We start from the raw sequence: 258,180 nt of genomic DNA, 5'->3' as shown, positions 1-258,180 counted from the left end.
GAGGTCACCAAGCCAAACCTTTGGGACTGGTACTGTTGAACACTTGCAGGAATGTTCTGGAAGAAGGGGTGAAAACCACTGACTTTTCCAGTGTACTAAAATCTAAAGCAGGCTTCAAAGATCTCATTGGATAAAATTAAATTCACATCATCAAGAAGTGCGAAGCAATATATAGTCAGGAAAAACTACTTTTCTTACTCAGTTACAGCTTTAAAATCAGCTGTTAGCCCTCAGAAAATATGTGAAAGATATTCTGATGGCTCTCTAAGAACACCGGATTAACAAGAAAAGACAAAGAAAATGTAAGAAGCAATATGAAAAGGATTGAGAAAAAATTGGAAGATTCGAAGGTGTTCTGCTACTTAATAACACTCTTATAATGGATACCTGGGGAACTGCGACTTCTGTCCCACCTCAAAAACACAGATGGACTGGAAATGATAAACAGAAGAGGGGGAAAAACCCAGAAAGGAGTGCAGGGAAGTTCTGTTGTGGGAAGGGCTGAAAAAGCAAGAATAGCAACGGTGGGAGATGGGAAATTTGAGGAACTCCTGAAATGTAAGTGGGAAGCAGTTACACCCAAAACCTTTAAAAGGAAATACTTGCTGTGGCAGACAGAGTAAAAGTGAATTTGTTTTTAATTAAATGGCTTAATCGAGGATGTGTCAGTTGGTGGCTGTGAAATGCAGTGGCTCAGCTGGCACAGGGGAGGGGACAGTGGCATGTGGCAGCAGGTGACAGCTGTCTGCAGGGCAGCTGGAAATGGCCAAAACCTGAGAGAGAGGCCAGGGCAGCACTCCCAGCCTGGAGCTGGGGCCTCCCCCCTGGCCGTGAGGAGGAGGAGGATGCTCAGCATCCCTGCAGCCCCAGCAGTGCCCATGGGCCTGGGAGAGGCTCCCAGAGCAGAGAGCAGACAAGGCTAAGAGAATAAAGTGGGGATTTATTGGAGCCTTCCATAGGCACAGCTTGGGCAGGCAGAGCCTCCCAGAGGCTGCACCCAGGGGGGACAATGGTCACGAGTTTATCACACAATTATAAGTTTGGTCCATTTACATATCAGGGCTTAATCCTCCAGTTACACTGCAGGTCATGAAGTCATTTACCCCCAGTTTGTTCCCCCCAAATTCATTTTTGTTTAAATGTTTCAGAGGCAGTGAGGTATCCTTAAGGTTCAGTTCTAGAGAGGAATTGTTTTGTCTGAATAAAATGGCAGAGCAGCAGCTGACAGGCTGTGGAGATCCAGAGTTATACACTAAAGCAGCACAGCATCTGAAAACCATAAAAGCTAAACCCTGAGGCATCACCCAGAGGGATGAAGTTCTGTCCTGGCACCCATGGCTGGCTCATCCAGGAGCAGGGACTGCCCTGCTTTGTGTGTGAGCTTAGTCCAGGTGATTTCCAGAGAACCTTTCCAGCCTCTGCTGCCCCTCTGGTGGCTCACTCTGCAAAAATTCTATTTCTTCTGCCTTTTGCCAGGCAATTACCTTGCAGATATTGTCTGAGTCACATGAAAGTTGTCATAGTCTCTTTTGGTTGTGAAAAATGCCTCAAAGTGAGTTTGGTTTGAAGTCCCTTGTGCTTTTCCCTTGTGAAAATGCCCATTTTCACCAGGCAGGATTCCCTTGCTAGAGCTGCTGGTGGTTGTGGCTCTTTGTTCAGCCCTGGCCTTGCCTTCTGCACATTCTGCTGGATCTGGACAAGACAAAGCTCCTTCAAACAGGGGCAACACCCAGAGGACAGACTCGGGGCATTTAGTCCCATTAATTACAATTACCAGGCAGCAAAAGCATTGTAACAGGAACACCCAGGGGTCCTCTCCACTCTCTCATTCTGTGAGGGAATGATAAACTGGAGTGATGTGCAAAGAAACTTCCTTTGAGGATATTATATAACTTCTTTCCACATAAAAACCTGGAACAATACTGGAACATTAATTTGGTTTCATATGGAAGGACTAGCCACATGCCAAATTAGCCCTTGAGAGAAAGATTCTGATTTTGGCTCATCCAAAACACCACCATTACTAGAGAACACAAGAAATCTTTGATTGTTTAGCCTCTCTCAGGAGAAGAAATAAACTGTGATATTTTTATGTCAGGATTCTCTCATTAAAAGATCCCTCCCTTCAACAGTTATGAAATAGATTCTGTTCTCTCAGGTCCTGGGAAGGGAAAGTGGGAGAAGGCTCTAACTCACAAACCAGCATCAATTTCATCATTCCTCCTTCTGGAAAACAGTCAGAAAAGTGGGTTGTTTCTCCTTTAATTAGAATGTAAAGGGCAGAATTGAGAAACTGTGGCACATTTATCACTCCATATGCCAGTGTAAAAGAATGCCAAAGAGATTTGAGCATTTTAAAAGCGAAATGTGTCATGTAAGTGTTTAGACTGAGCTAAACAAATATTTTCATCCCATTTTAAATCAAAACACCTATGACCATAGAAAGGTGTTTTTCTCCCTCTCTTTTCACCATCACTTACTCCAACTACTATGCTTTAAAGTAATTTTAGCCTGATTTTTTCTACCCATAAAACAGCAGTTGTGTCTTACCAATATTGCCTCCATGTTTTCTCTTTTTTTTTTTTTTTGGTAATTAATGGCCTGCATGACTCAACATTTTCCACTGTTTTTATCAGTCTGTCCAGGCAGACTTTTTCTTTTGTATGTTCTCAATATTTTCAAGCAGTTGGTGTATTACAGCAGGGTTAAAATCCTCTTGAAAACCACTTCTGTAATTTCAAAGAGGTGGCTCTTTAGACATAGGGGATACAACTTTCTTTAGCATAGGAAGGGGAAATTTGATAGTCTCTGTTTACTGAACAGCTCTGACTCATCTGTCCAAGCTGTCAGTGAGGTGGAGGGAGGGAGAAAGAAAAACAAAAATGAAACAGAGTGTGCAAGAGAGCAAGAGAAAATGAATGTGATCATGTCATTGGAGACTGCATTCTAAATTATAGAAACCAGGGAGCTGAATTAAGATCTTCAATCCCCTGTGTTAAGTGTTATATTTGTCTTGTTCAGAGAGCAAACCCATGTGCTGACATTCCAACTGTGCTTTCTGAGGGAAGTGTGCAAAGGAGAGCAGCATCACTTCCATAGGAAGCAAAATACTCCTCCTGCATCTTCTCCAGGGCTGTCTCCAAGCAGCACATTCAAGTTTCAAAATAATGGCACTCAAAAATCCCTGCTACCTGTATCACACTGGCTTTTGTTTTGCTTGAAATTTCCATAGAATTTAGTTACACCTAGCAGATAAAAATGTAAGTGTGTGCTTGATTCTCTTGCTCCAAATAACCTTAAATCCAAATCCACGATTTCCTCTATACCCATATCTCTCTCAAAAGTCAGAACCTCTGCACAGGAACAGCCACAAACAAATTCTGGCTAATGAATTAATATTAGCAACTCAATTAAATAACGCTCTAATCATTAACTGCTGTGATGAGGGTTTCTGGAAAAGTTTAAGAGGGGTTTGTGTTGTTCTCTTTCAGAAGTGTGGCTGCTCCTCTGCTGCAGAACCTCCCAGGGATTTGTCTCCTGAGGTTTAACACGAGGAATTCTGTAAAACTCTTGCAAACTCCTCGGCCCTGCATGAGGTTTTGGCTCAGGCTTCAGAAGGAATTTTTCACTATCAATCACATGGCTTGTCAGCTGGAAGTGAGAATATCATTTCTATCCCATCTCATCCAGTTCATTGCTAAAGGCTGCCGTTTAGCTTTCCTTCCTGTGCTGTGGGTGATGGATGGGTGCATGGCTAGAAGATTATTTGGATCACAGGACAGATGAGTGCTGAATATACACTAGGAAGAAAAAATTCTATATTTCGTTTCAGAACAATCATTAACCTATGGAGCCAGGTGAGCAGCCCAGGTTCCAAGGAAAAATCTTCCCAATTTCTGAAACACTAACTCATTAAATAGAATTTCAATTTAAAAATGCCATCTAATGCTTTTACAGCAGGGTGCTAACTTTGAGCAGCAAACAAATTCTGGCAAAAGAATTAATATTAGCAACTCAATTAAATAATGCTCTAATCATTAACTGCTGTGATAAGAATTTCTGGAAAAGGCCATTCCGGCTGTATTTACTGTATTTATCAAAAACACTCTTCAGGAACACTTTTCACTCTTACAGATTTAAGAAATGCTGTAATTGAGCACTGCACTGTTATTCCTGTGCTAGTCCTATTCCTGGGACTACTGAAGCAGCAGAGCCTGTGTTTCTGTCCCCAGTTTAATCTCCTGCCTAATATCATTGTATTATGGCTAAATGGTGATCTCTGCCTGCACCCAAACTGGTGCAAGCTCTGAATTTGCAGGTTTTATAGTGCCAAGACCGAAGGATTCTGGAAAAAATTTTTTTCCAAAAGTGGGTCTGGTCTTCTGCCAGTGCAGGGGGAGCAGCCCAGGGAATGACTCTGGGGCTTTCTGTGGGAAATACAGTGCAAGTCAGCCCAAACAACATCTTTTATTTAAAGCCCCTACTTACATTTTGGCCAGGCAGCCACTGTCCTTCAGGCTCTGTAAGAGACACCCACTCCCTCCAGGGGACAATCAGCCTGCTTTGAACAGAGGCCCTCTCAAAATGCTGATTTGTTTCCATCGTTGGAGGGAAAAAATCACTTTGTGGGTTAAGGTGTTGGCAAAACTGCCAAGCAATTCATTCTGCAGTGGTTTGCTTTGTTCACCACCTAAGCTGCCCACAATTTTGCTAAAAGGAGAATATTAGCTGTGACTCCTCACGGTGTAGAACTTCCCCAGTTCACGCTCAGAGGGCCAGCAGTGTATATATATAATATTCTTATAGATCACTTCTAGAAAGATAGAAACACCAGGAGTGACTGGCAAAAGTAAGAAGTGAGTCTGAAAGAACCAAGTTCCAGCTTGTTTGGAACCATTGTTTGACACTTCTCTCAGCTTTCATTCTCATAATTAAATATTATTAGTTATGCTGTTCACTCTCCCACTGCCTGAGGTGAGAGAGCCCCAGAGAGGATCCCAAACGCTGCAAGGATGCAGGAATTTCAGGGAAGAGACTGGGAGAATGCTTCCTTAGCCTGCAGCCTCCTCTGCCAGAGCCATCCTTGTTCAGTGTGCTGACAAAAGCTCCATTTCCTCTCCAAGGATCTGCAAATGTTCCCCAAAACATTCCTATTAGAGCTAAGCAATAAATAAGTCCATAAGTGATCAATGGATGCAGGAAGAGCGTTTAATCTGCCTGACGTTGACATTACATCACCCCAGTGAGTGGAAACATAATGAAATTGCCAAACTGATTTGTTACAAATCCTGCTTTATTAACTGCACTGACTCCTCATTCCTTCCCCTTATGCACAGATCCTCTCCTCCCCAGAGTGATTTAGGTGTAGGAACAGAAAATAAACTCTGTAGGACTGCTGGGAAAACCCCTCATGTTCAGCTGTCAAATCCCTAACAGAAGATTTCCAGATATTTTTATAAGTACATATTATAAATTATTTCCACATCTAATGTCAGAATGAAGTAGTAGGTTCTGAAAGAGTCCTGCAAAGGAGTCTGATTCTGAAATTAAAGATCCAATATCTTGTTAGACCCACTTAGATCTTCACAGAGCACCATAAAGACGTAAAATTCTGTATTTCCCTCCTCCTTTTGATGAGTCACTGCTTGTGACACAGACACTGTGCAGACTTGGTGTCCTTATGAAGATTAAGTAGTCTTATGAAATGCAATTAGAATAAATACGTAGCTGTCAATTTGTAATTACATTCCGAGCAGAGCTCACGTTAAGAGCAGCATTAGAAGGCAGCAGCAGAGGAGCACAGTCTGTGTGGGCCCAGCCCATTCCCCTGCAGCAGCAGGCAGACATTCACAGATATCAGCAATAATCAGTTTATGCCCCAAAGCACAAAATGGGAGGCATTAGGGCTGGCTCTAAAAATAAAGGGATATCTGGTTCTTATGGCTGCTGGATCAGAGGCATCTCAGTGGCTCCATGGGAGGAGTTTCTGGATAATCCAGTAAGGGAGAGGAGCTGGAGCAGAAAGAGCTCTGGGAAGAGCCAAAGGAACTCGTGTTTGCTGTCCATCAGGTGAGAAAAGGAACAGGTGTGAGCAAAGAGTTGGGGTTTGGGCACCACCCTGCAGAATGCACTGCTCAGGCAATGCCACTGAGAGCAATGTTGGATTTGTCTTTACAAACGAGCTGTGCATCTGCTGGTAGGTGAGACCAGCACTGAGAGAGAAAAGACACAATGGGATGGATTCCACTGATTGATGAATGGAAAGAGATATTTGCCTTTACAAACAAACTGTGGGGCTGTTGATAAATGAAATTGGATATCGAAAGATGAAAGAAGCAATGGGGAAAAACTATGAATTCTATAAGAATTAAAAATTAAAAGGGAGGGTTATACATTAGAGGGGAATTTCAGGTATCAGGCGTTCCGGGAAGTCTGTGCCTCTCAAGTACCTCAGCCAATGGGGAAAGAGAGAGGGAAATGCGGCCGGGAAAATAGGATAAAAAGGAGGCTGCGTCCTCCAAAAATTTGAGAGATCCCAGGGGAATGTCCCATGGCCTCTCCCTTTATTCGAATAAAGCAAAAAGGACTCCTCTGTCTCCTTTTTGGACATAAACCTCTGGTGTTTGTGGATTAATTTTCCTGACACCACACACACCTCCATCCAGAGATTTCTCATAAACTGTTCTTAAAAATCGAAACTAAGATTTATTTTTGCTCTTTGCTACCTCTTGTACCTCAGTCATCCAACTCTTAGCTTTCCTCTCACCTAATTTTCCTTGGAAGGCATAGCTAAAAAGCATGATTATTTAGAGACAAAATGAGGTACCACTGCTTTTACTGCCACTTCTATTTTCTGATGTGATGACGGCTGTCACTTGGGAAAAAACAAACCAGGAAAGTGCTGCAGGATGGCAAATGCTGCCAAGCTTGCCCCTAGCACAGATTTGACATCCAAGCAAAAAACAATACTTCAGTTCCCTGAATCAATACCAAGAAGCAATCAAAACCCAGGTTTGTGTGACATTTTTACCCATACAGAAATACTGACTGCTAATTACTGTGCCCAGCACTCTGTGTGCTTATATACAGAATTTCCTCAGGAGCTCTGCACTTCACCTTGATTAAACAGTGAAATAACGAAGTTTCCGCTCTTTCACACAGAGAGGAAAATATTCAGTGTGTCCACATGGGTGTATTTACTGCTCCTGCAAATTATGTGTACAGAGTGCCTGTGAAATGAGGAACCTGTGCTGGGGAGGGCTAAAGGGGAGCAGGGGCAGGCACACAGATCCCTGGGGAGGAGCAGAACTCTGAGCAGCCTGATGGGGAAGGAAATTCAGTGCTCTCACTCCTGCAGGTCAGTGGCCCAGCAGATGCTGCATGCAAGGCCTGAGACAAGAGGAACACTTGGAAATGCAGAGAGGGAACACCTCAGCCTGTTTAATTTGGAAATGCAGAGAGGGAACACCTCAGCCTGTTTAATTTGCATTGACCAGCACACTCACTGCCCAGGGAAAGTTTTAATTAGACCTGGTGGGGAGTTTGCCAAAAGAAACCCATTAGTCTGTTGACTGTGACAATTTGCTACAGTGTGAAAAGCTTTACTTTAAGTCCTTGTTCTGTCCTTCTCCCATTCTCCCAGGTAATTCCCTGGCCAGCAGTTTCTCTGTGGCCAGCTCTTTCTTAATGCACACATTTAATCTTCTGTAAATATTCACAATTCTGAAAAAGGTCTTCCAAGCTTGGATTTCAGGCGCTTAAAATTTTGGCAACATAAATAGTTACACACAGTTATACAGCTCCATGAAGGACAACTGGGAAAACTGGACAAAATGTCAGCCATAAAGGCACTCAGTATAATGGGAGACCACTGTTTCTGGAGAGAGGAAATATGTTAATATTTCAGGTTATCTGTTTGCATCTTCTTACTGTTCTCAGAAATGTTTTTGAAAATCTTGGGATCATCCCAATGAAGAACGGGATGAAAAACAGGATATATATTCTCCTAAGATTTTGCAGAATGAAAGAATGTTTCTGTGAGCAACTTTTAATATATTGTCCATTTGTGGTTCTGCACTTGCAAGAGTCTTTTGTTGGCTCACCACTCATATGTGGTAACCAGAATATTACAAGTAGTAAAGGCTACAAACAGCATAAATTAAATGAAAGCAAAAATGAAAGATACTCCTGCACTTATTTAAACAAAACTCATCATATTATGTGAACTAGTTCTCTTCAACTACAATGCCTGAAAACCTTTGGATTGAATCCAAGTTCTTTCCCACACAGAGATTTCAGCCATGTTGGATGCACTTAGAGCTCAGAGTTATCAAACTCGTGTTTCACTCAGAAAAAGCAAAGAGGATTGCATTTTGCTCCTTATCTTGCAGGAGTTTGTGTCTATTCCTGTGTTCCCCAAAGAAACTCCAGTATTTACCCAGAGCTTGCAGCAAGTATGCAACAATAAATTGTCTGTTTAAAATAAATTGGCTGTTTAGCAGGCCAGTGCAGTGTGCTCCTCCTCAAACACAGTTTTCCATCCATACCCATCAGTTTAAGTGTCTCTAACTGGGTTCCACATTTACCTGCTACAGCTTCATGCTCTTATCCTTTGGGTTTCCTTGAGGGCCCAGAGCTCTGATTGAATTTCTACAGCACTGGCTTTTGTTTCCCCACTATTTAGCAATTGAATATCGCCTGCAAACCAAAATGTTTATTCTTGTCTACAGGTGTGTGCAGTCTGACATACAGCTGTGCAACTTGTTTTATCCGAATTTGCAAACCTCTACAGGAATGCACAAAATAAAATTCCCAGAGAAAATAGAAGCTCAAGTGACTTGAAGCGTTTCAACAGAACATTCTTTTTTCTCTTCTGCCTTCCCATCCTCTCCTGTCACAGAATATTGGAAAAATAATGAAACCATTACACAATGTAAAATGTATTTACTCAAGATATTTTTAATGCCTCTACTGCCTGACATATCAAATGAGATAAATTCAATACACACCAAAGACCAGCAGACAAAAAGCATAAGTGACAAACACAGGAAGAGGAGGATGGAAAAAGCTCTGGGCCTTCAGGGATGTGGTTGTGGGTTTTCAGACAAAATACCTCAATGAATTCATCAAGTCAACAACTCTGTTCATGCTAAGAAACTCTTGAGTGCCAATCCCTTCGTTGAACCCTGTACCAGGCAGAGAGGGTTTGCTCAAACCCTTCAGTGCCACATGAAATCAAAGCACTGCTCACAGGCAGAGGGGACAGAGCACTGTCTCTAACAAAAGGACATTTCATTGCAAGGCAGGTTTGGAGCAGTGACACCTCTAAACAGAGCAGTTAGTCCCACTGCCCTTCAGATGAGGGGCTAGAAAAGCCCTGACTTGTGGACGTGGCTCAGCACCCATTGGCATCCAAATTCAAATCATCCAAGCTGGTGTCATCCCAGCCAAAGCCATCCAAGCTGAAGCCAGCACTGTGATTGTCCCACTCATCATTATCTGAGCTGTCATCATCATCATCATCATCACCACCATCATCACCATCATCACCACCATTCCAAGATAAGGCAATCCTTATCTGAGCTGTTCTCATCCAAGTGAACATCCCAGCCAGCCTCTGAGTCACCACTGGCCGTGGCCAACTCATCGTTTTTGCCATGCTCATCCAAGTCATTGTTGTCCTCTCTGTCACCCACGGCATTGTCATCATCCTGGGCTGCCAAGTCATTGTGTAATTTACTGTAACACTTGTCCTGTTTGGAAGAATTCACATGCTTGTAATTCCAATTAATATTAGAGATTAACTATATTTCATAAATTCGAAATTTCCTCATCCAAGCTGTTTTCTAACTCAATTCTGTAATGGATATTTAAATTGTTCTAGTAGCTAAAAAAAAGTGGGCTTTAAAATTTGGCTTTGTGTTTAGGCTTTTGTTTCCTGGAAAGTTCTAGTGGAGACAGAGAACATTTGATATCTATATGAGGTGCATTAATACCAGGATGAATAATCAGAAAGTGCTCTCCAAGTATTTTTAAAAATAAATTATGAAGTCTGTTAATAATATAATAAGATTAAAGGACAAATTAAAAAATGAAAAATGAATTTTTATTAGAAAGTCTGCCTTCATTGTCACATTCTAAGGAGAAAAAAGAGAAAAAAGAATTGGATTAACCAACAAGAGACAGAAATTTTCCTTCTAACTTGAACACACAAGGTTAAAGTTGCACTGCATTTCTTAAATGTTGATATGTTTTAAGACAGGCAACACTAATTTTATTCTCCAACTACTGAATTAGATCAACCACAAATTTGATTAAAATGCAGATCATTGTCCACTTAGGGAAAGATAATGGAAGTAAAAAGGAGACAGAAGAAAAAACTTCACTGTAACAAATAGGAACAGATTTCATAATTATGAATTTCATCCTTAAAGATTTCAGACTTCCATTCTCCAAAGTCCTTCACCTCACCATTCATAAATTGCAAAGAACTCAAAATGAAGTCTATTTTAACATTAACATATGTTATTCAGCTACTGTAGGCAGTCATAAATTATGGTCCTTATAAAAGCTGTACACAAGCAAATAATTTAACTGTCAGGACCACAGAAAAAGCAGTCAAGTAGATATTTCAATCAAGGAGAATTTTTCTGTGTAACTTTTAAAGAGCTGTGCAAGAACTCAGGAAAAAAACCCAGTGGAATTTTATACAGTTGGGCAGATTAATAAATTTCTTTTTAAAAATAAGTAAGAAATTATCTATAAATTTATTAGCAAATATTGGAGTCTTTATAAGAACAAGATTGTTACAGACATAAAAGAAACTCTAGATGAATACAGATTTCACTCTGGATTAAGCAAGAAATCCTGATTGCTGAAAGGGGGACATTTTGTTATTCTCTCTACTGTTTCCTTCAATAAGCAGTCCAGTGCATCTCCATCACTAAATTATAACTCTCTTTAGTATTAAACTTCAGCTTTCCCCCCTGAAATTTGGATCTTATTACATATAATTTAATCATGTGTGCATCAAACTGGAGCTTTTCAACTGCTAGAAACTTTGTCTTCTCTCAGTTTCATACTTTTTTATTCTCATCTTAGACATATTGCACTGATGAAATTGTTAATACAGACTTCCAACACAAACTGTAATTTGGCAGCTGTGAATTGTTCTGCAGTACTTATATTAAACTTTAGAAATGTTTTGAAGGGAAAAGCATCATTATTCATTTATCAGATATTTGTGTTTTTCCACTTATTTCCATTTGTAGTTCTGACTTTGTGCTGTCTCCAAGTGAGAGCCCTTCCAACGCTTTTGGCTTCAGCAGGTTCATTCTCCACTGATGTTGTTCTACAATAATGCTCAATAAGAAAAGAGAGTTTCAATAAGAAAATGTTCTACAATGAGAAAAGAGAGTTTTGTTGTACAAGACTGGCAGACAAAGCTCCCCAGGACAGCTGACCCCTCACAAGCACCATGAGTTTGTCCTTCAGCAAGGAGTCATTTCTTCTCCCAGCTATGAAAATATAAGAAGAGACCACCTTACTTGGAATTCAAGGATTCAACAAACACACACACACACACAGGTAAGTGTGCCTTGCCAAGAGAAGCAGCAGGCAATGAAGAAAAAGCCAATCATTATCTAATTCTGCACGGGCAGCCTCCTGCCAGCCCCCCGGTGCTCCCAGCCCAGCACGCTGCCACGGCCACCATCAGCTGGGCAAAGGCTGGGCTCAGGCCAGCTCTGCAATCCCTGCCAAAAGCAGGGGGCACCTCAGCAAAGGCCATTCCAGTGCCCAGCACAGGCTCTGTCCTCCTACAGCTCAGCATGGAGGGGCTGGCTCAGAATCCACGCTTTTTTGTTTTTATCCTGTGGGGTTTTCTGAGGCTTCAGTATCGTCTCTACGCCATGGAAGCTCCTCCAGACTCTCTGTGTTGCTATAGGAACAGATTATTTCACTTGTGCTGCTCTTTTAAATGGTCAAATTGGGTAAATGCAGAAATCATCAGCTGCAAAACTGAACTGATTACTCTTTTCAAGTTCCTTCTGAGCATACCAAATTTTAAGAGAAGTGAATCAGCAATGCATTTGGCAACTGAAGGCAAAATTGGATCTGAAGACATCTTTAATGGGTATCTTGAAAAATATCTTCAAAGAAACTATATAACATATTCTCTTAAATGAAAATTAAATTCTCTTTATTTGTTCTTGAAGTCTGCTTGCTAGTCACTATACCATCATTTCTGGGCCGTTTGTATAAATCTAGACTGAAAGAATACACATTTCCCACCCCTTCTTAGTGCTCAATGTATTTGATCACCCCCAATTTCCTGTTAAAATTCAGCAAGGAAAGGAAACTTAAGGAGGAGAAGCATTTTAATTATTAAATCATGCTGTAATAAGGATTACATGGACTGATCACAAGGAAAAAGGCCCAAATGATATTTCTCTTGTAGTGAACAAAAGAACTTCATATAGTCATCATTTGTGATATTGATCATACACAGCAACAGTATTGACACTAAAATTGAGGAGGAGGAGAGGGAGAGTTATGGTCATTATTCCACAGCCAGAAAGGTAAAACAATCTGGAATTCCACAGAAAACTTCATTTGCAAACAAATCAGCATTTGGGTTTCTATAATGGTAAAGGTAATAGACGTTTTTTAATGGATAAGATCCATAAAATTGAGATTTAAAAAATCCAGTAAGGAAAGGATGTGTTTCTATAACACACAGTTATTAATCACCTTGGCTGTCCTCATACACTGGAATTACTTTATATTATCAGTGGTATATCTGGATAATAGTGTGGAACTTTGGAACTCTGAGTATTTTTTCATTGTGCAAGAGTTATTTATATATTAAATGGCTTTCTGCTGTCATTTAAGAGCCAGATTGCAGAAACCATCCTGAATGAAGGAATGGGAAACCTCAGGAAAATTCTACTTGTACTCCATATCTCACCTTTCTTCTTGGAAGGAAGAGTGCAGTGATTCCTTCAGAGCCCAGAGCAGGTGGAGAGCACCAAAGAATTGTTCTCATGCACAGAACGGCCCTGACCATTTCTTCTGCTCCACCCTGTGCATTAACAAAATGTCCAGAGGGGATGGGGCCAGCAGATGGTGATGCTGCATCCCAGGGAATGCCAGACTCACCACCCTGCAGGGAGTCCTGGGTTGATGCCTCAGCATTTCAGCTTTTCTATTTTTCATGTATTTGCAATCCTGCAGGTCTTTAGTGTAGAACTCTAAACTCCACACACAGTGTCAGCTGCTGCTTTCCCATTCTGCTCACACACAACAATTCCTCTCCAGCCTGGCAATCAAGGACCCCTCACTGCCTCAGGGCCCAGAGATGGAAACAAAAGTGAATTGGGGGGAGCAAACTCGGGGTAAATGACTTCATGACCTGGAGCTGGAATTGGGAGATTAACCCCAATGTGCAAATGGACCAAACTCATCAAAGTGTGCAAACCCCTGACCCAGGGTCCATTTTGGGTGCAGCCCTGGGGGGCTTTGTCTGCCCCAAATGTACCTGAAGGGCCTTCAATAAACAGAACAATAAATAGAACTGCTTTGATTGCCTTCATTCTGCCTGCCCTCTGTTTGCTGGTAACCCCAAAAAGGCATCAGGGTGTCCTTGGGCAGTGCAAGGAGCTCTCAAGGCACGTGGAGCTGCTCCAGGTGAACGCTGCCAAAATGTGCAGGGAAAGATGTGAGACAGGGAGCCCAGGCTGAGCTTGTCAGAACTTGGAGAAAAGACAAAATTATTGAGTGGAACATTCAGAAGGGGAAAGGGAAGTTTGTGATCAACTCTGGAGATGAACGGTGGGTGATGGCACATTGAGGGAAGAGGGGAAAAAAAAGATAAAGGAAAGTCCTGAAATAAAACTTTGGGAACCCGATGTAATGAGAAGTGCCTCAAGAAAAATCTGTCCGTGAACAATCTCGGACATTTGATTGAATTAAAGATGGACATTCTTTCGTGAATAAATTTGACAGCAATGTTCTTTATGTCTGTCTGGATCCCTAATCAGAATTTGCTACCTGCAGAATACACTAGGCTTGAATTTTTGATGCTCAACTAAAAAATAAATCTGTGCAGGCATTTAAAATTCTGGTTGTGCTGCAGATGCTCAGGTTCTTCTGTAACACTTTGACTAATTCACCTTCCCTTCAGAATAACCTAAGTTCTTTCTTACACATTACTTTATTATTCTTCATCCTACAGCTGCATTAAGGATATGACTCACTAAATAATGAGCGGTTTCTCACATTTTAGTTATTTTCTAGCAGGTTAGATTTTAACTGTGTCCACAAGACATGTCACAGGCAGGAAAGGTTTGCTTTGCACAGCCAGAGGCAGTGCAGACACTTGAATTCTCACCCTCTGCTCCCCAGCAGGTCTCATTATTGCAGGCAGGACGAGCTCTCGGCTCCCTGGAGCTGATGGGCAGCATCTGTCCAGATCAGAGCTCAAGAAAAGCCCCACTGTGAGCCAGCAGAAATTTCTACAGTCCATTAAGAGTCTTCTACTGAACAAGACCCTGATATACTTCCCTCTATTTGTCCTGCGAGAAAAAATCTTTTGGTATTTTGCAGTTCTATTTTTCTCCAGTGCTCTCTGTAAGAGAAAAAAATCGTTTGCTCATGATTCATTTCTGTCTGAGAAGCTCTGCACATGTCACCATGTAAAAGAAAGCACTCAGTGCCAAGCTGGGAAGTATCCTGCATTGCCAATGTGCTTTTATTATTTGGTTGCTTGAGATATATAGGTTTTTTAAAATCAAAAATGCAATCTTTGCTTTGAAATCCAACCCTAAGGTTGTCAGAAGGATCGGTCTGCTGTTATTAGGGAAAGAAATAGGGTTGGGTTTTTTAATAATGCCCAGAATGTCAACAGAAACACTTGACATTGATTCTTGCTCTGGAATGGAGGAGTCTTAAAGAAGTGAGATCTGAGCCAGCTTAATTGGCTTGGATCCTTTACAAATCTGGCCTAAAGTGGGTGAACTACTCAGTCAATAGAGTATTTTGGGAGACTGTGCATTTTATTCTGAAAACATGAGTTTGAAGCGGTGACATTTCAATTCTCTTGGAAGACAGCAAAGAAATAGATCTGAGAATGAAACCTCCTACATGGCCAGAGACCAGCAACAGAAAGCACCAAGTGCCTGCTCCAACTTCTCCTGTGCTTCTGCCAAAGAAATGCAGAGTTCACCTTGAGAAATGCCTCCTGTGCTGCCCTGTAATTACCCAGAATTATAGCAATAACCTACCCGTTTTATGGGCATGTTCTTTCTCTGGATATACACACACAGCAGGAGCTGGTGGTGAACTGGGCAGGTTCCACCTGGCCAAAGCTGGTCACCTGCCATGTGAAATGTGTTCCAGTCACTGCTCAACTGTAGCACTGGCAGCTCCCTTTAATGACCCAGCTCACCTCCTTAAATTCAGTAAAGGTGAGAATATCTTTTATTTAACTAACACAGAAATCTTTTTATCCTCAGTAATTTGTAATTAAGCTTGCCAAACAGACCTATGAAACTGTTAGCTGCCTATTGAAATAAAAACCTTAAAGCACTTACCCCGTGAAACTTAAAATAAAAGTGGAGAAAGGAATCTAGCACTGACCAAATAATTTAAAACCGCTGTGCAAAATTCAAGAATTATCAGAATTTAACTTTAAATTTGGGCATAGATTGGCTATATAATCACTTTTACTGAAAAAAGGGTTAATGATAACATCCCATAGGCTGGGCTGGAAATGTATCCAAGGTTTCCAGCCCAGGTATGCACAGAATAATTAGGTCCCTGCTGTTAATGAAGGCAGACACCCCTGAATGGTGTGGTGAAGGGCTAGCAGAGCTGTACATCCTTTCCCAGAGGCTGCAGGAGCACCACAAACACAGTCTAAACCCTGACATCATTAGAGCAGAGTGACACTTCCAAGAGCTGCTGTTACCAACCTATTTATCCTTACAGCAGCTGCCCTACATCATCAGACCAGACTGCTTCTAGCAGGGCACTCAAACACAGCATCTCACTGAGAAACTCTTGTTATTCTCATTTACTACAACGATAACCAGCCAGTCCAGAATTCATCTGAATTTTCACTGTGTTTTAAGACTCTGCTAATTAGAAGCTAAGGAAAGGACTAAAAATAGCCAGAGATGCAGCTGACACCTCCCTGATCCAACGTGAGAAGCTTCTGTGCTAGCTGAGAGCAGTGACTAACACAACTGCTGCAGAGTGTGCTCTGCCATCAACACTGGCACACACTTCTGCCTCAATAGGGTGGATACCTTAGGTGAGAAGAGGTTTTTTTTCCCCTGCTGAAAGCAAGTCATTATTAAGTTATTCAGGAATTCAGTGAACAGAGCAAACAGCCAAAATTGAATATATTCTGAAAGCAGTAGATTCAAGTTGCTGGGAAAAACAACTCCTGATGTGTAGTCTAAGTCCATCAACTGTAAACGATATTTAAGCAAAAGCTTTTTTTATTTTTAGCCTTTTTTTCCCAGACTTCTGGGAAAAGTCTGTGGTTTTGCTCTGACAAAACAGCAAATGAAGAAGCAATAGTCCAAGGAGCAAACAAATAAATAAACCCCAGATAATGTCATTAACACTCCCAGGCCAGAAACTGTGGAACTTTTTATTCTGTGTGTCATAAAGCCCTTCAATGTTATTGTGGCTTCAGATTAAACTGAAATATTATCTCAAGACTTCTAGGGTTTCAGGTTGATTGGAATGGGATGACACCACTTTCCCAATTTTTACTGACACACCAGAGAAGGGAATCAGAAGAACATCCCAAATTACTGATCAAAAATCAGGCACCCAAATATTTAGTTAAAGAGATACATTAGAAAAATAATTAATCACAAATTACTGGGCAAAATTAATTAAAGCAAGGTCCCACTCCAGCAGAAGAAAGGTCCCATATATTCTGTCAAAAATACCTTCTAAATCTATTATTCCATTTATTTATTTATTATATATGAAATCGAATAAGATTCCTTCTAAAAGCAGACCAAACAGGAACAAGTAATGTAAACTATTTGTAGAACACGAGTCTAAGTAATACAGTCTATATTTGTTTAACCACATTGCATTTAAATAAATATGATTTATGTTACAGAAAATGTCAGAAAGAGCATTTTATGTGCATCTGAACAGACCAAGGTGATTTGTATCTTCATCCTTCATAGCTGCCAAAATTCCAGATTCTCTGATGACAACTAGAAATATTTTCCTACTAACCCTAAACATGAGGGCAATAGAGCATCACACAAGTGGTACTCATATTCAAGTTATCCAATTCAAAATTTGGATTAAAATGTTCTGAGCTTCGAGCTCAGAAAAAAATTTAAAACCACTTCAAACTCCTTTAATAATCTTTTCTTTTGGCTTGAAATTAATTGCTTATGTGCGGTTTTCTTTTTTTTTTTTTTTTTAACTGGATGCATTAGGTAGTTCTCAGCCTTTGGAACACAGAACTTTTGCAAAATAAAAAAGAATTTAAGAACTGTAAGTAAACAAAACTTCTCTGAAATTCACCTTTATGTGCCTCCCTCTCTGCAGTAGCTCAGTGCAGTTTGCACTGAAAATGAGACCTTCAATTGAAAGAAAATCCATCAGAAATTACTATACTCTGTTTTAATATGAAAAAAAGAATGTATTTTGTGTTTGTGATATATTTTGTGAATATGTTTCTCCATGGCTGCATGCTTACATTCAAACAGGTTAACCCGAAGAAAAATGGGCAGTGATTTACCTCCCTAGTTACACATAAGGGATATCAGGCCAAATTTCAGATTTTTGTATTTCTCTCCCAAGAAATTCTTGCTCCCTCCTGCTCCTCTCCTACCTCATCTGAGAGAATTCTAAATCTGTGAAACAATACTCCTTTTACTGTTTCCTTGGGGAAGTTGGTAGGCTTGTAATAAATCATTTATCCTGAAATGCATTCATCTCTCTTCCTTTTTTAATTTCAGTTCAGCAATGCTAAATCCCCCAGCCACCTACCTGAATTAAAATTGTATCTCCCCATACCTTTTGATACCATGAAACATTTCCACCATGAAACACTAGTGAGGTTTTGTGAAACATCCTGATTTTAAAACATGCTGCCAGATAATTTAATGCTTCCATCTAGAGCATCTCAAAGATTAAGGATGGATTCTCAAAGTTAAGATTCCTAGGGAATTCTCTTTTTTTTCTTGTAATAAAAAGGTTTATCCAGATTTAACTATTTATGATTAGTGTTACTTTGGACACCACACAATTAAGGTGAATTTTACAGATCTATACCATTAATTTCTTGCTTCGGCACCAATGTGCAAGACTGCTTTCCTCAGCTAATCACAAATTCTTCAAAGAAACACAACAGTTGTGTTCTATTTTGTTTTGGAATCTAAAGTGGACTTGAAATCCAGAGCATATTTTACAAAAACATATGTACAAACAAAGGCAGACAGCAAAGTGGTTTTTGAGAATCTCAGAGTATTAACAGTGCTGAGAACATCTAATAACTTCCCCTCTGGCAACAACAAAGCTTCCACAGCTCTGAAACCCAAACTGCTTTATTGGCCACGCTGGGATGTCCATGGTGTGCATGGAGAAGCTGCTGTTTCTGTTCTAAATAGATTTAAAAGGCAAATAAATTCCAACAATTAATACAAGAGTGAGAGGTTTAGAAAAATAGCGATAGTCTGACTGAATTCTGATAACTGATATGGGGGATGTTTTCAGCACTGCAGTGTCACCTGCTTGCAGCTAATTAACCTGGCCTGATGGAATGAGCAAAGCCAGGCCTCTCAGAGGATTTGAACTGCATTGCAGAGCAACAGTTATGCACTAAACCTTTTTTGTAATGAATATTTTTATTTTGAGGTCCCTTGCACTTCTGAAATCTTCAAGATTCTGTGTTTAGCAAGCATCTCCAAACCTCAGTGCTCTCATAATCGCATAAATGCAAAAGAAAATTATTGAATTTTAACATCTGTTGAAAAGGTTGCTCTTTCCTTTTATGCAGAGGTTCAAAACTGTTGCAACAATCCCAGTGATGAGTTTATTCTGCTTTGCAGGCTGCCTTGTTTGTGTGTCTTATAGGATATCTTATGTGATCCATAGGTAATACACGAGAAGAATATGATATAACTTTTGTTAAACTTCTGTAAGAATATAATTTAACTTTTGCTCGGGGTGGTGGAGCTACCTGCCTCTAAGTGTTACAAATTACATCAATCTCATAGTTAATTAGACTTAGAAAAAGCATGATAGAGAATTAACCTAATTAGTCATTCATAAAGGTATTGTATGAGAAGCACAAACAAGGCAGCCTGCAAAGCAAAATAAACTCATCACTGGCATTTTTGCAACAGTTTTGAACCTCTAAATGAAAGAGCAACCTTTTCAACAGATGTTGAAATTCAATAATTTCTCTTTTGCATTTATACAATTCCAAGCACACTGAAGTTTGGAGATACTTGCCGAACACAGCATCTTGAAGATTTTGTAACTGCAAGAAAAAATATTCACCACAAAAAAGATTTAGTGTATAACTGTTGCTCTGCAATGTAGTTCAAATCCTCTGAGATTCTCCTTAATGGGGAAAACAAAGCCTTATGGAATTAAATGCAGAATAAGAAAGTAAATAAAACCACAGCTCAGGTGAAGTGCACATGTGCACACAGGCATTCCAGACAGAACTATATAAGCACTTCAAGGAGCCTGAAAAGAAATAAAAAATGAAACATAAACCCTATAGGAATGATTAGCTACAGGAAAATGGCCTTTTAAATATTTTTCATTTCCACTACAGATAACAAAATTCATGTGAAATGCAGATAAGCATGGTCATTTCTAAATTATTACAAAATGTCAGAAGATGCATATTCTCATTTTTCATGATCATGATGCATTATTGCCATGACATTATAAACTGCATTTGGTATTAAAAGCTCCAATTTTCACAGAAAATGAATTCCATTGATTGCAGCTCCCACTATAACAGTTTCAAATAAATCAGCTTAAGTAATGGAAGGGAATCTAGGATTTCACTGATAGTATAATACAAGTGAATATTTTCATCGATGAGGAACTAGAATGACAATTTTTCCTTTCATCTATGGAATAAGCTGTTTATACCAACACAGAATCTCCAGTTGGACTAGACCTAGAAAGGATAAGGAACATAAACTAACACATTCTGAAGGACAAAAAATTCCTCCTGATTAAGACCAACCTCTTTATGAAAATGGAAGGTTTTTCAAATTACATTTTGAAGAAATGGTCACCAGCTGTGTGTCAGCCTTTTCTAGATCAACACCTTCCCTGATTTTTATCCCATTTTGCAGCCCTGTCACCTTCTTGTCCTCCCTGTCTTGTCCAGGACACGAAGGCCTTGCCCAACCCAGTCAGGTAAGGAGAAGCAGCAGAACAAAGCCCTTGTTTAGTGGCAGAACTGCAGAAATGATTGAAGGAGACAAACTCTTTGTGCTTTCGCACAGCCCACACAAGCATTAGCTTAAAATATCACTGTAATGTATTTTTCAGTGTCACTTGCTGTTTATTCTGCTTAATGATCCTTTTTATTCTTTCTTGTGTGTGCATAGAATTTCAATTCTGCTTTGGTAACTCATCATGGTGAGAATATGCAGCTTGGTGGCTACAATTATTAGACAAATAAATAATGTCCTGCATTGAAGCTGTATAACTGCCTTCCTCAGGATTTAAATATATTAGCATATTAGCAATAACATAGGCAGTTAAATCCACTTGAATTCAAGCTGCTGTCCAATAAAACTCCTCCAACACACAAACTGTACAAGCTAACTACAAGATCTCACTTTCATGAATTAGCATGCAATCAAATGTGCTAGGCTGTAATTAACAGCTGATCAATTAAAATACACAGGAATAGCACTGCAGAATCCATGGGGATCATTCAGCAGCTCCAACCATCACACCCTCAGCCTAACACCCTTGACATGACTTCTCACCATCTACACACATTACAGGAACAAAAACATCATGGTTAATCGCCCAATTACATTTAGAAATTCTAAATTACATTTAGAAATATTCACAAAATGGAAATTAAAAATAAAGGGTGGCAAGGAAGCATCCTGTCACAGTCAGTGTCCTTGAAAGCATTGCCACCACTGAAATTATTTCTTTCTGAAGTCACCTTCAGATGGTTTCATCACTGGAATGATTTCTTTCTGAAGTCACCTTCAGATGGTTTCATCACTTCCCTCACAAAGCCATAGAGGAGCCACCATCTGCTGTGGCTCTAGGTTAATGCTGCTGGGAATGCAGCTGGAGTTCTGTTACCATTCCAGAGCCAGGGCTGTGAATAATTCAGGAGTACAGAGCTGAAATAGAAAGTATTGAACTGGGGATAACCTACGGCTTCTATTTGTTCCATCTAATAATGGCACAAGGGAACACCCTCATTTGTTGCTGTTTGATGTCTCCACAGGGAGGGAGACATAAAATGTGCTTTTTTTTCATATCTCCTATCCAAAATAAGGTGTAACTTCCCTAAAAGCTGGGAGGTGGGATACTGGTTTAAAGCATTCAGAAAGAAAAAGGAGTGTTATTGATCACTTGTGCAAAACAGGAGCTCCCAGCTCCCGGGGGATTTCAGCTGCTCCCAAAGAGAGAGGTCAGTTTTCCTGAGCTCAGAAGCTGCTGGGGACAAAATAAATCTCCCTGGCCCGGGATGGAGCACCCTGCAGTGCTCCACCTGCAAGGGCACAGCACGATTTTCATCTCCCAGTGCTTCACTGCATCCCACAGAGGGATGTGCTGCTGTGTAAAAATATGTTCTCTCACACATTGCCAGTCTGTCACCAAAATCCCTTCCTGACTAGAACAAGCAAGGAGACAGGACTAAGGCAAGAAAAAAACACACACATTTCAGTATTGAACCACCTTCTATGCTCATTTTTATTTCAATGATCTTGACTACTATTCTAGCAAAAATCCATTTGTTGATTGATACTAGCTGCTCCTGCTAATAAACACTTAGTAAGAGAAGGATGAGCCTGTGAGTGGTGATGGCTGAGCTGCTTTCAGCAACAGTCTGGAAGAGACAAGTGGAAACACCCAGCTACTTCTCTGTCCTTGCTGGAAAATAATCCCTTGGACACTGATGAGTCACAACTAAGTCTGTGGGGGCAAAGAGGAAAGCTATGCTACCAAAATGTAACAGAGAGTGCAAATCCCCTAAGGCTCCCAAGTGGCTGCACACCACAACCTCTTCAAAGCTGAGGAAAAGGGCTGTGTGCCACCCCTCACCCCTGGGGTTTGTTTAAAATGAATATTTTCCAATCCAGAGGAGGATCTCCAGGAGGTAATTCAGATCTGGTACAGAAACAGAGGACACCTGGTGGTGTTTAGTTGTTAGCATATAAAAACAGCAATCCAAGTCAGATGTGTGTGCAGCTGCACCAGCAACAATTAACAGAACCCACGCTTTAAATAAATAAAAGATGGAGTGATGGAGAATTTCAAATAGTGCAATCACAGAAACACACAGAAATTTCAAACAAACAACACAAGTTGTTGATTCCAGATGCTGCCACTACTTTATGAAAATGAATTTTTTAACGGTTACAGGCAAGAAGCAGCAACTCTACACTCATCAGAGTCTGCCACCTCCACCAAACAGACACTTCTGTGGAAAAGTAGGACAGATTCCCCACTACTGCAAAACAGAAGGGCACAAAGTTGACAATTTTGTCAGAGAAAGATCCACGGAGGCAAGAGCAGAGGAAGAACCAATTGAGCAGAGTCTGGGGCAGAAAAACCACCCAAAGTGAGGTACTCAGCACCTCCCAAAGCACAGCATTCCCAAGCTGCAGAGAGGAGCCACACGGGAGAGCTGAGCCCAGCTCCAGACTGCCACCAGCCATGGACTGACAGACCGTGAGCACTCAGATTCCTGTGTCAGGTTAGTGAAACTATTATTTTAATTGCAGGTGCTGTTATTAACTTAATTCTGTGGAGACCCAATCTGGAATTTTCTATTGTGCAATAGATACAGTGAGCTGCAAATATCTCTTGGAATTCAGACACCGAACAGTCAATCTGTGTGAGACTGCTCACTCTAAGGAGCTGGAGAGCACAGGGGTAGCAAGGCAGAAAAAAACCACCCCTACACATGCATTTATGTGGGGGCTATTCAAAGTGTGCATCTTATTTCCAAAAAACGAAATAAAGGCTCAAGGTCACACTCCTGTCACGCTCTCTGTAGCAGGTATTAGAACTTACTTGGCTGGAAAGGAATTAATAAAAGCAAAAGACTGTGCAACATGCAGAATGTTGTTCCCTGCCTTACACAACTTTAATGCATCAACTCAATCGCAGCCAAGATTTTCAGTGCGAAAATTCTGTTAAAAAAACCCCAAACAAGTGCTTTTCTCTTTTGAACCAGCGCTGTCAACAGAAGAAGAGATCTCATCTCTCCTGCTTATACCAACACATACGTGTGGTGAAGCACACCGGTGACCTGGTTAAAACCAGACTGGTTTAAAAAGCCCCAACAACCCCAAACAGTTGGTTTTAACCCACATCAATTCCCCAATCTGTTCTGATGTGCAGCCACGCAAACACCCACACTGATACAAGCGGGTAGAAGAAAACTGCTCCCTTCATCAGCAGTGCTGGCTGAGACTGAAAGTCAGACTGAAGACCTTCTGGTGTTTGCAGGCTTTTTTACCAAAGTTAGCAAAGCAAAACTTCCACTGAAAAACAGATTAGAGGCCAAGCTCGGAATCAGGATGAGATGTAATAGAGCTCTACATGAGCTTTCAGATGAGCTCTGAGTTTTATCCCACATGACAATTAGTCTCGACGCTGACTGTGCTGCTGGAAACAAAGTCAATTTAAAAGTCAGCACTAGATGCAAGAAACGAACTTTAGATTTAGCTTAAAATACAAAAAAGTCAGCCAAGGAAGAATAGCAAAGAACAAGTTGTAGTGAAGTTGAAAAACAGGGCCTTTAATTTTTTTGAACAAAATCCACCTTGGAAGCCTGAAGGAGAGAATTTGAGCGGCAAAAATAGAGGTGGAGATGGAATATTCTGCAATATTTCAGCAACCTCTTCTCCAGATTTTCTCTAATATTCAAATATCCAAGGGAAAATGCCCCAGATATAATACCCTCTCAAAAGTTTCCTTTGTTACCTTAATTTTTAATGTCAGCCAACAGTATAACTTCCTTCTGAAAGGTTACCTGCCTGAAAATTTTCAAAGGAACTTCCTCTTTTTTATTTATTTAATAGATTAAATGTATTCTAGTAGACCTCTTTATAGCAGCAAAAAAGGTAAATAGAATTTAGAAAACAAACTTGACCAGTAAGTCAGTATAAATATTTGAAAGCTTTTGCATTAAATTTTCTAAATAATGACAAAAAGAACCTGCCAAGCAATACCAGTTACTTATATCAGCAAAATGTTTCTTTGTGGACTTCCATAGATTGTTCTGTAGTTAGACCATTCTCTCAAAAGTGATGCAAAATCTTTGGCTAACCTAAGCAACAGGAAAAAACTTAAAATGTAAGCTCAACAAATCTGCTGTCCTTTGTATTGTGTGCCATGAAGTATTTAAATAATAATTATTAATTATTGGTAATATATAGATGCAGCATTTAATATCAATGTGTTATTAATGTCTTTAATAACTAAAAATACTCTTACTAAGGAAAAAATAAGGTCCATGATCTGACTTATGAGCAGTTAAATCAGTTCAGAGACATTACTGGGCACTGAATCACAATCCTAGGGGAGAACAAAGTCTCCAAATCCCAGCCATAATTGGACCTTTGGGGCCTTATTATTCAGAGTAATAAAAATTCAGTAGTTATAATGTGATTATTTCTAAAACAAACACATTCCTCTTAGCATGCTACAGCTTCTCCTCTGAAAGTGAATATTCAGAAGGGTCCCTCTGACTGCATCATTTGATGTAGAAAAGCTCAGAAAAGTGCAGGGTTATGGTGGAACCTGCCTCACACCACTAAAGTTTTATATTGTTTGCCAATACAAGATTGTTCTCTTGCTTCAGGTGCTCTCTTCCAAAAATCCCAATGCCCATATACCAAAGGTTTATCTGTCTTCAGAATAATAATTCTATAGATGGTGACTTAGCTGTGTATATCAAACTTCCTGGGGTGTAACAAAGTTACAGAACATTTCATATTTGTTTCAGCAGATATTTTGAGGCCAGTGATGTTTAAAGATGTTACTGTGTTTGGAATTTAGTGAGAGCATAAACTTATCTCTGACTGCCGGCCTTTCCTCAGACCTCAGGTAGGGAAATTTGAAAACTATAAACCATAGGAAGATAAAATGTGATTTTTGGGTACCAGATGCAGACAAGTGTAAAATCAAGAGGGAACAAGACACACTTCAATTTCATGAGGCACATTTTTACATTTAGAGCTCAGGCAGGTTTATTATGTAGGACTTGAGCGTTCAAAGCAAGGCAGGCTCAGCACGAGGAGAGCGTGAGACAGCCCTGAGCACAACCGGCATGATTAAACGCTGTGGGTTTGTGTTTGTGTTCCCCGGGGGATGTGTGAAGAACTGTAACGCCAGCAACAAGTCCTGAGGAAAGCCTCAGAACAGGATAAAACGTGAATTAAAAAAAAAAAAAAATAAAAGTAAGAGGAGAAAAAACAGTCAAAGAAGGAGAACAGAATTGTGATGACCTAAAATTTAGATGAAGCAGCGGGGGGGGGGGTGGAAGACTAAATGTTAGGCCTACATACTGGACATCATGTCATGGTGCTTGGCTTGGTGGGACAGCACAGCTTGGAGGGACAAGGAGGGGACAGGAGGGGACACTGAGGGGACAATGAGGGGACAGTGAGGGGACCCTGAGCGGAGCACTGAGAGTATCCTGAGTGGAGCACTGAGGGGATCCTGAGTGGAGCACTGAGGGGACGCTGAGTGGAGCACTGAGAGTATCCTGAGTGGAGCACTGAGGGGATCCTGAGCGGAGCACTGAGAGTATCCTGAGCGGAGCACTGAGGGGATCCTGAGCGGAGCACTGAGGGGACGCTGAGTGGAGCACTGAGGATATCCTGAGTGGAGCACTGAGAGTATCCTGCATGGAGCACTGAGGGTTCTCTGACTGGGTCCCTGTTAGCCCTCTCGGCCCGCCCAGGCCCGGAGGCGCAGCCCGCCCGCCATGCCCATGCCGGGCTGCAGGGGGCGCAGCGCGGCGCCGCCGCGGCCTCTCCTATCGCCGCCGGTGGGCGGGAGCGCCGGGCCGAGCCGGGCCGGGCCAGGCCGAGCCGGGCCGAGCCGGGCCTTGCGGGCCCGGGGCTGGGGCCATGGCTCTGCCCGTGCTGTCCAGCTCGGCCGTGAAGTTCCGCCGGGTGCTGGCGCACTTCCCGCAGGAGCTGAGCCTGGCCTTCGCCTACGGCTCCGGGGTGTTCCGGCAGGCGGGGGCCTCGGCCGAGCAGGGCGAGGTGAGCGCTCGGGCCCCGCGGCGTTCCGGGCCCCGCACCGGCCCGGCCCTGCGGCGTGTGGAGCCATCCCGGATCCCCGGGGAAGAGCGGCGGGCGGGTGTCCGGTCCGTGCCCGGCGCTGTCCGGGCTGTTCCCGGCACTGGGGTTGGCTTTGTGGGGGCTCGGGGTCCCTTTCAGCTCCATGTTATCGACTGTGTGTCAGGTTATTTACCACTGCGTTTGAGGAGACTTATCATAGCTGCTGTGCACCGTATGAGGGGAGTTTAAAATAGATCGCCGCAGTGAATTGGCAGTCTGGGGGCTTCCTCATCTTCTGAGGGCCAACAGCTTGGAAATGTTTATTTTTACTTTTTGGGTTTTGTTGACAAAAGCACAGGAATGCCCTACAAAGGAATGCCCTAGAAATGCAGTTCCTTGCTGCCTGCTCTGGGGTGGTGCCTTTATCTGCCCACACTCCCCCATTCATGGCTAAAAATTGCTGTTCATTAGCATTATTAGCTGTTCCACTGGGCTGTGAATTAGGGGGGGTGAAGATCTCACACCTGCTCCTCTGTTTTGGAGGGCTGAAGTTTAGTCATGACCAGGACAGGAAAATTTTGGACTATCTGATGTACATACAGTACATAATGTCCATACCTTTAAACTGTATCTGACATTAATACTTGTGGTTTGGGTTTTATTTTTATTTTTTTACTCATGAAAAATGTTTCACTGGAAGTTTGATGCCATGTATATCTTAAATTATTATGATAACATTGGTTCTTCTTGACATTTAACCCCTCCCCACTCCTCTTGTCGTCCTCAGACAAATATGCTGGACTTTGTGTTTGCTGTTGATGATGCTGTGACCTGGCATATGACAAACTTGTCAAAGAACAGGAGTCATTATTCCTTCCTTAAATTTTTTGGGCCCAAAAAGATAAGTACTGTACAGAGATATGGGGCAGGAATTTACTACAACACCTTAGTGCCATGCAATGACAGGGTAAGTACAAGTAGTCTGAGTGAATTAAGTCAAATATTTATGTCTGTGAAGTATTAAAATGATTAGCTTAAAGCAGATTCCAGGAAGCAAATATTACAGATTGTAATTGTAGATTAACTTGTGGTATCTTCAATATTTATGTCTCTAACTGCTTCTCTAACAGCATTTTAATTAAAAAGCAAACAGAGCAGCTGGTCTTGCACCTTAAAAGTGTGAGCAGTGTTCAGAACTTACAGCTAAAGCATTTCAGGAGTTGGATTTCTATTCCTCATTGCTTTCTTTCTGCCAGTTTTGGTGGTGGTAAAGTTTTGGTGGTGCTTAATTTCAGCAGTTGACCATGGAAGAGCAAAATGGACTGTTTGATATAAAATGCAAGTTAACACAGCAGGCTGGAATTGACATTTGTGTTGTTTAGTGTCTCATACTCTGACCTGTGAGGCAATTAATCGTTCTGGTGATGGTTCTTGTCCAGCAAGTCCTGTTCCTGCACCTCTTTTTGGTAGGGAGGAGTGAGGGAAGCATTGTCAGTCTTGCTGTTCTTGTCCCTGTACGAGATTTTGGGGTTTAAACCTTATTTGTTTCATGTAGAAAGGGATTTGGAATTTCATTTGAAGGACCAGTGGTGTTTGCCATCACGCTGTGTTCTTGGCTCTTTATGCCCTGGTCTTATGTTCTAATGACTCAGTCATATCCCAGGCTGTGGTCCTTTGTTATCCAGAAATTCTGGAGCTGGCTGCCTTGCTGTGGTGATAATCTTTGGAAATTCAAGTAGTGCACGTTGGTAACAATCTGTGGAAAGTCCCATGTTTTTTCCAGTTACATAAAATAAGCTGCAAAATCACAATTTTTTTTTCCTAACATCAAAGAGTAAAAGAAAAAACTCCCTGATACACACCCCACCTCCCAATAACAGGATACATAAATGTCTGCAGGTTTTAATTTAGGTCTCTGACAAACTATTGCTTGAGGTTTTTTTAATATCATAAAGGATAATGTGGATTATTCCATCTATTGTAATATTTGGCTGCTGACTTTATTGCAAATTTGATTCTAGAAAGGATCTTAGTTTCATGCATTCCATTTTGTCCCTGCAGAAGTTTGAATGTAAAAGGAGATTTTTATTTTACCTCGTGTGTTAATTACAACATTAAAATGTTTTCCAGTTTTTTATTGGAGGTATGTGTGCCTTAGAATTAAGGACAGTTATGGCAAGTAGTAATTTCCATGTGAAGAAAACGGTGTAGGTATAGATTTTTTCAAAAGCCTTTCTTTTGCTTTGTTTTTTGCAGATGATAAAATATGGAGTAATTAGCACTGATGCCCTGATTGAGGATTTGCTTCACTGGAAAACTCTCTATGTGGCTGGGCGCCTACAAAAGCCGGTAACTGCTCAGTTTTCTCTCTGGAAATGCAGGAAATTACAGGGCTGGAAAGAATCAGTTGGGTTTAGAACTTTATCTGGTAGGGATCTGTGCAGGAGTGCTGCACAAATAATCTGGGGTATAGCCACAGAGGGATAATCTCTCAGAGAGGAGGTGAGATAATGATATTCTTAATGATGTTCTGTGCAAAATGAACCCCTAAAGGTGAGTATATTAATAACAGTTTTCTGCCTGTAGTAAATCTTGAACTGGACTCTATTAATGCCAAGTCCCTTTAATGTTAAATGTATTATTTGCCTTTTATAACAGATTATGGAGGTGGCCAAAATTTAACAGAGATAAAGAATGGAAATCTTTAAAGATGAAAGCAGCTTTGCTGTACAGTTACTGTCTGGTTCATTACTGAATGAACCATGGGTTCTGCATGTTGGTTTTTCTCCTCCACATTTGGATCATAAAAAATAATCTTTGCTTTCCCCCTTGTGCCTGCCTCAATGTGCTTTCAGCAGATGGCAGCAGTGCTAAGGGAAAATTTGTTACCAAGGGAGGGGTAGAATTAGAGGAGAAATCTCTTCACGTCTTGGAACAGAAGTTAATTATGCTTTTAGCTAAAAAACTTGGAGTGAGAGTTTGAATAGATGGTCTCAGACTACTGGCTTTATCTCCAGAGAAGTGTTACAGCATGATCCAGGTTAGAGCAGCTGTTATCTTTGTAAAGAATGAAACTTAATCCATTGAGAAAGATAACTGAAGGGAGAATTCTGGATGTCACATCAACAGTGAATAGTGAATAGCTGTTTTCAGTGTAACTGCATTTGCTGCTGCTTTGATTTGTGACATGGTACAGTGAATATAAATTCTCTGTTCTGTGAAAAAGCCTCCCTTAACTGTGGTGCTCTGTCAGCTTTACTCCAAGAATCAACATTCATGTTTTAGCAAGGTGATAACCATTGCATTCTGACTTCCTGGGAGATGTGTAGCTCTCTGAACCATTGAAAATTTGTTCATAAGTGCTATCAAGTGTTTCAGGCATTCAGATTTTGAAGCCCGGTGTGTTTTCTTTTCAAAAAATCCTACTTTGTATTAGGGGAGAGTTTTAGAAAAGGAGGAGGTTATTCCTTTTGCTTCTCTGAAGCAAGGCTGGTGTCTTCCATGAGGAGGAGTAGCATCTGTGCTGAGCTTCATGTTTTAAAAAGCTCAGGTGGTGTCCTTGACAGGTCCATAGCTTGCTGATGTTTCCATGGCAATCCTAAGGTATCTCAGTCACCTCTGTGGCTGTTTGGGGTGCTACAGATTTTTCTGTTCTGACTTTCCTTAGATTTCCCTGTAGTGACAAGTTAGGAATGTACATCTCAGTGAATTGCTTGGTGAGATTTGTTCACAATGGCCAGTGGGTTTGAATTTTAAGGTGTTGTAGAGTAGACAAATATTAAAAAGCTGCCTTTTATAAACTAGGCAGTATTGCTTAACCAGAACACTTGAAAAAGACAAACTCACACCAAGCAGAGATTCCTAGGGGAGTTGTTTCTGGAAATGCACAGCTATCCATCTCCTAAACCACTTCCCTTCATCTGCCAGTGTGTTTTTATCTTCAGTTCTTACCAAAGATCTGCTTTTTATTCCAGTATATTTCCATGTCCTAGGTGATTGGATTCCCCAGTCGGTTTCAATGTTTCCTAAAAATAAACACTTCTTGTGGCAGGTAGAGGCATTCAAGTGATCTGTTCCTCATGGATAAGTGAAGATCTCCTTGAGTTCACATTCTACTCATGCAAAGGGCAAAAATAAAGCCCTACTTCTAGGACAGCCCCTGTCTGAGAAACTACTCGAAGTGTTTGACAGGGGAGTCCTCTATTAAAAAAAATTTAAAGAGTGAAGATGAGTAAGAGAACTTAACCCTGTCTGGTTTTCTGTTCTCTTTTAGTATAGTCTTTTTTCTTATTGCACAATCACATGTGGAGTATTTCTGTTGATGCATTCATATTTCCTGTTCTGATTAATCTTAAATTTACAGGTCTGGAAAGGTGACTAGCTCTTCAGAGATTAGCTAATTTCTGGTGCATGTAGCACTTCCAAAGCTGTGTGTGAGAACAGCTTTTTCTAGTAGAGTGTTAATTCTTAAAAACAAGTTTGTTTCTCTCACGTGGTGGGGATACTCTAGTACTTGTTGTGCCATGCTAGTAAGATCTAATCTAAAATTAATTTCTTACTCAATCTGGCATGAAAAATAAATAACATTTCTAGCTCCAGCTTCAGTAGCACTTTCCTGAAGTCTTCCAATGGCTCTGCTTTTCCAGGTGAAAATCCTGGCCCAGAATGAGAACAGCAGGCTGCAAGCTGCTCTTGTCAGCAACCTGAAGAGTGCAGTGACAGCAGCCTTCCTCATGTTGCCAGAGAGCTTCTCTGAAGAGGACCTGTACATGCAGATTGCAGCACTCTCCTACTCTGGTGAGTGTGGGGGGTCTGAAGTGGCTGACAAGAGCTGGAGCTGCTGGAGCCCAGCTGGAGTCTCATGTGTGATAAATCATCTCCCTTCTTGCTTTGCACCGAGAGTTCTCTCTGAATGGTGGTTACATAACTGCTCCAATAATTGGGCTTATTCACAGGAAATAGGTGTAGCTGCATCAGCAGCGCTGCCTATACCTGCTTGATTTATGAACAGCTAAGTGTGAGTGATTTGAAATGATGAAATAATGAGGGCTCTCTTCTGTTTGCATGGATTGTATTTTTATGGAATGTTTCAAAACCTTGGGAAAAAAAATTTTATTTCCACTCAGTGCAGTGTTGAGTCATCTGATAGTCTGACTCATACCTTGTCATCTCTTTTTGAGGGTGCTGTGTTTAAGGTTCTTATTTAGTTAACTTGAAGATCCAGATTGTGAATCTTTGATTTACATTTAACACACCTGATTTGTATTTGTTGAGTTTCTTTTTTTTTTTTTTTTTTAAGAAATTGTTAAGGAAAAGTATTTAAGAAACTGCTGCAAATGGTTCTTCAATATAAGATGTAATTGTTGCAATTTAACTCAGCATTGCATTTAAAATGCTGACATCCTTACAGGAATTACAATGAAGGAGTTTGGTTGGAGTTGTACGTTACACAGCACTTCCTTAGCTCAAACAGAAATGCAGTTTTGGCTTTTAAAGGAAGCACAGAGGGGTCTAAGCTGCAGCTTGGCTGCACTGAGGAGTGTCACTGTTTTATGTAACACTTCTCAGGGCAGTTCACATTGCCCCTCGCTTTTGTAGAGCAGTTCTTTCCTGAATTGTTGCCCGTGTAAAGCACCAGGAAGAGGGTGCTGACAGTGGGATTGCCAGCCAGGGGTGTTCACTGCTTATCTGCCCACCTGAAACCTGCCCAGCACTGGCATTGGATTCTTGCTGGGCACTGGTGACCAAGATACTTTTTATCTACTCTTTGAAACAGTGCAATTAAAGAAAAATCAGTAAAATGCTGAGCCTGGCTGTGCTGTGTGAACAAAGCTGAAGCAGAGCAGCTCCCACTTGGGAATGTGCAAGAAAACGGCCGCTTGTGGATATTTATTTTGCTGCCATTTTGTTAAGTCTTTCAGAGGCTGTACTAGTAGACAAAATTGATTTTATGTGTTACTCTAATCAGTCTCCTTGGAGACTGCTGAAAAGAGTTGTTCGTGCTTTAATTTAGAAAATGTTTATCCTTTATTTTTTCCTGCATTTTTTGAGAGCACTGACTCAGTGCCATTTATATGTGAAGTGTTTGTTTTGTGGCTTGGCATAAACTGAAATAAACTAAGGAAGGCTAGCAAGTTGCCACCTTTCAACAACATCTATCTCCTGAATGTGGGAAGTGGGAAAAAGAATTGATTCACAATGTTGATTGTTGGTACAAGCTACACTGAGCATCTAAATCCTGGCTGGAAACCCAGCAAGCAGCCAGGCTGGTACCTAACAGAGGTAGTGGAATGCTTTTGCACAGACTGACTGGCTTTTCATTTATTCTTTTGGAAACTTTTCAGTCATGTCTCTGAAAAGAGAGTGTAAAGATCAGTAATGTAACAGTGGTGTTAAAGGGAATTTCTTTTTGAAACTATTAACATAGTACATAGCTAAGAGGAAAAGTGACCCAGTGATTTTACCATGACTGCCATTAGCTGAACTCCAGGTGCTGCCCTTGAGTGTGGAAACAATGCAAATTATTACTTCTCAAATTGGAAAATTTAACCTCATTTGCTTGTGGATACAAAGTATGAGGACTGGGCAATTTGTTTAGTACTTGTTGAGACTGAGGTATAGTTGCAAAGACTGTTACTGTTACTTGACAGCTGGAATTATTTTGTTGTCCAAGTGAAGATGTAGACACGTGGGCTGATGACATTTTGTCAGAGGCCACATAACAATATGTGCCTTCAAGGACATTTTTTCTGTGCTTGAACGTGTTTGGATAGGTTTTCTTTACTCTTAGAAAATTATTATTGTGCATTATATTGGCATATATAATAGTGGAGAGTAGAGTTTTAGATGACAGCTCTGTATTATATTGATTTCTATTATATTCTCTTTAGTGTTTTTGGGGTTTTCCTAATGGCTTAACTGTCTCTTTTCCTGCCTAGGTGATTTCAGAATGATAATAGGAGAGGACAAATCCAAAGTGCAGAACATAGTGAAGCCCAACGTTGCCCATTTCCAGAAGCTGTACAGTACCATACTCCAGGACTGCCCTCAAGTGGTGTACAAGCACCATCTGGGAAGGCTCGAGGCAAGTGTTCTCCCTCGAACCAGCCTTCAAACAAGCAAGTGCTTTATCACTGACAGAAGGCAGGAGTTGTGCCATGCACCAGGAGAGCAGTTGTAGTCTCTGTGCTTGCTGTTTGTTGTGTTTCTGTTGTTTAGTTCATTCTGCAGACTCGCCTTAAATACCAGTGTTTTCATATGGGGGAACTACTGCTCATTTTTTTCTGTGAGTATGGGCACACAATAGACCCCAGCAAGGGAACCAGAGCACATCATTGTAAAACGTGTGTTCTAATGGCTTCCATATGGGAATAACAGGCTAGGAAGTGAGGAATAAACAGATGGTTTGTGTTAGAGACATGAGGCTGTAACTCAGAGGTGCAACTTTCTGCAATCAAAAACTGCATCTCACAAAAAACCTCCTCAAGTTCTGACCGTGAAGATCAGCTGACTAAACCCAAGTGAAATTCTGGCATTAACACCCATACAAAACCATTTTTTCCTTAGTTTTTTGGGAAATCCAGAGTGACCAATATCTTGAATTCCATCTTTCTGGTGTAACATTGCAGTTAGGGGAGAGATATCACAGTCAGTAGCAATTTTTCCTTTTGTAATCTGCATGTCCTTGTGTGAATATTCAAGTGTTTTATAAACTTCATAGTGAAGTCACAAATAGCACCACTTGTCTCATGGATGTGGGCATCTCTTTTGTCCTCAAGCCTTGGTAATTCTCTCCCAAATGCCACCTTTTAGGATGTGTCTTTGTTTCAAATTGGTTTAACTGCAGGCTTGAGTACAGTAAACAGTTTTACTGCAATGCTTTGGGAGAAAACACTGGCAAATCTTTATTTTCTTGCAGCTGTCTCCGTGTTTTGTTACTGCTTGTGAACAGTTTGGTGGAAGCAATATTTAAATGAATTTGGGAAAGAATTAGTAGCACTTCCTTCAAGAAAAAATTCCTTTCAACAAATCCTGGTAGCATACTGCAAATTTATTGCTGGATAATAAATCTCTCCACAATCCCATAACAGTCATCAAGACTGCTTCAAATCAAGAGGAAAATGAGGGCATTTAATCAACAAAGTGCTTTAATACTTTATTGCTCACACCTTCCTGTGGTTATTGGCAGTTGTTGCCCAGACTGAGGTGGCTGAGTGCTGTTGGGGGTGCAGTTAACACAGAATAGAACCCCCTTCTCCAGGAGCTACAGGGAAAATTCCTTCTTCAGAGGTCCCTCAGAACCAAGGGAAGGCAGAGCCCAGCTCTGAGCTTTGGTTCAGGCACGGATTCCTCCCACACAATGCTCAGAGCTGCTCGCTGTCAGTGCCTCTGGAGTTGGGGCTGACTCATCTGGAGATCATTTTCTCCACACTGACAAAAGGGAGTGGAGAGGGCAACCAGACTCCTGTCTGATGTCTCCATGAAGTGGCTAAAACCTTGTGTAGGAGGAATGGAGCTCTTCAGATTTTCCTCCACTTTTGGAGAGCTCTGCCCCATTGTGCATTACATTTTGGAGAAATCCGTCCAGGCCTGCATGTTGGTGTCATTGTATTGAAAAAAGGCTCGTTGGATTTCTGATTTAGATTGGAAAATGTGGGATGAATGTTTTCTTCAAATTATACAAACCAGATGTGGTTTGGAGTTTAAAGCAGAGAAAATGGTTTTCAAACTAAACTTGAAATGTGTGTGTGTCTGCAGTTTGATTATGTTCAGGCAGAAGAAACTCAGCTGAGTGGTCTTTGGGGAACTTTTTTTTATTGTCCTGTACTTATGTTTCCAAAGGAAATGAGATACAACAGAAATGATACAGTTTCGATGAAAACTTACTTGCAGGCACAGAAAGATCATGTGTGTCTTCCCTTGAATAAAAACCCTTGCACTTAGGCATTCTTCAAGTTGAGAACTGAGATACTGCATTTCCCTGTGCTTGGGAAGCTTTTACTGGCATTGTCAAGGACTTTTTCTAGTGAAATGGATCAGCTTCTGTGAGGTATTTATCAGAGGTCAATTTTCTGACTTCTTTAAAAAAAAAAGAAAACCGAATGGTTTTAATGTCTTATTTTTATTACATTCAGATTGATAAAAGTCCAGAAGGTCAATTTACACAACTCATGGCTTTGCCAAAGACTCTGCAACAAAAGATAACTGCTCTGGTAAACCCTCCTGGAAAAAACAGAGATGTGGAAGAAATTTTACTGCAAGTTGCCCATGACCCTGACTGTGGATTTGTGGTGCATCAAGGTAGGTCTGGACCAATGCCTGTTACCTCCTTTAAGACATGATAGATACACAAATCTATTGTATATGTTCTCCTGTTTCAGAAGGGTGGGTTAAAGAAAAGGATGAAAAATTCCAGGAGGTGAATCATGAAATACATTCCTAAAAGCCTGGGTTTGGATTTGATTGCAGACAGGTTATCTGAAATATTATCAGGAGCGTTCCTAGTGGTACAGAAAGATGTGTTTTGGTTTGAGTCCTGAAAGAGACATAAGTTAAGGAATAACAGTGTGGCCTGCTAACTCTGGTGCTTCCATCTTCAGGCAAAACTTCATCAAAATACTGAGCTTTAGATCCTCCCAGTCACAGATTGCAAGGCTGAGGTCATTTTCTGACTTGCTGACATTTCCCTTTGCAGTCCTCATGGTTAGTCCAGACATGTGAGCCTGGCAGAGAACTCCAGCTTGGAGGAAAAAGGCTGAGGTGCTTCTCATCAGCACAACTGCTCTGAGGCAAGATTATGTCATATGAGCAAGTTAAAGCTGATGCTGCAGACACCAATGTTCTGGCACACTGCAGGAAAATGAAAAAGTTTAGTACTTGGAGTCCTTTATGCATTTTAAGAACCTGACACATTTTCTGTTCCAGGTAGCAAATTTTGCAAGCTCTCTGAGCACAGCAAAAATGCCCAAGAAGCCTGGGAGCCACTAGACACTAACCAGGGAGCTGAGGGAGCTCTCAGCCTGATTTTTGGGGGGGAAATAAAACTCCTGGGTGCTGCAGTTCTCCATGGACAGCCTGGGATCAGCAGCACCTGGCCATGGAGGTGCTCAGCTCCTTTTTTGGGCTGGGCTGGAGCAGTAGAGGGATGGAGGCTGGATGTGGGAGCAGGGGCTGCAGTGTTTGAGCTGCACACAGAGCTCTGAGTGCCCCCTGAGCTTGGGCTGCTGTGTTTGCATTTCTGTAGCTCTGGCAGGCACAGCTGTGGCTGCACAGGGAGCAGCAGTGCAGCAGCAAAGGGCACACATCTTCTCAGGCCTGCAGGTTGAACTCTTAGGAGAACAGATCAAGATATTCTTTCACTTCTGTGGCCACAGCATTTTCCTAATTCATCAATCTGGGTAAAGGCCAGGCCAAGCCTTTTGGGAATCCTACAAGACAGAGCTGATTACTCCAGTTGAATTGCATTGTCCCAAGATATTTTGCTACATCAACACAATTTGTTCCTTTCCCCTCCCTATTCCTACCCCTCAAATGATTTTCCAGTGGAATATTGTATTCTTACTTATACATGGATTATGCTAAGCTTTGTTCTTCAGCATGCAAGCAGGATTTAAAAATATTTGAGATTATATTCTGTGGGTCAGTGCAGAATGTGCCAGTTTGGAGGATTAGCTCTGAGACTGCTGCACTTGCACATTTTTTTCAAGTATTTAGTGATGTGAGTACTTTCGTACATATCAGTATGCTTTTATACGTGTTAGAACAAATATAACTTAATAGTTCTGAAAAAAAAATTAATATTTTTTAAACTGTTCTATGAAGAACCCCTGGACAATGAGAACTGAATGTGCCACAGTGCAAAGGGGTAAACAAGCCTTGTCTCCAAAAGCTGTAGTTTAGAAAAGCCAGGGAGGAACTGCACAATGGAGATATCTCTGCTTGATCAGAGAAGTGCCAAATCTCAATTTCATGTTGAAGTAAACAGGGAATATCATTTGTTCTGCTCTAGAATGTTAATTTACCAGCACTTAGATGAAACAACTCTCAATCCTTTGTGATTAATCATCTTAGTAGAGAACTAATGGGAGCACTAAATAAATGGATTAGATCAATTCCTACTGCTTGTCTGTTTTAATACTGATGTGGGTTTTTTTCTGTATGCTACATATAAAATGAATTAAAATACTTTAGAGAATACTTTTAATTAGTGTGAAAAAGCAGAGCAAACACAAGTTTTCTCAGTGTATGTTTTACTTTTTACTACAGGCTAGCTTGATTGTATAACTGGAGCAAAATTTAACTTGTGCATGGTGGAGGGGATAAAATCTCCACACAAGTGCTGAGATGGGTAACATCTGTGTGCTTTTCCCTCTGCAGGCATTTCAGGAATTGTGAGACCCTCCAGTATAGTGCAGAGTGCTAAAACCATCCTGACAGCTGGTAAGAATGTGTGTGATTTCTATCAACATGGGCCTTCTGATTTCACACAGGAGAAATGACAGGGCTCCAAGAATATCTTGCTACAGGAGTTTAAAGAATAAACTTTTTGTGTGTTTCATGAAAAGTCTCTGGGATATAAAAGCAACATTTAAAGCAGAGGCTTTAGTGCAAAATTAGAAAATGCTGAAAGGGACTGGAGTCTGTGTGACTCTTAAATAAACAAACCAAACAACAACATCAGCTTTCATTTCCTCAGTTTCTGGATCTATGAAAAGGAGATTTTGAGGAGCAAAATAATAGGAAGGGAGGAGTGAGAGACAGTGTTATTCCTGCTGAATTCCAGTTATCCTGAGTGCCCCTCTGAGTGGGCAGAGCTGGGTAAGTGCAGGAGTAGAACAGGAACAGTTAAAAGCTGTGGAGATTATTTGCTCTGTCTTTGTTCTCCAGAGCTCCTCGTGTGTGTTCATGCAGTAAATCACTGCCAGCCTCTCCTGGCACTGGCACTTTGGGGGGTCCCAATGTATCTTGGAGTAGCACCTGTAATTTTTATCATGGTTTCTGATTCTTGCACCTGAAATCAGTTATTTGTAAAATGTCTCTATTTCCCTCGGTCTTAACTGCTTTTTGTTTTATATATAGTGGCTTTTTTCCCTTTGAAACAAACTGTAGTTTCCTTCTAATCAGTAATGTAGAGTTGTATTTAAAAGCTATTTTCTACTAGTGGTTTTAGTGGTGAAAACATATTTTTATGACTTGATTTAGGTAGAGCAAGGCAATTTTGGTCCTTTGCCTCCAGCACAAGCCAAATTTGAGCAAGGAGGCTTGGAGGAGTGGATTTTTCTTGCTTTTTTTGCATGGTTTAGTTTTGTTGGTTTTTTGGGTTTTTTAAATATATTTACACTCTTCTGCCAGAATCTGGTCAAAACCCTTAGAGACAGAATTCAGGAGTGAAATTTAACTGCTCAGGGCTATCACCTCAGTAGTTTTGAGGTGTGATGTTTGTGTGATCTGCCCTGGAATTGAGGAGGGATAGGTGTCCATGGCTTTAGAGTTAATTAGCAAAAACCTTTTGCCCTTTTTAATTTTTTGTTACTATTTGTCTCCAAACACTTATGATTGAGTTTACCTTAAATCTGTCAGTATCTTCCAATGAAGATTTTCTCCCAGTCATGGATTCTTAATTTAAAATGCATCACTGGGGCAGCATTCCTGGCTGTGCCAGCTCTTGGGGCTCTCCATGTTCATAGGATACAGAATTTACACAGAGAAAACAGGAATGTAGTTCCTGCATGTAGTCAAGTATTTGCTTGACTCAGGCAAGGAATGTGTTTTACAGGAAAGTGTGGAGCTTTAAATTCAGTCCCTGAGGATGCTGCACTTCTTTCTTTATTCTTTTTCCAAATCTTGTTTAATATTCTGTTCCCCTAAGACCTATTTTCACACTTTCTAGTAGAGACTTTAGGAGAAATATAAGGCTCTGACCTTCTGCAGTGCTTATGTCAGGAATAGTAGCTTAAAATAAAAGAATTTGGAAAGAGAATCATGAAGTCTGTGGCTCCATTAAGCTCTGACTATTTATTGCTGTTCCTAATAACTGTACAAATACTTGGCTTGCAAAAGAAAGTTTTCATTAGCTGGCCATCACTCTTTTTGAAGTGTTTTGAGGGACCCAATCTGTTTTCTTTCACTGATTATTTTATCTTAAGAACACCAGCAAAGGTGAGAAGCCTGCTCACAGCATGGCAGTGCAGTGTCCAGCATTTGGAATTTCAGTGGTAAATCAGCAATAGCTGTGCTGAGCTGCCATGCTGGGTATGAACATTACTGGCAAGGAGCACAAGAAGGAATTTCAACCCATTTGAGAGAGCTTTTCTCATCTTTCTCTGCCAATGTGGTTTTCAAGTGGAGCCCCAGCTCTGTGTTTTTGTTTGTTGTTAAATGCCCTATTTAGTTTTTGAAAATGTGCCTGTGTATTTCTTCGAGGCTGTGGTGAGGTTGCCTCTCTGTTTCCCATTAGAGATGGCACCAGGGTTTGATTTGTTTTCCCACATAGCCAGAGCCTGCCTGGGCTTTGGGAACTCACTCTGCAACTCTTATATTTAGCTCCTCTGAAGGAGATGTTGATACTTCTTTAGCTTCCTTCTTCTTTATATTTTCCTCAAGGAATGCTGCAAGCCTTGAAAAAATTTCTATAAATACAATCTTACAGATTAAACCAACAGTTGAAGCATTTGCCCAAGATACTTTTAAGTTAGCACGAATGTTCTGAACAGCATTTGTTTTCAAAGTTTTTTTTTCTTTTAAGGAGCAGGTTTACATATAAAATATTCTGGTTTTGTGATAACTACTCTATTCGTTGGCTGCCTGAGCAGATAACTGCTGGCTTCACTGTAAATATGCATGTGTCTGTGCATGCCACACTACAAATATATAATTATTTGCTCCACATGACAGCTGTGCAGCAGTCCATGCATGAGAGGGAAATGCAGGGCACTGCAGCCAGGCAAACCTAGCAGGAAGCTCTGGGGGCTGCCAGCCCGATCAGTGTGGATGGTTCAGTGAAAGCAGAGCCGGGCTGTGCTCACACCGAAACGCTGCGGGCTCGGTGCCACGAGCAGCAGGGCTTTGTTCTGTGTCCTACAGTGGAAAAGTCTGAACAGGAGGTGGAACCACCAAGTCACAGACTCAGAGCTGAAGCAGAAAGACATTTTCATGCGGTGCAACTGCTTCAGATGGGGGGAGTGAGCCGTAATTGCAGCCATTAGCTTTTCCTGCAGCTGTGAGTGAGCAGCTGGATGGACAAAGCTGTGCTGGGCCAGCAGCTCGTTCCACACGCTGGCTGGAGCTCGGGGAGGAGGAGGAGGAGGATCAGGAGGAGGAGGAGGAGGATCCCTGCTGCACGGGCAGAGCAGCTGGGCAGGCTGAGAGCAGCGCTTCCCCTGCAGCAGCTGTGCTGCACTTCCAGCAGCACCTGGAATTCATTGGAATGGCAGAGCAGCAACTCCTCCATCAGAGGGGCTGCATCCCGCAGCTTGGGCACTTGCAGAGCCACAATTTGACACAATTCTGATTTCTTCTTTCATTTGTGCTGTGCCAAAGCTCAGCCTGCCTTTGTGCTGCTGCAGGAATTGGTGCTCTGTGTGCAGGCTTGTCAGGCACTTCAGGATTTACGTGGTTATTTATTTGTTATTTGAGATGCTGCAAAGAAAAGGCTGCCGTGACTCCATTAGCGTGCTCGCTTTTGCAAAAACCTGGTAAATATGGAAAAGTTGGAGCGTACACATGGGAGGCACATGGGTTTGTCAGTTCAAAATACATATACGGATGTTTTCCTACAAAAGGTGAAGTTGAGTTTATTTCAATGGCAGCTGGAAACATGAGAAGTGCAGAACTGATTCTCTGCAGTCTATTTGTTAGCAGAGGTTTCTTACTCTGCCACATTCCTTCAGAAATAAGAGTGTGCACTTTTCCTACTCATTTGACTTCTTGCTACTCGACTCTGAGTGCATCTATCACTTAAAATATTCTCTTTAATAGTTTTATTTTTTTTTTTACTTTCTTCATTTTTCGAGGTCTTTCCAAATCAAATATTATTATTCCAGTCCCACTCTCCCCCCCCCCCAAAAAAAAAAAATCCAGTACAGCACATGGCTAAACTTGGGTTGAGGTTCCTTGTTTGTTGCAAATCTTTTCTTGTGTTCTGGGCTGTGATATTATGTGACTTTTGGCTGAATTCCTTGTGTATTTTTAGTCACTCTTGTCAGGTGTTCAATTAAATAAACATAGGAAAGATTATAGTAAATATAATCTACTACACCTTTAATCTGTGCACCAGTCAAAATTAGAGCTTTTTGTGCAGCACTGAAAAGTTGTCTTTTCAGTTGTAAATTTGTAAGGGTGTGATTAGACTGTGCTGTGATTTGAGCACTCACTCTGTGTGTTAGGTTGGAGTTGATTTGTTTGGTTTGGGGTGATCTTTTAAACAAAAAAGGAAAAGCAAGTAGCTGCAGTGGCTGGGATCTCAGAAACCCCCTGAAATGCCAAGACTGACAGTGTTTTGTTTTTAAATTCACAAATATTCCATGACTAAGCCCAGCAAAAGCCCGTGGGGGTTTTTACTCTAGGTCTGTAAGAGAAGGCTCATCTCAGGTAGAACTTCAGAAATTGTTTAACTCCAAGGATACATTTACAAATTTTTTGGGAGTCATCCTCAGTCCCATCACGTGTAAAACTCAGAAATGCTTGGAGGCAACGACTGCTGCTGGGTCTCTGAGGACTGAGAGTCTGCCTTTGTAGCCATGGTGTGGTATTTACCACAGTTCTGCTCTAGTTGCTGTGCTTTGATAGCATTAGAAGTATTTTTGGTGGCATTATTTTCTGTGTTCTGACAGTGACAGGAAGGTTATTTGCATGTCTGCCTGCTGGATTAGGCTGTCATTCCCCCAGGGAAATCCTTCATTTGATGCACTAAGCACCTTCTGGCTGAGTCAGCCTTGCTAAATGTTGATATTTTTTCTCTTCTTTCTTCTTTTTTAGGGGCAAAGAAATCTGTAACTTACAGCTTGAGGAAATTATATAAGATGACAAAGGGAGGGTTAAAGAAGACATCCTGAGTCTTTACATACTGTGTATGGGTAAATAAATGGTACTTTTTCTCTAAATGTTTTACAGATGTGACTTTGCATACTTGGGAAGATTACAGTGCATTTAAGAAGTCTGTTCTGATGATTTACATGCCCAATTTTCCTAATGAAATAGAAACTTTTAAAATGGGGGGTTTGTTGGCAGTAGGGCAAAGGAATTATACTCTGTAAATACTGAAGTGAATTTTTCTGTATATTTTGAAGAACTCACAGTATAAAAGATTAATTGTACAGATGGACTAAAACCCAAACTCACTCATTTTCTATGTGTTGGTAGCTTTACTTCCCAAAATCCCCTCGGAGTATTTTTCAAAATAATCAGTATCCCAGATGTAGTTCTTTCAGGGATTTACAGAGCTGGAGAATCCACTGAGTTTTCAGTAGATATGAAACTGTCCCCTGACATTCCTGCCCTGCCAACTTCATCCTTGGAATTCCTCTGAGGATGCTCCCTGTGACATCTTGAATCCCAAAAACTGCCACACTGATTTTCAGTGAGCAGCTTGGCAGGTGTCCCATCCTTTAATAAGGATATTTAATAATGTTAATAAATAAGGATATTTAATAACAATGAAATCGTGTTCCTGTCATGAGGCTGAGATGAAAAGTGTCCAGTTCATGGACGTTGTCACAAGGGCCAGAGTTGGAAGGAAAATCAGAATTCCATGGATCTGTTTGGGCAAACATGCAATATTTGTTTTTGGCAGAAGATTCCATCAAAACACTTGAAAATTGGGAATATTATGAACAAAAGCACAGATTGTTTGATTTCTTTGATTATCTTTTTTTTTTCCTTTAAAATACTGCCCAGAAAGATGGATCTTGAACTCTCTTTGAATTAGCTAAATTAAAGAGAACTGGAGTTTTACATGCCTTGTTACATTAATCATGCCATGAAAGAATGGGTATTGCTGGCAGTATCTGTGTCTGGTGTAATAAATTGGGAAGATCTTTTGGAAATAAAATATTCTTCACACTGACTCAGGTGGGTTTGCTAATTTGGGAAGTTTTCTTTAATAGAAATAAATTCAGCCAAGGTTTCATTTTCCTTGTGAGAATGTCAATGATAAAAATAATAATGGTTAAAAAAAAGGAAATAAAATATATCTTTCCTGATCAACATATTTGGTTTTTTTTTCCTTGTGTATTATGTGATCATCAGGGCCATCTCTCAAGCTACATTTGATTTAGTGATCTCACTTTAAAAAATAATTCCTGCACTGAAGTTGTCTGCTAATTGTTTCCAGGGAGAAGTTCAGGGCATAAATTTAAGAAAGCCAATAGAAAATACATTGTTGTATGTAAGAGAGGCTCATACAGGCTTGCTTTAATCACAGGGAAACTTTTAAATATTGCTTATTTTAACATATTAGAGTTTGAAATTTTAATCCAGACTCAGGAAATAATTACTGTGAAATAGGAAATAAATCACTGGGAAACTTTCTAAGGTCAGAGGCAGGTTCTTAACACTTTGCATTCTCCATTGGTGATAGAATGTGTGAAACAAATCCCCTCAAATGTCCCTTTGCTGATGGTACAACCTTTTTATGGGGGCAGAGAATGTTTGTATGGCCCTGGCATTCTCTGGCCCTATTAGTAAGAGGCCAAAGTCCCCAGTTTGAAAAGTTCTTATTACAAAAAGTGGAACTTGGGGATTTAAGCCACTTCCAGGTAAATCTGGAATTTTTTAATGATGGAATGCAGTTGCTAGCACTTCAAAGCAGCTTTCTTTTAAAAGCCCTTAGCAAAAGAGTTGAAGAGAATGTTCTGAATATTAAAAACACACTTAAAAGTGGGGTTTGGTGTTTCTGGAGGTGCTGGCTACCTGAGGTGGTGCTTCAGAACATCAGAGGGCAGTGCCAGATCAGGCTGGTGTGATCTGAGCTGGCCTCACTCCCACAGTGAAGCCCCAGTCTCCATCCTGCACCTTGCTGGCTGAGCATTTATCCAGAAATAATGTTCTTGTGGGGAGAAAGGAAAAAAGCAAAGTACTGCTTGCTCTTTAGCAGCTAATTCAGTATTTTTATTGTGCAGCAGATGCTGTGTGGAGTCAGGCCCTGCCCAGCTCTGAGCTGTTTGTCACTGTCACTCTGCCAGAGGATCCCTCTGTCCCTGCACAGGTGGGACTTTACTGCACTTCCTGCAACCTGAGCTGTTTGTCTTGTGCTGCTGGATACCCACTGCAGGGCTGGATGAGCTCTGTGTACAGCAATATGAGAGGTCATTTCTTGCTCTTTGGAGTGAGTTCTGCACATCCCAGCTCGACTGTTCCCAGTTCCCTCCATCTGTTGGTGCACTGCCAGTATCCCAGTCTGTGCACTAAATCTCTGGGAGATGTAAAAAAGTCCTTCCTCCTCATCCATATAGGCTGAAAACTGGATTCTGCTCTGTAAATCATTCATCTTGTGCTTTTTAAAGAGTGGCCTACCTTTCCCCTTGGGGCCACTGGTCTTGAACGTATTTATTTTTCTGGCAGAGAGCCACGAATGAATCATAGCCCTGAGCAGCTCACTCTGAACTCCTCGCCATTGTTAAGAGAATACTTGGGGCAGTTGTTACAGGGCTTTGCTATGTAAAACTTTTAAGAGAAGAGAGATTGATTTCAGCCTTGTTAGCTGCTTTTGAAGTTCCCCACCAGTTGTGTGGAAATGATTTCTTCTGCTCATACAACTGTAATCCACTAAAATAACCGGGGATTGTTGCACGGGAAGTCGGGACATGGGAATATGTTACTGCCTCTTTGTCCTATTGAGGTGTGGTTGTTCTTTCACCTAAAAAAAGTCACTTCAGCCTTTCATTGCATTTGTGACTTTCCTGTTTGTACCTTCCTGCTCCATTTCCATACTTTATTGTTTCTTGTCTTGACTTAATTCTCAAGTCTTTCATTCTGTTCTTCAAACATCCCTCTTTTCTGGCTTAGCTGTTCCACCATGGATATTGTTTCATGCTCCCTCCCCCTTTTTCCTGTGTAACAGAGCTTTCATTAAAGGCAACCAGGCAGATGATTTATTTCTGATGTCTTAAAAGGCTTCTTTGTAATGAAGAGCCTGGACCCAATCAAACTCCTGAGGGTTTGTGTAGGTGAGTCAGCAGCATGGGCCTCACTGCCTCTGACATGCACAGTGCCAGGGGAGTGTGGAGCAGCTCCTGCTCCAGAGGGAATGATCTGGATGACACAGAAAGAAGGGGAAATCAAAAAATCAAAAATTTGCCTGCATACATAATCGTTTGGCTGCTCCTAAACTCAGCTTGGGGAGGGCACAGAGCTGAACCACACAGGCTGCTGACTTCCATCAGCAGATGCATGACGTGTTCTTCATGGCTTGTACATTTCCCCTTTGTCCAAGTGTTGGAGCAGGGAGTTTCTCCAGGTGCCTGACTGTGGGACCCTCCAAATCCCAGCTGTGTCTGTAAGTGCAGAGCCTGTGTTTCTCACCTGGGCTTCCCTGAGGCTTCTCTTTAGGTTTTGTTGACCTTCCCTGTCAGCAGATTGGAGTCAGTGCTGCAGCCTGAGCACAGGGAAGGTGCCCGTGGGCAGCAGACAGCTGAGCTGGGATCCTGGGATCCCTTTCTGGCAGAAATACTTCACAGCATCCCAGAGCTTCCTTTGCAACAAACATCTGTGCCAAAACCGGGGAGATCAAGCTGGAGACAGAGGCCAGGATTCCTGGGTGGCTGAGGCAGCTGAACCTTGTTCTTCACACTGAGGTGATAAAGCAAGAGCCTGTTCTGACCTGGGAAAGTTTGGAATAAACACAGCCCTTGGTGAGTGTCCAGTGCAGGGAGATCCAAGCAGGGCTGTGACTCATGCCTTTTCCCAGCAATTAATGTAAAAATAGAATTGAAGTTGAAATATGCTTTGAAGGTCAGAATATCAGTGTGTGTCTGATGGTTTTTCCTGGGTAAGGTGTTGAGAGAGGACAAAGTATTCTTCACTTTCAAAGTCACTCTGCTGGCCGTATAGTCTGTATAAAAAATGAATTTTCTTTGTATTCCCTGCTGCAGAAAACGAGCCATTACCTCTACATGGCTGTTTTCTGGCCTGCTTTTTGTTTGAGTCGACAGTTGCTCTGTCACATTTGATACTATGGTTTCACAAAGTTTTCAGTGACCTTATTTACCTGTTTTTTAGATAAAAATCTCCACCACAGTTGCTAACTGATCCTGAGCTTAATGACTGCCTTAGGGAGAGGCAGTAATCACTTTACTCCTGCATGTTTTAACCTCTTACTCAGCCTGCTTCAATCAGAAATGTTTAGAAATTGATGAAGTTTTACTACATGAGCAGGAAGCTTCAGCCTATACATTCTGAAATTATTCATGCAAACTCAAATATTTTATTTACATCTTTAGTCTTAGAACTTCCATGTGATTTTTGCCTTCGTAATCCAGCACTCTGCCAAATCCTTTCCAGTAGTGGTGGGGACTGTTTGGGTGGTTACACAATTTTTTTCTGAGAAATGGAAGGTCTTGCAGCTGCAAAGACAGACTGAAAATCTGTGCAAGTGTAGTGGGTATAGAGGATTCTTCCTCATTTTCAATTTGACTACATTTGATCTTGAGGAGTTTGCAGCCACATGGAGCTGTCTTTAAAGGAAAACAAAGCAAAAACTGACCAAAAACAAACACTCTGTGTTTTGGTTCCTTCACTTCCCTTTGTTGTACTGAAACCTTCTTTAAAAGCCTTGAACCTGATATTTAAGATACCTCCCCATCTCAATTAAATAAGCCAAGTAAATAGTAAAACATCTCATTATTGAATTAATTTGTATTACTTCTCTACATGGGATCTCTTTAGCTCCATGGTGCACTTGGTAAATTTGAAAGCTTGTGTTCCCACACAGTGATTATTTGCTTAATCTCTGCTTCCTGCCAAAGCTTCTCCAAACCTCCTATTTTAAAATTCATGGTGAAGCATGAGGGGGAAGCATTCAGTGGGGTTTTTTTGGTTTTGTTTGTGGTTTTGGTTTTTTCTTTCTCAAGTTGTCTTGCTCTCAGCAGTGGTGAAGTGTCTGGCTCACTGTCTGTACAAGAGTGAGAGCCAAGAAGTTTTTCCCTTCCTAGGATGCTTCAGGAAGGGCTGACACAGAGCAGCTCCCAATGTCTGCCTCACGATGTTGTCACAGTGCTTTGGCTTTACAGCCTGGGGCAAAGCTTTTTAAAACCAAATTATTTGCACAAGAAATTCTAGACAATTTTTTTTTTCTCTGTTTCTTTCCCCTCGTTGCCTCCCAAATCTGGGGTTGGGTGAGACTGTGCTCATTCTGCACACCCCTGTTAACTCTGTCCCGGCAGCTCTGTGTTAGATTCCTGCTGAGGAGGAGACTGAGCCAGCAGCACTTGGGCAGTTTGGAGGTGAGTTCCCTGCAGACAGCAGTAGGTGATGAAATCCATCACTGCACCTTCAATTCTTACAGCTATTTTAAGTGGATTATATTTAAGGGTAGTACTCACACAGCTGCTTTTAAAGTGAAGGTCTAGTTTATTTTGCTTTATGGTTTTTGTTGTTTAAAGGATGTCTCCTCTGTTGTTTTCTAGTTTATCTGTGACTAATTTTAGCAGGATTCTGTCTCCAGTATAGAATTGAAAATGAATGTGTTGCTTGTATTAGAGAATCATAGGATAACTGAGGTTGGAAAAGCCCTCCTAGTCCATCCAGGCCAAGCTGTGCCCAGTCCCCACCTTGGCCCCAGCCCAGAGCTCTGAGTGCCATGGGCACTCCAAACCTCGCTGGGCAGCCCCTGCCAAGGCTTGACCTCCCTTTCCATGGAGAGATTCCTGCTGTGTCCATCCTGAGCCTGTCCTGAGCCCTTTTCCATGGGGAGATTCCTGCTGTGTCCATCCTGAGCCTGTCCTGAACTCTTTTCCATGGAGACATTCCTGCTGTGTCCATCCTGAGCCTGTCCTGAACTCTTTTCCATGGGGAGATTCCTGCTGTGTCCATCCTGAGCCTGTCCTGAACTCTTTTCCATGGAGACATTCCTGCTGTGTCCATCCTGAGCCTGCCCTGGCACACCCTGAGCCCTTTTTCTCTTGTCCTGTCCCTCTTCTCTGGGAGCAGAACCCAACCCCCTCCTCGTGAGCTATTTGGGGAAAAAGCCCAGGAAAGGGCACACCTGGAAAGCTGAGGAGAGAGTCCACTTGTCCTGAGGAGATAAGTGACCTTAGTCCAGAAAGCCCCAGTCAGGAAGGATGCCAATTAGCATCAGTAATTAGCACAATGAGGCTGTAAGGACTCCAGAGCTGGCCCACAGGGACAGTGTGGAAGTCGGGGTGGATGTTTGCATGCAGCCAATGAGGCTGAGCTTGGTTCTTTCAGAGTGGCTCCATGGGAATCCTGGAGCTGATAGATGGATATTCCAAAGGGCTTTAACATCATTGGTGCCCAGTCACCTGCTGCTAGTGGCTTTGGTTTAGAAGAAACCCTGAGGAACCTTTTCTTACAGCCTGCAAGTGTATGTAAATTGTGTAGCTTACCATGAATTAATGTGGAAACTCTGAAAATAATTTTGTATCTCATCTTTAGCTGCAACCTGTTCATGATTTTAATGATCCCACTTAGACTGAAGTTCATCTGGTCCTGTGTGAAAGACAGGATACAAATCAAATAGGGAGTTAAATCTATTATGTGGATGTTCACTGCATAAGTAAAAGGTGCATTAGAAAGAGGTTACTGGGAATATTTACCTTCAGCCGTGGATCACTGACTGTACTGACCTTTCCTTTACACTAAATTTGCCATTTGGAGTTCTGCTGTGAACCATTTGTGGTCTTTTTATCAGCATTTAATGAAACTTTAACAAATTCAAACCAGTGGCTTGTGGCCAGGGGTTGCTTTTACTTTATTAATCTGACACTCCTTTTTTTTATATTTATTTTTTTTTCAGCTGTCTTGTCAGTCTTCATCTTATGGGAACCTCCATGGGGTGAAATCTTTTCTAGAACAAAGCAAGCAAAAAGTACCTGTGGTTAAATGTCCTGAAAGAGCAGAGTTAGTGGTGTTCATGGTTCTGTCTGAGTCTGAAAGTATCTCATTGTTTGCTTGGAGATGATGCTGCTGTTCTGACCCTGCTCCAACTGAAATTATTCTGTCTCTTTTCATCTTCCCTTGGATGATGGAGCAGACAATTATGAAGAGGGCAAGCTTTGTCTTGAAGCAGGTAATAAATAACCATCTCCATCAACTTACAGTTTGGATCAACTTGTCTGGCTGGAATTACTGCAATTTAACACATTGTGGTGTAATGAATAATAAACTATCTTCAGAAAAAATTAAATCTTATGTATAGTGAATGCTGGGTGTGTTTTTGTAGAAGGCAGCTTTGGGCTGCAGTGCAGCTGAATGTGGATTTTTGCAAGGAAAGGTTTTAGATTCAGAGTTTAGAGTTTAGTGTTAACATTGCTGAAAAGGTGTTTGCTTCTGAGGCCATGTAATTTGTGTGTGATAAAACGTGCTTTGAGATTGATTTTAAAGGCTGCTGTCACTTGGTGTAAATGGAAGCTGTTTCATTAAAGAAGGTGTGGATAGATGGAAACATGCTCTGTAATTGGACTGACAGGGATGGCAAGGCACTGCCATGCCTCATTAAACCTGTGACAAATAATGCACCTTTGTGATAGCTTGGAGAAAATGTTTGCTTTTGGCACCAACTGCACCATCTTTGTGCAGAGTTTGGTACACACTGAGTTCTCTGCAGACTCCAGGGAACTTGAGGCATTCCTGGCTGGTGGAAAAGAAGCATCTGTATTGTTGCTGTTTGAAAACCAAAAAGGATGGCAGCAAGAAATTGGAAGAACTTCCATAAATTCCTTGGTTTTTTAACATGCAGTGATGCCAGCTGGAAAATTCCTTCCTTAGATGGGCACCTAAGGAAAACAGAGCTTTTTGCAGCTCTACACTTGCACTATTGATTGAAGCCACACAACTCTTGGCCCCTGCTGCTGCTCTTAGAAATCACTGAAATCACTCACAAATCGTTCAGCAGGCCAGGCCTGGGTCCCTTTGGGTCCCTTGGTGGGCAACACTGCAGCCTGTCCCAAAAGTGAGGTGTGCCACTGCTGGGGCCATGTGGAGGGAGGAACTTGCCCAGGGCATTTTTAACCAACTCCTATTATAATGGAAATGCTTTATTTTCTTGGTTGGTCATGGAACAGATGCCAGACAATTTCAGTAATAATTTCAGGATTAATGGTTGAGTAAAGTCTGTAGGACTTGGCCATGGGATTTCCTTTCAGACTGCAATGTGCTAGAATATGGGGTTTTGCCATCTGGTTTCAGGACTTCTCATGCCTCTATACTGAAAAAAAACTCAAAAAAATCTTAAAACATGGTCCTGAGGCAGCTGAGAGCCACAGCCAGCCACAGTCCCAGCTCCCTCACACAGGGTAAAGCCTTCTGTTGCTTTGGCCATTCCTTGTGAAGAATGTGATTAATTTTTGGTGATTAATGTACATTTGGAACAGGAGTGGCATCCCAGGATTTGCATCATATCTGGGTGCTGAAGCACGACTTTTATTTTAGTTCAGCTACAGACCTTCAGGTATCTTGGTGAGTTTTGGGGATTCAGCAAAATGAATTTTTTCTGCTATCTGAGTCAGCAAAGAGCCTTTGATAGCATTGGGTTAGAATGTTCCTGCTAAATGAAAACCAAATTTTAACACCTGAGCAAAACAAAATACAGCTCATCACCCAAGATTGGGTTTGCTTTCCTAATCAGTGAATTTGCCTGGTGAGCAGCATGTGTTGAGTTCAGCAGCTACAACAGGGTTTTCTTGTGCTGAGTTAGGATCTGTTTTCCAAGATTCCAAGATTCCCGTTTGACAACTTGCACTTCATTTTTTTTTTGGTTTCTACAGATGTTGACACCTCACTGCAATGGAAATCTGTCTATCACTGTTCCCAGCCAGCTGATGCTCCTCAGGCTCCTTAGATGTTTAATAAATATCCTGATCTAAAACTTCTGCTGGGAGCTGTAATAGCAGCTCCAAAGGATCAAAAGCTGTTTTGACCTCTCCTTTCTCAAGCTCCTCCTCATCCCAGGAGCTCTGTCTGGTTAAACAAAGAAACCCTTCCCACCTCTTCCCTCCAGCAGTTAGAAACAGGAGAGGCAGACTTTTTCCTCAGAGATACATATTAAAAAGTCTTGTAATTAGTCTGCAGCAGTTGATTCTTGTGATAAGTACCAATGTCTAGTTCAGATATTTTCTCAGTGCCTGTGGTTTTGTTTTCCATATTCAATGGTATTTTTCTTGTCCAGTATCTTGTTTTCTCAAACAAGTTCTACATTACTGTTTTGACTACTTTTTCCCCAAATATTAGATCATCAGACTCCTCTTCTTGCTTGCTGGTAATGAAAATAATCTCCAGTAGTCTATTAATACAATATCGATGTTTAAATTATATTGTTATAGATATCACAGATGAAGGTTTTGCAAAATGTATAAAATTATGTTCATGGTTGTTCTGACTCTATATGCATTTCATTTTTTTAATCAACTGAAGTGTTCCTATTAGATGTCCTGAGTGTGTGGAGCCTAAATCTGGATTTAATTTAGGTTTGGAATGTGCTTTTGGCTAGCTTTTGGTGGCCCGGAGATCTCATGACCTGTCCTTGCAAGGATATGAAAATACTTCAGCGTCAGCATGATTTTGATGGACTTTTAAAAGGGAACTGGACAGCCCAGAGCCTTCACAAGCTCTGGATGTCTCAGGGAATCCGAGTCCAGGGTGTGTGGGTTCATCCCCGGCCGCTCCCTGCCCGCACCTCCCACAGCCCTGGCTGGGCTCCTGCTTTGGCTGCACCTCTGGCTGTGTGTGGGAGCCGTGCTCCTTCCACCGTTCCGTGCAGAAATCCCACTTCCAACATCTCAAATAAACCCTGCTGTGCCTCCGTGCTTCTCTTCCTCGAGCAAGCACAGTTGTGGTGCCTTTTCTGTGCTTGTGCCTTGATTGTCACAGCGAGGGAGCAGGAGCTGGACACGGGAAATGCCCCGAGCGGAATTCCACAGAGACACTCTATTTCTGCTGCCCTGTGCTCTTTTTGGGTTCCACCACAATCTGCAACCCTAAGGCTCAGGTTGAGTTATTGTCCTTTTCTTTCCCTTTGCAATGCACTCCAAGACCCGCCTGAGGCCGCCTCAGATCCTTTTAGGATAAAATGCACCGTTCTGGGACCTGTTTGGTGACCACTGATGTTCAGTGTGGTCCGCAGATCAGTGCAGCACTTTCCCATGTCCTCTCCTGCTCCGGGATTCATTTCTGCAAGCCTGGGAGCAGCATTTCCAGGTTCTTCAGAGTGCCTTGGAGAAACCTTGGCTTGGCTTCGGGGAAGTGGCTCCTCTAGATGCACAAGCTGCCCGACAGCTTGATTTGATAACACTGCTAAAACCAGGCAAAATTTTAGCAAGACTTGCTCCTGAATGGCTGGAAATGGCACCCTTGGCATGGGGGCTGCGGTGGGAACGGCCGAGGCTGTGCTGGGATGCTGGGAACAGGTGCCATCCTTGGTGTCCAGGTCGGGATGCTCTAGACATGCGCTGGAAATCGGAATTTCCAGATTTTGTGCAGCGGTGCCGAGGAGCTCCAGCGCTGCAGACGGAAGGGAGAGGAGCAGTTTGGTGACCACGAGGGCTCAGCTTTACTCTCACTCAAATCCGGCTGCAGGCAGCTCCTCCCAGGCTGAGTGAGTCACTTCGGGAGAAGGGATTCTGTAAAACCCCTCTGCAGTGCGAGCAGTAAACAGGAAAGTGCCGGAGCTGCTCGCACCAGTTCTCATCAGATCGTGCGGAGGACGGGGATGCGACCCCATCCTCCAGCCGGGCCGAGGGAGTGACAGCCGGCTCCGAAACTCGTCACTTGTGCGTGTTTCGGTGTGGCTTGGGATACCGAGCGTCTTTGTCAGATGCTGTGACAGCGTGCTTTAATTCGAAACGCACATTTCTGCTTTTAAAAAGTGCTTTGTTCTTGAAATACACTATTTTTTTGTTCTTTTCTTGTAGGTTTAGTTCAGAGTAGCTTTTCCCGCGGGGGGAGGAAAATGTTTAGGGTTGGAGCAGGGCGGCAGAGAAGCAGCGTCGTCCCCGCCGCGCTCTCCCGTCCCCCGGTGGCGCTCCCGGGGCTCGAACCCGGGACCCTCCGGCCCCGAGTCCCTCCTCCCCCGGGGGCGGGGCCGGGCCCGCGCGCTCCCTACCTGCGAGGATGTGACGTCAGCGCCTCATTACCCTAATTGCGCTGACGTCACGGGCGGCTGGCCAATGGGGGCGGGCGGCGCTCCCCACCTGCTCGCCGCAGAATTCCATCATTCCTGGGATTCCTCGGCGGGCCCGCGCAGCCAGCGGGGCCAGCGGGGCCGGGCGAGCCGCGCCTGCTCCGGGCCCGCACCGCCGCCGCTGCCTCCGCCCGGCCCGGCCCGGCCCGGCCCGCGGGGCGCCGCGGCCGCGCTGCCGCCACCGGCACGGCCCGGTCCGGAGCGCCGGTGAGTGCGGGGACAGCGGGGACAGCGCGCACAGGTGGCCGCGGGGGCGGAGGGAGCGGCGCTGGCGGGCGGGACGGGGCTGGAACGGGGCTGGAACGGGGCTGCCCCGGCCCGTCCTCCCCGCGCTGTGGGGCTTTCCCCGCGGGAACTGTGCCGGGACGGGCGCTGCCGGCGGCCGGGGAACCTCCCGAGCCCTCCCGGCGGCGTCGGGATCCAGGCGGGGAGGGACCCGCTCCCCCTTGGCCCGGGAGAGGGACCCGCTCCACTTTGGGCCGGGGGAGAGATTCGTTCCCCGGTGTCCGGAGAGGGACCAGCTCTCCTTTGGCCCGGGGAAGTTTCCGCTGCCCCCTTTGGCCCGGGGAAGGTTCCGCTCCGCCGGGGTCCCAGGCTGCAGGACCCGCAGGAATTGCCCCGGCAGGAGCGTGCCCGGGGGTATCCACAGCACCGGGACGCTCCCGCTGTCTGGAACTCGCAGCTTGGCTCCCGCCCACCGTGTTCTTCCTGCAGGGAAAATCCCCTGCACCGTATCGGTAGCAGAGGTGAAACCTTCTAGAACGCGTCCCAAGGGCGCTGTGAGGGCTTTTGGCGCTGCATCTTTTGTATCCCATTGGCAGAGGTTTTTTATTTGGCCTTTAGCAGCCTGCTGGCTCGCTGGCTGCGCGTTGCCCAGATGTGATCAGCAGTAATGAATTCCCTGAGTTCGGCTGTCAGCCCTTTTTGAGAGTGCATCAATGAGAATTGAACACTCCACAGAACCAGCTCGCTTCCTTTCTGCTGTGTTGGTGCTTCAGGATTATCAGGAACAAGAAATAATGGCCATTTTTTTCATTACACCAAAGAGGCTGATCAAGAGTTCCAGGTTTTCTCCTGCAGGGTAGTTTCTGTGATTAGTTTTTCTCTGACTTTAGAACAGAGAATTGTTTAAATAGAAACAAACTGCAGTTTGGGAAACCTGAGTGAAACTCTGCAGGCAGTGATACTGAGAGCCCTTAGATCTAAAACTCTATAAAATTGGGCAGCAATATCCCTCTCCTGCCTCAATAATAAACTTTTTAAAGGCTCTTCTCCAGACTTGAAGTCCCTTTATTTGTATTTTCCTATCTGTGAACTGGTGAGATTTCTAATGTGGAATGTGTTTTGCTTAAATTTTCTCCATCTCTTCTTATTGGTACAGAAGTTATAATCTGGTTATTGGGGATCAGGCTACGAGGCTTTTTGGGTTTAGTTGCAAGAACTACTTTGATTCTTCACAAGAAATGGATTTGCCCCTAACTCCGGGTGGAATTTGGGCCTGCCTGTTGTACATTTGCGTTTTCCTGCTGACAGGACTGTGCTGCAGCAGTTGCAGCAGAATGCCCAGCACGCTCTGGGGAGCAGGGCTGGGTGTTTTGGGGCACGATGCTGTTCCCTCTCTGCTCAGGAGCCCCTCTGTGGGGTGGGGTCAGCTTTTACACCCACCCTAGAGCAGAACTGGGCCAGAGCTGAAGTGAAGAACACTCAGGAGTGCTGCTGAGGCCTGACAGTCTGCTATAAAATAAACCTGCTAACTAAAACAGGATAAAAAATATTGATACAGCCTTTTGGGGCAGCTTAATTAGGAGCATTCACATCACAAACCATCAGTCTTTTATTGACAAACGAGCAGCTTTGATAACCTTCTCAGCATCTCCACATCTGCAATGTGAATTCGTTTGTTTCCAGGCACACCTAGAAGTTTTCTCTTGGAAAAGGGAGCTTTGGCTGAGTTCTCTTTGCTGTGGTTAAATGTTTCATAATGTGTTTGCAGCAGGTTGTGTAACATGTAGGATGCTCTGAGTGATCTTGTAGGTACAAGACAAGGTCAGTTTGGACTTTCCCACCTTAAATTTCTTAGCTTTCAAAAACTAATAGCTTGCTTCTTAAAATGTTGCCTTGTTAAAGGGGATTTATGCAACAAGACAACAAAAAGCAAAATAATAAAATACCAAAGCTCTGCTTTAAGCTTATAATTTTCTGTGTGATGAGTAAAATCGTTGTTTCTGTTTGAAGATTTGCCTGTTCAAACACATTTTCCACATGCATAACAAGCATAGTTTAAAAAACCCCCAAAGTAGGGGATAAATACATTAAAAAAAAAAAAAAGGTGGTATTTAGCCAAATAGGCTGAACTTACTCTCAAGATTTTGAATTGTAAATGCAGGGGATAATCAGTGTTACTTGGTAATCATGATCTCTAGTGAGCACTTACACATTTCCCATTTGAAGATTTCATATGGGTCTCTCAACACAGGGTTTTTCTGTCCACAAGTAGAAGCTCTGGTCCAAGCAAAGCTGAAGAAATTGAAATGTATTGTGCCATTTTGAGAAAATTATTGATTGCCACATGCTTATCATTATTCTCATTCACGGGGCAAATATGCTTTACTCTCACCTGTCATAAAAAATGAACTCTATTGACCTGTTTTGCATACAACTTCTGCTTTATCTTCCTTCCCTGTGCTGATCAATTGTGTCTGGATTTCCTGCTCCGTTTCCCTCTCTCCCACTGAAATCAGCAGAGGCTGTTTCTTCTTGGCATTTCTGGGTATGAATTTGGGCAGGTTTGGGTCCGTCTGTCCCCAGGTGGAAGCTGCTTTTCACCTATCTGACCACTCTTTTCAATTAATCTTGTTTTCCTTGTACTTCTGTTTATCTACACTTTGGTCTTGATGGTTTCTCAAGTGCCTTGTTATTCATGAATTGCTTTTTGATTGTTGTAATTAATGGGCTTTGTTTATTAATCCAGCCTTATCTGTGTGATTTCTGCAGGTGGCAGTTCAGGTGCCAGGCTTTTGTGTGCATCGTGGGGAGGCTCAGCCTTTGTGTCCTGGCAGGGTGTAGCTGTGTCCCAGCAGCTTTGAGGCTGGGTTTGGTGTTCCTCAGGTGTGTGCTGCTGTTCTGGCAGTCCCACTGTAATCCAGGCATTGTCCTGCCTGTGATTTCTCTTTGGGATTTCATATCCAAATTGTATCAAAATTCTTCTCATTTTGTCTTGCCTGCACTCCTTCTGTTGTTCTCATCATCCATTTTGTCCTTGTTTTTGGCACCTGATTTGAGCTAAGATCTGTCCTAGACCCATCCTGACTCTGTATGAAATCACTGCCCAAACATCATCTTTGTTTCTCTTTCTTTCCTCTCCCATTGCCATTCCTCCTTTTTAAAAATCAAATGTAAAGTTCTTCTCTTTATCTCACATCTCTCCTGACATCCCCCACTGTGAATATGAATTTTGGTGGGATTAAATAATTCTCTGTTTCGCTGAGTGAGTGGTGCTCTGCTGCCTGTTAACTGAATTTCAAACCTCAGGGTTTTTCCCTGCATGATCCTCCTGATGCTTGGAAGGTGCTGCATAAATCCCTGAAAACACTTTAATGTCCCTGTTCTAAAGCTTTCACTTCTCTATAGCCTTCAAAAAAACCAAAACATTAGCAGGCATTTGTAAAGCTGAGAGTAGTCTGTGTGTTTCTGGATCTTGCCAAAATATGAGGAGAGGGAAAATGAAGTGGAGGACAGGGAAAATAAAGTTTTGTTTCTTTACACTAATAGCTTCATGTGCTGCATAAAAAAACTCCAGGTGGGTCAGTGTTTAGATCAGTCTTTGAGCCATCTCTGCATTCAGATTTTATGTCTTTACTGTTTTCCAGAATGTTTCTTTGCTGCTGTGGAGTTGAGAGGGCAGAATAGGGCAGCACTGAGTAGGAGTAGCAACTGATAAATAAGAGCACTTTGTAAGATATTAAACTAATATTTGAAGTAACAGTAGATAAAAAATCTCTTGAATGCCAGTAAGAGTGCTTTTGGCTCGTGTCTCCTGTATCTAACAGTTAAGACTCTGTAACCAGTGAGATTTACTTGGGAAACTGTTTCCAGGGTGGTTAAATCAGATGTAGCCAGGGGAAACCCACTTGTATCTGGTGTTTCCCTTCTCTGCTTTCCCTTCCCCAGAACTTGCAGAGTTGTGTTTTGGTGAAAATTCAAGGTTGGGTTGTGCTGCATGGACAGGTTTGTGTCACACTGAGAAATAGCTGGATTTGGTCAGGAGTCTCCTTATTAACAGGGCTTGGGCTTTTTTGTGTGATTTTCTTTGCTTGGGGTTTTATTATTTTTATTGTATTTTATTTTATTTTTTGGAAGCCTGGGAAGTGTTTTTGGCCTTTCCTTTCTGACAGGTGACTGGCCCAGGATGGCTGGGCTGTGCTGTCCAGGCAGCCCTGACTCAGCTGCAGCATCTTCTGATCAATTTGGGATTTTAAACTTGGCCCTCCTCTCTCTCTCCTGAACTGTAATCACTGATGTGTTAGTCTAATTTAGAGATAAAGAGATATGCAACATGATGTGAGAAATAATCTGGCAGTGCACAGCTCCTTGCAGGTTGGTTCTCTGTTTAAAAAGTGACAGAGTATTTGGGATTTCACGCTGGGATTTGCAGTTTTTTGAATGAACACAAAGCCTGGATGTCGGGGGAAACCTCAGCAGCTCTCTCATGATATGAACTTTAATAACACACAAAGCTGCAAGGCTCTATCGAGGCCACTTTCAGTCAAGTTGTTTTTTAAGTGTCTAATTTCCTGACCTGAATTAAGACTTGGTTCCTGTTTCCTTCTCCCAGTGTGGGTTTCTGTCACCAGTTAATTCTCTGACTGGGAGCACGGTCTGGAAAGGGATTGGGCATCTGCTACTCTCATTATTTGAAAATTACTGGAAAGCTGGAAGAAAAAAAAAAGTTTCTTAATGTAGCTTAATGTATTTTGTTTTTAATAATAATACATTTTACTATTCTTTGCATTGTTGTTTATCAAGAGTTGATTTTTTTCCTAAAGACTTGACCAGAAATATTTGTATTATTGTCTTTGAAGTGTAGGATGAAGTTAGCACTGAATCCTGAGTTATCTCAGTCTGGTGTAGCTGCATCCCCTGATGAGACAAATCATTGTTCCAACTGAATTTTTAATCTTTTAGAGGAATTTCTGTGAGAGAGTCAGAAAACTCCAAGAAAACAAAAAATAGAAAATAAACGAAGCGTCAAGGCTGAGTGGTGCAGAAGACTTTTCAGGGAACACCTTCTTCCAAATCTTTGCTTTGGTTTGGAGGAAGATGTGGCCAGCTGTGAAAGGAAGAAATATTTCATGAAGACAAAATAATAAAATAAGCTAAGATCTTGTTTCCTAAAACCTCTTGCCCACAGGTATTGTCTTTAAATTAGAGTTAATTGACTTTATAAGTTTAGTTAAAATATTCTTGAGCAAAAGCTGATTCTGGCAGGGAGAGAGAAACATGTTTTAATCCTTAATACACTTGATTATTTTAAATTTCTCTTCTTCTTTCATAGCTCTATGGAAATCTTACTGGATTTCACAATTTAAACTTCAAAGTATAAGCTTAAAGCTTAAAAATATATTTTTTTCCACTTACAAATGCTTTAAAATCCTTTTTCTTATGCTTTAAAGTCTTTGATTAGTTTAAAGTGTGACTTATTTAGGAAGAGGGAGTGAGGATAGTGAGGTTTATTGTTTTAGTGCAAAGGCAAGGAAATTGCTTCCCAAACATGTGCTTGTTGTTAAGTCAGTGTACATGCTGGACATATGTTTGAGATTTCTGCAGTTGCAACTACCTTTTTTTTTTTTTTTTTTTTTTTCAAGACTGTACTGTAAAGTTAGTTACAGTAAACAGTTCTTATAAGCTAAGTTTTTACTAAGTTTTTTGTGGAAAAACTTCAACAAAATTTAGTTGTTCTGGGTTTTTTCTCATTCTCCATTTTTTTAACAGTTCTGCCTGTGCTGTTGCCTTTTTATTTGAAAATGCTTTTAAGTTGTTGGCCTTGTAGTAGAAACATCTTGACAACATGTTATTCTCTTCCTTCCTTTCCCTTTCATATTTTTGGAATTTCATACTGAAACATCTTTATTTTTTAGTTTTGAAGCCATGCATGTGAAACTTTGAGAAGCTGTGACTCAACCACTGGTTTTATGGGAGTCTGGTGCTTGGTGTAGTGCTGGAACAGGCATTTTTAATGTGGTGGGAATTAATTTTTCATGGCTGGGAATTGTGTGGCAAAATCCAGGGAAAAGCAGCTACTGAGGTGTGGTTATGATTGAAAAAATATACAGTTCTGTGTGTGGTTGTACATACCCAGAGTTCAATTATGTGTTTATTAGTAAAAAAAAAAAAAATCTTAATAAAATGATAAAATTTAGATGATTCTACTCTGGGCATGGGAGGGAGTGTGGAGGTGGATTTTGTGGAATTCTGAGGATCTGAAGGCATCCATGGCCATGCAGGCAGCCAGGCCAGCTGTGCCTGCACTGCAGGGACAATGTCTTAGATATTGGCTCAATATTGGCTCATGATGGCTGTGTATTGACAGATAACCCTCTTACACCAGGTGTGAGCAGTGGAGCAGCCCCAGCAGTTGGGAATTTGCTGAATTTGGTTTTTGGGTGGGAAAGCCAATCCCAGCATTTCCCTGTTTTCAGCAATGACACTTTAACAAACCCTGTGCTGGTGTAACAAGGAAAGAACAGCAGAAAGTTGCATTTTTTTGGGTTTTTTTGCTATCATGCTCCTGTTGTGCATTACTCCTGTAAACCTGGTGTGTGTGTGTGTGTGCTCTGAGTGATAAATTTACTCTCTGAAACTTTGCTTCTGAATTTTGCAGGATGCAGAGAGGAATGGAGACTCCCTTGGATGTTTTGTCCAGAGCAGCATCTCTGGTCCATGCTGACGATGAGAAACGTGAGTTCCCTGTCCTGCTGGGTTTGCACTGTGCCTCAGCCCACAGGCTGCTTTGATCCAGCCTGGAATTTTATTGGGCCCAAAAGGTGTGGGAAACTGCCTTCAGGGTCATGGAGATGTGGAGGAAACCCTTCAGAGGTTGTTTGCCAACACCTTGCATTTAAATTGGGCAGTGGGCAGGAGAGATTGACTGATTTTTTTTTTTTTTTAATTAATTTATATCTCTCTCTATATATATATGAATAATTTAAATATGAATTTATTTAAAAATGTATTTAATTCATGTGAAGGTGCCTCTCTTTTCCCAGTTGCATTTGCAGTGTTAGCAGACAAAAAGTTGTGGTGGAGCTGCTGTCAAACTAAAGGTTGAGAACTCAGACTCTCAGATAATTTTGGTTACATCTCATTTAAGAACACATAACTGGGTGGGCACCAGTGGGCTGCAAAGATTTCAGTTGATTAAAAACTCTCAGCTTGACTGTTATCATTAGTAAGGAGCTCTTCAAAAGGGAATTACAGGATTTTAAGTAGTCAGAGGCTCGTGTTGCCCATTATTTGGGTAATATTTTTGCTTTTACCATTCATGGTAAGAGTTTCAGATGAGTTAACTCATTAATATTGAAAAATATTGAATACTGAATAATATTTTCAATTCTGCCAAGCTGCAGTGCCACTTCACAGATCAGATTATCTACATGCTCAGTGAAAAATGTCCTTGGTGCTTTCTGAGCAGTGTGTGCACTTCGGGTATCAACCTCAGGAGAAAAATGGTATTTTGAATTTCAAACTGCTTTTGCAAGTCACTTCTGCACATAAAATCACCTTTTAAGATGAATGCAGCTTTTCTTCTTTTGTTCCTTTGTTCTGTATATATTTTTGAAAATGATCTGCCTTGAATATTGAATAAAATAATTGGTTTACTGCTGTAAATCTGCTTTGTATGTAATGAACGTTGTGTTTGCTGTTCTTGCATGTTCACTTTGCTGCTGGATAAGTCCCAAGGTTTCAGTGGTGCCACTGCAGGAGGATGATTTGGTTGATTTGCCCCAGTTATTGAGTATTACTGGTAAAATGAACAGCAGTGGAACTCCTTGAGGAAATAATTTCAACCATGATTTTGGCCTGGGGAGGAGGGGGTTTCTTTTGGCTACATTTAAAAAAGTATAGTTTGAATTTATACTCTCCATTTTCTTGAGCTTAAATGCATTCTTTTTGGTGAGCTGTTGCCTAAGACTGCAGTTTGATTTTGAGCTCCACAGGGTAGGAATGTTGGATTTAGAGAATGCAGAGGAAGTCTGATTCAGTGCAACTTGCATGTGAGGGAGCTGATGTGTATCTGGTTCTAATTTACATTCCTTTAGTCTTACCACTTAGACTTAATTAGATTTATGCCACTCTGCAGCTTCTAACTTGTGCTGTCTGCAGCTTGCCCTGCTGTTCTCTCCCAGCCCAAAGTGCTGCAGTGGCAGGAGCTGCTGGGAGCAAAGAAACGAGCAGAGCTGTCCCTGAGCTTGTGCCTTCCTGTGCCAGCTTCTGGAACTCATTCTGGGTAAAAAGGACCTGGTTTGGAAGTGAGTTTTAAATCTTGACTTTAGCAGTTGTCCTTGAACTCATTGGGTAAAATGAAGTTAGTTTGGAAGTTAGTTTTAATCTTGAATTTAGCTGTTATTCTTGAATTCATTCTGGGTAAAAAGGAGTTTGTTTGAGAGTGAGTTTTAAATCTTGACTTTAGCAGTTATCCTGGACTTTGCAGTGAGGTTCTAGCAGTGCTGCTATCTGTGTTTCTCTATACCCACTCACTTTCTCTAAAACAGAATTCTGCAGTGTTTCCAATATTGCAGTAGTGACCAGGAGGGCATTTATGCATTTATGCATTTAATGCTTTGAAAAGTGAAGGATCCTCTTATCTCCGTGGGCACTCACTGCAGGGCCAAGTAATACTGAAATGTCTTAGTGTGTATACAAATGATGAACTGTTTAAAACAAATTCTTTTCAACTTAGCAGCACTTAAAGAAATGAGTTTAACCTCAGCCAGCAGCCAAGTGCCACACAGCTCCTCACTTTCATGTCCCCAGCCCTGCTGGGATGGGGAGAAGAATCAGGAAAAAGGGTAAAACCTGTGGGCTGAGATAAGAACAATTTAATTATTGAAATAAAATGTTATAATTATGATCATGCAAAGGCAAAAGGAATAAACACAGAGCCAGTGAGTGATGCCCAGCACTGATGGGTGGCCCCCAGTTGGTCCCAGTTCCATACTGGGCAGGATGCTCTGGGTCAGTGGGAACTTAACCCTGGGTGCTGCTTTCAGTCTCATCTCTGCTTTAGCTCAGGAACTATAAACTCTGTTTCAGCAGCTCCCAGTTTAAATCATCCTGCACTTGTTAGCAATGAAAATTTATGAACCACATTTGTTTAACTACTGTGTCATGGGAAAGATTAATTATGGAGCAGGAATGGCTACTGCAGTTTGGGATTTTAACTCCTACCATGGAGATATAAGCAGTTATTTAGGTTTATTGTACAGTGGATCTGTACTTAAAAAAATCAAAAGAAGGCTGAACAAGAAGACAGACAATGATGTCATTATTAGCCAGACATGTTAAAGGCTGGTTATTAATTTCTGACTTGTCAATAGTGGAGAAAAGTCCATTAAAAAATCAGTTTCCCCTGATGAGGAGCTATAGGTAATGTGCAACTATTCCATGTAAATGTCACCTGAATGCTTGGCTGGGATCGTTTCAGGGCTTCAGAAATGGGATTTAGAAGAAGTAACCACCTCTGTGATGCTGGTTTTTAATTGTTACCATGGCCTTAAACCTTACAGAGCGTGGGTTATTGTCAATTGATTTTTGCAGTTTCCAGTGAGGTGCTTGACACTCGTTACTCTTCTTTCCCTGCACTGTTCCTACCGGGCTTGTTCTGATTTCTCATTGCTCAGGGCTCAGTCTGGCTGCTTTTGGACAGAGCACAGGGTGGGCTGGTAGGGTTTAGGCAAGTATTCAAGCAGTATTGTATTTATGTGGTAGAAGGGGTTTGGGAACTGGTCTTTCAGTTATAACCAGAGTTTTAGAAGCATAATCTTGACATGGAAAGAACAGTGAGGAAAAACACTAATCAGGAGTTGTGCTTGCAGATTTTATTGTAAGCACTTTGTACTCAGTCTGTGTGGATTTATAGGAACATTTTATTTACACTTCCCTCCAATATGTAAGCCCAGTTTAAAAATACAGGAAAGAATGAGAAAAACCAAGTCTATTCTCACTCTTTCAGGGTAATACAGTGAAAAGTCTGCTGTGGGCAAGCAGGAGAAAATACACTCCCACGAGGAAATGAAAGGTTTGGGAACAGCTCATAAATGGCACCAGCAAGTCCTGGGTGAAACTTCGTGTTTTAATGCCTTGGACCAAATCCACACCTGTTGAGTCTTGCTTTATGTTTTGCAAAACTGATAGAGAACTACATCAAAAAAAAGAATTATCTGTGGTGAATCCGTGCTCCTTGCACGTGTGCCATCAGTCACATGTGTGCAGGGAAGCCTGGAACTGCAATTCCACCCTCCTTGCCTGTGAACACTGTCATTGTTTGGCAACAGTTGCTTTTATGTGGTTTAGTTTAATCCACTTCAAATAATTAAGCCAGACCATACAGTTGATATTTCTAGTACAGAAGAATTATTGTGCTTTAAAATCCCTGCCCTAATCTGCTTTGTAATAAAATCCTCGTGTAGACAAGAGCCACCAAGCAGTTCTGGCTGTTCCTCACTGCTATCAGGAGTTCATTAGCAGCGTGGATTTTGGGCTGCCTCCCACCCCCTCATGAATAAACATGCAATGATTATTTGTTTTGGATAGCTGATCCCAAAAAAAGATCCTGCTTCAAGGCTGAGTTGAGGAGAGTTTATTCTTTTTCAGCACTGTTGAAGAAGATGGTGACTCTGTAAGCTTATTGTTTTAAATAAAAAAACAAGCAGTATTCACAGAGAATTAGACTTGAGTGTTGTTGTTCGTGTTGAAGATATTAATGGTGAAATATTTCCAGCACCACCAGGACTTTCCACCCACACTGCTACTGTTTGTTGTGTAAATTGATGGCAATTTATGGGCAGTGAGCCTGAGGCAGGATTTAAAATCAATGTTTGCAGAACTTTAAAGAGCTTCCATCCTACTGTGGGAACAGTTACATCAGCACTGAAAATTCCTGAAGGTGTTCTGAGGGACTGAAAGTGAGGAATTGGATGGAATTTGATCTGTGAATGAAGTTGGTACAAAGAAAGTCTCAAGGATCATTTGCAGTTTGGGTTTTGGAGGATTGTGAGATTTTTCCAGCATTGTTTTTTTTCCCTTTTTGTAGAGATTCCTCTGTTTCAGAAGAATGGGGAGCAGGGCAGCATTTTTGCACAGATGTGAAATAGCAGTGTCATGTCACAATCTTTGTTTATTTTCTGTTCACAGCTTCACCCCATTCTCAGCAGAAGTGGGAGGAATTGTAGTGTAAGGACAAGAAATATTCTATAGCAAAATATTACTCAAAACAAGGAAAGATTTCCAGTAGAACACAATCTTATCATGTGACTTGCCCTTTGTAATTAATTTCCACATGGAGGTTCAAAATAGCAAATCTTGTAACAAAGAAAGAAAGAAATGGAAAAGGTCTTGGATTCTGAATTAAGAGAGATTTCAGTATTGCTGCTCATCCATGGAACTTTGGCTTCAGGGGTGGAAGGGAATCAAATTGGTTCAATAAGGGCATCCTGGAGCATGTTTAAGGATCTTTTGATATCTGAAATATGTTTGTCAAAACCAAATTCAGAGTTTCTTGCTTTGGAGAGTGTTGGGTTCTGTTGCTTTACCTGGGAGTCACTGCAGAGAGTGACAAATTCCCTGTCTTGGTTTTTCCCAGTTTAGCCTAAGTAAGGATTTACCTTATGATAAAAAGGTTGTATGTGATGCTTTTCCTAAAAATCCTCCTTGCTGTGACTTCCAGGACTCCTCCAGTAATGAAGTTTTTTGTTTTGTAGGACAATACTTGATGCAATCCTGCTTGGTTGAGGGCAACACAACCACTCGAGTTCAGATTTTTTTTTTGCATTTTGTAAATAAATTTAACAGGATTTTGCATGTGAAGTTCTTCTGAGTACTTTCAGACTTTGGGGATTTTTAATTGGGGTTTGTCAGCTCTTGGGTGTCTCTTATTAACCAACCCAGCAAAACTTTAGAGCTTGGCAACTTCTTCAGGATTTTGGTTGAGGGCAGGGTGAGAAGTTCTCCAGGCTAATTTCTAATATGAATATAGATGGGTTCACCACATGGATGTTTGTTCCTTCTTTTATTGCTAATTAAAATATTGATTTGGTTGTCTTTTTTGCCAGGTTGGTTCAGGGAAGAGATAGATATTTGATATAGACAAAAAGTTGGTCTTAAAAATTAGAGGTGGGATTAGACTGTGGTGTTCTGCCACTCACTTTAATACCCTGAATTCTTTAATTGTGGAAATAAATGTGTATTTAAGTAAAGGAATAGTTTTTGTGATTTAGCAACTGTGCCTGTGGTCAGAGCTTATCTGTGCTGTCCAGCAAAAGAGAAACTGAAGTTTCCTGGAGGAAAAGCTCGATTTTCTAAGGAGCAGTGTCAGCAAAAATCTACATTTGTGATCCCTTAACAGCCATGAGAGGTGTTAAAAGTACATTTATCAGTTTGTCATGTAAGTAGTGTTTGATCAATGGTGGAGGGAGTCTGTTAGTTTTGGAGTGGATTTTGTGACATAAATCATCCTTTTTTTTTTTTTAATGGAAGGGGGAAAGTATGGAAAAGTGATGTTTCAGCATAGTAATAATGTGATGGAAAAACATAAGTGGTTCAATCCTTGAGATGCAGCCTGAATCATCTGATGTTGTATGAATACCAAAAGCTTGAAATAATAAAACTCTGAGTAATAACATGCCGAGTGTTCTGCTTTTAAATTGATGAGCCCCACAGAAAACACTAATATCTTCTCTGTTTGAAATATCAGTAAAGCTGGTTTTCAGTAAAATATCTGAATGGCTGAACTCCTGACCTTCTGCTTTTTGTCTCTCCAAAACCTTTAGCTGCTTGCATCACCCAGGATCTCACAGAGCAGCTTCCTGTGAGTGCTGTCAGGGCCATCCCATTAATTTTAGGATTTTCTTGGAAGTAGGAGTGTTACATAGGACAACTGCTAGCTTGGCTTGTTTTGTTTAAAAAAACAATGAATTATTCTTACCCCCAGAAAGTTTCACTTTTTTTTTTTTTTCTCTCAAAGTTTATTGTAGCAAGAAAATAAAAGGATGTTTTCAACTTGTTAAATAGGCTGGAAAATGGGGCAATTGTCTGCCTGGCGCCTCGATGTGTTTTAGGAGCAGGGGAACCCCATTAGCAGAGCCAGTGGAGGGATGGAAATTCCTGCAGGAACAAAGGGCCTGCGTGTTCCTTTGGAATGAATTTTTCCAAAGTTCAGCTGCCTGCAGTTTGTAAACACATCCTAGCATCCTTCAGACACCCCAGATGTTCCTCCCAGAGCTCCTGAGCAGCAGCAGCCACACAATTGTGGCTTTTCTTCCCGAGCCCTTCTCACTTAATTTGGGATAAAATATGGGGGCTGCTGGCATTGCCCTCCCCCAGTAAATGGTGTTTGCTGAAACTTTATCTCTCTAAATGTTGTCTGGCAAGTGGAGGGGGAGGAATCTCCTTGCTGGGATGGAATTTGCCATCAAATACCAAGCAGTGCTCTGAAAATCACAGCTGGCTGAATAACAGGCTGGTGAGGGGGATGGCACATCCCAGCTGGAACTTGTCAGTGCACATGTTCCTAAATGATTGTCATTTCTCAAACGCAGGGCTTGGGATTCGTCTGTTTTACCAGAACTCCTATTTGTTACAGCCCGAATTCCCCAACAATGCAGGGAAATCATTCCCTGATTAGGTTTTGTCTGTGGGGATGGAAACTATCGTGGAAATCTGGCCATTCTCCCCTGGTACATATTATTTGGAGTGTTTAATTTGATTTTAGAAAGAAAAAAAAAAAAAGTTCTTTGTTAGTTAGAAGGCAGGCTGACTAGAAAAAAATGCAGGGTGCTTTCCCAGGATGTCCTGTAGGAGCAGAGAGAGCACACAGGACATTGCTGGAAATGGCAGTGCCACACATGGACAGGCAGCAAGGCACAACTGGGGAGAGGAAAGGAGTTAAAATATTTCAGCAGGACTTTGGACTCGGCATATTTACTGCTTTCTGTACCTTTTTTAATGTCCTTGTTTCTGTGGTACTTATTTCAGCACTTTATCAAGTGTCTGGAAGGGTTGCAGTAGAGCACTTTGCAATTTCCTTGTTGCCTCTAACACAGTGTCTTAGACCAGGCTCCACATTATAAACCCAATTCTTTTAGCAGCTGTTAAAATTGCCTTTAAATTAAAAGTTAACTATTAAAATTGAGGTGGTCCTATGCAACCTTCACTTCTTGTTCAGTCACCCAGTCTTTAGTGAAATGATCATAGAAATTTTACAGTTCTGTTGTAAAAAGCAACGTGCGAGTTCTTAGTTAATGAGCATCTGTTTGGAATTTTCTTTTTTCCCTGGCTGGGAACCCAGACTAGATTTATGGTATGCCATTCAAATTCTGACCTGGAGGAGGAGGGATGTGAACATGGATTTTCCAATCCAAGGTGAGTGTCCTGATGGAATGGCTTGTGAGACAAAGAGAGGATACAGTCAATTAGCACACTGCTTTACTAATTCCTGCCTTTTGTTCTGTTGTTCAAAGAAAAAAAAAAAGCAACAGTTCTTGCTTCAGCCTGAAGAGAAACTTATTTTTTCTCCAAGGAGCAAACACCAAAATGACTTGCTTTTATTTTTTCCTCTCTTTCACTGCTGACTCAAAAATCCATTCCCTATGGAAGCAGAATCCTGGCTACAAATCTGCAGGGCAGCAATAAACAATGTCACTACAGAAAATTCTGTCATCCATAAGCTTAAAAGGAGAAATGCTTCTTATTTAGCAAATTGAAGACTGAAGAGTGATTTATTGCACTCCTCTGATTTTTTTTTCCCCCCTTTCTGTTCTGACTTTAGGCTTAATGACACATTCATTGAGAGGAGCTTCAAAACACTTCAAGAGTATTTTTGTGCATTCCCTGCAACAGTGTTGTACTGGGTGATCATAATTTCATAGCAGTGGAATAAATTTGCTTTAGATGCACATTTATTGCTCTGTAAGGCAGAGAAATTCTAAACAGTTGGGCAGAACTGGCCCTTTGTGTGTTTTCTTGGTTCAAAGGGAACAATTTTAGCACAAGCACTGGGATTTTTCTGGAACCATGCCAAGAGCAGTGACTGCTTTGATTTTCTGGGTCATGCCCACGTTGTCTGTTTGGTTTGTGTGAAAACATCTGTGTGTTACAACTGGAACTTGATGACTGGAAATCTCCTGCCTTTATTTGCTTGCTTTGGGCTGGATGGATCAGGCTCCTGACAGAAGAGTGCCCAGCTCATCCATGGCTCCAGCTGTCCCTTCATGCACCTCTTAATAATATTTGACTTTATAAACATGCAGAACTTCTACTTTTCCATTTGAATTTGCCTCCAAATTGTGAGGTCTATTAAGGACCTTGTTTTTATCCTCAGCTTTACCTCATCAGCAGATAATATAATGGTTTTCCAGCAGGGCTCTGGAATTCCAATGTGTTTAAGTTGAACAGTGTTGATATCTGTGATCTTACCGTGCAAGAATCTGTCTTTGGGAGAATTTCAGTAGATCTATTTTTATTTCAGGATATATATTTTTTTCCAGGATATATTTTTTTTCCACAACTTTTTCTTCAGGCTATATTTATTGCAGAAATGCTGATACTTACCATAATTATATCATCTTATGCTACATTATTATATACCTACTCAAATTATTCTTTTCTTCCAAAATGATGAACTCCAAGTTTAGAAGTATATTTGAATAGTTGCTTAGCTTTAAATACATCAACACTGATAGTAGTCCTTAACAGAATTATCAATCAGTAATTTATTCATATGTTGAATAAAATAGGTGCACAGCTTATTGAGAATGTCATTTGTCAATGTTTGAGGATGAAGGAAAATAATGGGGTTTGCACTGTTGTCTTCTGTGGAAAGGAAGAAGAATTTGGAAAATTAAAAAAAATCAGATTTTTATTTATTGCATTTTTAGCAATTATAGTCCCTGGTGTCAGTGGCAAGCTCAGAGCTGTGGGAGTGCTCCCTGTGAGCCTCAGTGGGCTCCTGGCAGGAGCTGCTCCATGAGCAGTGGCTCAGCTCCTCAGGACTCCCAGCAGATGTTTTACCTTCAAAGGTCACTTGAACTTTGTGTCCAGGCTGGCTCCTGCTCCCCAGAGCGTGCCAGCAGAGGTCACAGCTGGAATGTGGCTTTGACACCAGCAATGAAATTTCGTGGATTTCTTGTTCACTTCCTTGGTTATCCAACCAAATCTCACCATGCCCACTTTGCCAACAAGAGGCAGGAAGGATTTCAGGTGGCAATTCCATGTCAGAACAGAGATGATGGAGCAATTGATGGGCTCTGAATGGCTCCTGACACAATCTCTGGGGTTCTGAGGGCTCGATTTCTGCAGGACTTCAAGATTCAATTTATCCAGCTCCAGGTAGAGCAGAGCCAACCTGAGAACTGCAGTGTCATGTAATAAAAATTTGAATATTGTTGTGCCTGCACTCTGGTGTTCTCTGCACTCTTTTTCTTGTGGTCATGTGTTCAGATTTGCATGCATGTGTCTGTCTCATCATCTGCCAGCTCTAGCCTCCATTTATTTTTCCTTTTGCTTCTCAGCAGCAGGGCACAGTGGCATTATGAGCTGTCCCCTGACCCCACTGCAGTCCCATCAATGCCACTTTGTCTCTGTCATAGCCAGGGATGAATTAGGAAGGGAGGAAGGCTGGCAATAGAAAAATGTCGATTTTTGCCACTGCTTGTGGCTGTTCCCTCCTGCCCAGCCCTGCTCCTGTCCAGCCTGTGCCCTTGGGCTCCTCTCACAGTCCCAGTTATTGACAACAGCAGGGCCTGGTAGCACTGCAGTCATTTCCATTAACACGTGTAAAGGGCTAAACAAAGAGGTTTGTGGAAGAACTTTTATTTATTTCTCAGATTGGATTCTGTCCTGGGTTTGGCTGGGGCAGAGTTTTTTATTCTGACATGACAGATACCAAACATATTTTTTACAAACTCCTTTCTTCTTTGGATTTCTGCTCTTCATTAAGTTGGAAAGGGATCATAATTTTCATTTTTAATTGGCTGAAATTGCATGTTCATTGAAGTAAGGGGAAAATATTTATACAAGTTTTCATATTTATGAAAATATTTATGTTACCTTGTGACTTCTTTTGATTTTTAAAACACAGAGAAGATAAATAATTTCTCTGGTAGCTGTAAAAAAACTGAAGTTTCCTTTGAGTAACAGAAGCTGTAAATGAGGAATTTTTTTTTACTGTCTCTTTCAATTTACTCTCTGCATTCTCTGAGGTCTTATTTTTAATTTTCTTTCTACCTGCCAATAAGAAGGCAGTGGTGTGGGGGTAGTAGACTGGAGGCTGCAAAAGTGTGTGCAACTTATTGCTGGAATTAAGTTCCATGGGCCAGCAATTTAATTAAATGTTCCATGTGAATTAGTGTCCTTGAATTTGTATGGCCATAAGGAAATCCACATAATGCCATTTGTCAAGTCACTGAGATTTTGATTGCACAGAAATTAATTGTTATTAATGTAATGAAACATTTAAAATATTTAAACTCTTGCTTTTAAGCAAGAGTTAATTCATTTTTTTAATGAGAATTTCTTTTGCATTTTGTTGAAATAGCAAGAAATAATTGGAAGGTACTTTTGTTTCAGCTGGAGGTTTGTGTCATCAGCTTTAACTGAAATGTATCTCTGCAATTTGATTTTCTAAGAGTGAGTGAAGGAAAAGGTGAGAAATGGTGACAATGGGGATGAAGGGAGGACAGAGCTGTCCTGTACTAGAACATTCTTAGCACGATTTCTTTGCCATGGTATGAATTGTTGGTTTAGCCCATAATTCCTAAGAGTTTAGATACATAAATATTTTATAAGGTGCTTCTGAAGTAAAGGTATGAGAAGGAAAGTGGAAAAGCAGAGGGAATTCCACAGGGAATTAAGCTGGAGGTTGGGGAGAAAGGATTTGACAACTTTAAAGTTCCTTTAAGAGCTGCAACATCATTTCTTGAAGCCTGCTACAATCTCATTTTAGCCTATAGCTGGTTATTGAGACCGTGGGGTTTGGCTTTGTCACTGTGCTGAGAAGGAGCTGTTGAATCTGTTGTGATTTAAAACACTTTGTGCTGTGCAATGTCAGGGATAAAATAATAAGATGAGGGATGAAATAATGGTGTGGCAAATGCTGGTGTCACCAAGACATCCCCTCCCAGCTTGTTCTCAGTTCTAGGCTGTGTAAATTATCAATTTACTCAGAAACCAATAGAGGAAATCAACTTTGGGAAGTTGTCATGACACAGTAGCATCAGTTGAGTGAGTTTGCTGATGTGATGAACACACACTGGATCAATAAAACCACTTTAATTGATGCCAAATCTTCAGAGCTCTTACTGCAGTTCGGTCAGATCAGACCAAGCTTAAACTTTAGAATTGGAATATTAGAGGAGACATGTGAGTGTGTGAGGATGAGCACTTGATGTTTCTGTTAGGATTTGTGTGCTGGCTGTTTTTGGGAGGTCTCTCATCTGCTGGCACCCTGCACTGGGACCTGTTTGTCTGCAATCACTGCTGAGCCCAGCTTATCCTAAACAACATTGCTCAATTCTGGCACCCAAAGGCGCAGGATTTATTTTCAACCTTGGTTATGCAACACAGCAAACCGACTTGTATCCCTTCTTTATATTGTTTTAGGTTTTTTTCTGTGAAACTTTGCAGCTGTTGGGTATTTGATAACCTCTGGCAATGCTGGGATATCGCTCCTGGTGCTGAATCCTGTTGTGGCTAATTGGTTTCTTTGGGATTGTCTTCACTGCACAGCCATTCCTGACACAAATTCAATCTTCCAGCAAGCAAAGGAAAGCTGAATTGAGCAGGCTTTAGGCTGAGCTGGTTGGCCTGTCTGGGAGTATAAAATAAAGCCTCAATTAGCTCAACAGAAAATATTGTTTAATATTCTGTGGTGTGATGTTGTCTCTGGAGCTGATCTGACTGAGAAGCTCCAGCACAATTTACCAACATCTCTGAGGGTTCAGTGTTTGTTCAGTATGTGGAGAGCCTGAGGAGAAAGTGGAGTATAAAAATCAATGTTACCGCCCAGCAGTAAATGAGAATGATCTGAGAACAGTGACTGCAGTGGGGGTTAGGTTAAACTTTAAAAATTCATGTTCCTCATGTATACAGAGGGAAAAAAGGAGGAATGTTGAGACGGGATCCAGCTCGCCAGAGATGGATTTTCTTGGTGGCATAAAATTCCATAAAAATAAGAATTCAGGCAGAAGCTTTGCCAGGGCGATGTGTGAGCATTGTTATCGTTATCAGCACTGCTGATCTCCTCCTTTTGTATTAGTGGCACGGATTTATTGTGGCAAATCTGCTGCACTATGACAAAATATAAAGGGCTTCCTGCTTTGGAGCTGGGAGGGTTATTTGTTTAGGAAAATCAACAGGCACCTGGTTAGTGTTCTTTTGGTGTTCCCTGTGGAAGTGATGTGTGCACAGGAGAATCTGTTGGGATATCTCCTATAACTCACTGAAAGTTTCCCTTTGGAGCTGCTTCTGCTGCTGCTAGCTCTGAGAGGTGAGCTTTGATCTTGGGATCATGTGCACTGCAGATTTTTACTGAGGCTGCTGCCTCGCCAGGGCTCATTCCCATGCACAGTAATTAATTCTAATTATTGTGAGGTTCGTGCATGTGGAGTCGTCCTCCTTCTGTTTGGTCAGAGAAACTGTGAGGGTGTTTTCCTGAGAGCCAGGTCAGGCTGAGGGGGTTTTTAGCCGAAGTGAAGCAGCAGATCGTGCTCGCTGAGATGTGTGAAGGGTCACAGGAATGCAGGGATGTCCAGGATGTGCAGCTCTTCCCAAACTGCAGCATTTGGGTTGCTGCAATGCTGGGCTGGCAGGTCAGGATGTACAGGCAGGAATTGGCTGCTCCTCCCTCGTATGGAGGGAAAATGCTTCACCTTCCTGTGAGATCAGGCCTTGGAAAGGTCCCTGGAATAATGTGAATTTCCATCCCCCTCCATCAAGGCAGAGAGAGGAGTTTGCAGCCCCAGCAGGAGGAGGTGGGTGTTCCACCAGGGTTCCTAAAATGAAGCTTCTCCCCTGGCTGGTGACTTTTGAATCCACTGTCAGTGCATTAACAGGTCAGACAGGTTCTGCCTGAAAGGAATATCCAGAGCAAGAGTTCTTTTATTTGTAATTACCAGAGTGGATGAAAGCAAGGTGTGGTGCTTGGGGAGTCAGGATCTGACTGGCTTCTGTGCCTTCAGGGAAATCTCATCTTCCTGCTGCATTTCTGCAGCTGCCACTGAGCTGGATTCTTGCCTCGGGTGAGAACTGCATGTGCTCGTGTTTGCAAGGCTCTTGCAGATAGAAATTCTGTGCACATAATGTTTCTGATCTATTGTCTGTATTAAAGGTTAGAAAATTCGCCTTTTAAAAGTAAATATACTGATCACGTGGCTTCGCTTTAGGTGCCTTCTTCTCTTTATGTACGGTAAAAAATAAAATAATTTCTTCCATTGTGTTACGGGTGTCTAAATATGTGACTTCAGAGAAAGCTCCAGATAGGGAATTTGTTCTGAGACAGAAGATCTCTACATGGCTGAGTGCATTTGATGAATGGACACCAAAGAAGACAATGTGTTTTGGCAGATGGATAACATCTACACTTTTAAAAAGTTGTTGTGTTCTGCCCAACCCAAACATTTTGGCACTTCATGATCAGCCTTGGAAAATGTTCAGTTCAAAAGTTTTCACCAATTTCCAGTTCTGAGCTTGTGGATTCACTTTGATGATTTCACTTCTAATTAATATTTTTTTTGGTATCAGTTAGATTTAAAAGCTGAAAAAGAAAAAAATTGTGTGCAATATTTTCAGGTGCCCACGGGAGAAAAGGGCCTTTAAGAAAAGCATCAGAATTGCAAAACTTTACAATATTATGGAGTTGCAACGTAGAGAGCCTGGAGAAAAAGGGAGCAATAATCTTTAAATATTTCTATATTTTAAAAATAATATATTGCAATAATTATCCTGAAATCTGGTTCTTAAAACATGTAATGGTAAAGAATAGAGTCTCTCCAGCTCAGGATTTTGGGCTTTTTGTTAAATTAAAATTTATTATATAAAATCTATTAAATTATTAATTTAATTTTATTCCTTATATATTTTAATAGAAATTATTTTTATAATTTTCAGGTGCTTTTTGCTGCTGATTCTTTTCAAGCAGTAGCTCAGCAGGGAGCAGCAGTGTGTGAATTTTGGAGCTCCTGGAGGAGTTAGGCAGGGCTGCACACCATCAGCAAGGCTGACAAAACTCCAGACTGAGGGTGGAAAGTGGGAACGTGTGGCTGGGAGGCTGCACTGCCCTGCTTTGGGCTCTCCTGTCACCGTCCCTGCAGCACATCAGCCCCAGCAGCCATTTCCACATGACACTTCAACTCCTCCAACTTCTGGAAGCAACGAGCTCAGAATTATTGGCAATAATCTGATTTATGTAATTAGCCCCGCTCACCACCTACAGCAGATTTTTTTTTTTCTTGCTTGGGAGCTGGGATTTGTTTACAGGAGAATTTTATCTCAGTGGAGAGCTGCAGGGACCATTAGGACTTCTTCCTCTTTAGCCATCAGCCCTGTCACAAAATAATTCCTTTTTCACCCTTTCCTCTTGAAGGAGGTGAATGTGAACTCCAGTGTACCCAGGACATCTTTTTCCAGCTTTTTGGAAAGAAGGTGGAATATCACTGGATTAGAGAAGCAAACACTGAATTCATAGGTCTGAGAGCACCTGTAGCTCGAGAGAAAGGAAATAAAAGGTCAAGAGGAAAGGAGCAAGAGGGGGAGAGATGAGGGAGTACTCTGAGAGTGTGAGCTGGCACTTCATTCCTGGGATTTCACAATGCCATGACTTGAGTATCTTTTAGTGCTGTGGGTGCCTTGCTCTGTCCAGAGGGAAAAAGGGAATTTTAAAGCCTGGAAATGGGGAATTTTAAAGCCTGGGTCATGAAGAATTAAAGTTAGATTGGGAAATGGTGGTGAGACAGGATGGGGGGCTGTGGGTAAGGTGGGATTGATGGGAAACGTTCTTGGTTCAGGAGGAGAGGGATGGATTCAGGGTGGTTGAAGAACACAGCTTGAGGAAGGTGTTGAGATTGTTGGAAGGAGAGAGAGGAGCTTGTGGGTGAGTGAAAGGGGATGTGAAGATGGAAAATATTTTAAAAGGCTGAGGAAATTTTGGGGACGTTGTGGAATATTCGTTGTGTTTGGGAAATGCTGATTTTCAGGAAGTGAAGGGGTGGTGGATGTGAGCCTTGGGCAAAAAAAACCTGATGTGTACCCACAAATCTGCACACCTAAGGCTTTTTTTGTGGTTAAAATTTGGTAGCTGTGATCCTTTCCTCTCTGCCTCTGGCTTAAAAACAAGCAAGTGCTAAAAGATGACAAAGCTCAGGTTGTGGTCACTGCAAATTCCTGCAGCACCTGGGATTCCTCACGGCCTCGAGGACAACCTGTGCCATGGGCAGTGCTCACCAAAGGGAGATTTTGGTGACTTTTTGGTAAATTAAAAGCCAAAAATTGGGTTTAAAGTACAGTCTCTGGTTTTATAGGTGGTGAGTGATGGTTGTGTGATCCCTAAGAAAACCAGAGTGGAGCTGGTAAAGGGGAAGTGATGGGAAATGTGAATATAGAATTTACTGGTTTGTCAGAAAGCTGGAAGTTAATAACAAATAAATGTCTTTTTAAATCCAAAACATGAAAAAAACCCCTTCTTTTTTCCCATTTCTTTTTGGAGTAAAAACAGCAAAAGCACAATAAAAAACCCTAGTGTTGATTCCACTGAATAAAACAGTTTTGGTGGGGAATTTTCAGCATTCTCTAGGTTCCATTTTTGGAAGGAAAACCAAAACACCTTGTGTACCTGTAAAATTGGAAATTGTGACTTTTATCCATTGGATAAAGGGTTTCAGCTTCCATTCAGGGCCAGGCTTGTCCTGGCTGGGGAGCAGCAATGTTGGAAGGTTGTGGTATTGAACAGGGAGGGGTTTTGTGACTGCTTTTGGGAGGTTTTTCCCTGTTATTTCTCTTATTTCTGAGACTTGAATTGGTACCTCTGGACAGCAAAGGCATCCTCTGCAGGATTTAGTGGAATTAGGACAATTTATAATATTCCACTTGTGTCCTACAGAACCCTGCACACATCCATGTATGTGAATAATCTATAATATTATATATTTATATAATAAAACATGCTCTTCATGTATTAATACTTTAAATAATGCAAGGGTGTTGTTCTTTTTCTTGTTTTCTTTGTTCTTTTCTGTTGATCCAGAGGACACCCCTCAGCATCCTGAGCAAAGGTTTTTTTGTGTGACTGGGTTTTTGTGAGCACAGCAATTTGGGATGAGAATGTATTTAAGGTGTGGGATTTTTTGTGTGGTCAAAAATATTATTAAGGTCAAATACTTTTGAAATAATGGAGAACAAGACCCTCAGTTGGAAAAGAATAGCCTTAGAGCTTGAATGAAATTTTAGTTTAATTTAATGAAGGAGGTTGCAAGTTACATAATTGGGTTTTGCAATAGCTACCTACTAATATTTTAATCTTAAAATTTAGGATAAGTAATCGTTGTGATGTGTAGAAGCCCAAATTATTCTGTTTCATAAGAAAAGTTGTGATTGATTTTAGTGCATGGGACAGCATTGGGAATCCTGGTTTTATCTCATTTATAAGGTGATTATAATTATTGGAATATTCAGTCTGTGTGCAAACAAGGTCACCTCCATAGATTTACATATGTTGATGTCTAAGCTCAATTAGGCCCTGTATATTTATATATAAAAAAGCATATTTCATGTCTTGCCAAGTGAGCTATAAGGGGAAATGTTTTCAAAGACTTTAGCAATCTTGGAGCTCTCTGTTTTATTTCTAAACCCTGTAATTAGTGGCTCCTGGAGACTGGATTTGCTTCTTCCCAAAGCTGAGGGATACACACAGTAATTTTGAAATCTAACCTCTAAACATGGTCTGGCTCCTAATTTTCCTAATTTAAAAGTGGTTTAGATGCCTGAGCATCAAGCTGACTTAAAATTGGCTTTTTTTTCTTTTTCTTTTTTTTTATCCTGTTATTTCTCATATTGGAAGATTATAAAGTAATTTTTTTGCCCTGCTAACACGATGTCAGGGCATGGCAACATTTGCACTTCACTGTTTGTATTTGGAGGCTCTGGTGGTGTTTGAGACTCTTTGTAGTTCAAGTTGAATTATGTTTGTGATTATCATCAACCCTTCAGAAATTTAAATTAGTATGCAAATAACAGGGAAGATGATCAAGTTTTTAATTAGCACATAACAATTTTTCCACCCAGATAAACTAGATTTATCTGATGTGTGCTTTAGCTGCATTTTTGAAGTGTTCTCAGCCCAGCCTAAGAAAACAAAAAGAGAAAAACACCAGCAAATTGAGAGCTGCAAGGTACCAGTGAGAAATGGAAAACATTGTTGATAAACCAGAGGCCTCACCCAGCACATCTGTGCCTATTTTATATATTCACCCTGAATTAAATGTGGTTTTTGCCAAAAAAAACCCTACAAGGGAAGCTCTGTCTGTGCCCTGCCTTGGATTCTGCCTTTCCTGGCCCAAACTCCCACCTGGAAAAGGCTGTGCAAGGACAGCAGGTGTGTTTAGTTTGGGGTGGGAGGCAAATGGTTCTTGCTGATGAGGGTGGATTTTAATTAATCAAAAGCTTTTTGAGTTGATAAATACTTGAAATTTTCTGATCTGGTATGAAATAGCTGGTGCTAAATCACTCAGTATTTACAAACAAGTGATCTGAAATTTTTATTTACCATCAGGGTGAGATGCTGTTTAAAATCTGTGTGTCTCTAAAGGAGTGAGTACTACAGAATAAGAACTGCAGTACAGCAAGGCATTTTTAAAAAATAATAGTATAAAAAAGAAATTTAAAAAAATCCCATCTGCCAGTCCAGACAAGCCATTGCCATTTATTCCTGAGCCCTACAAGTGCTTGCAGCTCCAGACATTCTTAGTCACACTGTATTTTTGGTTTCCCTGGCATTTTGTTTGGTGGGGATTCTTGTCATGAGTTACCCAGCACTTTGTGACACTCACACACTCATTAACAGATTTCCTCTCTAGATAATGCTGTGTCTGCGTTTTTTAAGCAGCATTCCCTAAGTTTCGATTATGAGAAGAATGATAGAATACACAAATTATTTTGTTACAAGTCGATATTAAGTGTAAGCTTCCTATTTCAGTCTCAAGAAGCTCCAGTGATAATTAAAAAAAATCTTTCGTGTTCCCTAATGTCTGGCAGGTTGTTGAAACCTTTAACTAGGGGACAGGTAAAACAGGTAGGCACCAGCTTGAGCTCAGAGATGCTCTACCTGGTGGGGCTTTCTTTAATTATTGATTTATTTTAAGGGAACATGTAGTTTGGTGTGATTAAAATCTATCTGCAATGCAAGTTTATGATTAAGAAAAAAAAAAGAAAAGAACACACATAGGAATAATGTGTGTTGTGATATCTCCTGTTCACTGGTGCAGCTGTGAGTGCTCAGTGCTCTGTCAGAAGTGTGTAAAGTTATTTTTTGTGCTGTCTGACTCACCGAGGGAAGAGTTGTGTTTGTGGATCTCACCTGTGAGATTGCTGCTTGCAAGGAACTTGAAATGTCATTTTCCTTGCCGTGCATTTCTGGGCTTGCTGAGTGTTCAGTCCATTTTAACTATTTCCTCATCCCATCTGAATGGATTTCAAAGCAAACACTCCATCCTGCTTCAAGGAGAATTTTCGTTTTGCTTTTCTCCTGTGAAATGCATTCTAACAGAAATGCAGGAACGGGGGTGGTGAGAGCAGCAGTGTTGCAGTGGAGTGTGTGGAAAAAGAAAAAAAAGAAAAGTCTTTTCCTTCAGGCACATCGCCACCTAGCAACCCTCAGCTCGAATTTGCTCTTTTCTCAGGGGAAGGAAAAAGGTAAAACCTGTTTTTAAATGTTCCTGCTTTATTCCTCCACCTCCTCCTTGGTGTGCATTGAGGTTTCAGTAGGTGCCTGTCTGACCTGAGGAGCTGCAGCTGATAATTATCTACCCCAAAATGGAATTATACTGAGCAGCAGTGTGTGGCCACACAGACATATCAGAGTGTGTTTCACCTCTGTAAAGATATTTTTTTCTCTCAGTTGCAGAACCGGGTGCTGTTTCAATAGTTGCTCTCTGCTGCTGATCCTCACGGGTGGAATTTCACTCGTCTCCCATCTGAGGGGTTCATTCTCAGCTAGGGTTGCCCATTTTCCCCCTGGAAGATGTTGTGGAGTGCAGCCACCAAAGACATTTTATTTTTTCAGCACTGCCTGAGAGCAGAGGGAGGAGAGGGTCGAAGAGGGCAGAGAAAAGGCAAAGAAGAAAAAAGCAGCTCCCTGTGTGTTTGTAGTGCTCTAAAGCAGCACAGTACACATTCAAATGCTCTAAAACCCATATAAACTCTCACTGTCAAATCTGAGATCATAGACTTGATCTATTAAGAATGTTTTCCCTATAAAAATCCAGGTGAACAAATAGTTGTAAGGATTTATTTTTCTATGAAATCCTGTTAATGACAGCGGTGATTTACCTGCTCTTTTTGCTTGCTTTACTTTGCTTTTTGTGCTTTCTGAGGTGGTTGGACATTGCAGTGTGCAGACTGAATTTGCTGTCTGTGTTGAAGTGAAGCAGATCCCGGAGAGGCTGTTCCCTGCTCTGTGGGACAATCAGAATAAAATGCCGTGTAAATCCCCCCGGAGCCCGTGGCTTTGCCGTTACCTCTAGAGGCTGCTGTTGCGTTAAAGTTCAGTGGGTTCACAGCAGCTCTGGGACTCGCTGCCAGGAGCAGGGAGTGTGCAATCCCAGAGGAAATGCTCCAGACAATGAGAGGCAGCGATGCCTCGGCTCGGCTCTGTTTGCAGCTCTCGGGCTGTAGAAGGAGCTGATGAAAACCAGCCTTTTCTCCTTTTCTCCGGACCCGCTGATGCGCTGATCATTGCTCTCAGTTCAGTGCAAGGTCTCTCACACCAACAAGCAGCAATGTGAATGGAGAATTCGCTGACAGGAACCAAGTACTTTACAGTGACCCTGGCAGTATTTGACGTTAATGTCTGCTGGACTTGGATTTGTTGAGCTGATAAAGTTTTCTTTCAAAGAAAGTTTTCCTAAGAATGGATTTTGGGTTTAAAATTCAATATAAGAGATGTGTTTACATAGATAATTCTCCCCACTCTTTCACTAGGCATTGCCTTGTTTTCAGCATAGATATTTTAATTTAGAAGTTCAAAAAGCTCTTAGTGCTTGGTACAGTTTATTAGTATTTATTGTGAAGCATGTTCATTATGCAACATTTGACAAGTCCCATCAGAGTTTGTACTGAAATGCTGAAAGCCATTCACCTAACAGGGATCATTACTGCCTAAAAACCTGCACACCAGTGACTACTGGTCTAATAAAGAAGAATTAACTCCTTTATTAGTGTCTGGACAGCACTCCTGAGTAGTCAGTGGTTTGTGGACAGCACCCAAGCACACTTTTCCAAACAGCTTGAAGAAATATGTAACTTTGAATATAGAACAGAATTCAAATTGGACTTGGAATTGTAATGCCTGTCTGCACCCCCGTGTTGTAGAGCACTGCTCTAAAGCAGTTTAAATAGTGTTTTCTTCCTCATCACCTGCACCTCCAACAAAAATTTAAGTATTTTAAAGTGAAAAAATTGAATACTTACCTTCTTGTCCTTCACAAGCACCCAATAAACGTGTTGCATTCATGTGAATTCAGGGATGCTATCTGTGTAAAAAACTATACCTATCAAAATATTGTCCCCAAAATTGGTGAGGAACTTGCATTTCATGCTGAAGAAACGTACCTCTTTTTTTAATGTAGTAGGTGTGGATTTTTATTGTTGTTTATATCTTAGAGGTCTATCTTGATGTCTTTATTAGATGGCTGTTTTAATTTGATGGATTGGTGTAGAATATCTCTGATCACGCACAATATGCAAAACTTCTTGTGCCCTGCTTAATAATCACCATACATTACTCCTTATTAAAGATATTTCTCTTTTTAGAAAATATCATGGGCTGCTTTGGTCTGTGTGGTTGCAACTCTTGCAAAACAACTGCAATTTTTTATTAGATACCATTTAAGAAATGTGCTGTTACCTCAGCATTGTGTATCTGAAAGGAGAAACCTTTTATATCATCTAGGCAATCTTTCTTTGAATATTCAGTAGACATCGGCAGCAGATTTAAACTACCTGTTCTTACTGAAATAACCAAGGCATTACCCAAGCAGTAACTCTCAAAATGCCATCACAAAGTCTGGCTCTGTGAATTGCTTCTGTCATGTCACCCCTTCCCCTTCTCTAGCAGAGGGGAGAAGTTCTCGGAGTGGAAATTAAAGTGTTTTATTGGTTCTGCCCTTGTGTGCACCATGCAGATTCCTATCCCAGATGGCCAAGGATGAGCTGTGCTCCAAGCTGAAGAGGGCAGAGGGAAAATTAGGATTCCATTAGCTTTTTAAATTTCTCTTTTCGTATCAGCCCGCAGGAAACGATGCCCCTCAGGTTCGCACGTGCTGCACCCGCCCAGATGTTCTGCGCACATCTGTCGGAGCAGCTCTGTGCCGCAGGTTGGGCCACAGCAGGGCGGCCACATCCTGCCATGAGAGCTGCAGGTTCCACCATCCCTGTCATCTGCACCGCAGCCAGAGCCCGCAATGTTTAACCACTAATAACGCTGAAAAAAATCCCATCTGGCCTGGGCCCTGATGGAATTGCAGCAATGTGTGAGATGCCTGTAATACGCATAGAGAGAAACCTTTTCAAACTATTTATCCATAAACTATACACGTGGGGAAATGGCCACTGCCTCACGCCTTTTATTGTAATTGTCTCCCTCATTCCTGTGATTCCATTTACCATTCCTGTGATGCTATGCCGTGATTCCATGGCTGCTGTTGCTGCAGAGCCGCATTACTTCTCGCCGTAAGGCGCAGGGGAGTGACGAGAGGCAGAATTGGTTGTAAGCACGGCTCGGCCCGGAGCAGGCCCCTCAGCGCCGCTTCCTCCCGGAGCAGCCGCCGCCTCCTCCTCCTCCTCCCGCCGCTGTTTCCTGCGCGAGGGCTCTGACGCGGCCGTGCCCTCCCTCTCTCCCTCCCTCCCTCTCTCTCTCTCCGTCTCTCGTTCCCTCCCGGGCTGGTTCCCTGCTTCCCTGCCGGGCGCTGCTGCGGAGCACAAAGCGCCCCCGGCCGCCGGCAGCGCCTGCGCGGGGCGGGCCGCGCTCTGAGGGCAGCGGGCTGGGAGGGAGCGGGGCCCGGCGGGCAGTGCCGGCCACTGCCGCTGTCAGCGCAGCGGGCTGCGCGCTCCTCCCTGCCTGCCCTGCCCCGCCGACTTCGCTTTGCTTTTAAGCTCTTATTTTTTTATTTTTTAATTTTTTTTTTTTAACTTGGAAGAAGCCTTGGGAAGCCCTCTCCCGCCCCGCAGCGCGTTCCCCTCGCCTTCCCCGCGCTGTCGGAGCCCGCTCCCCCTTCCCGACCCGCTCCAGGCTGGGCCTCTGCTGGGGTTTGGAAGCCGGGAGCGCCTCGGCACCGTCTGCCTCCCCCTCCCGGAGCCGCTCCTCTCCGCCAGCCCGATAAATGCTGTTTATGAGGATGGACCTGTTGAACTACCAGTACTTGGACAAGATGAACAACAATATCGGCATCCTGTGCTACGAAGGTAATAGCGCCTCGCCACGGGAAATGCACGGGGAGGGATGGAGCCCTTCCAGGGATGGATCCTTCTCCGAGCCGTGCTCGCTGTTGTTTGTCAGCGGCGATGTTTTGGGAGATCGCCGGTGCGGGACGCGCCGCGGGCTGTTGTCAGAGCTTGTGTTTCAGGGCAGGGATTTCTTTCTTTCCATGTGATTTTTTTTTCCATGTTATTTTTTAAGTTTTTGTTTGTTTGTTTGTTTTCACAAGCCGCGTTTTCAGCGCCGACTTTCCCTCGCCGGCGGCACTAAAGGCCGGGGTGTGGGTGGGGGTTTGTCCATCTGAGTTTGTCCACTCGGGGTTTGTCCGTCTGGGGTTTGTCCACCTGGGGTTTGTCCACCCGAGGTTTGCCCACCCGGGGTTTGTCCGTCTCTGCCCGCGCCGGGGGCTGGGCCGGGGCCGGACACGGGACACGCGTGGGCCGGGCCCGGCCCGGTCCGGCCGGGTGGCCGCCGTGTCCCAGCCCCGCGGGCCGTGGCCATTGTCCGGCCCCCAGCGCCGCCCCGGGCCTTACACAAGCCCGCGGTGTCCGGCGGGGCCGCGGCTCGCAGCCCTCACAGCCCTCACAGCCCTCACGGCCCCGCTGCGAAGGCGCCTGAGGTAACCGGGCAAAATCGGCTCGTTCATCTCCGCGGAGTTTTCTCTACGTGCGGCTGCGAGAAGCGGTTATGGCTTGGCTGTGCCTGGAGAGAAAGGCACCACTGAGCTAATTCGGCTTGGCAGCGGTGCTGGTTTTGCTGTAGCCACACAGCAAAGCGCTGCGAAAAGCGCCTTTTTTTTTTTTTTTTTTTTTTTTTCTGATTCAGCAGGAACGTTTTCCATGTTCGTTCGGAAAATAAACTTGCTGGAGTTGTCAGGAAAGAAACAATGAGCAGCGTCCACTGGCCAAGGAGATGTCTGTTCACACTGCTCAGAAAAAGGCCAGGCCAGAACCCAGGCAGCTGAATCTCACTTTGGAAATTACAGTCTTTTCTATCCCTGAACCAGCATGGCCACATTTCTTCCCTTCAGGAAGTGGAGGGGCTCCCTGTTGTACTGTTAATATCTTTGTTTCTCCTTTTTTCCTGCTTTTTCTCTCCTGCACAAATGTGTATATATTCATTTGGATAAAGCTCTTTTACAGAAGGTTGAGCTGAATAATATAGAGATGGGGTTCCATGGAGTTGAATGTTCCCAACTTCTTTCTTATCCCATGCTTTCTTTGTTAGGGCAAGAAAACTCGTTTAAAAAAAAAAAAGAAAGAAGAAGAAAAACAACTTTAACAACTTTCAGGATCCTTTAACTTTTTCACTTCAGGATCCTTTAACTTCTTCAGTGCTCTCTGCCATAATTATTGTTTTCTTTGGAAGCAATTGATAACTTCTGATGAAGACCATGGAATTTTACGCAAAGCTTTATTTACGTAATACATCTTTCTGAGTGTTTTGTTGACTAAGTTTTGTTGCTCTGTAGTTTTGGCTCATTAATTCAATTCATTGTAATTATGCCTATTATTTATGGAAGATTCTTTCCAGTTCCCTTTTAATTCCCCACCCTCTTCTCCAGTAATTGTTATTTAACCAGATCTTAGCTTTAATAATTCAAAAGCAAAAGAACAGCTTAAGGAATGCACTCTACTGGAGCAGTTTTTGTTTAGGTTAAACATCTGTTGCTATTTTCCTTATTCTGGAAGTTAACATTTTTAACACTAAAATAAACACACACAAAATGAAGAGAAGAAAAGCAAAACTTCAGTGGTGTTTATAGTGAGGTGTTTATATCCCAATGGTTTAAAAAGTGTAAACACTGGCAACATCTGCTCTGAACTCAAAGGGTGTTTTAGAGATGCCTACAGATCTTCCAGGCCTCTGCCATAGTATTTATTTTATAAGTGAGTTGTGTCAGCAGTGATGGATCTTGTCTTTCCAGGGACACTCTTGCAGTAGTAACTGTATTGACAACAAAACACCCTTTCAAACTGTATTAATTAGGATTTATTGAAGGCCACACTTGAACTGTTTATAAATTGATGCTTTCCTGAAAAGTACTTTTGAAGATGTAGGATAAGATTAAAAAAATATATTGTGTGATGGGAAAACAGGTTTGAAATTTCAGAGGAAACAATGGTGGGCCTATAGGCCTCAGGAAATAGATGGGTTCCTTGTTCCTTTAGGTTCTCTCTTGAAACATTTGTTTTTAGTTTTTGATTAGATTTTAGTTTAGATTTCTATGCTGGTGAGATATGTCAGTGTGTTTTTATGAAGTTTACTGGTGGTTTTACTCTTCTGGCCCTGGAACTGTTGGATTTGCAACAGCTTGTGGATCCGAGATGTGTTGATACCTAAGAAATAGGGAAAGTTCCTCCACTGTGTGCATTTGGCAACCCTTGAGTTCGACATGGAGCAGAGGAGTGTGATTTGCATCCCGAGAGGAATCCTGCTTTTTCTTGCCCAGCAAGAGTCCCAGATAGCAGTTTGTTATCTGTGAGCTGCAGGCTGCTGAATTAATGCCAGCCCTGGAGAGCCTTCCCTGGCTCCCCAGAACCTCAGCCGTGTCTTCATCTCAGTCTGCTCCTAAACTGTGCCGTTCATGGTCACACTCCAGCCACGGAATTTCCAGCATGGAAATATTGTCCAGGTGCTGTTTAGTTCATTAAACACATCTCTGATTTGGCCTCCTCTGTGGAGCAAGAGAAGAAATGGTGATGACATAGATGGGATCTGCCTTGTGGGCAGCAGAGTGTCCTCCTGCTGGGGCTGGAGGGAGAATGGAATGGGAGAGCTGGGAGTTCTCCCATGGCTGTTCAAAAGTGAGGCTGTGCTGCAGGTTTAGCTCTGCAGGAGGAACCTCACCTGGAGCTGGCTGTTTTCTCAAGCACAGGATGACTTCTTTTATTATTTGTTGTGAGGTTGGTGAGCCACTGGCACAGGTTCTCCAGAGAGGCTATGGAATATCTGCCTTTGGTGGTACTCAAATCCCACCTGGAGCCCTGAGCATCCCACCCTGCCTGAGGCCGGTTTTGAACAGGAGGTTTCTAAATGGCCTCTAAAGGTGTCTTTGTCCCCTTGGAAATTTCTGCACACTCGTGTGATTAAAACAGCTCAGCCAGGAAAAGGATTATAATGAGAAATGAGGGGGAAGAGTTTTAGAAAGGGGGTCTATAACTCTGAAGCACAGGATAAAGCCATTTCCTTTCCTCATGGTTGTTTGTTTTACACTGATTATTTGTGTCCTTTGGAGGGTTTTCTTAATGTCATTACTAGTTTAGAGCCCCTGTGATGCCTCATGGTAATCTCAAATATAACTGGTGCTTTTGGTGGAAAATCTCAATTTTAATGAATGGGTGGGGTTTTTTTAACAAGTTGCATAAAACAGACATTTGAGTTTTGTCTCCCTCTCCAGTGAAATAAATTTTTTAGATCATTGAAATGGGAATGCTTAGTCCTGACCAATGGAAAATGACAGTTATATTAGTGATGGTCAACCATTTCAGGCAATTTGTTGTAATAGTTTTGGTGCAATAGGAAAGAAAAGAAGAAATAATTAGAGAATTGTTGCCTTGGCATCTGGATGCTCATCTTTAGCATGAATACATCTGATATTCTTCTACTAAACATTTGCTGCCAGTGATTAACAATGGCCAGTTTAATGAGTGGTGCTTTGAGATCATTGTTTTCTTCCTAATGAGCTCAGGGCCATCAGGAAGCTGCTGGGAGCCCTGGCTGAGGTGCAGAGGCCAGGGAGCAGCAGCATTCTGAGGCAGGCTGGCATTCCCAGCGCTTCTATCAAATGACAGCCACTTGATCCGGGCAGGTATTCAGGGCTGGAACATCTGCATCTTGTTTTGTGGTGGTAATGCAATGTTTGGCACTCACAATTAAAGGATGAATATTATGTGTATGATAAAAAGTTTTATTGATATGTAGTTATATTATTATGATTTGTTGTCCCCATAGTCCTCTTTCCCCTCCCCTTTTGTGCTGTTGCCAGTGGCTGGCTTTGGTAGTGGAGGCATTTGGGATGAGGGCAGGCTCATTACTAGGAGGTGAAGCATGGCAACACCTGACCTCCAATCCAGCTGGAAGAAAACAGTCTGCACCCATGGGCAGCAAAGAAAAGTATCTGGCAGACTTCAGAGGGGGCCAGGGTTGCCTGATGCAGGCCCAGGGGTATGGAAGGGGCAGCAGCCATTTTGTGGGTGAGCACATGGCAGAAGGTGACATGCTCCCGGTGCTGTGTTCTCTTTCCTTATTCAGTCATTCTGTTGTATTTTGTTAAGGTTTAATAAAACTTTCAAATTGTAAAAGTGAGCATCGTTCCTCACAAATGAGGACTCGTCTGGGATGAGCACCTCATCCATAGCCCTAGGAGGTTTTGAGAGGGGAGCTCACCTCATTGTGGGTTTGGTGGCTCAGTCATTCCTCCTGGGACCATCGGTGAGCACAGGCTGGCACCCCGGGGATTGTGGGAGACTGAATAACCAGAAAGAACAGGGGAAGGTGAATACCATCCTCAGATTTGTTTTGGCCACTAATCTGAGTGCATGAACACAGCTTCAGGCAGCAGTGACCAGACCCGTACTGGAGTCTGTTGAAGCTCAAGGACTGCATGGTTGGGCAGGTATAGGGTGGGACGTGTGGTGGAGAAAAGTGGGGACACGTGTGATAGGGGGTGAGGAAAAGGCCACAGCGCAGGGTCACTGGCTGCAGGAGCCACAAGCAGAGGCAGATTCATGCAGACAGTGTTTGGTGGTGGAACACCAAACCGTGCAGCTTTCCTTGTGGTACACACCGGCAGGTTTTAGCTGGTGCCAGGGGTGTGCCAGCTTCCCTGTGGCACCAGGAGGGTCACTTAGCTAGCTCTCAGCAGCCAGAGGAACAGCAGAGCCCACCCAGAACAGTAGCACAGGAGTCTCCAGATTGAAAGCAAATAATTTATTTGCTTTTGTTCTCTGGAAAGAAGATAAAGGGTTTTTTCTCCTTTTCTTTCCTTCTCTTTTTCCTTCCTTTTTCCATCTCTTCCCTTCTAGCTGCTTAGGAAGGGCCTCGCTGGGAGGTCGTTAGTTATTTAAGGAGGCAAGCCTTGTTAGAAGGGCCTGTGGCTGATTGTCAAGATAGGACTGAGAGCCAGTAGGGAATCCCTGATGGGAGAAGGAGAAAGTGAAGAGATACCAACAAGTATCCCACTGAGAAACAAATTAGCCCAGTGGAATTATAACCCCAGAGATAAGGACGAGCTCAAAATGATGCAGTACTGTGTGAGAGTAGACTAAGGAGGAAATGAGGTCCAATCGTGCACTAGCCAAGGTATGAGTCCAACAAAGGGTAGATATATCAGGCTTTAAAAATCTATATAATAGCTAAGAGCCCATTCAGTCTGGGAGAGAGTGACTACACTGCCTGCTGGGAAGGAGAGATTTAACCTTCGAAGGTGAGAGTGTTTAAAGTATCAAAAAATAAAAAATGAGACTGGTTAGACTGTTTGCCCCCTCCCCCTCCACTGGAACCCGACCACACCTCCCTTGCCCTCTGATGGGCCCAGTCTAAATACTGGAAACAGAGTAGCACAAGCAGTCAGGGGATGGAAACCAAGCAGTGAGATTGTGTCCTCTAAGGGAAGTACCACTCGGTGAGGCACAGGAAGGAATTGGATTTGTAACCATACCACTCCATTCTTCTGATATTTAAGATGTTCAGGAAAGAATTAAAAGAATTACTAGAAGACCTCATCAGATTAGTGGAATACTTAGACCAATTTTTGTGGCCCAACATCTATACATGAGAAGAAATGCAATCAATAACGACCATATTATTTACACTAGAAGAAAGACAGATGATATGGGCAGCTGAGATGCAGATATGGGAAAGGGAGCACATGCAAAGACCTCCTAGAGACCTGAAAATGCCCACAGGATGCCCTAATTGGGACCACAACAACCCTGGGGGAAGGCAAAACATGGCAGAGTATAAAACATTAATTGTAAGGGGTATTAAGCTGCTTCATGAAGCCAGAATGCTTGTAGGGTATTTAATGAACAGCAGAAAAAAAAGAAGAAACCTAGCAGAGTAGCTAGAAAGATTGAGGAAAAATATGAGGCAGTATTCAGGGGATGACCCTGGAGATTGAATATCAAGTCATAGAAACACCAGTTTCTAAGTGGGGAGGTGCATTCAGGTACTGCTCACCACGGAGTCAGCTGTGTGAACTGCACAGCGAGAATGGGCTCAAGGCAATGAAATTAAAAGCCCAGTGGAAGAGCCCAAAAGAACAGACTGTAACATCCTGAGCAGGTGAGACAAAGTTGAATCGTGAACAAAGACCAATATCCAAAAAGTAGAGTCAAATTTCCACCAGCCAGCTCGAAGACTGTTTAAAATAAATTGTGTCAATTATTGATGTAATTCTCCTATTTTAATAGATAAAGATTGCAAGGATCTGGTAGGAGAAGTACATAGGAAACAGTGAGAGATGCTAGGGTAGTTCAGTTGAGAATTGGCAAGTAGAATTAGACAGGAACTAGAGGACAAGAGCTGTGCTGGCCACCAAGAAGATGAGATAGCCCTGCTGTGGGCAGCAGCATGGTAAGGTGGGGGCAAAAAGCCATACCAGACCTCTGTGATCCCCTTTTGTCTGCTCCAACCAATTCATGGCACCAGCTCCACCAGTCATTTGCTTAAAGAGAACCTAAGGGATTTTTTTTTTCTGTTCCCGCTGTCCTCACCCACATCAACAGATAATATCAACAGATACTATCATGACTCATCCAAAATTAAATTTGGTTCAAGAAAAGTAGGAGTAGATCATGTAAATCAAAAATGAAAATTAATTGATCGAGCCAAATGACTTCTAGAAAAGAGAAAGAGGGGTTTGTTATAGATGGATGATGTGATGGTTGGTTGTCACAATTAAGGGGTGAATATTGTGTGGATGTTAAAAGAGGTTTTATTGAGGTATGTTATTATGATTTGTTGTCCCCATAGTCCTCTTTCCCCTCCCCTTTTGTGCTGTTGCCACTGGCTGGCTTTGGTAGTGGGGGCATTTGGGACGAGGGCAGGCTCATTACTAGGAGATGAAGCATGGCAACACCTGACCTCCAATCCAGGTGGGGGGAAATAGTCTGCAAACAGACAGCAAAGAAAGGTAACTGGCAGACTTTAGATGCAGCCCCAGGGGTATGGAAGGGGGAGCAGCCATTTTGTGGGTCTGAAGGTCACATGTTCCCTGCACCGTGTTCTCTTTCCTTATTCAGTCATTCTGTTGTATTTTGTTAAGGTTTAATAAACCTTTCAAATTGTAAAAGTGAGCGTCGTTTCTCCCAGTGGAAGCTTAACTCCAGCTCAATATTCCTTCTCAGCCTGGTGTGTGAGGTAATGGAGAGCTCAGAGTTAACCAGAGCAGAGCACAGGTGAAGCTGCTCTTTGACTCCAGGGCTGTCCAGCAAGTTTTGGCTCCTGGTTTCCCACGGAATATGCATGAGGAGGTGCAGTCTCCAGGCAGATTTGTTTCATTCTGTTGTTTATCACAGATGGTGGTGTGTTGGAAGGCAGATTTCTGCCTTCCTTCCTCTCTCTCCCAGTTTCAGATGCTCTGGGTTATTGCTTCATTCTCAGGGCTGGAACTGCTGTGCTGGGAAAGGTATAAAGAAATGCAATAAGATGCTAAGAAATCCCCCAGGCATGTTACTTGGAGCACTCAAAATAGTTATGCAGAGTTCTTTGGATAATCCAGAAGACTGGGATTTTATTTTATTTTTTTTTTATTTAATGAAGAAAATTGGATCCAGATTTCTAGCAAAACACTCTTTTTTGGTTTGAGGACAGCTTTCATTAGTTAGTGGCATATTACATAATTATTTCACTGACTTCCTGTAAGGCTGGAGCGTTCTTTGGCTTGCAGAGCTGGGTGTCCTCTCAGGGCACTGCAAGGCATCCTGAAAATGTGTCTGTCTTCCCCAAAAGGCCACTTCACATGTTTGCTATCAGAGATCCTGCTAGCTTCATTTGCTTTTTAATGAAATGCAATGTGTTTTCTTAAGTTCTAAACAAGAGTTTCCATCAGCTTTCTCTGCTGACGTTGCAATTTCTCTAACATCAGTTTCTCCTATTAACTGCAAAGTTTGGGTTGGTTTCAAAATATGTAAAATGACTTAAGCATTATTCTTCTGCTAAGAATTGGATAAGAATCTCTTTCACAGCAAATTAAGTGTTCTTGTTTGTAAAGCAGTGTAAAATTTCTGTTCAAAGCCATGTAAATTAAGATGCACCCACAGAACGTTCCCCATTTGTAGAACATTCTGTGGGTTTTGCATTTTCAATCTCTTTCATCTTCAGAAAAAAAGAAAGAGCCCCATCTTCACAGTTGGGCTCTTCTTGCTCATTTCCTCCTAGCATGAAGTTGGGAATATCCTCTTCAGGACTGACATCAAAATTCAGTTTATTTTCCTCGTTCATCAAAGGCAGGATAGATTTAGGTCATACTTTAACTTTTTTTTTTTTTCCCCTGGAGTTCTGTTGTTCTCACCCTGGATGCTAGTTCAGCATTTGTACTGAGAACTCAAACAAGGAAATTAAAAACCCAAATATAATAGACTGTTATCCCACAGCTTTCTGTAGATAAGATAGGCAGCATATTTTTTTTCCTGAGATAAAAGGTAGTGAGGTTTGTAGCAGTAAGTTGAATTCTGTGTTAATGAGCAATTTGCTTAAAGGCTGTAACTTGTTACTCACAAGTCAAATTTGTTACAGTGCCAGGTCTCTTTGGATATAAATCCAGGGATTTTAGGAGACATTGAAAAAGCTTAAATTGCTCCAGAGTTTGAACAATGTACGGCATTGTATGGAGAGCTGTTAGAGAAAAAATAAAGCTTAAACAACAGTCTTCATTGTGTGGCATCTAAAATTATGAATGAAAAAGTTCATCCATATGTATTGGCTTTGCCTTTTTTAAATATCTGCTTTGCATGAAAATAGCTGTCTATTAATTTCTTTTTGAGGTTTAATACAGATGGGCCTTTATATTTGATTTTGGTTGAATAGGCTACAGAGTTTGAACATGCTGCATGCAGACAGAGTGCCAAGCAATTTAGCAAAGTTGTTTACACTAACAACAATCCAGCAGGACAGAACCTACAATTTCTCACTGATAATAGCGTGAGGTAGTGGTGAACACAAGTTCCTGCAGAAGTGTTTACAAAAATGGCTTTATAGTTCCTCAGTGTTAAAGAACCTTGAGGACTTTGGGGTTGAATTCCCCCTTTAAAGGCAGCCAGTTTTCCCTGCAGCCCGGATCATCCCCCTGCAAATTGCTCTCCAGATGAGCATGGCTAGCCGCACACACAGGGCCATTGTTTGTCGCTGCCTTGGGGGATAAGTGTGGGCAGGAGCAGACACCACCAGTGCCACCAGCTCCCTCTGGATGTGCTGGGGGCACATCCATCTCACGGCTTTTTCAGATATTCTCGTTCCGAGCCTGTCCCTGCAAGTGGGCTCAGCAGAGAGTGGAGCTCAGGGAGCACTGGGGTGTGTCCTGGGAGGGATGGGGGGAGATGGATCCTCCAGGGCACTGAACAGGCAGTTGAGCTCTTAATTAGGGTTATCTCTGCCCACTTGTAAACCTCATGTCACAGATGGATGGAGCTGGAAGAGGTCTGGTCTTAATAGCAGGAGAAGCTGGCACTGATTGTAGGGGTAAGGCGACCCTGGGGGACTTCAGATCACGGAATCACAGAATATCCTGAGCTGGAAGGGACACCCAGGGATCATGGATCCGACTCCTATCCCTGCCCAGACACCCCAACAATCCCACCCTGAGCATCCCTGGAGTGTTCCTGGGCTCTGCAGCCTCGGGGCCGTGCCCATTCCCTGGGGAGCCTGGGCAGTGCCAGCCCCCTCTGGGGTAGAGCCTTGCCCTGAGACCCAACCTAACCCTCCCTGATGCAACTTGAGGCCATTCCCTTAGAAAACGTCATTCCTTGTTAAGAAATGTCTCAGTACAGATTCTTGTGCAACCTTGGTGAAGTTGAGGTAGCCAGCAGCACCACAGCACTGCTTCCAGCCAAAGGAAAAGTCACCCAGAAACCTCGGTGAGGTGATGGGACTTCATCAAAGATCTTCAGAGCTCCACTTTTAATAGGAATGGCAGTCCTGAAATCTCAGGGTGATAGGGGTGGTGGGGGCAGAACTGTGAAACCGAGCTTGCCATCATTCCTTATCTAAGTTTCACAGCACTGGTTGGTATCAGATTTTTTTTAAACAAGAGTTTCAAATGTTTCCTCGCCTAAATTTCATGGCATTGTTTGGCATCAAATTTAAGTAACGCTTTTTTCCCCTTTTCTTTTAAACTTGCTGGTTGTTAGTGATAAAAGCAAGAACTTGTTAAGCATAGTAGCACTTGGTGCAGTCCAGCTTTTTCCCCCAGAAATGTTGTGTGATGCTTTGTGCCTCATTTTGGTTTTGGAGAAAAAGCTCATCCACAAGTGGTGTTTGTGGATAGCAGTAGATAATATTTGGGATAAAGTGGAATGTTGCAGCGCACAGGGAGGAAGGGAAGTTGCCTTCAGCAGGCTGGTGCCAGCTCAGTTCCCTCACAAAACCTGTGGCTCCTGTCCTTTCCTAATTCCTGTTGTTACAAGAGTCTCTGGTTATTTAAAGACATGTTCCTTTTCACTCCTCATCACTTCAGAGAGTTCCCTGTCAGCTGTGAGAACCAGGCATTGTAGTGTATTAACTTTCCTCCTATTCTTCCAAATGTTGCTAGCAGGTTCCAGGAAATATATTTGCTCTCCCAGGGAAAGTTTGGAACCAGTTGTGTTTAAAAAGCAGTAGTTTTTCCTGGAAACCCATTTGACAGGGCAGGCATGGAAACCTCTCAGCACTGCACTTTCCTGCTTTGTGTGGCTTAATATTTATTTCTCAGCATGCAGAAATAAAGAGTTTTTACCTTCAAATATGGGTTGTAGTTAGATGTGAGAGAAATTTAGTAAATTTTTTTTTTGCCCAGGATAGGAATGGCAGTGTTGTATGGGAATATAAACCAATTTGGAACATTTATTATGTTTTGTTTTAACTCAAAATCCCAGAACAGCAGATTGGCAATGCCCTTTGTAGTTACAACCTACAAAGTGCCCAGCCCAGCCATCTTTTGCATGAGAAGAGTGGAACCCAAAGCTGCCAAATGGATCTTTTTAAGTAGCTGTTGTTCTTTTGGGAATGAGTGGGGATTTACTTCTTTTGCAAATGGTATCAACACGCTGTGCTTGCACTTCAGAGGTGGTATTGAGACTTCCAGTTTTGTTATTTAATCGCTAATGTTTAATAGGTCTCACTCCTGAAAGTAAATTAAGATATTTGTGACAGTAGCAGGTTTGGACTCTTTCAGAGCAGAACCTTTCAGAAATTTATGGTTTCTTGGCTCCAGATTACAAGACTGGAGTTGTTTTCTGTGATGCTCTGCTGATTGTAATTTCATGTCCCTGTAAAGAAAATTAGAATTGTCCAGGCAAAAGGAAACGATTTCTATGAATTGAAATGATCTAGGAAGATCAGTAAAAGCCACACAAGAGCTAGCCAAGTAAAACAGGACTATTTAGTTGTTCTGTTTATATTCTTTGTAAAGCAACATCTTCTAAAGCAGCTTGACAAAAACTGCTCTTACCATAGAGAAAAAGAAATTGACACAACTGTGGCACCTCCTTTGTGGTGCTTTTATCCAGAACACATGAAATGAAGACGGGGTAAGGGAAGTGCTGGATGATTCACATAGGACAAGTCTGAACCCGGCCGGTTCCTTGGATTTAGTATAAATATTTATGGCATTGAAGGGGATTTTTTTTTTTTATTTAATATTCTTCCTGGTGCTCCGGATCCTTTTTAGATCCTCCTCAGACATCTGGTGTGCAGTGGTGCTTGTTTAACCCCCACCCTGCAGTTCTCCTGCTGGGGCATCTCGGAGCTCTCCCAGCCACGCTGTGGTTGGTGTGAATGAAATCTCCTCAGGCCAGCTGGGGCAATGCTGACGTGCACACTTTTCCTGCTCAACACTGCAGACCCAGAGGTGAACACTCTGCTCTTGTCCTGCTGCAGGCATCACACTGAGCTATTTATCAAAGGTGGCAAAAAAAGGAATTCCAGCACGAGCATGGATGTTTACAGAGCCTTAGCTGGGTTCTCTATCTTCAAAAATGCTTCTCTCACTAGTGTTACATAATCCATGTATTGAACTCAGCTCATCACAAAAAAAAGTTTTAAAAAATTGCTATCTTTCTTTAAACTCTTAAAAGTCAAAATATCTAAGACTGTGACTGCTTTAAGGTACATTATGTTTGCCTTAACAGCCAATCCGTGGATGTTCTGAACTTTTCTTGGCAGTACAGTAAATTGAGCACTACCCTGTTTGAGTTCAAGTGTTTCTCAATTGGTGCATTTAGCAACAAGTATGACAACAAACGTTTTAATGCTCACATTTGCATATATTTTTAATCCCCTCTGCAGAATCCTTGCTGTCACAGAAGCCCAGTTAATGCAACTTTTAGCCAGCCCTGTGAAATAACCAATGAATGTTATCCTTATTTACAGTGGGGAATAAAGAGCTGTAACTGATTGAACTCACTGAAGTCTGGGATAAAGCTGACAGCAGCATTCCAAGTGCTTCAGTTGGAATATTTTGCCACAGCTGCTAAACCTTACTGTGACCTCTTAGCAAAGAAAATTGCTTTTACCTGTTTGAGATGTTCAAATAAAATATGGCATTAATCAGCTGAGCAGGTAAAAGCTATGATTCTTGGACTGATGCTGTATGGACTTGATCCTTACTTTGTGCTCAGCAGTCATGGGGGGGAAACAGGAGCTTTTGGACCAAAATACTGTGACTTTGGTCCCTCTGCAGTGGATCCTACTCAAACTGAGGGGGTGGAATCTCCTTCAGTGGATGTAGTGGAGTCTTTTTAGCTGGTAAAAGGAACGAGGCCTTGCAGACAATGCTGGGAAGAATTTGAAGTTCCCTGTCTGAGCCACAGGACCTTCCCAGGTCTGTTCCTTTAGATCAGAGCCTGTTGAGTTGAATAAAAGGAATGTGCCCACAGATGCTGGCAGTTCATTTTTTATGTTCTTTTTGCAGGATGAGTTGGGATCGGAGACTTAATGAAATAGCAGTCCAGCTGTGCTCGTGCAGTGCAAGCCAGGCTGAGCCCATTTATGAGCTGAAGCAGGGCTTCCAGACCTTTTAATTAATAATGCAGTGTCTCACTGCCCCCAGCATTGCTGTTTGGGTCCATTAAAAACTTCACAGTGCCTGCTTAATTATGGGGTGGAACATCTTTAACGTGGGATAAGGGGGTAGAGATCTGCAGAAATATTTTTCAAGTGAGATGGGGAAGAATTTAACAGGTGATTCACAGGGGAATTATATCATAGTAATGCAGTGAGAGGTTTGATTCCTGGCTCCTGTGGGGATGGTGTGATGTGAGCGCTGGGTCACAAACACACAGCTGACATATTTTTATCTTTGTTTTACCAACCCATCTGCTCTTCTCTGTCTTTTCTGGTTCTGTCAGGATTGAGTTGTTTCTGCAGCTCTGAAATAAATAGAGAGGGAGCCTGGAGTTGTCAAAAGGGAAATTGGGCTAAGGACTAGTAGGTATAGGGCAGGAAGACACAGTCCTAATTAAAGGTCTTGGAGCAATAGAGTGTAACTTTGGTGCTGCTCACCCCTTCCAACCCCATGACTATCAAGATAACTTCAAAAATAAGAACCTCTGCTTGTTCTTGTTTTTCCAAGAGTTCTGGAAAACCTGTCCTCAGTGCCCAGAAAACTGTGAGAAAGGCTGCCCAGGCAGCATGTAATTTCTTGGTAGCAAACACAATCCCTCCCTCTATCTGCCTTCCCCTCCCCTTGGAGAGAACACTGTTTTGAAGTGACCCTGCAACTTGGCCCCACAAACCTCCTCCTGCTTGTGAAATAAACAGCTCTGAGCTGGACAGTGCTGCCATCCATCCATCCATCCATCCATCCATCCATCCATCCATCCATCCATCCATCCATCCATCCATCCATCCATCCATCCATCCATCCATCCATCCCTCCCCTGGCACCACGGGCCTGGCTTCCTTTTATCCCTGGGACAGCCTCCAGCAATCTCAGCGCTGCTGCTGGGCTGGCTGGGAGTGCTTGGATTCACATCCACCACCTTCAGTCCTCTGGGCAGCAATTCATCCTCTGCTACCAGCTTTTGCACAGCTAAACCTTACAGTGGAGCAACAGTTCTAAAGCTTTTGTGCTCACTGGTTAACTACAATTTTTTAATCTCTTCATGGCCATTTTCTTTTTCCCCAGTAAAATTAATGTAGTTGTGTGTCATGACCCCAAGATTAAAAGCTGCTGTGTCAGAGGCACAGATTTAGTTTTATCTTTTTTCTTAGAAGAGGTGGTGCATGCCTATTTGTTTTGGAAGACAGTCCTGTCAAGAAAAACAGTGATATTTTAGCTTTTATATATTTCTTTATACCAGCACCCATAAACCTGGAGAAATTACATGGAATCCTTTTCTCTGAATCTCATGAGCTGTGCTGTTCTCTGGGCTCCTCCTGAAGCCTTCCCAGGTTCTTGGTTGTTAAAACACTGCAGGAGAGCAGCATGTGAGGGAGTGCTGAGCTCTATCTCAGAAGAACGCCAATCCAGAGGATTGAAAGTCTGACTGTGCACTCTGCAGGGCTTGTGCTGAGGCTGAGCCAGGGCCCAGCCAGTGGCCCACAGTAAAATAAAGCACATGGAGCCACGGGCAGGGGGGGGCTGGCACACCCTGCTCATTCCCCATGGCCAGGCGTGCTCAGGAGCTGATCCCGGTCCCTGTGCGGGGCTGCTGAGGATTCCCGGTGTCCCGGTCCCTGTGCGGGGCTGCTGAGGATTCCCGGTGTCCCGGTCCCTGTGCGGGGCTGCTGAGGATTCCCGGTGTCCCGGTCCCTGTGCGGGGCTGCTGAGGATTCCCAGTGTCCCGGTCCCCGTGCGGGGCTGCTGAGGATTCCCAGTGTCCCGGTCCCCGTGCGGGGCTGCTGAGGATTCCCCGTGTCCCGGTCCCCGTGCGGGGCTGCTGAGGATTCCCAGTGTCCCGGTCCCTGTGCGGGGCTGCTGAGGATTCCCGGTGTCCCGGTCCCTGTGCGGGGCTGCTGAGGATTCCCGGTGTCCCGGTCCCTGTGCGGGGCTGCTGAGGATTCCCGGTGTCCCATTGCCCCGCAGTTGTCGCTGCTCCCTCGCTCTCCCTCTGCTCAGGGGATTTTGGAGCCCGTTCTGGAGGACAAAGGGATTTTGTTCTCCACAATGGGTTCTTTGTGGGAGATGGGTTGGGATTGTTCTGCTGCTCAGTGGATTTAAATCTTGGATATTCTGTCCGGCTTGGCTGGACAGGCTCAGTGTCCCTCATGTGGGACACCGTGAGGCTGCACGTCAGGTAGCAAGACCAAAGTGGAAATCCAACTTTTTCCTGTGTTTGTGGGCCCAACTGTGATTTTTTTTTCTCATTTCACTGTGGTTTAGGGAGAGGAGTTGGTCACTTGGATGCAAGTCCCAGGGATCCCTTCAGGATCTTGCACAGTGCCCTGAGCAGTGACCCTGCTTTATTCCAGATCCAGCCCAAAGGCAGCGCCCACCTGTGCATGTATTTTCCTAATCTTTTAAATACATCTGCTTTTCTGATCATATTTTAAAGCATTTCTATCCTCTCTTGAGGGCTGTTTAACCTTCAAGGTAGGGAATTTGGGGAGAAATAAAATGGGAATAAAAGAAACATTGCTGGAAAGTGCAATATCAGATTTCACAGCTCTTCTAGAGACCTCATTTTCTTGATTTTTCCACATGTAGCAAAGGAGAATAATGTGAGAAAAGGTGTTCAGAGCATGTTTATTTTAAACTGCAATAAAAGTCTGTAGTACTTCTAAAAATAGGTTCCAGTTGAAATAAGTGGATTTTTTTAAACCTTTCTATTGCACCTTTTGCTTCAAATCCTTATGAAGGAAAGTGTGCACAATTTATTGGATTTACCTTTAGTACAACCCTGTTGGAAGTGAACATCTCAAAATTAATATTTGAAGCATGGTTGCTGTAGAACATCCTGGCTTCGTTCATATCCACAAGGGACACTGAACACTGAGAATTTAATTTATGTTACAGGATCATATCCAAAAATATCAGCCATTGGAGCAGAGGGGGGGAGGTTAAACCTGAGTATCCACTAACAGAAACAACATCCAAAAAAACCCCAAAACCAATCAACCAGCCAGAGGGAGGATAACAAATATTTTCTCCTTAGGGGGAATGATTAAAATCTGAGCTTTCACAAATTGAATTTGTCTCTCTTTGCCATCACGTGACAATTCAGCTGTAAGGTAGGATTTAGTGCATTGAAATAACTGCTTTAGCCCCCAATCTTACAATTTCTTATGTAGTGACCTTGCTGTGACTTTGATTTTCTTTTGAAATAGATGGCAGGGCTTCTGGCTTTGATTGTTTCAGCTGGTCTTTGATTAATTTAGCTTTGCCATCTTTTATGTAACAAAGTCATTTAAAACTCCCAGTCTTGATGACCAAAAAAAGAACACCTAGACCTGAAACCACCTTTGGTCTGAGACTCAACATCTTCAACATGTTGCCTTAATTATATTTCATTCACCAAAAATGTATTTATTGATAATGCTTTTACATTTTCAATAAAATCACATTATCACGTGTCTTCTGCTGCCCAGTAAAGAGGAATGTCATGTTTGCTAAGCAAAAAGAATATGGAATTTACTGTTTTCTGCAGGAATTGTAGATGATTCTTCTCCCTCTGTCTTCCTTTCTCCCCTGCTGTGTGTGGGATGCCCAAACTGCTGCCCTTGGCTGGACTCAGGAGCTGGGCTTAGCCCAGAGCAAAGACAAAATGATAATTGTGCTAATTTTTAGTCCCTCCTAGCTGACTTTGGATGGTTGATGCAGGCTTTTCCTGGGAGAGCTGGCAGAAGGGCTCAGAGGCTGTTCCTGGGGTGCAGCCCTGCTCCTTGAGCACAAACCCATCCTGTGTCACAGAAATCCCTTCTCCCACTGATGTTGACAAGTATTGTAAACAACCCTGGTGTTATTTATCTGGAGATCAGTGTAGTTTTAGCATTGACTACGTCCAAATCTTGCCTGCCAGGTAATTGAAATCTTGTTTTAGCCACAGTTTGCACGAGCACAGGTACTCTAAGCAGAAAAAGCAACACTTTTTTCAGTTTTGTATGGGTTACCTAAATGGGACTTGATCTTAAGTGAGAGCTGAAGTAATCTCATGGTCTAAAGTTAGACCCAAGCCTGAGCTCATTGTTGGGCTGGAACTGAACACAGCCTCACAGTCACAACTGTTGAGGTGTGAAAGCTGCAGTGTGACAGGAAATATGAAGGAGCTCTGCCAGACCACAGCATTAAAATTTATTCCACCCGGCTTTCTTTGTGGCAAATCTGCTGCCCTGTTGCTTCCCATGCCATCGATTCTTGCCTCCTTACCAAGGAGACTCCCTCAGCAGGTACCTGAATTTTTCAGGGGAATTTTTCAGCCATTGTTGAAGTGTTCAGCAAAGATTTTATTATTAATCTTATGTATTTGTGAAATAGTTTGTGGAACTGAAGCAGTTCCCCAGCCAAGGCAGTTGATGTAGCCATGGTGTTTTTTTACAGTGTGAGGTGAGAGAATTTCAGATGAGTAGTCAGTTTTTCACACTACCTTTGAAGGAGCAAATAGGGTAATGTTGGCTTGGGGGAGGCAAATTTGCCATTTTCTGCCTGTTGAACTGTACTTTTTGGTACATAATACAGTGTTTTCAGGACCTATTAAGTAGAAATCATCTATAATTTTGATTACCAATATATTTTTGGAAGGAGCCTGCTGCAGGCTGCCACTGGTGCTGCTGCACCAAATTCTGGCTCCTTTGTGAGGCTTTTGAAGGAAAGTGGGTGGAGGTGATTGAATGCAGAGGTCACTATTTAATGTCCCTGCCTGCAGTGTGGAGCAGAACGTGTCCCTGCTTGGCAGGCAGGGCCAGCTGGAGGAGCCAGCACAGAGCAGTCACTTGAATCACTGTATTCTGGTTTTGGCCATGGGTTTTCTGGCATACAAATCTCAGCACAGTGGTAGCCAGAGCTTGTTTCCAGGAGTAAGTGCTTTTCATATGTTTTGTAAACGGAGGAGAAGAGGCTTTTGCCAATTTTTTTTCCACATGTGTATGTGACTTTCTGGTTTCCTAAATTAGCTTTTTGTTATCATAGCAGAAAGTCAGTAAAATATGTGGCAGATAAAGGAATCAGTAAGTTGGCTGCTGAAAGAAATCTATCCATTTATAATAAAGACTATTTCCAAGATCTGATTTCTTAGCAGCATGTTTTAATCAGCCTGTTGCCATTAATACTTAATTTTTTGTTGTTCTGTAGTTTGCTGTTTTATTATGCTCTCCAGAGAGGCCTGTTTAATGTACTCTAAAGGAAATAAAGACTACTGTGACTCTGTTTACAGTGGTTGATCTACTACTTCCCAGAATTAAGTCTTATTTAAGCTCATCTTAAATCATACCTTCTGTAGAAGCAACCCAGAAATAAAGTAGTGGTGCAGAATGCTGATTTTGGGGATAAAGGATCTGGTTTGTTTTTCTGAGTGGGGGTTGCAGAAGCTCTCAGCAATTATATAAATAATATAATTTGTGATTCTTCTTGAGATGTCTTTCATGGCGACCAAAGATTGCCTCCTGAGAATGGATTCATTTATTGTCTTTGATCAATCAAGTGAAGCAAATCTTCCTGGAACTGCACACTTTTCAGATTGCCTGCAGCCTGTTTCACACAGATGTGATTTGGGGGGAATTTCCCAGTGCCAGGGCTATCAGTCCTCTGCCACTGTGCAGTGTGAGGTGAAATAACACCTAGAGCTGGCAGCATCTGCACAGGGACTCTGCTGCTGCACTGCAATTCTGTGCTGGTAACTTGTTTTGATGACTTGTTGAATTGAGTAATTTGTGGTGACTTCCCTGCTTGGTATTTGATATCTCAAATCATGTGATTATTTTTATTTTGTGCATGCATTGGAATTTTTATGCCATTTATCCCAATTTATGTTGGCACAGAATGACTTCTGAGTTTGCCATTATGGAATAAAACATGCAATAGTTTGGAAATTTGTTCCAATCTATTTGTTATTCAATCCCCTAACAATTTTTAGAATGTGGCAATAGAAAATAAAATAAATTTAATTTCATAGTATCCTTTTCACATCTTATTGCTTTTGTGAAGATCTTGGTTTTTCAGCATATGCCATGAAAATAAATGTTGATCTTGAATTAATAGAAAAAACTGCACTTGAAGATCTTCATGTACTATTCATTCCTGGGAATCTGGCCTTAAGAACATGAGGCAACTCCTCTCACTAATGAGAGTTTGTCTGCAGGTATTGGAAAAGGTAATTAAAGGTGTGATGCCCATTAATTAAAGTCAGTTTAATGCTCTTGCCCATGATTTTTTTAATTAATAGAGTGGCCTGAGGTCATAGTAGTTCAATCCAAGACCTTGAAGGTAAGGACTTTGATGACAAACACCACAACTGAAGAACTTTAAGTTTTGGGGTTTTTTTTCTAAAAGTTAATAAACTTGTCAGGAATTCACTCTTGTGGATAAATCCGTCTATCAGATGCAGAGCAAAAAACGGGTGAGGGCAGTGCCAGGATATTCATTCCAGGAGTTTTACTCTAACCTACCTAAGGTCTGCACCATGTCAGTCTGCAGCTGGCAAGACAAAGGCTTTCATTTCTGGGCTGTAATTAATGCTCAGGCTGTGCATTAGGGGCAGCCAGCAGGAGAGAGGAAATTGGGAGGGGGGATAGGATATGGCAGCCCCGTGTCCGTGCAGCCCATACCGACTCACAGGAAGGAAGCTTGCTGCCAGAGTAGTGTATATATATATTTTTTTTTTCCCAGTCTTTGGTGACTCCTGGAGCTCTCGGACAGATTTCAGACCCCTCTGGTGTCTCTGTGGAGGCACACTTGTAAAAACACGACTTTTGCTGTCGTGCCCGTTCCGCTGGGGCCCCCGCTGGCCAGAGCAAGGCAAACAGAGCTGGCCATGCTCTGTTTACAGACAGCTGTCCCAGGGCTGCCGGGGCTGGGAGAGCCCTGCTGGCCTGACAAACATCGTGTGGAGTGGGAGCACTTGCAGGCAGGCTCCTAAGTGGTTAAAATAAAGCACATTCCTGCTGACTGCATGGGCTGGTGTCAAGCGAGAGCAGAGCTGCTCTATAGGCAGACACTACGTCACGGTGTTATCTTTGTTTAGCTTGTCTGTGCTTTATCATGTTGCCCAACAGTTTTAATAATAAAAGAGAAGGAGGAGGAGAAGAAAAAAAAAAAAAAGACTAGTATGAATAGTTGTAAGTAGAAGTATCTGAAAGCAGCAGATCTGGAGTGCCTTCCACCAGCTGCTGGCTGAAACAAAGAGGAGCATTATGAGAGGCACAATAAATGTGTTTGCTATCTCTGCTCTCAGTTGCAGGGCAGACACAAGCCGTCACAGTAATGAATTTCCAAGCCTGGAGTTTGGACTTGGGGAATTTATAAAACACAGTTGTTTTATCAGAGTGTTGCCTTGCCAGCTGTGTGATGGGAGTCTGGTTTCCATGGAGTGTGGTCAGCTGAGGGAGACGAATCTAGTCCCTAAAACAGCATTTGGGGCCATAGTCTCCTCTGTGGTTTCTTTCTCTCTGCTTCAAATTCACATTTGGTAAGGAGGAAAGTAGGGGGGAAAGAATTTTATTTAAATGAAGAGCAGTTTCAACCCTAATCAAATGTGCAGGCCCCATGACAACTCACGGTGCTGTGCAATACCAGTATAGGAATTTGCATTTTATCCCTCTAAACAATGTAAAGAGATTTTTCCTTGTTTCCTTGATTTTCCCTTTTATCTGGACTGCTTTTGGCATTGTTCTCCTGCCTGGTGTGGGCAGGAGGGGCTGTACGAATGGAACTGTCCTGTTTGTCCTGTAGGAGACTCTCACTGCTCCCACATGTTCAAGGTTTGGTTAATTTGGTAAATTTTGGCCCAGTGGTGCTGGTCAGATCCTGGTATGTTTAGCTGAAGTCTTGGTGTTCCCTCCATAATCAGGAAAATGCATTACCAAATTGGATAGGCTTGAATTAGAAGCCCTTCCTTTCTTTGCTAAATTTCTTTAAAATAGGTTTCTTCCAGCATACAATAGCATTTTTACCAGATTTTATACTCAATCTGAATGTTAATATATAAATGCTGTTGTTACTATACGTAGGAGAAATGAGTTTCTTAATTTTGAAATAAAAAAGTCCCATTTTGGTAATTGTATAGCATCAGGTCCTGTTTGGGGAAAAAGGACAAGTTTCTGATTTACTGAATTGAATGTCTAGAGATTTTTGGGGATTTGTAAACACCCAGGTTAGCTTTACATGGGCATTTAAACTGCCCAAGGTACTGCTAGGAGTTGCTCAGGAGTCAGGAGGAGTTAGGTGCCCACGTGGAATCTGTAATTGCTGTTGTGGAATTTTGTGTTGGAGTCCCCAGAAGTGATGGGAGATAGTGCAGGGAGAGGAGTGATCGTGCATGGGTGGGAGGACACAACCTCCAGCCCCGGGTGCTGAAAGCTTTATCTTTTGACATTGCTCTTAAATTATTCCTTTTCAAAGACACGAGTGAGGGAGATTCCTCATGCAGAGGAACTGGTGTGATGTGGTTTGCTTTGAAAGTTTAGAACATGAACACTCTGTAGGTGGGGGTTTCTATTGGCAAAATACAAAGGAAAATGCACAAATTTACTGATCTGAAAACAATTTCCAAGAGATGTTATGTTGATGAAAGTGTTTTTTGTGGAACTGGGGTGGTTGTGGGGGCTTCTCAGTTAATGTTTGGTTGGAACAGGAGAGCTCTGGGTGTCTGTCCCAAAGCATTTGCAGCAGGGCACAGTTTTTGCTATTTAGAGCTGAGATGGAAAGTTCCTATTTAGATTTGGTGCCAGAGTCTTTAATAGAAATCATGGCTTGTGGTGTATTATAGGTCAGCGTATATTTGCTAGTTTATATTATGCTGACTAAATTGGCAGAACGCTTATTTTTACTGGTAAACATTCAGGAGGTTTTCTCCTCTCTCCTTTTTTTTTCCAACAAAATGTTATTTGTAGTGTGTGGAATTAAGGCAGCATTTTATAAATCATCTCCCTCGGTGATGATGTGAAAATGTGTGGTGGCACACAAAGATTTCCATTGTCAGGTACCACAGGGCTCTAGATGGAGTTAACTCAGGCCTAATTTTAGGTCTGGAAATTATGGCTGTGCAGAAAACAAAATGCTTCTGGCAGCGTAGGAAAAATACAAATTTTAAACTCCGGCAAAAGTGGCTATTTCAGGGATATCACCAGAATAGGTAACCCTGGTTAATTTAGCTCCTCTCCGAGCCCCTGATGGAGCCCCAAAAGCACTTTTTTAACATCTTTAAATCCCTAGGAGGTCTAAATATGACCTGAGGATGTGAGATCCAGTAAAGTCCCTAGGTGGTGAAGTGCAGCACTGTGCTTCAGGCTACAGGAGTAGTGAGACATTGAATTGAAATGGCAAAAGCTTTAATGCCTGCGTCCATGCGTTTGTGCACACCAACTGTAGCATTGCTGGAATTATTTATATACAGAGCTCCCATATGCTGGGAAGTGTTAGATTATATAAAAACTTATCATCTACTCAGTCTTCCACCAGCACAGCATTTCTGTGATTCCTCTGCTGAAGAATTGTGCTCTTCTGTTCGTGGGTCCAAACATAGTTTTAAACTATAGAGAAAGACGTTTAAGGACATATTTAAAACTTGAATCAGCAAGTTCCAATTTCCCCCCTAATTTTTTCCTTGCATAGTTATATACCAGACAAGCTTGTTTTGGACAGCTTTTTATAAAGGGAATCATCTGAGAATCCGAAAGTTTATTCAGTTTTAGATCTGGAATATTTGGTGTAGTCCTGGAATTTATAACCGCGACCGTAAGAAGAGGAACAAAGCTTTTATTTCCCTGTGAATAGTCATGGTTTGCAGAGTGAGGTAATCACAGCCCGGCGCTGGGACTGCAGGCTGCGAGGGGAGGAATCGGAGTGAAGAAGCTGCTGCAAAGATGGGTTAGTTGAGCCCTTGGGATCAGCCGGGGTGAGCCGCCCCTGTCCTGCCGCCTTTGCTCAGCGCTTGTTGAGCACAGAGCGTGCTCTGGGATGCCTCGTCCGTCCCACAGCCGCATCACACGTGTGCGCTTCGGCAGATGTTGCTGGGGAGTTTTAGGCGATGTTGCTGGGGAGTTTCAGGGGATTTTCTGCGTGCTCCCAGGGGGTGGCTGTCACTGCTGTCGCCGTGGTGGTGACCCCCTGTCGTGTCTCCCCGGGCAGGTGAAGCGGCGCTGAGAGGGGAGCCCCGAATGCAGCCGCTGCAATCCCCCGCGCTCAGCAACCACCGCACGGGCCCGCCGCCCATCAGCCCCAGCAAGAGGAAGCTCAGCATGGACCAAGGGGACGAGGAGCTGGACTGTGAGAACGACCACGTCTCCAAAATGAGCCGCATGTTCAACCCGCATCTGTAAGTGCCTCGTGTCTGTCCCCGCACGGAACTGAGCGCTGCGTGCTAAAATCCTGTCCTGCCTCAAACTTTGCGCTCGTTTTTTTTCCCCCTTTGTTCCAGCTTGTGTGGGAGATCTGCACAAGAGCAGCCCGATTAGATGGGTTTTCATGTTTTCCTTTGTTTTCCTACAGCGTGAAGTAACAGGAATTAGCTCAGCCTAACTATTTATAGCAAGCCATACGTATTCACCTTGCGATTTCTGCAGTATTGTTCCCTCGTTCTTTGTAAGGCGCTCCTTTCACTTCCCCCCATTCTGAGGCTCTCTGGCTGGGGGTGGGGAGGCAGCAGCAGCAGGAGGAACACGAGTGCTTTGCATTTTTCCGAGGCCAGGAGCTCCGAGCCAGCTGCTTCCTGGGCTGCCTTGACAACTGGGCAAGCTGCAGTTGTTGCTAAACATTCCTGCTCTGACAGTCAGGTGTGGAATGTGCCGCCCAGGTAAGGCTTGATGAGCTGTGTTGGGCAATCAGCAGATGCCTTCCTGGGAATGCGAGCCTGGCTGGCACTGCTGGAGAATTCCTGGCATTCCTGCCTGGAGGAAGCCATGGATGGAGCTCCTGTGGCTGCTGCCTCAGCTCCTGCAGCCCCGGCATTCCGCGCATTCCACAGTCATGGGATGTGGACGGAGGGATTTATCCTCCCATAAATCACCGCAGCCTTACTCACAGGCTGGGCCCGCAGTCTGCAGCCTTGGAATTTGTTACAAATCGGGAATCCAGCGCTGAAGTAATGCAAAACAATAAAAGCTTGCTTCTCATTTACAACATACCTCCTCCTCTCCCCGAAAAAATTAACTATTTATAGCCTTTCTCTGGGGCCAGGAGTGCTTGGAAAGAGCCATGTGCTGCATTTCTGGATGCATAACACAACTGAGGAGATCGATGGCATTTTTGAAATGTTATGTAACTTTATGGGGGAAAAAGTGTGATTTTTTTTTTTTAAGGCTCATTTTCTAGTCGTGAAATAAAACACAGCTGGCAGTTACGTACATTGTAACACTTTATATAGCGGAGGTCATAAAAATAATGAAGTCTGAACCAACAGACTCATGTGCAACCAAGGTTCAAAACTAAAAGATGCAGGCAGTTATTTCATGTGATCCCTTAGCTATATGTCAGAGCTGTCTAATATTTTCCAGTGTGGTACATTTTTATGGTTTTTCTCAGTAGATTCTTTCTGTGATTTCATATATGAAACAGGCATCTTTTCTTGTAATAAAAAGCACTGGTTTTCTGCCCAGGGTTCATGTGACTTAATCTGTTTCAATTAAACCATCTGCTGCAGATGGATTATAATCTAAAATAGCATCCATGAGGTCTTCTCTTCTCTTTTTCTACTTTATTTTGTAAGTTTGATCTGGCCATACAAAAATATGCTTTCAATGAAATATTACAAAAACGCAGACATTTGTGATTCATCTGAAATAGCTGAATTTCTCTATATTTCAGATACATTCACAAAAAGTTCACAAACATTCTCTGGATTTTATTCTCATTTCCCTAACACTGCCTCCAAGGAAGTAAATTTTTTGACTGTTTTTTCTATTTTCCATCTTTTTCGGATTCTGACATTCTGGTTTAACAGTAGAATTGGATTACTCAGACCCTGTGGATCTGTCCTAAGAATTTTGGTTGGGAGATGGGAAGTGTGTTGTGGAAGCTTGTCTTGTTCACACCAAAGAAAACATAGTAGATTTGGGGAAAGAATTACTTTATGGAGCACAATAATGGCAGCCATTGCAGTGACTTGGAGGTTCTGGAAATGTAAAATTGACAATGGAAGGTTCAGTTTAGAAATCCAAATGTGTGAGAGATGTGGAGTTGGAGATCAGGTGGCACGGTGCCTGTGGTGGCAGCAAAGACATTTCTGTGACTGGGACTGTAAAGATAAGTTTGAGGTTGTGTATTTTGAACTTTTCAGGGCCCAGTGCCCTGAAACCACAGGATGAAAGTGTTCATGATACTCAACCTGGGCACAGCTGACAGAAGTCTTTATAACCTCCAGCAGCAGCTCTTGTTCAGGCATTTGGGTCTTTGTGAAGATGCTGGTAGAACTGGGAAGCAGTTGTGTATTCATTCTCTTAACACCAGCACCTTGGGGCTGGAAATGTAATTAAATAGGCCAAGAATTGTGTTTGGTTCATTATGAATGGTGGAACTTTTTTGTTAGCAATTTGATCTTAACTCTGAGGTAGCAGCCCCCCACTGTGCTTCAGTGGGAATGAATCCATTGAAAGGCTTTGGATGTGTTATTAGAAATCCAGTTACGTCAGCCTTTTGTTTGGAAACCGAGTGCTTTGAGACATTCCCTGCTCAGGTGTAATTCCCCGAAGGATCATTTGTGAGCTGTACTTGGGTATGTTTACTTTTATTGTGGAAAAACACAACTGTTGGAGTGCAGTCTCTGGAGCAGAGTGAATCAAATGCCCTGGCAAGCCTAGCAGGATCCTCAAATGTGTAATGGAATTAACGTGCAAAGAACAATTTATCAAAGGTGCTTTTTCTCAGTGTTAGGATAATAAAATATACTTGAGAGCTTGTGGATTAATTTTTAAAAACACCAGCATGTGACACTGCCTCCCTTTCATATACTTTTATAGTTTCTGTGTTTTTGTGGTGATGGAAGTGGTGAACACCCATAAACTCCTCGGCTGGGAAGAACAAGTACTTCCAAACTAAAATATAGTGACAGGTAATACAGAATTCCCTGATTTGAATTTCACACTTTCCAGTGTGTCCCTTGAAATGCACTCGCTGAAGTCTTGATGAAGTAAAAGGTGCTTTTGGCTTCATGCTGCACTGGGAAGGGAGCTTGTTTTGAGTCTCAGCTTTGAAATACGGCATTGTTTTCCCGTGAATTCACTAAAACCACCGTGGTTTACAGCAGAGTGATGGGGAACTGGAGAATTCTACTGAGAATTACTGGGAATTCTGTGCGGTGCAGGGGTGGGTGGGTCCTGACCCCTCTGGGGAGCGCTTGGGACAGCGCTGCGGGGCACGGGCCCCTCCTGCCCGAGCGCCTTCCTGGGGTCCTGCCCGAGCTCCTTCCTTCCCTGGCTCCTTCCTGAGCTCCCTTCATCCCGACCTCCCTTCATCCCGAGCTCCTTCCTTCTCTGGCTCCTTCCCGGGCTCCATCCTTCCCGAGCTCCCTCCTTCCCGGGTTCCCTCCTTCCCGACCTCTCTCCTTCTCGAGCTCCTTCCCGGGTTCCCTCCATGTCTCCCTCCCTCCCTGCTTCCTTCCCTCCCTCCCTCCCTCTCTGCTCCTTCCCTCCCTCTCTGCTCCTTCCCGCGTTCCTCTTTCCCTGTCTCACTCCCGCTCTCCTCCCTCCCTCCCGCTCTCCTCCCGCACTCCCTTCCTCCTTCCCTCTCTCTTCCCCGCTTCCCTTGCTCCCTCTCTCCCTTTTTCTTCCCTCCTCCCTCTCTCCCTCCCTGCTTCCCTGCAGGGCTCCCTCCTCCTCTCCCCTCCCCTCCCGGGCTCTGTCTCTGGTTCCCTCCCTCGTCCCTCTCTCCTCCCTCTCCTCCCTCCCGTTCCGCAGCCCCGGGCACACAAAGGCCGCCTTGTCCCGGCCGCCCCGCCGCCCTAAGAGTCCCCTAAGAGCCCGGCCAGCGGGCACAGCGCTGCCCCTTCCAAAGAAATGTCCTTTGGAATTCAGCCGGGACCATTATTTCTGTTCCCTTGTGCGGAGTGCGTCAGCCTGGGAGCTGGCGTTTGGGGTTTGGGACGAGCGGGCTTGTGCATGGAGTTTTGCCCTCGTTCCCGTTTGGTTTGGTGGCATTAGGATTGCAATGGCAATTAATTTCTGTATAAAAATCTTCCTACGGCTAAATATTCACAGCTGTGAAGTCAAGGGAATAATTATCTCTTGGTTTGTGTGATAAATAATTTGACTTTTTCTTGTAATAAAAGGTCTGCACATGAGTAAGTTACTTTAATGTGCATCATGTAAAATGATGTGTAGTTTCAGACTTCAAATTCTGGGCTGTCTTCAGTTTTGTTACACTGAAGAATGATGTCAATCCCACCCAAAACACTGCTGAAGCTGCTTACACCACAAGATTTTTGCCATGAATATCCAATGGCATTTGCTCCCTTTAATGACACTGTGATAGAAATTAGTGAGGCATCCCTTAAAAAAAAAAGTGTTCCAAAAGTTACCTGTATTTGAAGACCATGGAATGATTCAGGTTAGAACAGACCATTTAATCCAACCTCCTGCTCAGAGCAGGCTCAGCTGCATTCTCAGCGAGTTTAGAGTTGCTCAAAGGGAGAAAATTTGAGGAAGATTTGAAATATTGAATAAATAAAGTTCCTCATCAGTGTGGGATTGTTGTCACCTTCCTCCTTAGCTTGGCTGAGAATGCAGGGTGGAAATGTTGTGCAGAAAATCAGGTCCCTGTTGTGCAGGAACGTGGCTCCAGCAGGGCTTGAGAAGAGGCAGAACTGGCTCTCAGAGGTAGCGTGGGAGTTGTCAGAGAAGCTCTTTGCTGCAACTGCTGCTCTTTGGGTTCCAAACTTCGTGTGGTATTGAGAAATATGTTTTCACTGTCATTTTATTGTGACAAATTGGAGTTGGGAAAAAGCCCCAGCACACAGTTGAGAACACCCAAAGTGTTTCTCATCTGCTGAGTGAAACGTCTTCACCCAGTCCTCGGCACTGATGTGCCCTGGAAGGGTTTTGGGGTTCACCTGGGGCTCTCCAAGCAGCCCTGTTGGAGCTGAACTCCTCAGTGGAACTGAGGCAATGTGACTCTTATTATTTAAGTGGGCAAAGGATCACTGAGCAGGTTTCAAACTGCTTTTCCTAATCTATTTTTTTTCCTTTTCTTGTCTGCATTGCATAAATGATGGAGTGAATCAGACGTTTTCTTAGTTATTAATGGAGATCACACACTGCACAAAATTAAATTGTTTTCAAGAAATATATGCTAACTTGTACCTTCAGAGACAGACTTGAAAGAGCCACCATATCTGAGTTAATATTTAACAGAGAGCTCTGCAGTTCTTAGCCAAGGGGGAATTTCAGAAAGCACTCCAGTCCCTTTCACTTGAAGCACACGTGAGAGGTTTGTTAGGAACAGTTTCAGGGCTAAAAGCAATTTGATTGATAGCTTATCAGTACTTCACAAAAAGACCTATCTGTCAAAATTTGGGTAGATGTTGAGGTACTTGAAAAACCAGGCAATGTTAGCTCAGGTGTCTCCTCCACTTGCAAACAGAAGGGGTTTGTTAGCCAGCTCCAGATTTCTGCTTTGATATCATGTTTTCCACTTTCATTTTCCATCTTTCGTGGAGGAGCATGACCCTTCCATGGTGTGGCAAGGCTCCAAGCTGCCCGTTGAGGGGAAAAGCTGTGTTAGTGTTGCACAGAGGGGTTTGATCACCCACTTAGGGAAGGCATCCAGGGTCCTTGCACTCAGGGATGGAATGGAGCCACAGAATCACAGAATATTCTGAGCTCGAAAGGACCCACAAGGATCATCGAGGCCAACTCTTAAATGAATGGGGAATCCCTTAAGCCCTGGTGTTGGATTTTATACCCCAGGGTAAAAGCAAAATTTTACATTGTGTGAATCAACCTATATCTATGTGGAGTGAAATTCAGCACCAATCCAAAACCCTGAGATCTTAGAAAGAAGCAAGAAAAGAGCCAGTAACCTTTGCAAACATACTCTGGATGTATATCCAATCCCATGGAAACAAAGGTTTAATCTCACTTCTCTCTATTTAACCATTTTCCCAGATGTTTCCTGCAGTTTGACAGATGTGCCTTTTACTAGAAAGTTGTGCTCTTGAGAATGAGAGTGTTATGGACACGGTTGCTATAGACAATGACTGTGTGAGGGTAAGATTTGGAATAAAAACTTACATTAATTTCTAGTTGAATCAGTAGTTTTGTTCCCCAGGCTGGCAGTGCTGATGCTGTGGGATGGCAGGCACAGCCTGGCAGGTTTAACTCCTTCCTTCAGCACTGCCAGGTGCTGGCAGACTGCTGGAATTCCCAAACAGTGATCTGGGGGAGGAAGCTGAGAGATCCCAGGGAATCCTTGAGCTACAGGGCTGGAGGTTGTGGGATGCCCTGAGGGCTGTGCAGAGCTGGGGCTGGGTTCATTTGAGGTTTATCCTCAAAGAAAGAGGAGGGGAATAGAAGGGCTTTGCTGCCATTGGGGTCTGGAGGGTCTGATCCCAGTGATGGGGGCATTTTCCCAGTGGGAATTTTGCAGAGATGGATCCCATGTGGGTGGATCCTGGTGTGAGTGGAGATGGATCCTGGTCTGAGTGGAGGTGGATCCTGGTGTGAGTGGGTCCCGTGTGGATGGATCCTGGTGTGAGTGGAGGTGGATCCTGGTGTGAGTGGGTCCCATGTGGATGGATCCTGGTGTGGATGGATCCTGGTGTGGATGAATCGATCTCCAGGTGGATTGGTCCCACTGTGGATGAAGGCTGTGTGGGTGGGTTACAGAACCACAGAATATTCTGAGGTGGAAAAGACCCAAAGGATCATCAAGTGCAGCCCTTCAGTGAATGGCCCACGTGGGGATTGAACCCACAGTTGTGGTGGTGGTAGGTGTGGCTGGATGCCATGGAGATGGATCCCATGTGGACAGACTGACACCACTGACATGACTGATGTTCTGCTGCCCAAATGCTGCTTCATAAACCTTTGTCACGTTTTTAATCAGTAACTGTCATAATTTACAAACCAATACCTTCCAAAGGGAGTAAGTAAAAGCCCCAAACATTTTTACTTGTGATTTGCTTTTCTAATTAAGTCTCTCCTAAACCAGAAGCTGCTGTGAGAGGAGCCTATTGATTGCAGAGTGTGGGGTGCCTGAGCTGCAGAAATACCCTCCAAACACTCTGCTGCTGCTGCTGGGGTCCATTTGGTTACAGCTTTTCAAGGAAATATTTTACTATATTGGTATGAATAGTTGTGCAATATACAATGAAGCTGTTACTGTTTTTATAGTGCTTCTAGAGTTTTCGGTAATTCAGATTTTATTAGCAATTACAAACAGTTTCAATAAACTTTTAATGAAATGTTTATTCCTTCTTTAAAACAGCCTGTGAAAAAAGTCTTATTTCTTAAAACCAGTTGTTTAAACACTGCTCTTGGACTAAAGGCCTAAAGAGCCTGAGGTTTTTTTGAGTTTTTGAAATGTCTGGAAGTGAATTGTTGTAGTTTCTCAGCTTTTCCTGCTTCGCCTCTGCTAATGTTACAGTGTGTATCTGATGGATAGAGACCATCATTTGTAAGTTTTAAGGATCCCAGGCCCTTTTGCCTCTTTCTCTTTAGACCCAGTGAAGCTGGAAGGGGAGGCCGTGTAGTCCCATTTTGTCCTGACGATTTGGCACGGTTAATTCCAGCACTGTGGAATTTTCAGAGGCTGGTTCGTGTTGTTAAAGCTCTTACCAAATAAGCTGGCCATGCTCATGCTGTTGATATCTTTTACTTCCCTTATCATCTGCTTTAAGAAAATTATTAATCTGCTCCTTTGCTGTAAAATTCAACCTGATGCAGTCATTTGAGGTGGTGGAACTAGGGAGAATCCCACAGACTTGTGAGAATTTGGAGTTAATGGATTGATTTAATCTGGTACCAACTTTTACAAAAACAGTTCCATGACAGGCATTGGGTGATGATCAAAAGTACTTTTTCCAAATAAAGTAAAAATTATTGTAAGGAACAACCCAGTGAATCCTCTAAGAAAACATAACTGGCGTTTTGTATTTCCTTTAACACCTCTGGTTTCACCACAGAGTTTGAACACCAGCAGGTTTTCCCAGAGCCTGCAGGACAGCCTGAAGTGCCCTGGCAGTGCTGAGTGCCCCTGGCTGATCCTGGTGCCCTGGGACACGACCCCACTGCTGCATTTGATGTGCAGCCTTTCCCCTGACACTGGCCCAGGGTGTTCTCTGGTGATCATAAATAGTTTTTACAGTATTTTCCAGTGACTGGGTATAAAAGGCTGGTTGCATGTGCCAAGTTTGACTTCAAAAGGAATTATAAAAGCTGCACATGACCCCTGTGATGGATGGGTAGAATGCAGGAGGAAATGTGTGCCAGAGGTGTTTGGATGGGCACTGCAGTGGGTACAAATGAATCCCTTCACAGACTCTGTCCCTCTGTCCCTCTGACCCCTCTGACCTTGGAGACGTTTCCATTAAAGCCTCCCTGCTCTTCCCCTGCACTCAGGTTTTCCTTCCTGCTTGTTCAAAATGTGGAGTGTCTCTTTTACCTCATGTTTTTATCGTTTGCTCTCCTGGAAGTTCTCCCCTCCAAGCATGCAAAGTGCCTTCAGCACTTGAAGCAGCTCAGAGTTCTTCAAGGATAGTTTAAGTTTCCCTTTCCCTTAGCAGTGATTTGCTGCTGTAGGTCCCATCCTGTTCATCCCAGTGCCTCCAGGGTCCTGCCTTGCTCCACTCCCTGTGCTTCCCCAGCTTTGTGTGACTGCCTCAGGTCCCTCAGACCACTCAGGCACTGTGGTGGCTTCTGCAGAGTTCACTTTGGAGCTCCAGATGAAACCTGAGTGCTGGGCTGGGCTGGCAGCTGTAGGATGGAGGTTCTTTGATGTGTCAGAGTTGTGCAGTTTTACTGAAGCTGCCATCCAGACAAATGCTCTCCAGAGTGCAGTAGCAGCATCTCCCAAGGACAGAGCACATCCTCTGCAGGGCCTTTCTCAACTTCCCAAACACTCACATCTTCTGCCTTCTGTCATTTGCTCTTCACTGCTGCCAGAAATAATTCCTCCATGCAGCATTTTTCTGGTGAGTGCTGCAGGATTTTCCAGAGGCAACTGGAGCTGTTCTTTGAGGAAAGAGTTATGGAGAGGTGACTAAATCAGATGAATCCCATGGAACTGGTTACTTGTCCTGTCTCCTTTCCAAGAGCTTCTCTGCTCTGAGGCAGGAGCTGGGACAAGGAAGCCAGAGATGCCCCAGTGCAGGTTAGAGGATCAAAAACTTTCTCCTCTTGGACTGATGGCAGTGGTGGGAGGCTCAAAACTTTTTGTCCTCAATCTGTGAAAATCCTGAGCTCCTGATGGGAGCTCAGCTGCTGGTTCCCACCTAGTAAGAGTTAAACAAAACTTTGAAGATGTGGCAAAGGATTATGTTTATTCTCCAGGAATCACTGTGCATTTTAGGAAACTTTTTATGATTGCTGCAATATTCATTTCTACCTAGACACTTGTGGTAACACTGAAATCTGGAGCATCCTCTTTTTCCAGCTCCACTTTTTGAGCCATTCATGTTTTTTAAAATTTTCTTTACAGGCTCAATTAGCTTAAAGCTACCTCAGCAGAATTAATGACATCAGTTACGATTTCTGAAGTTTCCTGGGTAATTATTACAAGTTAAATTTTTGTTGTTTGTGTCTCAGGAATGGCCTCACATAAAGGCTCTTCAAAAAATGATGGAAATTTAGAATGAGCCATCAAATGTGCCAGGCAAAAGAGAACCTAAACATAGGAGTTGGAGTAGGTTTGGAGTTGGAATATGTTTGGAGCTGAGCAAGGCAGCAGCAGTGCAGAACAGAGATTAGTGAATCATTTTCTTCCCCTTTTTAAAAGAAGTTGAATTGCAGGTAATCTGCAGTGTGTACCTATTGCAGTGAAGTAACTTTGTCATTGTTTCTGCATTGTATTTGTACACATGTTCTAGCAGTGACAGAACTTTTAATTTAATAAATCTCCGAGTTTTGCTGTTACAAAGCAACCAGTGCTTCCTTCTAAAACTGTGCTGTGGGTGTTGAAGCAAAGATGGTCAAACATTAAAAAAGAATCCTGTGAGAAAAACGAGTAGGATCTGAGATGGTGTTAATTGATTTTACTGTACATTAGATTTAAATTTCAGTTTTGTGGGTTTGGCTTTGGCCTGAGGTCTTACGTCATGTGGTTCTCTTGCATTCTTTCATACTTGTGAATATTAAGGCTTCAGGAAGGGAAATTCGTCTGTATCTGAATGTTTGTGCTTGGTGCAGGCTGTAATGGGACACTCCTTTGTGCATTTCACAGCTTATTATTGATTTCTTTCTTCTGCTGTGAAATCTGTTCTCCTGGTTGATTCCATTTGCAAGTAACTGTCTGATCCAAGGTTTATCTCTGAAAATCCTGTTTTGGTGAGGATAAATATAGAAAGTCTGACTTGTGTTTGTTTATATGTGAGATTGTCCCATTTCTTTTTAGTGTTTTCTCAATGGTTTAGACTTAAAAGTCTTTTCTTTCTTGAAGGTATGGTATTGATTATGTTTCTCAGGAAACCATACCTGGTTCTGTGGCAGGAGTGATTCCTGAAAAAAATAAGGATCTCTTCAAGTTTTGGGATGGAGTACTGAGCCAGAAAAGGAAAAGGCTGCTCAAAAGAGCGGGGAAGCACAAAGCTGATAAAGTGGGATGGGATGGGATGGGGTTTTGTATTTAGATGACAGTCATTCGAGAGGGCATTAGGGCTGCTTGGGTATTTTTTCATGTTATCAATACTTCAGATAATTGTCTGACACTCAGCAAATTGTTGCTGCTTTCAGGTTTTATTGAGGTTTTTGTTTGTTTTTGTGAATTTATATTGCTTAAAATTTTTTTGAGTAAGGAACTCTTAGGATTTTTCTCCCTGTATGTATACAATCATATTTTGAAATACCACTTTAAATTCTAGTTTTCCCACCTCACAGTAACAGAATTAATGCATGCAAGTAGATCCTTTTGCAGGAAATGATGCACATCTTGTGGAGCAGATATTCTGTATCGGTGGGTTAGAAATCCCTAAGCAGCCTTTAACAAAAGCAGCTGCCCTCTTTCAGACTTAGTTAATAAAGGTAGTGTTAAGATTTGGAAAACAAACATTATAAAGATGCTGAAAATGCTCAGATCTATTGGAATTAGGCTGCAGAAATGAAAGTTTGCTCTTGAGCAATGCATTGTGTCAGTGTGCAGAAAAGGGGGTGCTTGTTCTTTGTGCAGTGAAACTCCTCTGCAGCTTCCATTTCAAGCCAGCGCTCGGGTTCTGCCAAAGGGAGTGAGAAGCGTCTGTGATTTCTTGCCTTGGAGGTACAGTAATGCTTTTGGCAGCATTCCTGGAGGCTCTGCAGGCTGGAAGTGAGTCCAGGCAGCGCTGTCCCCTTCGTGGGCCTCTTTTTTCCCTTTTCCTGCAGCAGCTGGCAGAGGCCGCCTGTTGCTGTGGGCCGGGTGTGAATTCCCCCCTGGCGGTGCCAGGCAGCAGAACAGCCTCGGCTGAAGCTTCTGCGGCACTCCTGGAGCCCAGCACGGGCATTTATCCACCCTGGAGCCCTCCCAGCAGGGCTGGGACGCTGGCATGTCACCTTCGGTGACAGCCACCCCGGCACATGATGCTTGGTAAGTGCTCTGATCGCTGGGGAGCAGCTGGAAAACCATGGCTGGCTTTTAAGGGTTGGAGAAATTGCCTGCAGGTTGGGGTCGTGTGTAATTTAGTTCAAATAAAGCTGGAAGTAGCTGGGGTAGCTGTGTTAGCAGGGAATGGCCATGGCTCCCTGTGCCTGGCTCTGCTCTGGGCTCGCCCATGGGAATTGCTGGATTTGCAGTTCTGGAATTGCACTGCTCATGGACTCAGGGTTGGTAAAATATGCTGATTTTTAAGACAAACTAGAGTCCAGGGATGGCAAAGCTGTTTGGACAGCTGGATTTGTTTGTAGTATATATTTTTAAGTTCTTTTTCAAGCTTGGTCAGAAATCCTTCTTTGTGATTTTGAGCCCTTACGTTTGACTTGAGAGATGCATCTCTGAATTTATCCAGAGTGGGGGGAATCTTTGAGCTCATGCACTTCAGTGAAATATGATTATCTTCACACACTTACCTTCTGATTGCCCCTTTATCTAAAGTCTTTAATAGCAAAACAAGAATCATCATCATCATCATCACGATAATAACAACAACAAATTTTCCCTAGAAAATTATTTAAGTGACGTTCTAAACTAAATTACTTAATAACATGAAATCGATGAATGCCCTATAAATAATCTTAAAATTGTCTGACAGATCTGTAGGATTTGCTATATATGTGTGAATAGGAGGGGCTCACAAATGCTGCTGTATTTTCATGAGGGCAGAGCTTTCATGGTACTGTCCTACATGGTGCTGGAACATTTCCAGAAGAAATATTATCTGATGTGGAAGTAGAAGCTTCAGGTCTTTTTCATTTTATCCAGAGACTGTATAAGTTGAAGGTGGATGAATTGAGGAGAGGATTTTTAGGGAGTGGATTATAACCAGTTCCCTGCCCGGAAGAGGAGTTGTTCTAATTTAGGAAAAGGGAATTACTTGCCTACAGAAAGGCCTGGGGTGTGGTCTGCTGAGATGGCTGACATAACTCAATAATTTTAGGTGTCTTTAGGGAAGGTCTGCCTGTTGGGCTTGTTTCTGGAGACAAGTTGATCCCATTACCCAGTTTTTTTGGTCCTTTCTTCCAAAAGTCTTCAGGGAAAATTTAGATGAGTTGTTCTGTGTTACAGTTTTTGTTAGGATGGAGTTTTTGTTTGTTTTTTTGTTGTTGTTCTTGTTGTTGGTTTGGTGGTTTTTTTGGCAGAAGAATTGCTAGTTCAACAATATTTAGGGCTGTGACTCTTCATTTAAAGTGAGGATGAGTGTAATAAGCGTTGTTGTGTAAAATGGAAAATTTATTTTGCTTGGGAATTTCAGTAAGTTTGTTCATCAGTGGTCACTTGACAGCCCCACCCCCCAGTAAATGCAACACTAAGTTGTTGAAAAGGGAGTTCTAAGACAAAAAACCCCAAGCAGCTGGTGTAGGTACGTGTTTTGTTTCATTTCATAAGCATTTTTTTGGGAGTAAACAAAATGTTTGCTTTGAAAATCAGCTTTGCTTACTAAAACAAAACAGAATAATTTTGAGTAGAGATTCTCTTTTTCTTTGAGGCAGTGAAAAGTAGGAACCTCTCGGAGCTGTTGGTGGTTTTACAGTTTCCAAATTATAATTTTAATTGTAGTAGCCCATCTAATATTTAGTTAATTATTTAGTTAAAAAGCGAGAATTTGGCTTGCAGCCACCAGAGGTTGTACACTGCAGCGCCAAGGAGGAGCATTTGCTGAGCAGTGATTTTAGCTGTGGTTTTTGGTGTTGCTGTTTCCCAGGATGTGCCAGGCTTTGTCCAGGCTGTGTGTGTGTGAGCTTCCTGCCTGCTTGCTCAGGGCTGGGGTGGGATCACTGCCGTGCCCAGGAGCTCTTTCCATGCTGTAATCCAAGAGGAGTTACTGTATGTTAAATATAGAGCCCCTTGTGCTGCCATTAGCCCCCAGCGCTGCAATCCCAAACTCCTGCAAGTGAATTCTCCTGGAACTGAGCTGGGACAGTGATTCCTGGGGAATTGTGAGCTGCTGGTCAAATCCAGCCTGCAAAATGGCCTCGAGGAACACACAGGACCAGCTGGGAAACCTCCAGGCTTGGATTTTACGGTGGATTCTCCTAATCTGCAGCTGCTAATTTGTAATTAGTGAAAAGGGCCAAAGGGATGCAAAGGGTTACAGATTGTATTGTTGTGCTGTTGGCTCTTCCCTCCCCAGGCTGCCAGGGGAATTTGGCACAGAGTCCCTGTGTCCTGAGCTTCCCAAGTCACTGGTTGCCTGGCATCGTGTTAACCCAACTTCTACCACGATAAATGAGCTGAGATTTGATTCAGGAGCAATAATTTCTCTAAAGCCAAGTGCCTCTTGAGCAAGCTGAAATAGCACAGAAGAATTGTGAGCAGTTCAGCCAAGGTGCTGTTCTTGGATGCAGCAGAGATCTGGATCCTCATCTCCAGAAAGGAGGTGACTTTTAGCTCTTACCTGACAGGGGCCACAAAGATGACAAAGGTACAGGTTTTACTTGAAGAATAAAAATTCTTCAAAATAATATTTCTTCAAAAATAAAAAATAAGTTTTTAAAGAAATATTAGAAGAAAGTATTACTGGAATAAAACGTTGCTGAAGAGATGAACTTGGGAGTGGCTGCAGGATGATGAGAGGGAGCAATGGCTTTGTCTCTCTCCTAATTCAGGAGTCAGGGCTAGAGCAATCCAAGCCATTGGATTTTAGGTTGAAAAAAACCAAAAAGAGCCTGTGAAGAAAAGATACTTTTAAAAATATGTAGTTTAAAGGCTGGAATCCATGACCACGGGATGTTGAGGCTAAAGGGTTTAGGGCTGGATCACCATGGGACATCCCCACACCCCGTGTGGGTGTTTTAGGGGCTCCTTTTTCCCTCTATTGGCAGGATGTTTTCCCTCAGCCTTGCTTGTGAAGAGACTTCCTCAGACATTAGACAGGCTTTTTTGACTTCTAACTTACTTCAGCATTGAATATTGATTCCTCTTCTGTCTTTGCCTTTCATCAGAGCATTTTTAAAGATTGTTCCTGCATATTAATTTGCCATGATTGGCTTTAAAAATTGGGGGAAAACCACCTTGAATTTCACACACTTATAGACAGGACACAGAGGGTGTTTCACTAGTACTCAGGGATGGTCCAAAGACAGGTTGTTATTTTTATTTTCCATAGAGCCAGTGGTCTCCTCTGGTGCTTTTGCAGCTGGAATTTGCTGTTCCCCACTGCAGTGTGTGAGCTCTTCCAGCATTGTGACTCCAGGCTGCTGGGGATGCCCAGTTCACCTGGTGATGAAGGAAGTGCTTTTCTCTTCAGTCACTGGTTTGCCTTTAATGACAATTCTGTTGCAGCGTGGAAACTGAAATCCCTCATCCACAAATACAAACCCAGCTTTCTTTTCATTATAGTGGATGATGGGCTCGTTATGTGAGCACATCAAGAGGGATTTACTGCTCAGGAGTGGCTGGAAATTAGTCTTTTGAAAGAGCAGTTGTAAATAAATGATTCTGAGATAAGTGCAGTGTAGTTTGCTTTTCCTTCATTTTCTCCTCTGAAAATTTTGCTTCCTGCCTTGACTTCCCTGCATTTTTGCTGGTATCAGCCAGGTCTTTTCCATGAAATAAACTTACCTTGGGCTTCAGCAATGCTTAGACAATATTGCAGTGTTAAGTTGGAGTGGAATTAATAGTATGGTAAAGAGGAGGAGTCTGGTGTTGAAAAAAGTCTAGATGAGTATCTGAAGAAATTCTAGGCTGAAGAGAAATGTTGGTTGGCAAAGCTGACAGATATAGGGGGTTGGCTTCTTTTGGGATATCCCACTGGGGGATTCCACTGGCAAAATGTATTCCTGACAGGGCTGGTGGAACGCTGCGTGTCTCAGGACAGCCTGGAAACACCTAAATCCCTTTTCCCTGTTTGTTTGGGTTTTTTTTGTTAGAACCAAGACTGCCAACGGGGATTACCGAAAAGAGCACCGGGAACGGAGCCGCAGCCCCATCGAGCGGGCGGCCGCTCCCACCATGAGCCTCCACGCCAACCACATGTACGCCTCCATCCCCAGCCTGAGCATGGAGCAGCCGCTCGCACTGACCAAAAACAGCGTGGATGCAGGCAGGACAGTCGGCATGGCCCCCAGCCTGAGCAGCGTGGAGCGGCAGCAGGTACGGAGGGAGGGCTCGCAGCCGCGGGGACGGCACCGGAGGGCAGGGCAGGGGAGGGGAGGCTGCTCCTCGGGAAAGACGGGCTGGAAAGGTACTGGGAATGTCCCAGCTCCTCGGGATACTCACTGTGACATCCCCGAGCTTGGCTTGGCGCGTGCTGTGATTGGGAACGCGTGAGATGGGTTTGGGAATGCATGTGCTGTATATGGGAATGTGTGTACTGTATATGGGAATGCGTGTGTTGTATATGGGAATGCGTGTGTTGTATATGGGAATGCGTGTGTTGTATATGGGAATGTGTGTACTGTATGTGGGAATGTGTGTGTTGTATGTGGGAATGTGTGTGTTGTATATGGGAATGTGTGTACTGTATATGGGAATGTGTGTACTGTATGTGGGAATGGGTGTACTGTATGTGGGAATGGGTGTGTTGTATATGGGAATGTGTGTACTGTATATAGGAATGCATGTTGGATTTGGGAATGTGTGTGTTGTACTTGGGAATGTGTGTATTTGGGAATGTGTGTACTGTATATGGGAATGTGTGTGTTGGATTTGGGAATGCATGAGTTTTATCTGGGAATGTGTGTATTGTATATGGGAATGCATGTGTTGTATGTGGGAATGTGTGAGTTGTATATGGGAATGCATGACTTGTATTTTGGGAATGTATGTATTGTGTGTAGGAATGCATGAGTTTTATTTGGCAATCCATGAGTTTTTATTTGGGAATGTATGTATTGTATATGGGAATGCATGTGTTGTATATGGGAATGTGTGTGTTGTATTTGGGAATGTATGTACTGAATATGGGAATGCATGAGTTTTGTTTGGGAATGTATGCATTGTATATGGGAATGTGTGTGTTGTATATGGGAATATATGTGTTGTATATGGGAATGCAAGAGTTTTATTTGGGAATGTGTGACTTTTTATTTGGGAATGTGTGTATTGTATTTGGGAAGTATATATTATATATGGGAATGCATGAGTTTTGTTTGGGAATGCATGATTTCCTAATTGGGAATACCTGTGTTTTAATTGGGAATACCTGTGTTTTATTTGGGAATACCTGTGTTTTAGCTGGGAGTTCAGTGTGGTTCAGGCAGGCTCCAGCACCTGCTGGGCAATGCCTGGGGGCACCCCCTGTGCCCCTCCTGGTGACCCCTGTGTGTTCCCTTCCCCTCTGTCCCAGCTCTCTCCACCCTCAAGAAGGGCTACAACACATACAGGAGGATTTGACACTGAACCATCTTAGTTATTTTAGCCAGCCAAAAGCATTTGCTGCATTGTTCAGAGCAATGTTGTACCACTCATTCCCTTCTCCTAAAGCCAAGTCATTATTTTTGATTATTTTATGCCCGATTTCTGTGAGCTGGAGTGGTTGTTAAGGATTTTTTGTTGGTTGTTCTTTGGTTTGCCATCTTGCACATGGTATTTGTTTTGCTGCAGAAGTGCTGAAGCTGAGCCATTTCTGTAGGCAAGAACAGTTTTCTTATGTGTCAGACTCAGTTTTATCCCTCCTACAAGTGGAGAGACAAAGCAAGAGAATTGAGCTGTGATGAGCTGCAGCCCTGAGAAATGAAACTGGCCCATGTAACCAAGCTCTCCCTTCCCTGGATCCCTCTCTTCTGTTCTCTTTGACATTTTGAACCAAATTACAATAATTTTTCTTGTGAAAATAGGATGTTGAGGCAAGGCTTTGCTAAGAGCACAGGGTAGAAACCATACAAAACAAAAAGTGTACTGAAAAAAGAAATCCTAGTTTGATAATTCCTTGTTTTGGGCTTTTTTTTAACTTTAACATGTTGAATGAGGTTTCATCTTACTGTAATAAAACAAGAGGGAGAAAAATACCTTAATTTGCAGCAGGACAGGGTTATTCAGCTGCTGCAGTTAGTGATTATTACTGAATTCTCAGTTTATCTCAGTATTTTTATATAAGTTTCTATATTCTGTACACACACAGCCATAGCAGAGGATTCTGCAAGGTGCCTTATTGGGTTCTTTAAGGTGTTGGCACCTGCATTTCTGAGATACTGTTACCTGCCTCTCTCTACTTCCCACCTCCTGCATGTCCCAAATACTCTTGTGAGGAGAATTAAATACATGCCTTTCTCAAAAACCACCTCAGAGAGGCACAAAATCATGGCCCCTATAGAAAATAATTACTCCCACATGTGAACTGCTTACAGAGAAATCAAATAAGTATTCTGTTTTTCTTTATTTACTTTTTTTACTTTGCTGCCAGTGCAGTAAGATGTAAATGATCCCATTGCTGTTTTGTCCTGGCAAAAATAATGTTAAACTTCCTTGGAAAGCTCAGCTCTTTTACTTTACTGGCCTTGCTCTGACTAAAGTACAACCAGAGAAGGGAAATTCCCTCCTTCCTCACTGACCTTGTATGGGGGTAGGTGATTTTTTGTGAGTAAAATATTGTAAAATTAAAGAAATTAAATTACATCCATTCTGTTAATCTGTTGGACACTTACTACTTAATTTGCATTGAATATAATGGACTCTTGGCATCATCAAATGTATGGAATTTATTCCAATACCTGTCATTTCCCTTCAGCCACCTGGAGAAACTGGGACATTTCTTTTCCCAGGGCCTTGTGTAAATTTCCATAGTAAACAACTATGAAAAGAGTATTTTATGGTTACACTTCAAATACAGATGGTGGAGGCCTAATGTAATGTAGCTGTGAATAGACATTTTGGGGAATTTGCATGTGCTGAGAATCACAGTGATGTTAATTAAGTATTAAGTATAAATGAATTCACCTGCTGGAAAGGCAGGTGAATTCCAACAGGAAAGGATTTGTGACCTATTTATTGTACATCCCATGGGATTAGGATGCTCTGTGGAATACAGAGGTAGGGCTAGGAAAACTCAACTTCTGAATAAAAATTATAACACCCAGACAACAAGTATCTGGAAAATCTACAAAGCCCTTCTATGTATGGCTGTAGAATGAGACAAGCATTTAATGTGTTGGCATTTTAATGCTGCATATGGACCTCAGTAAAGCTGACACAATCAATGTAAAATCACTTTCGAGATTTGCTTTCACACTGCCCTTTTTCTGGTCACTTACATGAAACATGATGTGGATTTTTATTTTGATCATAGAAATGCTGGATATAGAAATACTGGATTTTTAGGGGTTTAATATGAGATAGTTTATGGGTATAATTGCTGTGGCTGTGAAGTTGCAGCAATCAGTGTAAAATCACTTTTAAGACTTATTTAACACTGCCCTTCTTCTGTTCACTTACATAAGAACCGTTGTGGAAATGTGATGTGGATTTTTATTTTGATCCTAGAAATACTGGATATTTAGGGGTTTAAAATGAGATGGATAGTTTATAGGTATAATTGCTGTGGCTGTGAAGTTGCAACAATCAGTGTAAAATCACTTTTAAGATTTGCTTTCACACCTCCCTTTTTCTGTTCTGTTCATTTACGTAAGAAACGTGGAATGCAATGTGGATTTTTATTGCTTAATCAAACGTTTTAATGAATTTTTATGTTTCTTAATCAAAGAAACAGCTGAATATCGGGGAGGTTGACATGAAGTGTGTTTAATTGCTGCTGCTGAGTGTGCACTGTGCTTGTGTGCCCTGCAGAACCGTCCCTCTGTGATCACCTGTGCTTCTGCCAACAACCGCAACTGCAACCTGTCCCACTGCCCCATCGCCCACAGCGCCTGCTCCGGGGCTGCCTACAGGAGACCCTCCAGCTGTAAGTGCCACCCCGAGCTGTCCCCACCCAGCACAGCACAATGCCCACGCTGTGCCACACTGACAGGGAGAGAAGGAGGTGAGCAATGGGCACCCCTCGGTGTCCTCCTGTGCCACAGCACCAGGGGGAGAGAGGTGTTCTTCCTTCTTGTTTTGAAAAAAATGAGCACCCCACACAGACAAATAAGTTATTATGTTTATTTTAGTCCAGCTGACAAACAGCAGCCAGGGCCAGCAGATCCCCCCACGCTCTTATTTTAGGAGCTGTAGTTTCCCCTGCACTCTCAATAGCCAGGAGATTTGTGATTCAGCTGCAGTCGCAGCAATCTTTCCTGCAGCCACAAATACCCTTCCACAGCCCCTACCCTCCACCCTGCTCTGCATGGAGAACACAAAAACCTTTGGAGGGCAGTTGCTACAGCAACCCAAGCAGGGAGCTTTAGCTTTCTGCCTTCTGTGCAATCAGTACTGCTCATGAAATCTGCTCAGGCAGTACTGGTGGGAAAGCTGGGCTCTTTCTGTTCACTCACTGCACAGAAAGCACAGTGGAAGCTCAGCCCTTTCCTTGTGAGTCCTTTACCTGCTGGGCCAGAGCTTTAATTTGCAGCATTGCCTAAAGCTCAGAGCAGTGGGGCTCCAGCAGCCAGGATGTGTCCATGGAACAACACCAGCATGATATAGGCAACCTAAAGCCCACGGCAGGATAATTATTAGTATTTTATTATTAATAGTATTTTTTTGTGTTTATAAAGATCAATATACTGTTGATAACTAGAATTGGGAGCTGAAGGACACCCTTAGCCTCTTGGAGAAGTCAGTCACAGGGGAGCTCAGATGTTACAAGTCTGCTCACAAACTGGTGCTGCTGGTCCCAGGAGAGCTGCTCCACTGGGCATGGGAACAGGGCTGGATGTTTCCAAAAAAGATTTGTCTCCTGTCAGGTGAAGAGGTGTCTGTGCATGACACTCATGTTTATTTTAGGATCAATCAAGCATTGCTTTAGGATCAAGCAGGGGGGCTGTGCCTTGGATCCCAACAGTTCCAAGTATTTGTAGAAGGACAATTCTTATTAAGAGACACAAATATTGATGCTAAACTGTGAAACTGCAGTGCTCTTATATTTAGTCTGAGGAATTACTACAGTTCTTGTTCAAAACCTGTCTTTTAAGGTTCTTGTAATATTCTTAGAGCACCTACTGCTGTGCTCATGATTCATTTAGTTTTGACTGCTCCCAGCACAAGTGTGTGGAGTAAGATGAAACCCTGAGCTCAGTTTTTGGCATGCTGCAGTTTAGGATGAGGTCTCTGCACACCTGACTGCTATCAGCAGGCTTGGGAGCTGATTTTAAACAACTCTTTACATCATTAATTCCATTTAAGCCTAAATATAAATTCTATGTGGTTGTTTTGGGAGGAGGTTTCCATAGAATTGGAGCTGGAGCTGTTAGTTCCCCGGGGGGAGAAACACAATTATATATAAATGCTCACCTGTTCGAGGTCACAGAAATGCAAAAATCCTTAACTCCAGTTGTTTGGTTTTTTTTTTTTTTTCTTTCATTTTAACTCCTTCCTTCCCACTTTCTTGCCCACCCCTTTCCCTCCCAGATCTTAGACTGTTAAGGGTGTGAGGAAAGTCATCTTTGTGACAGGGACTTGCAGTGACAGGGCATTAAGCTACAGGGGAGATGCTTTGGGGGCTGGAGCCCCTCTGCTCTGGAGACAGGCTAGGAGAGATGGGGGCTGTTCAGCCTGGAGAGGAGAAGGCCCTGGGGAGAGCTTAGAGCCCTTTCCAGTTCCTAAAGGCTTCAGGAGAGCTGGAGGGGGACCTGGGACAAGGGCCTGGCGTGATGGGATAAGCAGAATGGCTTCCTGTGCCCCAGAGGGCAGGGTCGGATGGGATATTGGGATGGAATTGTTCCCTGGGAGGGTGGGGGAACCCTGGCACAGGGTGCCCAGAGCAGCTGTGGCTGCCCCTGGATCCCTGGCAGTGCCCAAGGCCGGGTTGGACACTGGGGCTGGGAGCAGCCTGGCACGGTGGGAGGTGTCCCTGCAATGAATGGGATGAGCTTTAAGGTCCTTCCAAGCCAAGCCATTCCAAGCAAACAGGACAAAGCGCAGGCTGTGGCTGCAGACTCAGTGGCAGGGTCTGATGTGCCTCTGTCCCCACAGCCACCACTGCGTGTGACCCGGTGGTGGAGGAGCACTTCCGCAGGAGCCTCGGCAAGAACTACAAGGAGCCCGAGCCGGTGGCGAACTCGGTGTCCATCACGGGCTCGGTGGATGATCACTTTGCCAAAGCACTGGGGGACACGTGGCTGCAGATCAAGGCTGCCAAGGACGGCGTGGGCAGCAGCCCCGAGTCGGCGTCGCGGCGGGGCCAGGCGTCCCCTTCGTCCCACATGGTCAGCCACAATCACTCGCCCTCCGTGGTCTCCTGAGGACAGCCCCCTTCCCGTCGTGAATTTGCATGGTTTGACTGAGCTTGGAACAAGTGCTTACATAGTGCTGGGGGAGGGGAGGTTAGTTTTCAACACATGGTTTTGTGTACTCACTTTGTTGTTGTTTTTTTTTTAATTTTGTAAAAGGGTGCCCTTAAAGACGATAGCAGGAACTATTTCATAAAGATTCATATGATGTAGCATCCTTTTTTTCCTGCCTCAATTACCAAAGAAACCTCTGATGCAAATCTGCTGCCCCTTAAAAAAATAATGCACGCTAATCCACAAAAGCCATTACACTTAGTTGGTTGACCCAAGTGCTTTTTTTTGCTTTTCTTAGCTTCTCAAGACTAGATTTTGTCTGGTTTGCTTACATTGCTTTTTTTTTTTTTTTTTTTTTTCCCTCTGTGAAGTAATTTTGTATGTATATACTTGAAAAGAACTGTCATGTATGATTTGCACTATTGGAGGAGGACTGAAGTTGCACAGCAACTTTCTGGAAGAGGCTAATATTTTGAGGGCAAACTGCTGAAAAAAGGGTTTAAGGATGACATTTCTATCAGTTTGATTTTTCTTAGAGCAAAACAGCTTTGAAAGGGGAAGTCTCATACAGGTTATAGGTCTTTCTCTCTTTAGATTTCAGGTGCTTAGTGCTTGCAACTGGACTGCATAATTTACAGAACACGGGCATTTTTTCCTAAACACTGCAGTTTGTTAGACTAGAGCTGAGGTTGGAGGGTTCCATAGTGCTTAACGATGCATGTTTTATGAAAAATAGCTGGTATCTATTAATGTATAGACAGTAAGAATCATAATACTTATTAGCTTCTCTTCAGAATTAGTTTATTTTTGTCAGTAACAACCCTAGATATACTTACTGCTGGTACAGTTGTACTCTATGATATTTGTATTTGCTATTCACTTTAGTGGCAGCAGCACGGAGGGCAGCTCAGGACAGGCCTCGTGCAGCACTGCTGCTTCACAGGGATCTGCTTCCCAAACCCCAGTCTGTGTAATCCACCCTGAACTAGCTGCAGGAACTGCTACCCTTACACATCTTGGCTGGACAACAGATTGTTACAGTTTGTGAAAGACGATCTTTCAGTTTGTTTATTTTATTTCTGGTTTTTTTAAGCCTATCCATCAGCCTAGGCCCAGTCGCAGCATACATTCCTCCAGTAGGTTTTATACAGGTATTACTGCATTTATTATCATTTGCTATATTAATAGCTACTAACTAGAAATTAGGCAGTAGAGGCAGGCATAAAACCACAGCTGTGCTAGTGCTAAGAGCTTCTCTTCTTCTTGTTAAGTGTAACTACTCTCCCCAGTACATTCCATCTTCCCAGGACAGCTGCAGCCAGGGCTTGGTTTTTATCCTGGGCTCCCTGAAGGGATGGGCTCAGTGTAGGAGGTGAGCACTGGTTGGAAGATGAACTCCACGTGATGTATTATGGACTATGTTACAGTATTGGGTCCATTGTGGCTTTTATTTTATGCTCTTTGGGTTTTTTTTTTAAAGTTAAGCTATTTAATTTGGAAAAGGTGCAGGGTAGAAAGAGATCGGGAGATTGGCTCTTACTCTTGGTGAGAAGGTGGCTGCTCAGTTTTCTTTAAAAAAATGAAAAAAAAAACAAAAAAAAAAACCACACAAAAAACCCCAACCCAACACCTAAGCCCCCCAGTTTTACACATTTCACTACCATCTTACTGGGTAGTCAACGCTTCCTTGCTTTGGCATTCAGTACCCTACTCTCTGTAGGAAGATTGTTAAAGAACACTTTTTTATATAGGTAACTTTAAGACCATCGTTACGCTGTGCGTAAAGAATGTACAGAGAAATTTGTAGGTATTTTTTGAGGAACAATTAATTTGTTAATGATATGTAGCTATTTAATTTTTCCCTTTCCTTTATTGTAATCATTCTTTTTTTTTTTTGTTTGTTTGGAGAAAAAAGTTGATCTTTTTTTTTTGTTGTAGATTTGTCTGTAATACAGTAAAAAGTGCAGGAACACAGTTATTCTATGAGGACACTGCATTAGCATTAATAGCCACTCGTTTGTTATTGCTACAGGCTACTGAGCAGTATAACAGTCAATACTAATACTGTAGATGGACTCTGTGGAAAATGTGACTCCTCTATTTCTTTGTAAACACAAATAAGATAATGTTTTTAAAGCTAATATTTTCAATAATAGCTGTTTTACAAGGTTACATTTACTTATCTGAGATAGGTAAATGGATTTGAGGGCAATAAAGATTTAATGTGCTATGTCCAGTAAAACAGATACTGGACACAACAATGTCACGAAAGCCAAAGGGTTGGGGGGAGGTGGAAGGACACTAAACTGAACTCACCATCACGAGACGTGGTGAAGTTTCTTCACAGAGCCAGGTTATCTACAGTTCAGTTTGAAAGATTCTCTCTGTGTTTGTAAATCTGTAATATACCATTCTTTTGTGGCCTTGTTTCACCTGGAAAAAAAAAAAAAAAGGTTTGGCAGGCCATCTTTTTTTTTTGTACTTAAAAAGTAGCCTTAAAGAACAATAAAGTGCTCTTAAATCACAGGTGTGTTCCTAAGCCTCTGTATTGCCTGCTGAGAGAGGGCTTGGTGTGTGTGTGTGAGGCAGAAACAAACCTCTGGCCACGTCCTGCTTTCCTTCGAGGTATCCCTACATTTTTTAGGACCTTAACTCCACTGGTGGGGCTGCCACAGCCTCAGTCTGCAGTTCCTCTACAAGAGTTTGTCAAGAAATCCTTTACAGCAATAAAAAAATCCTATTGCTGCCCCAGCAACTTTGCTGAGTCTTGAGGAACTCACCTGGACAGGGACTGGTTTGGAAAACACCAGCTGGTCCTGCATTTCTGTCCATGAAAAGAGCAATTCTGTGGCATTTTGTTTGTCCCTCAACTTCTTCAAGGAATCTCTCTGTGGTGAAAACAGCTGAATTTCAAATGTTGACATCCACCATCCTCTGTTCTGGGTAAGCAGCATCCCAATGGCACTGGAGATGGTTAATCCTTAAAAAGTAGTGCTGATTACCTGAGTTTGAGAAAGCCCAGTGAGCCAGGCAAGAAAGGGGGCTCCAAAATAAAAAAAAAAAGGAACAAGACAAGGAGTTCCTGTTGGCTCAGCGGGGCCTGAAGGGTTTGGGACATGGCCTGGCCAGGCTGGGGCTGAGGGAGATGCCCAGAGAACAGTTCAGGAGGGTTGTTTGAGCACATGTGAAACACGTCCCTCATGGAGTGCCCTGCAGAGGGCCCGGGGCTGTGCTGTGGGCTGAGGGGGCAGGGACAGCACTTCCCTCAGCCAAAGGGAAAATGTCTCTGCAGCAAGGATTTGGGGGCTCCATGACACGGCCCGGGCACTTCGCTGTCTTCCAGGTCAGTAACTTAGAGCAAACTCCATTTTCTGTAAAAGGATTTTTCTAAGGGGCACAAGGGGGTGGCACCACGGCCCGCAGAAGCCAACCCGGCCACAGCTTTCATTAAATGCCCCAGATTTTGTAATGTTCTGTGAGCTGAATGAGAGGCACCTTCAGCTGTGCCCTCAGTCTCTCCCCTCACACACACACACATAATTTGTGCTCACTTCAATCCAACCATCATTTCCATTGCAGAAAGCAGCCCTGACATCACAAACATCCTGAGGGATGCACAGCTCAGGGAGTGCCCTCTCCTGAGTGCACTTGGGGTGCATTTCAGGCTGCATTGGAGTGGAAATCACCTTTGCAGACAAATACATGCAGAGGCCAGAGAGGGCTGGGCAGTGCTGGTGTGACCAGGAGTGCCAGCACAGGTCACAGCCTGTGTGGGTCCCCGGGCACCACGGCTGTGTCCTCACTCCGGGTGACACTGGACTGTGACCACAGTGACCCTGAGCTGCCCAGCTGGGCTGAGGGGACCCTGGCAGTGGCCCTCGGGATGTCCCTGTGAATGGAGACTCCTCCAGCGTCCAGACACTGCCACCAGCTCATGTTCTGAACGTGACACCCAGGGCAGACCCACAGGAACATTTCCGGTGTTATTTGTGCACTGCCCAGGCCTGGCACATTTCAGCTTGGCCCAGGGGAGTGTCCACACCATCTTCAGATCCTTCCTGAAATTTAAACCCCTCTGCATCCTCCTGCTCCGTGTGCCCTGGCAGGGACACAGCCCCAGGTGTGTCCCCAGGTCTCCAGCTCCCTGCCCTTAGCACACAGTGATTCCACAGCTGGATTACAAGGTATGATAAAGCACATTTTATCCCTGAAGAGCTCTTGATAGAAATTATATCCATTTAATTATTTCTTTAAGCTCTCTTTGAATGGGAACATTCTGCCCCTCTCTGGAACAGCTACCTCAGGTGCTTCATTGGGTATAAGACAGCCAAGATAATTTAATTGCATATTTTTAAGCTGCAGTTACACTCAGTGTGCCCAGTGCCAAGCACCAGAGCATTCCCAGCACAGGGAGCTCCTGAGCTGCCCCTTCCTTCCCTGTGGGCTCCATCCCCATCCACCCAGGCCTGAGGAAGACAAGTAGGAAATTCTCCTCTTCCCCTTTGGAGGAGCAGACAAGAAGGGGCAGGCTGAGGGGTTTAGAGCTGCTAATTGCTAATTGGGCATCCATAGCCAGGGACATTCCTCTGTGCTGGGAATGGTTGGCATGGGATTAGTTATACATGGATATTCACACTGGCATGCATTTATATTGCAGCAGAGCTGGAAAAAACAGAATTTCTTTTTCCACAGGCTAATTTCACATAATGACAAAGCAGTTCTGACTTCACAAGAGCACATTTCACTGCAGTCACATGAGACCTTTTCAATCTTTTCTTGCTCGCAGCCCAGCCAGTTTCACTGCTCCTGCTGCACTGTTCAGTCTAATTTTACATTTTATTTTGCTAAGCAGCAACTTTCTTAAATGCCAGGGAGAACATCTGTCTTCTCTCCATCACAAAGAGACAAAGGCATCTGTCAACACGAGGCTGTGTCAGCCAAATGCCTGCTACATTTAATAGTCAAAAAGCTGCTTATCTTCAAACTGTTTACTCAGTTTGGGGAAATACTCTGCACACAGAGCCTTCTGAGAGCCTCAGAATCAAGGTTACCTTTTTTAACCCAGGAAAACACAAAGCTCTGATCTTCTGCTTCCTGAAAATAGTAAAATACTGTGGGCCAAGCTGTGTTAATGACATCTGGCTTGTGTGTTAAAATATAAACAATATACCACTGAGGTTAGAGTAGTTCTAGGTAGTTAAAAAATACAGGATTTTTTTTTTTTTGCTTTCAGAGGAAAAAATTACTCAACACATTTCAAAAATAAAATTTCTCAGGCTAAGTCTAAACCTTTGCTCTCACTGTGATATTCATTTACCGTTTTTTTTTTTTTTTTTCTGAGAGGGGAGTAGAGATGGAAATAGTGGAAAGAACTAACAATACTCATGGATCAAAGCAAGGGCTTTTCCTTTTCCTTTTTCCTTCCAAGGGATGAGTTCTTGGGCTCCTGCTAAGAACATCGTTCAGAAATTCTCAGCTCATCAACTTCCCCAGAAGAAAGTGTGAGTTCAAACAGCACCACAGGGAACAAAGGCTTTTCTCTTGATTTCCCTGACATACCTGCAGTGAAGTCGATGCAATTTTTACTCCTCAGCTCTGCTCCAGAGTCCTGTTCTGTGCCCTGGCACCAACACAGCTGCTCAGGACACACACCCCGGATCTGAGCTGCTGAACATAAAGTCACCCTCTGCTGGGAAGGTTTTCACCTTCATAGCAACCTTTTGTCACTTGTCTCTCCTTCCCAGTGGCTCTCACACCTCCCTCGGGAATTGGAAAATCAAGTTTAAAAGAAGTCATTTATTAACCTGCAAGTCCCATTCGTAAAGTAACAGCAATGACCAGCACACCTGGCTCTTAAATGTAAGCAATATTCTCATTTTTTTCCCCCAGAACTCAGTCACACACAGGTCCATAATTCACCTTTTGCTGTGAGAAAGCCCCAAGGATACATCAGCAAAGTGTCCAGAGGAAAATAACATCTAAAAGCACTCCAGACATTTTTTTTGTTGTGATAAAGATGTGACTGGCTGAACATAGACTAAGAACAGGGCCCAGAATCATCAACCATCTAAAGGTAAAATGCACTTCAGCTTTTAAAGATGTTGCACAAATTGTCCTATTTCAGAGTTCTTTGTTTTGCTCCCCCCCTCTGACAGCTAATTCAGCCTCCAGCTCCCTGGTCTGGGGAATGTAATTAATGTCATTAACTCAAACGTGGAAATTAAAAAAAAAAACCAAGAATTGCAAAGCCACTATTAAAAAGAATCCCAGGGCTTGTTTTAAAGATTTTCACCAGATTTCCTCACAACAGAAAATAATGCTTTGGTTGCTGCCAGGCTTACAAACACAGCCTGTGAGTCAAGCTCTGACCTTTCAGGATGATGCAAAATCAGCAGCAGTAAATCAAATCATGACTTTGCTGACATGTCTGTACCTTTGAGTGATTAATCCAACAAATAAACAATTTCTGCCTGGAAATGCAGGAAAGAGGAGTGTGGGATTCTGCTCCTGCTCTGCCCTGTGGCAGCTGAGCTCTGGATGCACTTTTGGTCCTACCAATTCTCACAGGAAATGTAAAAAATGCCCGGGCAAAGGCTGAGGATGAAACTCAATACAGATCCACCCATCAGAGATCATTAAAGACAAACCAGTGAAAGCAGGAAATATTCTCTGGTTAGATGAAAAGTTTGTTCCTTTTAACAGTGTCCCATGACAGAGCCCATCTCCTCTCTATTCTGTCCTTCTGGGACACATCCCCAAAGCAAATTACATGGGTTTGCCCTAAGAGAAGTGTCCATTTTACCAGCACAGCTAAATTAGCTCAACACTTCACTCTGGACTTTGGAGACTTCTTCACACAACTCTCCAACCATTTGAAAATTGGTTTTCTGCCTTTCTAATGCTAAAGAACAGATACAGAGCATTGCTTTTGTATTGCTTGCACAAATCTCCTCTGCAGTGTGGCTGCACAGACACCCAGGGACAGCAAACAGAACAACATCAAAGTGCTGCAGTGCCTGGAAAACTTCCTTGCCATCAGTTATTTGGGTTATAACTGATGTGATCAATTCTAAAAGGTATCTCACAAATTTATGCACTCCCAACACTCAGAAAATATTTCACTTGAGTTTTTCAGGAGTGAAATGAAAATCAGGTCATTCTAAATCATGACATTTGGAATTCATTCTGTTCTTGAGGCATTTAGCTTCACATTTTCAAGTCTTTTTGACACGGCCACAAAACAGATGGGTTCGTTTTGAAATGAAAGAAAAAAGAAAACAGATCCTTGGGAATTGGAGGAACACAAAACAACAAAACCCCAGCGCTGGGAGAGCAGCAACATTTTGAGAGTTGAGAAAGCTGCAATTTACCCAGACTGGGGAAAAGCAAAGATTCTCCCCTCAGGAAACCTCCACTGCTGAGCTCTGCATCCCCAAAGTGGGAATCAGCTCCACCCCAACCTCAAAGGCAAACACTGCAAGGAGTCCCACCCAGGATGGTGCTTGGGGATCACAGGGAACCTTCCAGATCTGTGTTTATTTATTCAGCTTCTGCCTGGGGAGTCTGCTTCAGCAAATCTGCTGCTTTAATTGCTCTGTAGGTACAAATTCAGAACAACATTCCTGCCCTTCCTGCCAGCACCAGAGGAGCTGGGTGACAAGAGAGAGGCAGCCCTTCATTCCTGCCCAGGGAAGGTGAAAGCTGGCTGGGGGACCCTTTGAAGCCTTGCAGCCACTGTTCCTGCACTTCCACAGAAGTCTGCAAACCCCACACCAGTGTGGGAGCCCCCCAAAAGGAAAACATTGATGCTGAGCCTCGGGAGAACTCCCCAGAAACAAACCCTGGGCAGAAAAGGGATGTGCCAAGGCCTGGAGATGAGCTGGAGCTCCTCAACCCAGTGACAACACCTGACCCAGTGACAACACCTGACCCAGTGACAACACCTGACCCAATGACAATCCCTGAGCTCCTCAACCAGTGACAACACCTGAGCTCCTCAGCCCAGTGACAACACCTGTGCTGGGAAAGCTCCCAGACTGGGGCAGCCCTGCTCCAGCCAGCCTCCATCCAGCTGTTTTTCCTGGCTCTCCTCCAGGTTCCTGTCCTTCTGCCCCTTCATATCTCCCATCTAGAACTGGAACAAGGGAGGGGAGGAAAACATTAACGTGGTAGGACAAAAGAATTGCTGGAGCTCCACTGCAACAGAGATTTGGGGCAGTGGGCGAGGCTTTCAAAGGATTTTTCAGTTTGTTTGTTCTTCTCTCATAATGGAAGTTTTGTATTTTTTTTTTTTTAGTGAAAAGTTTAACTGGGGAAAAGAGCCAATGACAACACTGGGAAAGGTTTGTGAAACACAAAAATATCACTAACACCACTGCAGAGCCCAACAAATTACAGGTCATGGCAACTTATTTACACTTGGTACTTAGTTCATGAACACTGCTCTGTAGTTCACTCAGAAAGGGAACAAAACCCCCTTTTTTTCTCTCCTCTGGAATATATTTATAATATATGATCAGAATTAATAAATGCTTGTTGATTAAGAACATTAAAAAAAGCCCTAAGCCTAATTCTTACTTGTTTCTTAATTCTGTTGCATTATCAAAGTCAAGGCACACCAAATGAATCCAAAGCTCTGGCTCCTGGGGACAGAACTTTGAATGTCAGTGCAGGCCTGGGAGGACACAGCCAACATTTGCTGCCCCTCTCAGCCTGGGTTGCTGAGCTCCTTTACCCCCAGTGCCAGCTGGGTGTGGATCTGAATCCCTTTGGGATCACTGACTGTGAGACAAAGCCAAGCTCCTGGCACTGAGATGATAACACCACGAGCCTTAAAACCAGAAACTCCTTTTAAAAAAGAGCATTCCAATAACATTTCCTTTCCTGTTGTTAGTTTTCCATGAGAATACCAAAGCTCTTTGGTGACTCCTCTCTATTTCAGCTGATTTGTTACACAAAGCCCAGTGCCCATCCTGGACATTTCTCAGGACACACCTGCAAGAAAGAGCCAAACTGAAACAGAGAGCAATTAAAAGTTAAGAACAGATTTATTTAATCCTCTTTTGCACACATAACTTTTAAAAATACATGCTTAGTGTAAGATTGTCTTTACATTTGACATCAGGCTTCTCTCAGAACTTTAAAACCCAGTTTAGGACACCATCAAAGAGAATCCCAAGCTGGGCATCCAAACCCAGAGGCAAATGAATTCCAGGATCAGCTCCTTGTCCAAACTCAATGCAAGACATTGGCAGTGTTGGAGGTGAGCAGAGCTGCAGCCCCTGCACATCTGCACTGTTTATTCTCTTGCCCAGCTGCCTGCACTGAGCTTGGTCTTGCTCTGCAGTGTGCTCTGAAGCAGCCCAGACACTCAGAGCCTTTCCCTGGCCTCACACAGCCCGGGGAGTTCTGTCCCATCCACCTTCCCTGGGCTGGGACAGTGACAGAGAGGACAAAGTGACACAAGCAGTGTTTTTAAAAAGCCCAGGAGTGAATGACATTAAACTGCAAACTGTGCAAGCTGGGAAGTAACACCTTGGCTTCATTTCTGAGATCACCTCCAACTAAAGCAGCAGAACAATTTAAAAGCAGTGCTTTGGTCACAGCTGAAACGTGTTGTGCTGCACGTCCCCACGTCCTGAGTGTCACCCCTCCTGACAGCCCAGTGACATTTCAGTCCCATTCTTCTGCAGTATCTCACATCAACAGGTATTTTGTTATTCTCTGCTCCCAGAGGACTTTTAGGAATTGCTATCTTGAAGTTATCTCCCTGAATCTCTTAATGACATTTCCAAATACTATCCACAGGAAAAGAAATGAACAGATCCCATCATGGCTGGAAATGAAACCAGAATCTGTGCAGCCCCAGGGCAGAGCTGGCCAGGAACCAGTGACCTGCTCCAGCCCTCCCTTGCAAATCAGGGCTAAAAAAAGCCTGGCTTAAGCTGGTAGTGCTGCTAAACTCAACTGGGTTCATAGGGCAGAATTTACAGCTCAGTCAGCTACCCCAAGGAAAAAATCACAGATAGTGGCTAAATGCATGCAAGAGACATGCAACAGCAAATGTTTTAATTAGAAGAAAATTGCCTTTGTGTAACCAAATAATTGTGATGTTATCACATTGACACCACCTGCATCTCAGTGGCCCCGACTTGGTGCCAAAAATGATAAATCATTGGGATACATCAATAGGATATATCCACTGGGGGGGGACTTGAGTCAGAGCTTTTTGTAAAAGCAATTTATAAGGTAATTTAGAAAATAAAGGACCCAAGGGAAACTCAACAGCAACTTCAGGAAGGTAAGAGGAATTAAAGGAAAAAAAAATATCAGAAAAAATAGAAAGAGATACAGAAGAGATACAGAAGAGATACAGAAGCTTTTTGTAGAACTTTGGTCAAAAGTGTCATCTGAAAAGTAACTTTAATTTGTAATAATGCCAGATTTGGAGATGACTGGAAGAAAGCCCATTACCTGGAGCATTCACTGACCCCATTCCCCCGGAGCTTTGCTTCAAATGTCACCACGGGGGCTCAGCCCCAGAGCTGCGGCCAAACAAAGGATCCCCTGCTCTGCACAACAACAACAACAACAACAACAACAACAACAACAGCAGCAGCAGCCAGCCCAGCGCCCAGGGAGCTGCCCAGGAGCAGCCTGCACCCCTGAGCCACACACACACATTCCTGCCATGGCCAGCATTCCCGAGAGCAGCTCCCCAGGCAGCTCCTGCTGCAGGGACTGGCCAAGGGCTGCTGGCCAAGCAGGAAACGGTGGCCCAGTTCCCTGTCCCCCTGCTGCCACCTCTGCTCTGGGGACACCCTGCACTGCCCGCAGCTGCTCCTCACCCACCGAGCACTCACACACAGCTGTCCTTGGGAAGGAAACTCTGCCACCCACCCTGGAGCTGCTGCTGTGCGGGGACAGGGCTGGCAGAGCCACTCAGTGTCCGGGAGTGTGAAATGACACCTTTTGTTTGCATTGCTTCCCAAATAATGCTGGGAAATAATGCTGGGACCTTCTCCTCCCCTCTCCAGACCAGGAGTGAATTAAGCCTGATTTACACCGGCAGAACCTCCCCAAAGGCCTGGCTGCAATGATTTCATTCATAAAAGCTGGAGCATCCACATGGATCTCCCATTTGAAGCAGCATTGGTGATTTCAGCCATTCAAAAGGCTAAACCACGGATCCTTGGAATGGCAGGGCTGCCTAAAGGAATGAAACCCCCCCCATCCCTCCCCCTTCACACACAAAAAACCTCAAAGTGGAGCTGGGAGTATTAAAAGCAAAGGCAGGAGCCTTATTTAGGAAAGCAGCAATTCCAAGGGGAGCTGCTGGTGATGTCACAGCACTTAAACGTCGCCTGAGTCACAGGTTCCTGAGGAAGTGGCAACACCTACGGGATTACTGGATAAAAGTCAGCCTTGGAAGCACGAAATGAAAATAAAGACACTCGCAGACAAAGCAGAAACCTCAAGGAAAACTGCGCCTGCTTTAGAGAATCCCTCCCTGCTAATTTGAGGGAAGTCTGTCCCTGGAAATGAACGTGGGTGTCACTGAGAGCCTCCCTCAGGGAGGCACTGGGGATGTGGGGAGAAACGGGAAAAAGAAAAGAAAAAAAAAAGAGGAAAGAAGGGACACCAAAACCCATCAGAACTAACTTCCTTCCTTCCTTCCTTCCTGGAAACAATTCCAGCAGCTCTGCTCCAGGCAGCTTTAGCCCACGCTGGTTCCAGCTGGGAAGGAGAAACATCCCAGCAGTGAGACTCCAGCTTGCATTTCACGTGCCTTGGACCTTGCAGTGCAGGTGCATCAATGCAGCTTCTGAGAGGTGAGTGAGGACCATCAGAAGACCATGAAGGCCATTAGACCAAAAGAGAAATGAAGGCAAAAAGCTACAGAAACACTACAGCTCTCCAGTTCAATGTCTCCCCTTTCCTACTGCCACAGTGCAGGATAGTATTCCACTAACAAATCTAACAGTGAATCACTCTGCTGAGATCCTGCACAAGTCAAGTGTCCCAGTGCCAAAGACTGAAGTTACACACGAGCCTGAATTTTTGCATGCTCAGACTACTGAAGCAGCAACCCACAGCCAAGGAATGTAGGAACAGAAAGGAACTGGATGGGAGAGGAGGGAAATTACAAGGAAAAATTTTTGAAAACTCATCGATTTGGATTTGATTTGGCTTTTGATTTGGAGCAGCACAGCACTGTACAGTTGCTCCCGTTCCTTTCCTGTTAGCTGACTACAATATTTTGTGAAGAAGCCATTTGACATTTTTTACATTTCAAATAAAAAGCACGTGTGCATGTGACCTTCACTGCAGAGACAAAGCCCATTGTGCTTCCTCTCAATGTCCTACACAAACATCCATGCACAGGCAGGAGGAAACAGGCATTCAGAGAGCTGCAGGACATGGATGGAAGGAGTGTGTGCTCCCTGCCAGCCAGGAAACACAGCCCAGGCTGTTTTTAGAACTCCTGATTGTCCTTCTTCTCCCTGAGCCAAATGAGCTCCGATGGCTGGATTAAACAGAAAGAACCCGTGCTAGTAAAGTTCTGACAAATAACTGGTGGGTTCTGAAAATCCATCCTAAATAATTCCACTGCACTTGACAAAGTGCTGTGGTTAAGTCACAACAGGCTGATAATAATTAGTGAGGCTGCAATTAGAGCTTGAACTTAAATATGGTTGGAGAAGACATCTGCATCCTCATCCTGGGCTGAGATATCTGCACTGGGAAATGAGCTGAACAAACTGCCCTGAGACATGGAATATCTGAAGGGGCTCAAAGCACATCCCTGCCACTCCAGCCTCGTGCTGGTAATTCTTTTGGGAGGAGCTTCAGGTTAAAATCATCCTCAAGTGACTCATTCCAGGCATTCCTTCCCAAGCTGGACTGGTGGAAGGATGAGGATTGCTGGGTGGCAGTGCTGGCCTGAAAAAAAAGGGGGCTACAGAGGAGAATAAGCCTCAGCCTGGTTATTAAACCTTCAACACGGCAACAAAACAACAGTTTTGACCCAGGATAACTGAGAATAAAGCCCAGAGGGATTCTTGATAGGTTATCAATTAAAGTAAAATGAGAGAAAAAAAAAAAGTCAATGAACTGTTGGGGTTTTTTACTTCCAAACCTGCCGAGCGTTGCACAGGTAAGAAAATGAACTTTCCAGAAATGATTATACTGGGAAGCTGAGGAGGCAGCAGAGAGGGCAGGTCCAGATGAATTTCAGACCTAAAGCGTGACCTGTGTGGTGTTTTCAGGCTCTGGAGGAGACCCAGGCAGCTGCAAGGGAAGGAGGGCTGGAAATGGGACAGGTAGGCAGGGTTCTCATGGGTTAGGAATTTATACCCTGGCACAGTCCAAAGTCCTCCTAGTGTAATATTTCTGCCTTTTAAAACAGCTCATCCAGGTGCTCTGCAAGAGCAAAGGTGCACAACAGCCTCTGGAAGGAAAGTTTCATTCTGGCAGGATATGCACGAGCACATCAGCTGCACTGAAAATGGAAATAAAAAAAGAAAAATAGGAATTAATGAAGCCAAATGGTAACAGGCTGGAGACATCTTCCAGACTCTGTTTCTTATGAAGTCAGCTAAAATTTCCCATGTTGCAAATACTTCCTTAATGGCTCTCTTTGGAGTATAAATGCTTATTTGTTTCTAAGGAAAGCCTTGCATTGTTATTTCAAAAAGAAATTCAGAATTTGGCAGTAAAATCCCACCACTGAGCTGCTCCTGCTCTCTCTTCCTGTGCCCCCTGAATGCAAAGTCCCAGAGCAGCAATCCCTGAGCCAGGGACACCCGCAGTGGCCTGGAGCACGTGGAAGGAGCAGACAGGCTGGCTGTGTGCCAGCTAGAAATGGATTTTCTTCTGCAAGAATGTGAGCAATCCTTCCTATTCCCACAAGAACTGAGAGCTGGGACTCGCCTGGACCTCTTAAAATTTGATTATACTTTGAAGAGGAACTATATAAAAATAAACTCATGGATTCTGTGAGAGGCACAGTGTCCTTGATCACCACCAGTGACCTCACCCATCCCTGGCCTCGGTGAGAATCCTGCAAAGTCTGTTCCCAAACCCCATCTCAGAATCTCATTGGTTTCATGGTGTGGCTGGAAAAAGGGGCAGAAACTCAAAGGGAAGGTGGGAGCTGGCCCAGCACAGTCCCAGAGCAGTGGAGGATGGAGCAGCTCTTGCACAGGATCACCTTAAGGGTCTTTTCCCACCAAATGCTCCTCTGATTCCATCATCAATCCCAGCTATGCAACTTAACAGATCTCCAGGAAGAATCTGTTCACTAAGAGGGAGAAACAAGTGTTATCTGATGATTCCACAGAGCAAAGCTCAGAAATAAAACCCATTTCAGGGAGTTTTCTACAACAGCACAAGTGAAAAACCAAAATAAAGTTTTACAGATGGCAGAGTCACTCAGTTTTGCAAATACTTCTGTTGCATCTATTTAAGGTGAGCAGCCAGAATTTATACAAAGAAACAGGATTAGAGTCATGTAATGCTAAGGGGTTGGAAAGGACCTTGACAATAATCTAGTGCCACCCCCTGCCATGGGCAGGGACATGCAGAACGTGGCATGGGAATATCAAAGATGACAAAACGGAAATTCTGGTTTACCTCACTGGGCTTCTCTGAGCACACAGGGAAGGGAAAACGTTTTTCCAAGCTCAGACTCCATGATTTTAAGGCCTGGAACAGTCACTGCAGTTTCCTTTGTTGTGCCAAAAGACCTCCAGTGCTGCTGCCTTCCACTGAAGCAGAATCTCTTTAGTTCTTGGGAATGGAACTCCTGTGGTTCCTTCCCAGCCAACCTGCCTGGGCCATCGGGAATCCTCCTCCGTGGATCTGTGTGGGATTTTCACATCCAGTGCTGAAGGTTCCAGACTCAGAGCAGCCCCTCTGGGAAGGGCTCTGGCCATGGCTGTGATGGCACCAGGGCAGGTCCCAGGTGTCCCTGAGGGAAATCCATTCCCCGTGGTTCCAGGGCTCCAAGGAAGAAAACTCCCACAGAATCTCGGATTCCTCACTCGGGTGGATGGGGTTCATGTAACAAATTCTAAATCTCGGCAGGACACACTGCAGGGGTGATACTGAAGCAAAATTCCAGCTGGCACAGTGTGAAATCACAACAGAAGCTGCCATTCCATCAGTTTCTTTAATGCTCAAGTACAAAAGTGGTGTCAGAGCTCTCCACTGAGATCTTCTAACAGAATTAAATGTCCCCAGGTGAGGCACAGGAGTGGCACAGCTGCAGGTTGCCATAAAATGCCACTAGATCCCTATTAGATAATTTAGGAAAATGAGCAGGATCCTCTTAGGCTGCTCATTCCCTTTTCCCAACAGATTTGGTTCATACCTGAAAAGCCCTGGCTGGGTTCTCCAGTTGAAGTTCAGGGTCTTCACTGTTTACTATTTGAATTTACTTTTTAAAAGGAATCATAAATAGCATTTTATGAACTGTTGACTGGCACCAATGGAGAAAATTCAGTGTTTTTCTCTTTGGTGCCATGGTGGAGGAGCTCCTGGCAGCACAAAGAACATGAAAATCCCAGCTCCTACATGAAGAAATGGAAAGTTTAGTTTGTCCCATTAAACAGCAAGCACTGGAGCTGGGGTCTGTGCAGAAATCCTGCAGGAAGTGCATACAAGGCAGCAAATAAATGTGTTTATCTGCTGTTAGTATTTGAATGTACATTCATTCATTCATTGGAATGGATTCTCAGGATTTCTCACTCAGTAAATGCCCAGAAATTCAGGAAAAGTGAAAGAAGAACAATTCTGGTCCCACAAGGAGAAAGCAAACAACATTTTAGTCAGCCAAGGGAAGTGTTTCTGCACATCAGGCACATCTGGGAAGCACATGGGCAGGGAAGAGCCCAGCCTGGCAGAGCTGGGTGCCAGGGGAGGGCAGAGTAAGGAGCCATGGAAAGCCCTGATCCCTTGTGCTCCTGCTGCCCTGCACAGCACTTCCCACCAGTGCCAGGCATTGCAAACAATCATTCACATTCACCAGGCTCAGAAAGATGTGCAGCTTTCAAGTCTCAGATAACCCCAAACTGCAGAGCTGCTCACACTCCACGGGTCAGCAGCTCCCAGAGATCCAAAAAGCAGATTATTCCCTTTCAACTCTCCTGGCACCAACCCACGGCTCCAGCTGGGCTATGGCATGGCTGAAAACATGGCTGCAAAGTCATGATGCATTTTAACTGCTTGAAAAATGCAGATTTCAGGCTTTCAATCTCAGCCTTCAGTGCCTCACCACCAAGAGATGATTTGCTCTGATTTCCAAAATATATTGCACTCATATATATTTTTATATAACATTGAAGTTACCTAAACTAGACATTCCCCTAGGTAAGAAATAATGTAAATATAATGGCTATGGTAATAAACAAATAAATAGAAATTATGGCTATTTTAGACAATAATGGCTATTTTAGACACTTGGTGCAAATCTCAGCAGGTTTCAATAAATCTTCTTTCCTGATCAGAAGATGGGAGTTGCAGATATCCTTGACCTGACTGAACTTCTGATGAGAGAGAAGCTGGGAAATTGTCGACCAAAAACTCTTCAGAGCTTCTGTTAAAGAAGGAACTAAAATAATTGGATTGAGCAACTGATTTTCATAATATATCTGGGAAATAGAGGCTGCTTGGCAGATAAAGGGATTTCCATTTTTTCTAAGTGAGTTAACTCATAAACCCCACAATATAAAGCTATGAAAGGGATTTCAAATTTCCTTCTAAAACCTATTCCAAGTTAAAACCAATAGATTCAATTTTGCAGTAATGCACTTTGATATTTTCAAACTCCTTTTTCCTCGAGCTATTTTTTTAAACTGTTTGTGCTCAGCCATAATCTCTGAAGCCACTTGAAAAAATTAAAAGGACCAAAAAGGAAAAGAGAATTGCTCTTTTTGAACCCCTGCAAGGTCCTGCACGACCACACCCAAGAGCAGCAAAGTCAGAGAACAAATTTCTCATTTCAGTGAAGCATTTCCCCACAGGCTTTGACTGAATCAATGACCCACCACCCCCAATTTTTTACCATATTAACAGAGCTTTCTCAGCCTCAGGGGAGCCTAAACATGATATAAATGTTTTGGTCTTTCCTGGGCAAAAATCAAAAAAATTTGTTTCCACAGCATGAAAAGATGGGATCTTTACAGGGAATAACAATTCCATGGACACATCACAACTGCACCTGAAATTCATCTTTGCAAACAATTCCTGTGGTGGAGGCAGTAGGTTCAGGTCCTTACCCACTCCTGCCCACCTTGAAGCATTAAATTTAACTCCTGAGAGCAGAAAATGCTCAATCTTCACAAGTTCCAACTAAAGTGCCCCAAATCTGAGAGAGATGAAAAAAGCCATTCAGAAATGCTGCTTGGACATGGTTATTGACAAGCAAAATAAAACCTGGCCCAAACCAACCACCCAAATTTACTTAAGCAGCATTTTTTATATGTAAGCCATATTTAGATACTGAAAAAAAAAAAAAAACCTCGACCAAAAAAAGAGAGACCAGGTTTAAACACAAGCACATTGCTCCAGTTATTTACACAATAAAAATGAAAACATGGTGAGTTCTGTCCATAAGAGACTGCTTTGAAAGTGAAGTTATTCATGGCAAAACGTGGGTTCTGTTTGTTTGTCTTTGCAGCAGTCAGGAGGGGTAAGCAATCATTAACTCCTCAAAGCAGAGATAAAAGGCAGGGCTGCAGCCCAGAGCATCCTCCTCCTCCTCCTCAGCACCTGATTTCAAACGGTTTCATCATCACTCATGTCCCAGATCTGCAAGAAAAAAAAAAGGAATTTTAGCTTGTGGAGTTGAAATATGCTCTGAAAACACTCTCAAAAGTTCACATTGCTGTTTAAAAGGAATAATTAATAGCATTTTATGAACTGTTGACTAGCTCCAATGGAGCATTCCAGAAAACTCAGTATTTTTCTCTTCTGTTAACAACCTACACAGCAATAATTATTTGTCATCTTGGGGGTATTTTTAACATCTACTTTTCAGCGTTTGTCACTTTGGCTATTTGGTATTTATTATCATTTACAGATAATAAACAAATTTGGCTATTTGCTCTTTATTATCATTTACAGTGAGGCTCAGCTCAAAGCCCAGACATTTTGGGTTGGTTTGTTCACTCACTGGCACACACTCCACGTGAGTCATCACTTCTAATAAACAGCTAATTTTACCAAACACTGCAGAACAATTTCTAGACATTCATGAAGAATTCATTGGCCATTTTACACTTAAATATTAGATCTCATAAACAGCAGCTTAAGGACAAAAAGTTACCTGGAAATTTGTACCTTTCTACTGCTTAAGAAAGAATTCAAGTACACCATGTTTTTCTGCAGTATAACATAATTGTACTTTTACTTTCTGACTTGCCCTGGGCCAGTCAGTGGTTATAGAGTGGGGAAAAAGTGAATCTTTTCACAGAATATTGAGGTGTCCTTGTGAACACACTGAGGTGGAGTGGCAGAAGGTCAGAGCAGGGATTTGCAGAGCTGTCTGGAGGCAGAACATGTTCTCAATGTATCTTCCAAGCTTTTGCTTCCTGAGAAACACAGATGCTCCTAAAACATCTTCTTCTGATATTTTAGAGGTTTAGCTCATGGCCAAGACCCTCTTTCCACCTGGCAGGGTTTAAGCTCAGGACTAACACGGGTTCTCAGCCTTAAGCTGGGTTTAACACCAAGTTTGTAACACATAAAACAGAGTGTGTGACTGGGAGCATTTCAAACTTGCCTGAATTATCTGCAGCACTTGTGGAGTGCTGCAGATGACACATGACAAGTGGTTTGGATGAGAAGCACAAAAATGTCAATTTTCCAGAGCACACAGCCCCCAGAAATCCCTCACTGGCCACGACCTGAGCAAAGGAGCAGCAGCATTTTCTGTGTCCCAGGGGAAATAAAATCCAGTTCCTCTGTTCCAAAACACAACTTGTGTGCTGGCATCAAGTGGCCAGCTGAGTTATTCTCTCATTTTACATCCTGACCACTAAAATATCTGAAACCCCCTCGCAGCAGAGCATGAACAGTTATTTAGGCTGTAAATTCTTCAGGGCACAAAGCAGTATTTTACATGCACACAGTGCCTGGGACAATGGGGCACTGTTCTCACTGCACTGGGTAGACAAATAAAAAATACAAATATCCCCTTTTCTAGACAGGCAACAATGCCTACTGACCTATAGCTTTAATAAACCCTTACTGGAAAAAAATGGACTATTTCTGGAATTTAAAAACGTTCTGAAAAAAGCTCTTCGAATCCAACCTAGGGCAACACAAAATCAAACATTTCTCTGCTGTGCTAGGAGCTGTGGAAAAGGAAAACTCCGAATGGCAAGATTTTCTCCATTCCTAGAAACGGCACAAAATGGTGGTGTAAATCCTTATGGAAAATACTGAAGGAACAGTTTGTTTACAAAAGGAAAAAAAAAAAAGAGTTTTCATCCTGCCCTGGATGAGCAGCTCAGAGCTTGCCAAGGCAAACACAAATGTCCAGCTCGCCAGTCAGGGTCAAGGATGTGGAAAATAAATACAAAAAACAAAATCTTTAAATAGAGTTTAGGGTATGATTCAAGCCAGAGAAAAGCAGAAATCCCAAGTTCAGACGGTGCCCCTAGCCCAGAGCCTGAAAGCAAAGCCCACAGATTCTCTCCTTTCTCAAGCACAGCTCTGTACTAGCAGGCTTTTAACAAAAAGGAGGCTTTTAACAAAAAATATTCCCAAAAACACTGAAAATGAGGTTCCCAGGTATTTAACCAACACTCAAACATCCTGGATTGAGGAGGATGATTTTTAAGTGTTTGGAAAGTGTCTTCCCTCCAGGAGAACAGAGTTTTATAAGACACTTTACACTCCATGCAATCTCAGAGCAGTCAGAACCATTAAACCATAGAACGGCTTGGGTTGAAAGGGACTTAAAGCTCATTTATTCCATGGGCAGGGACGCCTTCAACCCAAATCCAACTTGGCCTTGGACACTTCCAAAATTCCAGCACAGCATTTTGTGTCCAATTTACAAAGGTTTATAAAGAACAAAGTAGTGGTATCTTAACAAAGTGGATGCAGAGGGAAGAGGAAAACACAAAACAAAAGGGAAAAATTCAATACAGAAGTTAACAATTGCACATTACCTTCAAGAAAACAAGCTCCACGGGATTGTGTAAAGGAAGCTGTGTGAAATACTGACAGCTAAATTATCACAGGCTCCTGACTAAGAGCAATAGATGTTTTCAAAAAAAGATGTTTAAACTTTAATAGATGATGACTATGCAAACTGGGGATTACTTCAAAAGAGTGAACCTTTTAAGAGAGGAAATAAAACGAAAGCCAAGAAAGACAACATGTGAAATGACTGTCAGAAAGAGTCTGATTTCCAAAGCAAGCTGTGAATTTGGATTTTTTTCTCCTCTGTCCTGCTGCACACCTGGCTGAGGCAAACCCAAACACAGCTAGAGGCAAGGCCAGGAGGAGTCAGGAAAAGGGAAGATAATGAAGCAGCTGCCAGCCCCAGCCCAGGCTGCACAAACCTGGGGGGATTATCTGAATGCACCTGCTCCTGCCAATACCTGCCTTTATATCCAAACTTCTTTGGAGAGCTCCTTAAATTTCACATGTAAATTATGGCTATTCAGGAGAACAGAAGGATTCCCACACTTGTTTTCCTGCAAGTCCAACTATAATTTTTGTCAATAATGAGAAGAATGAGGTGAGGAAAGCCCACAAATTCCCACTGATTGATTTTCCCCAGCTCCAGACTGCACATTCAATAAATGCAATGGAACTGAAAGTTTTGCATTTCCTCCCCAGCACCTGGTACCTGCAAACTGAACTTCCACAAGAGCAGCTCCAAAATTGGTGCTCCCCTAGCCAGGCTTTGCATCTTCAAATTAACATGTGTGATTCAAGCAGATAACCACTGTTTATCTTAGAAATAAACCTGCAAGAATAGAAATGTACCTTGGGGGCACTCTGAGCAGTTTCTTGCCTCCAAACTGCCAAAGAACCAAGCAAGCCCCACGTGTTGTTTCCTACACACAACTGAGATGAATTTACAGACACATGGACCCAAACACGCTGCCTTGGAGGAGCTGGAGGAGATTTTTTTTTTAGGCAAAGCACAGGATTTGTGGGGTTTTAAATGCTTCACATATGGTGAGGAGTAAAGACTAAAAATGAAATGTTTCATCAATCAAACAGCACAGCTGAGGATCACATGAGAACATGGCTTCACAGAGCAATTATCAAATCTCAGTCTGTGATTTAGAAACAATCAGGATTTTTAATGAGAACTCACTCAAGCAACTTTTTGCTATTTTATAGCAATAAAACGTGAGTTTTTTGCTAGATATGAGGTAAATCATGTTCTAGCTCTGTGCTTTACCACAGTGAAGATACCCCAGGATTTGGGGCAGCCTAAATCCCTTTCCAGGGTGGATCTGTGGCTGAACATCCCCCTGTGTGTGTGGCTGTGCTGCAGTGTCCTGGCCAGAGCAGGCTGCACAAATCCCTGGTGGACCTGCTCCATCCCTGGCTGCATCTCACCAGCCAAAAATGCAACTGCACCTCGAAATTCATTCAATCCCTGCAAGTTCCAACCTGCAGCCTTTGCAGACACACTCAGGGGGATAATTACAAAGTTCAGCACCCTCCTTTCATGGCTGTCCCTCTGCACTGTGAGCACTTCCCTCTCCTCCCTCACACCAAGCACACTCAGAGAATTTTCCATATTCAACAATTCCCCCCCATCCCCCTTTCCCACAGGGAAAAAGGGAACACCCAAGAGGAGCAGTGCTCTGCACTAAGGGGAGATTTGGCTTTGCTCAGAGCCTGCTCAGAAGAAATAGAAATAATAAATAATAAATAATAATTAGAATGAGGAGGGGATTAAAAACCCCAAATTCCCACGGATTGATTTTCCCCAGCTCCACACTGCACTTCCAATAAAAGCAATGGAATTGGGAGTTTTGCATCTCCTCCCCCCCCCAGTAACAGCTGGTACCTGCAAACTGAGCTCCCACAGCAGCAGCTCCAAAACTGGAGCTGCAACCCCCCCCAGCCTTTATTATTTTCCCATTTTTGACTTTACCCATGGCTGCCTGCAGCTGTTGCTCCAACCAGGATCCACTTGTGCTCCCAGTGCAAGACCTCATCCTGCACTCATCTTCCCAATTATTTTTCTTTTTAAAACTACCTTCTAACTTCCTCTAATTCAACTATACCCAGAATCAGCCCATAATCTGAATAATCACCTATCAGACACCTTTTCCCTCAGCTGACACACAAATTCCAAACTTAAACACACACAGGGAAATGAACCTAAAACAAAAATCAAATCCAAGGCTTGTAAAAACTGCATTTCTTTCTTCAAGCAGCTTTATTTAGGCAGCAGGTGGAGAAAAGGGTGGATAATTTCTCCAGATCCCTGCACACAGTGGCCCTACCCCAGCTGGGCTGACAAATCCCGGGCATCCCTTGTACCTCCACAAATTCTCTTTTTCTGTGTCTGCCTTCCCTTCACTATCTTGCAATAAAATCAAGTCCATCAACCTCATACTTTTTTTTGGGTTTTTTTTCAATGCTGGTGGCCCTGACTGCTGCTTGCTTTGCCTTTATAGCCTTTCCAAAATTCAGTATTTTCAGCCCACAGGCACAGCTTGCAAGGTCAGGGTGATGGGGCATTCTCATTTTAATCAAACAAACAGCAACTCTTCTACAAGTTCCTCTTGCATGAACATTTTTGAAATAGATGTACAATACCTAAAAGCACAGAATGGTTTGGCTTGGAAGGGACCTTAAAGCCTCAATATCTTGTAGAACTGGTACTGAAGGACTTTGAAAGCTATTTTTAAGAACAAACCAGAAAAAGGCAAGTCAACAGCACAGCAAATATATATTTACAAATAAACTTTTAGCTAGGAAGTCTTTTTGGTATCTCCAGTTCCAAGCAGATCTACAAACAGTAGCACCAAGCAGTAATTAATCCCTTCTGGGGCAGAGCAGTTTTCCCAGGTATTCATCAGAAAAAGAAAACATTCAAAAAAAGGATTTTTTTTTGGTCACGACTAACAATTAACGAAACAATACAAAAAAAAAAAAAAAAAAAAAAAAGAGAAACAAACAAAAAATGCACACGAGGGTTTTTCTGGTATAAAAATGCCTCAGACAGATTTCCTTCCATTGTTCCTTGTTTTATGAGGGGAAAAAAAAATCCCGAAGCACAGAAGCAGCAAACACAAACCCCATTTCTGTCGTGCCTGCAAGTGCAAAAGGAGATTTTTCAGGGCACAGCACTGGAGCTCTTGCAAAGAGGAGACTTTCTATTATTCAGCCTTTTCTTCAGGCTCTTAGAAACTACAAACAAGTGGGAAAATAAATAAACACACCCCCAAGCACGTTCGATGATTGCCATTATTCTGTTTTGTGGGGGATTTTCAACTTCATTTTCCTACCAGCAACAGGCAGCTATCCCAGAGAATGTGTGCTGGAAATAAGCCACAATTAATGGAAATTCTGTCATAGGAATGATTAAATCTGATAGAAAGCCCTTGACTGAAATGAAAATAGAGCATTGTAGTATATAATAATGCATATTTGAATTCTTCTATCACCCTTTGATGTGCCCAGATTTTACATTAAAAATAAAACTCTAAGTTTATATTCATCACATTTATAAGTCCTGCAAAAAAATTGATAACACAGATATAAAAGCAGATTTATTTTCAAGGCTTGTACAGGCAATGTGGATTGGATACATAAATGGATTTCAGAATAATAAAATAATTTCTACAGCTGAGTCTGTGCCACTCCAACTGCCCAGATATATTTGTTTTGCTGTAAATCCATAATTTGTCTCGTCCCACTGCATCTTTTTACCTCCCAGGTGATGCAGAACTGCTGTCAAAAAATGAGTTTTCAGGTCATAACAATCAAAGAGTTGGTAGCTAGTGGTTAAAAATGAGCAGCAGATAACTCCACCACTGAACTGCAGGAATAAACAGCCCAGAAACAATGAAGAGATTATAAAAGGTGGCACTGGAGGGACACGTGAGGCACAGACTCCCTGAGCTCCAGAGCCACCTCTGGAATTCATTTTGTCCATCCTTCACCCCAAGCAGGGCCAACAACCTCAGGGTGTTGATTTTTACAGAATGGTTTGTGCAGCTTTGAAACATTGCTGAGGCTGCACAGCCTCTCCAAGAGCCCTGCTCCAATGGTTTCACACCCAAATATGAGATTCAATCATCTCCTGAAACATCATCTCGTTACATTAGCCCAGAGCTACCACAAATCCATCAATGCCTCTTTTATCCTCACCATCATCATCCTCCCAAAGCTTCCTGACAGCCCCTGCAGGGCAGCACCCTCCTGCCAGGAGCAGCACCTCATCCACCTTTCCAGCAGCTCAAGGATGCTGAATTCTGCACTTGTGTGCACCCCAAAACCATCCTCATTTCTGCCAAAGAAATCCCAGCTGGCTGGCCAGGCAGGGCACGCTGCTGTGGGGAGCAGCAATCCCCCCACTCTCCGTGCAATCACAGATTTTGGGAGGCAGAAGGAACTTGGATTGATATTTGCAAATCAGATCATCAAGGGACACTGTTCCTGAGAACTGGGACAATCTTCCTCTTCTTTTCAGAAAACTCCCAAATTCTACAAGAGGAAAAAAAATTCATAGAAATCCTTGGCTTTAGTGACTTATTAAACAGCACAGAGAATTTTCAGCTGAGACAGAGATTCCCATAATAATAAAAAGTATTATTTGAAGGTCACCTAACTCAGATATGAGTCAAGCTTCATCATTTTCATGTTTGATCAACTCCATCCTCACAAAGTGTAGCTGGCAAACACAAGCAAAAGATGCATTATTCTAAATAATTCCAAAGCCAACAACAGGGATCCTTTTCAGCTCAATTCCCATTATCAGGAAATAACATTTGGCAGAAAATATTAACACATGTCCCACATGCATTTATGTCATCTTACATGTGAATTTTGTGCACAGCTTTAGTACAACCAGACTTGTTGTACTGTCTGTAACACATAAGTAACAGAAAACTTGAAATGCAATCAAAATATGAATTCATGAAAACTTTGATTTATCCAGTGACCTCACAAATCTCATCATTGCTTCCATGGAGATACATGTGGTGTATACACAACATTTCTATCTTGTGGAGGAGGCAGCAAAACTTTCCCCTGTCTCCTCTTTTCCAGGAGAAATGCTCTTCATATAGTTAGAAACTACAATAATTTCTGAAAATATAAATTGAGGGAATAAAAGAACACAGTTTGCAGTGTTAAATGCTCATTATCATGGATGATCAGATTTATTTCATGTTATGTACTTCAGAAACTTAGGGAAGATAAATCCATTTGTATTTAAATCTCATGTGCCAGTTTCCCTCCTGATTAATCCTGTCACTTTTCCCATCAAGTTTATCAAAATAAACATTACCCAGAAAACTGCAAGTGCTGGTATAAAAGCACAAAGAGAGAAAAAAATCACTAATTAAAGGTAAGGTGATGATGTCCTAGAGACAGAACAGGCAGATCAGGTTTCTGCTTTGGTTTTGTTTCAAATGGACAGAAAAACCTGAAAAAGCAGAAGGTGCCTCAGCAGTGAGAGACCTCTGCAAGCACCTTGCCTTGCTCTGGAAACATCTGCTAGGCCCATGCAATAAATTAACAATAAATTAACAATAAATTAACAATAAATTAACAATAAATTAACAATAAATTAACAATAAACAACAGAGGCAGCCTCAACTTCACTCAGAAAACTTATGTACTGATTTAAAACCCTATGATCAGCCCAGATCCAGCTGAAAACTTGGGTCCAAGTGTCAGATTTATTCCTGTAACACTTCAATTAATACAGAAACAATTGAACAAACCAGAATTTTGATGAGACTGTGCAGAGATTTTGGGATCTGGATTCTGCAAGCCCTTTCTAAATCGCTTTTGATTTTCTGACCACAGAATTTCAACATGTGCTGGGCTAACAGATTGTCTGCAAGTAGCAGTGTCCCAGCTACCAAATCTCCTATTTAATTCTCCATTTTAACCTGTAACAAAGTGGCTGCCCCCTTTGCTCTGCTGCTGGTTTTCCATTGCCAGGAATGTTTTCCCAAGCTCCTGCTGGAGGGTGAACCTCACCCCAAAGAATCCACGACCACCCCAACCTGGGTGACCCCAAACCAAACCCAGGCTGCTGCACTTCCTCAGCTGTGCTGGGAAAAGCAGAGGGACAAACCAACCCAGCCCCTGCAACCTGACCCAGCCACAAACCACTCCTGTTAATCCAGGTTTCTGCAGCCCAGGCAGGCTTAGCAAAGCCCAGCTGCAGCCCTTCCATGGCTCCCTGCAGTTCTGGGGATGTCCCAGATGTGCTCCAGCACAGGCTCCCAGCTGTTTACAAGGCACACAGCTTGTTCTGGCTCACTCTCCCCATCCTGGGTGGCTTTGGTCTTTTGGCCTGCTCTGTGATTGCCATTCCATGAGTTTATGGGTCACAAAGAATGTGTGAGTCCAGCTGGGAGTGACAGGGTGAGAAGGCACTTTAAAAACCTGACTGCAGGCAGCAAATAGAGAGAGGGTGGTTTCAAAATGGCAATACAGAACTGGGATGTCCAATGGATTTTCTATAAAATTCATCTTAAAGCAAACAACACATCTCCTGTACCATGAGAACAAACTTTACATCTTCATGGCACTGAATCTACATTACCCTAAATACCTCATTTTTGTCACTTCACATCTTCCCCTGCAAAGAAAGATGTGGAATACACTAACGAGGTTGTCTGGAATAAATGTGAACAATTAAGAGTTTGAATTCAAACAGAAAATGGTCAAACACTGCAGGGCCCTCAGGACTGTCCCTCTCATGCTGGGATTCCCAGCAGGATGCACAAGCCAGGTGACTGCAGCAGCACTGAGCAGGGACACAACCCAGAGCAGCCAGCACTGCCATCCCAGCCCCCTTTGGTGCCAGGAGGAGCAGGCTCCAGCAGCCCTTGGAGAATAGAAATATGCCTCGAGTGACACCTTCACAGGTGCAAAAATATTAATTATATGTATTATATATTGTATATATGTATTTTTTAAACAACTCAAAAACCTACATATATATATACACACATATATATAATTTGTTTTCTTTTCTTCCAAAACCAGGTTTATACTCTTTCCTCTATAAACATTTAAAATCATATTACACTTTGGAATCACAGAATCCCAGAATGGTTTGGGTTGAGAGGGATCACAAAGCCCATCCAGTGCCACCCCTGCCATGGCAGGGACACCTCCCAATGTCCCAGGCTGCTCCCAGCCCTGTCCAGCCTGGCCTTGGCACTGCCAGGGGTGCTGGAAGCTGCATCCCAACTTCAGCTCCACGTGGAATCTCCTCATTCTCATCCTGTCTGATTCCACACCACATCTTCATATCCCTTTTTCTGCCTCAATGGAACATTCTTGCAAAATGTCATTGCTGCATTCAACTGTTGTGTAATGCAGAGACTTCAAAAAAACCCAAGCCCCAACCCAAACAACCCCACCAAAGACATGTAACACCAAGTACAGTTTTCCCAGGAGCACTATTCCACCCAAACATCCTCACTGGGAGCTCAGAAAAGTCAATTTTGTATTTTCAGACCCCTCTCCTGCATTAACCTTTCAACTGCTACTACTTTAGCACAAAATATATTTAAGAGCTGTTATGTACCTCTGATATTTCTCCTCTGGAGTGATAAATAAAAGCATCCTTATCCTACTGAAGGAGTTCTTTGTCCTCAGAACTGTATAAAAATTTTATATTGCAACTAAAACCTGAGGTTTTGATTTCCTTCACATGAGGGATGGCTGTTTCTCCCATTTTATTTTTATTATGGGCAGCAGAAGATATTTTCTAATGAGCTAAATCTGAATTAGAGACATTCTCCTCTGCCCCTTTGCACAACATTGAATAGAGTCTAGTTGCATTGTGAAGATTAAGCAAAGTTTTCTTTCATCTTTGAAGTCATGAGCTGTTTCTTCCACAGATAAAAGTTTGTAGACACCAACACCTGGCACAGGCAACCTTGATAAATTATTCCAGGCACACCCAGTTATAATGGAGAGAATAAACCTGATTACAGTGGAGACTTTTACAGATCAGAGCTCTATCAGTGCACTCTTTAGATAAAGCAAATTTTGACTCTTCCTGCTCACATATAATTCACCTAAAGGAAGAACTTCCTCTTAAAAAGCATTTTATTCCTTCTCTAAGACAAACTATCAATTTAATAACTTAGGTTATTAGGCAAGCTAAGCTGTACTGCCATTATAATGTTACTCAGATGAATCAGTCATATTTATCATGAACAATTTAACCCTCCAGTGGGTTTAGCAACTTAACTGAATCTTTTTTATTTTAAAGTATTTTATTTAAAGTATATTTCTTGGTGGCAGAGGGGGGATTGCTATGGGAAAGAGGGGCTGGCATTTGTTTTTCATGTGCTGCTCAGCATGCACTGCAGTGAAACTCCATTTCCAGCTGAAAAACCTAAACAGCAGATTAAAATATTTAACCAAGTACTGTCAATTTATTTTAATAAAGAAATAATCTATAATTAGTACAAAAGCATGCTTTATAATCCTTGTTTTGAAAGTCAAGGAGCTGTTTTCTAGTTCAGAAGGCTCCTGAAGGACTAGAAGGAGCTGTCCTAGTGTGACATTTCCTCCTGATCTGATACCCAAACATTGTCCAGACTGATGTTGGTGATGGAAGGAAGGAACTGCCCATGGAAACTTTTATATCCCCCTGTGCAGCCCCATTAACATCCCAACAACAACAACAAAAGTTCCATGACATTAACCAGCAATGCTGAGGGGCTAAAAACCACCCAGCCTTTAACAATCCTATCTCAGGTTTGCATCTGCACGCTCCATTTTCTGGGATGAGGAGCAGCCAGGACTTCAGACTCCCTTCAGAAAACTGCTCCAATTCCCAGAGAGAAGGAGAGCATGAAGCCCTCGTTAAAATTCCCTTTGTGTGTGTGCTGTGAGCCTTCCCCAAGGTGAGGGATTCTCCAGCTGCTCCCAGCACAGCAGGGATTGCTCCAAACCCCACCCCCGGTGCCAGGGGAGCCAGGTGATCACCCTATCCAGCATGGAAAACCTCATTTGTTTCTGTCTTAGCTTTAATTAGTGATTTCTCTGCCCCTTCTCTTATTAATTGTGCAGAAAGCTGCCCCTGCCATCAGCTGCAGTGTCACCTGCACCCCGGGGATGTCCCTGCAGAGCCCACACTCACACTCGGGAGTCTCTACAGGAAATAAAAATCTGAGCAGAGGTTCTCAGGGTCTTTCTGTGAGTCATGATGACAGAAAGCTGTTGTGGTCATGAATAAACAGCACTGGATTTTCTGACTTTGTTCTCATCTGAAGCAAGGCCTGCTTTTGGGCAGTACAAAGTGCTGCTTCCATGGAATTCAGAATTCCAGAGGCTGGAAGTGAAGACTCAGGTGCTGCTTGAAAAATTCAAGTTCTTGAGCAAACCCCAAAATGAAGAGACCATGAACAGCTAAAAGCTCTGTGCACAGGCTGGAGAACTCCTCTCCCAGTGGGGAGCAAGCTGGAACTCGCATGGGGCCCTGCACACCCGGCAATTGCTGGGAGCAGACAAAGTCTGTTCAGTCATGTCTGCTCAGGGGAAGGCTGGGACACCACATCTGCACTGCTCCAGCAGTTCTCCAAAGCTGCTTTTCCACCCCTTTCCCCCCTGTCAGAACCCCCCTCAGCGGCCCAGGAGGCAGCTGTGACCCCGAGCTCACAAAGGAGCCCTGGGAGGAGCAATCCCAGGGATGTCTGGAGGGATTTGAGCTCAGAGTGGCTTGGAGACATCCCCAAGCTGAGCTGCACTGAGGAACCACAGATCAGCCTGGGCCAGGAATTCAAACTGCTGCCTTCATTTCTAAAAGGATGGAGCAGGTAGCAGGATTCTTGCTGAAATATTCTTGCAAGGTTTCTAATCTGTAATTACGGATTAGAATCCATTATTAATGGTTTCCACATCAGTCAAAAGCTCTTGCTCAAAGAAGGAAGAGCTCCACAAAGCTGGTTTAATGTCCTACAATCACCAGAATATGAAACCAAATAATATGTTATATATAAATTAGCACAGAAATCCTACTGCTTTCGATTCATGGAATAACCCAAATGTAGACTGATTCTGTTGGAGATTTTATATTTATGTGGAAATATCCACTCTTCCCTTCAGCTTAATTCTGCATTCTAGAGAATTTTAAGCCTTGCACGTCATATAGACACAAATAATTTATTTTGCTAAATTCTTGATTAATAGATGAAAAAACATGTAAACAATAGTTTAAACTTCCTTTAAATTTCATCCCTTCTGATGAAGGGATGTTTAGTTTTTTACTAAAAAACTATGTCTAGGCTTCATGTCTCGTTAAAGAACTGAGGAGGATTTATTTTTCACAAACAAAAAAACCCTAAAAGATCAGGTTCAATAAAAGAAATGATTTATCTCCATCAATGTCTCCAAGTTCTAATCTGGGGCAGTGATAACATCAGTGCCATTAGTTTAGAGACAATTGCTGTTTGCTTTATTTAGAGCAGCCAATCAAAAAGGGATTTATCTCGACTAGAACTTTTCCCACACCAAGGAGAAATGAAATTCATATGTACAAGTACAAAGCTGGGCAGGCACATCCCATTATTTCATTGGGGGAATTTGGTTTTTAAATTCTGGCACTGCTGCTAACAAGAAGAAAGAAGTCAAACCCCAACAAATCATTCAAAAGGCAGAACAAGTGACAATTATTTATAATTATAAAGTTCATGCAAAGATGAAAAGTGCCATAAAAACTTATAGAAAATTATGCAGCGAGTCAAGGATTACTAGAAGACAATGGGGAATGGGATAAGTCTTGCATTTCTTCTTCATGTTTGCAACTGGACTCAAAGGGCATCAGACCAGCAGGAATAGGGATAAAATTGTGTTCCTTGACTTCTTCACTATGGCACAATTACATTAATAAAGGGAATTTTTGTCACTCTGAGATAATGGTGGTGCCACTTTGATTTACAATCCATAAAAAAAAAAGAAATTAGAAGCATGTCCAGAAAGGGCAGCACCTAAACTGATGAAGTCATGCAGCAGTGAGACTGAAGGATAAACATGTTTAGGTTGTCTGATTATTAATGACAGCTCTCTGAAAAATGAGTTAAAGGAGATTTATTACAAGTGTTTCATAGAAACTGAGACGAAAAATTTATTGACTGGGATCTAAAATCACTGCAGAGTGGAAACATCCTGCAGGGGAAGGAAGGTGTCAGAATGCTGCCAGCACTGGGGAGGAGAGTTCAAAAGGAGACTGAAATGAAGTAAAATCATTTTTAATACAAGCTGAGAGTTTGGTCATGAGATGCACAGACCAAAACGTGGAAAAGCTTATGGTGACTGACAACATAAATGACAAAGAGGTGCTGGAATGAACAAATCCTTTGTGCAAAACATGGGTAAAACACTGGAGACAAAACTGTGGGGACAGTGCCACGTGGGGCTTAATAAAAGAGAAAATCCTGGAGATGAAAACACATCAGTGCCACAGGAAGATCCTCCTGGATCAGGAAAGTCATCCTCAGTACTGGGGCACATTTGCCTGAAGAATTAATTTTTCCTCTGGAAGGGTCAAAACAATGATCTGGGCCAGCATCTTTGGGAAATGCTGTGATACATGGGAATATTATGATTTTTGAAGTTTAAGAACTGGATCGAACAAAATAAGTGAATCTGAAATACCAGGATACATGAAATATTTTTGAGGTTTAAGAACTGGATTGAACAAAGTAAGTGAGCTTTAAATATTGGGATACATGGGAATATTATGATTTTTGAAGTTTAAGAACCAGCTTAAACAAGGGTTAATTGTGACAGCTCTAACAAAGCAGATCACAATTGCTGTGTCCAAGGATTGGTGGCCAGAGCTCGTCCCCAGCCCCGTGGAGCTCAGCTGACCAAGCAGGGCAGTTTTTAATCACTCCTGACTGTGGTTAAAAAACTGCTCCAGCCTCCTATTCCCAAAGGGCTGCACAATGGGAATTCCAGCCTCCTGCTGAACCTCGTCCTTCCAAATTGCTTTGTCTGTTTTGGCCCTAGGCTGTGTATTAGAAATGATAAAAGTGCTTCTTTCAAACTCACAGCAAGACAGCTCCAGTGCCAGTGTCAACATGACAGAGTGCTCGTGGCTACGGGGGGGAGCAGGAGAAGAGGGGCAGGAGAGAACTCTGCTCTTAATGCTGGGCAAGTAGGAACAGAACTTTTCTCCCTGGCTGAAGCCCAGGCTTCTCCCACCGGATTTTTAACCTGCTCCAAGTTGACTAGACTGGAATAGTTGCTCTGGCAGCAGTTGCAAATCAAACTCGTTATAATTACTCTTACAACATCAAAAATGAAGAAACGTCCCTGGAAAGGGTTCTGTGCCTTTGATATGAGTTCAGCGCTCTTGTAATCAGGGTTTGCCTCGCTCAGAGGCACTGCAAAGAAATAACCAATGAAGAAATAAAGAGGATTTCTTGAAAGGAAGCCAAAATGCAATGTTTTGTGCTGACCTACGCATATAAGGTAAGGAGGGGTTTTTTTCCCCCCTCAGTGAGTGAACAAAAGTTCAGTTTCAGGAGGAGAATACCTTTTTGACAGCACATAAATTAGAATTTGGGACAGACAGACACACAGCTCCAACAGACTGTAGTGGCTTGTCACAGTACTCAAGAATCAGAATATTCTGAGCTGGAAGGGACCCACAGTAATGTCCAAATTATACCTGAATAAGACTTTTCAAATATAATAATTAAAATCGTGACCAAGATCACAGAATCAATAAAATGGCCTGGGGGTTGGATGCACACAAGTGTTCACAAACAGCCAGAATAGAAAGTATGAACAGTCAGCTATTTAATCCTGGAGAATTATTCCCCTACCTAAGAAGAAATATTTATAATTGCAGACATGATAAGGTCCACAGAATGTGTCTGAGGAATTTGCAAAATTCAAAGGGAGTTCACAACACTGCAATGCCAATTTGAATTTTTAAATTGTGCTGTTATTAATTTTTATGAGCAGAAAATGCTCAAACGAACACAGTCAAAACATCCTGCAGACAAATGCAGGTAAGATTCAATTTAAAATAATACACTTGTTATTTACCTGATGTGCATATCCCCGTGGAACATGGCAAACTTTCCACAGAATACAAAGCCAGAACAGGACTGTGAATGCAAACCCAACAAGTTACCTGGGCTATTCCCTTAAAGATTCTCCATGGCGTGCAGGATTCTTACCCTGGATTTTTGTTTATCTACAGAAAGCTTCCACAGATTTTATTTATAAATTCCTGCATGGAATTTTCAATTATTTTATTCCCCAGTGCTTCTCCTTTGATGGCCATCTGTTTCTTCCCAGATCTTGCCCCAAGGCACATCAGCTGTCTCCACAGCTGAATGAAATTCCCATCTCTGGCTCAAAGTAAAACTTTTTAATTTTTTTGTTTATTTGTAGAACTAGAAAGAAGCCACCCATCAAAAGGAGAAACCTTCACCTATGAGTTGGGTCTTGGGATGCTGCACATATCCTCCCCACAAATAGCTGCATATTCTGACTTTGAAATGCAAGAAAATAAGCAGGTTATTGAGTGGGAGACCAAACTATTGCTCCTAAATGTTTTATAGCAGAGTTAATTAGTGAAAATTTTCTCTTCAATCCGTGATTCTTAAGTGGATCATTTCTTCCATGTATTAACTGAGTAGTGAACAGCAACGTGCAGAAGGAAAAATAATTCTCTCAATCAGTGCAACTTAAAAAAAATCCTGGTGCCTGGCTTGGCACAATGCAAGAAAATGGTGTTTAAATTAGAAAATGATAAATGGACATAGCTGCCATTATTGACTCAAAAGAGAAAGTGAGACACAGGATGGGAGAGGAGATGTGGAGGATTTGGAAGGAGGAAGTCAACAAAGAGCTCTATTGAGGCTTTTTATCTAAAATTTTCCAGAAAATCTTTTACAGCCAAGAATCTCAAGAGGAATGAAAAGCTGCTTGGAATAGGAGAAGCATCCAGCAAAACAGTTTCTATTAAATCATCCCCAAACCAGCCCAAATTCACCAATCCCCACCAAACCAGCCCAAATTCACCAAACCAGCCCAAATTCACCAATCCCCACTAAACCAGCCCAAATTCACCAATCCCCACCAAACCAGCCCAAATCCATCAATCCTCCCTAAATCAGCCCAAATACACCAATCCTCACCAAATTTCTGAGCTCACACTCCTCATTTTGTTCTGACCACTCAACACTCCCCAGTCCCCTGCTGGAGTCCCCAAACCCTCCCTGGAGGGACTGGCACTGGGCAATGGGGTGGGAAAATAACCTGGCAGGAATAAAACCCAAACAGAATCCAACAGCAGCCCTAAAAGGCAAAAAAGGAATGGGGATGGCTGAGGATGGAGCTGTGTGATCAAAAAGTCATTAAAATGAGTGAGCTCCAGCCACCCCAAATTTTGCAGCTTTTCCTATGTAAATATCCTACATTAAGAGGTTGTTTTGCTTTTCCAGCAAATTTTTTCAGTGCCCCTACTACAAGATTTTTCCTTCTCTACTACAAGGTTTTTCCTTCCCTGCCAGCCTGGGCTTATTCCTCAGCCTGCCACTGCTGTAGGACACTGACTGTTCCACGTCACCAGCTCCAGCTGGAGAATCAGATTTAAAAAAGATTGAAGCAAGCAATAATTTGGACAATTGGATCATTGAAGGAGTTTTCTTGCTCACTGCAAGCTGTTACATCCTGACTGCTTAACAACACATCTGAAGAGAGAAAACATCTTTAAAACCAGGCTCAAAGCAGGCTCAGCCCAGGCTCCAGGTGCCTCCAGTGACTGGGGAGTCACTCAGCTCCCTGCAGCTCCTGATTCCTGCCTGTCAAACAAACCCTCCCACCTGATCCTGCTGTTCAGGAGATAAAAATCACACCGTGTCTTTTGGGGACTGAGATCTTAATTCTGCTCCCTTTGAAGTCCACTGGGATTTTGGCATTTCTCTCCACGATGAAGGATTGGATCCCAAAGTGTTTGTTCAGCAGTTCTGGCAGGATGCCAGCCTTAATCAAATCAATCAAAATGCATTTTAAAGACATGGCCAATCCAAATATTTATTTGCAGACTCCCAGACTCATCCCAATATCTGGCATTTCTTTTCCAGCTGAAATGCACAGTGATGCTGCTTGGCAGAGGCACTGACATGTTCCCCACATTTCCTGAGCCAACATTCCTGTTCCTGCAAGCATTCAAATCAGGAGCTTGTAAAGACTCAGCAGGACTGAAACACTGTTCACTTTCTCATCTTCACTAATGGAATAATGTCTTTGATAAATCTGGCCCAGCAAGATCTTAATCCTACCGTTGGAAGAAGTTCATGAACTTAGCAAGGTTTTCCCCTTGAGAAAAAAACCCTCCTCAAGATAAGCTATGATATTTATTTTTCCACAAATTAATTCTATTGCTCCAATGAAAAACAAGAAGGCAAAAAAAAAAAAAAAAAAAAAGCTGAGGGTGTTATTACCAATACTTTCTGAAAGTACTGAGTACTAATTAGAGTGGAAAATAAGACTTTTGTCCATGGTGCTGGCTACCACCATGTCCTTACATTTTCAGGACACCACATCCAGGAACAATTTGCTGTTTTCCAGGTTTTTTTTAGAATCACAGACAGAATTAGAGGCTGAGCTGTGAGGATAGCTGAAGGCTTCCAGGGGACACAGAAAAGGCAGCAACCATTTGCCACATGTGCACAACCTGATGCATTTGCAGAGTGCATGGCTGAAAAGCTCAAGTGAGAGCAAATCCTCAGCACAACCACTCCAGAGCTCTGAGAGGTCCTGCATGAACACATTTTAAAAAGATTGAACTCCAGCATTCCTTTCTGGGTTATTTACATGCATGAGTTCTTGGGAATTTCAATTTCTACAGTCTTATGAAAGTTTTAAGATTTCTCTAAATATCAATTCCTCATCTTGCTGTCTCCATTAGAGGCATAAAGTGCAGCAAATATTCTCCATCTTCATACTTAATCCATCTTATAAAATCTCCTTTCAATATGTCAAGAATTATTAGAGTTTTGCTTAGAATTATGGAAACAATTAAATGAGGGACACCTGGAGGTCATCTATGGTATGGGAAACTCATCCCATTTAAACCTTCTCCCCTGGGATAATGGCACTGTCTTCACCTTTTTGCTTCCTGACAGAGTTTTCTGCTTAGAAAGACAGAAATGTTGTGTTCCAAGTGCAAAGCCTTAATTATGAGATTATTAAGAAATTATTTAAATTAGATAAAAGTGTGAAAGTGTGGAATGAAATCACTTTTCAACCCAAACCCACTCCTCAGGATCCTATGAAGTTCCCTCACAATGAAGACCCTTCTGCTTTGCACTGGAAATTAAAAATCAAAATCTCAACACTTACTACACTCCTGTGAACAAAACCAAAAGTTTTGCTTTGTAAAATCACAAATATTTATGACAAAAGGTTTTTTTATCCACGACAGCAGAATGATTTCTGTTCAGCCTCACACAAATAAAGCCTGTCCTGAAAATTGTCCCTTTTCTTGAAGTTTAACCTCAGTCAGAAATCAATAGCAATTCAAGGATGTGACCTCCCTCTAAGCAGTATCATACAAACCCTATGGTAAAGGAAACAATGGACAGGTGTAACCTTACTTTTAACTATGAGGGAAAATTCAATCACAACAAACAGTTTAGAGCTTGTTTTATTTAATTAAGACAAGTAAGTCCAAGCAAACTAAAGACATCTCTCAATTTAGGATTATTTTCCTCCTGGCAATAAAGGAAAAAGAGTATTTTTACAGTCAAAGACATTCAAATTTTTTTTTTTGCTTTAAATATTAAAATATCCCCCACACTTAATTATGAAAATCTCCCAAAAGACAACTTGGAGACAATAAAGAACAATTCCCTGACTGCTGTATATTTTTCTATTTAAGACAGCTAAAACAAAGACAGCATGACAGCATAAATACTTCCAAAATCCAGCACTGACTGAGCCTTTTCAGAGAAGTTATCCCTCTTAATTTTCAAACCACCATATACAATAGAAGCTTGATGTGCAAATATATGACAAGCTTTCCATGTGCAAATATATTCTAATACACTCCATTTTGGACAGCATCTTACATAACCCAGAGCCAGAGATGTATGTCTACAAAATAAAGCCAAGAACACAAAGAATTCCATTTCTGTGCCACATGCCCAAGGCCCACGGTGCCACAGCTCCAGTTCTGAGTCACAGGGAGTTGGAAAATGGATGCAAAATAAGCCTGGGTCAGGTCCTGGCAGCTTGGAATTGTACAGGACCCTCCAACCATGCTGGGGATGAGCAGGGATGAGGAGGAGGAGGAGGATGAGGAGGATGAGGAGGATGAGGAGGATGAGGAGGATGAGCTCCACATTTGCTCCTCAGGGAACACCAGGCAGATGTTTGTGCAAAAAGTTTTCATAATTGAACTGCACGCCTTGCACTTGGTTTATTTTGCAGTTTGTGTCCTTGCTGGGCTGATTTTGTCAAATTGCTTTCCTGTGCCTCTCCCTGGAAAGAAAAGAGGGTTCCTGCTGTGTGCAGGAGCTGGAAATGATCAGGCAAACCCTTCCTCTTCTGCTCTGACCCAAATATTTGCTGAATAGCAACACGAGCACCCCAAATGCTGAAGGTGAAACAACCTCCAGCTTCCAGCTTTGGCTCTTTCCTGACACTGCTCCATTCACAGTGCTCTGTTTAAATTGGGATATGAGGCTCTGCAGACACCAAACTCAGCAGTTTGGCTGGAAATGAACAACAAAACCTCCCCTGCAATAAGAGCAGCAGGAATGTCACTGGTAGCACAGCTCAAGAGCTAAGTGCCTACAAGAGGCACTGTCCAAAGCTGCACTTCGTGTTATTTTTATCCCACAAAACCCCCAAAATATCTGAAGATGAATATTTGAATCTATTTGACTGTTGAATGGAGAAAAATAAATTTCAGCCACTTCCAACAGAGTTTTCATACTTTGATTTTTTCAAATCCCTTCCGTAGCAACCAAGCACAACCAAGATAAACACCAAAGTGGATTTGTCACCTACATCTTCACTGCTAAAGTATCTTCTCTCCTCGGCAGAAAAATGTGCCAGATTTCCCTAAAGCAAAGCATTTCTCAGTGAACTGAAGGGGAAGTTGGAATACTGGGGTCCCAGCAGCTGAATTTTTTGTACCATTTTTTGGGTATTTCTTCCTCCTTGGAGAGGGGAACGTGAGAATGGTGTGAAAGCACTGACACTGGGGACATGAGAACTGAGCTGAAGTGTGAGACAATGCCTTTAGGAATCCCATTTTGTAATACCTGCACTCTTGCTAAGTTTGAATTTCTCTGATTTTCCCTAGAGAAGTTCTGGAGGACAGCTGGGAAAAGTCTGCTACACAAGCAAGAGCTCTCAAGACTTCATTAATTTCTGTCAAAATTCCCTCATGTTAATTAGGAACTAATTTATAACCTGAAGATATTGACTGGAATTGAGTAACTTCAAGGAGTTCAAGATGCCTGCATGTGAAAATTCTGATAGATATTGAGAAATACCCCAGAGGCTTCACTTCTCAAATTAATCCTTCAAAAAGACACAGTTGTACTGCAAGCATCATATAAAGACTGCAGATGTTATCTCCTCTAATTCCCTTCCACAGAACAAATCAAACAGAGCTGTATGTTGTAAAGTTATCTGTAAATATGTAAATGATTTGAAATTATTCAAAACACTGCCCTTGAAATGAGACAGTGGCTGCAGAGTTACTGCACCTCATGACATTAAAGACAAATACCTCTAAATATCTTGAAATGATAATTTTTCAGCATTTGATTGTTACTACAGATAGCTACATTAAATACAAGTAACAGGATCTGTGTGCACTTTGGAAAGAACTGCAGGAATAAATTAACTTTGGAGTTATGAACATGAAAAGACCTTGCCTTAAAGCCTGACTTTATTATCAATAACCAGAACAGGAAAGCTTGACTGAGCAATCTGGAGAGCCACAGCCCTCAGCAACTCTTTGATTCTGATTTCTGAAATAAAACCCTTTCATAAAAGGACTCGTGGTACAAAGTTTGTGCAAAGTCTCTCCAAAACCTCACAATATTTGCATAGGAATTCCATTAACATATTTGATTAGCACCAGGTTCCTATAAAAACATTCTTATTTGCTGCAATTATAGAGTGCCATATACATTTCAGAGCTAAAAGGAACCCAAATATCATTTAATTCCCTGTGAGTTTTTGGTGTGCTGTTGTCAGACTGTGACTGCCCGTGTCAAATCCAGCACAGCTGCATTTCCAAGCCAGCACAGAAAACACAGCAATGCTGAAATAGATGTGATTGTAAAAATACCTCTCCTTTGCTGGATTATAGAAATAAATGGTAAAAGAATGCATCCCCAACTCACAATGTGCAATTTCAGTGTCATTTGTTTTCTGTTTGGAACTAGAATTATCACACAGCAAATAAAGATCAGCATTTGGTTTTGTTTTGGCTTATTTTTTTTTTAATTTTAAACTACATTTTGCTTGCTTTCCAGTTTTTTCCACTCTCCTCTGAAATTATCATGTTATCTGGTAGGATTAGGTATTTAAATCAACTTAATCAATCTCAGTTATTGTGTGAAAGCAGACAAGTAGACATGTGATTATAGTATCTTAAGTGTATTTTTAGTTGTAATAATAAAAACCCAACCCTTAAGTGAATGGCCCACACAGGGATCAAACACAGAAATTTGGGTTTTTTTAACACCATGCTCTGATAAATTGAGCCCATAATAAAACAAATCACCTCAGAATATCTCTAGGGGTCACATAAATGCTCTGGGGACACTCCTGATTTGCATTGAATACAGCAGGAAAAGAGTCTAATTAACAGAAATTGTTGCCTTTCAATTCTGTTTTCTCCTCACCCTCAGCAGCTCTCAGGAGATGCTAGCAGGTATAATATGCTACATTATCTATATCTATATATCTCTATATCTCTAGATCTAGATCTAGGTGTATGTATGTATGTGTGTATGTGTTTCCTGAATCAGGAATAGCTCAGGAGAATTTTTCTCACAATTCTCAGAGAACCACAATTTTCTTTCCTAAACCAGAAATTCTCTGTGGGCCATGCACAAGTGCCCAGTCCCCTTGGACAAATGTGGAGTTCCACCACTCAGAAATCTGGAATAAAAACCTCCCTGCTCCTTTCCAGAGGAGAGAGCTGATAAACATCTGGGCTCTGCAAATCACTTTGGGATGTTTGGATTTTCAGGCAGCAAACTGCTCTCACACACTGTGGTACATCATCACATGATCCTGCACTTTTCCAAGAAAAACCCACTCAAGTGAAAAGACTTCATTACCATCAACTCCTTTTTCTTAAAAGTTACATAATTACCGTGCAATCTCTTGTACGATCTTATTTGTTTAAGCTTTAATTACTTCAATGAAAGGATTATTTCATAAAACATATCTTTTCACTTCAATAAAAAACACAGCTCTCTTTCTCTTTGCTGTGTATATTTTGTTTACCACTTGCCAAGATGTTATTTCACATATGTGAAAAGCAAACTGGACTGAGCACATGTGAAATCAGCTTTGGCAAAGGCACTGCAAGGCCTTGCCATTGGGAAGATTAGATTCACTAAAAAAAGATTTTCCTTTTTCTAAAATCAACAAAGGTATTTAAAAACAAATCTCATAAAAAGGAAAGAAAGGATTTTTCAGGTAACTGAATTTCCAGGTTATTGAGATTTACTCAGAACACCTCAATTCTGTGTCCACCACAAGGTCAGGGCTCCCATGCTGAGGAAAGGCAGGATTATAAAATCCTGCTTTTATTCCAGTCTGTGTTCCTCACTTGTTTAACAGACTGGGAACTCCTGATTAAATCATCAACAATTCTGATTAGAATTGGTTTTATTGATTAGAATTGTTGTTAGAATTCCCATTAGAATAGAGCACTTAAATTCTGCAGCTTTTCCTTCATTTTTGCACCACCTTATTATCCACAAGGCACATTATCCTCTATTTTAGTTCATTAGAAATGTTTCAATTACTAACTCCAGAGCTCCAAGTTGAGATCCATTTGAGAGATATTAAAAAGTAAATTTCTGACCTCCTGTATGGCACAATTCCTGCAGACCAGTACTGAACAGCAAGACAGGAATTTGTTGCACACACAGTGTCTGCATCTCTCGAGTTCTCAGCTGAGGCAGAAAAATGTTTTCAGCCAAAAAGATGCTTGTAAAATTGAAAATGAAATTATTTAATTTAGCAGCTTCTTCTCACCAAATGTGCACAAATTCAGCTCCCAGCAAAGTTTCCCAGGTGCAGATTTACTGGAAGGTATCTCAAAGAGGGAATTTTAGGAGACAAAAGTTCAGGGAAAAAAAAGCATTACAAAGCTGCTACATAACTTCAACGTTATTAAGGACTATTTTCTAATATTTATTAAATTATCATGTATCTACTTTAGGTTATCCATCAAATACTGCTAAAATGAGAATAAATTACACCATCAGCTATGCCACACTTGTCCATAACAGTTCAACTGTGCAGCTTGGACAAACTTCCATTTATTTCTTTCAACTTCCCAACAGCCAAAATAGAAAAGTAAATGGCACAAACACCTGTGAAAAACTCCCTTTTACAATAATTTTAAAGCTAGCAATTTTCTCACCGTTTTTCAAAACTTTGCAGGTGAAAAAACCAACAAGGGTGAGATTGAGCTCCCTGATAAAAAACCCACAGAACTCGGAAAGGATTCGGGGATCCCCGATTGCTCCTTTTCTGCAAGAAATTCACATTTCTTTCTAACCTCAAACAAAAATCAAAGATCTGAGGAGATTTATGACAAATCAAACTGCCCTTTTATCCCTGTCACAAACCACAGATTTTGGTTCAAACCCAGTTATTATGGAAAAAAAAAAAAATCACACTTCCACAGCACAGCAGAAAACACTGGCAGATTAGAGCCCTTCAACGTCTTATTAGCAGAAATTGTTGCCTTTCAAGTCTCTTTTCTCCTCACCCTCAGCAGCTCTCAGGAGATGCTAGCAGGTATAAACATGCTTTCTTTTAATTACAGAACTGGATTACTGCTGTAACTGATTCCCAGCTCCAGCAAATTATAATCAAGTGCCCATTGTGCATAACAATCATTTAATGGCCGACAAACCATAATAAAGCAAGCTTTAATGAAGAAAGCTGGAAAGCTGCCCGAATTTTATGGCAGCACACTCCAAAAGAAAGAGTTACAATCTGTATTTAAGATTAAGAGAGCCTTTTAATCCAGATGGCCAGAATTAAACAAGGCAGTGCAAGGAAATTTTGATCAAAAGCTAGTGCAACATGAAAGTCCCAAAATTCCCCCAGTAAACCACGGCTAATTATTGCAAACAGAGACTGCACGTTTGTTTTGTATTGGGAAGAACTCAGAGGGAAATACAATGTGGATATTTTGCTTTCTCTGTGATAATTCACTCACCCATTATAGCTTTTCTATCATAAAAGCAAGCAGCAAGAAATCTCTTTGCAGGCAGAACTGTTTGGACAGTTAATTAATACATTTTTCAAAGAATTTGCAAAAGAAGTGACAAATTAATTCAGATTAGTGCACATGCAGCTTTAAGATACAGCTGAGTAAAGCTGATGTGGCTGCAACTGGAATTTGAAAAAGGCCTTAGTTTCAGTATTGTGTTATTAATTAATAAATGACACCCAAATCTCACCCAAGTTTGCTCCTCTCTGCTTTAATTCCCTTGGATGTTGCTTTCTCTGTGATAATTCACTCACCCACTATAGCTTTTCTATCATAAAAGCAAGCAGCAAGAAACCTCTTTGCAGGCAGAACTGTTGGGAGAGTTAAACAATAAAATTTTCAAGGAGTTTGCAAAATAAATTACAAATTACTTCAGATTTGCAGCCTTAAGATACAGCTGAGTAAAACTGAATCTCTCTAATTGTTCCTAAAAAGTACAAATAGCAATTTTTAGTAGAGCAATAAAGCTTCTCAATGGCTCTCTTTCTGCTGCTGTAGAAACCCCAGTGTGGAGAGGTACACAAAGAAGTTGATTGCTCAGCTTCTCTACAATAAAAACATTTGTCTTTTATGTTGCTGAAATGAAAACCTCTGTAAAATTCATCAATTAATTAGAAATTGTAGAGTCCTGCCAAGTCTGAACTTGCACAAACCCAGCTTCATTTCACCTTCTGAAAACACCCAGCATGGCCCCATTTTGGACACCTCCTTCTTCTTGCTCTGATGTTTCCATCCACTGCTCTGATCTGTTTGCTGAGGCCAAGCAGTGCTGAACTGTGACATAAATCATTTTGTCACAGTCAGAAATACTGATTCAGACAGAAAAATAACGAATTCTGTCGAGAGTGGGCAAATCCCAGGGAATAATGTTGTTCCACAGCATCCTGCTCGCTCCCAGAGCAGCCCTGGCAGCTCTGCTTCCTGAGCTCTGGAAAATGGAGATGTGATCTGACACACTGACTTTCTGCTCTTGCAGAGCTGGCAGGAGATCATGGCAGCTTTGATTTGTATTTTTTTCTGTTTCATGATTTTCTGACAGCAGCAACCTTTGAAAGTCTGCCAGGCTCCCTCGAATGAAGAAGGACTGACAAAATGTGATCACTGATGTCACTGCTGTCCATATCTGTATTTTTATTATTTATGTGCACACACAGAAGGAACTTCAGTTCTCTCTCCTCCCAAACACACACCAAGAGCTGCTGCAAGCACAAAAGCTGCCAGTTAATCTGGGGTTTTTTTTTTGTTTAAAAAACAGCAACATTTCTACCTCATGGATTAAAGGAGTTGAGGAAAAACTTGCTGAGACACACACACACAGAGGTTTGACAAAAAGGAAATCAAGACCCAAACACCTGAAACCCCAGGTTCATCCTGGCTGCACAACACCTTTCATTTTCTAAATGCTATCATTTTCCCTCTGGGCTCTCTCAGGGTGAACAAAATATTATTGACATGACTCAAAATGAGAACAAACACTGCAGCAACTGAGCGTGAGCTGAATCACCAGAACTGCTGCTGCTGGTAACAGCATCTCCTGGATTATTTGCAGATTGAGCAGTAAAAAACAAATCCTGTCCAAAAGCAGCAATGCTGGAACTGCTGCTCCCTGTGGGACAAGGAGCAATCCAGGATTGTTCAGTCCCCCTTATCCCCATTTTCCAAACAAGCCTCTTGTGCAATGTCAGGGTTTGTGCTGCTGTGGACACTGCACTCTTGGGTCAGGAAAATCAGAACTGTCACTCACAAGGCTTTGCACACAGGAAAAACCCAATGGAGCTGTGACTATGGTCAACTATTCAGCAAAAACAGCCCTGAAAGGAGAAAAATCCAATGAAAGAAAAATTACACGTGAAATTTCTTAATGAGAGACACGGGAGGAAAATCGAATTGAGGAGAAAAGATCAAAACTGCCAAAAAGAAGATGCAAAAAGAAGTTGAAAGCAGCTGGCCTGAACTATTCCAGCTCTTCTTCCAGGACTTGTGGAAATGTGAAATTCCAGAGTCAGGCCTGTGTCTGCACTTGGGAATTGGCTCCTGCTCCAAAGCTCTGCTCTCTGCTGTACAAGGGAATTCTTAGGATAGCTAAGCTAAAAATTACAACATACCATACTGAAATAAACACTGGAGAACAAATAATTATAAAATAGCCATTAAAATGCCCTCCCCCCAAATCAATGTATTGTTTATTTGTGGAATGCCTGCAATTGTTTTTTTAAGGGAGTCATAAAAATTCCTCGCTCACCAGGAGCCCGTCCATGAGGGCAATGAATTTCCAGAAAATCTGATTTTTTTACACAGCTCAAGAGAAATATTTTGGGATACAAACTTTTAAAAAATAGTGCTTTTAAACTAAGAGCTTTATTCCCTAAAACGAACAAAGGCTTGCCTGCAATGTAAACAATGAAAATAAAATTAAAAAAAGGAAGACCACAAGTCTTGTAACCTAAACACAATACCCATTGTCTGGACTTCCCTATTTCCATGAAGAACATCTGATTTTCATTTTGGATTAGAACATTCTGCTAAAGTTACTAATATACTGGGATAAAACTTAATTTAAAATTTCCAGATGAACAACTTCAGCTCCAATCTGATGGCTGTTCCATAAGTGAGAATTCCCATTTTAACTCCAGAACAACCATTACAATTCAGTATTGAATCCTTGTTGCAATAAGATTTGATAATCTCAGAGAGAACAGTAGAAAAAAAACACCACATAAAAGTCAGATCCACTGGCAGCTTTTGCCACTGCCTAGCCAAGGAAAGCTTGGCTCGTGGCCTGATATGTTTGTAATTCCAGGAACTTCCAGTATTTTTCTGTGAAGAGATACTCATTTGCCAGGGGTAAAAATTTGACTTTAAATGTGCTGGAGTCAATGGTGAGAACAAAGATGACAAATTTCTCTCTGATTTTCACTTTCTTGGCTCTTCTGCTCCATAAAAAGCTATGGAGAGACCTGAGTTGAACAAAAAATAGAATAGAAGGGGCTCCTTCTCCTTTTTGTTTGTGGGAGGAGGGTGAAAACAAATTTGGGAATTGTTGGTGATGTCAGCAGGCTCTGGTTTGTAATAAAAACACACAAAAACCCAGAGCCCAACAGCAGCTTTGGTACAAAAACTGCAACACAAGAGATTTAGCCCAGCTTTTCCTTGTGCTCCTTTCCACTCCTTCCATGGAATTGGGGTGAAATAACAACAACACCTCCAGTGGAAAGCCCAGAAAGGTTTGTAAAAATCCTGACAGCAAAAATAAGGACAGAAACAGATGTCTGAACGAGGGCACACATCTAATTCTGACAATGGAAATACAGTATTTTTTAAAAAAAGGTATCTGAGGTCATCAGTATCCCGTGGACAGCTTTAAATTTCCAAGAAATTACATTCCTTTCAGGCATGAAGAAGATAGAGGAAAAACAAGATTTTAAAAAGCTTTTTTTAATATAGCTGTTAGGGTTTAAAGTGTAACTTTTGATGTTGAATTGGCAGATGTGGAGGTGCCAGGCCCTGGCAAGAGCTGTGGATTAGAACAATTCCCCAGGCACAGGGGGCTCAGGGAGGCTGAAGGAATATTTCCCAAAAATGCCTGGTAAATTATACCTGATACTCACCAGGCAGGAAAAACAGGCACTGACAATTTCTTATTGCTCAACAGGGATGCAAATATTGGAAGGTGCATGTTTGTACAAGAAGAATGGAAAATCAACCAGAATATTAAATTGACTTTATAGGGAGAACAGAATAAATGCTGGGCAAGGCAGTCACCTCTCACAAAAGGAACAAATAGAATAAAAACAGGACCTGATCCTAACCTGAAGTCCAGTCTTTGCAGAGAACAAATTTAAATATTTAAATGCAAACAAAAAAAATTAAGACTAAAAATTAAGTGAACAGCACCACAGCATTTCTGATGTAACTCATTCATCCAGTAGCTGTTTAAAATGGAAGTGTTTGCAAGCATAAATTGAATAAATGCTGCATTACTCAACAGATTATTGTGAAAGAACAGAAAGACTGAAGAAAAATTATGGTGGTTTTTTTTAACATGACAAGGCTCAGGAAAAGTGCAAGAAAGGGCCAGTAATGAACAGCATTTTTTGTAACATTGTGATAAAAAACCTAGTCCATTATTGAAAAGTAAATTGTTTAGAAGCATTCCTGTATCACCTTACAATTACCATTAGAACAAAAGAATACAAAAATAACAGGAAGCTGCAAGTGTTGATTCTGAGAGCTTACCATAAAATAACCTGAAGTAAGTCTGCAAATCTGGAAGATGAAAAGGTGAACGTTTTTATTTAAAATCCAACATCCAGAGGATGCAAAGGAGACATTCAAAGCCAATGCAAGCACGTGGGAACCAAAGAGAGAAATGATGGAGCACACAGGGAAGTGAAATCCAAAGGCAGCAAGAGATGGGATTGAAAAGAGTGAATGAGACAGGAGAATTTCATCACTAAATTCACAGCAGTGACACATCTTGGAGAATTAAAGCAAAACTGAGAAAATGTTAAAAATAACAGGAAAGGGAGGAAGGTTGAAACCAAACTCTATTGAATGGGGCTGGAGCACTTTATAGTAAACTGGAAAAGCACAATAGGAGGATGGGAGGTTTTGAATGCTTAACAGAAAACATTTGTGGCCCATGAATGAAATAGTTCCAGCTCCCAGTAACAATGACAAAATTGTCACAGCAAAAGGGAAACCAGGAAAGTACTTAAGAGCAAAAATAATACAGTGGTTTGCATAGCAATAACATCTGTGACTATGTCAATATAAGCACAATAAAGAATGGGAGCTGTCTTCATTCAGCTTTAAAAATACCTTTGGGTGGGATGCAGAGAGAAAAATGAGCTGAGGGCTGGCAGGGCTGGAGAAATCCCAGCTCTTGAGTTTTGTGGACTAACAGGTTTTTCCTAATTGCCACTAATTTATAATCTGTGCAAAAGATTATTTCCATTCTTCCCTTCTGCCCTCCAACTCTCTGCCATCCAGAACAAACAGATGCTTGCATTTGAAGATTTTGATTCTGTGGTGCCTCTCAGAGCATGGAATGAGAAATCTTAAATTAAAATATTCCAGTGCCACTTGGCCAATGGGTTCTGCAAGCCAGCACTGCAGTCCAGGACAGACAGACCTGGGTGACTCTGAGCTACCTCCACATGGTGAGAAACACATTCAGCACCAGGCTGGGCTGCCTTGCTGTTTGATTCCTGCAGGAACAGCAGTGATCCTCTGTGCTTCCCCAGCTGCTTCCTGGGAATAGGAGTGTCCTGCTCTGCTGAGCCTCACATGGATCACACTGCACACAGGCTCCTGGGAAAACCTTCAGTGGGTTTTTCACTTGGCTCCTCATTCTGTACACCCCATAACCCCAGTGTGCTGCCAGACTTCACCCAGAAAATCCTCTGCAACGTGCCCAGCTTCTCCAGCGTGCACCTGGATTCCTCTGTGCTCTGCCTGCTGAACCTACCCTGGAATCACTGCACAGCCCCCAGACAGAGATTCCTAAGGTACATGAGACAACAGCTCTGAGAAATTACAGGTTTTACTCTGCAGGGAAATGATTTATTGATGCTGAGAGCTCAATTTACTAATCAGACACTATCTGAAGAGAGAAAAAAGCCCCACTCAGCCATGGAACAGTTAGATGAGGAAGCTATTCCAGCTTTTGATGTAGTTTTGTCCCAAATTCAAAGTTAAAAAGACTGGGAAAGAAGTTATCCAATTTACTGAAATCCAATCTCATACTGGATTTCACCCAGGGCTGTACCTCACAGGCAAAAGGGACTTAGTCATATTTTTACATAACTAAATTCCTGAGTCACATTACAGAGGGGAGAGTCAAAGGGAGCTCAAGAACAATTTCTGCCATTACATATTTTCTCTTTATAGCGTTGCTTGTAAGGAATTAATGTTGCAAGACTTATTTCAAAACTTCAAAACCTTTCATCATTGATTATGGCTCATTTCTCATTCCGACTCATATGAATTCCCACAGCACTAATTCTGCACCGTGGTATCAAGAGCAAATGATGACTGCTGAGCTAATTTTAAGAAAGCAATAAATAATTTGCAATTAATCATCTGTTAAAGCAATAATCCTTTTGAAACATCTCTGCAGTAGTACAGACTGCACAGAAAGGAGTGGAATGCAGCTGTCTAGAAAGCATTTCTGGATGTCACAGCACTCTCTGAGCTGGGTTAGGGAAGCAATGTCAAAATGCTGCCAGTTTTATCCAGCTGTGATTGAAATGATCCAATGGATGTGAGATGCACTGGACTCCTAATTCACACAGAAAAGAGACCTTGCAGCAGCCCAGCACATCACAGAGCTGTTTCACATCTGCATTTCCCCTCTAATTACACTACCTGAGACTAAGTTTTGCAGGAAAAAAAAAGCCAATTTCAGTCCTTTGTTTCTAAAGCCACGATTCCCCACTTCCTCTTGCCTTGCTCAGACCCACATGACCATTGCTGTCACTCACCTCTGCAGATCCCCACTGCTCCCAGAATGTTTTATCCCAGAGGTCCAGCCCATCCCCAGCAGCTCAGGCCATTTCCTCCCCCACAAGCTCAGGAATTACAAGTCATTTCAGAAATATGATCTTGATCACATCAACTCTGCTGCAGCTCAGTGCACTCATTAAGCTCCATTTCTCTGTGCAAAAGCTGGGTTTATTCCTTTCTGTACATTATCCAGCAATGTGGAGACCTAAAGAATGCTCCCATAAAATTCATCAGTGGCTCAGTGTCAGTTCAAAGCTGTCAAACCTGCTGATTCATTTCTGCAGCATTTATTGTGCTTCATTAATTCTAGATCTCAATGTTTTCAACAAAATAATGAAGTTATATATAACTCAAAGCAGCAGCACCAATAAATCCTTCAAGCCTTTGGCAACTCCTTTAATCCAAAGTAATCATGTTTCCTTGTATAACAAGTCTTGTGATGTGTGTAATAGCATCTCACTATAGTAACACCAGCCTTCATGTTACAGCTCCCTGCATGCCTCGAGTATTAATCAGATCCCAGATTTAAATATGAAATTGGAGAGCTCTTGATACTCTTCCTGAAACAGATATGCTAATCAGAGCCCCCCTTTCCTCCCAAATGTAAAAAAAAGTCCAATACAGATCAGGCCAGTGGAATTGCTGATGCTGGAGTCAAAGATTGCAGCTTGCTGGTTATTGCTGTGCTCTATTACCTCATCCCTTGCCATTAAAATAACAACTCTAAACAGCCAGTCTATTCCATAGGCAGTTTTCTCTGCCACAAGCTCTTTTGCTCTGCTTTTAAACAGAAGAATAAAAAAAAAATCACCCACAAAAGAAGGAAGGATTGCAAACTTCATGCTAGAACTGGGAATATCATTCGCCTTCAAATGCAAAGGACACAACGACCAAAACATTTATTCTTCAATTTAGAAATTTCTTAATGAAAGCAACATTCTTCTATTGCATAATTGAGCTTAAATCTTAGCAATTTTCCAAGTACATTGGCTTTTTTCTAGTATTGCCCTGAACACCCCTGCAGCATCCTCCAGCAGCTGTTAGTTAAAGGGATGTGACTGCTGACCAACCTTGCTTGAATTCAACCTCACTTAGCAGAAACCTTTGTGACCTTCATGCCTCAACTTAACTGAAATGGTATTTAACAGCATTAATTCCTTTTCCCCAATCTCCCATAACCATCTCTAATTTTCCACCATATAAAAAGAAAAGTCACAGTTAGCTCCTTGAACTTTATCAACGTGTTTGGCTATAATCAGGATTTTACTTTGTTGAGCAATCCAAAGATAATCTACAGGCATAAATCTGTGAATTAAGCAATATTAAGTTGCATATTAAATGCATTCAGCAATTCGATCCGAATACTAAAATACAGATTAAATCCAGAAAGCAAAAGTATCAAATGCAAAGAAATTTCTCTTAGCAGAAATAATATCTTATTTTGTATTTGCATCTTCTTTGCCCGTTACCCTTTTCAGATCTAGGAAGAATTAAAATCCAGCTTCAGTTTCATGACTGTCTGTCCCTGAAAAGAAGCCCAAGGTATCAGAATTGATTAGATATGAGACTATTGCCTGTGGAGGAAGAGATTAAATGAGTTTTAGTCTTGAGTTACTCTTGCAGAAAGGTGAGCACAGCAATCCCAGGTACAGCACCAGCAGTGTTTCCATAGGCACCATGTGTGGCAAAGGCAGATCCAGAGATTAGCACACATAAATCACTCAGCCAGGGAGCAAAAAAAGCCTCTTTGATTGCCAGCTAAGACAACTAACACAAAATGCATGTTTTTACAAGGGCTATTCAAAGAAATAGCATTAGTGGGGAGAATGAGTCATGGGCCAGCAAGCTCCACACACTGCAGCTACTCAGAGTGAGAAGACAAAGGGAATTAGGACTTAGATGATTATTTTTTTTTTTAAATAACCAAGAAGCATTAGCAAAACCAGCTGCTGCACTGTAATGTTTCTAAATAGCTTTGTTATGCCTTCATATTCTCTTCCAGTAGGAGTTTTCTCTTTCTAACTTGCATTGGGTTTGCTGTTGTTGGCAAGCTGTCTCAGTAGACGTTAGACAAATAAACTTTTCAACAACATAAAGACTTTTAAAACTGTATCTCTTAACCCCTATCCCCCTGAGAGGCTGGAAAGTGGCTGCTTAATTCTTTACAGGTTTACTTGTGCCTCCCTTCTCCATTTCTGTCATTTCTGTGACTGAATTTCTTTAGCTCCCAAAACATAAATAAGCCTCTAAGCAGTTATCTCCACCGAAATCACAGTTTGTATCTATTTCCTAAGCACGGATTTTTTGTATTTGCTGATTAACCTATTGGATTTCACACTTGACTTGATGGGGATTAAATTCATTGCCTGGTGGGCTTGAGTCAGTTCTTTACAATTACAGGAGTTTATTTTGTATATAACAAGTGCTTCAACACAACCCTTATTTTCAGATGACAAAGTACTGGTGTACTTGCACACATAGAGTTTTTCTCCAAATTTATTTCCATTATCTCACAGCTTTAAGGTCATTCCAAGCTTTATTCTGTTTATTTTTGTGTTTTACACAAAATAGAGTCAATCCACCTCTTGTCTTAGAGAGTCCTGTGCCATTAAATGGCCATTTTGCAATATTTTACACTTCAATAATCAGACAGCATCTGCACATACACCTCCTGCACAGAGATGGCAGCAGAACTGCCACACACCGACTTCAAATCACCTCTGGGACTGATCCTAATCCCATTTCAGCCACCAACTTCCTTCCTGCCAGGCCTTGCAGCTCAGCCTAACTTTTAATAAAAGTTGTTGTTAGATTTCCAGGTCTAGCATTTGCTGCTTACCCAAACCACTTCTAGATATCCAGTACAACTGCACTATTTTAAGGTTGCTGTATAACAATTAAATGACTAAAAATCATCACCACACCTGTAGGATAACAAGAAGTTTTCCTAAAAATAACAGCAAACCCAGTAATTCATAACCAGCTTTTGCTTTGTGAAATATCACATGTAGGGAAAGTTTGGTGTCCCATTTTGTTACTGCAAAAATGCAGCAACTCATCACTCATTTGAAGGATATTATTTAATACCTAGAGTGGGGTTTTTAAAGGCTGAGAGACCAAGAAAAGAGAAATTAATCCTAAAACTTTTTTAATGTTATGCTCTCCAAACTTAAAAGTGAGACACTTTTCTTTTGGTTAATTTTTTATTACACGTGTAACAATGCAGACTTTTTTGACGTCTCTTCATGAGGTCAGGCACAACTTTAATTTACAATTTACAAGATTTAACTTTGCAACAAATTTGACCTTAAATCAACTAAGAGTAGTCAATGCTAAGGAAAAATTATCACTGAAGTGATAAAAGACAACCAATCTTTATCTTCTCAGGCACTAAGTGGCTCATCTTGGAATCAAAGCTGGGTTTTAACTACAGAATTGGTCATTAATTTTTATCACTCCTGAGATATCAGGTGGTTTCTCCAGGACTCCAGCCAATCCCATAAAAACAACGATGTTGCATGGCAGATTTCAGCTGGAAGCCAAGTTTTAATATGCTCCAAAAAAGTGTTGGAAAAAGAAAACTCCAGGAGAACCTGAACTACAGTGAGGGAAAGGAAACACCAGCTCTTTGCAGAGATGTTCATTAAAGTGCAAACACCAGGAAAATATTCAAACACAAAGAGAGCTCAGGCCAGTAAGAGCTAGGTTGGTATTAATTTTAATTCTCAAATCTGCCTGTTTTATAAATCAGTGTCAAGCAAAACTCAGTAGCAACATGGATGCCAATCTTTAAAATAATTCCACTGTTCACAAAGGAAGAAAGCCAGTGAAAGACAAAGTGAAAATTTAAGCTGAAAGCTGTTCATGAACAGTTTTCCTTATGAGATTTCCACACAGGAGCATGTCTTAAAACTGCTGCTCTCTTCTTAAAATTTGTGGTGCTTAATTTCCTCTGTGAATTAGCAACTACTGGCATTAAAGAGAGGCTGTGCTAAACCCACAGGGTTTCCCAGCAGCTCTTCACATTTCAGTCAACTTCATTTATTACCATTGCCTAGTTCCACCTATATTTACAGGAAAATCGCTCCCAAAGTTGGGAAGAAGCCAGTGCTGCTTGTGCAGAAAGGTTTTGTGGTGGCAATAACAAAGCCCCAAGGCACTTGGGGGATATGTGATGTGTGCTGATTGCCTGCATGGCCTCAGCCCAGGCACAGAGAAGTTCAGGAGATGTTTCCAGAGGAAATCTGCATTGGCAGGAGGAGGCAAACACGGTCAAGAATGAAAATGTTCTGGTGGACAACATTTCACAGGCTCCAAGATGACCAGAGCACATTGATCCCTAATGAATTAATTTAATTAACACTTGAGGGGGTGCTGAGGCAGCCCTGCCCCAAGCCATTCCCAGCACCTCTGGGTAAGGCCACAACAATTGGTGCTTATTGAAACCTGGCACTGATTTGGCCAGCACCAAACTTTTCTCTCTTTTTAAAAAAATTTTTATTTGAATGATCTCTGCAAGGGCTCATAGAGTCTTGGAGTGAGATGCACATTGTAGATTTTGTGGTCCTTATTAGAATTTTAAAAGTTCATCAGCATGTTTGTGTTGTGTAATTTTTCATTCTTCACATGAGAATAACAGAATGCATCTTGAACAGTCTATTCATTCTTCTTTTGTGACAAACTGTATTGGAATGGAAGAGATTTAATCCCTGAATTATATTATTTCTCCTTTACTGGAAATTTTTCCTTCAAAGGAAGAAGAGTCAGCAGAGTTTGAAACTCTTTCTAGAAGAGAATTCTTTCCCCAAAATGAAGATTTTACAGCTTCAGTCTAGCTGTTCCCCTCAAAATTTTAAGGTGCTGTGTTCATTATTACTAAAATGACTCTAAAATCTTCAATAAAGTAGAACTTAAGATCATTTACTACCCCAGCACAAATCAAAACATTACCTCATCAGCTGAAATACTCCTTGTTTAGGTGCTGATCTAACGAGAGCAATTAAAATGAGTCATAAAGAATTAGCAGTGCACCTTTGCAATTGGGCTGGGGGTGGAGTTCCTGCTAAAAGAGGGAAGGCCAGAAAGCACAGAGCCCCCTGGGACAGAATGGCTGATATTGATCACCTCCACTGATCAATACTGGCCAGAAAGAGGAAAAACAGCCAGGAATGATTTCTTCATGAAGAACACAGAGTGCACACTAAAGCTGCTGCAGGTTTTGTCCAGGTTTTTCTTGCAAAGCCTCCTCCTCTCACATAAAAAGTGATGAGATATTCAATTTATTCCTATTAGCACTTTCCATTTTATAGTTACAGGAGATTAACTGTGAAATTTTAAATAGAGATTTAAACTCTGTCAATGTTTTGACAAAGACAGCAATTCAATTAAATTCATGAAAAAAAACCAACAACAAAACCTGTTGCTAACCCAAATGCCATGATCCCATTTTTTTCAGTGGGGTTTTTTCCCCACATATTTCACATTTCAAACAAAAATGATGACTGGATACCAACCAACTGTCCTTCCCCCTTCCTTCCCTCCAAAATAAGAAATATCTGCACAAGCCCCTCCCTGCCCTGAAGGGATAAACACACATTTATTCAGATTAATCATGGAACATGCACACATTTATTCAGATAAATCATGGACCAGGAGCATTTGTGCACATCACTCACTGACATAAGCCCCAGGAAGATCATTTGAATATAATTAATGATAATAATTGAAATTATCAGGGAAGGTATCAGGGGAAAGGCAAGGAGCTCATGTTTTGGTAGCAAACAGTGGCACCACTTTACAGGTATTTCTAAACCCTTCCAAAAGCAGCAGAAGGCATCAGCAGGAAAAAAAAATATTCAAAGAGCTGGGAAATGTTGCTTGATGAATGAAGAAAAATGATGACACTAATTGACATCATGAGAAAACTCAAAAAGCAAAAAACAACCCACCTCCTGAAAGAAAACAAATTAATCTCTTAATCTCTTAAGAAAGAAATTCCAGGGCAGGCCTGAATCTGTCAAAATTAATTTCTCCATAAAAACATAAAAACATAAAGGAAAATAAAAGTGCTCACAGTCACAGAAAAGTCTCAAATATTAATTTTGGGCTACCCATCAGTAATGATTTCCTTAGGAAGTTTTCATAACACCAAATAAAAGTAAATTCTGAATAATACTTGGCTAACAGAGGAAAATTGTCAAGTTACAGAATTTGCTGTTACAATATTGTTGTAGCTGGGTTCTTCTGTTTTGCTTGGGGTTTTTTTTTGGCTATTCACATGTTATTGTTTCAGCATCAAATACACTGCATAATATAATGCAGAATCAGAAACAAGCAGGATATTTTTAATAGCAAAGCACACTGGAAATTCTGAATTTTCTTCCAAATTAGGACAAGCACAAAGTTCCTTTTTAATACCAGCTGCTTATTCTACAGCTGAGCCTTGTTCCTCAAGAAATGCCTGAAAAACTCTCAGGCACAAACCTCAGTGAATGCAGAAATGATAAAATGGGGTTGTCTGTATTTTCTCTGAGATTTTATTCATTATTTACTATTTTCTTCATTCATAAGGATTGTTTGGGATACAGTAAAGCAGCACAGAAAAGGGATTTTGGAAATGCCAAACAGGCCTCATTCACTGACTACTAGAACTTGTCACAGAAATTATAGATACCATCCTTCTTGTAAGAGACAGAAACCTGAAATACAACATTACTGAAGTAAAATAACACAGACATAACGAGCTGCTGGCACCAATACCCGACCTTTAAATTCACATTCAAAAATAGCAACTCTGCTCCAGATTTGATTTTTTCCCCCAAAGCTCTTTATGACCTTCTTAGATTGCAACTTCTACCCCTTCTTGTTTTTTTAATCAGAAAACCAAGTGAAAATTTTATTTCTGGTGTGTGCTTTCTAATCTTTCATGCTGGTGAGAGCAGGAAGTGCAGTAAAGCATCCAAGTAATTCAGGAATTGAAACCCAAGGTAAGAGAAGTATATTTACACTTGGGCCTTATTACAGAGAGCAATGAGAATCACAGAGAGAAATGAGTTGAGCATAGCAGCAAAGCTGGGATTTAAGATGAGAAAACTTTCGATTGAATTAGAAATTTTAGAGGAAAAGCATCTTTACACCCCAACAGCCTTTGCAGGGCTAATGTGGAGCACGTGGGGAGCAAACCATGTGGGTTTAGGGATGCAGTGACAGGGAACAGCCGTGGGCAGCCCAGCCAAGCTCTGACCTGGAAATGATTCACTTTTGAGTCTCCAATTCCACACCTCCAGCCCTGACTGACAACCCAAGGATGCTCAGGCTGCCTCTATTTTAAGCCCAGCCATTAAACTCGACTGCACGGTGAGCAAGGGGCAAGTTTAGAAGCTGGGGTTGGCAGAAAGGCACCGAAGTGATGTGGAAAACAGAATTTCAGAGCTCCCATCAGCTCGGGCAGCTCCCCAGATGAACTGGATCCAGTGGAAACAGGGCCTGAGTGCTGACATGGGAGTTTCCCACAGCCCCCCTTGGCCCTCTGAGCCTGTGTCATCACAGGCTGCTGCCCAAGCTGCACAGAAAGGTCTGAACTGGGGGAAAAAAACCCAAACCAAAATGTTCCACAGACCCTAAATTAAAGCCAGATGTAGAAGGAGCAGATTCCTGAAATGTACTGTCGGTTCAAGACAGGATAGGAAAGCTTGCTGGTGTTATTATTTATTAATTGTCATGCTGAGGAAGTCTCAGAGAACATTTATGATTTCCTGATGCAGCTGATGTTGAAGAAATAAGTGCTCTATTGACTAAAAAATCCTGCAATTTGTATCAACTTTAACCCACACTAAGTCTGTATTAAAATAGTATGGTTAACAGCACAGCCCTGGAATAGGAATTAAACAGTGCAAGTAAAAAAAAAAGATTTTCACTAAGTGAAAAGTCTCCCATATTTTCCTGCAAATTGTGTTCCTTTAATCTGGGCAGACACACTCAGTGCTAACAATGTGGGGGGAGTTTTCATGGAAATTCAGGCTATCCAAAAATGTTGTGTTTAACAATCACTCCTACAGAACATGCACAACTCACCCAGATTCTCTTTTAGGCAAACTCCAAACTTAGAAAAAAAATCTCATTAAAGCACTTTTACACACACATCATGAAAGCAGCTAAGCATTTAGGTGAATTGAAAATAAAAAATATTTTTAAAATATTGAAACATGAGAGCAGCACGACAGTTTTTCTGACCACAACAAAACACTCTTGGCAAAATGTTCCAGGAAATGCTTTGAATGAAATCACATTTTAACAGTGAACCTTTTAAAAATAAGCACAAGATTGAGTAGTTTCCCTATCAGATCCAGGTTTATTAGTGAAATATCAGGGATTTATATATGGAATTACAACCCAATTATGATGTTACTGGGTAAATATAAGGTTGGATGACATCTAACTTTACAAGTCTATTTTCTTTATAGCTCTGGACTAGCACTGGATAGATTTTACTAGACAGGAGGAAAGGAAAATCTGCAGTTACCAGAAGCCATTTTTATGGTCTCCAAACGCACCAATAATCCACAAAATCTCTCTGAAGAGTTTGAGTGCTGAAAAGCAGATAACTTCTCACCAGAAAAATGAAATATTCCCATCCCAAAGCAGGCCATACACACCTGATGAAACCTCTCACTGCTTTTGCTGCAGTCTTTAGAGTGTAATGAGAGCATCTCACATCAAAGGAGCACCAACCTCAGCAAATCTAATGGCTCCATTTTAGGGAATACATCCTGCCAAGAGCAGCTCCAAAGCAGCCAGAAACCCAAAAAAATCATTTTGCAGACCTCACACTCCCCAGCTGCAGCGTGAGAAAAAGGAGCTTGAAGTACAAGAGAAAATGAATTCAAGATAGGAGAGTAATTCTACAGAAAAGATATTAAAAGTACTCTCTTGTGCAGCTAAAATATTTCAGAATTGCCCCAGATGAGAGACTCGTGGAGGAGCACAAAACAACCTCTTTGTTTTTCAGAGCCAACAGTGGCAAAATGGAACCAAGAGCTGGTTTTGAATCCAAAGCAAGCAAGAGTGCTCCAGAATCTACAAATAATCTGTCAGCCCTTGCCATTCATTAACACAGATTCATCAACACTATCAAACTGGTTAACTGCTAAAAGAGGAGAATGAATTTCCCCAAAAATGCAGCAATCCTGCAGGGAAGAATGAAGCAAGCTCCCTGGTTTTATGGCAGTTCACCTAATTTGAAAGCATGAGCTCTGCAAATCCTTTGTATGTCAGATTTTCCACCTCTGAGCAGTGATTTCACTGCTTGCATAAACCTCACTAAAACACCCCAGGATTTTTGAAAGGACACAAATTCTGGGTTTTAAGCAAAACTTTGAACTTCAGGAAGTTGTAGCAAACTCATACCAGACTCTGTATTTTGTAGAGACTATCTGAAACTTCATTGACAAATACCTATTCTGAAGTCACAAAAAGGATTATGAATTAATACCTGCAAAATAATACATTACTAGTTTTAATAGTTTTTCCATTTTACATTAGCAGCTTAGACACAAAGCCAGGCCTGGCAATTAGACTTTAATTAATCTTGCTGTTAATGAGTGGCATGTGTTAAAGGCTGCCTGTTTTCCCTTCCTGGATCCCTCCCATATATATATTTAATTTTTTTCTAGGTATGACCATGCTGATTTCAGAATGCCTTAGGTATTTTAGAGTTCATGTTTCCAGCATCTGCTACAACTATTTTTCAAAGGTTAAAACATGAAACAGAGAGCCAAGTCATCATTATCCACCCAAAACTTTATTAAGAAGCACTGTGGAGCCCTTTCCAGCTGAAAAAACAGCTCCAGCACTTGCACAGGCTGCAGGGACTGAATACTCACTGCTTCAGAAGCATCTCTGGGATACAGCTATGCAAAATTAAATGATGATGTAGAAGGGTAGGGATATTGGCAGAGGGAGGAAGGAACACAAATCATGGTTAAATATACTATTAGGAGATATCTGTTTCATTCTTTATGGAACACAGGAGCACAACTCAATATTGAGTTATCACCAGTGCTGCTGTCCATGGGATCAAACACATCCCAGTTTCTGCACACATTCCATTTTTTGTCACTGGGCAAATAAACAGCATTGTTTCCTCCATATTATAATCCATCAAATTAATTTAATTGACCTAAAATTGCAATTGATTTCCTCACACCACATAATCCAAGTCACCTGTTTCCTTTAAAAATAATACTTAAAGCTTCAGATACAGAAAGCTACAATTAATTTAAGAGAATGTCTAAATCATTGTGTCAGTCATTCTGTAAATGAAACACTACTGCTTAATTCTATCATTTGATCATATGCTTAATTCACATCCAAATTTCATTAGCTTACCTCAGCAGCCTGTGTCTCCTGGTGTAATAAAGTCAGACCTGTCAAGTCTTCCAAGAAGGAATGTGAAGAATTAAAAACTTTAGCTAAGAAATTAAATCCTTCTCTTTCATACTGGTCAAGGACCTGCCAAATAAACAAAAAGAAGAGTATTTCAAATATAATGCCCACAATATGATCCATCCTCATATTTGGCTCACAAAATAAAAGCAGAATCTTTCTGAACACTCAGAAAATGACTGGATACTGCAAACAGGTAAAAATGACAGAGAACACACCAATCATTTTTACCAACACAACTTCTACAGTGAGGAAAGCTGGAAGCAAGAGGGAAGAGCAGGGGGGTTTAAGATTTCCTGCTTTCAATACATTTTTCAGCTTAGAACAAGACAGATGATAGGGCAAGAAGGCAAACTTGGCTGCAAAGCCATGAAAGGAGCATTTGAGTGCCACAAAACACAGTGAAAGCCTGTTCAGTGTCTCAGCTCAGGAAAGAACCATGCTGGGACAGCCTGGAAAAATTCCCCGAGTAGGTGTCCAAGCCCAACATCCTCCCAGCCCCCAGAGATTCACGGTTCTGAGGCTGTTGTATCTTTCTGCTTTAATTTTCCCACTTTATCTTTTATTTGGACAATTTTACAGGCTCCTACAAGAACTGTGAGGTTTCAGTTTATGTGCCTCTCGAGCCCTGACCATAAAGAACTTTATTTCAACTTTAGGGAAGGATCTGCCAGGCTGATCTCTTCCCTCAACCTGCTTCTCACTGGGTTGAAAAGATAAATATCAAACATGAACACAATTCTACACATCTTGAGACAGCAGGCAGTCAGAAAATGGAAGGAATTTATGGCTGAGCAATGCCAGTATCCATTGTTTCCTTATTTTTATTCCAAGTTCTGACCATTTCATACTCTGCTCTCACAGATCAAGCAGCTGAGATTGATGCATTCCAAACAAATTTTCCTACAGAACTTCAAGAAGCAGAGCAGGATTTATGCAGGGACCTCAAAGCCACACATGTAATTAGAAATTAGCAGAATTTGTGACAGGGGAAGGATCATCAGTATCACCCTGGATCCAGAAGAGGCAGGATTTTCACAAGAACACAATTTCTCAAATCACATCTTACTCTCACAATCTTACTCTTTCCTAGTTTAACAATTTCTAATGGTCCCAATACCCATTTCATTGATAAAACTGTGGGAACTTGCCCAGCCCAACTATATTCTTCAGCAAAACACATCCTGTGAGCTTTTACACAGAGTCCTCCAGGAATTCAAGCTCATTAAAAACCATATTTATATTTAGCTGACAGGATTCTAAGTTTACTGATAAAAATAGACTGGGATCCTCACTCATCTCTTCATGCAAAACTACCTAATATATAATTAGGTTTCAAAAAATACAAACAGAAACACAGCTATGAAAAGGAAGACAGATATGGGTGATTATCAAACATTTGGCACCTTCTTGACCACACTTCTTGATAATAAACAAAATCAGCACACTTCATGTTTCTTCCTGAATCTACAGAAATTGTTCTTCATACTCTAAAGTTATTTTGCCATAGGGGTTTGGTGTGTGTGTACAATGACTGATAAACATAATCATGAATTTAAAAAGAAAAAGGGCTTTAAAAAAGAAAAAAATGCTTGGAGCATTTCCTTGTATTTGTCTTGGGGTTTTTATTCCCGAGCTAAATGAAGTAATGTGAATGTTCACAATGCAATCCAGAGACCTGAACAATTTCAGTATTTTATTGAGATGTGTCCTCTCAACATGATCCACTAAACATGGTGGGATTGCACTGTGGATTTACACATTTAATGAGAATTCTGGGTTTCAAAATTCCACTCAAACAACCCAAGAGCAGCAGTCTCCTGCATGTGGCTCTTAGTGGAGCACTGCACACACACCAGTTTCCAACCCTGAGTGTGTTCACAGCCCTGCCTCTGGGAATTCCTGGACCTGGCAGGGTTATCCAAGGTTTTTGGGGGAACCACAGCCCAGATTTTTGGTGCTGCAGGACAGATCAGAGTTCATGGCCCTCTGAAACCATCCCTAGCCTGCACAAAGCAAACCTCATCCTTATTTTAAATTATTACAGCACCTCAGAGAAACGCAGGGACAACAACAGTGAGGTATTTTGGTCTCTTCCCAGGGGTAAAAACTTATTAAAAGATGTAAACCACCTTGGGCTATGCAAATATTATGAGCAGAGCAGGGAATTGAGTGCAAGCTTTCTATATACAGCTCATCCATCAAGCAGCCCTTAAACCTGGCTGGGTTTGTTATTCAGCAAGTTCTGCTTTGATCCTCGCTCCCAAAAACCAGGATTTGAGCCTGCAGTGAGAATTCCCAGGTGCTGCTCCCTCAGCCAGTGCACAAATGCAGAGTGCCAGGGTGCTGAGCATGAGGTGCCCTGGTTTATCTCAGAGATGGGCAGACCTTGCCAGGAATTCCTGAGCTCACCCAGAGCCTCCCTGACAGGCACAAAGTCCTGCAGTGCCTGGGGATGGAGCACCTGGAACAGCTCTCCTGAAATCCAAGTGCCCTTTGTGTTGCCATCAGTGTGGATAATGCCAGGAAATCTCTCATTAAATGCCTTTTAAAGTATTAATATTAATAAAATATTAATAAGGTCACAGATCCAGGAGTTGTAGGTACATTATTTTTAGATTTTTTGGTGTTGGTACACATTAACATGACCAAATGGATTGCTATGGAAAGATTTAAACATTTCTTTTCCCCCTGTGTGGCACAGAGCTTCCATGGGGCCACAATGGCAAATTCAGGTTTGGGTAATAAATCTGACCATACACACAGGATCTTCAAAACCTAAAGCACAACAATAAAGAACATTTTTTTTCTTCCAGCAGCAACCACAGAAGCCTGAAAAGCTGCATTACAAAGTGAACTTGCTGATTATAACAACTTGCTTTTCACAATGAGGACAGCCTGCTGAATGGATGTATTTGCTAAATAGTTTTAAATCCAGAATTCCAGCCACAGGAGCCAACAAATGTCCTATCAGAGAGCCAAAACATCACCTGCAGCACCACATGTGCTGCCTGAGCAGGTACCACTCAAGAAGATATCCCCTATAATGAAATCCTTTCAATACAGGCAGTGACTGGGAGAACATTTTGTCACCCTCAGGGACTTTATTTCCCAATGAAATGATTAAAAGTTTCCAGTGCCACAAAAGGGAAGAACTCCATGAAGCTGTCCCACATCTAACCTTTCCCACCCAGATTCAGTAGCAGCTTTTCTCTGATAAATGGAACAGGGCACAGATTTGTTCAGCAGCCACTGAGCAGACCTCAGAAAGGAAAAAGAATGAGGCAAAATAATCTCAGATTCCTGTGCCAGGAGACCACACAGGGAATAATCACACAGGAATAAAACCAGTCTGGACAACAAAGACACAAAATAATTCTAAAAGACGTTTTCAGATTTAATAAGTAGCCAATTTGTTGTTGCATGGAAAGAAAATTTTCTCCTATTTAATCATGCCCAGCAGAGCCCAAGGCTGACATGGATTTGCTTCTGCACTTCTGAATAATTCCTCACCATCCTTGGTCCCACTGTGACCCTCCCAAGGAACAGCTTTACAGGAGCAAAACGCTTGAGAGATGCTACAATTTTGATGATTCTTCATCTCAAAACAGTTACTGTGTGACCACAGATGTACAAAATCCCACCTGAACATTTCAGGGAATAAACCCAGCCCTTCAGTGATGTGCCACTATGCAGCAATTCATCTGCCAGGCAGAAAAAACACTATAGAAGCACAATAAAAAGAACCAAAAATACACAATTCTTGCACCCAGCCTGGGAAGCTGGGGCAGGCAGGATTTATTAAGGAACTTTTATTTTTTCCTCACCTGCAGGACATTTTTCAGAGCTTAGGAGAGCTGGGAAACACCAATTCCTTCTGGATTTCATGGCTGCTACAAACACTGCCAGGAGAATCCACGTTTTCACACCACCCTCTCCTGACATGCAAATCTCTCAGGAACCTTCATTTGAGTCTCCATTTACAGAACCAGAGCTCCAGAATTGGTTTTCTTTACACAAAGGCATTTTAATAGAGCAAATCAAGCTGGGGATGCACATCATCACAACAGGACCAAACCATGGCCTGCCAAAGCTGAGTAAATGATACCCAGTAACCCATTTCATGAGCAATCTTTTTATTCTGGCCTGCTTGCAAAGTTTAAAAAAACCCCAAATCTCATGGCAGAAGGAAAAAAATACAGGCTTAGAGTAAAAGGACTTGCTCTGAAATGAGAAACAGATGTTCAGCCTCGCTGTTATATTCTTTTGAACAGCATTCTGCACAAAGTTGTCTCAATTGCTGGGTACAAAGACATTCAGAAAGAGAATCTGGCTGCAGGATTGCTTTATAGCAGAAAAGTTAATATCTGGTTAAGCAAAAACACAAAAAACAAGCTCCTAACCCAAAGAAACTGGCTACTGATGCAAAATTGGCTCTTGTTTTATTTCTGTCACATCAGTTTCAAACTTTTTGACCAGTATTTACATTTGGTTTGGCTTTTTTTTTTTTTTTTCAAAGTCGTTTGCATCTGCAGAGCTTGAACCAGTGCTGTTTACTTTCCAGGAAAAATAAAATAAGGAATGAATGCTACCAGCTGAATTATTTACACTAAATAAGATTTCTGGGTAACTTACCCCCAAAACAAGTTTCTGGATTTAAACACTTCCTTCCCTCAAAGGGAGCAATACTTTACCACACATTTCAGTCACAAAAAAATTCCCAATATTCAAGGTTCTGTTTAGAAATTGGCCAGGCCTGGGTATATTTTTACACACTGTAAACTCCCTGCTTATCACAGGCCACGCAGCAAAGATAGAAAATTACTGTTCACCTGCTGTAAAGACACTTTTAGAAAGTAAGACAGACATGACAGCTCCACTCTTCAAAATTCAATGTATCTCCTGGAAAAACAACAATTTGAGGAAAGTTTTATACTGTGAAGAATCTTCCTGAATGAGAAGAGAATGAGCTGAGCCATTGATTCAATATTCAAAATGTTACCATACAACCCATAATTCTGGTTTCTTTAAAAAAAAATCCTCATTCCCAGACTCTTGCCTTTTCACTAAGTTCTCAATTTTTATTGCCATCTGAGCCTAAAAAGTCACCAAGAAAAGTCTAATAAGGTGATGCTGTAACACAGCAATAAAATTGCACTTTTTGTGAGGATCATGGAACGATTTTTCAGGGCCTCAGTTCATGGGTTTGGAACAGGAAAATCTGAGAATATTACACGAAAAAAAGATAATACTCCAAAAATTACCTAAAGTGAAATTACCTAAACTTGTGCATTCACACATGATTAAATTTGAAGAACAAAGTTCTGCAGAAAGTTGTGCTCCAGGTGTGCACTGAACAAGGCCATGCTGGAAATATTGGAAATTTAGAAACCACGAGGCAAAAATGGCATCATTTTGGGCTCATGTCCAAATCATGAAATCACTCTCTGCATATACACAATTCTTTCCCATAATCAGTATTAAAAATGAAAGCAAATCAGTATAAAACCTTAACTAATCCATGTACAGCCTGCTGAAAAATCACTTAAGGAAGAGATTGTTAGTTTAATTTACAGTGGGAAAGGAGTGATACAAATGAGCTTTGCCTGTGGCTATTTCCTACCCTGATTTTGAATTGCAAGGGGCAGAAAATGGAGAATGAACTCATTGAAGAATCAGCTCTGAAAGGTCTTAGGGGGATTTTTTTAGCTTGAGATTTTTCAGTTTTTTTCTGAATAATGAAAAGAAGGAAAGTAGAGTTCTTAGAAATGTAAGAAATGCCAGTTTAAGCATGGCCTTGTCAACATTTAGCTCTTGGGAAATGCATGATTGTTTCCTGCAATAATCTTGATGTGCTTCATCAAGCACCCGTTTTCTCTGACAGATAAAACTGCAGGATTTTGATTTTAGCTGCTCTTTTAAAAAGATTTCTCACAGCTTATTTTAAATGTAACAGCACCCCCAGATTGCAGGCAGTCTAAGGGATCTGCATTGCACACAAGCTGAAAGCATTGCCTGCCTGAAAACAGGAGCACAGAGAAATGAAAGGGAAGAGAGGGATCAAGAGAAAAATCAACACCCCCATTTTAGAGACTGGGAAAGAGGCACAAAAGATGTTTCTGGTAGCCAGCACCACCAGATCCTGTGTGCTGAGCACATCCCTCAGTGCCCTCCCTGCTCACTGCAGCTCTCCACACGATGGATGTTTACAACTTGGATATTTACAACTTCATTTATCCCCAGGCTGCTTCCTGTGCACAATGGAGCTCAGCTCCAGCAAGCTTGGCTGCAGCTCCTCCTGCCACGGGGAGACACAAACCCCGAGCCCTGCCAGCCCCATCCCACACGAGGAACAATTTGGGGCTGCATCTTGTGTTAAACATGCACAGGGACAGGCACCTAATCCCCAATGTTTTGGAGGAACAGTCCAGGAGCAGCATCCACTGTGTGCAGAGCCCCCCTAAAGCTGGGAGAGAAGCAAGGGCACTTCCCAACATTTTAATGAATGATTCTTCTCCCAGCAAAGCAACTGCCTGATGCTGAATGATGCTTTGGCTGCCTGCACAAAATTTGGATTTTACAAAGGCAGGAGTGGCCCAGCTCTGCAGGGTTGGTTGGAGCCAGCCAGCAATGACTGGGTACTGCCCAGAAAAATCCGTTTATTGCACAGAGCCCTCCCCTGCCAGCAGCACTTCAACAAGAGGCAGATCTGTCACACACTGAGCACCCAGAACTGGCACTGCCTCAGGCACTAACTGCAGCTGCTCAGTGCTCCAAAATTCACATTTTGTGGGTTATTCCAGAGCAGAGGGCTTTATTAGCTTATATTTATTATTTTATTACCTATGCAAAACAGCACTGGAGGAGCAACAGCACTTTCTTCAAAACCATATTTAAGGGATTTCATCCATTTCTGCTATTAAATACCCTCCACTCTTCCAGTTTCAACAAAACATATAATTCTACAAGGACAGATATATCAGCACTGTAAAAAGGTAGGAAAATTGAAAAAAAAGTCAAACTTAGCTTAAACTGTTCAAAAATATTTGCAAGCAAAGACCAGCTTTCCAATAAAGCAAGGCTGATGATTAGTGAAGTTGAAGAAAATGGCATCAGGGTAGACAGATACCTGTCAAAGACTGCAATGAGAATGCAGAAAAACATCTGAAAAATGAGTACAAGAATTAAAATAGAAAATATCATTAAAATGAGAAACAAATCATCGAAAATATTGCATCTCCATGAATATGCACTGGAAACTTGGAATAACTGAACAATGAACTTTGGCAATAGAAAGCATCAGGCTGCAAAAATGCAAAAATCTCATGGAAGGAAAAAAGAACAACTACAAATTGCTCACATGTAGCAAAATAAACAAGTGATCTTCTGAGTTCCAGGTGGAATCCTACAGGACGAGGGCTGGAATTGATGGTGGGATGAACTCCACCATCATCACCACCCCAGCACCACACATTGAATATTCCTGAATTTTAATCCAGTTCAGTTCTCCAGGTTTGTTTTTGCAGTTCTTGTAGGCAGGTATTTCAAGCCAAAGTATTTGAGTTTGAACTGATAGAAAAGGAATTGTGTAACAGCTTCACAGACAGATGACAAGACAGCACAGATTATATCTAATATAAATAATTAAAAAATATATTCTAGGCTCAGGTAGATATTGAACATGTCAATTCCAGAAAACTACAGTGATGCTGTCTTTTTCCTCATTGATAGTCCTTTACTCTGTCACAATTGTAGTTAGAATTTCCTTGAATTGGAAGAAGAATACCAGGAAAAAAAAAAACCAACCCTTTAGGACCCATTAAATTTCATTTAAATGCAACAGAAATACAACCTGTCAGAAATGATTCCATTCTCTTAAATAATGGCAGGTTTCTTCTTTCCCTTAAACCCTACTACTTTGAAATTTAAATGTAACAATGGGAAAATTAATTTTTATTAATTTCTAGGAGAAGTCCTACGTTTAACTCAGTATGCTGAAAATATGCCCTGGTGTATTCCTGATGCATTCTTCAAGTCCCAGTGAAATCTATCCAATATTAATACAGAGGCTGCACTATACAGACACTTGTCAAGTGTTCACATATGGAAATTCAGGAAATAAGGAAAGTTATAAATGGACTCTGTTTCACTGACTTCACATTACAGCACAGCTACAGAAACAACTCTTAAAGGATTCTCTTAAATTTTGGGAATGGTCATTGCTGAAGGACAAACATTTTTCCCCATTTCCTTCATCATTTCTGCAAGCTCTACAAGATTTTTTTTTTTTTTTTTAAGCACAGGAAAGACCAAGGAGTTTTCCCACCATGACTTTAACATCCACACAATACTTGAATTGAGAAATGTATAATATAAAAAGATTTAAAGGAGTTTCAGTGACAGATCATCCATTGCTACTGGGAGAAAGCAAATAGGAATGTCTTAGTGCACTCAGGGCAAATCTGAAGGGCTTGGAATCAAAATCAAAATTATCTCAAGTGAAAAACATCAGTGAGTGACTGATTCTTGCAGGTTGCTGTCCTGAGTGATCAGAACAATGTCAAATAAAAATGCAGGCACAGCAGTTAGCAGAGGAGAACAATGAGAGCATTGTTGAGGCTCCACGATGACAGATTTCCAAACTGCAACGCTCATTAATAACTTACACAACCCCAGGCCTCTGTAAATGTCACAGCACAAGGGTTTCATGTATTCCTGGGATGGCAAAAAGGGAAAACATCTGCAAGGACAGGGGAAAATCCTGACTGAAAACACAAATTGTAACGTAATGCCAACAGTCCCATCCCTGATGCCAGTGTCTGCCCCTTGGTGACACACAATGAAACTGAAAAACATTCACCATGAACTCAGTGGGGAAAAAGGCACTGCAGCAGCTCAGGTTCCCAGCACACCGAGGACAGAGTTAGGAAAGAACTTGGAAATTAGCAGAGATGCTTGTGCTGATTTTTATAGATTTCATAATGGGAGTAGCTACACATGAGAAGGACTCTAAGTAGGGGAAGGAGAGGAATCTCTTTAAGGAGAACAAGTCAGATTTCCAGTGCATGGGTGCTAAATCCTAACTCTGGAAGAAATGTGAGCTATGTGTAAAAACAGAGGGCTTTTATATCTTCATATTTAGGTTGGTTGGTGGCAATTATCTTCTGAAACATTAAACTCTGGATCTGTGGAGTCTCCTTGTTCATTCCATGATGCACAAGAAGGAGAAGGGAGCAATAAAAGGAAATTTTCATTGTCCTCATTAAAACAGAAACACTGGCAGTTTTGCATTAAAATATATCCATATTTTAACACTCATGATTTAAGGCTTTAACCAGTTTTCTGCAAGGATCAGATCTGTTTTCCAAGGAATTGCAACACTTCTCACTATAATATAATGAACAAACAGCCTGATTTTGCTCCCAACAGGCTAAATAGGTTAATTAGCCCAGTCAGTAATAAGTTAAACATTCTCTCCTGTAACTAAAGCAGTTGTAACAGATAAATATCCATCCTAAAGAACTCTGGAGTGTCCCTTGTTGGTGCCAGAACAAGTTTGGCAGCAGAAGAGCTCTCACTGCTCTCCCAGTGCCCTGAGCTCTCACTGGGATATTTGACATTCCAGCACAGCTTCTGCACAGCCAGAAAAAGACAGAGGGGGAATCATACAAGGAAAAATTGGCCCAGAATAGAAATAGATTGGTTTCCTGCTGTAACCATCCCAAAATTCCTGAACAATTGCCTGCAGGAAGCTTCTCTGGCACGTGGTTTGGGCAGGACAATTCTGGGTAAGGAAAAGTTGGCTCCTTGCATGTCTGGCCTCTGCAGCCTCAAAAGCAGAGAAATGAGATAAAATGAAAAGGACTCAGATCTCCAAAGATGCAGATCCTTAGCAGCTTCTCCTGAGTCCTCCTGCTGGGCTTCAGGATGTACTGGAATTCTAAAATTCCTTAGTTTTGTGCTTTAAGAGTTACAAGAGCTCAGGAAGGAGAATGCTGACAAAAAAAACCCCACGATGAACACAATGCCAGCAAATTCAATTCTATCTGTGCTGAAAGTCTGAATCTCCAGTAATTCTGAACTAGAGCAGGAAGAAATGATGCTAAATTACCTTATTAAAAAACAAAGCAAACCAAACAAACCCTCACACAACAAACCAACATACAGACTACAATTAAATCGTAATTGGATTTGTCATGTCAAAGTATCTGCATCAGATTTCCACATAATGCAGGGTGACATATTCTTCTGCTAATAAATAAAGTTAGCAAAGTAAACAAAGGCTGTGTTTCTACTGTAAGGAAATCCCTGAGCCAATGGAGCAACCTTTTCAGCACACAAGTAATTCAATCTCCAAACCACATGAAAAGTGATCTCTCTGGGAATAGCACAGCTGCTAAAATCCAAGGCAGTTTTTATTAAATCATTAAGTCTGTTTATGTAAAACGGGGCTCTCTTAAAATGACCTCCAAGAGGAAATGATTTGCTAAGGAAAAATTGATCCCTGCATTGAATTTATCTGTGTGGATGTCCATTTTTATTGTTTTTACCTATCAGTGTTTCCTGAATTGGAGATAAGGCAAAAATAAGAGAAAAAGAGAAAGAAAAAGCTTCTTCTAACAGCTTAAATTCTCCACCATCAAGGTTTTAGCTACTGCTGAGCTTTCAGCTCTTCAACAGGGCAGATAAAACTGCTGTTATTTTTAGAAACACTCGACTTTAGTGCTTCAACTTTTGAAGAGAAAATGCACATTAAGAGTCCTTCAAAACTTGTCAGATGTACCCAGATAGCCCAGAGGAAACAAAGGAACACTGGAGAAGAAGATATTGTGCAAATTCTCTAAAAGATGCCATTGGAGAACATCCCATTATTGTTTGATGGCTCTTGGAAAGGAGGACAAGTGCAGTGAAAGGAACAGAGAGAACTTCCTGCAGTCAGTCCCAGAGTACAGGAGAGTGAATTAACAGCACTCCAAACAGTTCAAACCAGGAGTCAAAAACCCTCTGAATGTCCCTGCTGAGATAACTCAGGGAAAACTTCTGGAAGTTGCACTTCACAGCCAGAAAAAACTTTCCAGGGGGAACTTTTCAAGGCCACAGGAGAGGGAAACAATGCAAGAGCTGCCCCAGAGAGCCAAGAAACAGCTGGGAACTGTGAGGTGACTCAGGACTGGCAGAAACAGCAGCAAAATGAACAATCTGCTCAATAAAGGAATGGTAAGAAGCAATTTTTCCCCTCAATTGTTTATTATTTGTCTGTTTTGTACCACAAACCAGAAATTTTGACTATTTTGCCTATTTGGAAAGACATTGAGCTGCAGAAGACTAAAGGGATATTTATAAAACAGACATCAGAAAGGATTTCTTAAATAATACCAATCTCATTGCTTCCTACAAAGCTGAAAGATAATGACAGTATTTCTGTAATAAACTTTTCAGAAATATTTTGGTCAATCTCTGCTTGGATTCTTCAGGTGATGGCAGCATTTGTGTGGAGATAAACAATGCAGCTAAGAGGTGATGCCAAAGAAATTTGGAAAACAGCTCAAAAAGAAAGCTATGAGGGCAAAAGAACTTTAGCTGAAGTGGGAACAGATCCAAGCCCTAAGGAAGTCAGAGAATAAATGTCAAAAAGTTCCCCAAAATTGACCTGGAAATATAAAAATACTAGAAAGCACAGACAAACTCAGCCTTACCTTGGCTGAGCAGGCTGTACACTTATCAAATGCCAGGCTGACTGGCAGAACATTATCAAATCTGGATAAAAATCCTCGGATCTAGAAGATAAAAAAAAAAATACATTATTATTTTAAACATTTCCAAAATTCAATATGAACTGGACATTCCATAAAAAGAGTATCTGTCATGTTCTAATAGTCATCCTCAGTTAAACTTGTAGTGAATTTATAGTAAGCACCTATTACTGCTTTTGGATGTACAAATAATGGCACAACTGCCTAAATGCAGCATTATTTCCCCAGAAATGGAGGCACAGCACCATCTGCAGTTGGTCTTTTCTGAGTGCAAAGTTCCATGAAAAATAAAGTGTCACGGTGTGACCACTTAAACACTTTTGTCTCTATCTCTGTAACCTGCAGTCTGAACATTTAACTGCTGTGCATTCCTGAAAAATGATGTTAATATGATATTATTGACTGGCAATTTTGAAATTCAGACCACTGTTTCTGCTAACAGAAGGAGCACTGAAAACATTTTACAGCAGGGTTTGATCATTTCAATTGTGAACACTTTGGAGTATTGATCATCCTTTTTATTCTGTTTATGTCACCAGGAACAGAACTTAAGTAACTCTGCAATACAAATAATAATAATAATAATACCTCAATTTTGAAATTTTAAAAGTGAATTTTTGAAAATCTGTAACACATTTGTAAGTAAGAGTGTGGGTTGAGTTGAAGAAAAAAGTGCTGTATGGTACCAAAACAGCATGAATATTTTGTGATAATAACAATAACTAATAATTATAATCAGCCAACTCACATAATAATTGGGAGTTGGTTGATTTGAATTGTTTTCAAACTGAAGAGATTTAAGAAGTGAACTTTAAGACGCTCACATTGGCAGCTCTGATGGAGAACAGAAAAGTCAGAAATTGCTTTATTCACATAATTTCTGCTCCAAACAAATTCCTGCTCAGTAGGTAGCAGGAGTTTTGTGTCCATGAGTAGCACAACCACAATGCCAGGAACATCCTGCCTGAGCTGTGTGATGAGTTAATATTATTTAGATTTATTTTTTAATAAACATGCAGAGCTGGTCCTCTGGGGAATGGAATCAGCATTTTTTTAATGACACAACATCTGTGATGATCAGTTCCCAGCTCTTAAACAAAAGTTTTATCACAAAGAATTTACCTGGTGAGGAACAAGCCCAAGGGAAGTGGGTGGTTCATTCATTCTGTCATCACTGCTGCTGGCCACAGCATAACCACTGCCAAAAACCCAACAGGGAAAATCAGAGCAAGACAACACACTCAGAATTTCCAGTCAGCTTCCAGGCATTTTGCTACAGCTTAGAATGAGGCAAGGAATCTATGTGGAAAGTCTGTTTCATAGGAAGCAAGATTCAGCATGATAAATACATATAAATCAGTCTGAGACTCATCTTCAACTCCTAAGTCACTTCTTCTCTCACAGGTTTTAAAGAGAGAAAACAAGCTTTATGTTCTGAGTAATTTCTGTATCACACACACCGAGTTAGAAATAAGATTTGCAACACAGGGCTTATCTTGAAGCCCTTGATGTGCCACAGGTTACAGCAGCTCCTCATCACACCCAAACACTGCTCAGCAAAGGAAGGCCAGCATTACTAACAGCAACATTTTCTGCTTTTCAAAGATTCTTAATACTTCTCTGTGGTTAAATTCAGAAAGAGAAAAAAAATTTAAGACTTGATGAAGCAGTTCCCCCAAACACTGCACACTGCATTAATTTACAAACATCACCCCTCCCAGAATTGTCCTTGAGCTGTAATTCCTCCTCCTCCCTGCAGATTCTATGAAATGATCCAGATTTCTCAGAGAACACTCAGAACAGCTCACCCTTCTGGATGCTGCAGGACAGAAACCATCAACTCCACTGCCAGGGCTCCAGCCACCATGGCCAGCCCAGGGCGGCTGACCGTGCACTGCTGGTCCAGAGTGCGATCCCGGGTGGACTGCAAACACAGACAGGGCTGAAGGGCAGGAAAAACAACTGGAAACACACAGAAACAGGGCTGAAGGGCAGGAAAAACAAATGCAAACACACACACAGAGACAGGGCTGAAGGGCAGGAAAAACAACTGGAAACACACACACAGAGACAGGGCTGAAGGGCAGGAAAAACAACTGGAAACACACACACAGAGACAGGGCTGAAGGGCAGGAAAAACAACTGGAAACACACACACAGAGACAGGGCTGAAGGGCAGGAAAAACAACTGGAAACACACACACAGAGACAGGGCTGAAGGGCAGGAAAAACAACTGGAAACACACACACAGAGACAGGGCTGAAGGGCAGGAAAAACCACTGGAAACACACACACAGAGACAGGGCTGAAGGGCAGGAAAAACAACTGGAAACACACACACAGAGACAGGGCTGAAGGGCAGGAAAAACCACTGGAAACACACACACAGAGACAGGGCTGAAGGGCAGGAAAAACAACTGCAAACACAGACAGACAGGGCTGAAGGGCAGGAAAAACCACTGGAAACACACAGACAGACAGACAGACAGGGCTGAAGGGCAGGAAAAACCAACTGCAAACACAGACAGACAGGGCTGAAGGGCAGGAAAAACCACTGGAAACACACAGACAGACAGACAGGGCTGAAGGGCAGGAAAAACCACTGGAAACACACAGACAGACAGGGCTGAAGGGCAGGAAAAACCACTGGAAACACACAGACAGACAGACAGACAGGGCTGAAGGGCAGGAAAAACCAACTGCAAACACAGACAGACAGGGCTGAAGGGCAGGAAAAACCACTGGAAACACACAGACAGACAGACAGACAGGGCTGAAGGGCAGGAAAAACCAACTGCAAACACAGACAGACAGGGCTGAAGGGCAGGAAAAACCACTGGAAACACACAGACAGACAGACAGACAGGGCTGAAGGGCAGGAAAAACCAACTGCAAACACAGACAGACAGGGCTGAAGGGCAGGAAAAACCACTGGAAACACACAGACAGACAGACAGACAGGGCTGAAGGGCAGGAAAAACCAACTGCAAACACAGACAGACAGGGCTGAAGGGCAGGAAAAACAACTGGAAACACACAGACAGACAGACAGACAGGGCTGAAGGGCAGGAAAAACCAACTGCAAACACAGACAGACAGGGCTGAAGGGCAGGAAAAACAACTGGAAACACACAGACAGACAGACAGACAGGGCTGAAGGGCAGGAAAAACCAACTGCAAACACAGACAGACAGGGCTGAAGGGCAGGAAAAACCACTGGAAACACACAGACAGACAGACAGACAGGGCTGAAGGGCAGGAAAAACCAACTGCAAACACAGACAGACAGGGCTGAAGGGCAGGAAAAACCACTGGAAACACACAGACAGACAGGGCTGAAGGGCAGGAAAAAAACACTGCACACACACAGAGACAGGGCTGAAGGGCAGGAAAAACCACTGGAAACACAGACAGACAGGGCTGAAGGGCAGGAAAAAAACACTGCACACACACAGAGACAGGGCTGAAGGGCAGGAAAAACAACTGGAAACACACAGACAGACAGACAGGGCTGAAGGGCAGGAAAAACAACTCCCAAGTAACCAGCTGCCCTGTACAGAACACCTCTACTGCTCTGCAATTCATACATGTGATCTTCCAAATAAAGATCACCTATTTCTTTACCTCATGTACATCAACACAGCACAGATCCCTTTAGGAAACTCCATTAAAACCAAATAAAAATTCAAGTTGCAACAAGAGAGAGATATAATCACCATCTGCATAAGGTTCTACTCACATCCCCTGGTGCCACCACATCATTGCAGAAGTAGCAGCCCAGTTTATAGCCAGGGATATTTGAGAAGAGTGAGGATCCCAGCAGATCAGAGGAAGCAGAGGCGTTGCTGAAATGTGAATCATCAGATTGTTGTTGTTTTGGCTTCTTTAGGCCGTGTCTCATAACAACAAAAGTGTCAAATCCCAAGGCAGCATTGATGACCAACTGTGAACAATAAAGGGAGAACAACAGATTTTAAGTGAGCCAAAAAGGGAGGGGGGAAAAAACAGCCTTGAGGTTTTTATTCACTAAAAATGCCAAAAAAACCCACACACTGTAGATGGATGAGCAACCCATTAACTGCATCTTAGCCATAAAGAACAGATTCTGAAAGGTGCAGAATTCCAGATGTCAAGCACATAGGAAAAAACAAAACCAAAATAAAAGTCTGTTTCAGAAAGTCACAAGCTCTTTTTCTGTGCCTTTCAGGACAATCTGATCCCAATGAATGACTCTCTCTAGTTGTCACACAAACTTGTGACAAAAAAGCAACAGCAACTTCAAGCAATGAAATGCCATCTGTTAGCCAAACCAATTTCTGCTCAGTAAGGAAAGCAATTAATGATTACTTATGGCCTTCATCTGCATCTGCTTAGTCACATGGGGAGCAGGAGCAGCTGTGCTGCACAATTCCTGTGTCCTCATTTCCCCCTTCCTCCCCACTTTGTGGCAAGTGCCCAGAGGAATCTGAAGCACAATATCACCACAACAATGGCTGCAGCCAGACAAGTGTAAAGGAAGATGCACTGCTTCATCTGCAGATACTGTGGATAGAAATTCTGGTGCAGCACTTCCTTGTTTTCATTTCTTCCAGCCAGGAATTATTTAAAAAGAACTCTGAGAGAAGCTCTCTCAAGAATTAGTCATCTTCATTAGCAAGCTTTGATCTCATCATCACTCTCAGTATTCCCAATTATTTCTGCAGATTTTCTTTCAGCCTTGGAATACTTTATTTTTCCTCAGTCCTGAAGTGGAACCCTGCTGTTGAATCTGTGCAGGGCTACAACAATTAAAACATTGCATGTTCTCACTGCATCTACCTGTAAAATCTGAATATGGTGTTCCACTTCCAAAATATGAGTAAGAGCTGGTATTAGCAGAAATTAATAATATTGTTAAACAATTCCCACTGCAATCAACTGTTTCTCTCCTCTCAGTTTACTGGCAGGTAACTATTTCATTCTAACCAATTGAACCTCAATTAAAAAAAAAAATCTGGTTTTGATAAAGAGACAATGGAAAAGTATATTTGGCACAGATTAACAAAAAGAAAAAACAAGCAAATTTTAACAAGTTCCAGTGCTCAGCAGGAACAGAGATGTAACATCTGACATGAGGATTTAGCATTTGAGGGGTTGGTTTGTGTGAGGTGCTGTTTTGGGGAAGGACTGCAGGAATGACAAAGATCACCAAGGCACCTGAATGCTGAAGTGGGAGAACAACTCCTGCTGCTCCCACAGACCTGGTTTTGTGCATTTTACACAAACCATCACTCACCCTGTTCTTTATTTTCTCTGTGCCTTTTTGAGACCTTTGGGACCAAAGTGTGCAGTACTAGAGATCTGCAGGTGCACACAAAACCACATTTGAAGCAGAGCTCTCCTGGAGTGTTTACCAATATAAAATACTGAGCATTTGTTTGGATACCTTGAGATTGCCCTGCTGTGTTCTCTCAGTGACAGAGAATTCCATCTCACATCAAAGTGATGGCATCAAACCAACCACCTGTGATGCAGACACACTACACCACTGAGTAACAGAAAAATGTCACAAAAAAGTTTCAACGTTTATCCTCAAAATTATTTGAATGCTGCAAGAAAAACGTAGAGGGGCATTGCTGGCTAAGCAATGTGGGATGGAAGTTTTGGAAATCATAAAACCACTCTATCCTGATTGAACCAGACAGGATTCATATAAAATATGCACATGAAACTCCAAAATTACCAACCATCATACCACGTGGAAGAGTAGGTTGGCCTCAGCACTTCATAGTTCAACACCCAGCTTTCCAAACTTGCTCTTTTTGTCATTTCTGTGCTGGTTTTAAACAGCTAAAATATTGCTGAAAGACCAAGGTGCAAGCTGCAGAAAGGCCAGGAGGCTGAAGGAGGAACTGATGAAGTTACCAAGTTACACACACCCGAAGCTGTGATTCAGTGAAGCCCTCACTAAAGGGACACTGATCTCTCCACTGGCAAAGGGAAGCTCATTTGAGCTATAAAGAAATAGAAGTGCATTGTTCAGGCCAGAAATGTATTGGAAATAAAGGGAGAATGAAGGAAAAACTGGATTAGTACAATACCTTCCTCTTGCTGGCTGCAATGACAGCAGGCAGCCAGCGACTCTCCCGAGTGTCCATGAGCAGGAACACAACATCGTGGCCATCAATGAGCTCCTCAAGCTTGGCCACATCCTTCTGAGCCTGGGCCATTGTCACCTCTGAAAAATTCACTGGGTGGCCTGGCATGGGGATGCTCATGTTGTAACCTTCAGAGCTCTGGAGGGAGGGAGGCAGAAAATCACAAGTTCAGAAGGTAGCCTTGTGACTGATGGGTGTAAAATTCAATAAAAATCAGAGTACAAATTCAATTCCTGCTTGTCAGAATGGCAGCTCTGCTCTTTGCACCTCTCTGTGTGGCAGTGCTGTGCACTAAAGCACAGTGCTGGGGTTTCTCAGTCTGCAGTTATGCAGAACTGACTCAGAAAGTCTTAGCAGGCCTAGGAAATCACTACAAGAACAGAGTGGAACTGCTCCTGATCCCAGGGGTTACAAACATCACCCCAAAGCCAAGCAGCCACATTTGCATATGATTATGATCTGTGATTAAAACTTGTGTCCTGGATTCTCTTTCCAGCCCCTTGCCACACAGTTTTAGGAGGCTGCAGTTTGTATTTCTGCTGCTCAACACTGCCTCGGGCACAGTCACACGTGTGCAGGAGCACACATTGCTCTTTATTTTCAGCTCCTGAGGAGAACAGCCTGGGATGATGTCCCTGTAATTCCCCAGCCTTGGGGGAACCTGAGACAGCAAAAAGCACTTCTGAGATTTGTCACTGCACAGCTGGAGGCTTGCACTGTGCAGATGCTGGAGGAGTTTGTTCCTCTGGCAGAAACATTCCCCTCTTCCAGCCCTTGCTTGGGCAGGACATACTGAGAGCAAATATTGAGCCAAATAAGCATCTACAAAATGCATATACAATGCAAACAATTAATTCACTCCTTTGGAAATGTGTCAGCACAATCTGCCAGCCATCTGCTGGAAGGGAAGGATGGATCCCTCATTTATGTTACAGAAGAACAAGCCTTGCCAAAGCCTCCCTGCTTGGCACTGCAGGAAAAATTCAAAACCAAAATGTAAAAACTGGATGAACCAAACATAAAATTCCATGGGAAGAGAGGAAAGGTTGGTGGAATGTACTTTTGCACAGACCAATTAATTACCAGCACAACTCATAAATCCAGGTAAGTCAAATCACCAGAAGGCTGAACATGAATAAACATCCCTGAGGATAAAAAGAACCAGGCCCAGTGAGCAGCTTGGAGAAATGACTGTGGGTAATATCTGCATTAACCATACCAAAGGATACACCTTTTTTTTCCCTTCTGTACCATCACCACAGACATCAGGAAATTACTGGGGCAGGCTTTAATTTCAGAGTCATTATCTCCTCCAAAAGGTTGTGGTAGGAATATAAAACTTCATCCATGCTGTGCCTGAGTAAAGTACTCATGGATAACTCATCAAGCCTGTGTTACAAAGTGCTGATTAATTAGATCAGCTCAGCTGACACTGCTGGTGACTTTGGAGGACAATTCTTGTTTAATAAATTAAAACAAATAGCTGGACATTAGCTGCACCAAAAAACAGTCAATGCTGTTTGTAAATACTAAAATCCTACCAGAATTCCAAAAAAAGCTCAATCCAGGCATTGTGTCTGTAGGACTACTTTGCAGCTTCAACAATTTTATTTGAATAACTGTCCCTCAAAAAAGACAGCAGCCACCAGCCAAAGTGGCTGAGGTGCACTCTGGCAATCAAACAATGGCAAAAAGAGCTCAAAGGGCACAGTGCTATTATTTTAAGGAGTAAATGTCCATATATATCCCCAAAGAAAGATCTGGCTCATTCCACAGAATCCCAAAATCTCAGGAATCTAAGAAAAGATTTTAAAAAATCATCCAAATATTTAGCTACCATCTCATAAATTATCAGAATGACATTAAAAAGGGGGAACTATATGTTGTTCTCTTTGCTGGAAGTTAAAAACAAAGCTATTATCTTCTAATGGAGAAAATCAATTTAGAGAAGATTGCAAAACTGAGGTCTAAAACATAATAGGAAATCTCAAAAATACATTTATTACTTCCCTCAAGACCTGCTCCCAGAGTAAACAATTAATATGTCTGACCTGGCATTACTCAAAGCTCCTTAGGACATCCTAGACAGCAAAAAATTTCACTTCACTATCAATAAGCTACAAGATGACTTAATGATCCTTAATTATATTTCATTACTCCAAATAATTACCTCAACAGTTACCAGGAGCAGAGATTTGAAGTAAAATATTTCAGCAACCAACAGAGCACCCGGGTCACGTTTTTAACATTTAACTACTAGAACTTGGAATAGCAATTTCAAGTAATTTTTTTTTTTTTCCTCCCAATGGTAGTACCATGGAAATAATGATCTTACCACTCCAGGGAAGATTTTCTGCAGCCTTTCTGCTGCTGCCAGAGCCTTGGGCTTGCCCCCACTCAGGCAATCCTCGAACTCGTAGAGCGGCTGCCGCACGGGGTTGGAGTAGGAGATCTTGGCATTGTCCACAAAAGTGATTTTCCTCACTCCCCAGCCCTAAAGGAGAACAAAGTTTAATAAAGATAATTACAACAGCCCTGGAAAAATCTTTTTGAGGAATGCCAAATACTCAACGTTGTGTTTTGTCCACTTTTTTAAGATACAAAAGCTTTTGCAATTATTCGAAGCAACTGGAATAAGAGAACAGAAAATTTGGTTGGTCCAAATACAGCATTTAACAGAAATCCCTCAAAGCCTGCTGAATTCAGTGCAATCTGGTGAACATCCCTGAAAGGAATTATCAGCACAGTTATTTCAAGTGCTTCACTGTGAATTTGGCCTTTATAGCTTGTTAATTTGTTCCAGAATCTCTTTTTTAATATACAAAATATAAATACAAAATATATAAATACAAAATATTCTGCCAGGGTTCCCTTACTATCTCATATTAGCAGAGCTTCAGTTACTTATTTCCATTAGCTACAGATCTCACCTCCTCCCTGCAATTTATAAGACAACTGACATGCATTCTGTGTATTTTGATGCAGAGAATGCAATTTGCCTCTGATGTGTCACAGCAGCTGGATAAAAAAAAAAAATAAAGAAATATAGAATTTATGAGAAACTGGAGATTATTTGTAAGATTAAGGATTTACCATCAAGGTCCTTGCAACACTACAGCCCAGGGTGCCAGCTCCCAGCAGCAGACACTTGGCAGTCACAATCTTTTCCAAATCCAGAGTAGGCACCAACCTCCAGCACATCAACTTCAAATTCAGATCCACGGATGATTCTGCCAACCTGTGCCATGGAATAAACAACAACAACAACTTCTGAACCCTCCTGGGCTTCTCCAGCAAAGGAATTACTGATATTTCAGCTGAACGAGTTAATTTGTAAAAATGTTTTTACAGGAGAGGAAGAATTCAGCAGTGTAACACATGGTAATATTAAAAACAATCAGGCAAGGGCTTCTGAAAAAGTAACAATCCAAAACTAAGATTTTAGCAATAAAATTGATGCAAGCATGAAAATAAAACCTGTGTCTGAGCCAAGATTTCTGTTAAGCTGAGTGCTAAGACAGATAATTTGTCCACAAATGTTTGTTACATTTTTTAAACTACCTGGTTTCCTGTATCCAGTTACATCTGCCCTTAATGTGAAATATTCCACTTGTGCCCTAAAGCCTGTGAGCAGCTCTTTGTGGAAGTCTGAGAAAGAAAATGAGGTAGGAAATCTGTGTTCAAGCCAGGGGCAGAATTTTATACCCATCAGAACCCAGGGTGTTAAAATTCTCACCAAGCCTGGCCCCCACAGCTCTCAGATTCCTGCAAGTTTCATTCCCTCACACAGGATAAATAAAATCTTTTCAGCATCCAGTCAATTATTTGTCCAACAAGGATTTAAAGAGCAATTGTCAAGGCTGGCATTTTACTACCACCTCTGTGGGAAGCACTTCTATAATTTACACAAGTAAAGAAGGTCAAGTTACCTAAAGAATTAAGAATTGTGAGTTGAATTTTATTGAATATCTGTGAAGACACTGAGAATTTCCACAAATGCTTGATGGGCAAAACATGAACCTGAACCATCAGACCAATCATTTTTTCCAAGGCAAGGACACAGATGCAGATACTCTGTATCCCCATTCTTTCCAATCCACTGCCCCAACATTATGTACAGAATGATAAAAATTATTAAGGTCACATCTCCTGAGCTCTTTCCTGTCCCACTCTGACAAATCCCAAGGGATGAAGTTTCCCCCGTGCTTCTTTTCATGAACACCCTGCAGGTTATAGAGTTCAATGACATTACCCCAGGCCTGTGACACTCTGACCCACATTTCATTTTGAAATAAATGCATTCAGAATTTTCAACTAGAGTCCAAAACTGCCAAGATTTCTGCTGCAGGCAGTGCACTGCTCTGTAGAGGTCCTTACCTCCAGAAAAAGTCCAAACAAGATCCAGTGTCTGTTTTACTCATCTATTTCACATTTCAATTTGTTATGGATTAACCCCAAGTAAAGAAAACTATGGGGATTTAAAAGATAAAATTCAAACCTTTTTGGATCCATGCATTCACTGAGATTCACCATCCTTGGCCCCATGCCTCCCTTTTGGTTTTTCTCCCATCCAACAGCTTTTGGACAATCTGTTTGAAACATTTAAAAAATAAAAAACCAAACCAAAAAAACAAACAAAAGCAAGAAAAAAGGAAAGAAAGAATAAAGACTTCAACATCACAGGACAGAAAAAAAAGAAATTTTGTTGGACTTAACCCTGTTGGAAAAAGCCTTATTTTAAACCTGCCAGTAAATAAACTGTATTTTAACCTGCTGTACAAATTGTGCTGTTTCCATCAACTGAAAGCTCCTGGAGAATTTCTTTGCTCTCAGGTGTCTCCTGTGCTGCTTTTGCCTGTTCAGCTTCAAACCCAGCACAGAGCTGACATCATTCCCCCCCAGATCTTTAATATCGAGCTCAATAAATTGATAATTCAGTAAATTTTGCCAATTTCAGTCATCATTTCATGGTCCCTAGACCCCATCTGCAAATCCAGTGGAGAATTACATATCTTAATTATATATAATAAAATAATTTGCAACAATGTTATGTGAGGCATTCAGAACTTTTTGCCTGAGGAGGTAGAGAAATTTTGTGAAACTGTCCTGTACCTAGAAATTAAATCTGAGATGATGTGTTAATATTTTAAGTCCATTGCTTTAAAATACACCTGGATGTGTCACTATGGGATTAGAGGAACAGTTCCACTCTGAGGCAGGTTTTTATCATTTTAGAAATTCTCCAGAAATTTTGCATCCCATAAATTCATTATCACTTTTTTCCTACCTGAGGGACTGTATAAAAATTCAACAAGAAAAAATGAGACAAACTGCTCTTTTATTGTGTTTTCTATTACACCAGCAGGACTTCTCTTGGTTTTCAATTAGAAACACAATTGCAGGAGGAAAAAATTAAGAGAGAATATTCCCTCTTCCTTCTTTGTTGAAAAAGGAACCATTTCCTTTAGAGATATTCAACAGAAATTCAAATTATTTCAAATCCATTTGAAATAACTTAGCATAAGTAACAGTTTCATAGTAGTAATTTCTTTTGCCATGTCAGCAGCAGTTTAGAAGGAAAATAAAAAGGGAAGAAATGCTTTTAATGGATTACCTGGGCCCAGGGGTGTCTCTGGCAGTTGGATTTCAAAGATGATGCTGTGTGTGATGTCTCTCACCCCCTGCATGGTCCTGTCTCTGAAGCAGAGCACTTCAACCCTCTGCAGAGCACTGCCCCTGCCATTAAAATAAAAGATAAATAGAGACAGACATGCAACTTCTTTAATAGAAAGGGGATTTGTTTTAATCACCATTTCATACAGGTTTAGTCCTTTGCAGGTTCTGAATGAGGCTTTTTTGTCTCAGGACTGAACACTGGTGTCTTTATCAGGTATAGAAAGAATTCCTCAAGTGTAAGAAAATGACTGGTTTGGTGTGAAACAGCTCCAAAGCAATGCCACTGTCAGCCTGTCCTTGCATTTATCCAGCACTGCACAAACTGCAGATTTCGAGGAATAAAAAGCAGAAAAGCATCAGAGCACACATCAGGTGACACACTGGGACCTTGCTGTGGCACCAACATCCTCTAAGTTCTCAATATATGTAATTTTTCCTCTTTATAATTCCAACCCCTAAACAAAAAATGAGAATTTTAGTGCCTAAACCTCTCTGAACCTCAAGCCTTGTAACAATGTAAATGTAACATTCAAAACTATGGAAGTGCAACCTAATTACAGTTTTGTTACAGCAACCCAAATTTAGTTGCTAATTTAAATCCTTTCTTTCAAAACTCAGAGTGTAAAACTGTGTCTTTGTCTTCCCACCTTCTCCCCAACACAAAAAAAAATAAAAAAATCAAGCGGTGCAAGAAGAAAACCCAAGAATATCTGATTTTTAGAATCTAAGTCTGCTATGACTTGACACTAATTAATGATATAAATTCAGAGGCATTGGCAGGGTGTGAAGCTGGCATTTCCAGGTGCATGCATCCATGTGAGGAATAGGATTAACAGGAATCTGTGACTGACAGAAATATAAAAAAGAATAATGCACAAAATCAGAATCACTCCAAGTGGGTAATGTAAAGAGAAAAAGCAAAATCTCAGGTGGGTGGTATGAGTGAAATGCCATGGGGAGAAAAATATCTCATTTAATATCAACCAATAAATAATCTTGGTGGGAAAGAATAAAATAGATACCATTTGTGGGCTGCCAGGATCAGGAAGTTTCTCAGTGGCCATCCTGGATACTGGGATAAATTACAGGGATCATAAACTCCAACTGTCACCTGCAAATCAAATTATTCTACATGAGAAGTCATCTATCCACAGTCATGCAAAGATTATTTGGCATTTTAAAATAAAAATTCTGGACAAGGCAGGCCTACACATCCATTCTGCATATTTATAAATATTTAATCTATGGTCACACCAGGTTTTAGTCAAGCTTTTGCCACAGCTGTGAAATTTATTCTGTTTGGTCTCTTTAGGGGCACTGGATGTCACTGCAATAAATGTTCCTTTATTACCTTAAAAACACAATTCTGAGGGAAGCCCAGCAACTGAAGCCTTGCTCCCAACCCAGAATTCTGCACTGATTTTGGGATGAGCAAAAGGTGAAAGGGCACAAGCCAGCAAGAGAATAAATCAAAGAGAAAACAGCATAAAAATCACTTTACACCCTCCACACACAACCACTGTGCCCAGCTCAGTATTAGAGTGCCAAACCATTCACAGATTAAACATTTCCTTATATAAAATGATATAAAATTCTCATCACCTTTTCTCCTTGGTCTGGAAAGAAGCCATCCCACCTTTTCAGCAGGGATATCATGACAGAATTATCATGATACTTAATTAAAAAATAAGGCAGGGCTGTCACCCCCTCCTCCTGGCAAAGGTCATCATAGGCTTTCTGCAGAGCTTGAATCTGGAGGTGAGAAGACAACTGAACCAACAATTTTAACAATTTTGCACTTTAATATGAAAGAAACTAAAACTAGTTTAACTTTTCTCCTAAAAAAAACTTAAAAATTTATTTATTTTTCTTGTCTAATCATGCATTTTATTAATAATGATGAGTTGGCTCACTCAGGGGATGCCCCTTTATAAAGATTTCTTTCAAGTGACTTTCAAAACCAAAGCTATATACATAACTACACATGAATTTTAATTCTTATATACAGCTTAACATATGTATCTCAAAAATAAATATATATTATATAGCTTAGCATAATCACCTCTTCAAGAATTGCTTGCCATATCTGCATCTAAACTGAGACAATTTAAATAATCATGGAACAAAAGGTAAACAAAAAAACAACATGGAAATTTAAAAAAGCAAAGATTTAAAAAGAAATTAGAGTCTCCAATTAATTCAGTTTATGGTAACCAAAAATACTGAGTTTTAAAGCTCACAGAAGTTCTCAGTATTGCAGAATTCACAGTATTTAGGATTTTGAATACCTGATTCAGTGAGAACCTGTCCCCAAGACACACAGGTTTCTGAGTGATATGAATTCCATCAGGGAAGCAGAGAGCAGGGTAGCAAAACCAGTAATAGAAATGATACTTTTTTAAATCCTAGGGAAAAAAAATTGTAAAGTTACATAATAAACAGATATAGCAAAGTAAATTGTATAATAGTAATTCTAATTAATGGTTTGATTTTAACCATGGGAACCACAGGGATCTTTACCTCACAATAATTTTAGAAGATCATAAAAATACTAAAGACTTCCATTCTCTGTATATGTTTTAATTTAAGATTTAGACAGACAATGTGTGTATAATCCTTCAGGTTTTGTTAGCTGGAGTATTTAGTAAAACTTTGAATTTATTAAATATTAAACAGCTGCTCTATTTTACTGGTATCTGTAACAGTTTACAGGTTCACCTGTAAAGATTTTTATAAAGAATCTAAGATTACCATCAAGTGATCTTATACAATGGTAGAAAAAAATATAAAAATATATTAATGAAGCATTATTATTAATGCAAAATATATTAATACTCCTAAAAAGAAATCACTTTGCTACTTCCACTACAAGTAGAGGACACAAATAATCTGTACTCACTGCAAATGTCAACAGCAGGAACCTGTTCAAGAGCATTGGGTTCTCCAGAGCAGCTCCAGATTTGATTGATTCCCAGATCTGCCATGGATTGAGGGGACAGGAAGGAAGAAAAAGGGCAGAGAAACACCCAGAGAACATGAGAACAGCTGCAATAATCTGTAACTCTTCCAGCTACCTTTAAAGTATGCAAATAAACATTCACTGTGATCTTTTCTAACTGAATTTGTCCAGTATTATCTGTGCTAAAAGCATTTTAAAGGTCAGACAAGAGGGAATTACGAGGCCACAGGAATGCAAAATATTCCTAGTTTGGAGTGAAGATATGCATGAAAACTTTGTTACTCAAGGCAATTAATTAAAGGAATCAAGGACTGCTCAAAGTAAAGCATCTTAAATTTGGCTTTCACCTCTCCCCAGGCCATGACATGAAATTAACTGGTGACAGTGCAGGCACACCAGCCCCTCCAGGCCATCTTTTTCTTGCTTTATCTCAGACTTCTTGCTGCTCTGGAGCTTCCCCATCTCTTTGTCACACAGATAAATTGCAGTAGTCTGAGGTTTAAATCAGGCACTGCTGCTCTTTGGGTATGAAGGCAAATTTTTAAAATGTGCTCTACAGAATTCAAGTCCCTGGCAGCTCCAAGAGCATTGTAGAGCTTAAAATGTGATGGAGCTCTCCAAGTCAAAGTAGTTATCATTAATTAAATTAGGTTCTACTCTCTTGTAGAGAACATTAAAAGGCAAACATCAAACTCTTCCAGAATAAGCTAAATCCTGAGGCTACTCAGGACTGGAGTATCTCCAAATTTGGGGCAGAGTGTAAAGCACTTCAAGTGGTAGAAAGGATTTGGAAACACTCAGTGATTTGATTTTAAATCTTACCTCATTTGCTTCCTTGTCCAGAAGTGCTTTCTTATCACAGGATTTGAAAGTCTCCAAAGTGTTGGTGTTATACAACGTTCCAAAAGCAGGACAGCAACGTGCTGGTATTGAAGCATTCCTGGAAAAAAGAAGGAAAACTCTGGGCATTAACACAGTCATCATCTGCAGTATCCATCTTATGGTGCAAACTTCACTTACCAAATGATGAGGCACAGCCATAAAATTAACACCACCTCTAAGGAAAACATCTTTAAGAACGTGGATTGATGGAACAATAACCACTGTAAACACACATCTCCATCATGGCTTCAAAAATACATCTGGCATCTGCATTTTTTACTAAATCAGGGATTGAAGCTTTTAAATTCTGATCAAATAGAAGCCACCCATGACAAATGGGATTTGGGCTGAGCTTAGTTGTCAGTGTTGTACTCACATAAAGAGTTAGTTAAAATTTGATGTTTAAAACTCATCCGAACAGCTTCTGTAGTTTTTAACATCATCACCTGTTTGCAAACAGCATTTCATTTTTGAGACAAATTAGGTAAAACCCCTACAATATTCCTTTAATTTACAGCTCTGATTGATTTCATTGCCTCCTTTAACACTGTTCTCAAAACCTGATATTTTTCCAGTCATAGCAGATAAACACTTTGGAAGAGATTACAGTGTAACAACCAAGGATTGTAAAAACTATTTGAAATCCTAACTAAAGCTACAAGGGAAGCCTCCCTAATTCAAAAAGCCGAGGAAAAGGGGGAAAAAATTGGTATTTTACATAAACATAGATGCAGAAAGTGAGTGAATCTGAGAATTCAGAGTATCTTAAATTCAGCCAAAAGCAGTTAATTTTTTGTGACTCGAAGCAGTCTCTCCACTGTTACAAAGTTCATTAAAATTTTATTTATTCTCATGTAGAGTTTCTCTAATTAATGTATCAATTTTATGCTAGGAAAGTGTCTTCACACCCAAATGAAGGTAAACCACAGCCCATACTTACATATCAAAGGCACTGAACTCCAGTGTCAATCGAGCTGGCAAACCCAAAGGATCACCTGGAGAAAAGAAGCAACAACAAAGCTCCTTTCAAACTGAAATACTCAGGTTATTTCCCTTTGTTGTTGCTGTTAAACATAGTGAAACGTTCCAAATTCACAGCCACGCTTTCTAGTGTTTCAGCAAAACATCTGAAATATGTCAGATGCTCAGAGGAGCGTCAGGAGAAACCCGACCCGGTAAAACACTGAGTTTGTACCTACCATTGTAGTAGTAGCCCTTGATGACCTTGGGGGTCTCGTCCAGCCGGTACTCGTTCAGTTTCCTCTGGGTGAGCTCGTGCCAGAATCCCGCGTCCAGGGCGCTGCTGAAGGGAGCGAACTGCAGCTTGGAGAGCGCGGCCCGGCCCGGATCCCCGCCCGCGCTGGCCATGGCTGGGCTGCGGATGGCTGCTACGGAACCCTGCAACGGAGAGAGACCGGGGGCTACGGCAAAGGGACACGGCACCGACACCGAACAGGGACACGGCACCGACACCAGCACCGGGACTGGCCCCGTACATGGACACGGCACCGGCACCGGGACATGGCCCCGAACATGGACACGGCACCGGCACCGGGACATGGCCCCGAACATGGACACGGCACCGGCACCGGGACATGGCCCCGAACATGGACACAGGACCGGCCCCGCACAGCCACACGGGCCCGGCACCGGGAGTGGCCCTGCCCAAGGACACGGCACAGACACCGGGACCCAACATGGACACGGGACTGACAGAGGAGCAACATGAGACCGGGACCTGCCTCGAACATGGACACGGCACCATTCCCGCACACTGACATGGGACCGGCCCCGCACAGCGACACGGCACCGACACCAGGATCGGTCCCATACACTGACACTGACCAGCCCTGCACAGCGACACGGGACCCACAGAGGACCTAAACGGAACCGGAACCGGCCCCGCACAGCGACCCGGTACCGACCCCGAACACGGACATGGCACCATCCCCGCACATTGACATGGGACTAGCCCCGTACAGCGACACGGGACCCACAGAGGACGTACACGGGACCAGGACCAGCCCCGCACAGCGACCTAGCACCGACACTGACCCCGCACATGGACATGGCACCATCCCCGCACACTGACATGGGACCGGCCCCGCACAGCGACCCGGCCCCGGCCACTCGGCACGGAGCAGCCTCAGCATCATCTACGTTTGACTGCAGCTCCGGAAGGCGGCTGAAGCCCGGACACACCGACCGCGGGGAGTGCAATGGGCAGTGCAGGTGCTGTGACCCGGCAGGGACAGCGCAGGGACGGTGCCGGTACAGTGATCCGGCAGGGACAAGGACAGTGCCAGTGCTGTGACTCCGCGGGGGCAGCGCCAGGATCGCGACAGTGCCCGGAACCGGCAGGACCCACCCGCTCCATCCCCACTCCCCCTCACCAGCTGCGCCGCTCACTCCGCACTTCCCGCATCGCCGGCCGGCGCACACCGGTGACGTCACCCAGCTGCGCACACGTGACGAGAAGGGCGGCGCGGGGTGATGACATCATGAGGCGCGGTGGGCGGGCAGGGTCCGTCCTAGTGCCCGTCCTCATCCCGGTCCTAGACCTGGACACCGTCCCCATCCTGATCTCGGTCCCGGTCCCAGCGGCATGCGGCGGTGTCCGCCCGCCCTCGGTTGCATCCCTCACCTCGGGCCAGGCCGGCGCAGCCGCGGCGCGGGCGGGTCCGTGTCCCGCAGCACTCGGAGCCGTGTGTCCCGTGCCGTGTCCTGCTCCAGCGTCCCCTTCACACGGCAGAGCCCTCACAAAATGTAGTGCGGTTATTATGGATGGTAGGAAAGGGCCAGAATGTGCACCTGCGCTCATGTTTCCTCTCCTGTCCGCGGCATTTCCTGGAAACACGGGGAAAGGCGCGGTGAAAATTGCTGCTGCAGCGTGCCGGGCTCGCTCCTGTCCCAGCAGATGTCCCCAGCGGCCCGGGCAACGCTCCGAGAGCAACTCCCGAATTCTGCGCCTGCAAAACCACGTCCACTCCCAGCACACCTCCGTCCCAGAACATCGCCGAGAAGTCCCCAGACTCTCGTTGTGTTTGCTGGAAGCTCCGTGTCCTCTGACCTTAGTTGTGAACTGGAAAAAACTGAAAATATTTGCAGGAAACCACGCCTGAAACATTCTCTTGAGCCTTGGCCTCACGTTGGTGGGAGGCTTCTCCATTTCTTACCGTAATTTGTTTTCCTCTGCTTCCCTCTCATCCAGAGCCACTGGAATTGCCCGCTCAGTGAAATAAACTGAGAAATTTTCTTAATTTCTTAAGTTTCTTAAATTAGGCACTATCCCATTTCCCTGTTTTATCTAATAGCTATAAAATGTGGCTATCATAAATCCACTGTCTTTGCTGTTAACACGGTTACACAAAGATCACGGGTAAAATGACTTGAAATAAAAAAAATATTCAGGCAGCTTTATTTTCCTGTGTTAATCTGTTTGAATGTTCTTTATTTTTACAAAAGGTTTTTTCTTACAGTCACCATCATTTTTAAACCATTTTCAATGATCGTTTAAATAATTTTCAATGATCTTGCTGAGCTTTTGTAATGTATTGGTACGTTTTAAGGTCAGAAAAGGCAATTTTCATGATCAACGGGACAGATTTCTTGATAACTCCCAGCAGTGCATGGGCAAATGTGTTTTTCAGCACTAATAACTGTTGCTGACTTTTATTTCCTCAGGGATCATCTAAATTACCATCCATTTTGGCCAGAGTTGCTGTTGCAAATCAGAATAGAAAAAAACAATTTAATGGCTGTGAACGTCAGCAATTGTTTGTAAAGGCCAGGGATTAGAGCATGTGTTTCAAAAGCTTCTGTTCTCTACTCAAAAAAGGTGCATTTTACTTCTTGTGCAGCTGTTCCTCCTGCAGTGAAAAAGTTGTCCGAATTCTGCAATGAATTTTTATGTTTTATGTTCTCTCCCTGCATTTTGCCGTATTTCTCCTAGATTTAAATTTCCTAACTGCAGTTTTTCCTGTGTGCAACTTGAAAGCAAAGTCAATCTCTGAACCTTGCATAATACACTGAAATAGACTGAATTTAAGTTTATTCCTTTAGCACATTTCCCAGTTTTATTAAAATGCAGATATATCAGGGCTTCATTTAATATTGAATTCTTTAAATACAGTTAAGAAAGTGTTCAGGATGTGGGAAATGCATCAGCACAACAAAAGGAATGAGAGGATTTTATTTTTTCTTTGTAACATCAAAGCCAGCCCAGCTTTCAGTTGCACTTCAACATCTTCTTGGTCTCTTTTCCAACACTGAGTATTCTTTTACTATTTTTTTTTCCTGAAATATTTGACAGCAAGATTTATGAAATACAATTAAATAAAAAGGGTAGAAAAGGTAAACATATTTCATGTATAATCAGCTATATTCTGCAAGTCTAGAAACAGCAGCACACCCTTCTAAAGCAGATGGTGAGAGTGTATTAAGCATGGAAATTCTTTTGGGACATAAAAATTGTACTTTTTTTCCAGCAAAGATAATGTACAGTTAATATAAGCACGATATCAAAGGGATACAGTAGGATACACACTAAAACTTGACATTTGATGTAAAGTTTGTGATTTGGAGGAGGATATAAATAAATAGGGAAGTTTTTTAAAACAGTTGGAAGTTCTTTCTTTGACTGTGCAAAGTGCCTCCACTTGCAAATGTCACTTCACAAGCAATGTCTTTAATGGAGTAAGTTGAAAGAAAAAAAATGCTTTTGGCTAATCACAGAAATGTGATTTCTTCCTTTTCTGTAGCTGAATAATTTATAATCGCTGAAAACATCTATTTGTATCTCCATTTCTGTGATGGAAGTGGTGATCTCAAATGACAACACTGTAACAGTTCATATATTGACCTAGAATTTTTCAGATTCTTGATCCGAAGTTGCTCTTCAAATGTGTTAAAACTATCAAATGCACATTTCCCACTTTTACTAACACTTCTTTATAGATTACAGTTTGGCAGAGTCTTTTACTGCACCCATCCTTTGACACTGGAACGTTTTGTTTGCTTGAACTCCTGAGCTGCACTTGAGCTCCATAACCCCAGAGCAGCATCAAGGAATGTGAAGGATCTTTTTAAAAGTCTTCTTGAAATTGTGGTTGCAGAGAGGATAGAGGAATGGGTTCAAGGTGGAGTTGATGTAGCCGAGCCAGATGGTGAACCTGTGCAGTTCTGAGAGCTGCTCGTGGTCGTGGAAGGTTACCACCATGAAGAGCACGAAGTAGGGGATCCAGCAGAGCATGAAGGCTGCCATGATGACCCCCAGCTGCTTGGCTGCCTTCCTCTCCCTGTTGCCGTGCCGGTGGCTGCTCCTGGGATGGCTGTGCAGGGTGTGCCACGTTTTCCTCAGGAGCGTCAGGCCCCTGGAATCCCTGCGCTCGGTCCTTCCCTGGGGACAGCAGGCTCCTGGGGGGCTGGGCTGCTCTGCTCGGGGCGTGACCTCAGTGAAGGTGTGGTTGTCGGATGCCACGCTGGAGTCACTGTCCTGGCTGTCGGGCTGCTCGTTGTTCCCGGCTTTTCTCGTGGCACACACCCCCTTCTTCCCTGCTTTATCCAAGCCAGGCTCGGGCTTGGCTGTGCTGAGAGAGAAACAGCTCCACTTCGGGACCTTCCCATTGCTCAGTGCCTTGGAAGCCTTGTCAGCATGGCTGAAATGAAGCTCTGCCTCCACTCTTTGGGGCTTTGGGGAGTTCTGCTCGTCTGCGCCAGGGCTGTTCACACCTAACATTTGCTTCTGATGGCAAATATTTTTCTCGTCCTTGGTCTTGGCCTGATGCACGTTTTTTTCCACGGCAGACCAGTAAGATCCATTGGTGAGCTCTCGGTGCTGGCAGTGTTTCCGAACAGCTCTGAAGATTTTGCAGTAGAACCACAACATCAGCAGGGAGGGCAGGTAGAAGTTGAAGATGGCCGTCACCACCTTAAACCAGGTGACTTGGAAGAACTCGGTCTCACACTTGTCCCTGGCCACCCTCCTTTGCCCGTTGTTGGCAAAGACGTGCCAGCCCAGGATGGGGATGACCCAGGTGAAGGAGAGCAGCCACACGGCCAGGATGAGCAGCGAGGCTCTCATTTTGGTGCGGTACTTGAGGTACTTGAGCGGCTGCTGCACCGAGCGGTAGCGGTCCATGCACAGGATGAAGAGGTTGAAGATGGAGGCCGTGCTGGCCACGTAATCCATGGAGAGCCAGAACAAACAGGCTGGCAGCCCCAGGGGCCACTCGGGGCTCAGCAGGTACACGATGTGCAGGGGCATCACGGCCGCCCCCACGATCAGATCCGCGATGGACAGGCTCACGATGTATAAATTCCCCACGGTCTGCAGCTTCTTCTCCGTTTTCACAGCACACAGCACCAAAATGTTCATGACGATGGTGATCAGGGAAATGGTTCCCAGGAACAGCCCCAGCAGAGCTGAGGAAGCGTTGCTGGAGTTCCCTGTAGTGTTGTTGGACATGTTTGTGGCACACAGAGAGAGAATCGCAGTGCACGTCCAGGCCTCGGACGCTCAGTCATGGTGTGCACTCCTGGATGAAAACGTGTTGGGTCGCCTGGGGATTTTTATTTCCAGAACTAGAGAAAAGAAAAAACCATACCAGTCAATGTAGTAATAAGATAATAAAGCTAATTTGTGCCTCAGCTTAGCACTTTTAGGGCTTTCCTAAATAACAATTTTTTACAGCATTTTACAGACAGACAGTTTGTGTTTTATGAAACCCCACTAACCAATCCCAAACAGTTTTCATAGAGCTTCATCTATTTCTGACCCCAGAATCTGAAGAAGAAATTTAATTCCTCATGGCTCTAATTCTTTATATCTCATTAAACAGCTGATGATGAACCATAACATAAACTCTATATTAGCAAACCAATTTAAAATGTGGTATCAAAAAGCAATATTAACATATTTTGTACTAGATAATTTAAACAAGCCAGTGCTTATTTACAACCTCCATCTGACAGCTTGAGAATCCAGCAGTTGGCAGTCAGTAAGCAGTCATTCAAATTATAGGTAATGAGTAATCTCTTCCTACACAATTTAGGCTCACACAGATTTCAAACATTTAATGATGCCAGGCTTATTTGAGATCAAATGCAAAATAATAGGATTTTTCAGGATTAATAAGCATCTTTTGCTTCCCAACTGCCAACTTCGTGTATTGATCTATAGTGCAGAATTGCTTAATAGTATTTTATATCTTATAACAAATGATCAATTGACCAAATTCTGCCTCCATTCCATTGGTGAAAAATGTCTGTGAGGGCAACACACATTTTGTGCCATTTCATAGCTTGTCTGTTTAGGTTCTGGTAAATCTCTTAAAGCAATAAGGAAGGAAATTGAGACTGTAAATATATTTGCTCAAAGTATTTACACAACTAACATTGAGGATGTACTCACCCTCATAACTCTAAACATGGCCAGAGCAACACAGTGCAACAGTTGGTTCAATAATCAGGATTTCATATTGAAATTCAATGATGCAATACTTCATTTAACTATCCTTTTTATTCCAGTAATCGGGGTTTAAGCTTAAATGATTTGTGCTTCCTTATGAGAGGTCAAATTCCTTCTTTCCTGGGCTTTACTCACCGGTGGGTGTTGGGAGAGGAGCTGTGTCCTTGGGGCCAGCAGCATCCATAGGCAGAGGAGACAGGAGCACCTTGGGGAGTGCTGTGATCCCAGATTCCTTCAGGCTCTGCCAGGACAATTCCTCTGTGGCAGCTGCTCACAGGTCCCAGAGCCCTCGAGCATCTCCTGAAAATGAGGACAGAAATTACTCCATGGGTGTTTGGGACAGAAATTACTCCATGGATGTGAAACCAGCTTGTCTAGAGAGTGATTACATTCCAGTGTTTAAGTTTACAAGGTATGGTCAAGGCAAGGAGCTGATGTAAGAACCTGGAACGAGTGATCTTCACCCCCACATATTTCTATTTGAATGTATGGTAAAATAAAGGGAGAAAAAGCAACTTTAATTGAGTCTTCAACTGAAAAAAAAATACCAGCAAAGAAAGCTGCCTGGTTAGACAGCTCTCCTTGGCTGCATGTGGAATATATGAACTGCATTTGGGCTTGGACTGGATGATCTCCAGAGATCCTTCCAACCCTAAGAATTGTGGGATTCTGTGAATAAAACAGCAGAATGCAGTAAATGGTGTTCACTGCTTCCCAGACTTTCTCCTGAGCTCTGCTGTGGTTGGATAGGGCAGGATTTAGGAAGCAACTTGCAGAGCTGATCTGGGGTACTCCTGCTCCAAAGAAGGTTAATGTGCCCTTTCTTCAGGAGCCACTGATGTAGTTCCTTATCTCTAACTCACCTTCCAGCAGAGGAAAGTAATAATAATGAATAAATGGGGTTTAATATTTGCACAGTTTAATTACACTGAAACAAAGTTCACTAAGACCGACTTAAAAAAAAAACCAGCCCAAAACCTTGAATTGTTTTGTGGAAATTCTAAACCCTGACCTCACCGTGAAATGCCTCTTTAATTTTTGCTGTCTGTGAAGAGATTTTTCTACAGGGAGGCTCAGCAATCACGGTTTGTTATTGTATTACATTTCCAAGGAAGAAGGATCTGCTGGGAGATGCTGAGGGGATGCCTCGGTGCCTCATTAGTGCAGGTGCAATCCATTAAGCCCTGACTGAGTGGGAGTGAGTTTCTAGCAACTGGCACATCTCTTGCTGATAGGTTTTTAAGAAATTACAGCTGCAAAGAGAAAAGTTCTTGTTCATCAGACTAAACTCAAGGCAGAAAGTGAGATTTTAATTCAGATGGCCATTACTCACTCTGTGATGATTAAGAGACTTTTTTATTTCTAGTGGTTTTTTTTCCCTAAATTATTCTTGACTTGTTGAAAGAAATTTGATCAATTTCCCTCTCAAAACTAATTTATTTCTCTGTAGGGGGACAATCCCTATGCAATTCCTGCCAATATTCAAGGAATATTTTTGATAAAAAGTAAATGAAAAAACTTGGTAAACCTGCCTGTTGTTTCCACTCAAATGACAATTCTCAGTCCAGCCAGGACAGTTTGGAAGTGTAGGTTCAGTATCCTTCAACTAGCATTATTAGCTGCTTAAACAATATTCTACACCCCATTGTATTTACTTTCTTTTTTTTTCTAAGTGAATTTATTATTTTTAAATTTCAGCCTTAACCTGAAGTTACCAGGAGATAGATACAGACTTTTTTGACTCTGGCTGGCATTTTTTTAACAACTCTCTTTAACACTTGGCTTATATTCCATGAATATTAAAAAGAGCTAACAGAAGATGGACACATTCCAAAGAATGTTTTGGCCTTCCAAATGTAAGCTCAGACTTCCATGAAACTCCTCTTCCGGCAGTTCAATTTTCTAGTTAAAGTTGTTCTAAATGTCAGTTTTTCCATAACAAAATCCAGTCTTGTTCTTGTGGTAGCATTTTCCAAATATGGATTATTTTGTCAAGAGATTGGAGAAAAATGTTGTCTTGACTAGAATCCCAGAGCTTCCAGATATGGTATTAATTTACCCTGCTAGTTTAAACATTAACAATATCAACTATTTGATCATCAATGGGATCTCTTAGCAAACAGTATTTAAATGTAATTTCCTATAAGTGCTGCTGTGCTGTGTTTACTCCATTACTGTAAAAAGCAGAATTTGCTATAGGTGCCAGACCTGTGAAATCACTTCTGTAATAGAAGAAAAGTCCTTTGATGCAATAAATAAACAAACCTGTGTGCTGTAAAGTTCCATATAAACAAAGGGGAATTTCCCAGGAATCTGGTTCCTTCAAAGCTGAGCAGCTGCAGTGGTGCCTTTGTATTCTGGGTTTGGAACTGTTATCCCAACTCAGTCTAACAGGACATCTTTCCTAAAAGGACAGCAAAGAAAAACCTTGATTTTTTTTGGACTCCACCTTGTGTACTGTGTACTGACTCCAACCTCTGACAATGGTGGGTTTAATCCCTCTGCATCAGAAATACAATTAACTTTTTAAAATGTAACTCACCCTGTCATTCAGACATCAAGATCTGGTTCTTTCCAAGTGGCTTGGGAAATCACTACTCACAAAAGTAAAAAACAATGTATGTGAGTAAGAGTTGGGAGTTCTTTCAGTGGTGAGGTTGACCACTATGAAAACTCTTTGGTGACATACTTGTATTCAGCTCAAGTGAACTTTTGGTGCCTTGGAACTGTATGAAAACCATCACAAAAATGCCCAGATTAAAAAATTCTAGTGGGTTTGGGGAGTCACTGTCTCTTTGTACTGGGAATAAAAGTAAACCCTGCTACGGAAAAATTTATTTTGCATCACTTTTTTTTTTCATCTCTAATTTGGAACCCCTATTTTCAATCTCTTCAAACATCTGGTGAACTTGCTGTGATAATTTGATTAGTTCCTTCATATTTTAGCAATAACTCATCTAAAATACAAAGCTTTTCCTTTCTAGAAATACACATCTGACTTAAACAAGCCCCCCCCCTTTTTTTCCAGGTAGCTTTAATGTTTTTTGTTGGATGACAGAGGGACACAGGGTCTCTTACAGTGAGAGTGCCTGCTGCCTTGCAAGTAAAAACTTAAGAAAACATCTTATCCAAGATTTCCCATTCCTCTCCATCATTCCTGTCTGTGAAGGAAAGCCTGGCAAGGCCACAGCAAGAATGGGATAAGGTTTAGGGCAGTTTATGTCCCTGCTATAGGGTCAACCCCCTCAGCATGAGCTGGGCTTCATTTGAGAAAAGATGTGTATGAAAATAATGCATTTAGGGTTTTTCCTCGCAAGAGCACAATTGTTTTCAGAAGAGGGTGAGGAGGGGCATGAGGGTTTAAGTTCCTTCTCTTCCTCTTTCTTCAGCCAAGCCACTGTTCTCCCTTAAAACGAGGAACCAACCCCTCCCTGCCTGTTTTTCCCAGCCATGTACCCTTCCCCTCCCTCACCAGAAAGATGCTTGAAACAAAAAAATAAATATTTTCCGGGCTGACAGGAACTCCCCCGAACCATTGTAATTCAAGCGTGGCCATTAAGTACAATGGAGAATCTGGACTTTATCCATGTTTCCCTTCCCTTCCTTTCCATTTCCATCTGAACATCCCCCCGTGCTCTGGCCCTTGCTGCTCTGACCCGCAGCCACTCTTCTGTGCTCCGGGGACAGGGGACAGACCTGGAACTTTTGGAGCCGCTGATCTGCAGCTTGGACCAGTGTCCTCCGGGGAGGAAAGCTGCCTGAGCTCCCTGCAGGCTACTGATGCACTTTTGGGATTTTTCTCTAGCTTGGCTTGCCCCTCCCTTGGTTTGGGAGACCCTTTGCTCCACGCTCCCGTCTGCTGCTCTGGGCTGGGATGCGCCGGGTAAGGAGCAGCCAGAATCTGCCAAGGGCTCCCAATTAATGCTGAGCGAGAGTTATGGGAAGCGGAGTGTGTTTGCTGGTGAGTTGTGCTGCTCCTGTTGGCTTTTCCCTCCCCTCTCCCCTCGCTGCGCTCAGGTACCGCCGCAGCCTCAGCCGGGACGAGCGAGCTCCCAGGAGCCTCCAATCCCTCCAATCCCTCCCGTTTCCCCTCGCCCCGGCTCCCTCCTCCCTGTCCCCGCCGCTGTTCACTCACCGGAGCGAGCGGGAGAGCGGAGAGCGGTGCGGAGCTCCGGCAGCGGGGCCGGGCGGGGCCGGGCGGGGCCGCTCCCCCTGCCCCGGGGCTGGGCAGGGCACGGCGGGCACGGCCAGGGACGGGACGGGAGGAGGAGGAGGATGCGAGGGTGATGGGATAGATGCGATGGAGGGGGTGGGAAGCGATGGGAGGCGATGGGAGGCGATGGGAGGCGATGGGAGGTGATGGGAGGTGATGGGAGGTGATGGGGTGCGATGGGAAACGGTGGATGCGATGAGAGGCGGTGGATGCGATGGGAAGCGATAGGAGGCGGTCGATGCGACGAGATGGGAGGCGGTGGATGCGATGGGAGGCGGTGGATGCGATGGGATGCGATGGGATGCGATGGGATGCGATGGGATGCGATGGGATGCGATGGGATGCGATGGGATGGGAGGCGGTGGATGCGATGGGAGGCGGTGGATGCGATGGGATGGGATGCGATGGGATGCGATGGGATGCGATGGGAGGCGGTGGATGCGATGGGATGGGATGCGATAGGAGGCGGTGGATGCGATGGGAGGCGGTGGATGCGATGGGATGGGATGCGATAGGAGGCGGTGGATGCGATGGGATGGGATGCGATGGGATGCGATGGGAGGCGGTGGATGCGATGGGATGGGATGCGATGGGATGCGATAGGAGGCGGTGGATGCGATGGGATGGGATGCGATGGGATGCGATGGGAGGCGGTGGATGCGATGGGATGGGATGCGATAGGAGGCGGTGGATGCGATGGGATGCCCGGCGCCGTCCCGCCCCGGCGCTCCGGCACGCTGCAGAGGGACGTTCCCCTCTTGCAGACGGATGTTCCCCTCCCTTCGGGGAAGAGCCCGGTCTGGCCGCTCCGCTCCCCGCGGCTCTGCTCTCCCCGCCCGCCGGAGAGCCCCGGGTGTGGCTGCAAACCTGTGGCAATCTGAGCTGGCTGCAGAGGGGAGGTGACGTGGGGAGTTCACCTGAGGTAACCCCAGGAGGCAGCGGAGGATCGGACACCACATCCTGGTTTGGGACCATCCCAGCCCTCATCAGTCACAGGGCTGTCACTGCTCTGGGGACAAGCACTGGGGCTGAAGTAGCAGTAACTGGGTGTTTTTTTAGTGGAGCTGCCTTACACAACAACTTTGAGATCTGGAAAATCCCAAATATGTAACACATCATTGCATATTTAGCTAAATGGATGTCTTTGTGATTCACATAGGTCCAGTACATCTTCTCTGTGTTAAACATGCACGCAGGGTTTGGAGGATGTTCTTGCAACTAGCTTACCAATATTCATTCCTTTCTTTAAGATCATGCTTATTTTCCCCTCATTTTTAAAATCGTTTAGAAATGTGTTGCACAAAACTCTCTGTGGATTCAAAGGAGTGATCTGCTATGTAAGTCACAAAGAATTTGTGCAATGATGTTTTTGCAAACAGCATTGTTGGGCACTTGGTAACTTCATTGTTTGTGAAACTGGTGAAGAGGAATTGCAAAGTTTGCACAATTCCTCTCCACCTTGAGCAAATAGGAAAATACAGGAAATCCCCATGTTCCTGCCCTTAATCTAAGAGGATAGTATCCATTGCCAAAAAGTGCAACTCTCAGCAAAGTGCTACATCCATTAACTCCTTTTTTGGTGTTTCTAAGGCACTCCTTCTGCTCTTGACTTATTCCCTGTGCCATTGCAATTATGATAAACCTGATTTCTAAACAGATGTTAGCTTGGGTCCTGTGTCTGGGTGTCAGAGCAGGGACCAGCCTGTGCCCAGTGGTGCTGAGAAATAGAAGAGGCAACAAGCAGGAAGTGATGCCTGGGAAGTTCCACCAGGACAGGAGGCAGAACTTTGTCCCTGGGCAGTGACCAAGCACGGAACAGATTGCCCAGAGAGGATGTGGAGTGTCCCTCCCTGGGGATATTCCAGAGCTGTGCGAACACAATCCTGTCCTCGTGTCCTGGCATGGCCCTGCTGGAGCAGGGAGGTAGCACCAGCTGAGCCCCTGTGGTGCCTTCCAGTCTGACCTGAGAGGCTTTACCCTGGAAAATGCTTCTGAAAGAGATGAATGTCTTTTCTTGCTCGTGGCTGTCACACAGGACTTGAAGAAGAACCTGTGTGCTCCCAGCCCCGCTCGCAGCCAATGATGTTTAGCTTCACTTCTGCAGCAGTTTCCTGCTCAGTCTCCTTTGCTGTTTGACCTTTTTGCTAAGTGCAAACAGGTTTTAGGTAGGACACCGTAAATCAGGGATGTTTATGTTTCATATAACACCGATTTGCAACTGCTCCGTGTGTTTATTCTCATTTGGATCTCTTCCATCCAGACAATGCTTTCTGCAAGCACAACCAGAGATGGAGGCCTTAGCCCCACGCTGAAGTGGTGCTGTGAGATGTTCCTGTGTCCCAGAAAAAGTCTTTGTTCCAAACTGGATTTAACCTCCTTTAGAGTGCCAGGGGCTTTGTGCTGCTGAAGGTGGAACCGGAATTTGCATTTATATAGAAAGGACCAAAGTAAATCACAGAACTCCAGGATGGGTCAGGCTGGAAGGCACCACAGGGGCTCAGCTGGTGCCACCTCCCTGCTCCAGCAGGGCCATGCCAGGGCACATGGACAGGATTGTGTCCATACAACTCTGGAATATCCCCAAGGAGGAGACCCCACAGCCCTTCTGGTCTCTGTTCAGGGCTGGGCAGAGGGGCAGAATTGCTCCAGATGTGATCACAGGCCTGGCAGAGGGGCAGGGTTGCTCCAGATGTGCCCCCAGGGCTGGGCAGAGGGGCAGGGTCACTCCAGATGTGTCCCCAGGGCTGGGTAGAAGGGCAGGATCACTCCAGATGTGCCCCCAGGGATGGGCAGAGGGGCAGGATCACTCCAGATGTGTCCCCAAGGCTGGGCAGAGGGGCAGAATTGCTCTAGATGTGCCCCCAGGGCTGGGCAGAGAATCCCTCCCTGCCGTGCTGGGAATGCTCTTCCCGATGTCCCCAGGGTCCCACGGGCCTCCTTGTCCCCAGGACACCCTGGTGGTCAGCACACCTGAAAGAGCTCCACTTGTCACAGCAATGACAATTCCTTGGGGGATGTGCCTCTATTATCTTACGTCCAGAGCTCTGTATTTATTTTGAAATTGTCATTTATTTTGCCAGGCAAAGTTCCAAATTTGCCATAATGTGAACAAGCTCACAGAGGCTAATAAATAAGAATTTTTCTGACAGGATATTCATACAAATTTAGCAGGTTTTCCAAGCTTCCTGTTAAAAACTTCCAGCCCAGACTACTTTTGCTGGAGGATTCTGAAGAGATCCTGTTTCAAACAAGCTCTGATGGAATTTCAAACAAAGCAAATGGATTATGGTTTGAGACAGGGAGCCCTCTTGATTTACACCACCATTACTTTTTATTTGGGAAAACTGAGCAACAGGCTAATAATAGTACAAATGTTGGAGTGTTTGTCAGGGTTTTTAATCTTTGTTTAAATGTTCATTAAGTCTGTGCATGCCCACTATTTTTGCTTTTGATTCTGCATATTGAACTACAGAGTACTGCAAGCAGTTATTGAAGTAAAGTTTTGATTTAATTTGCAGATTCATCTTTATAATAAATAATAAATTAATCCGCCCATGCAAATGAATAAATCTTTGTGAATTCTTTCTGGTGTCCATTATGCCATAAGTGGTAATATGTGATAGCTCAAGTATGTGCTGGGGTTGTTTTTCTGTATTTTCTTCTATTGATTCTTTTGGATGCAAGCAATCTTCTGTTGCCAGCATGTATTTGAAATATCTGTAAGATTTATGTCTTTAATTATATCCATGACTTGCTGCTTCCAATGCACATAAACCATTAAGTTATTGTACATAAGTTGCCAATTTGGGAGCCTACTTAATGTCATTAAACTCACCTAGCAAATTTTGGTTTTTTTCTTGCTGAAAAACTGCCCATTGAATTGGCTTTATCCCTCTCTCTCTTTCTGTTTTGTCTCTTTTTATAATTACTATAACGTTTACTTCATATATGTACTAATTATAGTTCTATTATTTCTATTTCTATTTCTATTTATGTAGATATTCCTGACTATAAATGTGAAGCTGTGCACCTATAGATTCTGGAGCTGGAAAACGAAACCCATGTTTCTTAGTCTCAAATGAAACATGTGCAAAGCAAAAGCTGAGGTGCAAAACGTCATCTTAAGGACATGCTAAGCATCTGTGGAGCTGAAGAAGGAGGCAGGTGGGTCCCAGCCACATTTGTGTCTTTGTAAATGCTTTTAGAAATTAATTTATAAAAGCAGATTTAAAAGGAGATTTATGGACTCACCCATATCCCCTTTCCCTCAGCTCAGGGCTGCAGGAAAATGAGTCAGGCAGGTTAAATTTGATACTCCACGACCAGGAATTCTGGATTGAGGTTTGAACTCTGACTCCACATTTATTTTTGGATTTGGACAACCTCTGTGCTGGTCCCCTGTGCTGTTCTTCATCTGTTGGGTGTTATTTTTGTCCTTAAGGGGTTGCTTTGTTATCAGTGGATCCATGGCATTGCTATACAAACTTAAAGTATTCAATACAGGCAAATTTTCTGGTGCTGCATTTAATAGAAGTGAATGAATAGAGGTGTGATGGACATGATGGTATCTGTGCCAATCAGTCTCCAATGATTTTTTGTTTCTTTGTTTGTTTTGGACAGTCTAGTGGGTGTTTTGTTTGGACAGGGCTGGATTCTCAGAAATGGAGCTCTGGGATGGACATATCATATTCCTATGATAGTTTCAACATGCCAGGTACCTCTGGGAAATCTGTTTCAGTGTAGGTGAATGCCCTACCTGTCCATTTGGATGGTCAGTTTTTCAGCCATAGATCAAGCACATTCACATGGAAAAGTTAGCTCCAAGTTCCTGAGAATATTAGCAGAAACTACACTTTTAGAGATTTGTGATGTGGCAAAATTTCGCTAGAAATCTCAAAATAGTATCTTCAATAAACACTTGAGAACTTGGCTTCTGGGATTGAAATTGCCTGATTTTTGTCTTGCAGATTATGACAGGCCCTTCTGATAAATGGGGAGACTGATTCTATTTTGTAAATATGCTCAGCATTTCTTTGTGCTTGCAGAAAGTGATTTATTCTGGAACAGGATAAAACAGTGCTGTCAGAGAAACTGCCTAGTAAAGATAAACCAGGGGAGATAAGGAACAGCTTTCTGGCCCTTCAAAGGGCTCTGTTGTGTTACAAAACAGATATTAACCATAAGCAAGGGGGGAAAAAAGGGAGTTGTGCTGTTTTACTGCTCCTTGTTTCTGGAATAGGGGAGGAACAGAGTGTGAGGGACAAAGGTTCTGTGTAACCACCCAGCTGCACATTGCCACACATCCAGAGCCTGCTGGAGGCAGAAAACTCTGTCACTCCCTGAGGATTACAGGTGCAGTTTGAGCTGGGCTATTACAGCCTGATCTCCCAATCCCAGCCTTTGCAGGCAGAAATTCTGTGGTTTCTGCTTTTCTTTGTGTGCTCTGCCCAGTGTGGAAGGAGAGGTTGGTCTGGAGGTCACCTAAACCTGTCCCAGGGGGTTCATGCCCCTCCTGGAGCTGCCAGCCCTGGCTTGGTTTAATTTTAGGAAGCTTCCAGGGATGGGAATTCCACCTCCTGTCTGTGTGAAGGTCACTCCGCTATTGCACTGCTCCCCTAAGGTGAAGTTCAGGCCCCGAATAAATGAGATTATGGGGTAAAACACTAAAAAGGGTTGTGCTCATCCCTTAGGGGTCTCATTGGGAATGGAAGTGGAGGAGGGAATGATGTGGGCAGCCTGGATATAGTTGGAACACCATAACATTTCTTAACACCATAAAATAAATATATTATGGCAGTTTAAGAAACCTCTCACATTTTAACCAGGGGAATAAGACTAAGAAAGTGTCATTACAAATGCCTTTTAAAAATGCTATTTTAGTTATTCAGTTTAAATATGAAAAGAAGAATTTTTGGTGTGGGATGTCATGCTTTTATCCTGAACTCACTTCTTCCATCTGTGGTTTAAATCTCTTTGCATGGTTTGGGGGTAGCTGAGAGCCAGGGAACACTGTCAGCCTGCAAATGATGATGGGATCAAAATATGGGATCCCATATCACGGGTATGGGATTGAGTGACAGACCAAGCCAGTTGGGGGAGGTTGGACAAAATGTCATTGTCATTCATTTCTTTGGTGTTTTTCCATTCAGTCTGAGCTTTTCCACATAGGGATATAAAGGGTAGAGACTGAATCTCTGGTGAAAACAAATAATCCTCCTTCCAGACCCTCCAACGTTTCTGTTGTGAACAGAACATAATCCAAAAACGAAAAGGTCACATCCATGATTAATGACAAAGAAATAAACCAGGTTCAATTTTCTAATGCAATCAAAGTCAGTATTTCCTAGTGAAAATACTTCCATTTCTCCATGCATGGGTGTTGATATGCAGAGTTTTCTCCGATGGAGATGAGTTGAATTTTTTTTCAGACTGCAACAAGACACAAGAAAAATAATTTTCCAAAACATGGAAGAATTGTGGAAACTCATGAAAGGAAGAACTAAAATAACCTTGATTTATTTTCATTTTGATTTTTTTCTTTTTATAGTTTTTTTAAAGAATGGAAACACCTTGTGGGTAGGGGGGAGTTTTTTGGGGATATCTTTGGTTTGTTCGTGCTTTCTAGTGTTCAGCCACCACATAAATAGATTATTTTTATTAATGCTTCTGCTAAGGACTGTTCAGCATCTCTGCTTTTGAGCTTCTAAGAGTTGACTCTGCTGGAGATATCCAGAAATTCTGGACTTTGATTTCTGTTTCCCACTGTCTTTCTGTATTTCTGATGCTGTTGAGGGAATGTTGGCTTTACATTGATGTAATTTCCAACATAAATGTTATTTATTCTTGCCTCCACACTGGAGCTGTTAAGGTGGGTTATTGCCCATGAGTTTTAACCAATACTGGCAGATTGGATCTGTGCATGAACAGAAACTGGCCAGGAAGAGGATTCTGTTCTTTTCTAATTCCCTCTGTCTGCAGGAGATGCATCTGTTTTTAGCTGGAGGTGAAAGGTGAGGCTCGTTTCACACCAGGCACTGATACAAAAATGCTTTTTAAAAATACACAAGTGCTTTTTTAGTGAACCACAGAGCTCTTTTTAGCCATTAAGCCACCCATAAACCACATGAAAGTGCTCATAGGCCACTGCCAGGTATTTACACTTCCAAAATATTAATTTAAATCTATATCTTATTGATACCAGTAAACATGAGGAGTTTTATGTCCTGAAAAGCAGTCTGGGGGAATGTGTAATCTTGAGAAACTTCACTTTTCCTGGTCAAAATCCTAAGTTTTAGATACTTAGGGAAGTTATTAATGTTTGGTAACTGTGTTTTGTGAAGGAAGAAGAAAGATTTTCCTGTTCAAGGTAAGGGAAACAAAATTGTGTTGTGCCCTTCTGTATTGAAGGAAGATGGTGGAAATGAGAACGTTAAATTTGTTTTCTTTGGCAGGGGTCCAGGGACATTGAGGAAAGGAAATTATTTTAGATCCTGAAGAGACGTGGAGGAACTGAAAGTTGAATTTGGCTTTGACTGAGTTCAGCAAAGAGAAACTGAGTTGTTTTCACAAACACCTTTGAGTTTTTAAGGATGAAAATTTGCTTCTTCCCCCTCCCTGCTTTTCTCCATCAATAATTTTTTTAAAAACTTTTCCTCCTGAAAATTGCCAGATAGTCCTTGCCTCAGGAAGTCCAACATGTCCTGGATGTGTGTGTGGATGTGGGCATGTTAGATATCTATAAACATACACATCATTTCTGGGTGATATATTCAGAATGAATCATGTAGGGAATGATATGGAGCTGACAGGAGAGATCACTGATTTATGATGTGTTTCAGACTTTTCTGAGATGGTTTTAGTAGGAAGGAACAGTGGCTGACTGCATTTCCTGTGCAATATTCCACACAAATCCTGAGTTCAGCTTCAGGGAATTCTGGAGCTCAGTACAGGGAAATAAAAAAAAAATAAATCAGTATTGAGGAGCCACTCTCCTTTGTGCCTGCAGTGGCCACAGAAATATTTCCTTGGAGGAGGAGCAGTGTAGGGAGGAGTTCACAGCTTTCCCCCTTGTTAAGGTGGTTCTCATCAGACTGGTCCTGAGTTGTGCTCAAAATTTCTTCTCTCAGCACCTGGACAAGTTCTGCTGGTGGCAGTGAGGAGTTCTTCTGGTCTCTGATGGAAAATAATTAGTGATGCTCATTTTGGTGATGCTGAGGAACACCCTGTGAAGTAGAAATGGGTGATTTTTATGGGCTAGATCCATAATTCCCAGTGATTGGGTATTTTTATAAATGCTGTATTTAGTGTGTCTGTTCCTCTGTATGTCAGAAGGATATGAGCATGGTTTTATTCCCATTACATAAATAAATGTAGCCATTCCCCCATTATTTTTCCCTCAGGGCATGCTGTTTTTCATGATTAAGTTTCTTCCTAAGCACAGCATGCAGGATAGGAAGCAAATATTACATGTATGAGTTTATAATTGCAAGTAAGTGATGATAATACATATAATATTTAATAATTTGCCTATACTGATTTCTCCCACTCATTTTTCACACACTTGATTATGATTCCTAATTGCATTTTCCCTTCTGCTCCATTTGCACATGGAGATATAAAAGCTGTGGCAATGCAGAGTGGGTTTAGTGTTGATTTTGCAGAGGTGTGAGTTGGGTATCACTTGTGGGGTGGTTTTAGGAACAGTCTGGTGCTGTGTCCCTGCTGTGGGGATCAGAACACTCCTGAGTTTCCTTTCCAGCTCACTAAACCACATTCCTTGGGTTTGCCTTCAGCCAAAGGATGCTTTGTGGTGAGCATAGGAGCCTGGCTCCAGGCTGCCTGTTTCTGACCCATGAAATCACAGAAGTATTGCAGGCAATAGCACAATCTTGTCTAGCTCACATCTCAAAGAGAAGCTGTAAAAAATTTAGGTCCTGGCCAATGATTTCCTCCAGGGTGCCCTTTATAGCTGTACATGTGCCAGCTGGATTATTTGCATTGCACCTGCCTGTGACTCTCCTGTATTTCTTGTCTGGATTTGAGATTATTAATGTTTGGTTTTTTTTCTTCCTGTGACACTGGGTAATTTTTGAGTGATTTTTACTCTTCTGAAGTAAGTTAGATGGGATTTTGGGCAGGAATTGTTCCATGGCAGGGTGGGCAGGGCTGGCACAGGGTGCCCAGAGCAGCTGTGGCTGCCCCTGGATCCCTGGCAGTGTCCCAGGACACTGGGGCTGGAGCAGCCTGGGACAGTGGGAGGTGTCCCTGCCATGGCAGGGGTGGCACTGGGTGAGGTTTAAGGTCCCTCCCAACCCAAACCCATCAGTATCTTGCAGAAGAAGTTTTCTCTGAAGTTAGCAGATGTTGCAGAAAGAAGCTGCTGTGGGAATGTGGCACGGATGAAGTATCTTAATGACCTTCAAAGTCATTAATTGCAATCCTGATCTACATTTGTTGTCTGAGAGGTGAATGAATTTCGAAGTAGGAAATGCACTGAAATTGCCTCACTTACAAGAATTGAAACCTTAGCTGGTTTTAATTCATCTGAGAAGTGGAGAGAATATTATTCTAAAAATATTATTGTGAATCTAAGTGCAGTTTTCTTTGCTTGGTGGATGAGTGTTGTTGTGACAGTTTCTTAGTGCTGGGAATTATTTTTTCTCATTAGACATTTATTTTCCATAAACCAAGTCTTTATGATGTGATCAGCTAAAATTAGGCTGCCTTTCTAATAAATTAGTTTACATGCAGTTCTTATATCTGACAGAGGAAAGAGCAGGAGATCCTTGTCCTTGTAACACAGAAAATATTGGATTTGTTTGCAAATTGATGAGTATTTTAATATTTGTAAAATGTGACTTGGTTCAACCTAAGATCTGCACAAGTGCTCAAATTTAACTGGACTTACCAAAACTTTATTTTTTTTTTATACTGGCTTTGATTCCAAAACTTGTAGATATTTTGAGGGAGAAAGTGAAACCTGTCCCCACTAAGAATTAAGGTTAAAGCAAAGATGCCTTCCTAACCAAGCCAACAATTTTTATGAGGAAAATTCTTTTATACAACCTCTGAACATGATCACTTGTGGGGAAAGGTGCTGTAGCTGCAAGAGGATTGATTAAAAGGAAGCACTCTGGATTATGTCAGATTTCTGTAGTTTTATAAGTGCAGGGTCTGAACCTTCAACCACTCTGACTATTTCCCTCCTTTAAAATTCTTTTTCTCCTTAATTATTCCTTGGCTCTGAATAAGCAAGAGGAGGAAGTCTGGCAGCCAGAAGGAAAATATTTACCTTTTAATTTTCCATTAGGCTGTTTGTGACAGAGCAATGAATGTGTTTGTGCCATTGAAAAGGCAGCAGCAGGTGCCACTCAGGGTTGTGATTTAATGGTGGGCTTGGCACTCCTGGCTGTGACTGATGCTCTTCCAGGTCTTTTCCAGCCTAAATGATTCTCTGATCACACATTTGTGTCTTACAAATGCTTGGAGGGGAGAGGAAAACGAACCAAAGTGTGGGAAATGTTTCATTAATGCTTCTTGAGGATGGTGGTGGCACAAAAGGCATCTCAAGAACCTCAGTGCAGGTCGGCATCAGCTCCAGCAGCACTTTGGAGGACATGGAGTTGGAAAATACCTTTATTTCCAACTTACATAGCCTTTACAGAAAATGTATTAAGGAATACTGAAGGAAAAGCTGATCAAAATTCCAAAATCCCTTTTCAACAGAATTAGACTTCAAAGGAAAGTGTGATTTTCAGCTGTTCTCAGGATCGAGGTTATTTTGGAACTTTTGGAGGGAGGGATTTTTTCCTCTTTGTTTTTGCAGCTCTTAGGAGGAATCTGAGTCCTTTCAAGGCTTGGTTTGGGCAGCATTTTGCATATTCCTTTTACAAGTATTGTCTCTGGGAAAAGTCTCTTCCCATCAATGAAATTCTACTCGTGGCTGCTCCTCATAAACCTTTCAGGGCTGAAAGGTGATAAATGCTGAAATACTTCCAAGTGGTTTGTATCCAAATGATCTGAGTTCAGCTGTGGGGAATTTGACCAAAGATGACACCAAAAATCTGGTGTCAGGTTTCATTAACATCCTTGCTCGTTCTTACAAAGTTCTTGAAATGGAGAAATGTAGAAAATGTAGAAAAAGGGTAGAATTTTTTTCACAGATCCTTGTGCTACAGACATAAATTCACTTTTCTAGCTGATTTAGGGCTCTTTCCAGTAAAATCCATAAGTTAACTTCAGGATAAAATAAGAATATAGGATAATATAAGGTAGCATCCATGTGTCTTGATATACCTGGGAATTGCTCTCCTCGTGAATCAGATTGATTTTCTTTTTCTGTGCTATGAGAAAGAGCAATCAGGCCACCCAGGAGAATCTGTGGAAAACATCTTGGGTTGGATTTGTGAGGGGGCAAAAAAAGTACATTAAGAAATGCTTTATACTCTTGAAAAGTGTAAAAAAATAACACCAGAAACTCTTGCAGTGTTTTACAGCTGTTTTGTGCACAAGGTGTGGTGTTTGTGGAATTCATTGCCCTGCCCTGGATTTAAAAGTCTACTTAAAAACCATGTTGCCCTGGGTATAAAACCTATAAAATAAATATTTCTGAGCAATAAAAAGAGTCCTTAATAATTCAAGATGGATTCAGGGAGACAGAAGGGCTTTCAGTGGAAGATTAAGTGCCTTTTCAGACACTTTAGCCATTTGTTTCCATCTTCTACTGCATTTACTATTTATTATTTTGCTTCAAAAAAAAAAAAAAGTTGGTCTCATCTGTGCACTTATTCTTGCAGCTCTGGGGTGGAACTGGGAGGGGAATTCAAGGTGAAAACTTTTCTGGAGCAGCTTGAGCTGAGCTCAGAAAGGGATTGCAGGAACTCAACATTCCTTTCCTCCCTTTGCCTCTCTGTGTGTATTTATCTGAAATTGTTTTGTTATTTCTCTTTTCACGCAGATAACAGGAATGTTATTGTCCTCACAGAAATTTGTTTCGAGGCAAAGTTTAGCAGAATTTTAGGAGTGGAAGGCATTCTGAAAACAGAGTGCTCTGAAGTGCAAGGAATTAAGTTAACAAACCTAAGCTTGGCCTAGAAACAATTTCATTATAAATATGTGAAAAACGAAGTTCGCTTTCCTGGTAAATTTTAAAAGATTTATTAAACAAAGACAAATAGGAGACAAAGACAATAAAACAAAAGGTTCTTACTGCGGGTGCTTGGCATTCAGCCAAGGGCACACACAGACTCAGGAAACACTTTGTTAAATGCATCAATGTGTTGTATATTCATGGACCTTTATGCATGATTCAGAATCATCCCCCCAACCTGTAAATCAACTTTTTTTTTGGTGGCTCCATCCTGTCGCCTACTCCCTGATCAATAAATTCCTTCCCTGGAGTTTGGTTATCTTCATCCAGATAGGATAATCCAAGAATGTGAACATTTTCCTGATTATTTTTTAACCACTCTCTGAGTTAGTTACATGAACAAAAGCTTTTTCCATCACCATGTTATTAGTCCAAGAAAAATATCTTTATCACACTACAATTTCAAAGTTTTGTTAATAATAGAACTAAAAGAAACTATATTAATTCAGCAAAGTTTTCCAACATTATACATATAGCATTCATTTTCATATTTGTGAAAAGCCAATAATATAATATGTACTTATAACAATATATATATAGTAAACTGAAACAAAGTAGAAAATGATCCCAAGGGGAAAAAATGCTGCTAAATAAACTATTTGTCCTCTGCTCACAGGTGTGCACTTGAACATTATTACATTTAATATACACCACGGGGTATAGGCAGCAAAATCAAATATTCCTCAGCTCTTCTGCCTCTGTGTGAAGCCTGGTCCCAGTGTGTGCAGCCTGCAGTTCTGTATAAATGCTCTGTCTGAATTGAAGGGGTAATATCAACTTAGCAGCCCTGTAGAGGAGAGAAACTGAGGGCATTTTGTTTCTGCACAAAGTGTTTTAGTGTGGGCTTGACTCCAGGAGCCTTTGTGCTGTCACAGGTGAGCCGACAGCTGTGGTGACATTGGAAACTTGAAATTCCATTGTTCCGTGCTCTCAGAGTTTAGGAAGGGCTCAGTAGTGAAGGATGATATGTCCCCAAAGCTGCTTTTCTCCACATAAAATCATAAAAATTGGAAAAGAGCTCCAAGGTGGAGTCCCAGCTGTGCCCAGTCTCTTGTCCCCAGCCCAGAGCTCTGAGTGCCACATCCAGGAATTCCTTGGACTCTCCAGGGATGGGCACTCCAAACCTCCCTGGGCACTTCCAAGGCCTGAGCCCCCTTTCCATGGGGAAATTCCTGCTGCTGTCCCACCGGGCCCAGCCTGAGGCTGTTCCCTCTGCTCCTGTCCCTGTTCCCTGGGAGCACATCCCAAATCTCCCCTGGCTGTCCCCTCCTGTCAGGGAGTTGTGCAGAGCCAGAAATTCCCCCTGATCCCCTTTGCTCCAGCCTGAGCCCCTTTCCCAGCTCCAGGTGTGAAAACCCAAAACCCATTGTCCGTTTTTGGGTGTAGCCCCTGAGGGGCTTCATCTGCCCAAAATGTGCTTTCAATAAATAGAACTGCTTTTATTGCCTTCATTCTGTCTGCCCTCTGTTTGTAGGGAGCCCCAAAGGCATCAGCTCAGCCTCTCATCATTTCATCATCCCACTTTGCAGTTATTGCTCCAAATCCACAATATTTACAAACTAAGACTGTTTCTATGAGCGTTGTCCTTGCTCTCCCCAGTAAATCAGCAGGGATAAATTGTGGACACACACATTCACAGAGCTGGGGAATCACAGCTTGGAAATTCTTTCCAGGCCTGGATTTCTCCTGACTCTCAGCTCCATTCCCAGGCTGACAAGCTGACTGCAGCTTCAGTTAGGGAGGAGTCTCCCAGGGTGACAACATGGTGACAAACAGAGTGGAATTCATCACCAACATTAACCCCTGGTGTCTTTCCCGTGGGACACATCCTGAGGTGCTGTCCCAAGGATGTTTTTCCCAATTGTCCAATGAGCTCCTGTCCTGTCCTGGCTGCACTGACACACTTTAAATCCGGGCTGTCTGTACAATAAATTTGCCTTTTTTCCCCAAAGAGCTCCGTGTGTGTTGCTGTCCTTTCTCTCTCTTTGCAGGGCAGTAACAACAATAAATCACCTCACTTTTCCAGCCACAGGGCTTTAGGCTCCCACATTATCCACAGTTATTTCCTTCCTGAGAGCTCTCCAGTCCCATTTTCTTCCTGGGCTCTCCAGGCTGTGGCTGTGAATCAGAACTGGAGCAGGAAACAAAGGAGCCCTGGGAAATCCTTGTGGTCCTTGGACAAGAAGTGATCTCTTAATTCTAGTGGGTCACAGGAAAGGTGAAAACATATTTATCTGCACATATTTAGGCAGCCAATTAATCTCATTTATCTAGGAGTGCACTGGAAGTGCCTTTGAGCAGTCACTAATTCCATCAGGTGTTTATGCAGCACCTTTACAGTGCAGCAAACTGCCCCACAGGGTGCTGCTCTCATTTCTTCTTTAAAAAGATTTTTTTTTATTTCCTAGATAATACAGGAAATTATCATTATAATCATAATTACAATTGTAATATGTCATCACCTGCAAATACTGAGAATTTTAATTATAGGCAAGAAATATCTCAAGTGAATCTCTTACAATAGAATTAAATCAGGTATATAATTCCCATTTAGCTGCTTTCTTGGAACTGGGGCAACATCTTTGTTTTACAGGAGGGTTTTTCCCTTTCTCCATGAGAAGGAATTCTTTGGTAATTCTCTGTCCAGACTGAGATGATGTAAAATTTACAGAAGCAAATTACTTGTTTGAAAGATTTACACAATATCAAATATATCTGTGTAAGTGGATGTTTGTCATGGAAAAAATCAGGAAAAGTCAAATAAAGTCACAATCCTGGGCAGGACTGCATGGAAGGAGTTTTGCTGCTGCTCCCTCTTTTAATGGGAACCGAGCCCAGTGCAACACAAATCCTGTCCCAGGGTTACCCAGGATTTGCAAAAATCCACAACTTCTCCAGAGATGGTGACCATGGTTTACCTGAAGTCCTGAAGTTTGTGTCCTTAAAATTGGTCATTTTTGGCTACTTCTGGATGCAAAGAAGGAACTTTCTGCCTTTTTTTTTTTTTTAATGAACCTAATTTCTCTTTCTCCATTTGCCTTCACATAATAATGATGAAGACATGAGAGAAGGATGAATTATGAGAAAACAGAGGGAATGAAAAGAAAGAAAGAAAACAACAGGAAGCATCAAGAAATAGAAATAGAATAATGTAGTATTATTATTAGTCTCTGTAATTACCAGCTACAATGAGGAGGCAAATCCAAAAGAAAGAGAGGCTGAAGACTTTGAGTTTAGAAGAAGAAACAGCCCAGGTCTGTTTGGTTTTTAAGGCAAACAACCCAAAGTGTTGGTAGTGAAAGGAATGAATGGGCTGTGAGCAATATCAAAAACCCAGAAATGTGGTTTGCCACTGGTGCTTGAGTCAAACAAAGGATATCTGTAAAACTTGCAGAACTGGAAGGCATTTCATGCTGTAACCTTGAAGTCTTGGGGAAGGGCTGCAATTAGAAACCTGTGTGTTTCTATTGGAATATTGGAATATTGTTTCTAAGGAATGCCATTTCCGGGTTTTTCTGGGGTGTGTTTGGTGCAGGTTGGCAGAAAGTGAAGGGCCAGCCCATGTGCACAGAGCTGTGGCTGCCCTGAATTCTTTTTTCCCCCCAAAATTTGTCCCTGCCAGAAGCTGGTGATGCAAAGCTGAGTACAGGGAGTTCTGTGTTGAAGCAGCAAGCAGGTGAAGGAAAAGTCTGGCATGATGTCCAGAGGGAGCATGGATTTCATCCTGGAAGGGACTGATATTCACAGATTTTAGCCCATTTCCTCCAAGCTTGCACAGAAATTCAACCCTGGAGGAAAGCTATTGGAGAAATAACTTTAAAGGCTTCCCTGCTAATGCTCACCCAAAAAGAGAAAACACAAAAGCACAAAAGCACGTGCTGGGATTCTCTCAATTGAAAACCTGGCTGATATGTTTTACACAGAGGAGCATCTTCTCAGTGGTGTTTCATTGAGAAAAAAAAGGAAAAGAGATGTAAAAGCACTTTTTAAGCACTGACTTTCACCTCTGTTCCTGTTGATTTGTCACTGAAAGTTTCACCTCTCACTGCCTCTCCAAAGAGCTGCCAGTCCTGAGAGAGGGCATCCTGCTGTCCCTGCCAGGGGGACAATTTCTAGGGGGAAGGAGGTGAGAAAAAGGAGGAAATGGAACTCCAGGCACTGCCTTTGGGATCAGTGAGTGTCAGGAAAGGCGTGTGAGGAGCTGGGACATGGATAAAAGCTCATCCCTTGGCATTCAGGGAGCGTTCCCCTCCTGGTGTGTGCCAGGACCCTGCTGTCCCTTGGGTCACCCTTGGGTCACCCTTGGAGCTGTGTCCTCACTGGGCTCACAGGCAGGGCATGAACTCAGAAAAACAGATCTGAGCTCCTCGGGGGTTGATTTTCAGCTCACTTGGCTTCCAAACCAGAGCCACTCTGGATTCTAAACCACCAGGATGGAGGTGAGCTGGGTTATCTGTGCTTTGTTACATTGCATTTCTGTGCAGCCTTTGCCAGTGAGGGGTTAACAAAGCTTTAAATGGATTTAATGGTGGGATTTAATTGTACACAGGTGAAGGAGTCATGGCAGGTGGCTTTTGGGAAAGCCTTCAGGACAATGGTTCTGGAACAACAAAGGAATTCCAGGATGTGGACATCTGTGGAGAGGAGAGATGAGGAAAAACAACAGAGTCAAGAAAATATACATTATTTGCTTTACACTTTGCTGCTGAGGTGGGGGACTGGGAATGTTCATCTTTCAGTGCTTTTGTCACCTCCAGCTCTCATCACTAATTAGATATCTCCAAAAAATCCCTGGAAAGATCCATCAGGAAGCTTGAACAGCATATGTCTGTATAAGTTACCAGCTGAAAATCTAAACAATATTCTCATCACTTTTTACAGACTCCCAGAGAAACTGTGGCAGAAAATGTCATGTTGACAGAGCTACATCAGCCAGGTTTTTGTAGCTAAAAAATTAAATGTTTGATGCTTGTGCTGACTGCAGCCACTGAGAACAGAATGCTGAATTTATAGGGAAGTTGCAAAGGATGGGTTTGGTTTAATATTTTACAGGTTAGAGCCTCATAATCAGGTTGTTAGAGGAAATCATAACTTCCTAAACCCAGAAGCACTGCAGGTAGGGAGAAGAATTCTCTTTTTCACCGTGTCCTGCCTTTATCAAAGCAGAGTCTTGTTTTAAATACATCTGTATATATACAAGTATTGTAAGCATGGCTCTGAGGTGAAAATATGTGTTAAAAATAAGTGTGTGAGGAAAAAGAAGGGAGTTTAAAAATCCTTCAGGATTTAGATGAGGAATCACATCTTTGCTTCTTGTTGGGATAAAAACCATAAATACATGGTTTATTATTATTTAAATCATTTTCACCTTGCTGTGTTTGCTTCCCCATCCTTGCCTCCTAACCTGCTGCAGAAGGGGCATTTTTCTGGTGTCCCTTACTGGAAGTAATAAAGTTCATCACCTCCAAAACTCCTTCCAGTACATGGAATAATGAGTGCAGGTTCTGCTGCTGTGGTTTTCTGCATGGATGGGATGGCTCATCTGGGAGTGTTTACAGTTAAAAGCAATATTTTCATGGTGATACTCAGCAGGAATGATAATGGAAGAATGTGGATGATGATGTGGAAAATCACTAAGAAGTAGAGTGAATTGCTAAAAGTGAAGAATTCTAGTTTCCTTCTGGTTTTTCCTAGGAAACATTCTGGGGAAAAATAGAATTGAGATCACGACCTTTGCTTAATGTAGCTACTTACCCTCTTTTTCTTGTTTGACTCTGTTTTCCTGTGCTCCTGGTTACTGATAATGAACCTCTGCTGCTCTGAGGAAGCATCAGCACAACAGCAAAATCTGAATGATTTCTTGAAGTGCTGAAAAAAATTCTCCTTCAGATGGTTTAAATATTGTGTATTATTTCAAATGATAGTAAGACACTGAGAGATAGTAATTTCAGGATTAATTCTGGCAGTTCTGCGAGGAAAGCTTCTCCAGACTTCAAAAGGCAATTCAGAAATGGATAAGAAATTGTTTTGAAAGCTCTGCTGGCTTCAGAACTGCTCTGGCTACTGCCTGTGCAGTTTGTTAATGGCAAATGACTGTGGATGGGGAGGATGGGGATCCAGGACACAGGGGATGGAGGATCTGCTGTGTGCAGACAGCAGGGCTGGGAATTCCAAAGTTTCTTCTCCTCTTGCTGGACTGACCCATAAATTCCTGCTGAAAATCCTCCCAGACTCTGAAAAAGGACAGGTCAATAATCCCAGAGCCTGCCGTCCTTGCCTGCAAGATCTTGTAGGTGAAAGCTTTAAGAAAACCTAAAAATCCTTTAAAAATCCATCCAGTATTTCCCGAGCAGCTCAGTCCATTGCCAGCTCTGCTCTTGGCCGTGGCTGCTGTTCTGCCCCCTCCAGACAGATTCTGCTGCTGCTGCTTCCTCACTGAGCACCCCATTCGTTCTCTCTTTGTATTTCTGAGATGCACAAACAATTTTATTTTTCTCCTCTGCACTGCCCAACTGTCTTGAATCTTCCCAGGACTATTTATTACAAACACAGGCTCCTGCCACCTTCAGAGAATCAGGGCCATTTGAATTGCCTTTCTCTGGCCTCTCATTCAACTTTTAACTTTTCCCATGAATTTGGTTTTTGTAACAAAAAACCCCCAAACATTTTCTGTATGCATTTTATATATTATTGTAAAAAATGTAAGAATACTGAGAACTGGAGGGTTTTGTTGTTTGGTTTTTTTGTGTGTTTGTTTTTTGGAGGGGAGGCCTTTTTTCCTTCTTTTTAGGTTTATTTGTTTGTTTTAAACTGGAAATGCTCTGCCCAGCTCTGAAATATGCCCCTCATGATAGAAGAACAAGCAGAAGATATGTTTCTTCCATCTACTTTAGAAAATAATTGAATTTTCCTTTCATATCAAGAAAATGTTACTATTTAAAATCCCATTTTCCATTCCCAAACCCCATGTTTTCAAGCCCTGAAGTGTTGTTAGAATGGTACATTAATAATTATCCTGCTACCTAACTTCCTGTGTAACTTCTAATAATTGTGCCTTAAACATTTGCCTGGATGTTTATCTCATAATCTCTCAGCTTCCTTCTCATGTTCCAGAAGCCTGAACAGTGCCTGCCAAGTTCCCTGCTTTCTTCCTGACACCTTCTGATTTACCTCTTGCTTGTACCCAAAGATCAGGCAGTGCATTAATCATCCAAAATACCATTCATTTAATTAATATGAAATCACTCTGTCAAAGAAGCCATTTCCTTTTCCTCCTGACAGGCTCCAGAGATCCCTCTGGTTTGGATTTCTCTCTGAACTGCCCAGGAGTTTTCAGTAGTTTGGCACCCACAGCTCTGCTGGAGGATGGGAACTCCCAGCCTTGAGTTCCCAGAGGGAAAGGGAAAGGTAAATATTGCACATTTCTATAATCCTGAAAGGTGAAGGGGATCTTCTTGTCTGCTCCAATCCCTTACTCCAGATGGAAAATTCGGATCTGATCTTGAAGTGGGATTGGAATCTTAGCCAGTGAAATTTGGGGGTGTTGAATGACACAATTCCCCTGTGTCTCTGGCAGTGGTTGATCATATCATATCATATCATATCATATCATATCATATCATATCATATCATATCAATCATATCATATCATATCATATCTCATATCATATCATATCATATCATATCATATCATATCATATCATATCATATCATATCATATCATTCCTTATGTGCAGTTCTGATTTCCTTGGCTGCTCCTTGCTCTTGGTGCCACTCACCCTTTCTGGAAAGGTCCCTGAGGTGGGTCTGGCTCTTATTTTATCTTGGACATGTTCTTCAGTCCCCTGATTATCCTCAGGCCTTTCTCACCTTGTGTGCTGAACCTGCAGCTGCTCACTAAAAGTGAATTTTGTACTGCTCATTTGATGCCTTTAAAATAAAAATGTTATCTTATGGTTTATGATCTGAGTCCTGGGCACCTCCTCCTTTCTTTCCCCACACCTCTCTCCCAATTTTAATACATGTCTCTTCAAGTTTTTCAAGCACATTCTCTCTTCCCTGTGTGCTCAGAATGATAATTACCACTACATTATGAAATCTTTGCATCCTAAGGAAAGGCCTCAACATGTGGCTTTTATAAGTTTTATTTTATAAGCATTGGCAGCTTTCTGAAGTGTATTTTGGGGTTTTTTTCCCCTCTGTAATAGGTTTTAAGAACAGGAAAGCAATCTGAAGCATTTCAGTGCTGTTGTGTCCATGAATTCCTGTTCCTCTCTGCACGGGTTGGGGGGCTCACCCAAAGGAATATTCTTTACTCTCCTCACTAATTGCTGCAGACTAAGCCAGTACCCACTGCAATTTTAATATTCTTTACTCTCCTCACTAAGGAGACTAAGCCAGTACCCACTGCAATTTTAATAAGAGGTCTTTGCTACAAAATGCAGAAAAAATGGATTTTTTTCTTCCCAACAGTTCATGCCCCAGTGAGCAGGCACTGGAAATGTTGCAGGGGGAAGCAAGGCTGGGCTTTGTGGGGCTGAGCAGCAGCAGGGGCAGCCTGCAGGGCAGAACCAGATGTGTGTGAGCAGCAGCAGGGGCAGCCTGCAGGGCAGGACCAGATGTGTGTGAGCAGCAGCAGGGGCAGCTCCTGCCAGGGTCATTTCCAGGCTGGAGGATGTGAAGCTTCTGCTGCTGCTTTCCTCTCCTGGTCTGGAGGATCAGTGCACACACTGGAGGAGTTTTAATGGGAACAGAGAAGCCAGATAGATCCAAGAAGGAAAACAAGAAAATGGTAGAAGTGGTGCTAACGAGTGTCCCTGCATTTCTTGTCAGCCTCTTGTGCTTCATTTCCCCTGTGTTTGCTGTACTGACAGTGCTTGGCTGTGGCTGTCAGCCCTGGAAAAAGGCAAATAAATTCAGGGACACTGATCTTTGAGGGCTTTGTAAATGAACCACGGGATCACAGACTGGTTTGGGTTGGGAGGGACCTTAAACCTCACCCAGTGCCATGGGCAGGGACACCTCCCACTGTCCATCCCAGTGTCTCCCAGTGTCCAGCCTGGCCTTGGGCACTGCCAGGGATCCAGGGGCAGCCACAGCTGCTCTGGGCACCCTGTGCCAGCCCTGCCCACCCTGCCAGGGAACAATTCCTGCCCATTATCCCACCCAGCCCTGCCCTCTGGCAGTGGGAAGCCATTCCCTGTGTCCTGTCCCCCCATCCCTTGTCCCCAGTCCCTCTCCAGCTCTCCTGGAGCCCCTTCAGGCTCTCCAGGGGCTCTGAGCTCTCCCTGGAGCCTTCTCCTCTCCCTCTCTCCTCACCCCCAGCTCTCCCAGCCTCTCCTGGTTCTGAAAGGAAGAGCTAAATGGAAATTCTCTTAAAAGTGTGGTCACAGGGATTCCAGCTTAGCTTGGATGTTGCTGTGTCTGAGCACATTCTGGATTTTTGAAATCTCAACCACAGCTGACCATGTGGCTGCCAAATTTTAGTGCTGATCAAAAAAATGAAGGGAAGAATTTTTTTTTTTTTTAAATCAATGGACTTTGGTTCAGCCAAACCAAGAACCCTGGAGTGCTGAACTGCAGGAGGGCAGTGATTAATTATAAATGTGACTGTTGGGTGTATTTGGCTCTAATGAAAAATGGAATCATGGTTTAAAACAGTGCCTTTATTTCTTCATTTCCTTTCCATGCCTTGTCTTTGCTGTATTTATTACCTTGCCTTATTCCTGGGTCATGCTGATTGTGCAGTCCTGGGGTCAGTGCAAATTCCTGGGCTGGTCAGCGATTTTTGAATTGTTTCCAAAAAAATGAGAGCTGTAGCAATAGAAGTGATATTCCTTAAAAGTTCTGATAAATGCTGCAGATCCTCAAACCTAAAAATGAAGGGCAAGCTGTGAGTGAGATCTGGAGAGCTGGACTTCTTTTCCCAGCCAAGTTTTTCAGACTTTCCCCTTTTGCAAAAATGATTTTTCTCCATGCTTGCACAGCTGAGAAAATAAATCTCTCTTTCTCCTGAGGTACATAAATACCTCAGCAATAAATATTGTAGAAAAGCTGATAAATATCGCTGAAATTAATATATTTGCTGAATGAAGTTGCAACTTTTAAATTCTTTGACCTGAAGGAAATAAATAGAAACTAACTTTAAACTTAAGAAACCGAATTAAGTTACTTTAAGAAATGAAATTAAACTTTTGCTGAGAAGCATTGGAGGATAAATGAGTGGGGTATGATTTACAGTAAACTATGTGTTTGTTTTCTTAATTTCAAGTGTTCCTGATTTCATTAGAACGAGCAATTTCCACAAGACTTGATTCCCTGGATTTTTGTGTTTATGGGACTGGTTGATATTTTCTGAACTAAAACGTAAGAGCAGCCTCTGCTGGCAAAAACCCCAGATGAAAACAACAACAAAAATTAATAAAAACCAACCCAGCCTTCTAGAGAAAAGTACTTTTAAGCTGCCTATACCAAATTGTGGGGCTGAAAGTGTGAATAAAACAAATAAAACATTCTCTGTGAGCCAAATAAACCAAATGTAAACCAAATAAAATTCTCGGTGTGATTTGATATTGTCTCATAGGCCACCCATGGACTGGGTTCATCCTGCCCTGCAGCTTCCCAAATTTCTTTCAGCCTTTTCCAAAGCTGCACCCATCCCATGCACATCCTGCACTCTGCTCAGAGGAGCTGAGGAACTTTGGGGAACTCCTGGAGATCTCAAGATTTTGAGGCTGCAGGGGAAGAAATGGAGATTTTTTAGCAGCACTCGGTAAAATGAAGTTCAAGTATTTATTCCTCTTTTATTCCTTCCCTCCCTTTGCCCTCTCCCAGAGGAAAGTTTTATTCTGCATTTTGTGTGTGTGTGTGTGTCTGTGTTAAATCTTTTGCTCACTCGAGGTTCTGCACCCTGTAAGAGGTTTGCCAGCACAGCATCCACCTCTGCCAGCACTGGGCTGAGGAAAAAATTTCCATTTTAACGTGTAAACTCACTTTTCACTGTGTTTGGCCCTAGAATGTGTATTTTAAATCTTGTTATTTGGAGGAACACTTCGTGTGTTTTGATAAATTGTTGTCAAGCAAGGGTTCCATTCTGTGGCTGTGCTAATAATTCAGAATTTGTGCCACAGGTGGAATTCCAGTTCAATTTGGAACTTTTTATTTCTTTTCCTGTGTGTGAACTGAAATAACCAGGCAAAAATCCCGCTGTGCTAGGATGTACAATGAATTTTTTTCCCGATAAAATAAAAAGCAAACTGCCAAAAGTCCTACTGCTTCAACTGACCACTTCCTATCCTTTCTCTTGGCTAAAATATTCCTTCTCAGGAAATCCAACCATCACTTCTTTTAGCAGCAAAATGCCCCAGGAATTTTATTGTGATGTAGAAGGAATTTAATTCTTATCCTGCTTAGGAAAATCAGCATCTGCAGTTGCTCAGATGGGAATAACGAATGGGAATTTGGAATATGGGAATGATTAATTGTATGGGAGTAATGGAGAATTTTAATGAATGTGCAGTGAACAATTTCAAGAATTCCGAGCCACGTTCAGATTGTTAAATGAGGAAAGATGAGTGAATCTTAAATCATTGGGCTGAAAGAGTGGATTTTGCTGCTCCAGAAGCTTTTCTGTAAAAATCCAAGTCAAAATGAGAGATTTGGTGCCTCTCCAGCCAAGCTGGGAGCCCAGAACGTGTCTGGGAATGTTCCTGAGCAGCAGGCAGGGATGGGGCCCTGGCAGACATTCCATGCAAATTCAGCCCCTGTGATCTTTCCTTAACAATGGTAACGAGCAGAATTAGAGGATTCTGCCAAAAGGTTAACAACTTGCAGAACTTCTGGGAATTTGAAAGCATATGGATTTTTAATTTCTTCCCCCCCCCCCCCCCCAGTTTCTAATTAGAATCTCATCTCCTAAATTTTTCCCCTGAAAATATCCCACCAGGACATGAGTCTGTATGCTAAGGAGAATGGCTTAGCTTTTTTCTCCTATTTTTTTTTTTTTAATTTTTATTTTAAAGGAGTTATTTAATTTACAGCAGCCCTTTAATTAGTGGCTGGTTAAATGTTCTGGGGGAAGGTTTTCTATAGGGGAAAAAGCTGAGCTAGGCTTGCTTATGACCAGAGTAAACTGCAGGGTGGGCTGGGGAGGGGATGGGTCCTGGAATCTGATAAAAACTGATGAAAATGGATGGAATCTGGTGGAATCTGATGGAATCTGGTAGAATCTAGTGGAATCTGATGGAATCTGGTAGAATCTGATGAAAATTGATGGAATCTAGTGGAATCTGATGGAATCTGATGAAAATTGATGGAATCTGGTGGAATCTGATGAAAACTGATGAAAATTGATGGGATCTGATGAAAATTGATGGAATCTGATGGAATCTGATGAAAACTGATGAAAATTGATGGAATCTGATGGAATCTGATGCAGAAGAAAGAAATGAAAGGTTCAGTTCACATTTCCAGCCTGGAGTGGGAGCAGGGACAGACTCTGAGCTGCCTCAAATGCCAGGGTAGGATCAGAAAAGTCCCAGCTCAGCTTAAACATCAAGGAAAAAAATCTCAAAAATGTTTTTCAAATCTCAGCATTTGCTCTGATGAGCTCGTAGAGAGGAGCTTTTTTACCTACACAATCCTTCTGCTGTCTAATGGGAAATTAGAGCTAAATGTGGCAGCAGGAAAGAAAATTAACAACTTTATTTGCCTGTGTTGTTTTAGGCCAGGTGGCACTGGAAAAAGAGACAGGATTTGTTAGTTGGCAGTGCCAGCTCTGCTCTTCCTGCCACTGGATGGCAATGTTTGACTAAAAAAAATGAAGAATTTGTGAGGAAATAAAACTGATTCCCTCTTTTCATGACACATCTTCCTTTGGGTGTGTGACTTTCTGGAACCTGAAGAGGAGGAAAATATAATATTGCATTAAGCTGCAGCTAAATTTCCTTGCTCTGTTTGTTATTATTGTCCCAAGAGTGCTTAGAAAACTCTTGGGCTCTGAATTTCAGTGGGTTGGATGTCGAAGAAAATGTTGGACACTGTAGAAAATTCACATTTTATGTAAGTGCTGGTTGCAGACAGCTCAGCACTGTGGGAAACACAAATCTCAGTGCCCCCTTTGCCATCCTGCCTCTTGCTAGGAAAAGCAGGTTGATAATTAGTGCACGTTAATTTTGCCACAATGAATATTTATGCTTCAAATTGCACAGGTGCTTTCAATACTGAAAGTCTCTCGTGTGTCAGGCGAGGTTACAAGTGGTGTTTGTCAGACAGGATTAATTCGAGGCAAACAAATATAGGTTAATAGAGCTGTTTATTCCTGCTTAAATGGTGAATGTTTAATTTATGGCAGAACTCAGAACAAGTTTATTTGGGTGGGTCAAAGGGAGTATTTAATTTAGCACTTCAGCAGGGAATAATGCAAGAGTTTGGTAAAAAAGATCCAGAGGTCTTTCCTTTTGAAAGGCTTCTTCTACAAATTTGTTGGAGGTTTTTCGTACTATTTTCACTTTTTAAAACTGAATCTCTTCAGAGGAGTTCCACAGATCTATTACATTTTGTGCAAACACCTCATTTCTTGTAGGTTTTGGACTTACTTTGTTGTATAAAAAGCAGGTCAGAACCTTAGAAAAACCTCATTCCTTGTAGCTCTGTTCTGCCATCAGCCACAATTTCTGTGGATTATTTGGCTTTGGGCCAAGTCAGCAGGTGCTTGGGGACTCATTTTATTTGATTTATTTACAAATGACCAAGGAGGAAGGAAAAAGTGGATTGCAGTGGAGACAGAATGAAATTCTGTGATTGTGTCTGGACCAGGGCTTGTTTGCAGGATAAACTTGAGGAGTCAGGACACGAAGGAAGAGAGGAGTGTGAGGAGAGCAGGTACTCACCTGGCTGAATAGATTTGCAGGAAATTCACAGTTACTTTAACAGGCCAATTTCTGATCAAAGGATCCATTTTTACCTCTGCTCTCAGTAAAACCTGCTAATTCAAACCAGATATATTTGGATTATTTCCAAAGATGAGATGGGAATCCTCCAGTCTGGCTCCCAGGGATGGAATTCCTGCCTGGAATCCTGCCCTGGGCAGCCCCAGGGGGCTGAGCAGGGGCAGCTCTGGCATCACAGGGTGCTGTGGGGTCCCAGCAGGTTCCAGCCATGGGGCTGCTGCTGCTTCCAGGGAAAGCACCAAGAGCCCTGCTCTGCTTTAGAGTCGTGGAATCCCAGACTGGTTTGGGTTGGGAGGGACCTCAGAGCCCACCCAGTGCCACCCCTGCCGTGGCAGGGACACCTCCTGTGGGGCTTTGCACCACTCATTGTGGTTTGTCAGCAGTTTCTCTGTTTTCCCTCTGAGCCAGGGTTAATGGAAACACGATTTGAGGTGATTCTCATGTTTGGACTTGGATGTTTATTATATCTTATCAGAAATTACAGAAAGTACAATAGCACCTCCAGCTCCTTGCTAGAAGTGGGAAAAATGGCCCCAGCTGAGCCTTCAAGGCCTTTTAAACCTAAACAAACCAATACAAGTTTAACACCTCCATTATTTATCCATTTGACCCAATAATAGATTCTCACCACCCTTAGAGTGACATTGACTGACCAACCAAAGGTCACTGCCTGAGTTCTGTGAAGAAGAAGGAAGAACAAGAAGATGAACAAAGCAAAAGACACCACCCCAAATTCTCCATCTTGTCCCCTATCCATCACTATACTGCAAAAACCTCAAATTTAAAACCCATCACCCAGTGAAAACACACACAACTAACCCACTGCACATTGGTGATTTCTAACTCATTATTCATATTTACTAACTCAATATTCATATTTACAAGTCTTTTCCAAGGTTTCAGCTCCAGAGCAGTGTTTTCCAGGGGGTCTGTGCCTGGAAGCACAGAAAGCTCAAAACCTCCAGATTTCTGAGATCCAGCAACCTCCCACCATCCCGGGCTGCTCCCAGCCCCAGTGTCCAGCCTGGCCTGGGACACCTCCAGGGATGCAGGGGCAGCCACAGCTGCTCTGGGCACCCTGTGCCAGGGCCTGCCCACCCTCACAGGGAACAATTCCTGCCCAATCTCATCTAAATCTCTCCTTATTCAGTTTACAACCATTCCCCTGTTGTTGTATCATTATCCTGAATCACTGCTGTCTAATCAATTTAAGGCTAATCTTATCTTAGTCAAGCACAGAATTCCTTTCTTTTTTGAAATAAACTCTCCAAAGGGTTTAGGATCTATGCTGCAGTATAAAGGCATTGAAAAATGTGCTTTTTCAAGATTTCTGACTCCTCTTTTAACCATAGAGAAGCTCAGACAGTGTAATTATAAACACAGGGCCCCCTCCACACACCCCTGAGCACAGCCCAGAGGGGAAGAGTTTTCCATGGCAAGGTCCTTGCCTGGAATTTGGTGGGCAAAAAGGTCTGAGGTGCAATTTCCCGTGGAATATGGACTCCAGTAAAATCAGCCCATTTGCCAGTCTGACTGCCATTGAAATGGGAAATTATTTTGTCCACATATGAAAATCCACATTCTTCTCACAGAGAATAATATTTGATGAACTCGTAGCTCCTTTGGAGCTCTCCCTGTATGCCAGGGGTTTTCCCCTTCCTTGCAATAATCTGCTCAAATGTAGAAGTGTCAGGGAGGTTTTGGACAGATCAATTATCTTTGAACTCCATTGGGGCTGAACATGATCCACTGTAAATGTGTCTGCTTCCATTTGCCTCTGCAGCTGTTGCACAGCTCCTGAGACACGGAGCAGGCAACTGGAAAAAAAAGCAAGGGAAAGTGTTAAAATTTTTATTTGCTATCAGCTATGACACTGTGGAAACATTTGTGTTTGAAATCAGAGGTGTTGGGAGCACCAAAAGGACAGAAAAGTCTGCTGTAGCGTGAAGGATAATGACACTGAATTTGTGGTTTTGTTTTATTTAAGGAGTATTTCAGTGATTGACAGAGATTATTCTTAGAAACATTCTGATATTAATCCACATACACCTGGATCCTTTGCAACTCAAAAAATTGGTAAAACATCATAGATTTGTGGGGGTGTCCTTGTTTATTTGGTGGGAGATCAGCTCCCTTTGCATTTCCATTTACAATTTCCTTGGACTCACACTGCAAAGAGAAACCTCTGCAGGGGTTTCAATAGGATGGTCCAAGATTCCTGTAATTACAGAGCAAGGAAGGAAAGATTCTTCTGCAGTTCTAGATAGTGTCTAATGGAGATGAGAGGGATGTTATCCTTTGGACTCGCTCTACTCCGCTGCTTTTTGTCCAGATCAAAGTGTTCACAGGATTTCATTCTGTTTAGATGCTGCTCCAGTGTCATTTTTAAGATGAGATTGTCACAGCCTGCTCGGGTCCCCTCCTTGGGCTGCAGGTAGCACAGAGACTTTTTTTTCCTTTTCTTTTTGTCTCTGTATCTAAGCTCTAATTGCATTTTGGATTTGGGAAGCATGAGGTGTGGGAAAAGAGCAATATCAAATATATTTGAAGTGGAGAAACAGAAGAGGCAGGATCAGACAACTTTCCCCATGCTGAACTGCTGCTCATGATAATCCTATTTTCCCATTAATATCTATTTTTTTCTGTGATGACTTTGATACTCTTTTCTGCCAGCAGCACATTTCCCCAGAGGATTTGGGAACATCTGCCTTCCTGGCTTGAGCTTTCCAGTATCCTGACCTGGGGAGATGCAGTTTTGGGGGTGATGAAGGCACCAGGCTTCACTCTGAGCCAGAAAAGAATTGGTGATTAATGGAAAAATGGATCATCCTCTTTGGTTGTGGAATTTTGCTGGATTTTCTTGGGTTTTAATTGGTTGGTGAAATTTTTTGGGTAAGGGGCAGAATTTACTCATCTGAACTCTGTTCCCAAAGAGAGAGAGAAAAAAAATCTGAAATATTTTTAAAGCAGCTTTCCTAAGAAAAAATCTCAAATTGCTTAATTTTGGTCAAGAAAAACAGACTGAAAAAAATCCCCAACCAGCAACCTGAGCCCTTGGAATGGCAGCACTGAATTGTAACATTTCTCTGGGAGTTGTCACTGGCCAGGATTTCCATCCCAGCTGCATCCTGAGGATTTACTAATGTTAAAAATCATCTGAAACCAGTGATGTGTAAATACCAAAGGCAGGCTCTGTGACTGTGCACGTGGAAAAACCTGAAGGGAGGATTCTGAGAGGATCTGAACTTTCCATGACCTGCTACCTGTTGATCACAGCTTGGCTGAGCTCTGAGTCTGCTCCTGATCTTGACTGGTGGTGTAGGAACAAAATGCTAATTATTTTATATGTAAAATGAGAAATCTTGACCAATATTTAAAATCCTGGTGTCAATGTAAGAATCTATTGCAAAATAGATTATTATGTATTATTATATATTACAATATTGTAAATGTAAATGTAAATGTATATATATATGTATATGTTACATTATTGTATATGTTATATTATTATATATATAATTATATATTACAAGAATACTCATTGTTAAGTACACTATGAACATAATAAAAGTCTTTAAAAGGTGAAACTACAGCACTGTAAAGAAGTTTTGCCACCCTCAAAATAAATTCTTTACCTATAAAAGTGGCTGTAACTTACCCTGTTTTGGTTGTTCATGATAAAATATGATTGGCTGTGCTGTTCAAACCCCACCAAGTGTTTCTTTCTGATATAAATATATGTATTATTCTATTATACACTCGTTCTGGGGAGGTGGGAGATCTCATCGTGGGAAGAGCTGGATGCAGTACAAATTCCCCAGAGCAGCCCAGGCACTGTGTGTGCCAGTGGGGCTGCACAGAGGAGAGCAGCAGGGTCATTTTTCTCTCCATCACTGCCATCCCTGAGCGTGTGGGGCTCTGGCAGCTGCAGGAACAGCTGTACCCCAGGTCCTTTGTCCTTGTGACCACCCCACAGCCTATTCATGGCACTCTCAGGGCTTGCAAACTGGATGGCAGGAATAAAAAAATCTGAATATTCTAAATGCCACTGGCTCATTAGGCAGCGCTTCCCACAATGATATCTAATTTTTGAGAGTTCACTTGGCACGAGAAAAGGCGTTTGCAATGGGACAAGTGTTTCA

At 42.3% G+C, this 258,180-nt stretch overlaps 4 protein-coding genes and 1 long non-coding RNA gene across 26 annotated transcripts; 3 read left to right on the top strand and 2 right to left on the bottom strand.

The window, feature by feature from the left end:
• The first annotated feature begins 26,258 nt into the window (after window positions 1–26,258).
• Window positions 26,259–64,808, top strand: TAMM41 (TAM41 mitochondrial translocator assembly and maintenance homolog). Of its 9 annotated transcripts, XR_015806121.1 has the most exons (11): window positions 26,259–26,492; window positions 27,298–27,477; window positions 28,767–28,859; window positions 31,157–31,307; window positions 33,449–33,588; window positions 35,639–35,810; window positions 37,887–37,949; window positions 42,486–42,583; window positions 44,627–44,712; window positions 60,740–62,365; window positions 64,091–64,808. XR_015806121.1 is itself a non-coding variant. In XM_088171694.1 (9 exons), the coding sequence occupies exons 1-8, from the start codon at window positions 26,355–26,357 to the stop codon at window positions 42,560–42,562; spliced, it is 1,014 nt and encodes a 337-aa protein (XP_088027820.1). In that variant the 5' UTR covers window positions 26,259–26,354; the 3' UTR covers window positions 42,563–42,583; window positions 60,740–64,808. The 9 variants fall into 9 exon arrangements, 3 of the variants coding, with proteins under 3 accessions (XP_088027820.1, XP_088027819.1, XP_088027818.1); XR_015806122.1 differs by having other exon boundaries at window positions 44,630–44,712; window positions 60,740–64,808; XR_015806120.1 differs by having other exon boundaries at window positions 60,740–64,808.
• VGLL4 (vestigial like family member 4) lies at window positions 37,885–131,716 on the top strand. 5 transcript variants are annotated; one of them, XM_088171691.1, is made up of 7 exons: window positions 37,885–37,949; window positions 42,486–42,583; window positions 60,740–60,816; window positions 107,232–107,418; window positions 122,744–122,966; window positions 126,597–126,711; window positions 128,880–131,716. In XM_088171691.1, the coding sequence occupies exons 3-7, from the start codon at window positions 60,741–60,743 to the stop codon at window positions 129,146–129,148; spliced, it is 870 nt and encodes a 289-aa protein (XP_088027817.1). In that variant the 5' UTR covers window positions 37,885–37,949; window positions 42,486–42,583; window position 60,740; the 3' UTR covers window positions 129,149–131,716. The 5 variants fall into 5 exon arrangements, with proteins under 5 accessions (XP_088027817.1, XP_088027816.1, XP_014725249.1 ...); XM_088171690.1 differs by lacking the exons at window positions 37,885–37,949; window positions 42,486–42,583 and adding an exon at window positions 44,627–44,712; XM_014869763.2 differs by lacking the exons at window positions 37,885–37,949; window positions 42,486–42,583 and adding an exon at window positions 54,045–54,066.
• A 6,502-nt stretch (window positions 131,717–138,218) lies between these two features.
• ATG7 (autophagy related 7) lies at window positions 138,219–218,724 on the bottom strand. 3 transcript variants are annotated; one of them, XM_088171687.1, is made up of 19 exons: window positions 218,654–218,724; window positions 217,460–217,658; window positions 217,201–217,255; window positions 216,201–216,318; window positions 215,319–215,396; window positions 214,708–214,824; window positions 214,022–214,189; window positions 213,442–213,530; window positions 212,358–212,479; window positions 211,242–211,332; window positions 209,837–209,981; window positions 209,079–209,237; window positions 206,687–206,881; window positions 204,346–204,549; window positions 202,414–202,529; window positions 201,728–201,803; window positions 200,549–200,629; window positions 188,796–188,918; window positions 138,219–147,001 (listed from the first exon to the last, which is right to left on the bottom strand). In XM_088171687.1, the coding sequence occupies exons 2-19, from the start codon at window positions 217,626–217,628 to the stop codon at window positions 146,969–146,971; spliced, it is 2,139 nt and encodes a 712-aa protein (XP_088027813.1). In that variant the 5' UTR covers window positions 217,629–217,658; window positions 218,654–218,724; the 3' UTR covers window positions 138,219–146,968. The 3 variants fall into 3 exon arrangements, with proteins under 3 accessions (XP_088027813.1, XP_014725247.2, XP_088027814.1); XM_014869761.2 differs by having other exon boundaries at window positions 214,022–214,171; XM_088171688.1 differs by lacking the exon at window positions 138,219–147,001 and adding an exon at window positions 197,519–197,592 and having other exon boundaries at window positions 188,790–188,918.
• Window positions 218,725–219,649: 925 nt separating this feature from the next.
• On the bottom strand, window positions 219,650–227,919 carry HRH1 (histamine receptor H1). The gene is made up of 4 exons (XM_014869760.2): window positions 227,864–227,919; window positions 225,994–226,132; window positions 223,864–224,028; window positions 219,650–222,842 (listed from the first exon to the last, which is right to left on the bottom strand). The coding sequence occupies exon 4, from the start codon at window positions 222,724–222,726 to the stop codon at window positions 221,323–221,325; it is 1,404 nt and encodes a 467-aa protein (XP_014725246.2). The 5' UTR covers window positions 222,727–222,842; window positions 223,864–224,028; window positions 225,994–226,132; window positions 227,864–227,919; the 3' UTR covers window positions 219,650–221,322.
• Window positions 227,501–257,683, top strand: LOC148222515 (uncharacterized). Of its 8 annotated transcripts, none has more exons than XR_015806113.1 (5): window positions 227,501–227,689; window positions 231,940–232,105; window positions 247,371–247,496; window positions 250,672–250,860; window positions 256,715–257,683. It is a non-coding gene; the product is annotated as an uncharacterized LOC148222515 (long non-coding RNA). The 8 variants fall into 8 exon arrangements; XR_015806111.1 differs by lacking the exon at window positions 227,501–227,689 and adding an exon at window positions 227,790–227,889; XR_015806112.1 differs by lacking the exon at window positions 227,501–227,689 and adding an exon at window positions 228,031–228,863.
• Window positions 257,684–258,180: the final 497 nt, after the last annotated feature.

Source organism: Sturnus vulgaris, chromosome 11 (assembly GCF_052056855.1).
Source record: "Sturnus vulgaris isolate bStuVul1 chromosome 11, bStuVul1.hap1, whole genome shotgun sequence".
NCBI lineage: Eukaryota > Metazoa > Chordata > Aves > Passeriformes > Sturnidae > Sturnus > Sturnus vulgaris.
The sequence above is the reverse complement of the archived record's forward strand: the minus strand, read 5'-3'. Positions and strand labels throughout refer to the sequence as shown.

What these genes read in the sequence shown, in the direction of transcription:
- TAMM41 (XM_088171694.1), top strand. Translation starts at nt 26,355, where the DNA reads ATGGCTCTGCCCGTGCTGTCCAGCTCGGCCGTGAAGTTCCGCCGGGTG. An exon ending in ACAAGCACCATCTGGGAAGG is followed by an intron (nt 33,589 to 35,638) that starts CTCGAGGCAAGT and finishes TATTTTTATTAC; the next exon opens with ATTCAGATTGATAAAAGTCC. An exon ending in TAAAACCATCCTGACAGCTG is followed by an intron (nt 37,950 to 42,485) that starts GTAAGAATGTGT and finishes CTTCTTTTTTAG; the next exon opens with GGGCAAAGAAATCTGTAACT.
- VGLL4 (XM_088171689.1), top strand. Translation starts at nt 56,780, where the DNA reads ATGAATTGCTTTTTGATTGTTGTAATTAATGGGCTTTGTTTATTAATC. An exon ending in CTGGGTTTGGTGTTCCTCAG is followed by an intron (nt 56,968 to 60,739) that starts GTGTGTGCTGCT and finishes TGAATTTTGCAG; the next exon opens with GATGCAGAGAGGAATGGAGA. An exon ending in CCATGCTGACGATGAGAAAC is followed by an intron (nt 60,817 to 107,231) that starts GTGAGTTCCCTG and finishes CTCCCCGGGCAG; the next exon opens with GTGAAGCGGCGCTGAGAGGG.
- ATG7 (XM_088171687.1), bottom strand. Translation starts at nt 217,628, where the DNA reads ATGGCCAGCGCGGGCGGGGATCCGGGCCGGGCCGCGCTCTCCAAGCTG. An exon ending in GAGTTCAGTGCCTTTGATAT is followed by an intron (nt 216,319 to 217,200) that starts GTAAGTATGGGC and finishes TCTTTTTTCCAG; the next exon opens with GAATGCTTCAATACCAGCAC. An exon ending in TTCCAGACCAAGGAGAAAAG is followed by an intron (nt 213,531 to 214,021) that starts GTGATGAGAATT and finishes TTTGATTTGCAG; the next exon opens with GTGACAGTTGGAGTTTATGA.
- HRH1 (XM_014869760.2), bottom strand. Translation starts at nt 222,726, where the DNA reads ATGTCCAACAACACTACAGGGAACTCCAGCAACGCTTCCTCAGCTCTG.